The 244,015-nt window shown below is 41.7% G+C and overlaps 3 protein-coding genes across 7 annotated transcripts; all 3 read left to right on the top strand.

Moving 5' to 3' along the window:
* The first annotated feature begins 8,449 nt into the window (after positions 1–8,449).
* On the top strand, positions 8,450–50,028 carry anos1b (anosmin 1b). Its single transcript, XM_084012263.1, has 15 exons — positions 8,450–8,714; positions 19,335–19,382; positions 29,556–29,618; positions 30,282–30,489; positions 31,303–31,487; positions 33,281–33,410; positions 36,297–36,390; positions 36,796–37,024; positions 40,249–40,387; positions 45,675–45,911; positions 46,319–46,413; positions 47,985–48,147; positions 48,369–48,601; positions 48,919–49,062; positions 49,233–50,028. The coding sequence occupies exons 1-14, from the start codon at positions 8,538–8,540 to the stop codon at positions 49,057–49,059; spliced, it is 2,142 nt and encodes a 713-aa protein (XP_083868389.1). The 5' UTR covers positions 8,450–8,537; the 3' UTR covers positions 49,060–49,062; positions 49,233–50,028.
* A 689-nt stretch (positions 50,029–50,717) lies between these two features.
* Positions 50,718–58,383, top strand: LOC311014837 (uncharacterized protein). Its single transcript, XM_084011677.1, has 10 exons — positions 50,718–50,803; positions 51,511–53,308; positions 53,980–54,085; positions 54,346–54,493; positions 54,664–54,711; positions 54,922–54,999; positions 55,403–55,540; positions 56,003–56,086; positions 56,549–56,599; positions 56,912–58,383. Exons 2-10 carry the CDS (start codon positions 51,802–51,804, stop codon positions 57,020–57,022), a joined length of 2,271 nt encoding a protein of 756 aa, XP_083867803.1. The 5' UTR covers positions 50,718–50,803; positions 51,511–51,801; the 3' UTR covers positions 57,023–58,383.
* A 33,371-nt stretch (positions 58,384–91,754) lies between these two features.
* On the top strand, positions 91,755–222,174 carry pde4ba (phosphodiesterase 4B, cAMP-specific a). 5 transcript variants are annotated; one of them, XM_084010639.1, is made up of 15 exons: positions 91,755–91,811; positions 104,126–104,364; positions 169,046–169,240; positions 170,426–170,462; positions 170,747–170,817; positions 172,347–172,399; positions 202,489–202,601; positions 212,685–212,778; positions 216,127–216,410; positions 216,515–216,679; positions 217,127–217,226; positions 217,331–217,485; positions 217,601–217,723; positions 218,312–218,494; positions 218,588–222,174. In XM_084010639.1, exons 1-15 carry the CDS (start codon positions 91,770–91,772, stop codon positions 219,017–219,019), a joined length of 2,286 nt encoding a protein of 761 aa, XP_083866765.1. In that variant the 5' UTR covers positions 91,755–91,769; the 3' UTR covers positions 219,020–222,174. The 5 variants fall into 5 exon arrangements, with proteins under 5 accessions (XP_083866765.1, XP_083866766.1, XP_083866767.1 ...); XM_084010640.1 differs by lacking the exons at positions 91,755–91,811; positions 104,126–104,364 and adding an exon at positions 113,530–114,088; XM_084010641.1 differs by lacking the exons at positions 91,755–91,811; positions 104,126–104,364 and adding an exon at positions 156,106–156,639.
* Positions 222,175–244,015: the final 21,841 nt, after the last annotated feature.

The following is a 244,015-nucleotide window of genomic DNA, read 5'->3' as shown; positions in this document are numbered from 1 at the left end:
CCTACGTGACCTGCACGCCGTCGCCTGCACTACCTGTAGTAGTTTGTGCACAGTTGAGGAAGCTTCAGGTTGTAGTAAGATAGTTTGTGAACAATCAAACATCATGGTTATAACGTGCATCGTACAGGGTTGTGAAAACAAGCAGAAGGTATATAGTCCCGTCATGTTTTGAGTGATGATATTACTGCGCTGACGTCGAAGCGCTTCCAGTTGTTATTCCGCCATACTATATAGTTATCCTTGTTATCCGCTTAGAAAAATTGGCATGTTTCATTTTGTGTAACCAAACTTGGGTCGTGTAACTACTCACGTAACCGTATTTAAAGAGGGACAACGTGGAAGTGCTTGGTCGCTTCTAACTTCACCCCCCTTTGGATCCTAAGGACAGGCTACATGCTAGCAAATTAGCGCTGCGCGGAGTGCGCGCAAGAGCCATTGAGTGCACGCACAGAGGAGAGGGAGGTATGTATCACCTCGTCTAAGATCAGAGCAGAACATAGTTCAGTATGGAAATGCGGTGGTGTTTTCCTTTAACAGATTATTATTTAATCTACTCTTACCATAAAGCCCTTATGAAACTGAAATAGCCCTTGAAAGTCCACTTTCTAGCCTTTTCCAGAGATTTCATCTGAAAACAGTCAACACCCAACAGCAGTGGGAAATCTGCAGTCTGTGAGATCTGATCAAAACTATCCACTTGGTGCCAAAGTCAACAACAGATGTCCCTCTCCATTCAAACCTAACTGTTAATGCTAGACCTGCTTCTCAGAAACCTCCAGGCTGGAATACATTTTGAAGATGGATTGTAAAAAAGCACGTCCACCTTGTTGGAACATCATCCTGCCGCCTCCCTCATCACTTATGGACGAACAAGGAGAAAGGAAAGCAGACACAGAGACATGTTGTTGTCTCAGAGTGATTACATCCAGGACTCAGAGAGGCCGGCTGTCGCTCTCAGACGGATTCATGTAATAGATCAACGGGACTCAAAGCTGGCGGTCTGCATGCAAACAACAACATAAACCAGGGGTGTGTTTGTGGATATGTGGAGGCCGGTGCATGGCAGGAGGAGTCAGGGGACGGACTAATGACCAGCACTGCTCCCTGCTGAGTGCACTGCTGCTGCTTCCAGGAACACATTAGCAGCGCTGCAGAGAGCATCCTCTATAACAGCATCACGGTCCTCCAGCAGCCACTTACACTCTCCGGACCCCAATGGATGAGAATCCTGCTGGTGTCGTCGTTTAGATGATAATCTGAGGCCCAACGTGGATTCAAAAGTGAACTGGCAGGATTTTCACCTTCTACTGTAAGAGGATTGTCCAGGCAGCATTAGGGAGGTTAAAACACCTCACAATCAGTTCATCGGGGTGAATTTAATGTAAAATATCTTCATGAGTGACCTGGAAAAAGAGTGCCTGGAAAAATAGTCTGATTTAAAAAATGATATATTCCTATATTTTTTTCTTTCTTTCTTTATGACCTTGATCATAACTCATCATTTATGGCATCTATGTGAGATTATTTGATTGTTTTTCCACTAAAACAAAGCAAGACGCAATAAAATATCTGTTTCTTAACAACACATTTCACCAGTCTGTTTAAATGCCATTTTCTGAGTTTAAAGCACATTCTGAAGGTCGGGATAATATCCTGAATGTATTTCCACCGGGATATAATGGTGACATGACATTTTCACATCGTCTCACCGCCTCGCTGCAACTGAACCAGGAGTCTGTGTGAAGGCACGAGCCTGTCGCAGCCAATAGAACTGATCCGTTCTGAGGAGTCGGCCAAGAAATATCGCATTCATTACAGTCTGAGGAGGAAAAAGGTCAGCGAGTACACGAGACCAGTCACACTGCGCGGCCCCGGGACGGCCAGGGGCCCTCATCTATCTGTCATACAGCAGCAGATCACACCGGGCTCCTCACCGTTGATCCAGGATCACCTGAGAACAGTAGATGACACCACTGATCCAGGATCACCTGAGAACAGTAGATGACACCACTGATCCAGGATCACCTGAGAACAGTAGATGACACCACTGATCCAGGATCACCTGAGAACAGTAGATCACACCACTGATCCAGGATCACCTGAGAACAGTAGATCACACCAGGCTCCTCACCTTGATCCAGGATCACCTGAGAACATCAGATCACACCGGGCTCCTCACCACTGATCCAGGATCACCTGAGAACAGTAGATCACACCGGGCTCCTCACCGTTGATCCAGGATCACCTGAGGACATCAGATCACACCGGGCTCCTCACCGCTGATCCAGGATCACCTGAGAACATCAGATCACACCGGGCTCCTCACCACTGATCCAGGATCATCTGAGAACAGTAGATCACACCTACGGGCAATTTAACAGAACATGGGGCTGATGTAAGAAGACAGAACATCTCCTGTCTTTCTCCATCCTCAAGCACAGTGTGTGACGGAGAGTGCTGCACATCACATCAGGCAGCTGGCCCGGATCGTTGGAGAGAATCAGATCTTGACAGCTGACAACAGTGGCAGAGTGTTACGTTGATGCTATCCTTTAAAAGTCCTACAATGAGGAATGCTTCATCAGAAGTCAGGTGGGTAACCAATTATTGCATGGTCTCATGTTTAGTGGTTCCTGTAAAAAAAAGAAAGCTGCATGTCATCCCATTGAAAAACAAGATTGTAAATCGTGCAAAGCAACGCTGAAGTAAACTCTCTGAAATCACAGATTTATACACTATGGTCCTTTATGGAACCAGTACTGAAACGACAATTGCTGTAACATGCCACATAGTGACACTGTAGCTCCATTCAGAAACACCCTGCCTTCCGTGCACTTGAACAGTTCTGCTGAAGACTGTGATGGTGACAGAGATGAGACGGCTAACATATGAAGAGTGAGTATTACCAGCTGCAGGGAATAATCTCTGACCACTTCAATAGTCTTGGACAGGAATGATAACAACTTGTACCAATTGTGACAGAAACTGTTAAATGGATTCAGTAGATACACAGAGACATAGTTTGGATTAGATCAGTGACATGTTAAATACATAAAGATTACATTTGAAAATTGCAAACAGCTTCTCTGGTTTGTAGTTCATAGAGACAGTTAATGGTTGGCTTTAGTTGCGATAAAATGTGTTTATGTGCTACGCTGTGATGATGGTCCAGAAGTGTGATGTCAAACACGCATCATGATTTCATATAGCTTCCCTTAATTAACATGAATGAATGTAATCCCTTCTGTTAACATGAAAAGCCATTCACACATGGAAATATTTATGTTATTCTCAGTGAATAAAACTAGACAGTACAACCCTATCACTCCTCACACAAAACTTACTTTCCTAAACAAGCTGGCTGCAGGGCTGCCAGGATTTTAGAAATACTTAGGTCAAGAGTCCTAAGTCCTCGGGTGCAGCATCTCCAAGAAATATTTCACCATGCCACCCCTAAAAGTCTGTCAAATGTTACTTTTCCACCTTTCTAAACTTGCATTTCTTAACTGTTAAATGTATGTTCTCCCCCACAATGCAAGAGATTTTTTGTGGAGAAATATAAAATCCCTTCACTTCAATTCATGCTTTTGAACTAAACAGTCACATTTGATAATTCTATTCTGTAAAACACCAGAATCAGCCTTTAAAAACCTGCCATCTGGAGTCCAGGCAAATTTTGGCTAAATGCTTTGCAGACATTCAATGCATTTATTGCATCTACATTAAATAGAGTGTAGATTGTAAATTCCTCCTTATAAAAACCCTCCAAATCCTTTGAAATAATATTCAGTGCATGACTGTGGTCTGCAATAGGAGCTCCAGCTCTGCTTACTTAGCTTGATAATCAGACCAAATGTAATCATTTTAATTTTCCCTTCAAGATATAGATCGCTTAAAAAAAACAAGATAGCAGGCATTGACTAAGACGTCTGAAACCAGGCAAGAACGTGCTAATTATCAATGTAAATATACGTGTGTGTGTGTGTGTGTGTGAGAGAGACTGATGTTTGAGTATGTGTTGGGGTGTTAGGGAGGGTCTTTGCTTCACTAATGGTTTGTTCAGAAACCTGAGAAGGGTGTTTTTATGAAAATATAGAAATATTCTTCCTGTCATTTAAAAAATGGGAAACTACTTTGTCTGTGTAAGAATTGAGTTCATGCTTTCTGATTCAAGGACTGCATAGGTCCTCTGAGGTCAGTAGTGCACACACACACATGCCTTTGAACAAAATGACTACACATCTCATTCTAACCTTATATACTATCTTTGTGTCCTTGTAGTAGTGATGCAGTTTTGTTCAGGTCATGTTGTAGTAGTGGTTCCCAATCGGTGGGTTGAGTCTCCCCTGAGGATCCTAAGGTCAATCTGAGGGGTCACAAGTTAATTATGGAAAAAAATTAAAATAAATATGTGTGTGTTTTCAAGCAGAACTCCAAACACTGTCTGGTTCAGGTCCTTCAAATGTAAAATGATTTGTTGTTATTATTATTTATTTATTATTATGTTTCTTTTTGTGTTAAACTACATATATTTTGCCCTGTTGGTCAAATACAACAAGCTGTCCAAAAGCATCACCCATCCATTTTTATATCTTGACACTTGACAGACAAAATGACTAATCAAATAATGAAAATCCGTCAGCCAATCAGATCGACATCAGATCTGGCTGCGTCCACAAAGGCATCTTCCGCGGCAGACACACCTTCCCAGGCACATGATGCATAATGCGAACTGATTGGCTGACAGATCCGTCAGTGCCCAAAAAGTTGAATTTTTTTATGGAACAGACACACCAACTCCGGCAGCGACGGATGTTGACACAACGGACCGCCGAACGAACCGGCGAGTGGGCGGTTCTGTGTTCAAGTTGGATCAATTGGATAGACGTCCTGCGAAGTGGGCGCCACTTGAGTTTCGCTCTGCCGTTTCCAACATGGCGGCCGGGCCACAAACGATCTCATTTTACAGTTAAACTACTGTAAAACAACACTGTAGCATTTGTACCACCGTTGACTTGACGTCTGTTGCCGGACACACCAACTCGCCTGGTGAATTTGCATAAAGTTTGATAGATTTAACTTTATGCAAATGACGTCCGTCCAACGCAATGCCGCCGGCTCCAGAAACTTCATTCAAACTATCAAACTAGGCAGTGTTGATCAAATATCAATCCAGATTCTGTTACTGCACTACACATTTCCCGCCTCAAATGTTTTCAGAAACATGCTATAGTGTGTTGTTTAACTGTAAAATGAGATCGTTTGTGGCCCGGCCGCCATGTTGGAAACGGCAGAGCGAAACTCAAGTCCCGCCCACTTCGCAGGACGTCTATCCAATTGATCCAACTTGAACACAGAACCGCCCACTCGCCGGTTTGTTCCGTGGTCCGTTGCGTCCATATCCGTCGCTGCCGGAGTTGGTGTGTCTGTACCATTAGACATAGAGGGCCCTAGTTTTGTGGCGCAGCGCAGGGTGGCGCAGGGTGGCGGAGCCGGTGCAATGCAAGTTTCGACCCGCGCAGCCTTGTGCACAGTCAGTTTGGCAGTTTGGTGGATTGCTTGCGCCAAGATGGGTGTGGCGGCGCAGCAGGGGAGGCGTCACAGATTCAGCTTGGCGCAGCGGAAGTTTCGTGGGAAAAAGCCTCGCTGAGACTGCGCCGAAAGCCCACCAGCTCCAACCTGGTCTACTCTTGGCGCAAGGCGAATCACAGCTGGCGGAGTGGCAGTTTGGCTGACCGGCGCGCAGTGCGCACACGTCACCAAGACCTCACAGGCAGGTTTCCACAGTTCCAGGCACATTTGAATGCAATAAATAATCACAACAAACACTATTTAATGCAACTAATTGAATCAACACGTGAATTTATATCTATATAAGATAGATAGATTATAGATTGTCCCGTCACATCTGACGTCAGATCAAAGGCGGATGGCACAGAAACTCAGCCTGACTGAATTAACACAGCTGAAACTTGGACCTCTCAGACCAAAACATCTCCCTCTCTCCTGTTTTTCATATCTATCTACTGCTAACAAAATGCGTCTATGCCTGAAAAAACAAAAAAAATACAGCAGCTCGTGCCAGGTCTCGCGCCTTGGCAGCCTGTTGTCCGTGGAGAAACGCGCAACTTTGCCGCGAGCTGGAACTGGAGTTGGGGCTGCAGCTGGTCAGAGTGGTCCGCTAGGTCCCGGTGTCCCGGTTTCCCGCCGTTCTGGTGTTGGACGGGGAATCCCGTGCAGCTTTGGAGCGCAGATGATGAAGACGGTGATGATGATGATGATGAATGGCCCGGCCGGCTCGTGCAGGCACCGGGTTCTCGCCACTATTATGTCTACTGCTGTGCGCCCTGACCCTGTTTTGTGAAAGACAGGCCTAAAACGTGCCTACAATTTCTATAGTGATATAATATCGGGCTGCACGGTGGTGTAGTGGGTAGCACTCTCGCCTCACAGCAAGAGGGTCCCGGGTTTGATTCCCGGGTTGGCCCGGGTTCCTTCTGTGTGGAGTTTGCATGTTCTCCCCGTGTAAGCGTGGGTTCTCTCCGGGTTCTCCGGCTTCCTCCCACAGTCCAAAGACATGCAGGATGGGGATAGGTTAATTGATGACTCTAAATTGCCCGTAGGTGTGAATGTGAGCGTGAATGGTTGTCTGTCTCTACATGTTGGCCCTGTGATAGACTGGCGTCCTGTCCAGGGTGTACCCTGCCTTCGCCCAATGACAGCTGGGATCAGCTCCAGCCCCCCCGCGATCCTGAATACAGGATAAGCGGTGGACAATGGATGGATGGATGGATGGATGGATATAATATCGGCATTATGCACGTGGTGGGAGCGGCAGCGCTGCTTCTGTCATTTGTCAAGTGACGAAACTTGCACTGAACCTCTTGGTGAAGATCTGAATCGGCTGTATTAATCCCAGTCCACGCCTTGTCTCCTCCTCGTCTCCCACTCACGCCTTCGTCTCCTCCCTCTTTCCCACTTGCTGGGGTAGGAGTGACGGGAGGAGTGACGGGAGGAGTGATGGGAGGTGTGATGGGAGGTGTGCCTGCGCACGACTGCACTGTGCACAAAACTTGCAAAGTCCAGGCGTACACACTCCGTCGGCGTGGCACAGGTGCGCTGCGCCCCGACTACGCCTGGTCTACGAAACTAGGGCCCACAGTCTTTTTATACAGTCCTCACTAACAGTTACAGCCCAACCAATATCTCAGTTCTCTGGGTTAAAAACCATGTAGTCCTTACGAGGACAGAATCAAATCTGTGCAGGGCCGTGAACACTCCTGCCATTACTTACTAAATATTTACACGTTTGCATTTCCCCTTAATCAAGACATAGGTGTTTCTTTCTACATCTCATTTTACATTTAGTTGCATTTAGCAATGAATCCTCTGCTGGGTTACAGTCTCATGTAAACAAATAGGGCTTTCAACCATGTGTCCTAAACTTCTTGACTTAGCCCTGGATCTAATAAAGCACAATGACTGGCTCTGTGACAGACACCTAACTCAACACATTTTTCAGGTGTCTCTCTCCCATTAATAAATGCTCTTTTATTAGTCTGCTCTAATAATTAGCAGGGAGAGTTCCCAGACTATAAAGGTAAGTTTGCTTTTCAGAATAGTCATAGTAAAGTGTTAATAGGCCCAGAACAACAGCCTGCCATGCCAACTATTGTGCCATAAATGCCTTCTCCTGCTTCTATGCACGGTATCTCCATTAATCTCATTTAAATCTATTTATAGCAGCTTTTTGGATTTTCAGTCAAGTGCTACTTATTGTTCACTGAGTTCTGTTGTTGATATATAATTGATCTGCTCATTTGCGATGATAGCGGTGATAATGGAAATAATGATGGTAGTTCCGATGGTGTGGATGACGTTGAAAAAGGGTAAGATTACAATGATGAAGGAAAGAGGCAAGAGAAAATATAAGTGATGATGAAGGAAGTTGACAGTGACGGTGATGGAGGTGAAGATAATGCTGGCATGCTTCATAGTGATGATGTGCACAGTGAGTGAGTGAGTGAGTGAGTGAGTGAGTGAGTGAGTGAGTGATGAAGTCCTAGGATGGTATGTTGACTTGATGATGGTCGATCACCAATGCTGCAATAGAAAATAAACATGCAAATGATTTTGGATGCAAAGCAGGTGAAAGTGATGACGCTGTGAAATACTCCAATCATCGACGTGGTGATGACGGTGGGTATGACGTGTAAAAGGTGATGGGAGTGACAGTTTGGGCGATAGTTGATAGATTAATTGGAGTAAGACATGATGAGTACGACCAGAATGCTGAGGATGAAAACCCATTATACCCCCGCGTGGCCGCACTTGCACCGATGGTGGGAGTGTCCCGCGAGGAGGGGAAGAGCCGATCTGCTCAGTGCTCACGCGCAGCCAGCAGCAGCAGCGCGCGCTCACTTGTTTTCATTTTGAACGTCAAGGGGGAGCGAGAGCAGGACGCCGACGAGCCGGACACGAGGAAGAGAAAGTCTGCCCTGTTGTCCCTTCATCCCTTGTACTTCCGCACGGTTGTGATGTCAGTCTGCCGGGCGGCCGCGGTGCTCCTGTGCGCGCTGTTGGCGGTGACTCGCGCCCGCAGGAGTTCCCCGGAGCAGGAGGACGTCCAGGAGAAAATCAACAGCGCCAGATGCACGTCCAGGTGCCTGACTCTGCACATGACCCAGCTCACCGCTGCCTTCAGACACCTCCAGGTACCTACAACCACGTCGTCCCTTATTGAAGAGCGTTTACCGACCCTCAGCTCATAGATGACCACCAGTATATCTACAGAATAAACGAGAAGTCATCAAATAAAATGCTATTTACCACTTAAACCCCAGTCTAATTACGTTAGGCTAATGAACCGTATGCATGTAGACTGTTTTACCCTCAACTCTTCTTCAGTTTCTGATATCTTCTGTATTTTTAGACCAGATATATTGTTTGTGGTATTATTTATTTAGCTGTTATTATTATTATTATTATTTGGGGGAGGGGTGGGGTGAAATGAACACACATGGGGTAGGCTTGAGCATCTTGAATCAATCAGGTGCAGTCAAATGGAGGCTAAGTAAATCAGCAGGGTCGAGGTTTAAAAATACTTTCTCCTAATCCACTGACATAATGACCTCAGTGAATTCAGCAGTAGCTACAGTACAGGAATAACCGATTCTACTCCCAGCGATGCATCTAATCATAGGCATTAACTTTAAATTGCATCATGACATTTTATTAAAACATTGAAACATCACATGAATAAGTATATTACACTGAAAAGAAGAAAGAGAAGGAAAAAAAAGCCACACTGATATCGCTACACCTCTGACCTCCGATCGTGTGTGTCACTCTTGTCATAAACAGTGTTGCTTGCTGAAGAAATATATAATGTAGTCAATAAAAGTTTGTAGTTTGATCAAAAACTTTTTTATAAATTGCAATTATTTCCTTTGTATGGTACCTTAAGAAACAGCACAGTAGAACTTACTACATAAATAATGAATCAAAAGAAACAAAAGATTTAATTTGCCATGTGTCAGTACTCAAGAGGACCAAAGGCACCCTGAAAAAAGTAGGTTGCTGGTTTAAGTTGACAAAATGACCCATCCTCGGTAAATCGCTGGCCCTTGTTCTGTCGCCTTTGTAATGAGGAATGTGATTAACGGGGACATTAGGACGTTACCAAGTTTGAAAATCCACTTATCGTTAACAGCTTCAACATGTGCATGCTGTGCAGTGGGTGGGAAAGTCATTAACCACAGAGTTCAGCCTCAGTGGCTCTGAGGTGTGTAGAAGGGAGTGTGTGTATTTATGTGTGTGTGTGTGTGTGTTTGCATATGTTCATGTATAAAACAGAGGTTTGGTCTGGTCCGCGTCCATCCAGAATAGACTCCAGGCACCTGTGCATTGGGTAATGAGGGTGGCCCCTGGATGACTCTAGTAGTGAGATGTGTGTGTGTGTGTGTGTGTGTGTGTGTGTGTGTGTGTGTGTGTGTGTGTGTGTGTGTGTGTGTGTGTGTGTGTGTGTGTGTGTGTGTGTGTGTGTGTGTGTGTGTGTGTGTGTGTGTGTGTGTGTGTGTGTGTGTGTGTGTGTGTGTGTGTGTGTGTGTGTGTGTGGTGGGTGTGTGTGTGTGTGTGCGTGCGTGCGTGTGGTGGAGTTTCTGGAATGGAGGTGTGAGAAAGCGAACGTTTGGTTTAAACTTTATGAAGTGGAGTGCAGTAGTCAGATGTTAAGCATCAAACAGCAGCGATGGAAATGAAACCAACTGACTGGGAGGTAGCCAGATATTCAGTTTCCACTGAGGCTTGCATTCCATCCCAATTATTGATATCGCAACAGCGATTGTCATTGTAAGGACAATGACACACTGTTTAGTAGCCCTCAGTTTTGGCAATGTACCAAAAATATTCAAATTGATTGTCTCCACATTGTTTTAAAGATGAATTGCATGCAGGTAGCTTGTACACTTTACACTCTCTTCATATTGAGTGTCCATTCTGGTTTTACCGTGCGTAGACGACGATGACTTTACGCTGGCGGGAAGCATCATTTCAGCTTCTTACCCTCACATGAACACACTTACTATTTTTAAAGGAGCTATGGTTATTATAATCATTCTCAACCCAGTCCCATGCATGGATGTCCTTTTAGCAGTTCAACCCGTGTGTTGTTTTAGAGACCCTTTTGTCTTTGCGTGGCATGCTCTAACAAGGACAGACACAGACGGAGAAGAGCAAGTCTCAGAAAGTAGAGCATCACTCGCTCCCTCCCTCACTTTTTTAAGCACTGGCCTGATCACAAAACAGGCTGATTTGATTCACTTGCCTGAATGTCAAAATGTCTACAGATTGATTTTAATTAAACATATTGGAACTATATTAAATTTGACATCGATGACGATAAAATGTATTTTTCAGCCTTAATCCGGATACAATTCTTTAATAACGTGTGGCTTTTGTCCAACTCTTGGCATTAGCTGACATCCATGGCGTGTTTCGACTTCCAGGATTTTCTGACTCTGTCCGCTGATGTCTCTGAACAACTTACCTGGTCACAAAATAAGAAGCAAGAAAGGAAAGAAACATTACGCTATCCCACTTTGTTTGGTGAAGCCTATTATGCAGCAAAATGTTAATGTTAATTCACAAAACTTCATAAAAGTACTTTTTGAGGTAAACTCACTCACTTTTACTCACTTGAAGAGAAAATGGGCTGATAAGTGAATGATTCCTTAAAATGAATAATTTCTGCTTTCCGTCATTGAAATTTGCGTTGTGCAGTCGATTAAATGATTGACATAAATTAATGGCAACTATTTTCGATTAATTGATTATTTATTCATTCAGTTATTTTCTAACATAACATAAGCTCTTCCAGCTTCTCCAATGTGAGGATGTCATATCACTGTAAAATTAATATCATTGGGTCTTTTTCATTGGACAAAACAAGACGTTTGGAAACATCTCATTGGGTTCTGGAAAGCTGAGCGTTTAAAAAAATGTTAATGTGTCTCTCTAGAAACTCATTTTATGATATAAAGCGACACTGTGAACATTCGCCAAATTAAAAAGAGCCTCTAAACTTTGAGCAAACAAGGAAACAAGTTTCTCCCCGGCCACATCCTGGGGAACGGCATCGCTCCCTGAACCTATTATAGACAGTGTAGCAGAACACAGACTGATTAATGGGAGAGAGGGACTGTGTGTTAGAGCATTCATTCATTTAGAAAACATGTTTCAACAAAACAAAAAACTTGATAACAGCTCCGACGATAACATCAGTGATCGCAAATGGAGCTTTACTCATCCTCCTCCGTCACCACTCAGACATAGACACACAGCACACATTGCTTCCTCTGGCTTCATGTGGGTAAACCCTGTGTTTTTGGCTCTTTCTGTGTGTCTGTGTGTGTGTGTGTGTGTGTGTGTGTGTGTGTCTGGCTAGTGTGTAGCCACTAGAATGTGAGTCACCGGTTTTCTATTTACACCTCTCTTTTTGCTTCTTCTCTGGGTTTTCCACTACTTTCCCTTGTATGGTGTAATAGTGTAATTATAGATGTGTGTGTGTGTGTGTGTGTGTACACATGAGTATATATATGTTCTGCATGTTGTCATATTCCCAAATTCCTCCTTGATGCAACCTCCTAAAAATAATAATAATAAAAAAAACCTTCAGCCTCGCCTGCAGAGCTGGATCTTTTTTTGCACATACGTAGTCGATCAGATTAGACGGCGTGTCTTGAACACTCACAGGTCTGTGGTGCTGATGAGCTGGTTAGCGGTTCGAGCCAGGGCCGAGGGCCAGCGCCAAGCTGAATGAACTGCCTGTGTATTCATGTTTATGTGTGTGTGTGAGAGTGTGTGTGTGTGTCCCCCAGCTGCTCTGTGGTAGGTAACTCCAATCAGCCCAGAGGTCAGTCAGCCAACCAGTCACGCTCTGAAAAAGACCAGAGACAACGGTCAGGTCAGGTTGCACAGAGACAGACGGGGAGATAAAGTCAGGTAGACAGATGCAGTCAAGCACAAAGACAGATGGGGGGGTGGAGAGCTGTGAGGGTGAGCAGCCAGGTAGACGCACAGACAGGTGTAACAAACATACACGAGGACAGACGACTTTGGCAAACTCATACACTGGCTAAGAAGTGGACTGACTTGAGGCAGACAGGCAAGCAGAGAGACGGGCAGAAGGGCGGGAGACAAAGGCTTGTTTGATTCACCCCAGAGATAAAGCATCTACCTCTTTCTGCGGCTTTGTGACTGCCCTGTTATTTGAGCAGCAGAACCAGGGATGGATGGTGATAAAACTGTGGCAGCGTAGGAGTGACTCTCACCTGAAACCAGGACAAGACATTCCAAGACGGTACGTTACAGCTGGAATGGCAACGCATTCAGCGGCATGCCTTTGTTCTTTAAGCTCCAGAAAGAGAGAGAGACCACATAGAAACCATGACCGCATAATATATATCCGACACAAATAAATGAATTCTTCTTGCTACCGGTGCTCACTCTCGTATCTGTACCCCGATTATGAAGCTGCCGTCTGCAGCTGGTTAACCAAACTGTCATATACTCTTACACATGGTTAGGTTCAGTCAAAGTTGCCAGTTTGGTAAAACTAAGTTAACTTCATTTATGTAGCCGATGTAATAAATTATTGTTGACTTTAAAAAAACAGGGAGTTATGTGTGAGACTGTTTCTTGGTCAGAACATAACTTCCTGGGGTCTCCACTGGTTGCCAGGTAACAGGTTTCCCCCTGGTAACAGTCCTTGTGTTAAGCTAAGATTGCTAACTTCTGGCCGTAGCTTCCTATTTAGCCCAGATATGAGCGGTATCAATCTTCTCATCTAAATCTCGGCCACAAAGCAAATAAGCTTATTTTCCAAAATGTTTGAACTTTAAAAAAAAAAAAGGATAATTTAGAGTATTTTCTTTGTCGATGTAGTTTCACCTTTGCTGCTGTTTGAAGCGAACCAAAACAGAAAGACGGATGCCGACGTAATTGTCGGATGAGGCAAAGTTCAGGACCGTATAACAGTCACTTTGTTGTGACTCTTGTTGTTTACAGGATGTGGGGCACCGCAAACACTAACGTTGACACACACACACATGCGCGGAAAACACCCACGCGCACACGCACGCAAGCTAATTAGGGGCTTCTGTCGGGAACGCTCGGACCTCAACGTGAGTTTTTTCCGGAAGGACGTCATATTCTTTTGAGTTGGAAACTCGCCGCACACTCACACACACAACACGTACACACAACACGTACACACAACAAGTACACACAACAAGTACACACAAACGTAGCTGTGATTGCTTCTGGTGCATCTGGGTGTGATTAGCAGAGTTAATGCCTCGTGTTAAATAGACTTTATAGTGCAACTCACCGCAAACACTGACCACAACACACACACACACACACACACACATATGATATGTACGCACTCTCTATCTCTCTCTCTCTCTCTCTCTCTCTCTCTCTCTCTCTCTCACACACACACACACACTCACATTTTATCGCTGCATCTGGCACAAGTGTGATTTATGTCTCACTCTTTCGAACACTGAAGGGTGTGTGCAGCTGTGCGTATGCGTGTTGGCCGTGCACATGTTTCTGTGTGTGTGTGTGTGTGTGTGTGTGTGTGTGTGAGTGTGTGTTTCCATCCCTGCCTCTTTCCTGGTGCTGCATCCAGTAATATCAGGTTGTTATTCTTCAACAACAACAACTGTGGACTTAGCAGTCATCAGAGCCATGTGTAAGTCCTTTAGTGTTTCTCACCATAGGTCAGTTCTGGTTCTGATGTGTCTCGTCTCTCAGGGTCGGACAAAGTTCCCCTTGTGGAGCCCAGGATGGGAAACGTGTTTTTACTGTTGGTTTGGAATCCAGCCATTAACCAACATTAAAATGAAATACGATTTTTGAACGTTTTCGGTCTAAGTCATAGCTCATAAACTGTGTTGAACTGACATTCTGTATATACATTTCATACAAGGCGTCTTGTCGGCAACAGTGTTTTTGTGGAACATTTTCTGATTTTTAAATAGATAAAGATACTTATTTTGTAAATAAATACATCATCTACAACTTAATCCATAATTATAAAGTATAATGCCACATTTCTAAAAGTTAAATAAAAAAAAACATATAACTCCAGCCAGACAAACAGCAGTCAGCACAATTTATTGCGTCCTGTTTCACAACTGCTATCCACCACTCCTAGCTAGTCTCCTATTTATTTATTATCTTCCACCTTCTTTTTCTCCATCTCCCTCTGCTCTTTTCAACTCCCTCCCTCCCATTTCCTTTCAGTCTCCCACATCAGACTGCTCTCCTCTTCTTCCAGTCACCTTCGTCCAGTTCTCCCTTTCTTTCCACGATTTTTTCAACATCTGCAGCTGTTTTGACACACACACACACACACACACACACACACACACACACACACACACACACACACACACGCACACACACACACACACACACACACACACACACACACACACACACACCCTCCAAAACCCCACTCTGACCACCGTTTAATAGCCATACTGCACACAGGCCCATCTAAACTGCCTTGATTGGCTCTGACAGCAAATATGTCCCATGAAATTGACTTAGGATCAGTGTGCATATGTGGTCATCCATGTGTGTGTTGCACAGGTGGCTGAAGAGGAGTGACATAGAAAGGGGGATGTTATGGCAAAAGAAAGAGAGCGTGAAAAAGATTTAAGATAGGGGATGAAGATGTGAGGCCAGCAGGGAAATGAGCTTCACATCTCCTCAGTGAAAATCTGGAGATGTTTAACCGTCCTCAGTTCTTTGAGTGGAGCGTCTGCAGCGTGTCATCAACATCATTTTCAAGTCCTCTCCTGTCATTTCCAGAAGCTGGCAGCAATCTGGAGAGGCTTAAAAGGGAGAGTTGGAGGGTACAAATGAAATACACAAAGAATGACAGATTACTCCCTTGCATCCATTTTTCCTCCTCCAAAAGAAAGACAGGATTGTGATTTGATGAATTAACCATCCCACCGGAGAACAGACTCATTCAACCCACCTTGGTTGAGCAACAATTAGTATTGCAACAAATATTGCATAAAAAAATCACAATATCACGGTAATTTATTCATTAATTCCACAGCACTATATATAATGTTGAAAAATGTTCTTTTGTATTCTTTCTTACTTCCACTCTTCAGCAGTCATACAGAAACAAACATATATTTGCCTGTAAGGAGCCGAATTGTTGTATACTTACTCACCTATACATTGGTTCCTTACCCTACTGTGTATATATATACCATATACCATATAAAAACCCAACCAGTCCATACATTCCAGGAGTAAAGAGTAGAGTTTAGAGAGTTCTAGTAAATATGGGGAATTTGTAACAAAAGCCCAAGTAATAAAAGCAGTGAATTATATCACTCAAACAATTCCCTGAATATCACAATTCTGCAGCACTAATGCAACTTAAAGGTACCATGTGGAGCTTTTTAAAGAGTGGATCCCATCACATTATTCCACTTATGGACATGTTGTAAGAAGTAGAAGACTGCCAGCACTGATTAGTAACTGGATTTTAATGTCATTGACATTAAACCATTTCCCTGGATATTTGAATAGTTCAAAAGGAAAATAGCCATTGTTGTTAGTCTGTGGGGCCGTAAAGTGTGTTATTCCGTAGTAGCCCTTAGGCTGTGTCGATAGGAGGAAGGAGAGAAAAGCAGAGGGCAGATGAGAGAGGTGTTTTTCTATAGTGATACCATGGCAGCCACTGTGAGTGTTTATCCTCTCATCCATCCAACCCTCCCCACAGACTTGTTAGTAATATATTCATCAGAGAATCAACCATTAATCGTGTGCTCTACTGCCTTCTTCTTCTTCTTCTTCTTCCCTCTGTAATTTATTTCTATAGGAGGCTGGTTTTGCAGCGGCCCCAGCATTATCCCTTTTTAACAACTAGGACAGATTACAGTTAAGCCAGTTGTCCACCCTGCCAATACTAATTTAGTCTTAAAGGCCTCCTAGCATGGGCAAGAAATACACTTGTATTTCTCCCAAGATTTGTCTCCCAATAATTTCACAGACAGCATTTCTAAACTGAGCTTAAGTGTAGTGGTCTTTTTTTTCCAGATCTTGATCCTGATTTTTATTATACTCCTGATGTCTCTCTTAAAACTAACCACCTCGTCACTGCTGCCAACAGCTGGACAACCAAGGCAGCGGTGAGCAGCTGTAGCAGTGGACAAGAACGAGAGTATGAGAAGAATGAGGCAAATAAAACTCCTAGAGAACTTGGAGCTCTGACAATTTTCACACGTAGCGGCTGGCTCGTTTGCCAGTCTCTGCAGAAAGCCGGCGTGACTAATGGTTTGTCAGCTTTGGAAATGGTCAAAAACCATGAGGCAACCCTCACCATCTTACAGTCAGAAAGAAGCTTTAAACTGTGTTATCCGCCAAGCACTTCTTTAAAAGTATAATGTGACAAACTTCAGGTCTGTGTTGACAAATGACAAAAATAACTTGACGAGCCTCAGCGGTCCTTGCTTATAGTGTACAATATTACATTGTTCCTGCTGGTTTACTCAGGGACATCATCAATGTCTTCACCTCGAGAAACCCAGAACCTCCTCACATAAGTCAGACCACGTGGGAAGGACTCCGAGGCTTCTCAAAATAGCAAACCATGGCAATGAACAAATCATATATTTCTTTCTGTCTAATACACTTTTTTTCCACAACAATATGTCACAGCCTTAATCTTGCGCTTACTTCGGGAAAAGTCCTCGACTCTTCCAACAACAGTAAATTCTGTTAAGTCATCTTCATACATCAAATCCAATATAGCTCATTTAGCTGCTATGTTGCCAATATAGTCAGTATGCATCTGTTTTAAATGTTAAGAGTGAACAAGTCAATTCAGCATCTTCTGTACCGTGAAAGCCCTTAACCCCTAATCTCCGACCTTTAACCTCTGCACTGTTACCCCAACTCTAACCCCCGTAACCCTCATACCAGAAGCACAAAGGCTACTTAAAAAGAGGAAAAGCCCTGAGGTGTGTGTGTGTGTGTGTGTGTGCGTGTGTGTGTGTGTGTGTGTGTGTGTGTGTGTGTGTGTGTGTGTGTGTGTGTGTGTGTGTGTGTGTGGAAAGAGATGAGCTTCATTCAGACTAAATACAGCATGCTCAGGAGAGGGTTTAGGAGTCGTTAAGAGGGCTTATCCACACACACACACACACACACACACACACACACACACACACACACACACACACACACACACACACACTTACTCCCCGGAGATACACGCACACACGCCACAGACAGATACACAACTGCACACACACCGGTATTGTAATAGTTGTTTTGATGTTGGATGATGTCATCATGATTGTGCTGATGATGACAAAGCGAAGACCAAGTTACTAATGCAAGTGAACTAACAACCGACAGGAGTTTCAGTTTGCATTTAAATGGTAAATGGTAAATGGCCTCATTTATATAGCGCTTTTCTCCAAAGCGCTTTACAGGAATGACTGTCACTCACCCATTCACACACACATTCACACACTGACGGCGGAGTCAACCACGCAGGGCGACAGCCAGCTCGTCAGGAGCAATTGGGGTGAGGTGTCTTGCTCAGGGACACCAGGCACTCAGCTAGGAGGAGCCGAGGATCGAACCAGCAATCTTGCGGTTGCCAGCCGAACGCTCTACCTCCTGAGCTAAACCCCCCGTTTTATTAAATTTAAACAATTTTAGTGTTCCAAAATTTCCAAAATAAATTGAAAAAAATAAAATAAAAGCCCCACTAATCTAACTCAAAATAGGAACTCAAAGATTCTGTAACATCCAAACTGTGAAGCCAAGAGAGTTTATGGTGCTGAAATGATATTATTATTATTATTATTATTATTATTATTATTATTATATGGATTTAAATGTTAATTTATGAATAAGTCGAATGACAATTCATTTTGATTAATTGGTCAGGTCGATTAAGTTGTATACATAATTGACTTAATAAGGGGAGGTTTATCATCATTGTACATTGAATGTGTTTTTGAGCATTATTTTCAATGTTAAACTGTTTTTAAATTAATCAAATATGATCAATAGAATCAATAATGAAAGGTATCATGCGTGTATACATAACTTAATATAGAAGGTGGTTGTCATCTTGAGCATGGTATTATTTGTTTATGTTCATTGTAACGAGATGTCATAATTTCACAATGATGAAATTATAACTATTATGTCCATAATTCACACGCCTTTTATTGTGTTATTGGTTAAATTTCCAGCTCGCAGCACTGTGTGGCCTCATGCATTCAATATCAAATATGGATAACCACACGTTTCTTTAAAGGCGTTTAATTGGGCTGGAAAACACATTTCAAAAGGTTGAGAGATGTGTGGACGAGGGCTTGGTTTGGTTGGTCTGTATTTGTGTCCCTGTGGTCATGAGATGACGTCTCCCCCTGTCACGGTGGCTAAAGCAGCCATGTTTACCGGTGGTCTTGACTCACTTAGCAGTAACTGTACACACACACACACACACACACACACACACACACTTCTCACCAAGTGACGCGGTCTCTGTCTGCTTCGGCAAACACAAACACAGTGTGTTAAGTCATTCTACACCTCCGGGATAATTATGTAAATAAGAGAAATGTTGAGTGTGTGTCTGGGTGGTTTGCTCTGGTGATGGTGACCTTTTACTAATAATATTTAGCTTTGTGTCTGCTTGTGTGATGTATTTATCATCCAGTTTCATCATTTCTGTCTCTGTGTTTGTCTTAACCCTCATCCTCTCTGCCTCCTTCCAGAGTGACCAAGTTCTGGTTTGGTGTGCAAACCACAGACGCTGCGCGCAGGTAAATATTCATACGCACATACTCATTCACTTCCAAACATATTTTACTAACTTGCATTTGCAAAACATGACTCATTATGGGCCTAACCCCTACCCTAACCCTGGTCTTAAGCCCTCTTCGATGAAGGCCTGAAGACCAGGGGTCCTATGGGGGTCCCTTTTGATGCACTAGAAACTCCTACTGGGTAGTTTGAACAAAACATCCTCCAGCACACTGCAAGAAAACAAGAATGTTCTGGAGGCAAATACAAAACACACTGCCAAAGGGCTCCAGTGGAGCATTAAACACAAGTAAGGCTTTATGGGACGTCATATTATGTATCATGTCTGGACTCTAGCCATGATACAGACAGACAAGGATTATACCATTACCATGGAAACTATGGGTTTCTAACACATCCCTCAAACGCATTTCTGTTGAAAAGTTTAAATCAGTGTGTGATGCAATTAATCATTGCAACAACAGCATTGTGCTTTGTGCTCCATTACCATCGAACTGTCACTGGTGTAATGGTCCAAATCCTGGGACAAAGTGATTGATGATTTGAACCTGTCTGCTCTTTTTTGGCTGTAGTAAGAATAATGTAAATGTGATGACACACGACGAAGTATCCTGATCCTAGAATTTTAACAAACCAGTGTCACTCTCCATCTCTGCCTCCAGAAGAAGAAAGAAAAGGGGAGAGAGAGACTTTCTCTCCCTTCGTATGTGGAATCTTTACACCCGCCGCACGCCTCCTGTAAAAGCAAAGGTTGTGTTTTTAGTTAAAATAACGTCCTCTCCTATATCCCCATTATCCATCCACGCTGGAGCAGAAACAATCCCCTGATTCTGCACTTAACACTGCCTGCCAGAAGGCTTCACTGTGTGTGTGTGTGTGTGTGTGTGTGTGTGTGTGTGTGTGTGTGTGTGTGTGTGTAATTCATTGTTTGATTCAAGAGGAGTTTCCATACTGTGTATTTTTAGCTGACAGTTTCTGCTGCAGTTCCAGCTTGTTCCAGCTTCCTGGACTTTACTGTGGGTGTTTCGCTCAAACTGTCTGTGTGTCCGAATGGATACACAGACAGTTTGAGGATAAGACAGAAATGAGGTCTACATATTTTGATGCAAATCATCGTGTTTAAAATCAGGCTAAGAAGAAATGTGCTCAGTATGGGGAAAACAAGAATTTACACGTGAGAAGAAAAGATGACTAAACTCTGTCTAATTTTTCCACCATGACCTTGTAGTTACTGAACTTTACTTAGTCCGTATTTATGACTTCTTGAAAGATTCTGTCTGGTTTCTTCGTGATCTCTTTTCTGAACTCCTCGTTCAGGTTCAAACCTAAAAGCTTCGTCCCGACTGAAAGCACACCTGAGTCGTATTTTACTTCTTGTAACACGTCCATGCTTTCCTACAAATGCACAGTCGGACAAAGGAAAAGCAAGAAACAGACGTGAGAGTGAGGGCTTTCTTTTTTTCCCCCCTATAGAGTGCGTATATCATTGGTGTGTAGGTTGAGGTCAGCCGGGGTTAATGTCAACAACAGTCAAGAACATGCCCCTCAGCCAAGCTCCCCTCAGTTTTTGCGGTTCCTGCACCGAGCATCGGGCTTCAGCGATACCTAACCCCCCCCAACAATGACACAGAGAGAATGAGAACAGAAAATATTTTCTACGTCTACACTTTATTACCTTGGCTTCGCGTCTTGCTGTTGTACATGTGTGAATACCAGCGTGGCACTGTGCTGTAAACCAACGTCCAACAAGAGCCTCTGAAACAGGCCAGTGGAGGCCTGACGCTGTGTAAACCACAACTTTCCTCTCAGACAGGCTGATACTGCACAGACGTGCACAGTGTCTCTTTTTGCTTGTTTGAATTGCAGAGTTATTAATTCTTACTGTTTTACAGTCTGTTGGAAGTGGACACAGCCCAATTTGTAAACGTCACTGGAGCGAGCCAACAAAAATAAATTAGAACAGAAAGCACAGTCCTCAGCCATAATTGCCAAGATTAATCACAATAATGAATGATAAAGCAGAGGAAGTCCAACACTGTTTAATGCTCCCAAGGTGTGTGTATTTGTTAACAGGATATGTGGGAGATTTTTAAGGCTACATTTTTTTTTATTCATTACGCACTTTGGGAGCATTATGCATAACACAGTCCTTTATATTATTGTTTCATTAGGCAAGTAAATATTCACAGGTTTCAATGCTACTATATGTTAATAATTCTGCATATATATATATATATATACATATATATATATAGTCCGAATGAATGACCTATTATTTGGATTGCCAATTGCGTACAGATAATCATGTTCCCCCCAGGATGGATTGTAATAAAATTAGTGATCTCTTGACATCATCATGCATCGTCAGGTCAAAAATATCATTGTGTCTTTCTGTTTATTTGATTTATGACGATTTATATACGAATTGTTAAAAAAAATAGCAACAGATTGGAATTTGTTGATTGAACTTTGACCCTCTTGCTCATATATGCAGAAGATTGCGAGTCAAAATAGCAAAAAAAGGTATCCTTGGGTGCTTACTGCAATCTTGCTGTGTATTGGTACATACTAAATTTTCCTGGCATACTATGTAGTATGGTATTATGGGTATATCAGATTGGAGACGTAGACACGTAAAAGATGGGGGATTTATACTTGCTGTCTTCTGACGTTTGCACTACTTACTTAAATATATAGGAAACTTCAGGTCCTGATGATCTCCCCCCAGTCAGCTGCCACCTTTTAAAGTTTTTTTTTACTCATCTTTTCCATCAGCTGTTAGTCTTATGATGCAGAGATTTGGTAAAGAATACAGTACTTTTTTTATACCTTACTTTTAGAAATCACAAGCAGCCAGCAGAGAGCGTCACCAGTATAAAATACCTGGACTGGCAAGATGTGGATTTAAATTCTGATTAAAACAATAAACAGATCTGACCAGAATTTGAATGCTTTCAGTTCTTTACAATTTTTCGATAATTAGCTGTTAATCTGTTGGAGGAAAACCACAGTTTGGTTTTCAGACTTTTTCTCTCAGGGAACTACTTTTTTATTATGTTTATAAACCCAATTTAGGGTCATTAGTAAACGAATCTCACAAAATGTGACTTGGTCTTTACCTACATTCCACTGCAGGATCTCATAAAGCCTTTGGCAGTGTAACATAGTAAATAATCTTTGACAGAGATTTTTACTGAGTAATTTGGGGACTAGTCTTACTTTTCCCTCAACTCTTTTTCGGGACCATACCCAGACTTGGAGCAGTATTCAACAAGGTTGTTCTCACTGAGTTTAACACATAGTTTGTCTATCTGCACACAATCCCTCTCTTTCTCTCTCTCTCTCTCTCTTTCTCTCTCTCTGACACACACACACACACACACACACACACACACACACACACACACTCACACTCACACACACACACACACACACACACACAAAATGGTGCACTGCAAAACTAAAGGGTGAATTTAGTTTCCCATGTCATCTATTTCACTCAAAAGGCCGAAAGCATACACTGATCCATTTTTTACAGGGGAATGGCACCAATAAAATTCGACAATTTTATGGCTTTTTCAACAAAAAAAAAATCATCTTTAATCTCAGATTCCCCCGAGCATTGTTTAAAAAACAAACAGGGACTTCGTAGGAAATTCATAGAGAACAGTTATGTGCCTCTGCAGGACATGTGGCATAAATACTCAGCAAGATAATTGCATTATGCTCTGTGAAATCTTTGATTGCAGGAAAAAACTTTTTATGAATGTTAAATAATTTAAATGGATAAGATAAGAGACAGAGATAAAGGTAGGTTCTATTGACTCTGGTGCGTTCCTTTGTTACATAAGGGCCTCTCAATTGAAGACGCACCAACACACACCAGGCAGATGTTGCCCCAACACATATGGTTTGGGTCACATCATCAGTGGAATCTCTCTCATGGAAACCCACATGGGAGTTCACTAAAACTGAACTACAGCCCTCACTCAATTCCTCAATCTGTCCATCTCCGTCTTTTATCTCGCTCTTTCTCTCTCTCTCTCTCAGACACACATGCAAAGTATAGTAATGTGTGCCAGGTGTGTGAGGCAGCGGGATGTCCACTGACAAACCGGTCTGATGCAGAACAGAGAGCTGAGCTATCAAGTCACTATTAGCCTCCCTCTTATCATCATCGTCCTAGTTCAGTCCCCATTACTTGCTTCACGTTACTTGTAATACCAGTTGGAATGGTTTTGTGTGTTTGGCATTTGCTTGGTCGAGATCACATCATATTGCAAGTCATCACTCTAGAAGTCCCAAAGAGATGCATGACAGCTGCAGAGACACACAACATCTACAAAGAGAGACATTGACCACGAAGAGACATAAAACAAAGAGACACAAAATGACCACAGAGACACAGAAGAATTACAATCAGAATGTTTCCATATGTTTCCCCACATAAATATGGGGAGATGTCCAGGTGGTGTGCCTAACGCTGATTCAGCCAATTGTATCCACAATCTCATTCTTTAATCTCTACTCAGAGTTCATGAACGTAGGTGAGCGATGGAACAGACTATAGGCTGGTAAATTGAGTGTTTTGTCTTCGGGCTAAGGTCCACCAGGTCCGCAGTGTGAACCAATCCACCTTTAAACACACACACACACACACACACACACACACACACACACACACACACACATATGCTGACTCTTACCTCAATTGCTTTTCAGTCAGCTGCAAGTTAAGTTTTGGCTTAAAATGAAATCAACAATCACAGTGTTAGAATCGAAAGACAGGAGGAAGCGGGAGAAGAGGAATATGTTGGAATAGCTGTCATCCCTGTGTGCCAGTCCAGAGCTCCCATCTCACTCTCTTCCTTTAGATTTTTTAGAAACAACTCAGCCCAGTACAACAGCTGCAAACAGCAGCTTGCTAGCCTGTATAAGCTTGCATATCCTTTTTCTTTCTTCTCCTTTTCCCACAGTCACTTCCATTCCCTCTGCTGTTCAGACTTGTCCAGCACTTTAATAAGATGTCTGGTTGAGATATGTTACATTTACTTGGCCATAAGTGGCAATTCTGTCAAAATATTGTTGGAAATGCCAGTTCCTTCTCACAGAGCATTGAGGGAATATATTGATATGGATTCTGTTTTGGGTTTTCAGCCTATAGAACGTTATTGAGCCAGCTGATCGTATAGTTTAAAACCTTTGCATGTTTTTAACAATAACCTTATGGATGTGAAGTATTTTGACCACCATACTTCCTTCCTTCCTCCAGTCCAGTAAAGTCAGTCAGACAAGTAGAAACACACACACACAGACGGCTCTGGCAGGATTTTCAATGAGGTTATTGTCGGCACATGTGGTTTGAGAGGTGAGAAAGTTAACCACCGAACCATCTCACAGCATTTGTCTTTTTGACCGTCCTCACGGTCTCTTTTTTCCTTCCCTCTGTTCTCTCTTCTCCAGCCTCTCCTCTCCTCCTGCAAGCTGCTGACTTAAGTTAGCTCTGGTTGTTGTACATGTTTTTCCAAAGGTCTGGCAGAACGCTAACATGCTTTTCAAAGGGATTTGTGGAATTTGTTCCGCTACTTTTCACTCACCTACCACAAAGCCTGTGTGTGAGTGTATATGCATGCCTGTATGCATGGTATTGTGTCCGAGCCCTCTGAAATGTTTTGTCGAATCTCATTTAGCCGTTGCATATAGACTGCAAATATACTATATATATATATATATATATATATATATATATATATATTTATCATTGTACTCTTGATGCCAATGTAATTACTTTCTGAGATTACTTTTAAGGCTTAGCTATAAAGTTTCCCTGGTATTATGGAGGTGAACTTCCAGCAGCAGCCAGGTGGAGCAGGATGCAGTAAGGTTGTCGCTTGGGGTGCCACCATGCACAAGCATAAGATCCAACCATGGCTCCTCCGCAGTCCAAATATGGTCACTTTTGTTTACTGGTTGCAAAAATTCCAAGAAAGTCTTACGATTTGCCAAACTTGAGGCTTCAAAACCATAGCTTCCAAATCAATGGCTACATCCACTTCTTATATGGTAATGCCAGTACCCTCAGATTGATGCATGCTGTCATAGCTATCGTTTGTTCTCTCTTTCTCTCTCTGAACTCTAATTACTTTACATGACATGTTTTCCACACTGATAGAAAGGTTTGAAACGGCTACTAGTTTTTCATTTTCATTGTACCAAAATACTTTCGTTGTATTGACTTGAATTTGTCTAACATCGACAAGATTTCAAAAAAAGAATATTGAAATAGGGACCGGAACAGTTTGAAAATATTCTTAATGATACTCAGTACTTCATGCTACATGTATGTACTGTGTGGTAGAACATTTGAAATAGACTCTGAACAACTGATAACAAGTTGAACACATAAATGAGCATAAATCTTCACATTGCACCCACTGAACTGGTGACTGTATATCCAGAGTGAGCACATCTGGTCTGTGGCTGTCTTTCTTTGTCTCTCTCTCTCTTTCCTTTTTCTCTGGACCTGTTTCACTATTTGTCTTTCATCTCTCCTCTCCTTTTCAACTGACACTCGCTACCCCCCACCCCCAGCCCCCCCTATCCACTCTGAAACCACATCTCCCCTCCCTCTCGCATTTCCTCCTCTCCCTCTCGCTGAGTGTGGCTGTCATCCCTCTATCGTGGCAGGTGAGGCCATAAAACAGCAGGCGAGGCCAGACGAGGGCTGGGAGACAAGGTGTGTGTGTGTGTGTGTGTGTGGGTGTGTGGGTGTGTGTGTGTGATTCATTATGATACGGACATCTGAGGAGCTCCCATGCAAACTGTGCACACAAACAGACACATACACGGTCATTAATCTAGGCTCCGTTGCTACAGTGTATCGGTGTGTTAAACAGTAACATCTCTGACCTCTGACCTCTGCTGTGTCTGCCGCTGTCTCTCCCTCACACATAACTCATCATGTCGCGTTCAAGGCCAAAAGTGTCTGTTTGTCTCTCAGCTCGTCTTACACAAATACCGTGCATGTACTTTTCAGTGATTTACAACATGTAAGTGATATTTGAGAGAGTGAGGTGTGTACCACTTACATACCACACAAGTTTTCAGCTTAAATCCATTTGTCTCATCTCCCGTTTTCCCACGTGACTTGCCTTTCATATATATATACAGTATGTATGTATAAGGATACCCATGTGCTCTTGATTAAAATGGGTAAACAACCAACTATGAACTTCAGTGGATATGAACTTCAGTTTTAGCCCTGGAGGACAGGGGGAGAGCGGAGGAAGGAGAGGAGAGGTGTTGAGGTGAGGTGAGGAAGGAGGTGGAGAGAGGCGGCCCATGAGATGATGAGAAGTCATGCAGGAGGTGAAGAGGAGCGATAATGTGAAGACAGGAGACATAAAGAACAGAGGATTATGGAAAGGGATGCGAGGGGGAGAGAGGAACTGGGGAGGGTATGACAAATGAAACATGTCTGTAACTGATCAAAGTGGCAGCAAAGGAGGAGAGGGGGGAGTAACGAGTGGGCTGGGTTTGAATGCAGAGTGGAGCGCATGTGAAAAAAGGTGAGGTGTTGGTTGTGTGTGTGTGTGTGTGTGTGTGTGTGTGAGGTGTTTTCAGTGAGATTTTGACAACCTGAGCAGCACATGGTGGAGTGAAGAGACCCATGAGAGCTCCTTGAAGAAACACATTGAACTTCGTGATCTGGTTACAATACTGTGTGTCTCTCTCTCTCTCTGTGTGTGTGTGTGTGTGTGTGTGTGTGTGTGTGTGTGTGTGTTGTATTATCTCTGTCTCCTCATACCCAGACTCATTGAAGAATGCGTAATTAAATATAGAAGGGGGGGAAAAGGAAATAACTTACAGGTGCAAAGTATAAGATATGGCCAGAATCTTGAAAAGTTTAAAACAAATAAAATTCCTACAATTATCAATATAATGTGAAGAAGATGTGGAGATAAACAACGGCGCCAAACTTAAATACTGACACATTTTACAAACCAAACTTTTTTTTTTTCTCAAAAAAATTACTCAAAACCATTTATCAAATAGTTTCTGATTCATTCTCTGTCGACCTGTCAATGGACCTGCATTTGTAGCGCCTTTCTAATTAACTAGCTACACAAGACGCTCTACACTACATTCAGTCACTTTAACCGTTCACACACACATTCAAGATTCACTGATGGATCTAACTCATTCACATGCTGGCGCAGTATCGGGAGGAGGAGCCGGGATTCGAACCGCCACTCTTCCTCTGAGCCACAGCCGCCCCAGGTCGTCAGGGGTGTTGAACTTTAGTTTTTACTTCTTAATATAGTTTAGAATTTTAGCATAGTCCAGTAGTACTTCATGAATCAATATACAACATACGTAAAACTCTTTTGGGTTTCTGTTATCAGAACCAACAGTTTCCAACAGCAATTTACAGAATAACAATATGTGGTCACAAATTCCCTGAATGTGCATGAGGATGAAGAAAGTTAGCTGAGAAATAGCAAGCAAACACACTTTCTTCATAGATTCGTTTATCTTTTTATCAGACAATATATAAAAGATGGTGAAAGTTATTAAACCATGAAAAAAAACCCATATAAAACAACATTTTTAAAAGATTTCCACTGATTTCAGTGAAAATATTGAAACAGTGGACATACATATGGACAAAAGGGTAATTTCTTTCGATATTTAGATTTTTATATTGGAATCCATCGTAACCTACATCAATCCAGGCTGACTACAACCCCGCAGAGAAGCAAACTACAAACTTTTAACTGCACATTTTACACCTACAGAGTAAGAGAGTTTATTACTCAATAGGGAGACATAGGGGGTGGAGTGTCACGTTAAACAAACTCAAACTTATTCTTCCATGACTTGAATAAAATGAGTGGACTGTACAACATTACAGCTATCAGGGGTCACGCTGAGAGCATTTTATGTCCCGCAGGTTAAGAGAACAGCACATGTGGCTTCACTGTCTTTGGTTTGTTCATGCTGGATGAATCCCAGTGACATGTTGCTGTTCTTTCTTTTATACATGAAATGAAAATAACATGGGCTTTGATACAGTGCTCAAGTGTGATGATAACCCTAACAGTATTTAAAATCATCAGTCTGCAAATGAGCATATTTAAAACTGGGGTCAATGGCAACATTTTTCATCCAGCAGTAGCCATTTATTTGTGCAATAGATGAAGTTTTTATAGCTTTTTGTTGATTCTGTTTGTTCCCCTGGATTCGGTGAGATGGAATAAATTGGAGAGCTGATTGAAGCCAGGCACACTGGGGAGCTGAGGGAGACAGACAGAGGGAGTGAGAGGGGATGGGGGAGGAGGTTGGGGGTGAAACCGCAGTTTTTATATGTTGTCTGGATTTAATTTTGGTAAGAGCCATCATTCACCAGTTCACTGAGGTGGCAAACCAGATGAGTGTGTGCATGTGTGTGTTAGGAGTGTGTGTTTCCTCTGTGTTCCCTATACCTGCTCAAACACTGAGAGCTTTGCAGCTAAAACCCTTGGTCAAAGATCTTGTCATTCATCCTCGTTCAAACCCTTTTTTCTTTCTTGTATTTCTTTAAACCTGAACTATTGAAAGGAATAGACATTTTTGGAAATACACTTATTTTCACCTCCATGTAAAAAGTTAGATCAATACCACTGTCTGATGTTCCCATTAAATATAAAGCTGTAAGTAACTTGTTAGCTTAGTGTTACCTTTACAGCTCCTCTCTCCGAACCGTAGTTGGGAGCGAGCTAATATTCTTGCTAACTTGCCTCCTAGCTTCTTCTTTGTGTAACTCAAATGAAAACCAAAGTGAAGAAATAAATCCTTGCTTAAGGGTTGTTGTGCGACGGCATTACTTCTCATTAAACAAACAAGATATAAAGTGTTCATTAATGAGCTTTAGAAGCTCTAGTGGGTGGATTTTGTCAGGCTAGTTATTTCTAGCCTTGTGCTAAGCTAACCGGCTCCAGGATGTACCTTCATATTGAGTGTTCATCTAGTTAAGATTTCACTAGAAAGCAAGTTTGTTTACCAAGAAATTTTGAAATATAGCTCAAAGAAGGTGTTCTGTAAAAGTGTTTTCATGTGTGATGAAACAAGTGTATAACTCTTAGTTTTTGTGCCTAAAGCCTTCATATTTCTATTGCTTTGTTTATGTGTAGTGCCTTCAGCCATGCAAAGAACTGTGGGAAACCAGGAAGATGCTTTCTCCAAAGTCTTGTGAGGTAAGACGGAAAGAGAGTGTATGGATGTGTGTGTGTGTGTGTGTGTGTGTGTGTGTGTCACAACACCCTTGGTGGCTCTGTCACTCCTGCACCAGAAACGTGATTTTGTTGGCACCATGAAGCATTCCTGTGTGTGTTTATACAAGCGTATGTGTGTTGAATGAATAACATGTTTGTGAGCTTTTGAAGGTATGGATGTGAGTATGCAGCAGTGTGTGTGTGTGTGTGTGTGTGTGTGTGTGTGTGTGTGTGTGTGTGTGTGTGTGTGGCCATACATGATTATTTGTAAAGCCAGTCACTGTGGTCTTCAGATTAGTTTTTCATCACAATAGCTGAAGCATGTTACTGGCTGGACGGCTGACTGGCTGGCTGGTTGGGAACACAGCATAACTCAGAGCTATTAGCTAAAGCTTGTGTTTACATTTTGATGAGGCACACACACACACACACACACACACACACACACACACACACTAATAATATACACACATGAACCCCCTGTCAGACCAGGCTGCCTTCAGTCAGTTGGAGTTTACCAAGGGAAACACTTTCCCCTCTGCTGTGTGTTTTTTCTGCCCCTCATGTGTGTTTATACATGAGGTATTAGTTCCGTTGTGTGTCAACTGTACAATAACAGCCCCCCTCCCCCCTTCTTTCCCTCAGAAGCAGACAGAGTGTGTGACGAGCAGGGAGTTTCTGACCTCTCTCAGGTCTTCTCGTCAGGGTGACTGCCCTCCACCTCAGCGAGCCACGGGATTCGCCGCAGCCTGCGTGGAGAGCTGCTCATCAGACCAGCATTGTCCTTCTCCCAGGAAATGCTGCTCTAACGGCTGTGGAAACACCTGCCAAGCCGCAGCCAATCTATATAAAGGTAAAGAAGGCAGGTTGAGACTTGTGTGTAATAGTTTTGTCACAATACCAACATGTTGGTACTGGTACCGGTACCAACATGTATTTCGATACTTTTCGATACTTTTCAATACTTTTTCAAATAAAAAGAAAACTCAAAAAATGTCATTACTGACTTTATTTTAATAGAAAATCTTAGAACTGCACTGATGATCGTTTTAGTCAATACTGACACTGTACTGATTATAAAAGGATCTCTCTGAGCTACATTGCCATCATTGGCCATCCGTGCTCATTACTCAAAGCACTGAACTTGCTTTTAGTTGTTTCTTTGGGAGGGATGCACTTCCAACATTTGACATCTTCTCTTGTTCCCGTGGTGTTGAAATGCACTTATTGTGAGTTACTTTGGTTAAAAGTGTCTGCAAAATGAAAGGAATGTAATTTAATGTATTAAAGATCCTTAAAAACTGCCTTGATGCTTGACTGCATCTGGAGTCCCAGTCAGCCCCGCCGTGATTAAAAGCTTCAACTCAAGTCTGTGTTAGTCAAGAGCACAAATGGCCTCAGACGCCTATGTGGTGAAGATTGGGCTGCCATTATAATTAAACACAAAGAAAATAATGTTTTATTGAATTTCAACAATTTCCATGTCATCATTTATTTTATCTGTAAACATTAAAACCACAGATAATTTTAAGTGAATAGCAGCCAATAAATATTACGGCATGATCAATAGGATCATTATAATTTTCATTTTTAGTGCTTATTATTAGTGACTCAACAATTATAAAAGCACTGAGTACAAACCACATGTTCTACCATATTCCTCCAGGTGTCCCTCTGAAGCCTCGCAGAGAGATGAGCTTCGTGGAGGATTCGGAGGGTCAGGTGAAGGTGGCGTGGGTGTCCAAGTTCAACGTCAGCGTGGAGCCGGTCGTTTACATGTTCCAGTCCCGCTGGAACGTCGGGATTCATCCCAGTGAAGACCATGCCTCTCCATGGACGACTGTTGCCATGGTAACTACACTAACCAGCAGCCTCTCACCTTCTCATCCCAAAGTCTTATTATATGAAGATTTGAAGGCTGGAAATATAACAATCATGAAGAAATTACATTTTTGATTTTTTGTCCAGTGTTGATATCACAGGAGGATATTAGCTGAGGAGGCTGATAAAAAATATGTAATAGTATGACACATAGCTGCTCCTGTCTTCGCTGAAGCTACAAAAGAGCTTCCCTGTGCCTTTAACAGTGGAGCAGTGCCACTAAGTTCGTAACATATCTTTAACTCATAACTCTCAATTTGCCTCAAATGATGAAACTTCTCAGCTATGGAGATGGATGTTAGACTGTGTTTCCACCTCATCAGTCTGCTGCCTTGCTGTCTAAACCTCTTCACCCCAGCCAGTCTCCCATTCTGCCAGGGTAAACCGTACGTCTGTGTGTGCGTACGAGTGAGTGTGTGTGTGCTGTACGTCCATGTGTGTGTCCCTGTGTGAGGTTAGGTAAATAAGCAGAGCTTAAAAAGGAACCACAGGCAGCCACAGTCGTTCCACCGGCTGACTCGGAATGACTGAACGCTCATTATAGACTTAAATAGATGGCAGCGTGTGCGTGTGTGTGTGTGTGTTTGGATGAGTAGATTTTAAGCAGTTGATTACATTTGTACTGTCAGGGAGACAAAACGTGAATCTTTAGCAATTCCAACCATAATTTTGGCAAATCGTTTAATTTCACCGTTATCAGATGGAATTCCAATCCGACTGTTCGTCTGACTTTCCACCTCATTAATTGTGAAACTTATATGTCTGAAAGTGCACCGAACGCTGTCGTGTTTTTGAAAGAAGATATAGTATGGATTTGTGGAACCAAAGGGGGGCTTGGATTGAGGTGAACTGTTTCTATTTATGGTTAAGAAAATATAGTGATTTCCATAAATAACAGTGATTTTAGTATTACGAATGTGAAGGACCTGGAATAGGGTCTAACCAATAATTTGACATTTTGGGGAATATATATATAAATTTGCTTCGTGGCCAAGAGTTCGATGAGGAGATTGCTACCACCAGCAGCCAGTTAAGCTTGTTTGTTTAATCTGTATCTGTACTTTTTCTTCACTGGATGCAGTCACTCCCAATAAATAGTGCAGTACACATGTGTTTGTACAGCTTAAACAGTCTGGCGGTCTTTGTTTCTGTTGAACAGAGCCAGGTTTCCAGTCGTTATGCTAAGCTAATCAGCAGCAGCAGGGCAGATACAGACATGAGAGTAATATCAATCTTATCATAACGCTTAGCAAGAAGGTGAATGGGAGTATTTCCCAAAATATCAAACTATTCATGGTTTAGTCTGGAAAAAATGTCGTCTTCTTCCACTGGTTAGAAGTAGTTTCTTCTGTTTATGCAGTCAGTGGTCCTTGTATGTTAAATACGTTGGTAGGACGGGGCTGAAAGGTTGAAGTGCTGCAGAATCATTTCGTGAAACTTTCAAAATCATATCAATTTGTTTTGTTTTAAATGATACACTTTCAAAATGACAACTCAATTCATCGAAAGTTGTAGTAAAGATGTGCATGCACACTCTTGTGCTAGCAGAGAAGTCACAGAAGTCACCTAGTTTGTGTTCATACTTGGTAGTCATGCAACATACAACATACTGTACTTGTATGTTACTTTTTTTTTTGCCAAAAATGACTGCCTGGCAAAAACCTACAGCATGAAAAATAACCCCATCAGTGACACTTTATTCTGTTAATTGTGTAAATCTGTCATGAATCATGTACATGTGTACATTGTATTTACATTTTTAGACCCTTTCTGAAGATGTGGTTCTGTCAGATTTGAGACCTCAGCGCTGGTACCAGTTCAGAGTGGCAGCCATCAACAGCCACGGCAGCAGAGGCTTCACCACACCCAGCAAACACTACATCTCCAGTAAAGGTAATACAAACACACGTCAAACACATGCTCTCAATCACAGAGTGTTGATTCCTCCTGCATGTTTCTGCAACGATGCATTGAATTTTGATACGCTGAGATGATGAGACACTGAGCAAACCCCAGGGTTTTTTTCATTTTATGAGAGATTTGACACCTCTGAGGAAAAGTTAGAACCTCAGGGTTTCCCATCCTCTCCTTCGCTGTTCCTTCTCTCACTAAAGAGTTGATGGAGGTACACGCAGCAGAAAACTATCAGGCAGTCCATAAAATACAGACGGGAAACAGAAAATACGCAATTGCACATGCAGGTATTCACACGCACAGCCCGCATATACAGTATAGTGAGAGTATGAGAGACAGACAGACTCACACCCACAGTTCCTAGCTGTAATGCTGAGCAGGCTTAGGTCATATTGGTATTGCGCCAGGATTGGCTCATGATATAAACCCCTTGCCAGGATTGGCTAGAGCATGTGTTGTATCTGAATAATGACTTCAGGTTGACCGAGCTTTGGAAAAAGGTTCTTTATCAGCTGAGCACTTCTGGGAGATTATGAAGAGGTGTGTGAGATAGTATTTTCCACCGGCATCAACAAAACACCAAATAGTAGAATTCCTCATGTAATAAAGTGTGGAGAGTGTACAGCCTGCACCGAGGTGTACTGAAACTTCTCTGGCATCTTCTGGAGGCCCATCAACGTATTAAATCAATAGTTAATAGGACATTTGGGGAATACTCCATAATATATAGAACTGGAATTATGTTTCTCTTGGCTGATACAGATTATATATAATATATATACACAGACACACAGAGAGAGAGAGAGAGAGAGAGAGAGAGGAGAGAGAGAGAGAGAGAGATTGAGAGAGAGAGAGAGAGTCCAGCATATAACAGCAGGGCGTAAGATACAGGCAGGTACGACGTACATGGAGCGCCATAACCAAGTGGCTGGCAGAGTGTACAGGAACATCTGTGCTGAGTATTATTATGGGCTGGAAGTCCCAAGGTCAGAATGGAAGAGACCTCCAAGGGTAGATGACAATGACCAAGTTAAGATCCTGTGGGACTTCCAGATCCAGACTGATAAATTGGTGATGGCTAACCAACCAGACATGGTGGTGGTGGACAAACAACAGAGGACAGCAGTAGTGATCGATTGAGCTTCCCAAGCGATAGCACCATCAATAAGGAGGAACATAAGAAGCTTGAAGGGCTGAAAGAGGAGCTAGAAAGATGCGGAGAGTAAAGGCATCAGTGGTACCGGTGGTAATCGGAGCACTCGGGGCTGTAACCCCCAAACCGGGACAGTGGATCCATCAGATTCCAGGATTAACGTTCAAGATCTCAGTCCAGAAGAGCACAAGGTCTCAGGAACAGCTAAGATACTGAAGAACGCCCAGTGCCTCTGGGAGCCTGCAGGAGGAAACACAAGACCCTCCCATAGGCGAGTGGGGAATTTGGGAACATTGTATGTAGAAGCATAACTGCAGGTTAACGCTCGCCAGCAACCAGATGAAACTACAGAAACAAGTGTGCTTGTATCTGATCTAACTATCAACAAGTAGCTTATATCTAAAAATATTGAGTTATTCCTCTAAGAATAAAAGGTCTGTCATAATGTGTGTGTGTGTGTGTGTGTGTGTGTGTGTGTGTGTGTGTGTGTGTGTGTGTGTGTGTGTGCCTTGCATATATTTTGAGGGCCAGGGTCAAAGGTTAAAGACACACTTCAATTTTGAAGGAAGGAGTCCCAGTCTTATGTTTCCATTCAGAGGCTGGAGGTCAGGGGTCACAAATCAGGAAGCTGGCAGATGTCAGGCTGGTTGGTGTTAGTGGGTGATCCTCCACTGTGACCCGATGCTACCTGTGACCCGTGCAGTGAACAACTCTGGATTTGAAAATTCTCTTCCCTGATTCAGATATTATGGTTGTACCTGCCAGCAGTAATTAGGAGGGAATGTCTGTTTCACAAGCTCATCTTGATGTCTTCATCTTTTTTTGGGGGGAAAAAGGGACTGAAATCCACTGATTGAACAGACACGCACAGTGAAAAAGGCCTTGGTGTGTTTTGGTCATGATCTAGAAATTACTGTTGGCACTGAAATATACGCTCCTTCTTCCAAAGAAAAACCACACACACACACAAACAGGCCCGTTTTTGCTGCCCTAACTTTGATCTCTGCATCTGGGTCAGCCAAGCACAGCCTGGAGCCTGTGGGAGGCATGCCATGGGGGATGTTGTTCCAATCAGATACATTTTGTTGTTTTGATCAAATACAGGATTGGGGTTTGAGTTTCTAATGAGATACAGAGGCGGCGTTGAAACCTCAGGGTTTGAACTCGGAGGCAAACAGTGACTAGCGGTGGTCGCTTTTGGTCTTTGTTGTGGTGGCTACTGGAAAGGGAGGCTTCAGGCTTCTCCAGTATCGCTCACCTTTGATGCTGTAAATCTAATTGGATTTGCAGACTTGAATGAGACTAAGAGGAAGACCAAATTAGCCCTTTACCCCCCCCCCCCCCCCAGAATGGGTTATTTCTCTTGCTCTCCTGCAACACATTAAACATTGAGTTAAGACAATTCAGTCAAGCTGGTGAACAGTCTCTGCTTTCTGGGAGTCACAATCTTAACCCCAATTAGTCCTCATTAAATTGATGTATATTCTTCCTTGCCACTGGGGCAGTAGATGACTCGGTATTGGTGATTAGAAACAGTTGGGAGACACAGGTCCAGGATTTCATTTGGGGTGTGCAATCTCTCTAAACAATGTTCTCTGACTGTCTATCTGCCAAATTTCCATGAAAGAAGCTGAGGTGCTACCGAGGGGTGAGAAAAGTACATACACCTATAATGTTGATGATAATTTCTGCATTTTTCTCTCTGTCTACAGACCCCTCACCCCCAGAACCTCCAATAAATATCAGAGTGAGCAACCAAACTCTAGACTGGACGAGTTCACAAGCAGGCACCAAGCTCACCGAAAGGTATCTCAAGAGATGAAATATGATGAGAGAGATGAATGTTATATTCCTTACTGGGCTTAATAGCTTCTACCAATCATATGTTGCAGGGTCTTTAATTTGTGTGCTGTAATCACAGCAACAAGGTCACATAATGCTCAGACCAGATATCAGCAGCAATATTCAAATGAAACAACAAAATACACTTCATTCAAACTCAAAAACAAGCGGCAATGTATGCAGGCAATCGGCTGAAAGTTGTCATTCATACAATTCTGCCAAAAACAAAACTTAAACACACACACACACACACACACACACACACGTGATAAACGTGTTAGGAAGTGTGTCTCTTTCTACTCTATTACCACAAATTTGTTTACATCCATGTTGTGGTGTTATTTGACTTGTTGCCTTCTCTCCTTTCAGGTCGGGAGGAAGTGGGCACACAGTGGCGGTCTTATTAAAGTGGGAGCCCCCGAGAGAGGGAGACCTGCCCGTCCACAACTACAGGATCACCTGGATGCCTCGACATGCGCACACGGCGCACAAACATGCACACACACATGCAGTGCACAATAAGGTGCACACACGTCCCACACACTCACGCACACCAGAACAGGGTAGAAAGGAGAGCAACAGCAGAGTGACCCCGGGGGTAAGGAAAACTTTTTATAAACATAATGACACTGAATGAAACATTATAGTGATTTAACTATTATTTATTTTACTCTCCCAATTTCATGTGTTTTCTCTATTCTGTGCAATCACCATCAGAATCAGCTCGTCTGTACATCTACGGACCCATAAACCTGCTTTCACCAAATTTTAACCTTAAAGAAACAGTTCAACATTCTGGGAAAATGTGCATATATGCTTTCTTGCCAAGTGTTAGATGGGAAGATTGATACCACTCTCATGTCTGTATGATAAATATGAAGCAACACCAGGGAGACCATAAGCTTATCGTAAAGATTGGAAGCAGGTGGAAACTTGCTTGGCCGTGTCCAAAGGTAAGGAAATCTGCCTCCAACCACCTCGAAAGCTCACTAATCAGTGAGTTATATCTCATTTGTAATTCTGTACAAAAACGTAAGTGTAAGAAATGACACGTTGTGGTTTTACGGGGGGTTATGTGCTTGACTATTTCTTGGCCTGGAGCATTGACTTTGGGGAGTCTCCACTGGTTTCCTGGCAACCTCACGGTGACAAGACTGCAGTCCAAGAAAAGAGATCTTCTCCTCTAAATCTTGGCAAGGACAAGCGAATAAGCGAACACTGTTAAGCAAAATGGTGAACTATTTATTTAACCCTGAGTTAACCCCAAGTTTTATCCATGAAAGGTCTCCACTATTCAAACAAACATGTCAGTTTGTAGGTTTCAATTCAAATGAGGCCTTACAAAGAATATATTAAAAGCATGCACACGCACACCACATACACCAAATCTATATAGCTGCACCTGAGAGATTTTACAAGGTCTGTAAACTCATACAACACCCACACACACACACACACACACACACACAGACACACACACACACACACACACACACACACACACACCTGCATACATTCCTTGTTGTCTCCTGGTTGCTATTTTACAGGCCTTTGCAGTGTTCGAACAGAAGAGTCTCTGTAAACAGCTACTGTATGAAAGTGACGGTGCATTGGTGTAACCAGTTCAATCGACCAGCTTGTATGTTGTGTAAAACAACACACAATCACGATACACACATTTAACACTCCCTTTCTATTATTTCTTAAAGTTCAACATTAAATGATGAAAGAATGTCCTGCTGAAGCACAATGAGAATTAGGTGGAGGAAGAGTGGAACTGCTCAGACATCTCACATTTAGATGTATATAAGGAGCAACATTAAGTGCATATTGTTTTGCATAAAACTTGAAATTTACCCCACCCCACCACACAATTACAATGTTTTTTTTTTTTACATGCGCTCTACTCTAGATCTGGTTCAGACATATTCACCGTGAAATCACCGATTGGCACGCTTTCCCTTTACGTCTGCAGTCATTTTGTGCACATGTTCCCGTGTGGATCGATAATGCAATATTGTCCTCAGACAGACATACCATTATCTCCACGGGACATAACTTTGTTAGCTAACTTGAGTTAACTTTGAGCACTGTGACAACATGCTGGTCTGGCTTCACAACGGCCAAATACTGCGACAACTTAGCCGCGTAGATTGACTGACAACGGGAGAGAAGTGGCTTTCCTGCAGTCGGATAACATGTTTAACTCGAGTCAAAGCATCCGGGACCGACAACATGCTAGTCATTACAGCAGGAGGCCTTTAGTAAGTGAGTGTTCAGTTAGCATAAAAGGAAAACATGAAATCTGTGCAAAGGCTGATGTTTGCTGATGAATGCATGATTCTACGTTACTGTAGCGCGACGTGTACATGTGCTAACAAGCTTCAGATAGAGTGAAGCGTTGCTGTTTCGTTGCTCAATTCGAAGGCGTATGACAATTTTGCTTTTTTTAAAAATTATATTTAATGCAACAATAACAGTCAAGAGTGTGGATTTTATCGTGATTATAGGCGTGTTTGTGATGTAATATGTTCACAACGCAACCGAGTCCAGTCAGCAACGCCCAAAATACCCATAATCACAGTAAACAACAGCGATATTACAGCTGTGACGCAACCGGTATGATTGCCTGTGTAGTTACTGAACGTTTTATCTTCAAATTAGTGAACAGTCTCTCTTTGCACAGGATCCCTCGACTTTGGACCCACTTAACTTCTCAACTCACTTAAACAGAAGAGAAAAATAATGTGAAACATGCACATCAGAGTTTGGAGGTTTTAACGCAAGCACAGTCATATGGACCTAGCTAGCGTAAGTAGTGATGGCGATCCCAGACCGAGCCTGGCGGAGCCATTTATCTCTAGTCTGGTCCTCTGTTCTGCTTGGCTGGGATGCCTGGAATGTAAATGAGGCCCCCTAACTAGTGTTTCCTACTTGCAGCTGCATCTAGACACACAGAGACAGCAGCATCACAACAGGTAGGCACCAGGGTAACATGTTGGTGTACATTTGTTTTTATACCCCGGAAAGCAGTGACATTTTATTGCTCTCCATTTGCGCCGGATGATACATGACCTAGATGTGTGAGGAATGTAAGAGAATGTAAAAGGCTTCTCTCACTCTCTTTTTCACACACACACACACACACACACACACACACACACACACACACACACACACACACACACACACACACACACACACACACACACAAACTGTACAGGCCATATGACTTTTTTCTATCTAGAGCATAATGGAAATACTTCAACCCCTTTTCGTCTGCAGGTCACCAAGAAACATGCCTTTAACTTGCTTTGGTTTCATTCTGTCTTAAGTGCGCACACACACACACACACACACACACACACACACACACACACACACACACACACACACACACACACACACACACACACTTGTTATCATCCAAGCATCTCTTTGTTGTGACTAGCTTAAATCCATGCAGACAGACCTGATTGACTAAGAGCCTGTTAATGAGCTGTCAGTCAAACAGCAGGCTAATGCAGACCAGGTCTGGGCCGTCAGGCCCCAGCAGACTGACACACAACAATCCGGGTGATGGTGATGATAGTGATGATGACAAAGCTGATGGCAGTAACTGTGCTGGCTATTAGTGGTGATCCTGAGTTGGTGTTTGGAATTAAGGACGAAAGTTCACCGGAACCGTTGGTCTTTCATTTGACACGTTTCTATTTGGACCCCGGTCAAATGTTAACAAGACCTAGAAGTAGCAAAAAAACACATTACTAGAAAGTGAGGAAAACTCCTCTTTCCATGTTCACATTCTTCGATGTGTTCTAGGCGCAGTGTGAGCTGTGGCTGCAGGGTCTGCTGCCTGCTATCTCCTACTTCCTGTCCGTCCAGACGGTGGCTTACTGGGGTCAGAAGAGGCTGAAAAGTCCCAGATCACAAATTGTCTTCAGCACAATAAGTCATACAGGTAAACAATCAAACCATTTTTCCTCATATACTTTGTATATGTGACAGTGACATTGTATAGCGCTATATTACATTTTTCTCCTCATAATTTCAGTTTGATAGAACGCATTCAAGTCAAGATGAAAGGAAAAATGCTTTTTAACCCTTTTCATTTTTATTAATATATCCATCCATCCATCCATCCATTTTCTTCCGCTTTATCCGGGACCGGGTCGCGGGGGCAGCTGCCTGAGCAGGGACGCCCAGACTTCCCTCTCCCCGGACACTTCCCCCAGCTCCTCCGGGAGGACCCCAAGGCGTTCCCAGGCCAGCCGGGTGACATAGTCACTCCAGCGTTTCCTGGGTCTTCCTCGGGGTCTCCTCCCGGTGGGGCATGCCTGGAACACCTCCCGAGGGAGGCGTCCAGGGGGCATCCGATACAGATGCCCGAGCCACCTCAACTGGCTCCTCTCGATGTGGAGGAGCAGCGCCTCTACTCCGAGCTCCTCCCGTGTGACGGAGCTCCTCACCCTATCTCTAAGGGAGCGCCCCGCCACCCTGCGGAGGAAGCTCATTTCGGCCGCTTGTATCCGGGATCTTATTCTTTCGGTCATGACCCAAAGTTCATGACCATAGGTGAGGGTAGGAACGTAGATTGACCGGTAAATTGAGAGCTTCGCCTTTCGGCTCAGCTCTCTCTTTACCACGACGGACCGATACAACGACCGCATTACTGCAGCCGCTGCACCGATCCGCCTGTCAATCTCACGTTCCATCCTTCCCTCACTCGTGAACAAGACCCCAAGATACTTAAACTCCTCCACTTGAGGCAGGAACTCCCCCCCGACCTGGAGGGAGCAAGCCACCTTTTTCCGGTCGAGAACCATGGCCTCAGATTTGGAGGTGCTAATCCTCATCCCGGCTGCTTCACACTCGGCTGCAAACCGCCCCAGGGCATGCTGGAGGTCCTGGCTCGAAGGAGCCAACAGGACCACATCGTCTGCAAAAAGCAGGGATGAAATCCAGTGGCTCCCGAACCAGATCCCCTCCGGCCCACGGCTGCGCCTAGAAATCCTGTCCATAAAAATAATGAACAGGACCGGTGACAAAGGGCAGCCCTGCCGGAGTCCAACATGCACCTGAAACAGGTCTGACTTACTGCCGGCAATGCGAACCAAGCTCCTGCTCCGGTCATACAGGGAACGAACAGCCCTTAGCAGAGGGCCCCCGACCCCGTACTCCCGAAGTACCTCCCACAGAATGCCACGAGGAACACGGTCGAATGCCTTCTCCAAGTCCACAAAACACATGTGGACTGGTTGGGCAAACTCCCATGAACCCTCGAGCACCCTGCAGAGGGTATAGAGCTGGTCCAGTGTTCCACGGCCAGGACGAAAACCGCATTGTTCCTCCTGAATCTGAGGTTCGACTATCGGCCGAATTTTCCTCTCCAGTACCCTGGAATAGACTTTCCCGGGGAGGCTGAGAAGTGTGATCCCCCGATAGTTGGAACACACCCTCCGGTCCCCCTTTTTGAATAGAGGGACCACCACCCCGGTCTGCCAGTCCAGAGGCACTGTCCCCGACTGCCACGCGATGTTGCAGAGACGTGTCAGCCACGACAGCCCCACAGCATCCAGAGACTTGAGGTACTCAGGGTGGATCTCATCCACCCCCGGTGCCTTGCCACCGGGGAGCTTCTTAACTACCTCGGTGACTTCAGCCCGGGTAATGGGTGGATGAACCTCCGAGTCTCCAGCCTCTGCTTCCTCAATGGAAGACGTGTCAGTGGGGTTGAGGAGATCCTCGAAGTATTCCTTCCACCGCCCGACGATATCCCCAGTCGAAGTCAGCAGCTCCCCACCTCCACCGTAAACAGTGTTGGTGGAGGGCTGCTTCCCCTTCCTGAGGCGCCGGATGGTTTGCCAGAATCTCCTCGAGGCCGACCGATAGTCCTCCTCCATGGCCTCCCCGAACTCTTCCCAGACCCGAACCTTTGCTTCAGCGACTACCCGCGCTGCAGCACGCTTGGCCTGCCGGTACCCGTCAGCTGCCTCGGGAGTCCCCCGAGCCAACCAGGTTCGGTAGGACTCCTTCTTCAGCTTGACAGCATCCCTTACTTCCGGTGTCCACCACCGGGTTCGGGGATTGCCACCACGACAGGCACCGGAGACCTTACGGCCACAGCTTCGAACAGCCGCGTCCACAATGGAAGCAGAGAACAAGGTCCATTCGGACTCAATGTCCCCAGCCTCCCTCGGGATCTGGTCAAAGCTCTCCCGGAGGTGGGAGTTGAAAACCTCCCTGACAGGGGATTCCACCAGATGTTCCCAGCAGACCCTCACAACACGTTTAGGTCTGCCAAGTCTGTCCAGCTTCCTCCCCTGCCAGCGGATCCAACTCACCACCAGGTGGTGATCAGTTGACAGCTCAGCCCCTCTCTTCACCCGAGTGTCCAAGACATACGGCCGGAGGTCAGATGACACAACCATAAAGTCGATCATTGACCTCCGGCCTAGGGTGTCCTGGTGCCACGTGCACTGATGGACACCCTTATGCTTGAACATGGTGTTCGTTATGGACAAACTGTGACTAGCACAGAAGTCCAATAACAGAACCCCACTCGGGTTCTGATCGGGGAGGCCGTTCCTCCCAATCACGCCCCTCCAGGTAACACTGTCATTGCCCACGTGAGCGTTGAAGTCCCCCAGTAAAACAATGGAGTCCCCGGTTGGAGCACTCTCAAGTACCCCTCCCAAGGACTCCAAGAAGGCCGGGTACTCTGCACTGCCATTTGGCCCGTAGGCCGAAACAACAGTGAGAGACCTATCCCCGACCCGAAGGCGCAGGGAGACGACCCTCTCGTTCACTGGGGAAAACTCCAACACATGGCGGCTGAGCTGGGGGGCTATAAGCAAGCCCACACCAGCTCGGCGCCTTTCACCGCGGGCAACTCCAGAGTAGAAGAGAGTCCAGCCTCTCTCAAGGAGTTGGGTTCCAGAGCCCAGACTGTGCGTGGAGGTGAGCCCAACTACCTGTAGCCGGTAGCGCTCTACCTCCCGCACTAGCTCAGGCTCTTTCCCCCCCAGTGAGGTGACATTCCATGTCCCCATGGCTAGAGTCACCGTCCGGGGATTGGGTCGCCGGGGCACCCGCCCAGGACAGCCACCCAAATCCCACCGCACCGGCCCCTTATGGACCCTCCTGCGGGTGGTGGGCCTACAGGAGGGCGGGCCCACGTCGCTCCTTCGGGCTGCGCCCGGCCGGGTCCCGTGGGCACAGACCCGGCCACCAGACGCTCGCCTGCGAGCCCCAACCCCGGGCCTGGCTCCAGGGTGGGGCCCCGGTGACGCCAATCCGGGCGACGTACACTTCCTTTTATGGTTTTTCTTCATAAGGGGTTTCCGAACCGCTCTTAGTCTGACCTGTCACCTAGGACCTGTTTGCCTTGGGAGACCCTACCAGGGGCATTAAGCCCCGGACAACATAGCTCCTAGGATCATTCAGGTGCTCAAACCCCTCCACCACGGTAAGGTGTCGGTTCAAGGAGGGGATTTATTTTTATTAATATATATTATATATATATATATTGTCATATTGTGCATCTATTGAACATTATATGCAAAAAAACTTGTTATAAAAAATCTATATATTCATATTTTTATATCAAAGTCCAATCGTATTTTGCTCCTATAAAACAAAAATATTAACCTTCAACCAATTTTGTGTGTGGAGCCACAGTGTAGGTCTTTATTATGCAAAAAAGTCAAAAGTCGAATTTATTTATATAGCACAATATCATACACTGTTGTCATTCAAAGTGCTTAAAAATAAAATAAAATACATAAAATGTAAACAAAAATGAGATAAAATAAAACAATAATAAGTAATTAACTAAGTTGATTTAAATCCCTCTTGTAAACTGTACACTGCTCAAATATTTTGTTGCACTGGGGAATATTCAGCACAGGAGCTAAGACGTCCTAACTCCCATTTTACTGGGGCTTTAAAGATGAATCATTAATATTCTTTACGGCTGCAGTTTGTTCACAACAGCTGCAGTTACTTTAAACACTTATTACATACCATGAATCCTCTCTCAGCAGTTTGGATAAACATCATTAGAGACATGAATAAATACAGCCAGGTGTACAGTCACTTAGAAATGTATAACTTTTAGAAAGGCACCACATCACCAATAGGTTTTGTACAGCTTTGCCCTGTTGGAATAAACAGTAAGTTGCTATAAATAAAGCTGAGAGTTGCTCAGTAGACTGAGGTTTCTTGTGCAAGCAGTTTAAACAGTAGCTATAATGTTTGTGTTGCTGTGATTTAACAATACAACCGTCTAAGGTCTCCCCTAGCAACCCTACCCCAGTCAAGTACATATTTTTGAACATTTCATTAACTTGTCAGGTCGTGTGTAAATTCTCTATGTATAGTCCACAGCACCCATTTGTTAACGGAGCCATACATTAATGACTTAATGATTGAGTCAGTAAGTAGTTTGTTCAGAGCAGCTGTTTTATTTTATTTCCCTACAGCTGCATTGTTTAATCACAAGTATACAGTGGAAAGGGCAATGTTAATGGTCGTCCTTGCAACAGGGGTAATTATAGGAGACCTGTCGGTCAGCCCAGCTGAGGATAATAGCCCGCTGCAGCTCAATTATCAAACCACATACAATTTTATATGGAACATATTGCCATTTATAATCTAGCAGCATTCATATTTGACGCAGTCCACTTACTGGCCTGGTTTCCCTCATAGGGGTCATTTAGGCCAGATAAAACCAATTAGTGTTTCTGATGGAATTAATTAACGGGAAAGCTAGCTACCAGCTGCACTATAGTCCCCAGTTTATGATATTCCTGGCTCAATATAATGCTTTTATATATTCCATTTGTTATATAAGAGTTTTCACACATCTAGTCATTCCAATGATTTGTTTTTGTGATGTTGCCAGTTAGAGGTATTCAGAACCGCTTCTCTATAAATAATGCTCGCTGTAGAGTAGTTCTTTAAAACACTCGTAAAAACCACAATGAATGTCACTGCTGCATCCAAAGTTTTAAGTTTGTTTGGTGGTTTGTTTTTCTTACCTCATAAAAGGGAATTTTATTGTAAAAATGTGCAAGAAACATGTCTTTTTGTTTATGAGCTTGAAGCTCAAACATATTTTTATCTTTTACTGCCCTCACTGCAAAAGACGCGCCATCAAATCAGCCAACGTTTGGAATTGTAACATTTATTATTTTCTCCTCCATTTTCTCCTTTATTATTTTCTCCCCTCCTCTATTCCACCAAAGGTGAAGACTTCTCCAATGAGCTCCCATCATCCTCATCTTCATCATCTCTGGCCTCCTCTCCTTCCCTCTCATCTTCCTCCCCTTCTTCACCTGACCTGCCCCTCTCCGCCTCTCTGCCTCACCCTGAATCCCCCATTAACCCCGTCACCCCTGGCAACCTGCGCCTGGAGGTTGCCGCCCCTCATTATCATGACGACCAGCTGCAGGTCAAAGTCTGGTGGAAGTGGTCTCATCATGGTGGGTTGATTTTGAAACACGGAACAATAGTTCAGAAGAAAAGACTGTAGAAAACAAATGATACCTGCAAAACAAATGTAATGCATAACTCTAGTCCTCGAGTCCAGTTATACTGACCAGTTACTAAAAAATGTATCCACACCTTCCAACCAATTAGATTCCTTTATTTTCAGTGGCCATGATATTAAATGGCCGTATACTATACTGTATATACTGATGCATGAGGTGCAGATTTTGCATTAAAAAGGTAATCTATAGAGATAGAACTTTAAACAAACTCTTACTTCGTTTTCCTAGAAGATGTAGAGAAAGTGTGCATCGTCACATTAGTCTTAGTTTTCAAACAGTCTAATTCATGAAAATAAACACAAGATAAACACAAAAAACATGTCTCTTTTTCTTCACAGGCATGCAGAGACATCCTGGTCCGTACAATTTGCGGTGGCGTCCACATACCTGCAGTGATAATGTTACAAGCACAGAGAAAACAACAACTGTGCAGGTATAATTACCCTTGTTGAGTTTAATGTGCTTCACTGTTTGTGAAATGATGTAAAGGTGTCTTGTTCCCATTGTGGTTATTGTGTATTTCTGTAACTATGTGTGTATCAGAGATCCGATTTCACCACAACAACTCAGATCAGTCTGGAATGCTCTGATTGTCTGTCTGCATCATCTTGCTCTAAGACAGAGTCTAACAGCCCTTTTAACCACGACTCTATCAAGACCCTGGCTGAAATATTCCATCCATCAATCCATCCTGTATTCAGGGTCACGGGGGGGGGGGGGGGGGGGGGGGGGGGGGGGGGGGGGGGGCTGGAGCTGATCCCAGCATTGGGTGAAGGCAGGGTACATCCTGTTCAGGACGCCAGTCTATCACAGGGCTGACATGTAGAGAAACTCATACGGGACATTAAGAGTCATCAATGAACCTATCCCCATCCTGCATGTCTTTGGGAGGAAGCTGGAGAAAACATGCAAACTCCACACAGAAGGAACCCGAGCCGGGACTCGAACCCGTGACCCTCTCGCTGTGATGCAACAGTGCTAGCCACTACACCACCTTGCAGCTGAAACATCCCATATTCAAATATTAATACAATTAAAGGTTGTATCAGCGATTCTGGCTGCCCTCACTTCCGTTGCGAGATCCAAAGCAAACAGAGCCAGCTAGCCCCTCCCTCCCGTGTTTTGAAAATGATCATGGACGTCAGCTGACCTCCTTTAGCTACCACCTCGCGTGCACGAGCGTGAAACACCACAACACCCACCCCTTGTCTGTGATTGGTTGGAACACTGTTTATTTTGCTTTTGAGGTGTTGGTAGTACCATTTGTTTTTGTGTGCGATCTCGGAGCCTAGGCTGCCTAGAGAGAGACGCGTTTTTTTGACGGCCTGCTTATGGGGCGGGCAGCTAGCGGATCGTGAGGTAAAAACAGATGAATGTGATCATTTATGTTTCAGCCCAGAATCGCTGATACAACCTTTAGATATATGAATTGGTTGGAATGCGAATGATTTATGGGAAAGTGATTTGCCGAATTGAAGCCATGACTTCTAACCACTAAATGTGTCCCCAAAATTACAAAAACAAAATCTACTTTAAATCCGGATTTAAACACATCCCTAAAAATGCGGCTGTTGTACACCCAAATCATGAAACAGTCGAGTTTATACAGTGCACTTGATATCGGCCCATAGACACTGGACTCGCCAACATTAGAACTTTACCCACTGCTGTCCCGGTGTTAAACTCTCGTCAAAATGAACACAGACACAGCGGGTTGATGACTATCAAAGTGCTGTGAGCAATTTGCTGAGGTCACAGGGCGTGATTTCTGTTCACTGAACTTCAGACTTTTTTTAAACACTTATGCCATTTCTCCCCAAGCCAAGCTGCCAAGTCAAGCTGTAGTGTTTATTTTAACATGGAGCTAACAAGCTACTTATGTGAGACAGGTTCCCAAACAAAAACATTGGTAATGTGTATATTTTAAGGAACCTTGTAATATGTCAGTTCAAACAACCAGCTCTGTACAGTTCAAACACTCTTCTCATGATTTTCTCCCTCCAGGGAACCCATCACACCATCACGGGCCTGATGTTCGCCTGTAAGTATCAGGTTGCCGTGGCAATAAAGGCTGACCTAGGGTCAGAGGCTGTCGCTTGGGTAACGACCCCGACCTGCTCCTCCATAAGGGTCAGGGGAGGCAAAGCTTTGCCCTGTAACACTGAAGGTACTGTTATGAAATATCACAAAATTCCAGTTGTATTGCCAATAAACAATGATTTTATATGCACACAATAACCTTTATAAATGTACTGCCATTATGACTAAACTCTGATTATCTGCTAAGGACATTTTAGCAGATAAATTTACCGTATTAAATCTACTGAGAAATAATTTAAAAGAGTGTTCTGTCATAGATGAAGGAATGTTTTGTGTCCTTTGTGTCAGAGCGCCTCCTGGCAGGAAGAAAGGTGGTACTGCGCCCAGAACGACTGACGACAGACTATCAACAAGTCAATGGCACCCTGCTCACAACGCTTCGCTGGAGGATGTCCCAGCATGCACTGGACCCGGCAGCTGTTGATGGGTTCCAATTCACCTGGACGCTGCAATCAGGGGTTACCTTGGCAACAGAAGGGCATGAAGACACACTTATCTCCCAGACGCAGACAATTGCACCGGTGAGACACAGAGAGGTGTACAGTTACAGTTACAGTAAATGTGTGTGTGTGTGTGTGTGTGTGTGTGTGTGTGTGTGTGTGTGTGTGTGTGTGTGTGTGTGTGCGTCCCTTTTCAGTAGGGGTGATGAGTCAATAAGTATTTATTTTTCATTAATTTTCCTTTCAGGTTTATACTTGAGAATACAGGGTTTTAAAGATATAAGAAGTTAATAAAAAAGGGACATCATGAGAGAATATTACATATTGTACAATGTTGTTTTCAATTCATAATAGTGTGTACTTGTGTCTGTGAACTTACCCTGCTTTATCCTCCTCAGTCTCAGCGTTCGGTGTCAGTTCATGGCCTTCAGGCTGACAGTGTTTACCAGCTGCAGCTCCAGGTGCTAACAGCAGAGGGCAGCAACGGCGCCTCCGTCTCCAAGACCATACATACTCCAGCTATCAATGCCACACTTTGATGGGTAATGGTGCTTTTCTCAACATCATACTGCTAAAATCTAACTTTAAAAAAAAAAAAATCCCGTAACATGATAAAATGTGTTTATCATGTCATGTTTTGAGAATGTGTTTCTATCACAGGATTACACTTTTCATCTTTTATCCACTTAATCCTACCAATCATATTTTCCAGGCCAAACACCAGAGCTGTCACCGTCTGCAGCAGCAAGCTCATCTTTATCAACAACCACTACTGCAATGTGCTCTCATTGCAGTTTGGGTGCAAAAAAAACATGACCAGAGCTGTTAAATAAAGAAAGTTTCTCTGCACCCTTCCACCCACCCCCACTGTCAGCTGATCCAAAGTTTATAGCCGAAATCATTAGGCTATTTGTACAAAGTGTAAAAAAGAATAATACCTGTAGCCTACATGTACATGGTGCCAGTTAAAAAAGGCATTAAATGTGTATCCTTAAACCATTTTTTTTCTATTTTGTATTAAAACTACAGCATTTTCCAAATGATTCCTTTCCCACAGTAATGCATGTATGTGCAAAATGCGTCTCCTTGTATGGCTGTATCTGTAAATGTTGTTGGTGTTTAGATTGGACTAGTCAGGCCATGTCTAATCATCTGACATCACTGGAGCCAAATGACACTTGTAAAGAGACTGGATGACCTTTGTTTTGATCATGCGAGTGGAGAATGATATAGCACTGACCTTATGTACAAATAGAAATGTATAGCAACAGACTGACTGTGTTTATTTCAATGACTAAGCTGCTGCATTATCTTTGAAGACAGTGAGTCTGAGTTTGTGAAGCCTTGAAGTAATCAAGTATCATGTTAATATTCTCCTTTATGTAACCATTGTTTTGAACGTTTATAACTGTTTATAATTTTGTACTTAATTACTTTACTTTTTGACCGTTAGTTTTATTTATTGCTTACTTGGCTTAGTTTTTGTAATTAAAGATTACCAAGATACAGTGTGTGTTGTGTCAGTGATCTGGTGGTTAGAAATCCACACCAATTGGACAAAATGATTAATCCAGGTGTGCCTGACCATTGTTGTGAGGTCAGACACACCTGGATTAATCAATTGGTCCAATAATGTAAGACAGGAAATAAACGAGCTGGCTTATTACAGGAAGTAGTGGAGCCGAAGAAATGTTTTTGCTTAGGGCCCCATTTTGGTCAGGGGCAGCCCTGCCCGTAGCCACTCTTCGTGATGATCTGACTGAGGGGGTTCAGGCCTATGCAGAACAGCAGTGGTGATAGTGCATATAGTGCATATTGCATTTTTATTTTGAGAATCTGCTTTGGCAAAACGGATTAATTCACAATCAATGACATCTATGACATCCAATTGTAAAAATTTCTTCTTGCTGTCAACTATTAAATACAAATTCTAGAAATGTTTCTGGCTCCGTAGTTTCTCGATAAATCGAATTAGCAATACAGCAGGAGGATTTGAAGGTTAACGTTACCTCAGGAGAGCATCTGACCTTTTTTTCTGGTTTTGTCATCTATCCTAACTGCACATCGAATGTACCACACTCCAGTCCGGTAGGTGGCGGCAATGCACCTGTAAACTGGATGCCAGCCGCCAATCAAATCCAACAGAAGAAGAAGAGAGTATCCGACGCAGCCGAGGCTTTCTGAGCCCGACGCCGTGACGCAATCAACGTGCGACGACGATTTGGATTGTTGTTTCTTCGAATCGTGGTCAGATGAAACTCAGTTTGTTATTTCATAGACAAGGTACTGTACAACGGTGTCTCTTTTCGCTTTCCGTCATGCTTTCGGCTTGTACTCCATATCATTTAAAAAAAACCTGCTTCGTAGCTCCTCTTTTGTCTTTAGACGCCTCCAACTTCCTACTGAAAATGGAGGAAATGTGTGGAGTCGCTGCTTTGTGTTTTCGCCTCTGTTTTGGTTGCAGTTCGATCATTTAGCTAGCTCGAAAGGAATAACTAAGTTACGCAAAACTTTCGACAATGCGATACTAGTTGAATTGTGGTAGTTATTGTCCAAATTATCTGATAGTACGTTATATGCTCAAAGATACGGCGGTATTCTCCAGCAGCGACTGTCACAATATCAGAGGTAACGGAACGCTAGTTAACTTTATGACTTGAATCGATTGTGCGAATTTTATCAGAAGCTGGCAAATATGCTTATGTCTAGCACATTTGCTGAATTAATCGGCATACGCTGAGTATTTGCAGCTCAACAATGCTCGCTGCTATGTTGCTAATATCGGCTATCTACGAGTTTCGGTTATAAACCCCCGTTTTTATGGTTAGTCAGTTAACATGTTCTTTAGTCGTCATACATTTGTGAAAAAAACGGATTTAGTGTTAGTTGCAAGATAAAACTTTAATCGTCTACTGTATCTGAACAGTCATTAAGTGACACATATACAGCTAATTGAGCTTGCTAACTTCCTCTCCCTGTGCTCTTATTAGGGGACCATGGTGGTGTTACTCTACCCGTCACTGAGGAACACTTAATAAACCTGCTCTGTTCTGGTTTGTTGTCAAGTCGATAGCCTCTATGGTTGGAAAGGCTTGACAAAAAACTTCTTTTTCGACACAGCAAAAGTAATTTACTGAAGAATACCTGGAGGGACACTAAAACTAAAAACCAAGACAGGAACGGACCACGACGCCTAATATTCAGAGGACCACAGGAAGGAGAGGACAGGAGTGTGGAGAGGGGGTGTTGGGGATGGGGTTGAAGAGCCAAAGGAGGACGTCATGGTTCACAGCGGCTCTCCATCCCCAATGAAAACATCACCATCAGCATCACCTCATTTAATTATTCCTGCTACAGCACCTCCTCCTCTAGTGCCTCCCCCTGGAGATACTACAGATCAGGACCTGACCCCTGCAAAACTCCTCACCGCAGACCTTGCATCCAACTCAGTCTTGACCCAGCCCTCTACTCTGACTCCTGCTGACACTGAGCCCCCTGTTGTCTGCCCAGCAAAAGCACTTACCACTATCTCAAGCCCAGTGTCAGCCTGGTCCTCTACACAGACACCTTCCACCACTCTGGGCCCAGTCAATGGCCGTACGTCGGGCAGGAAGAGGACCCCGAAAGCCTGTGACTGCTGTGGTCCCAACAGTACAGGACACAATGTCAGAACCTCGGGCAGAGGGAGGGGGAGAGGGAGAGCGAGAGGGGTCGGAAGGGACCCCAGAGACACCCCAAAGAGGAAAGTGGATGGCCAGCTGACAAGTTTCAAGTGTTTTGGTCCAACCACGGGAATGGTGGAGGAAGCAGAGGATGAAGATGAACGATATGAGAAGGTGCAAACGACTCTAGTAGTGGACGATACTCGGTCACAACCGCCTGTTGCTCTCCCTGTCACAGTCTCCCTGCAGGATGGACCAATAAGGAACTATGTTGCTCCAGAGAAAATGGATGGGCAGAAAAAGGAGGACATGTTGACAGGAGGGTCAGGGGGTATAGGAGGTGATGAAAGCAGGGATGTGGAGATAATATTGTCAGGAATGGCAGGCAGGGGAACATCGGTAGTTAGAGGGAGAGGAGGGAGGGGAATGGTGGGAGGTACATCTGCATTAAAAATGCAATCAGACGGTGGAATAAACAAGGGATGTTTAGGTGGTGGTGTCATCAGTTCTAAAATAGATGCCCCGGCACCGATACAGTTTGTGCTGCGGCAGGGGCAAAACAAAGATGCAGAGATGGACCAGGGAGAGCAAACTGACCCCAGCTCAAAATCTTCTTTTGGAAACGGGGACACGGTAAACCTGAGTGACACTGAACCTGAAGAGGATGTGAAGGATTGTAATGTGGTTATGAGGGAAAAGGCAAATGGGCTTCTTTCTATCTTGCAACAGTCTGGTCCTCCTTCACACTCAGGATCTCTCCAGGACCTGGATTCTAAGATGCAGGTGGACAAAAGTCTTGACAGAACAGACTCGGTGTCTGTACCAGTTACTCTGTCTAACGGAATTAGCACCACACCAACAGATGTTGAACACTGCTCTGCACTTATGGAAGTGGAAACTTCTCATCCAGCTGCGGTTGCTGCTTCATTCCAGGGCCCTATTACAGTGTGCAGCATGCAGTACAGCTGGGCATTAAGAGACCACAGGCTGTACTGTGAGCCTGGAACCTGGGAGAGGGGGGGGATGGAGGAAGTATGGGGCAATGAACAGTCAGAAATAGCAACAAGACGAGATGGACAGAAGCAGAATGAAGAACGCCTGGAGCAGCTTACTGATATGATCCACGGTAAGATGTGTTCTTGGTTTGTTTAAATGAAGCGGAGTAAATCATTGATCTTTGTGCTGAGGATTGCACCTTTTCTGTCATAAGAAATGTAAGGAAATGTTTAACTTCTATGGGCTATTTTATTTCCAAAATTAAGACTGAATTTTCTGGGTATGACCTCAATTTATGTGTTCTTGAGACAGTTTCTAAGCAGATATGCACAAAGTATTTTTATGTTTTGTTGTAACGTGCTCATCTAGCATAATATAAAAAAAATCCAGAAAGCCAAGAATATTTTAGCTTTCAGGATGAACCTTATTTAAGATCAGCTCTGAGTCACCAAGATTTTCACATGGGTATGAACTAATGGGTCCTCTGCACATATGGAATGGGGATTTTACACAAAGTTCGATTTTTGTTCTGGATTATTGTAGTCACTAACTATTTTGGCCAGGTTAATCATGACAGGAGATTTTCATATGGTCCCATGCCTAGTAACGCTCCTTGAATTTAGTAACACAGGCCTGAACAAACAAGTCTAGGATTTTCCGCGATGGATTTCAAATCTGTTTTTTGAATTTGGGTTTTATCATCACACAAAACAAAACTTCCCCTCTTCCAAACAACAACCCGCTGATGTTTTTAAACTGACACATCATAGGATTCAGTGATAATGATCTCCTCTCTTTCAGAGTTTCTGGAGAGCTTCTACATGAAGTACGGCAGTTTCATTCCTCTAAGTGAAAGTGATGTCCTGGAATACCTGAAAAAGAAAGGCACCTCTGACCTCAGCAGCAGGTTAGCACGCACACACACACATACACACACACACACACACACACACACAAATATCTAGTTATATAATTGTATATAAAATCAAAATCCATTAAATCAACATCACACTGTAGCAGTTTCATTTCTGTTTAAAAAGTTGTATCCTTGTGTGTGTTGTTTTTTTTTTTAATCGCTGACCTCAAGGCATATTGTGTCATATTCTTTGAAACGTCCTTGAAGGTATAATAAATGCTTTGTTTGCATGGCTCTTGTTTTTTTTTTAGGGAATTGGACATCAAAAGAGAGATGACGCGGTACAGAGCAGGGCTGGCCTCCGCTCCTATTGCAGGCTTCATGGTGTCGTATAACAAACACACCCTGGGCCTGGAGGACCTTGGCACGCTGGAGGAACAGAACTGGCTCAATGACCAGGTAAAGGGTATTATAGCTTGAGAATCACATTCCTGCCACCTTCACACATCTTAATCTTTCAGGGCTTCTAAACCCAAACATCACTTTAAATCCAGCATTAATGACAACAAATATCATATTTATTGTATTACATTGTACTACATTGAATCTTTGCACCTCCTTTTGCTCAGATTATCAACATGTATGGAGAACTCATCATGGAGGCGACACAACACAAGGTGATGTGTGTTTGTATGCTTGAAAAGACAAACTTTTATATAGTAAAAGGATGTAGAATAGGATTTGTTACATTTAAAAAAAGTGCTCTCTGTAGGAGTGAGGAGAATATTATTTCATTGTTTTAAGACTTTTAGGATAGTATTTAGATTTTTAGTTTTTTTTTAAATTGTATATATTGATATATTTTTTTTATTATTTCTCTCCCTCAGGTTCATTTTTTCAACAGCTTTTTCCACAAGCAGCTGGTTGCCAAGGGTTACGATGGTGTGAAGAGATGGACTAAAAAAGTAAGAAAGAAGACTGAAGCAGTTTCAAATTTCGCCATTTTCAGTTCAGTGTTTACAGTAAAGTGATAATAATAGAATTTTAATGTCACTATATTAGTTCTGGCCCAGTTGCCCAATTGCCCAGTTGTTGCAGGAAACTAGATTTAAACTATTTGTTTTGTTCTGGTTGCCACTGTGTTCAACCACAGTCTAAATTATATTTGTATAACGTGAAAATATCTAATCCTTGAAATGACCATTTCCAACTACCTTAGTGATTAGCCGTTCAAGTTAAGGATGTCAAACGTTATCAAAAAGTATTTGAAAACCTGTCCGTTCGGAAATTATTGCCCGATAATCTGCAACATTTCTTATTATACCGAAATCCAATTTGGGTTTCTGTTAATTTGTGGGGTTGTTTCAGGTTGACCTGTTCTCCAAGTGGCTGCTGCTATTTCCCATCCACTTAGAAATCCACTGGTCTCTCATCACGGTCACCATGGCGACCAAAACCATCAGTTACTACGACAGCCAAGGCATCGTCTTCCGACACACCACAGATGTGAGTGCCTCTGTGCATGTTAACATCTGTACTTCATTGTTTCAAGCCTCTGGGTGATTTTGAATCTGTGGAACAAACAAGATTATCAGTAATCCAGACTAGTTGTATTCTCAGTTTGATGTCAGAAACAGTCAGAATGTGCCAGTGAAATAAACTGTAATCAAGCAGAACATATTTAGATATTAAATTAATTGATAGAACAACTTTTTGAAACCATACATTTTCCTGTATAAATGTAGCCCATCTTCTCACCATCTAATTAACTAGACTATTCCGATACAAGCACAATGCAATCCACACAGTGTTCTTGAATCTGAATTTGTTGTCATTATTGAAAGTATAGAGCATTCATAAAATCACTCGTATAAATACTGTCTCACAGTGGAAATGTAGAAGTACTAATAGAAGTGAGTATTAATGTTTGCTAGAGATTTCAGCATAATGTATGTGATTTCCTATCAGAACATTATGAAGTATCTTCAGTCTGAAGCCAGAGAGAAGCAACAGGCAGCTTTCCAGAAAGGCTGGAAGATTACCATCATCAAGGTAACTCTAAACCTGGACTGGAATTCTCATGCTGTGTTCACATTGTTTTCCTGAAAAAATGTATATCGCGTGGCACAGTTGATGTTAGTCAAATGCAGAAATGGGAAACCTCCTTCGTATTGTTGATTATGATAAACGGAAGACTCCCTGATACCATTTGAATTCCAATAACACCAGAATGGTTCTAACGTATCTGCAGGACACTGAAAATGTTGTTTATTTATGTAAATGCGCATTAATAACACATTTTTGTGTCCTTATTGTGTGTTGCTGGACTGAAGAGTTACTTTTTTTACGAACAAAACATCAAGTTACTGTTGCATGCCTTTATTTCCCAGTAACCGTTTCTTAATAACTGTCTCACTATAAATCCAAACATATATTACGAATGCATGTGTGCACAGTAAATATATACATATATTTGTGTGTCCTCTGCCTGACTGTATCTCGTTGACTCCTCAGGGCATTCCTCAGCAGAAAAACGACAGTGACTGTGGAGTTTTTGTCCTTGAGGTGAGATCTTATTCTTTCCTTCTGTGCTTCATTCATCATGCATTGATTTTCCCCGTCTCCTGTACCTGTTTGCTCCCTCTCTTTGCTTCATGTGTCTTTTCATCCTGACACAACAATTAATAAAAGTGCGGCTGTGTCTCCAGCTTGTCTTCCCTGCCCCAGCTTTCTGCACACATCTGATCATTTCTCGTTCTCAAAGGGGGACAAAAGACACTAGAGAGAAACGTTCATCATTGTCCACGTTGAATATACCTAGCTGTGGTTGTGGATCATTCTCCCTCACTATTTTTTCTTTCTGTCTTGGTCTGTCAGTACTGCCGTTGTCTGTCTGTGAGGCAGCCTCTTCTGTTCAGTCAGGAGGACATGCCGCGTATCCGCAAGAGAATCCACAAGGAGCTGTGTGACTGTCACCTCAACGATTGATCGACAGATAATGGTCACTTTTCTCTCATTGCTTGCCTGCTCATATGAGATGGTCTGTCAGATGGCCTGTGTTTTTGACTGTCTGTTACGTAAGCTAACACAACATGGCCCTCTGTATTCCTGGGAGCCCTGACCACCGCTCTGCCTCTTTGACTGATTGCAGAGTGACTGGCCATTTGGACCTTTGGAGTTCAGTAAAAGTCTGTGGATTAGCAGAGTATTACTTGCGAAGAACTACTGACGTGGCCCCCTACTGACCCACAGAAATGCTGCACCTGTACCCATCAGGTTGATTTTGCGTTCTACATGTACCTTCCCCAGTGGATTTCAACCAAATGGACACAAGGAAGCTCTGATTTGGACTGAGAACCCAGACGTTGGACCAGCCTGACCAATAGGACAGACCTTCCATCCCAAATGGAGTGGCCTTAAATCCCAGATGGCCATTTTAACCCGAATGACATTTTAAACTGTTTATTTTGGACATTGCAGCAGTATCATACTTGCAGTTACATGTGTGTTTTGTAACGTGTTTAATAAAGTTAGGCTGTTTTGATTCAGTGGACCAACCGTTCACGTAAAACTTGAAGGTTTGAGTTGGTTTCCTTCTCTTGGACTATTTGCACGGTTAGAGGCCTATCCATGGAGAGTATAGAATACCAACTGAATGTACTGACCACATGTTCTTCCTGGCTGCCTCACAGGGTGCAGACTTAGCATCGTACGGCCTAGTGGCACTTTTTGGCTGCGGCTTGAACCAGGGATTTAATTTTTCAAGGTAAATTTTTGTTTGTTTGTTTAAAGTATGAAGATTTTGACAACATAGCCCAACAAATTTCTTATTAAAATTCCAGTTTTTTTCCCCACCCTATTATTTTCTGCTTTATTGTTTGATTGTGATCACATCCTTATGATGGATATGTCTTGCACAAGAATTTTCCTGCCTCCGTTTGTTTGACTCTTAAACCCATCATTTTGAGTTGAAAACAGTTTCTCATGCTGGTTAGTGAATTTCATATTAAACTGTACAGCTAGCTGCTGATGCGAGGACCACCGGTTTTCATTTGAGGAGTTTCTCCATTTTGACTTTATTTTATTGAGTGACTGCTTCACATGGGTGCATTAACACCGGTGCAGTCACAGTTACAGAGTGGGCTCTTAACAGAGAAACAAGTGGACCTCAGCTGTTTTGGTTAAGTTTTCTGTCTGACCTTGATTTTATTGTTATATTCAGTTATATGTACTTACAGTTTGTATTGTACTTATACTGGCCTACTACTGTACATGCTTGCTTTGGCTAAAAACCCACAGTTGTTTCTTTACTGTTTTTATTGTTGTTATTAAAAGGCCAATACTGCTGGGAATTTTGTTGCAGCTTTTCTCTCAAGTAGTTTTTACACTGGGGTGATGAACAACATCCCAAATATGCTGAAGCAGAGATGCAACCACACATAGCATCTATGAAGGGATGGATGATGTATTTTAAGCTGCACTTGTGGTGATACATGAGGGTTTTTTCTCTCCTAAAATATCCTCGTCTAGTTTCCACACTCCACATTTATCCAGCAGTGCTTGTTTCAAATGTTTCTCCTTTTATCGGATGTCCTTGAGATCCAGCAGCGATAGAAACAAAACATCCTGGTCAAAAGAGAGGAGAGGAGTTAACTAAATTCTGACAGTTTGTGTGAGAGATAATCGTTTTATGAACCTCATCTCAACATCAAAGTCTCATCAAACGAGTTCTATTTGAGGAAAAACAATCTCTTATCATAATCAGATCTTTACATTAGTGGGGGATGAAAGCATCAGTGTGTAAAAGAAATTGAAAGAATGAACTACTGCATTACCACATAGTTACCAGAAGAGGGGGCCCTTTATCTGCAATTATCTTGCGATGGTCATCCTTTTATTTTTCTCATCCAGAGAGGTCAGAAACATGGTCGTGCCCCTGGAACTGGTTTGAGGTTTCGTGTGTTGCTTGACTTGCCTACTGGGTGAGGGATGGTCTGCTAATAATAACAAGTCTGTTTATCTTAGCACTACATACTTTAATGTCACAATTAGCATTACACAGGCCTGCAAATGCATTAACCTTTAAGTACAGCTTTATGCTAATTATGTGCGTTATAAAAAGGCGAGTTACAGTTTGAGATTGCTGCTCGGGCTTCATCACTTCATCTTCATATGTGCACTAAAAACATAAACACAAAGGGTTCTCCCCGTTCAGGGGTCACCACCAACCTTTTCCATGATCAGTACCTTGAATGACAGGATGGTGGATGTGACGTTGATAACATTCTGTTGCTGCTAGCAACTACGGAGCTGCTGCTGGCAAAACATTGATAAATGCAAATGCTCCAACCAACAACAGAAATAACAGATAACGTATGGTTGCCAAGCTGTTTCACTTCATTCTTGTCTACATGCAATTAAAATCTCATCGACCAACCAGGAATAGCATTCTCAACTGAGCTGAAAGTGCCTCAATAATCCTGATCAACATTTATCAGGAGCAGAGAACGGATCAACTATTAAATTAAGTTAAATATTACCTTCATCATTATGGAGGTTGGCTTTCGTGCTGTGCAGTCTGGATGTAAAGTAGGCCTCATAGATGAGAGTGTCTTTCTCTCCCATTGAACCTAATTCAGCTCTACATAGGCAGGTTAAGTGCAAAGTGTGACTTTCTCTCTAATGTGGGGAAACTACGTAGCCGATAAGAGGCAGAAGTAAACTGCTCTCCCTGAGTGAGTTGAGTACATTTCTTCTGGGATCTGTCCCTTAGTCAGACTTGTCCTCATCTTTTCCCACATTCTACTTGCCTGTGTTGGTCTTTAAAATATATAAATCCCTCTTGTCTCTCTGATGCCTAACTGTCTGTAGCTCCCAACTTCAACTTCAGCTTTATTGTCCCGAGGGAAACGTCATTTCCAGCCAGGGACTAAGAATACTCTTAGAAGCACATAAAACAAAATATCCTCCCACAAATAGGACAACGAAACTGAAATATAACTCAAATAAATATCAGATCATGGCCCAAATCAAGTCACCACTGCTGATAAATAAAAACTCCAAAAGGCAAGACGTATAACTCAGATATGCTCTTGGCACATTGATGTTTTAAAAGCTTAACAGGAACGACCAGTCCAAGTAAAGTGCTTCGGTGTAAAGAGCCAAATGCTAGGAACCAGCATTACATCTAATCTGTAAGAGTCTGTGTTGCATTTGTTTTGGGCACCTTAAATCTGTTTAGTAGTTTCAACAGGTTTCTATCCCTAATGATGACCATATATGCTATAGACGAAGCTACGGAGATTACTTTAACACTTATGGAAGCTAATTTTGTTAACAGCTTTGCATCAGATGCCAGATGGATCCAGATCCAGTAAGGTTGCTGCTCGGGGCACCGCTCTGCTGCTTGTGTTCGTCGGATCCACCCGTCGCTCCATCGCAGCCCAAATGTGGTCACTTCTATTCACTCGTAAAAAATTCGGGATTTCAAAACCAGAGTCCACAAAGCAATAGGTGACGTCACAACGACTATGTTCACTTCTTAGCACTATCAACTTCACAAAAATATACCCCAAAAAACAAAAGCACAACGTCATCAATAGGTAACACAGGCTATCAAGCTACAAACAAGTAACACTGTGAGTATTAGTTGTATCATTAAGTGACTGAAGCTGGATGGTGGCCAGTAAAATCACTGATTATGTATTTGGTTAAGGAGACATTTATTATGATTAAAGCTGCCAAGGTGAAAAATGTAATTAAATAAAAAAAAATGTGTCACATTGGTGTCCCCCAAGTCACAGCATCAAAGCAGTATAGCACTATCAGACAGCAACGGCAGGCATTTTTTATTTGAATGATATCTGGAAATTCAAATTATTTCTACCTGCATTAATTCAAGTAGAATTCACACTTCTGTTCTGTTACAGAGGAAAATATACCGTAGAGAGATGCAAGTCCTGCAGGGCTGCTTTGAGACTGAGGTTTACCATTAAATCATGTTTTCTGAGAGATCCATTATTAAAAGTAACCAAAAAGTACTTCAATCTAACACAAAACACAACACTCTTACTTTCAGCTCTTTCAGGCTAAAACGAACTAGTGGGGGCTCTAAATGTTCGAATAAAAAGTGAGAATGTAAATTATCTTCAGGTACTCCTTCTAATATTTCAGTTTCATTACCAGGGAAGTGAGAACATTTGAAGTCATTTAGAGCTGAGGAGTCTTTATTTTAGGAACTATAAATTAAAGTAAGAAATAAAACCCTTTAGTATTTTTGTAAAATCCATTGTAGGAGCAGATCTGGAATGACGACACAAATTCTAATCTCACAAGGAAGAAACAGGCATGATAGAAGTATTATTATTAAGTGCCTCTCATGCATTTCATTCCATTTGAGATGATCTCAGCTGAATATACATGTAATCTTGTTGGTATATATTAAGATTTCTCTGCATGACAGCTCTGTTCTTTGTACCAAAAACAGTTTTTGAATTCATTTAGAAACGTACATGCTTTCATTTGGATGAAGGACTGCTAGCTCCATCCATGTAGCCCTGAAATGCACCTGTGTGTTCATTAGACGAGTTTCCAGACACGGAGCAGCCTGTACGGTCGAAGCAGCCGTGCAGGTCATCCTGACTTGATATCTCTACAGTCCTTAAAGAAACAAACCAGATGGGTCTTGGGATTTGAAAGAGCCATATGATGAGAGTAACTCTTTATTAGCACCGATTAACGATTTCTTAATGTCATTGTTTGAGTGAAACTGTTTTACAGAAAAGGAATGGGAGAGGGAGGATGTGAAGTGGGTAAGAAAAGAAGGATTTATTTAGTAGAGATTGAGAAGAAGGTAAGAAAGAGAGACGAAAGCTCAGAGAAGAGGAGAGTAAAAGAGTTTGGATCTTATAAGGACATTTAGATGTGGTGAGAGCTCAGTTAAGAGAGGGGGTCGGACAGTTTATACGATCTGAGGAGTCCAGCGCTGCAGGAGCTATGCAATAATTACAGATATTAGACAGGAAGCTAAATGTGGATGAGAAACCTTGCAAGAACTTTTGTCTGTTTTATTAAACCTTTGCAAAGGGATCATAGCAGTAGAGAGAGTTAGGCAGCCTGATGCTGACTGATAAAGCAGTCAGAGAGCTTGTCCTCCGCGGTGAGACTTACTGATAACAGGATGATAAAAGTCTTGAGGACAGAGTTGGTTTAGGTACCACACTCTAGGAGAGGAGCAAGTTGTATTCTTCCATTACAGTAGCACAGTAACATGAATAAGACTGTCTGATAGAGGTGGTTTAATCTTGAAATACTTTCAAGGAAAGACGGCCTGGAGAAACACAAAGGAGGATTTTCATCATAATAAGGTCTATATATTATCCACTTGATTAGATATACTGTTGAAGTCTCATATTCATTTGAGACAAGCTTTAGAACATATTTTTGCACAGAAGAGGACTTTGTGGATTTTGTACCTCATCTCTTACATGGAAAGCTCATTAGAAAGGGATCTCCTTCCTTTCAGTATGACCAGGTAGAATGATTACAGCAAGAAAAAGCTGTTGCAATGTTGGTATACATGTACAAATGTTATTTCCCTGAATACCAAAATGGAAAACCTTGAATCGGACTGTTTTTTGATGTTTTTTGTACTCTGCAATCATTGCCTCTCTGAAGGTTTTCTTTATTAGATTCAATGGGCCCAAAGCTTAACTCACTAATTCGTAGAGTCATTCATTCAGTTTATTCTGCTATTCAGTTATTGATTTTGGTTACCCAAAATATTTATATATATATTTACTTACTGTCTCCCTTTTGAATACTGCTTTTTGCTGATTCACATCTAACACACGGTGTTGGTATTAATACAAATGTTGAATTTCTTCTCCCCATTTAAGAGATGTGTTTCCCCCATTTCCAATAATTCGGGCATCATACCAAGGAGTTGCTCCCCACGCTGCCTGTTCTACAACAGATGGACATCTTAATCTTCCTCATCATCCCGTCCTCCAACATCTTCTATCATATCATGGTGCCTGTGTTATTTACCCGAGACATCAGATTGATGCAGACATGCATAAACACTGAAATTAGCTAATTTTGCAGCAGATTTTTTTAACTGCTTTTGCAGTAAATTTAACGAAAAATCACATTTGATTTGACCACAAAATGCACATATTTGTTGTCTTGTTGTGGTCTTGTGCTTTTTGAGTTGTTGCTATGACAGCCCCTCGCGTTCTATCCTTCTTCCCCAGGTGGTTCTCGGTCTTTCTCTCTTTCTCTTGCAGAGAGGGTTCCACCTTAATGCCTGCTTGATGATTTCTGAGTGTGTTGCCTCTCCAGCTCCACTTCCTTCTCCTGATTTGAAGTTCTATGGGTTCTTGTTTGCTGCGCTCCCACAGGTTGTTGTTGGTGATGGTTTCTGGCCCGTAGATTCCCAGGATGCAATGGTTGATCAATGTCTGTGGGTATTTTTTTTTTATCCATGTTCCAACAGATTAGAAGTTTCAATCAAAACATTTAATTTCAGTTTTACATGTAAGGTGTTTTTTTGTTTTCCAGATGGTAATGAGGATGTTGAATGCTGCTCTTACTTTACTTACGCTGGCTTTGACGTCTTCATTCCTCTGTCCACACTAATTATGCTCTATGTGAAGCTGTCTCCCTCCTACCTCCTCTACATACATCATGCGTTTGTATACAGTGTGTGGGCACAGTATATATGCAGACTAACACTCAACACTACAATTTGAGAACTCGGAGAAAAGCGTAGTTGTGTCTCTTCAGAGTAAGGTTACTTTGTTTGAGAGGAGGCAGACAAAGCCTCGCAAGCAGCAATAAAATGATCCCGCAGTTTCGAGCCGGGAATACAGCTGTTGTGTCGGTTTTGATTATCAGATTGTCTGGTGTGTGTGTGGGGGGGTTTGAGTCTCGATTACATGGCTCAGTGGAAGACAAAGACTCAATTCTACATACCAATTTTGCGTTATGCTCATGGTGCATTTGCAGTGCTAAATGATTTGACATGTGTTATTATAATCAACCAAGCAAATTGAACTATCAGGTAATCTATCTTCAGTAAATCCCCTGGTATACCACATGCCTTTGTTCTATAAAACTCTATTGTCATCCCCATATTTATCATATTGTATTATTATTTGTCATTATGATAAACCTGTAGTTTATTCCATTCAGTTCGTCAAACTAGAAAAATCGTGTAAACGAGCAATCTGAACTCTGTGAGGCTTTGCTCTTCAGAGATCGAGCTTTCCAGAATGAACTAACTGGCCATGTTCATTGGAGTGAACACATATTCCAACAATAATAGATGTTAGTTGTATGCATTTTTAGACCATCCGTTTTCTTTCTTTAAGCCTTCCCTGCAGAAAAAAACAACAGTAAACTGCATTTCCTCTCTGCCGCCCAGTGTTGTCTGCCATTAAAGAAACATCCTCTGTGGGACAGAGACATTCATGGAGATAAACATGTATATATACATTCATGGAGATAAACATGTATATATACATTCATGGAGATAAACATGTATATATACAGAGACATCCATGGAGATAAACGTGTATAGAGACATCCATGGAGATAAACATGTATATATACAGAGACATAAACATGTATATATACAGAGACATCCATGGAGATAAACATGTATATATACAGAGACATTCATTGAGATAAACATGTATGAGACATCCATGGAGATAAACATGTATATATACAGAGACATAAACATGTATATATACAGAGACATCCATGGAGATAAACATGTATATATACAGAGACATAAACATGTATATATACAGAGACATCCATGGAGATAAACATGTATATATACAGAGACATCCATGGAGATAAACATGTATATATACAGAGACATTCATTGAGATAAACATGTATATATACAGAGACATCCATGGAGATAAACATGTATATATACAGAGACATCCATGGAGATAAACATGTATATATACAGAGACATAAACATGTATATATACAGAGACATCCATGGAGATAAACATGTATATATACAGAGACATAAACATGTATATATACAGAGACATCCATGGAGATAAACATGTATATATACAGAGACATAAACATGTATATATACAGAGACATTCATTGAGATAAACATGTATATATACAGAGACATTCATGGAGATAAACATGTATATATACAGAGACATCCATGGAGATAAACATGTATATATACAGAGACATAAACATGTATATATACAGAGACATTCATTGAGATAAACATGTATATATACAAAGACATTCATGGAGATAAACATGTATATATACAGGCATTCATGGAGATAAACATGTATAGAGACATTCATGGAGATAAACATGTATAGAGACATCCATGGAGATAAACATGTATATATACAGAGACATTCATTGAGATAAACATGTATATATACAGAGACATTCATTGAGATAAACATGTATATATACAGAGACATTCATTGAGATAAACATGTATGAGACATCCATGGAGATAAACATGTATATATACAGAGACATAAACATGTATATATACAGAGACATAAACATGTATATATACAGAGACACGATGCTGAACATACTTCAGCATTTATTTTCCTGGGTTAGTTCTCCAACATATCTTACATAAAGCCCGTGTACAACATGTTGGGTATCTATAATGTGTGTGTATGTGTGTGTGAGAGAGAGCTTCAGAAGTGTGCCTGTACGTGTGTGTTGAATGTAAAGTATTTGATGCTTGGAGGCTGTTTGTTTGCCTGTTCCACTCCACTGTTTATATTTTAACACACACTGTCCACTGATTGAAATAATAACCCAGTCTACCTCCAGGGTTCTCTCTCTCACACTCACTCACTCTCTCTCTCTCTCTCTCATGCTGATTGCAGATTTGTCGAATCAAAATCACACACACACACTCGCACAAAGAAAACGCTGCTGGTCAACTCATGATTGCATACTGTGTATGTGTACATGCCTTCATACGTTTGATTTGTGCTTCCAACCGAGTCTCTCTGACTGCATACAGGCCTAAGGAACCAAGATTGTATTTTCCTACATTTAGACTGAGCGCCAGGAGACGAAGAGATGTGGAGGAAAAACACTTGAAGCAAAGGCTGACCCTGAAAACAGAACTTACATATTATCTGTGAGCTGAAGCATACTCTTTCAACTGTAGAGAGCGCTGAATGCATGCTTCACGTTATGATTATCAATTGCCTTTATGTCCTCGACCTATCTATCCAGGTTGTTTCTGGCGAGAACCTCCCTCTGCTGTAGTCTCGGATGCTAGTCCTTGAACGGATAAACAGTTAAAATACCTCGCTAAAAGTAATGGATGAATGGTTGAAACATCCAGCTTCTGCCTCGAAACCAAGCCCCTCACCCCCAATCTCCAATATGGGTCCACAGTATGTGGGGGAAAGATGGATAATCAAGCGCAAATGAATAAAAGGAATAAAATGTGCACAGAATTGTGCCTCCACATTTTCTTGCATAACTTGTACGCTCATGTCTCTCTGTGTGTGAAACTCGCAAAGAGGGTGAGTGAGAGAGCGAGAGAGCGAGCTACCACAGTGTGTAGGCAAAACCTCTCAGCACGCCTCGCACACTGCACACCAGATGAGCAAAGTGGATAGCAACAGCTTTCCAAACAAGGGATCTACAAGTGTGTGTGTGTGTGTGTGTGTGTGTGTGGGGATCAGTGAGAGGATGCAATATGTGTCTGACACTGAGTAATGATCTGCAAATAGCACAAACTGTGCCCATTCCAAATTAACTGACCGTCACACATTTAGAGAAGAAATTGCCGCTCAATAACCATTTGGATCGCCACTTGAAGGCTCTCAACATGCCAACGCCTGAGCCAGCGGCTCGTTGCTGATGGTGCTTACAGCGCTAACAGAAGTCAGGATGCAGGTAACCGTCAGCTTTTAAAATCTCTCAAATGTGATATTCACAGTAAAGAATTGATATTTTAAAATCTCATTCCTTTGTCGTCATGGTTTCCAGCACAACCTCACTTTTGCAGCTTCAAGGTTATGTGCTCGTTCTGGCATTCAAAAGATGCAAAACACCATTGTTACAATAGCCCATATTGGTTTGTTGGGTTATTTGTTTGAAAGGAGAAATACTGAATGCGGGAAGATAAATGCAAAGACTTTTTTCTCCTATTTAATACAGAAAAAAGGTTAACATGTTGCCAAAACACAAGAAGATTAAAGGAGCGTCAAGAGAAAGTTTGAGGATCTTTAAAAGTAAATCTGCAGTGTCTCGTTAGAACAAGAGAAAGTCATACTTATATGAGACGGTGGTGTTATTTATGTATATGTGTGTGTTATTGCCTGATAGGGATGGGAAGAGGCTGAATGACATTGTTGCAGTGTCTGTGAATTATATATGACATGCTGATATCAGTCTGTGTGTGTGTGTGTGTGTGTGTGTGTGTGTGTGTGTGTGTGTGTGTGTGTGTGTACATGCTCATGTCCCAGCACCCCTCTCAAACGACCAGATGGCAATGTTTCAATCACGGTCGTGTCAAGTAGCAAATCCTCCTGTCGAAAAAACCAACACACATAAACTAACACACTCACACCCACCTTAGACACAATTACATGCACACACACACACACACACACACACACACACACACACACACACACACACACACACACACACACACACACACACACACACACACACACACACACACCTCATCAGTGTACTGACCTCACACTTTTCACACACATCATTCATTAAACACAAATCAAACAAACTGGGATTTGCGGGGTCGACCGGGAATCAGTGAGTCTCACCCACAGTGGCATCATCTCTCATCAATATGGAGGAGTCCCATTCTGGACGGTCTCGGTGCCCAGACAGTGAGGGGAGGAATTATGCCCGTGAAATGAGATCAGAGCGGAAGCATCGTGGAAAAAAACAGTAGTTGCATTATAGTAGTGGTAGTATTTTAATCTCCGTAGCAGAGTCCGAACAGCCTCGAGTCCTGCTTTGCATACAATGATTTATAGATATTTTAGTTTAGACGTGGATGTATAAATGTGAGATCGAGTCTGTGCAGCGTGGATTGCATTGATTTGCATTCACTTCTGTTTTGTCCCCCTTTTCAATTCAGTGTAATCCCTTCCTTCCCTCTTTGGCTGCAAATAAAAATGCAGCTATTTGAACCGGCCTAAATAGATTAATTTCATCTCAATCACTTGTCACATTGCGGTGATGTTTACATCCCAGCAGATACATGTTTATCTCCTGTAAACATATCTATTCATCCTATGACTTTATTCATAGCGGTGTGACGGATGAGTGTCTCACAGTGCTGCATATCTCACCAGTGTGTGTGCTCTGTGTTTACAATCAGTGCCTCCGCATGGCGAAGAGCAATCACATGTCCACACTCAGATAGCGGGGCCTCACCCTCTCCTCTATTACCATGAACTTGATGGGACGGACTCGGCTATACAATGTCTGTAAAGCGTGAGCCAGCAGGAAGCCGGTGGTTTAAATGGCTTTGTGTGTGCAGCTGTGTGTGGAGATACAGAAAAGGATTGTGGGTATATGTGTGTGACGCAAGAATGCCCAGAGGCTCCAATAGGAAAGAAGAAAGATTGTAATTCCCCCGGGTTTCTGCTTTAAAAAAAAAGACCCAAAACACCTCAGGCTTATTGACTTCAAATTCACTTTGGTACAAATGGACAAAACCTCTGTATTGTTAGTCTGTATGTTGCAACATAGGGAGAAAAAAAACTGATTTTAAAGACGGATTTTGTTGAAGGTGCTTGAAATTTGGGGAATATAAACTTCCTTGCTTTCTTCCCGGGAGTGATATGAGTTTGTATCGAGATCCTCTTAACTGAGAACATGAGAACTTTGAAAAAAAAATAATATATATATTTCCAATATTGAAAGCTTGAAAATGGCTATTTTCTTTTACTTGTATTATTCACCCTGACAAAGTCTTTATGTAAGAATGTGGACGAGCCAATGTGTTGCTAGTTGTAATCTTAACTTTTTAAAAACATCAATAGAAAGAGTTGTTCCTCCCGTAAATCAACTTTAAACTTACTGTAGGCCTACAGCTGTGTAATTTCCACAATTTCTCTGTTGCAGTTTTTATGGGTCTGACACAAGGTGACCCCCCCATTCTCAGTCCGCCTACACATCTCTCAACACAAAACAGACTGACATTCATAGTTTCCGGCGGTAGGAAAACAGTTTGTAACTAGCAGATCTCAAAAGATACCGAGCTATAAGACTTCTTAGGACTGATGGAGGACTTTCTGACTTTCTTCTACTGTGACATAAAGAAATATTCTGACCAGAGGCCTTTAATAACTCATTCCGACTAATGTGAGGTGGTATACTCATAGCTACGTGGGTCTTTTTGTTAATATTGCTGCTAACCCATCAGCCCACGGCTTGCTCAACGGTACTTAAAGATGTAATGGCCGACTCTCTCTTCCCTTCAAATCAATAGGTTTTTAAGCGCTGGAAAGAAGCAGCTGCAGTAATGACAGACAACAGAGCACCAGATGCACTACTATACTCAGCGTGTATAATAGTATTTGGCAGCACAATAGAAGGATTTAAAAATCAGCCTCTCCTCCCTATAACATGTTACCACCTCATTTCTCACAATTTTTACTTTAAAAAGAGTTATGCAAACTTTATTTGCATAACTCGGCCTCAATGCTCAGCACTCCCACACTTGTGATGCTTTTCTGTAACATATAAAAACAGACTTGATACTTGACACGAGAGGTTGAAAAGGTCAACGACGCGGTTGCCGGAAATGAGTAAATAACATTTGTAGTCCATAAGCTGCTGCATTGTTTCCAAATCCTCATTTCAGCAGAAACCTGCTCTTGTGGCCGCTCGAGCAGATTAGACATGCTCTGTGGTGGCAGAGACAAGGGATTTAAAAAAAAAAAAAAAAAGGAAAATCTCTGTTCGGGAGGCAAAAGGAGCGCCACAACGAGCACTTACTGGAAAAAGTTATTACACAGTTAGCCAGTCTCTCTAAATTAGACTCAAGGCTAAAAAAAATATAGTAAACTGTATATAGAAAGTTACCAATAATATTTCCATATCAGTTTTAGAAAGGCTTTGTGTTGTTGAAATCTGTGCGTTCTGTTGGATTGAAATGGCACACAAGTGAAAAGCCCTCTAGTGGCCGTGCGGATCACAACTCATTTGTCAGGAGCAAAGGAGTGAACTGTTTTTTTTTTCGTGTCTAAACTTAACTGAACCTTAAAGGTTGAGTAGGTAATTTGAAAAAAACTATTGACTGTGAATGCATCGCCGAACCGAAAAAAGTGCCGCCCCCTTCGTTCAGACCTCTTTTCAAAGCAGACCGACTTTTTCTATTGGACGAGGTTTTTACAGTCCTGCCACGGCCACGTATGATATTTAAAAAAAATGTTTTATGTCAGAACATTTAATTATTCATTGGTATGTTACGAGGATTTCAATATAACAGAAAGTGTTTCTGACTAGAATCACTCAACCTTTAACTACAGCACTGTCACATCATAAACAGCATCTATTTTTCCATTAATGGCTTTGGAAGGCACTGACACATGATTGATAGCAGCCTCAGATCTGAAAACACTTATACGTGTTGTTCTGTAGGTCACATGACTGTTAATTACGTTGGCGGACTCGCTTCAACAAAGGTTTTCTTAGGGTTTGAGGATCAAAAACTTAAAGACCAATCATTCATGCTTTAATCACATTTTGATTATTTTGATTATATTTTTTGTCCAGCTATATTTCAACTGTATGCAGATTAAGCCCTGGAACCTCTTTGGTCAGTAAATGTCCCGCTCCAGAGGATTATATAAATCAAATGTCAAACTACACTTTTTTCAAGCCACATAAAAACTAGAGCCTGAGTCCCACTAATGCCCTCCCTCAGAAATCTCTCAACTGAGCTTAATGAACAGGGACAGACTGGAGACAGCATATGTGGAGTAATCACATACAACATGACCTGGTGACACACACACACACACACACATGTATCATGGAGAACCATCCAGAACGTGAGAACCATGCATTGACAAAGCATATGAACTCACAAGAGAGTAATATGTTCCACATTATTCTTCCTCTGGTTGACTGGAACAGCACAATCTTAAAACACAGATGAGTTACTGCAACATGGGAATGTCTTCAGAAGTCATCCGGAGTTGTAAAAGAGGACAGATGTACAATGTAGGTTATGGGAATGTTACTGAAAAGCTCTGTTGATACTAATCATGGTGTCAAACAACATTAGCTTTTCATCATATACCTACAATGATCACACAAGCTCCAGATCACACTCAAGGCAAAGGCCCTATTCTTTATCAAAACACTGGCTAAATCTCTAGGGTGTGTATCGATGTTATTCATACAATATTTTATCAAATGCACAGACTGACCACATTCTCATGCCGCTTAATTTCACCTCTTTGTGTTCAGTTGGGAGAGGTGGACATCTGAAGCGTAAACTGCAGTAAGAGTATGTTGGGTTGTTGTATATTTTAAAACACAGTAACATGTATGTAAGGTAAGACGATGCCAAAAACAACATGTCAAAGACATCTATTGGTGAAATAAATACCGAAATAAGTGTGCTAACCAGATAGCTCTGTCCTGTAATACCACTTGTACCTGGAGAGGTGATAGAGAGTCACGTTAGCATCCAGTCTGCTCCAACATGAAAGGTGAAAGAAGTAGCTTGCTGTTTTTTTTAATTTTTTTAATTGATGACCATAAATTTAAAGTGTTTGTGACATTGTAGTAGATGTGAGATGCTGGCTCCTATATGCGTTTGGTGATCAGGTACTTGATGCACGCGGTTAGCTGCATTACTCTCTGAAACACCAGAAGGCATACAAAGAAAATATACATAAACCAGCCTCCACAACCCTGAGGAATTGTAATTAAGTGTAAACTCATATCTCCTATTCGTGGACATACTTTATTGCTTTTATGCAAGCTCGGTAAAGAACCAAGTCAAGTATTAAATACATGATAATTAAAACAAAGTTAGCAGTGCAAGCAAGACTATTTGCCTGGGTTCAGTGACCTTTCAAAAGATAGTCACACACACACACACACACACACACACACACACACACACACACACACACACACACACACACACACACACACACACACACACACACACACACACACACACACACACACACAATCTAAATGAATTGAGCTAAAACATATCTTTGTATTATTGAGGTTAGAGTTGTATAAAGGTAATATTTAAAATATGAATATTACACAATCATATTGTATTGTTATTAAAACGCCCAGGCTACTGATATTAATACACATTGTAATATACAGTCCAGAACTATGAGATGAAATGCCTCTTTCTGGTCTCATTCATTCTCTCGGAGCTCTGATGTGTCTCTCTCTTTCTCCCTGCCTCTCAATTGGTCCACACTCCTCGTCTGCTGGGAGGAGGGAGGAGGAGGGAGGGATGATCGTAGGGGATCACCGAGTTTCAGATGTACTTGATACGCGAAAGCCTTCAACCTCCCCCCAAACACAAGCAGCTCGATCCTGGGAGGGAGCTTGTTAGCGGTGAACACAACCGGAGCAATTCACTTTCATTGACGCGCCGCCTTCTCTTTCAGTTTTATGTTTTAATCCTAAAAGTGGCCAAGCAAGTACACCTTCGATGATGTGAAGACCAAAAGAAGCGCCGAATCGCCCCGCCGGTGAGGGGCAGCTGTGGAGTAAACACGTAGAGTCCGACCGAGGACGGCGAGCATGCACGCGGACACGGAGTCCCAAACCGCCGCTCTCTGCTGGACGCGCTGACGGCGGCTCTCCGTCCGAAGACCGCGCACACGGCCCCGGGATTCCCTTTGTCCCCACGTGTGTGGATGAGCTGGAAGGTAATCACGAATTATTATATGCTCATTAATATTCGCCAGACGAGTTTGCGTTTGGATCCTAAACGCATGGACATCGGATTTTAGGGGGGATTGGACAATATTTCGGTCCTGGCTTTGTCTGTCATTAAGTTCACCATAAGCCTACTTTAACCCCCCCAGCCCCCCCGTTCTTTTATTAACATTCACAGGCTGCATCCTATCAAAGGAGTGACTCCTTGAACCCTATAAATCACTGCTCCTGTCACATGCAGGAGGGCAAATATAATGCAATCATGTTCCCAACTCTCAAATATGGACCTGGGTTTATTGAGTCTAAACATACAGGGTAGGTGTTTTAATTTCTGCGTGAATGTTGGAGCCCCATCTTCACAAGTGCCAACATTGGACACGTTGGGACATTGTTCTGAATGTCATCCATGACACCTGCCTCAAACCCACGCTGGGAAGTGCTCATCGGTCCCAGGAGGAGAGCCACTGGTCATGTGGATGCTGGCTGATAGGCAAACAGTGTGGACTTGACCCACTTTCAACAAAGTGCATTGTGTTGTTATTGTCTGAAAGAGGTTGATCTGTCAGAATCACCGCTACGGTTTCTTGCTGTCCAGATTAAATCCTTCAACACCGATGGACTGAATGAACTGGATTGTCCATTTATTTACAAGAGGATGCGGTTCTTATTTCCCCCAAAAGTAAACGTGGCTGAGTTTTGCAACTGGATTTCCAGCATTGTGGAGAGCAGCAGCTCCCCTGCTGTGTTTTAGCCCTGACTGGCAGATCTGACGACAGACCATGCAGACAGATTGGTCTTGGCGTGTGTCTGCTCAGGCCATCTGTGTTATCGCGTAATTCACATTTTTAAAAAGATATGTCAATCTGACACAGGAATCTTGCTTATATATTCAGATCATGAACTGAAATGCAGATTGGATGGGAATTCCTCACAGATGGGAAAGGCGGTGCGGGGGACTCCCAGCGGTGAAAGACTCAAACCATATCCTGCTTTGTGAAAGGGAGTGTGAAGAAACACTCAAATCAATCTGCTAATGGGCTGGCAGACGTGTGTCCTTTCATCACCAGCCCTTCAGCTTTTGCCATTTTCGTTTCTTTCTCAAGTCTCCCTTCATCTTCCTCACATACCTCTGACTCGACCTTATCGTCGCCCATATACTCCCATCAACGCTTCTGTTGAGTCTCTTCTTTGTCCCGCTGTCATTCCCTCACTGGATGGGAGTAGGACATTATTCCACGTCGTTCCATCCTCACTCCGACTCGGGGTCTATCGATCTGTCGGCTCACACTTCATGTTTAAATGAGGAAAGCCATTGATTTGTCGGCAGAGCCCCGAGTGGAGAGACACCAGTATATTTGGCCCCGCAGCACGTGAACAATTACACACCGTGCTGACTGTCGAAAGTGACTTGTGCTATGTACAAATATTTAATTGGCGTCATTATGGGGAGGAAATTGGTTGTATTGACCCACTTTGAGACTATGATTAAGTGCTGAATGATGTGGGCACTTTGATTGCATTAAACAGCGTGTGTGGTGTCTATGTGGTTACACAGTGAGATGTGCATGCCCATTAAACATTTTGGATTCATTACCGTAATGGTGTGTTCACTAATTAGATTCTCAGCATGCACGCCGACCAATTAGCCCGTTTAGAATCGTATACATTCATCCCGGAAGTGGGCACATTGTATAATCACAACTCAGCGTTGCCATATTGCAGGAATCTCCAAACAAATAAATAAACCGGGCTTTCAGACAGGGATGGAAACCTGCTGGTGCCTCCTTTCTGCTGCCACTCTGATATGTTTTATTCATGTATTGATTATTTTAAAGAGAGTGGGGCCAGCCCACTCACCTTTTTGTAGTTTTATTGCATAGATGGTGGGAGAGACGCATCAGAAATAGCTCTAGCAGGATTTGACCCGGAGTAAGCCGGTTGAGTGCAAACGTATTGTAACTCCAGAGAAACCGATTGAATTACTATCCGTGCGCTACGATCCAGCTTCGACTGGAACTAGCTGACCTATTCCTCTCATGAATCATGTCATTTGTCATGAACCGTAACAGCAGTCACTTAACCTCACAAAGCCAGATGGCAGCTTCTCTGAGCTCCCATTTTGTTATGAGATCTAAGTCTGAGAAGTGTTTCAACTGGGCTGATCATGTCGGAACGACTGTGTGCTTACGGGTCTTGAGTTATCTCGAAAACCCCTAAACCTCGTGAACTGCTATTTCAAGGAATGCAGGTGTTGCATTTACAACATGGCCTAGTTGTCTTTTTTTTATTATTTTGTGGGGCATTTTGAGCTATTATTGGAGAGCTGGCGGGAGAGAGATGAAAGGAAATAATGGGAGAGAGAGATGAGGAATGACATGCAGCAAAGAAGAAAGCCAGGGATTTTGGGTTTGCATGGTTGACGCCTGAACCTCTGAGCCAGCAAGGTGCCTCGTGTGGACAATTTATAGCCCCCGATGTCTTCATCAATAGAATTCAGCGGTTAAAAATATGAATCTAAACACTGGCTTTATTTTTGAGGTTTAGAAAAAAATCCCAAGCAGAGACGATTGATGGCTCAGTGAGAGGCTAGTTAATCCATTCAGGCATCGGAAGAGCTTTGTGGTGATGAGAGGAGCAAAGGAGACTGTCAGTCTGCTGCTTATCAGACGACAGTGACAGAAGGGAAATGTTGCCATTGCAAGGTAAATTACAGATATGAGATTTTATCCACAGAGCATTTATAAGTTATACCTTTTGAGCAACATTTTATTTATAAGATTTGCTGGCTGCTTGTTCTATATCAACACCCGTCTTAACAGCCGCACATTTTTACACCTTGAAAGGTGTATATCTATGCTTTTGGCTCCATCCGCCCGGACAACAACTGTACCTCATTGTTTTTTTGTGAATAGAGGAAGAACTGAGTTGTGCCATTCAGCGCCCAGTAGGCTGCCACCAATCCTTTCATACAGATGATATTCATCGCTTATGGAACAGCGTGTTCCGGGGTTTTTCTTTCTGTGCAAGCCCAACCCCCCCCCAGTCGCTGCTGTCACTCAGCCAATCCTGTCATTTTAATTACAATATGGATTATTTGAACGTGCAACTCAATGCAAGGGCTTGAATGTTATCTCATAGGAGGATATAATTAAAGGTCATGTCAGTTTCATAGGCTCCGGCTCGAGGATTACAGTGTGTGCTAGGCAATCTGATTATGTTATTTTTGCCAGTTTAGTTGAAGCCAACTCATGTGTTAATTAAAACCTGTTGTTGTTGTTGTTTTGAGTGACACCCTCACTATTTTTGTCCAGGCTTTTTTTTTTTTTTGAAGTTGGTTAAATGCACTTGGCAGAACTCCCAGACAGAAGAGGAATCCGTAAAATATCCCTCAATCAAAGAGCTGTTTGATGAATCAAATGAAAACAGGGGAACATGGGGCTTGCCAACAACCGATTACCTCTGTTTTGAGGAATAAACAGGGTGAAAATATTAGCTTGTTTATGTGTACACAAACCTGAACGGTTTGTATTTTGTAACAATAGTATGCCTGCTTGCTGGCGTGCATCTGTGTTGTTTTTTAGTCGTGTCAAAGTGAGGCTCTATACACGAGGCCCCAGGAGACAGAGTTTCCTATGTGTTCTGCATGATGTTGATATCTTTTACATACATTGTGGTTGATGTGTTGAGCATTTGATGCATACTCAAAGCCTTGAGGTTTTTTAGTAGCACGTAACCATTTCCTCTCTTCCAATTTGACATTTTTGCTCAGCTAAATTTGGCTAGCTTGGTCTTTGCACACTGAAGTCAGTAAAACCCAGGAGCGGTAAAAGCAAGGTAAATCCAGTAATGAAGATGATAAAATCAATAAAAATGATAACAAATCACTGGCTATTTCATGTTTACTGATTAGGTTGTCTATTTAGCTGTTCCAAGAATGTCTCAAACATATTTCCCCTAAAATATGATGGAAGATTTAAAAGAACAGCGTGTTATGTTTAATGCAAATAATGACACATACCATGTTTGGTTAAAACCGGCTTGTCAGTCCACACATCAAATTGTAGTCAACAAGAGACCTTCATACCGCCTCTTCTTTGCATCCATTTATAAATCTCCAGATCCACCTCGTCATCATTGTGTCGTCTTCACTGGGCCTTTTTAAGTGAGCTTTCTCTCGTCTGGTCGATGGAGACATGGCAGGATAATGCTCACAGCTCAGGCCAAATGGAATTGATATATAATGGTGGATATGCAGGAGGAGCAGAGAGAATGCATTAGCACGAGACTAAATGTGACAAAGAAAAGTAGAGTAAGAGGTTGTCAGACAACTACAATTACAAAAGTGACACTCGGAGCACTTCGTTTGTTGTAAATACAGAGAAGAAGTATTCCCACTTATCATTAACCTGTCTATGAAACATCTGCATATTTTCTTGTATGTAATTATATCTGGGAAGATATTATTTTCATCATCCATGATTGTGCTGCCTGCATGCTTAGGAGCAAGCCTCACAGTGCTCATGGATTCTGAGACCTTTTTCGTCAGGTGGCACCTGAAGGTCGCAGGCTGCTGGGCTGAGATAAAATTATCTCAAATCTTTGGAGGGCTTGATTGCAAATGATGTGACAAGAAAGGAGCAGCCCGCCACAGGTGTCGGAGTTCTGCTTGTGAATGGGTAACCTCGCCTGAACACACAGCGAGCAGTACATCTGAGAAAGCAGTCTTACCACCAGGTCCTGTATAATTCAGTCAGTAGTTTAGTCAGTTGTTATGAAGTTTTAGCTGTTAAAGACTCAACGCTTCAAAACGTATTGTAGTATCCAAACGTGCCTTATTATGTTATGTTATTGTACCTCACAGATGTGTTGCCCATTTCATCCACTATAATATGGTTTTCTTTCCTCTGTTCATCTCTCCTTGACTTCTTACGAGTATCACAAACCATTGTGATTAATCTTAGTTATTAGATAAATGTGTGAATAAACAAAGTGTCCCTCCTCTCACGCACTGACTCTGACGATAATAGAGAGATGAACTAGATAATTGAGAGTAATTAACATGCCAGGCCGACAGCTCATGTTGACGTGAAGATAAGCGGGTATATTGGTGATAGGATGTGTATTGGTTTTTTGTGTGAGAGACGCTGGTGAGTGACATAACGCAGATAAAGTTTGGGTAAACACAGATCGTTCACATATTAAGCCCTTCCTTCTTTTTCTGTTTTTTTTTTTTTTTTACAAATGTTTGCTGTAGAGTGTATTAGACAGCAACAAAGCACATCCACCTGGACTAAAAACAACAGATCAAACAGATTGCACATTTATCTTCTCTGAAACCTTTCCCATTTTATTTTCAGCGTGACCTCTATTTTCAGCGTGACCTCTATTTTTTATCTTTTCTTCCCAACAGCTCTGGGTTGTTACATGTTCTTTGTGCACTAGGTGCACCTGCAATCTGTGTTTGCTTGTCCAAAACGAAGTATAATATGAGGTTGATTTAATGCAATCCAAGGTGCTGATGAGGCTTGAATGCCTCATTTTTTCCTGCTTTGCCGCATGTAGCCCCCCCTCCCCATTGTTCTGTCATTTGTCTGTATTATATGGTCGATCCCCCCACAAAAGCAAAAACATAAGAGAAAAAAAGGAGAAAACTGAAAAAAGATAAATAAAAAAAAAGCTTGATGAAAAAGGGATATTTTATCAAAACAACCCAAAACTAGCTTGATATTCCCCGGATTGCACAGAAAAAATGATTTAGGAAAATGCATAAAAATGGAGTTATCTGTTTTGTTTTCAAATGAGCCCTTCGTTTGTAGTTGTTAATGTATGCTACCACATATGAGTGCTGATTTCACTGTGATTATCTGGTCGGTCAAACACAGCTGTAATTAATAACGTGTCTACAGATGCTAACAGCATAGGCGCCGATTTATCTTTCTGCCTGTGGGTGCCCAGATTAAGTCAAACGGTAGCCTAATTATTAACGTGATGCAATGCTTTTCTGCTACAGATCACATCATCAGGCTACCCACAACACACTTAATTAGGTGGCATTGTAATTCTAATGTTTAGCAGCAATAGAGAGTAGTTGATCAAGATGTGTTTTGTGAAAAGATGCAGTTTATTTATTTGTGTATTCATATATTTTGTGCTTAAGCACCAGAGCTCCCTCGTGATCTTACTTATTGTAAGTCGCTTTGGACAAAAGCGTCTGCTAAATGCCCTAAATGTAAATATAAATGATCGGGCGTGTGGCTAGCAGTTCTGTCAGGGTGTACTTGGGTGCTTTGAGCTAAATGAACTAAAATCACCATCCTCCCTCCATCCATCCCAAAATACAACCTCCCGTCCCTAAATGAATGTGACCGTCCCCAATTCAAAATCGTTGTTTTTCTGGATAATCATTAGTAAAAGTTATTCAAAGTGGCCTTAAAAATAAAAAAGTAATGTGTAGCTAAATTAAATTAAGATTAAAAAAAGTAAAAAACAAGATTTTGGAATTGCGAGCAAGGCGGCTGGTGGCTGATCTATAATGCCGATTTTTGTTGTTATCATGTTTTACGTTGCATCTCTGTGCACGTGATAAATAAAGAACCTTGTTTGTATTTTTTGCATCTGATAAAATACAACAATTTAATTAATTAAACAAATCAGACACAGAATTGCTATAGGGGGTGGGACCCACTGATGCTACAGACCTATTACAGATCAGTGGTGGGACCTCACTTCAGACTCAGGGGGTGAGCGGAACTGGACCGGCCCTTTCATAACAAAAATGGCGTCCGATTAATCGGTTCACCACTAGTTTGGAACTGTTGCAGATTTTTGCCTCCATCTGTTAATGCAAACCTCGCCTACTTACCTGAATGTTTTCGTTCTGTTACCATCAGACAGTCTAACTGAACTGTGTGCTACACAAAACCTGTTAAGAAGTAGCGCTCATACTGTTCATTGTAATATTAGCAGGGTATTTTTCTTTCAACTCCAGATGGCTGGTTACTGAGCCAGGTAGTTTGACCTTCTCTGGAGCGACAGTGAGTAAGACAGAGGGACTGTTCGACCCAGCACTGTCGCTGGCCACCAGCCTACTGTTCAGCTCATTTCCTGATCTTCCAGTCTCGTGTGACTGCTTTGTCAACCAGTAGCTGGTGTTTGGCTCATCTGTTCATACTACCAACTCCTTTCTGGGCCCTGCTCATGTATTAATCCGTGCCTACTCATTTTCGCAGCAATGATGCCTGAAAGCAGCTTCCGTGTAGTGCAGAGGCAGGTTATCGGCCGGAGTTTTGCTGCCTTTTGGGGGACTTCATGATCAGGACTGTCGACTGATCCAACCTTGGATTAACCACTGGGGATTAACCCATGATCATCCTATGTACATACTCCCAAATCAAACAGATTGTGTGAAAATGGTTTGATGTAATACTTGTCAGCTGAATGGATGTGTGTAAAGAGGGAACGAGACAGAGCAAGCACAAACTTTATGCTTTACTGTATCATTACTTCTCCTTTTGTTTCTTTCAAGCATGCGTGACACGATTTTAATGGAGCTGTTTCATTCATGTTAATGCAGTGCATTCTGAAGATAATCAGAACGCAGAAGCAGAACCTTAGCCAGGTTAAAAAGATAAATATTCATTTAAGTTTTTAAAGTAACAATCTGCTTTATCTGTTAGGTGTATTTTAACTATATTTTGACACAATGATGATTGAACCTATTGATAAAAGCCCTTGTATTGGCAATAGTACACACAGGTCTGATTCCTGGAAAAAGCAACAGAAAACATTTTGTTAATGAGGTTATTGCACCTTTAATTGTTAGATCTACAGAGACATTGTCACAAATACCTTCATCCATCAAACACACATTTCTGTCTGTCTGCTTCTTTATGTAATATTACCTTTCTCTCTACTTTCGCCTCCATTTATCCTCTTATTAAAAAAGAAAATGAAGTTGGTATAAATCCAGTAGAGTGTTTATGTTCTCCAGTAGATGCTCAGCAGGAGTGCAGATCTCACTCAGATTGCCCCCCTTCGTTACAATGGCACTGCTTGAGGGAGCGAATAAATGAGGGACATTAATCAAGTTTTTCAACTCAAGCAGTGGTTGCTAGGATGGATGAAACCTGGATTCTCTTGTGTGTATGACATGACAACATTCACGTCAGGGTGTGAAAAGGGAGAAGGGAGAAAAACACAGAGGGGAAAGAAAGAGACACGCTTGCTCATTAGGGAGCTCCCTGAGCACCAATTTTCAGTCAGAGATCACACTGATGATCACTGTGGGGAGGAACGTTGAATCCCCAGAGTGGACTGGAGTCTGCAGATAAATTGGTGTAAATGGGAAGTTTGAAAAGCTGGTTCAAGACCGAGACTTTGGCATGAGGGGAGTTTAGAAATAGACCTTAAAGAGAAAAATGTGGTTTAAAGTAAACTCTTATGCGGCTGTAGCCTTTTGGTGCACTTAAAGATGAATAGTGAATAGAATTTCATCAAGGAGTTTCAGGAAAAAAAAAACCAAGGTTAAAAACCACAGTTGTAAAAAAAAAACATTTCCACAGCTCTTACTCTTCCTCCTCTACAGAATGTGGGAGGCTTACAGAGACTGTAGGTGGCAGAATGATGCGTTAAGGCCATAAAGTATTTCAGTGTCACAAATCTTTGATGGAGAAAAAAAAAAAGCGAACCGTAGGCACTTTGTAAGCAAGGTTTGGGAATGAAAAGTTATTTAAAAGGACCTATTTAATACTTCCCTTTGATCTAATACAGGTTGTGATGTTCTGAACGTGCATGTAGCTAAAGGAAATTATGTTAAACTCAATGAGATGCAAACTGAGCTACACAATTTTTACCAATCAGCAGCGAAACGCAACTAAACAGTGCCACCTTTACTACAAAGATACGTTTGCTTGTTTTGCTTGTATAACACAAACTGGGGGCACCTTCATGTCACGAAGTGAATGTCTTGTCCAGTCTTGTCTGTACCAGACCTTCTACACTGCTCCTGTCATAATAGCTATGTCCGTTAGGAGGCTTATGTCACATATGCCAAATTGGAGCACTTTCTTATAAGATTCTGTCCGTCATTTGATTTCAGCCATTCTCCTTTCCTTCTTCATTCTCCAGTCTCCAAATAGCAGGATATTAATGATTGAGCTTCTGAGATTGGTAGCATTTTCCTTTTTTATGAATGAATCCAGAGAATTAACAAGGCCTTGTATAGTAGAAGATGTGGCATTATTATCTCATAAAAAATAGATAAAAAGATAATTAAATTAAATCACCAACTCAAATTCATAGCCACAGTCAATAATTATAGCACATTTTTTTCTGTTTGATAGGTGGTGGGAAAAACAAGCCAATGCTTATATTGTTAGGGCTTTATTTACAGCTGTAATTACCCAGTGTGTCAACTTCACTATGGCACTGACCAAAACATTCTGCTATAGTATTCCCACATATTTTACTGCAGTGTGAGGTTCCCAATGTGCACGTGGATAAAGGATTTTCCTAAGGGACTGAAAAACCTTGTAAATTCTATTTCCATTTTGCTCTTGTCTGCACATCCATGAAGAAGAGTACAGTGGCCCTGACGGGCAAACAGCAATGACATTAACATTAACAAAAACACAACCACGTTAACAAAAACACAACCACAAAAAGAAAAACATGACATTAAGAAAAACACAACCACATTAAGAAAAACACAACTACATTATCAAAAACACAACGACATTATCAAAAACACAACGACATTAACAAAAACACAACCACAAAAAGAAAAACATGACATTAACAAAAACACAACCACATTAAGAAAAACACAACTACATTATCAAAAACACAACGACATTAACAAAAATACAATGGCATTAACAACAAACAACCACATTAACAGAAACACGACATTAACAAAAACATAACCACATTAACAAAAACACAATGACATTAACAAAAACAAAAACACATTTATAAAAACACAACCACATTAACAAAAACACAATGACATTAACAAAAACAAAAACACATTTATAAAAACACAACCACATTAACAAAAACACAACATTAACAAAAACACAACAACATTAATAAAAACACAATATTAACAAAAACACAACGACAAAACGAAACACAACCACATTAACACAAACACAACAACATTAACAAAAACACAACCACAACAAGAGAAACACTATATTAACACTTCAGTCATGTAAAAAAGTTTTTTACTCAAATTAAAGCATTTTTAACTAGCAGTGTTTCCCCTAGAATTTTTTTCAGGCCCGGTGGTACCCACCGAAAAAACCCTAAACAGACGAGACGCGTGGGATGGTGTACTGGTGCAGTTGGATTAAGTCAGGTGGCACAGCAAGCAGTCTGCAATTCTGCAATTATTATATTTGCATTCAACATTTTTGTTCAACCAGAGTGTATTCAAGATCACAAGGAGAGAGTGACTTATTAAGGTGCTGGTTGATGGAAATGATCAGGGTCCAGAACAATATGTCTGGAAAATGATGAGCATCACATTAATAGCTACAGATACTGTAAAACACTATAACGACATATGAGTGCATATATTGTCTTATTTTATCAAGTAAAATATAAGTTATAGGTTTACTCAACAGCAGTTAACTCAAAGTTCCACATCTTATCAAAAACAATCCTCCCCCCCGGGGAGGGGGGGCAAACGGGCTTTGGCCGGTTGTACATACGTCATCACGTCCTAATACTACACACACATGGCGTGATGTTATTTTTAAGGAGCGCCGTCTCTGCTTATATTTCTCGACAACATTCGACCTGCATCAGCGCATGTGCGCACGAGCGGATCTGTGCGAGCAGACAGCGCGAGCGCAGCGGGTTTTGGACGGAGACACACAGCGGCATTTTTATTATGTAAAAATAAATAATAATGTAATGTAATAAAATAAATATTATGGACCCTATGGACCGGTTCCGCTCACACCACGAGTCTAAAGAGTGCAACAGCTTATCAAAATACAGTGTCAACGTTCCGTGTTTTCAAAGTAGAAAGCGACATCGTGGTGGTTTAACGAGGCGGAACGGCATCAGAACAACATCAAGCCCGTAAAGTACACGAAGAAAAAAGTAGCGGGAGCGCGCGGCGAGGATTGTTGCGGCCGCGCGTCTTGCGGAGCAAGTCTACTGTGCTGCGCGGAGGCGCTCCTAATGTAAATGATTATTGATTTATGAATGAATTGATAGGTGGCTTATTTTTGGTATATTGATTTTTTTTTTGGCCTGGCGGCAGGTCTTCTTGGCCTGGCGGGCCGCCAGGCCTGTACAATGGTAGGGGAAACACTGACTAGGATGCTCCATCTCAGTTTTTCATCACATAAGGTGATTATTGTCTTTCCATCTGCATTAAAGGAGCAGTGTTTATAAAAAGTAAGTTTAAATAAGTTTCCTTTTTTCTGCATACAGTAAAATGCTCAAGTCTGTTCCCCCACATTGAAAAATCTATTAAAGTGATGGTTCTTGAAAATTAAAGTTGCTGACTGATAGACATATTGATGAATGGAGATGTCCAAAACTGGCATACTCTCAGAAATTAGCAGGAGCTAATGGGATTGGTAGACAATATGTTTAAATCACAGCAACAAAACAGAGTTTGACCTTTATTTAATAAGGTCGTCTCATTGAGATTAAGATCTCTCTCCCAAGAGAGACATGAGAATCAGAAGCATTCACAAGCACATGCAAAACACACAGAAAACAACTACACTACAAACAGGAATTAAAAACAACTACAACGGTGATAAAACCATCACATAATTAAGGTTTAAGCATTTCCAAGGGAAATGCAAGTCTCTAGTTTGAGGGAATTTTGCAGTTCATTGCTTTTTAATGGTGCATAGTACGAGTTCTGCCAACATTAGTGCGTACATGAGGGATAGCTAAGGTTCAGTGGTTACTGGACTGTTTACTGATTTAAATCAGAGGGGAGACAGGAGTCACTTGCCATCTTCCACAAAAGACTCAAGACTCACCTGGTCAGACTTCACCTCGACTCTGCATAGCATGACTCAGTTCCACGAAAAAAAGCACTTATATGTTCTTACCTATAGCACTGTTGTATTTAAGGTATCCTTGCTGAACAGCTACTACTTTACTCAGATGAGAACCTAAGACTTGTTTCTACTTTTTCGCTCTTACTTTATCTGAAATGATATGTTGTGGTTTCATTCTTTCGACAAATACTTATTGTAAGCCGCTTTGGACAAAAGCGTCCGCTAAATGTCCTAAATGTAAATGTATGTGAGGTGGTAGTTTAAAAAAAAAATAAAATAAATAGTGTAGTTACGTTATACAGAGTATATTGAATATATATACTGAATAATGTGTTTGGGATGATTTAAACTCTTCTTTGGTGGTGGCATGTTGAAGTATTATTTAGCTGTCTGATCTCTTTGAACACAGGTTGACAACAGCCTCAGCTACAGTCAATGCATCACTTTACTTCGAGACAGTAAACCTTATGGAAAAGAAAAACTGAACAGTGTCTTTGAACCCATGATGAAACACTACCTAGCTGCTCTATGTCAGCATGAGCTTGTGGAGTATGCTTCTGCTGAAATACTGTAAATTAAATATACATTTTTATGAGGCTTCACTATGGCAGCTGACAGGAATGGATTCCCACGCTCACAATCAATATACCAGCACTGAATAGAAGTGCATCTATGGTTCTTCATACAGTGTGCATTCTTCCTCAAAGATCAGGATTTTTGAAAACAGAATTATTTAACAAGTAGAATTTCTTCCAGCAAGTATTTCATAGTTTTTCATGATGTGGAGTGACTGGCTCATGAACTTCCATTGCCATCCCTGTTACCTCTTGTCTCTGCTAATGGTGTTTAATCAAATTAAATGTCCCCTTTTATAAAGTCTAAGCTTTCATGTAAATTTGCACTGCTGAATGTTTCCACAGTATCTGTTGTTTCAATGTTTGAATCTGTTGAGGATTCAATTGTGTATTAAGGCTGTATTTACCAACATCAAAGTATTAATCAATATAATACTCAACTAGTTCTTAGAAATACTTTAAGCTGCTTGCTTCATTGTCTTCAAGTAACAGTGTTTGCTCAATCTGCCTCAGTTACTGGCTCCCTTTCGATTACCACCCAGCACCCGCACACATGAAGAAACATGATTATCAAAAACATCATGAGGTAAACATTTCCAGATGTGGAACACTGGATATTTTCTGCTTTTATCAGAACAATAGGACCAGTTGCGGCATCCGATTGTGTATTATTAAGAAATAGATGTTGGATTATTGGATACAGGAAAATCTTAAGAGACTGATTGGGATGGGGCAGAGAACGTGATGAAATAGATTTTGTCCGAGCAACATTTCATGTTTGTTATTGTACGCCTTTCGTCTAGTGGCATGGGGTTAGATTGTAACTAGAGAGCATGGCAGACTTAGTGAATGAGTGAATGGATGCTGACAAGCTGCCTGCTACTGTTGGGTTCCTGTAGCATTTGATTCCAATTCTTTTCCACGTCAGTAAAGCAAACCGTGGGTTGCACAATTCTTGTAATCATAAGATGAATAATATTTATAAGCGGAAATAATTGTAAACCCTTCTATTAGATATGAAAAATCAACATTATATTGAACAATGAATAGACACGTCATGTAAGACTTCCACTAAGCTTACAAGTGAGTAAGTAAAGTGAGTATTTACATGAATTAATGAGGATCAAGCCTTGCCCGGGGGACCGTGAGGAACAGCTGGTCTGTAGATCTGAGTGTATGAGCGGCCCTGTGTGGGGTGAGGAGGTCGATTATGTAATTAAAGGAAAGCCGGTCGATGATTAAAAAAACCAGCAATACATTTTTCATTTCTGAACACCAGGTAACTAGTGCAATGAGGCCACAATACGGGCTCCTATTTTCAAGTTAATTTCGAGAAATCACTTAACTGTAATGCAATACACAATCAGGAAAGGACAACCCTTCTAAAAGGCCCTTTTAATGGCATTGACCTTGAACCATAATTTTCAAGCTGTCCATTTCTGTTCAGCGCATATACACGCCATTCTAATACTCTCAACATGGTCATAAACCTATGGAGGTGATTTCATTAAAGCTGGACAAGCTTGAGGCATTTTAAACGGAGCTACGATGTCCAGGGTGGCAGCAGAATGAATTTAGTAGCAGGCTCCTTTGCAGAACATGAGATAACTAGCGCACCAGAATCCTGATATGTGTTTTTTAGGATCTTTCAATAGACGTGTGACGATATGGATCAAATATGTCCATGGCTTCAGGTTAGAAAAGCAGACCATGGAAGAACATTGAAACAGACTGCATTCTGTTTAGAAACATGTTGATATTCTAGAGATTTATAGACTTAACAACAAAATATTTATCCCCAAATTTCAAAGCTTAACTTCCCTTAAGAAATGACCAAAAACGTCCAGACCCTTTGTGACGCTGTGTGGAACAGAGAAGCTCTAAAGTCAGGTAACAGAAACGTGGACCAGAGTCTGTTTCGTCTGAGAGGCAGACAGCCAGCTGCTCAGATTCTCCCTCTGCAAGTCAGTCAGTCAACAGGTCAGTCAGGCATGGAGCTTGTTATCTCCGCTCTGTTAGGCTGATACACGACATGCTCTGTTGAAGACGTCTTCCAATGACATTGTCGCATGTGAACCCGGCATTTGTAACGCCTGCCAGAAATTGCCTCCCTGCGAGACAGGTGAAATTAAATACCTGTGAGCTGCAGTCTGGGGAATTACATGTGTTTCTCAGGTATTCAGCTTCTTTATGACCCATTGACTGACTAATGGCTTGGTGAGGAATTGTTTGCTTTATAGCAAAGCACACTTACTGTTGCTAGAAATGAATAAAGCCTCTCCAGTTTGCACAATGAGATACTGCACAATGTAGCAGCCATAATAGGCGCACCTGCTGATAAACTGCCTATTCTTCCTAAGAGTAAATGATGTGGAGCTGCATATAGACTGAGCTATAGATGATCAAGAGGCCCTGCAAATTCTGTCTTAAATTAGTAAAACTTTCCTCATCAATGGGGAAAATGCATCACCGCCTCTAGCTGGGTTTGACCAGACAATATCACATTTCAAACATAAAAATGATTGAGGGAAACAAATTAAGTAAACTCTTGCAGCGAGCCAACCTCCCTTTTTAAAATAGACATTATACCTTCATGAATAGTCATGCAACTGTAGCAATGTAAGTCACTTTGCAATTTTCCAATTTTCAGTGACGATACTATCATCACTGAGTTTTCCTTCAAGTTTGGGTTTGTCGCCAAGCAAAATACTACCAACACCTCTGTATAGGTGTACCTATTTGCTGTAGTCACTTTTGAAGGTGTATGAGGTCGTGCTCAATGTTACCTCCCCTCTGTTTGACCTGCAAGTGAAAGGCAAGGCCACATCCTCATTTTAGAAGAGCCGAGGACACTTTAACTACAATGGTTCATTCTGACACATTTGAATTATTTTCATTCAGAGAGCATTCATGGGCTCCTTTTGCTTTTTTCAAGGTGGTGTTTGTGTTTTCTGTCTTAACACCTGTCTCTCCTAATGTTCTTAATTAGGCAGAAGTAATGCTAATTAGGATAACACACACACACACACACACACACACACACACACACACACACACACACACACACACACACACACACACACACACACACACTGTTACAGCACACATCTGTGTTGATAAGATGTTTTCTACATCTGTCCTGCCAAGAACAATTTTCAGATGTGCTGAAACACAAATGTCTTCTATACCGACTAATTATTTGCTAATGGTGATAACTGGAACATATCATTATCCCCTCAGAGGAGCCTTACCACTGATTATTCCCTCCAATAAATGTGTATTCAGGGCATCTTTTTTTATGAAATACCTCATTCATGTCACTCAGCTTAATGAGCTCAATAATTGCCAAACAAAATGTTATGAAAAGTCCTCCAGCAGAACATTTCTAACCAAACGTAATGTGACGAAACTACTGTAGGAGAAAATGAGTTACCCCACAGTTTTATTTTCATCTCATTCTTATATTCCTCTCTCTTCTAATCAAGTGTCCTTCTGATATCCGATTTGACTGTTGTCTCTGGAGTCGGTTGCCCCCCGGACGCAGGTGCTATTCAGTCAATGCAAATACACTCATCACACCTATTCAACAGAATTGGACCTGAAGAGTTTTTCTCCCACGCTACCATGTTTTTCCATTTACAGTGTTTGTGTTTAAATGGAAAGTTTGGGAATTCTGCATCATGTTTAATGACTTTGAAGAAAGGGAACATTTTAGATACAGTTATTCCAACAAATGTGTTTATTTGAACAATCCTTGTTTCCTTATAGGTGATTGTTTTGGAGACACCTAATAACCATAACATAGGCTCAAAGTATAATTAGGAAATTCATATTGCATTGTAATTAAACCTCCTTCAAGACTGTTAAGGTTTGGATTGTGATCATTCATTGTCAGTTGAAAATAAAATGGTTGTACACATCAGCCTTTGAGCAAGCAACTGTCAATGTTACCTGTCGTCTTTGTTGTAAATGTAAAAAAAAAATTTTTTTTTAATAATCATTCGTTATCTATCATGCTTTTTCTCAGTGCTTGCTCTTCTTTCACTCTACCTGTGGTGTGATGGGAGTGTTTTTATGTAATAGTGGTGCCAAGGTTGTCCTGTTCGTTCAAGCTGAAAGATGCCCATCTGCTTCAAGGTCATGAAGTGTCCTTCGTCATTTAATTTGATGAAAAAAAAAATAGTGAAAATAATTTACTTTCCGGCTAAAGACAAAACATCCTCAGATCGAGAGGGCAGTTATAACCTAAGAGTACATTAAAATGATGTCCATACCACCATAAAGAGCATGTGAAAAATCTGTGGAGTGAATTATGGACTTGTTTAGATGAAGAAAGAGTAGTTTAATCTGAAGTTCTTCATCATATAACATCTCCAAACATTACTCTGTTTGCATACAACGTTATGGGATAGTTTGACATTTTGGAAATTACACTAATTCCTTTAAGGTGGAGAGTTAGATAAGAAGTTTGATAACTTATACACTTGATAACCATACAGTAAATTTGAAGCTGGAGCTTAGCTTAGCACAACTCTGAGAAAGAGCCAGGCGGTCTGTTTCCTGCGTTTCTCCAGGCTGAGCTTAGCGCTGAACTCATGGCGAGAAAGTCAATATGCGTATTTATCAAAATGTTTAACTATTCCATTAAAAAGAAAGTCCTCATCTAGTCATATTTAGTGTTCACCCCTCCACGTCCTCATGTTGCCTTATCTTCCTTGAAACAGTCACTTTCGTCTTTACTGTCAGACCCTGATGCTCCCCCTCCCGCCCTTCTTTCCTTTATATTGAAGGGGAACAAAACATATCATCGTGGGTCACAGGAGAACGTATGCCTTCTGAGGGCCTTTTAACGACTCCCTGAATTGGCTCATTAGAGAGAGGATCCATGGCTGTGGACTTCTGCCTGCTGCTTTTGAATGATGTGCATGGGGGGAATTAAAGTGTGATGGACCATTTAGGCCGCTTCAGGTTTCATTAGCTCGCTGTTTGATTAGACTATGTTATTCAGAGGAGCAATTATGAAAAGAAAAGGTATCATTTCTCCTGGCAATAGAGAAAACTCAAGGATTAGCGAAATTGGAAATATTCTTTAGAAAACGTCAGATGGAGAGCTGAGGGAGGCGTGATGGGAGCTCATCAAACAATTGGGTTATGGGTGTGATGTGTGTGTTCATCCTGGTTTTTGTTCATGTGTCTCAAGCTCCAGCTCTGTGCTCTTCTTGCACCACACACACACACACACACACACACACACACACACACACACACACATGCTGTTGAACGTGGGGTTCCCACAGTTGCACTGATCAACCCTAGAACTTCAACATTTTTGTGGTTTTTAGATAGTAAACAGACTCAGCCGAGAGTCGGGCTTCTTAAACGACAAAATCGCCTTTTATTTTTGGCACGCTGTATAGCCAACACGTTTTGATTGGAGTGTAAGAGATTAGTATTTAAGAGATCAATTTTCCAAGAGAAGATAATTTTATAAATGATACTAAGATTTGGTTATGTCCATTGCAACCAATTTCTCTTTTTTAATATTTCGATCTCCCTTTTGCCCCTTTAAAAACTAGAGGAGGAGCATCCTCCTCTGGTACTTACCCGTTCTTATGTTGTTGTTGGTCTAAGTTGAATAACTCTCAAACCACGAACATAGCAGCTTGATCTCTCATAATTAGCATTGATATTTGGCTGACACAGGAAAGAAACGTATAACAAAAATGACTTGAACAAAGGAGCGCTCATGTTGCCCAGGTGACTGGCAGCCTTTCTATCTGCCTGTTATTTTTGCGGGGCCTTGAGAATATGCTTCACATTATCACGTAGCAGAGCTTCATGGGGGAATTCAGTGTGCCGTAGAGTGTAATTGTTTTGATGCATGACTTACTGAGTGCCCCTCAATGGCAAGATTGTTTTGTTTTGACTAATTTGCTCTACTCTTCTTCAAATCAGAATGCCTGCAATTCCACATGTCATCAATTCAAATTGATGCACAGGGAGAAATGTTTTGGAAAGAGTGTTTTTGTGTTGTTTGGTACCAAAAAATGTAGGAAAGGTTACAGAAACACTGCATAAGGAAGTAGAACTCTGATGTCTATTTGTCTTTGTATTTTTCCAGGTGTGGATGTGAAGCTGCGGCTGGACAGCGTGGGAGATACTCGAGGAAACATGAGGAAGAGCAGGAGCGTTCTCACGGTGTCTCCCAACAATGTAAGTCTATCATATCAGCTGACACACCCACATGTCACTTTTAGGTGTCATCACTGAAGAATACTTTAAAACGAGGACCTTTGCTGTAAAGAAACCTCGTTGGTGCTCAGGGTAGAGAGCTAACTTCTAACTTGTTCTTGATAATCTAACAAAAAATCTTCTTTAAATCAATAATCACTGCTGAAAAAAGAGCCAAACACCGAGCAGACATAACAAGCCTCACTGAGAGAGACGGACAGATTTATTTTTGGATCATCAGCATTTAGTAGGACTTCAACAGTTTAATCTTAATGTAGTTTCTAGTGTGAGTATAATGCAGAGATGAGCAGCTCTCCACATCCACAGAGGATACAGGATGGTATACCTTCTTTGTAATGCTCTCAATCGTTCCTTTCTTTGTTAGTCACCCTGTGTTTTGACAGCTCTTTTCTGTGCTCGGCTGGCTCTCTCTCTGCCTCGGTAATATCTTTGGCACAACGTTTCGGTGTTGTTGGCTCCGATCTGCTCCATTCTCTTTTATCTCTGATCTTCCCGTCTTCTCCCTTCTTTCTGACTCACAGGTCTTGTACATGCGGTGTGAAGTTGAAACTCCACCGGGTACTGATGTTTGCACATGTAGCGTGCAGTGTTTTGCACCTCAGCCATCAACTGCTGCACCTACTTCTTAATTTGATCAACAATTCTCTTGATTCGATCCTTATGTGTGTGCGGACAGCCAACTGATTCACTAAAATCTTATATTCATGGTTTGAATTGTGTTTTAGTGAAAATGTTATGCCTTTTTCCATCACAATAACCGCCTTTGTAGGAAACACATGGAACATTTTTCTTTTATTATTTTCCCCACAATATCTTCCTTGCAGCAGTATAACAGTAAAGAGGAACCCCACTGATTTTACACAACACGTCAGTTTAATTTGTTATTTGCGTCTCCGGAGGGAGCGGCATGACGTCTGATTGCCTCAAGTGACATCACTTCAGTCAGTGCGGGTTGGCTCTGAAACTAGCAAGTTTGAAATTGGGGAGAAAAGAAAATCTGGGGGTGTGGAGTAGTGTTGTAAAATTATGGATTTTTAAAAAACATTACCATTCTGAATATTTGAATACATTTCAATACTCATTTTCCTCACGGTTGACTCCGTACCAGCTGTGTTTCTTGCTCACTCTTCTCTCTGACAGCAGGTACACACACACACACACACACACACACACACACACACACACACACACACACACACACACACACACACACACACACACACACACACACAGCTGCTGAGCCCACACAGCCGCACCCTGATCATCCAGGCAGACCTGCCATGGATTCATCATAACCCTAAAATCTTTTAACACTTCGCTGGGTGCGTTTCCTCTGTAGCCGTAGTCCATGACCAGCTCTGAATGCTTTACTAGAGCACACAATTATTTCGTTTCCATAACTTTTTCTATTTTTTTTTTTTTTTTTAGATCTAACCTCTTAATTTTACTCTCAAAATGCACCAGATTGATGTATTTAATTTTCTTCTGGGGGAGCAAAATCCTGTCTTTTTATAAGCCTATTTATCTCTTAAGAAAAATATGAAATACTTTGTCCTCAATATTTTGTATATTTTCCCCTATTTTATTAAAAGTGGTATCAAATATCAATATTCTTCAATGTATTATCAAAGTAAAGAAATTCCAGTATCATGACAACACTAGTATTGTGTAGCTTGAGGCTGCATAAGCCACTACTAGCGTAACGCACCAGAATCACAGACTGAACTGTAGGCAGTTGAGTTGCATTCTGGTGTAGGCGCCAGGTTTTATGGCAGTCAGACAATATGTGCAATACTGAATCTGTGGAGTGCTATTTTAAGGTATTTATGGTTACAAAATGGAAAGCATTTGATCCGTGTTTGGAGAAAATGTGTGTCATGCATTGCAATGACAGTTCAATTATCATAAGCACACCCCGCCTCCGTCCCTTCCACCAGATGGAAGCTCTCAGATCGGCACCTGGACGACACTGTCCAGCAGCAATCCAGGATCCAGCCAAAACATCGGAAACCAGCACATTCTAATGTAGACTAACATAAAGGGTGTTCTTTTGCCTTGATAATTAGTAATACCACGCTGTGTTTAGTACTGCTTGAAATATGCCCAATGTGTTTTGACTGTAGCTGAAGCCGTACCTTAAAAACAAATACATTTCCCGTGACTCCTGGGATAGTGTGTGTCTGTGCCAGGAACAATATGAATACCTATAGCTCATATGTATGCCACCTGCACACCTATAGTGCAGGCTCATATTGTATAGACATGGATGTGTGGTACTCATTTTACCAACAGTCCATATCTTAAGGTGTGGGTGTGCATTAATGAGTCTCCATCTCTTTCTCTCTCATCTAGAGTTGAACATAATGTACTTTTCTCTGTCATTGTTCCTTCGATGACTCAATTGCCATACACGTGTCGTCACTTCATGTCTTCATGTCCTCTAACCTTGATTTTTACCTCTCTTCTTCAAGGTTTTGCTTTTGTTAAGCTTTAAGCCGCTTTCAGCAACAAAAAACCCTCCTGTAGAGTGACTCAGTAGTGTGTTTTTCAACCACTGGATCAGAAACAAAAAAATGAAGGCCAGGCTGTTTCCAGACCTTTTAAAGAGCTTTGATCACAGTCAAATTCGACGTCCACTCCTCAAATCAACACATCTCGTGCAGCTTTGAGTGTCTAAAGTTTGGTAAAGATTATTTTATCAAATGAAGGAGGAATGTGAGAATAAATAACGGATGAATCATCTGAGTATCTGCTGTCAGGGGAGATCTTCACAACAAGCATTGGCAGTACATTAATGATGCATAGAACTTGGTATTGCATATACACTTCGAGGAAAAGTTCATAATGTTTGAACACGTGTCTGCTTTCTCTGAGAGTTTGATGATAATACTGATACCACCCTTGTGTAGCAGCTGAGTTTAGCATGATTTAAATCAATGGCTAAACTCAGCCCTTTTGCTTGATCTGTTCACAAACCTAATAAGAAATGAGGAGTTATTTGCTGCAACATTTTCATGGTAAACAGTGATGGGGTCTTGTCATCACAATGAGGTTGCCAGGCAACCCACAGAACAGAAGTACCAAGCGGATAAGTAAACAGTTGTTGGTTCGGTACATAAGTCCTCCTAAAATCACTAATTGTCCTTTCTATTATGTTAGATGCAATGTGTTGACAGAGTCAGCTGTTTCTCCCTGCCTCCAGTCTTAATGCAAGGCTAAGCTAATTGCTAATTTACTCAAATAGTCACATGCAAATATGTTTCCCAAAATGCACTTTTTTGTCAAATTTGTTCTTTTGAAATAAGTATGCGTTTTCTGATGTGTTATTGTCGATATTTTTAAAGCAATGGTTTGAAAATGAATTTGTGAAGACAAATTTCAGCCTCCCACAAATTTGACTTTGAAAGGTCCAGTAGGGGGTCCGACATATCGGTAATTTTGAGAAAATTGTGATTTGCGAGTGTAAAGGCTCTTATGGCGTTATAACATATGAACAAAAATAGAGAATGAATGCTTTCTTCATTGTGGGGCTTTTGTTTTTAGCCATGCACAATAAAACCTGTGTATTTACAGTGTATACGTTTGAGTGAACGCGTTAAGTGTTTCCTCAATCAATGGGGTTAAGTGTGCTGAGGTGGGACCTTGTTATTGTATTTGAACGCGAACAGAAGGGATTTGGTTTATCTGGTAATGCAGGGATTAGATTGGAGTGGTAGAAGTGTGTACAGATGTGTGTGTTAATGATTTGGCCCATCGTGATGCTGGTGTTTGGATTGGATTAGCATGGTGTGTTTGTGAGTACCTGCAAGTGATTAGGACTTTGTATGCACAAGGATTGGATCTCTGTATTGCTCTGCACTGTTTGTATGTGAGTGTGTGTGACTCCTGTGTGTCTTGTGTGTGTTATTGGACCGTGGTGTGCTGAAGGGTGGACAGATTCAATAATGTCCTTGTGCTCCACAGACCTAATGACCTCATTCCCATGCACATCACAGCTAACCAGCTCTGATCTCATCAGCTCTGACTGTCCATCTCTGTGTGTGTGTGTGTGTGTGTGTGTGTGTGTGTGTGTGTGTGTGTGTGTGTGTGTGTGTGTGTGTGTGTGTGTGTGTGTGTGTGTGTGTGTGTGTGTGTGTGTGTGTGTGTGTGCGTGTGCGTGTGCGTGTGTGTGTGTGTGTGTGCGCGCGCTCCCTTGCTTTTGACTTGACTGCATGGCACCACTGGTATGTGACTGGATCTTTATGGAAGGGCACAAACAGAATTACAGGTGATTTGAGCATTCGGCCAACCTTTCACTCATTCAATTAAAATATCTGCAGGGAAGCGTGTCTGTGCACACATTTCTCTCATAAAGTCTTGTAAAAATGTCCGCCGGAGGTTATAGCTTCAATTTCACCTATAAGCGTCATTTTAACTATAGGACTGGAAGGGTCTTATTTAACCAGGTAGTTTCTTGAATGTAATATATATTATGTAAGGTTCTATATTATCAAAATCGAATGGTCTATTTAATAAATAAATCTGCTTATCACGTCTTTTGACTCTTTATCCCTCTTGCTGCCTCTTCCTGTCAGTGTCTCACTTCTTTTAGCTTCCATCTCTTCTCTGTGAATCTACAGCTCTCTCTTTCTCTCTCTCTCACTCTCTCTCTCACTCTCTCTCTCTCTCTCTCTCTCTATGACTCTCTATCTCTGGCAGTTGAGCTTGTATTGACAGGGAGCGCGGGTCAAACTGAACAGCTGTTCATTCTCCAATTAGAGCTCTCTGTTGAATCTCAGCCAGCGAAAGCAACAGTTCACCACTTCCATCCTCTCCACTCTGTCCTGTTCCCGTTTACTCTGTTCTCTCTCTTTAATGACATCTATCTCACCTCCCTCCGCTGTCTCTGTGTCAGTCTTAACACACTCCGCTGCCCTCTCCATCCAACTCTCATGTCTGAGGACTGATGCTGGTTGCCACAGCAACGATAACTCCTCTCTCTGGTGGCGGCGCCGTGGGATTATGAACTTTGACCTTCTGCACTCTGCCTGTCAGGGTTATGTACTCTCTGAAAAGAGGATATTTTATTTCAATAGGTGGTATGGATTGTGCTTTGTGTTGCCTTTTATTCTCTCTGAAATTGTGTGTGTTATCAACAATAAGGTTTTCAAAAACGTAAGATATCAATATTTCTTTAGCTTCTGAGGCTGCAGGTTAAGTGTATTTAGTCGAACATGAATACATTTAAAATCCAGTTTTATCCATATCACTTTTAAATCAGTTGTTGAGCTTGATGATGTCAAGTTTTAAAAGTTTATTCATTTGTTTATGCATGTGTACGCTGCACAGTGAACCAAATTGCAAAATATGCAAATTTAGCTTTCAGAAATCCATTAGCAGAAAAGCATGTTTCTCATAATTTTGGCAGAATTCTAATTAAAAACTTGTTTTAATACAGAGCTGTATACAATGCCATATATGAGTAATTTAGAGAGACATTTATATTTTTAATTTACTATTGTCCCATTGTTTTAAAAGGGACTTCAGCAACAAAGTATGAATTTCATTATCTAATAGTCACTGATTATTTTTTCAATTACTCAGTTGATCTTTTGTTCAATAAAAGTGCCAGAAAATTGTGAAAAACATCAATCGCCGTCTCCCAAAGCTGAAGTTGAAATATTTAAATTGATTGATTTGTCCAACTGCCTGGCAGTCTGAAATGAAAGGAGAAAATCTTGTCAGAATGTCTATTTAATGAATGTCTATATTACGCTGGAGATTATTAATCTACTATAAAAGCCGTTATATATTTTTAGAGTTTACTTGATGTTAACAAGACATGGAAACTCTGATGGAATAAATAAAGCAAAATGCTTCTTTTGAGGAGGAGGAGAATGATTCTTGGAAAAAAAAGAACAGAGTAACAGCATGAATTCAGTCTAAATCTCAATCTGCTTCCCCTGCTTGGTTACATCTCCAATAAACCGTCCATGCATGCACACAAGATGAATGGAGCTGAAATTGCTTGAAAATAGCCTTCAGCGAATTACACTGAAAGTGTTCCTGCGCTCAACCCCCCGACAAGCAAAATTAATCACATGTTGCCTTAGAGTGGGAAAGAAGGCAATTTATTTTATGACACGGTGATGATGATAAAAGAAAAAGAGGATAGATAATAATTCACCAAACAGTTTTATTAATATCCTGTTCCCCTGTCAATCTGGGGGCAATATTTCAGCACTTTTAGCAGCCTATATCGATCCAAATGGAGTTTATTAGTCCTGCAATGACTGTTTGTTTACTCAAAGGCGACAGCAATATCTCTTGTTGCATGAAAGCCTTACAAAGTGTTTCTTGAATGGACACTTTTATATTATTGTTTGATTCATTTGCTAATAAATCTGCTGATTCATTTCGAAAACTTTGATGCGGCTGAAGTCATCAACTCTTTTTACAAAAAGGGACAATTGGCATACAAACACCCTCGGAGCACAAATATCAACCGTCATGTTCATTTTATTTGTCCATTCCAACAAAGTAGTTGAAAGCCATGCATGTATATGCAATCATCATGTGTGTATGTGTGCTTGTTGTGCACGCGATAGTGAGTGTTCCTGTTCATGTGTGTGTAGAAAATGCTCATCTCTCATAATAAGAGCCCGACCGATATATCGGCCGATATTAGGCATTTTCCAAACTATCGGTTAGTATCGGTATTGGCATTAATAATGGCCGATAAATGAATATTTTAAAAATAAAATAAAAACGGACGAAACACCCTTATAGAACTTAACAGAATTTGTCTCCAGTCTTGTTCGAAGTTATATTAATGAAGCTTACCAAGTCTTTTAATACTGGTAACTTTGTGTTTGGTTGTTGTTGTTATTGTGTTTTTGTTCAAAGGACTTTATGTTTTATATCTTAAGTTTGTATTTTATATATAATATATTTTGATGTTCCTCTGTTCCGTTGTGACAATAAAATAAACACGTTTATTTTTAAACTGAATTATCATATTATTTTAGTGAAGACTCGTAAATAACTACAAATAACTAATGTTAGGGAAATCTGTTAATGTTTTGTTACGCGTTTCTGAAATAAAAAAATATAAAATATCGGCCGATATATCGGAATATCGGATTTTACACGTTAATCAGTCTCTTTCAGTTTCTCTCCATGTGCTCCCCTCCCACCCTCTTTCTATCACTCTCACTCCTCTTCCTTTCACTCCTCTGCAGCTATCCTCTCCCTTCCACATTCTCTCTCTGCCCCAGATGTTTGCCCCCATCTTTCTTTTATCAGCTCATATATGTTCCTGTCCGTCAGACCTCCTACCTCCCGTACCTTACCAACAGCACTCTCCGTCTCTCCTCTATACCTCCCCCTCTCTGACTGCATGGGAAGCAGGTGTTGTTTTCTCAGCTCATCTCTTCATATCCTTCCTGTTGTGTTGTTTCCTTTGTGTTGAAATGACAAGAGTGCAGAGGGTTTGGGTGTTGGTTGGGTTGTGTGAGAAATGGGAAAGGTGCCAGTCAAGGATGCTCATCCATTACAGAGAGAAAGCATAAATAATACAATAGATGTTAAAAGAAAGTAATTGGAGAGCAGATGTGAAGCCATAAAAAAAAATCTTGAACTTGATTTAATTCTCCTGATTTTTACACTTCATAATAATTTTAGCTTCAGAATGTAGAAAAGTATTACGGTGCTGGTTTTCAAAGCTGATACATTCGTTACATTATTACACCATATCGACGTTTGGCAGACCTCAGACGGTCTGAGGAGAAACATAGCAGTTACCATCACCATCGCCACCTTTGATTGCAACTAGATACAACTTAATTCAGATATGCAAATCACTGTAGTTTAGCAATTCTGGGAATCAGATGAATAAAACATTTGTGATGGTTTCACGGTGGTTATGTTCTAAAGCGTAAACGCATCCACACCTCCTCACAAACCTGCGAGCAGATGTTGGATTTTAAATGAATACAGCCCAAGGCACGCCTCATCCTGCTGTTTTACTGCTGTCAGCCCTGTGAGGTCTGTGAGCCAGAGATCCTTATCAAGATTATTATGTATGTTTATTTATGTAAAATGTCTCTTTAAATCACTCTTCCAGGGTGCTTGAAGTACATCTCGCTCCTTCCTGCTTTGTTTTTTTCTCTCCTTGACATGAGTAATTACAACCTGTGCTGTTTGTTTCTCTGCCGTTATAAATCACGAGCCCATAAAAGGTTGCTAAAGGTCACTGTTTGAACAAATGACCAGTGATTTTCTGGCGAGGAGGTCTCAGAAGGTTGTGACAGATGTGTGTTGTATTATCTGGGTATGAATTAAGTGTCGACAAGGCTGTTAAGTGTGCATTATTGTTCGTCTCCTTATTAATCTTACCCAGCAGCTGCGACCTTGGGACCTGGCCTGCGCGTGCGCGCGTGTGTGTGTGTGTGTGTGTGTGTGTTAGTGTGTGTGAGAGAGAGAGACTGTGTGGGACAGGAGCTGGATGCGTCAGGTTAGGAAGTCCATTAGCAGCACAAACCTTATGGCCTCTATGTCTTCCTGGGACCACTAAGATTAATTACACACACACACACACACACACACACACACACGCACACACACACACACACACACACACACACACACACACACACACACACACACACACACACACACACACACACACACACACACACACACACACACACACACACGTCACATCAAATGAGGGTCATGTCAGGATAGCAGGTAGAGCATGTGAAGAAACGAGTGTTTTCACAGTGCAAAATGCTTTCACTCAGATCCTCATTTTTCTTATGTATCATTCGGGTTAGGGTTGTTTTTTTCTTTTTCAGAAGACGGGTGAGAGTTGCAGTCACATCTTTGCATCCATGCCTGTCTGGACATTTCCCATCTTTGAAAACGTTTGAGTGATTAAAAGCCTCGTCACAGTCTTGCGTCTGATGAGTCAGACCATTTGAATTGATTCAGGCTCTTTCTCCTCTCAGTCGATCAAGTTGTCTGCCGCCTCACAACTGTAACGAAAAAGTGACTCACGTTTCAAAAAAGTTTAGTCGTATACGTGCGGTCATGATGTCCTATTACTCTCTCTCCCCTCCACTCTCTCTCTCTGTATTGCTATCTCTGAGATATGATTGCCACTTAATTTTGAGCTCCATCTGTTTATACAATATGTGATTTTGTTTTCTCTCTCTCTCCTGGCCTCGTCTCATCTAATATTACCAATCTCCCTCTTCCTTTCTCTTTCCCCTCTGCAGTGCAGATATCTCACTCCAATATCTCACTTTGTCCTTGCTTTCCACCACACCATCTCCTCCCTGGGCTTTCACGGAGAAGTATTGTTCCTCTTTACTCACTCCTCATCTCCCAAAGCAAATATCTCTTATCAGCATCCAAAAGCAATACTTTCAATTATGTGTGTTTCTTTCCCTTCCTTGTTCTCACAAATAGCACAGCAGGCTATTTTAATTTCACATATCCGGTTGTCACTGTTTTGTAAGTATTTCATTACATAATTATTCCATAATCCTTTTGATGGTTGCCTTGTATTTATACTCTCTTTTTTTTTTATAAATAGCAGTTGCCAAGCTGATTTGTCACTGTGTTTTCTCTCACATTTGAGTCAAGGAATGAGTCACAGTGGATTTTATTGCATTACTACATTTATTATCGACTGTGAAATTGAAATGATTATGATGATATCAGAATCATCGCTAGAAAACAGGCTAAATGTTTGACTGAAAAATAGGGCTTGGTGACAACTCAATATGATAGTTTATCATCTTTCAATGGAATCATCCATCCATCCATCCATTGTCTTCAATGGAATCATATCACCAATAAAACATACATCAATATATCATGATACACAATTAGGTCATCCAGACTGATGATGATAATCACATATTGATACCATTTTTCAGAAAATCAGGTTATTTTGCACTAAAGATTGTAATTAAATGACAAAATACTCAGGACTCTTCATTTGTAAAATATTTAATTTACACAGGATTATACAAAACCAGGTGGTTATTTTATAGAGGCTCTTTACAGTATGTGTTGAATTATCAGGGAAATGCTATATCATGCTGTAGATGAAATAGCCTACATCAGGGTTGAAGTTTTGGGCTGTAAACTGTATGCATCAAGTCAATACTTAAATGAATCAAACAATGGACTTATAGCGTTGAGGCTGGTCTCTAATTAAGTGTAGGACACACTTGTCAGCTTGTGACTTTACGAAACTAAATCAAGGAACATTATTTATTTTATATAACAAGCCTTGCTAAACCTCACATGGATATTATTTGCAGGCTGATTGATTAGCTTTATCAGAGGAAATTGGTTTGCAGCATTGGCACAACTTTAGCCACACACATCCAAAACACAGGGAAAACAGTGTGACACTAACGTGCACTAATCTAAAGTACTTACACAAGTACAACCTTGCGATATCAGTATTCTGGTACTGGATTGCTGGATATAGCACTGCTAGACAACGGCTTAATACAAAAACACATGGACAGACAGAAAGAACAGACATTATTCACTACCCTTAAACATATCTGCACTAACTTTTCCACAAGTCCTCAAATGCATCTGCTGTATGTTGCCACCAACATGCGAGTTGAGCCTAATATTCAGTATCCATGTTCACCATTGGAAGGAAAAATAACCGGAACAATAAGTCACCTCCCACACTAAGTCAGCTACACTTTGTCTCATCTTGTGTAAAGCAAGAATCAATTGACTTACTACTCCCGGAGACCCAGTAGGTATTGAGTTTAAAAATAAAGGATCGGTACATATTTGGTCTTTTATTTATTTATTTTTCTCTGTACTGCTGCCAACCTTAACTAGACCCGTAAAGTGCAGGAGCAGATTTTAAAAACACTCCTGCCTCAGAGGTTTTGCAACTACACTACCAACAAGCAGAGGAGGTTGTTCTTTGAGAGAGGATGATGTCGACGGAGCTGCAACTGACAATTGACTTCAGCCGTCCTACAGCCCACATGGATAAACTGTTAGTCAGATGTCTTGAAAACTACATTCATATTGGCAGTTTACCTTTGAGCCACCAGATGGCTGGTTGACCTGTTTAAGAGAAGAAGAGGCGATGTAGAAACAGCAGTAGGAACTCTGTTCTCGCTGTAAGAGCCTATTCTGAATTGGATGGCGATGGTTAAGACGTTTGGGGAACACTGGTGAACATTTGGTGTTAGTGTGGCACTGGGTGAACTCTGGTACAGGTAACAGGTGCAGGTGGATTCTATGCATGCCTCAGTTTGCTGCTGAGCACATGATGAGGTGCTGCCTCTTGGCTGCAACACATTTAGCTTCTCAAAGATGTGCTTCCTGAAATAAATAACAAGCCCAGAACATATTTGATCAGCAGCTTTTGGGATGGCTTTGTTAAAGATTGGACTTACCAGACAGAGTTTGATAGAATTGATTTTTTGAATAACAATTGAAAAGAGGGGAAATGCATTGATTGTAAAAAGTGTAGCGGTGGATAAAAGCTATAACAAAGACTCCTGTCTCTGAGATGCCCCATAAATATGGCCCTGTATCAGAACTACAAACCCAAGGTGATGAGACAACAGAGATGAAGTATTTCGACCTTTAGACTTGCATCTACGTTCAACTGTGCAACTGAGAAATCAACATGTTGTGTCTGCCCTGCAATCAGTTTGCCAGGGACAACACACACTAGACAAATTAAACCAGCAAATGAGGCGGAAGGAAAGAGAAGAGGGATATGTGTGGGAAGAGATTATGAATCCTGTAGGATTCATGCTGTTACACTGTATGGTAAAGGGATTTTTTAGCCGATCTGGTTTTAATATATTTAAGTCATCGGGTTGTCAAGGCTTTGGTGAATAACGTTTCTCATAATGCAAATTTGTGTTTTGTAGGATTTTTCTACATTTTCTATATGAGTTTGAGACAAGAGGATGAGCAAAGTGTCAAATGGTCAACAGAAGATGAGGTGTAGCCTTTACTTACTGTATGCAATGCAATCTTTACTCAGAAACAGGCCTGTGGCACCCCCTAGTGGGCAAATATTTGATAAGCTGGAGAAAAAAGTTCTGGAATTTTAAACGCAGGATTTACTTTGAATTGAAAGGAAGATGTATTTGATAAGTTCAGTTCTGCACTATATCTTTAATGTTCTATTATCTCCATTCATTCCATATATCACACATTCTCTTTGAGTCTACATGAATATTAAAAGTGTCTTCTATAATTTCATGCACTTCTCTCTCTTCCAGGACTGCAAAGAGCCTCCAGATTGCTGCCTCAGCGAGTCCTTCACATCTCCGTCCTGCACACTGGGCGTTGACCTGCGCCGTGGCCGGCGGCGTTTCTCAGGCAACCTGCAGCTACCCCCGTTGTCATGGCGCCAGGGGGAGAGGTCGCGGACACCTGATGACGAAATCATGACGAGGCCAACATCCTTGCCCTTTGGAGCCCCTCCTAGGATAGATATCACCCCGGTTGACCCTGAATGGTGAGTGGACAATAAAACCAGAGGCAACAGAACACAAATTTGCAGACCTGCCCATGTGGTTAGTGTCTGTGTAACTGTATCGGGATATGCTTGAGCTGATGTGGATATTGGGTTTCTTGGGTAAAACAGACACGTACAGCACTCACTGTTGATTGAAGGTCACTTTTCTCCCTGCAGTGTCATGCAGAGGGAGATGGGCCACATAATTTTAAACAAAGACTAGCTCAGCTAATGTTATACACAATGAAGATATACTTTTATGAAAAAAAAAAAAAAACATAAACGTTCCGGGGGGAGAAAACTCTCTATTGCTGTATATAACACAAGTAACAGTGACACTGTTTCTACATTAAATCCAAGTTTGACATTTCTGTAATAAACATATAATACACATATAACAGTGTATCTGTAATGCGCTACTTCAGTAGGTCTATTGATACATCACAGAGCTCAAAAGGTTTCAGAAATTAAATTTGGACATCATTTGATAAAAGTGATTTTATAACAAGCCACAGCTTCACCCTGTTATACAGAGCAAAGACTGTTCTTGAGAAACCTTGTGATAATTCCTCTCTGCATCAGTGACTCATTCGTCATGTTGCATTCAGCCTGTTGAAGATGACACTGCCTTGTCTCATTATTTATGCACCGTGACACAGTTTAGACACAGATGTGGGTACACACACACACACACACACACACACACACACACACACACACACACACACACACACACACACACACACACACACACACACACAGCAACAGGTACAATGCACAGTTTCAGATAACACAAACAGCAAGTGGCCGGTTCTTGGCGGGCAGCCAGTTGTCCAGTCGTGTCAAATTCAGATATGCTTTTACTTAACTAGCTAATCAGTCCTGATTGGCCCTGTACTTGAGTAGTGTGTGTGTGTGTCTGTGTGTGTGTGTGAGAGAGAGAGACAGGGTAAAGATAGAGCCTTTAAATGGACTTTCTAAGTGTTTCATTCCTTTCAGTGAGATGAATTAGGGCTGCTGGAAAGGTTAGTGCTAATCAGTCCTGATTGGTGCTGCACTTGTGTAGTGTGTCCTTGTGTGTGTCCTGTCCTGCTGACATGTTTTGCTGTGTTTTTAACCAACAAATGCCTCCTTGTGACCCATATTTCTAATCAGCAAAGAGTGATTTTTCCATGTCAGATTCTATCATTTAGATAGTTTTTAAAGTAATTTTCTTCTTCTTTCCTATCGAGTGATAGGTTGGAAAGTTGTTCAAGGTCAAAGGCATGGTGCCTAGTAAATAGTTGTGATCATCATTGTTCTTGAGGTATGAAAGTGTTTCATTCTCGATTAAGTCTTCCTACAACCCAAGGTGATGTGTTTGAATAACAATGTCAACAAAAAGCCTCTGCTTCTCACATTTGAGCAGCTGAGATCAATTCAAATGACCTGTCAATTGACTAATTAACTAATCATTGTGGCTCGATGCAGTCAAATCAATAGGCCCCTATTAAGGAAATGATTTAAAGATCATAACTCAGCTCATGGGCCATGACAAAAACAGGAACAGACACAAAATGGCATATTGTCAGTGGATGCTTGAAGAGCTGAAATCTCTGTTTCTACCAGAAGAGGGCAGTATCAACATGGTTGATTGGATGTGCTTCCACACACACACACACACACACACACACACACACACACACACACACACACACACACACACACAAACACACACACACTAAAGCTTGTGGTGGTACTCTAAACATATTTTGTGAATAGTTTTTTATAGAATCTGACGTTGGATTCCATTTCTTTCTGTTAACAGTGAGTTTATTGATGGCTGTAGAGTTCGCTCGGGCAACCGCAGACTTTATTGCAGGTGAGCTGTGTGGTCGCCGGTAACCCTGGTGGTAGAGGCAGCTAGATGTTCCCCCATGTGTGATTTTTCCCCCTCACCTTCCTATCTCTTAAAAAGCATTACATCTCCTTCAGGCATCACTGCTACAGTTTAACATCAGGGTCAGCAGAGCCTTCCTGAAGGTCCTCAAGTCTGATTACCCTCTTACTTAGTGAAGCCTGAAGCAGGTGGACATGTGTGTGTGTGTGTGTGTGTGTGTGTGTTATATGTGCGTCTATCTGGATGTACCCATCATCTTTGTTTGTACTTATTTAACTGCTTTCATCGGTGTTTGGAAGGAGGCAGAGGGAGCCAGAAGTTATTTTGGTATTCAATTATTTTTCCTGCTGAAGTACACAATTGTTTCAGAGTGCCTCGTGGATTATGTGTGTGTGTGCGTGCGTGTGTGTGTGTGTGTGTGTGTGTGTGTGTATGCGACTGCCTGAGAAAAGGCCAATGTGGTGCAGAAGGAAACTGTTAATGAATGTCAATGAGTGAAGGTCAGCGTCTACATGGACATGTATGACAGTGACATTGAGAGTTTAAGCAGACCATAGCATACCATGTTCATGCCAGTGTGACTCTTCTTTCACCTTCCCCGATAATATGCTGATGAGGCGATTCAAACGACACTGTTAAGTTAACGAGGTTGCCGATAAGTACACGCCACTGCAAACCGAGGGCAATGATTGGCTAAAGGCTCTCCACGGTGGTCCAGCGGTGTCTAATGATTAGTGAATAGCTGTGTGTCAGGGAACAAGTAAAAACCTTACGGTGCCATCAGACCAAATGAATGCTTCCCTTTCATTTCCGCGTGGAACAGAGCGGGACACATTTGCCTCCAGTCGCAAATTGTCCTTTGCTTTGCACGCAGTTATAAATTTGATTGAGCTTTGACATATGAAATCACAAGGCTCTTCAGCGTGTTTTTATAGTGTATATTCCTAACTAAATACTGAGTGTGCACACGTCTTCTCAGAATGCTCACCCTTGCAAACATTTAGCTATTCATAGTCCAAAGCGGGGCTCTCTGTGATTTCCCACCATGAATGAAATCTTGCCATTTCCATCTCCAATGATTCGAGACTCCATTTGGACGTATTCCTCTACCTGGGTCGGGGCGACACCGGTCAGTTTATGGCCCGTCTGCACTCTGTGTGCTTTCTCTGTGTGCTGTGTTGTTGAAGGCTGCCCCGTCTCTGCTGGTGTTCCAGACTGCTTCCCACACAGCCAGGGGAGCAGAAATGGGATCTTACACTTCTCATTTTAGCACGCACAGAGACCAAGGCAGACAGATTACGCACAAAGACGGCATTTGTCTTAATGTGAAATTCCAATTATTCAGTTCCAACCATACCATGCGTATCAAAAGGATTAAGCCCCCTTGGGCTTTAACTTTGAATATCAGCAGATTAACTAAATGTTTTGGACATTGGTCAACAGAAAAATACTACCTTTGTTAAATAGATGCTGCTCTTGGGGTTTTGTCGACGCGGAGAGCAGCATGTTCCCTCCCAGTAGATTAAGAGTTGTGTTGCACCAACAGTCAACATGCATCTAATATTTCAACATCGTTTTGCATGATTATACAGCTTAGCTAGTGGAACATTGAATGGTCAAATGTGACCCAGTTTTATGCGAAATTCTTGGAACGAGAAGTCACGTCCTCTACATTTTCATCAGCTTTAGGAGACTTTTGGAAAGGTAATCTGTTTTTATCAGTATTTACCTCGGCTACTCTCCTGGTTGTCAGTTTATGTTGCATAGCAAACCTCTCATGCGTGACTGCGTGCAAATTAAACCTTAAAATAGTTTAGTCTGTTAGGCTGTGAATTGACAGGGGTGTTGATAGGATAACTGTCATCATGCTACAATACTCTATACTCAAACGTCCCAGGGGGACATCACTCCATTTCTGTTCCCTATGATTGTTCACAGAATAAAATATATCAACAAGGTCACCTTCAAATTATAAACCACCATCTTCTGCTCTTTTATTCAGCTGTTTTAGATTCTCCACAAACCACTTGTAACCTCTTCATCCAAGTTTTTATTTTGTTGGTTTTAACAATAATGAACAGAGAAAAAAAGCATAAAAATAGAAGAAGACATAAAACAGGTCATCATGGGGAAAAGAAAGGCATAATATCATGTAAACTAAAAATGAAATGCGTTACATTGCAGTATGAAAACAACTGTACAGTCCTTTATGTCCATAGCCTATATGAGTCTTTGTGGTCGTTGACCTAGATTTTTGTCAATACAGATTATATATGTGTACACAAATGCTCACACTCACATAGACATACACATCTATGCAGAATTATTATTTGTTACAATTATTTGTAACAAATAGGAAGGAAATGGTGGGCAATATTCAGAGAAAAAAAAGTTGTGAATTTGCGCCTTTTTAATGTTGCAGATGCGCTACGTTATTACGGTGCTAACAACCGGCATCTATGCTAGCTAACGTCCCATGAATGTCACATTTATTTTTCTAATAAATACATAACAACGTGTGACAACACATTGTTAATATAATAACAAACAAGAAAATTTGCTACTTTATAAAGTTGCAGATTTGCTACTTTATTATAGAGGTCATAGAGGAAGTAAAGAAGTTGTTTCGTTGTGATGTATTAATTAGAAAAATACATGTGACATTCATGGGAAGCAACTTTTTTTTCTCCGAATATTGCCCACCTCTCTCGGCTCATTTTTTTCCCCCTTCAGTGGCCTAATATGCCGTTGTACATTTCCCATATATATATATAACGCTCATATTAAAATCAACGCAGGGCTTGTTTTCCATTTCTATTAGCTTTTGTTTATATTTGCATTGAAAGCGAGGATAAATTCAAATGGATGAATAATTCACAGAATCTTTTCAGCTGTGTATCACACTTCAATGATTATTATCTGTGTTCTCTTTGTCTGGGCCACAATGCAGGGTTGTTTTTCATTTGTGTGTGAATAGATGGCATGTGAAAGAGGGAATAAGTAAGGTGTTTCTTATTTAACCAGAGATGCTACAATGCAAGATTCCTAATCACAAACACCAAAGACTAAGGCAACATGGGGAAAGGTGGGGCATGTTTCTTGTAAATAAGGACATAATGCATATAGACTAATGATACTAAGGGTAAGAGGAAAATATCACAGTTAGAGCACAACTGTATTATACAATTACATAGGTCTTCTACTAATGATACCTCATCATCTACAGTAATTTAACACATCACTGTGTGTGAGACCTAAGTGCAACTTGAGTCCAAGTCTACTTATGAAGCTTTATGAGTCACCGCAGCCTAAGCAGAAAAGCCTGGTACAACAAAGTAAAATAGTCTACTAAGGAGAAGAATCTACTAAATTCATAGATTGAAACATCTTTCCATCTATGATATTGGAGAACAGACGATGAATCCTACATACCTTTCCTCTAGCGCCACCAGGAGGTTGACATTTGTGAGTTATGTTTGAGATATTCTTGTCCCCCATAAGATTAACTGTAATCATTCAGGCGATCACATTAAATCTTCATGTAGCACCACTATTTGGTCAACATCTGTCAATACTGTGTTCAGTGTCAATCATTAAATGTCAATGAATCTAATAATTGACCCAGATGCCTAAAAAGTGCAGCATTATTTTTGCAGCATTGCAGCACACCCAAGACACCAGCGAAGATTTGCGAGACCTCCGTTACAGACGACTACAAGGCCTATTGTACACCTCCTGTGCAATTCCTGTGCATTGTGTGCTTTCATTCCAGCTCTCAAGGATTAAGAACAAACTGAGATTAGTGTGAAATGAAATGGCCCTGTCACTATCTAATTCAATCTCTTTCAATCTTTCATCTCTTTAAAAATGACTTGGCATTGGGTTTGTGCCCTTCTCATTTGTGCTTTGTCATCCGTCTTTGTTATCTTCCTTTCACGTGCAGAAATGTCACTGATGTGCAAGAGCCAGCAAGGGTATTTTCAGACTTTTTGTATACGGGTGTTTTGGGTCCATTCTTTTATTTCTTCTTAATATCTTTTATTTCATTTACATTTACATTTAGGGCATTTAGCAGATGCTTTTGTCCAAAGTGACTTACAATAAGTACATTTGTCAAAAGAAAGAAACAACAACATATCATTGCCAATCAAGTAAGATCGAAAAAGAAGAAGCAAGTGTTTTTTGCAGAAGACAGCAAATGACTCTGCTGTCCTAACATCAGTCGGGAGTTCGTTCCACCACTGAGGACCAGAACAGAGAAGAGTCGGGACTTTTCTGAGCGACATTTGTTTGATTTCAGCGATGGTGGTACCAGCCGGCCAGTTGAAGTAGAGGAGTGAAGTGCTCGCTTCGGGGCATGAGGTTTGACCAGTGTTTGAAGGGAAATGGGTGCCGTTCCATTGATGGCCTTGAAGGCCAGTGTCATCGTCTTGAATCGGATGCGTGCTGCAACAGGGAGCCAGTGGAGGTCAAGGAGGAGGGGGGTCACATGGGAGAATTTGGGTAGATTGAAGACAAGGCGTGCTGCAGCGTTCTGGATACGCTGCAATGGTTTAGTCGCCGAGGCTGGGAGTCCAGCCAGGAGAGAGTTGCAGTAGTCAAGGCGGGAGATGACCAGCGCTTGGACCAGGAGTTGCGTTGCATCCTTTGTGAGGAAAGTCCGAATCCCGCGGATATTATCGAGGGCAAATCTGCAGGATCGGGCCACAGCAGTGATGTTGGGGGTGCAGATAGTTGCTCATTGAGGATAGCGAGGGCAGTCTTTCCCCGGGATGTAGAGCAGTTGTCCAGGCAGAGATGTCTGCCAGATATTCCGAGATGTGTGTTGCAATGTGGGTGTCGAGGTTGGGGAAAAAGAGAGTAATATTTGGGTTAGAAACTAGACACAATGGTTCTATGTTGTGAAGGAATGGTCTGATCTGAGTGCATGGATGACTGGGGTGCCATGAAATGCATAAAGTGTTTATCAGGGCCCTCATTTTTGTGTAAGCCAGCCTTCATTTTCCAACCATTACATGTTCTAAATGAGCCGATTGTTGTTTGTTGCATCAGACTCGTATCTACAATCTTTTTGGTTTCACGTTTCGTTGCTGCTATTTTAATTGCTCTCTTATGAGCAATGGTGTCATGCTGCTTGTGAATGTTTTTGCACACAACCAAGCACTGCCATTAATCCATTCCTTGTCATCAAGCAACACAATGTTTGCTTCTTGGCACACAAGGTATCCAACATTCTCTTCTCGTTCACAAGTTTTTCTCCTTCAACGTTCTCTAATCAATGGAAGTTGCAGTGGACAGCGCCCCAACCGTCGGCTATCACACACCTATTTATCATCCTCTCTCTGCTGATGTTTTCTAGTGAGGCCCCAACTTCGGTTTGGACATTTTCTCCTCCAAGAGTGAGAAATGTAACTAAACTTTCAGCCGATATACTGCGAATGCTAGCAACAAGAGCATTATTTATAAATCCAAAGTTAGTAAGAAGCTTTGCATGTATTTGCCTCCATTTTTACATTGGTCCATGAAAAGAAACGACCTTCTCAGAAACATTTTCAGCCAGTTCACGTAGTAGAGTTGGGGGATAACAGTTTGCGGTGTTTTTGGCTAATGTTCGTACCAATACACACTGCAGACATCGCTGCAACTCAGCTGCTGCTAAGCTGGCAAGCAGCTTGTTTAATCTCGTTTTTGGCAAGATTGGTTGACGTGTCTTGTATGACGACTACAAGCTGTTTATATGGGTGTTTTATGACGCCTTAATGCCCGTTGGTGTCTAGATGGGCGGGGTTAGCCAAATGCTGGTTATATTCATTCAATCACATAATAAACACGTGGTTGTTGCAAACGCACCATAGCGATTTGCACTAAATCACATGTATTCATTTGGATTGTTTGTACTGCGAGTGACGTAGGAAAAAGAGCCATGCATCATCAGCTGATTTAAAACTACTAACTGATGCACCCCTCCAGCCTGCTGCCTTCTTATGACGCATCACATTACTACAAGTGTTTTCTTCTTCATATACAAGCTTGCTCTGACTATTCTCAAAGATTTTATTGGCATGCTTTTAGTGAGAAAGCCCTCCGTGCCTCGATGGCTCAGAATCGTCAGTGACTCACAACCAAAACAAAACAGTCCACAGTGCAGATGAGCAAGTGCTCGTATTTCCAATACTTTTCATGCTGCCATTCTGCCTTTTCTAATGTTTTTCAGACTTTTCTCCATCTTCTCAGTCTCTCTACCTTAAGGACTCTGCGTCCTTTTTTTCTCTCTCTTCAGTTAATTTCTATAAGTAGCCCTTTTTGTGTGTGGATGTGTATAAGACTATCTATCAGTTCTTTCTTTTTCTCTCCATAATGTGGTAATCTCATGGTTGGATTGCCCCAATTCAAGGTGTGTGTGTGTGTGTGTGTGTGTGTGTAAGGGAGAGAAAGAGAGAGAGGGAGGGAGGCAGGGTGTAATACGTTGTATTATAATGAGATAATAAGTTAATATGCCTTCTTACTATGAAAGGGACTTTATGTCCAGGCAGGGATGCATCCTTTAGACTGTTAATCTGAATGAGTTGACCTTTGGTGCAGTGTGTGGTTTGCCTTTTTATCTCCGTTTTAAATTGCCATTTTTTTCTTCTTGGCCTGCACTCATAAGTTGCTTGCCTCACTAAAGGTCACAACATCATCAGCAACATTACCACAAATCCCGGCTAAACAAAAAATAAATAATAAATCTGTCAACCTGTTACTGTGCCTGCCTGCTTGTCGTCACAAAACCCACCAGCCAATCCTTAACGGGGGGAGGTGTGGCTTGCTCTCGTTGCGTGCCTGCTCCGAGCTCCTTGTGTATATTCTGAATGAAACAGCAAGTGAAGCATTTGCCTGTGTGCCGTGCTCTGCCGTGCTCTGCTCCGCTCTCGCTCTGACTGTGCGAGTGAAGGGAAATCTGACTTGGGGCTCGGCATAGTGGGAGTGACCGTGTGCCACACCGGGAGTGCCTTTGGGAGAAGTGGGGGGTTGTTTGCAGAGAGAGGAGGTCAGTCAAGCAGTGCTTGATGGAGGGAAGAGCAAGACAGGAGGAGGCAGAGAGCAGTTTCAGCCCCACTGAATCTTTCATAAGGGAGATCCTCCAACATCAAGCTGCCTGGATGGACTGAGAGGAAGAGTTGGTACTGAGGTGTGCATTCAGCAGGCACAAGGCACTGAGGTGAGCACTTTAAAGGCAGCGCAATCCAGGAGGGACCCCACTGTGAGAAAGGCTCCTCTAAGAACCTCTGATGAACAGAAGACCAGCCAGAAAACACGGTGCATTTGCCCAAAGGAAAGAGAGGGAGAGGGCACAACTGCTGGCTGGCTAATCCCTAAACCCGTGAAGAACGGGGGGAAAAGGGGGAAGGATAGAAAAGCACAGAGGCAACACAAACAACAAAAGGGTATGTGTGAGCTGGCCCTTTTCCTGGGTGAATGTTTGAGTGCGAGGTAGCCTCGGTCCTTCCGCCACAACATTTCACCCCGGCATACACTTCTGGATAAGAGGACAGAATCAGCTGCACATGACAAGCTGACTGAATTTGGACAGAAAGGGGCAGCATTTGAGGACAGAAAGACTCAACCCAGTGTTGCAGGGATGTCATCCAACGAGCTGAGCGTTGAGATGGACTCCTGCATCCGGACATTTAAGGAGCACATGCACCTGGAGCTGGAGCCTCCCAAAATCCCGGGTGTGATGGGAGGGAAGAGGGGCGCCACGTCCCCCAAGCTGTCTCCGAGAAGCTCCCCACGCCTCTTCCGCAAGCTGATGGTCAACAAGAGCATCCGACAGAGGCGACGCTTCACTGTAGCCCATACCTGGTAAGGCTTGTGGTGGGGGGGCATTGAACAATAAAAGGGGGTTGAGTAAAGGAAAAAGACAACATGCAGAGGTTGGGGAATTTGGTAGAGCATTAGAGTAAGAAGAGATAAGATGGAGAGGGGAAGGGTGTGGATGAAAAGAGGAAAATATAGAGACACGATGGGATTAAATTGGTAGGGGAGAGGGGGCGATTAAGAAAGATGGCTATTAAGAGTGTAGTTGTGGGGTGTGGGGGAAGGATAATGGATCTGAGCTCAGAGATGGAAGGATGAATTAATGTAAGATGAGAGGTAGACGGGCAGTCAATTAATGGGGAGAAAGAAAAAATGATCTCAGAAGGTGAAAGTACAGACAATGAGGTAGATGGTTAACACAAGAAGATTGGTTTCTCCTAAAAGAAAACTGGTTTGACACACGAGTTCATCAAGGGCCCAAACTGTGTGAGAGGGCTGCTGTCTGGTGATTTGTCACTGGGTTAGATGATTACATAATGGAATGAAATCACATTCAGCAGACTAACCTCTCCTCCATTTTGATGGAATGTATCCCTGCCCTGTACCTGGGTGAAGTAAGTGTGTGTGTGTGTGTGTGTGTGTGTGTGTGTGTGTGTGTGTGTGTGTGTGTGTGTGTGTGTGTGTGTGTGTGTGTGTGTGTGTGTGTGTGTGTGTGTGTGTGTGTGTGTGTGTGTGTGTGTGTGTGTGTGTGTGTGTGTGCCAAACCTGGCTGCAATGGTATGGAGGGAGAGTTACTTTAGGTGTGTTATGCAACCTGGTGGTTCTTAACCTTTATTCCTTCATTCTTAACCGATCACGCAACTCCCATGAACAAAAAAAAAAAAAGATGTCTGGAACACAACTCAAGCTCAACCCAAAATGACAAATGCATTGCATCATCAGATGGTACGCAATCTGGTTCTGTCATTCACGCACATTGATGTTATTTCTCTTGGTACATTTCCTAGTAGAACCCCAGAAGTCTGACTTTCCCAATTTAAAAAAAGATCATCGTGTTATTTATATATTCTTTGCATCATTTTGTGCCCCATCCCCCAGCCTCTCCCCGAGTCTACCTCTTCATTTTGCAGCAGTTAGGCACGATAGTAGATGAGGAGGGAGGGCTCACTATGTTATGCAACGTATGGATTAGAGGCGAGGAAAAGAGCCACTGTGATTTGACTAGAAAAGGCTCAAGGTGACTCTTGTTCCTCCATAAAAACAGCAGTTACAATAGATGTGTTGAAATTAGGGAACAGCAGCAGTGAGGAATGTTCTGTTTTCTCTATTTCTATGAGGTTTGTGAAGATGAAAAGCATCGTCTGCAAAGGAAGATATAAGCGTCTTCCCATAAACACAAACTACATATCTCTGTAATGGTTGACGTAGGTTCTACAGATTGGTGATAACAAGATAAAGCTGGCTTGTGACTGCTTGCAGAGAGAGAGGGGGGGTAAACTGTCTCTGTTGTGGGGAGGAAAATAACAAAAGTCCAGATATGAATGTGCTCCTGTATGTTGTGTCTACAGGCTGTGTTGGTTGTATGATAGAAAACAGATGATATACTGTATGTGTTGTCACCTGTGCGTATGAATGTTTATTGTATAGCCTATTATCCCTGGAGGGGGGGGAGGGGGGGGGGGGGGGGACATGGCCTCATTTAGAAATTATTTAATATGTTGGTATTGTCCTTTGTCTTGTCCTCAGTTTATGCACTCGATCCAGGTTCATGACAACACCCATAACTCCCATCATAATCATTACCCGCCACTCCAAGCCATTAACAGCCACATTCATGATAAAGCATCCTTCAGCGAGACAATGAGGCCTATCCGCTCACTCACTGTAATGCGCTCAGAGAGACGGGCAAAAAGCTAAAAAAAAAAAAAGGGCAAAAAGCAGAATGGATAACTGGAGAAGGATACCTAAGGGAATAATCAACATTCAGGTGTGGAAATCATGACAATGGGGATACAATTAAGGAAATCATGGCATTTGCCAACGAGTACCAGGTGTTACTTATTTTCATGCTTGTTTTTTTTAGGTTAGAGTTCATGAAAAGTTCATGAAAAGTATGAGTAATAAGTGCGGATTACAAGATTATTCACTCCATTTTATTCCATGACATTAAATACACTGTGTACCGCCTGAAAATATCATTATCCCTTTGCCTTTAAAAGGAAAGAAAAAACAATCACCTTTCCTGTGGCTCCTTCAGGGTATTACAGGCCGCGCACTCCACTCATTCTGGCCTAATTGTCTCCCCACCTGTGTCAGACGTAATGAACATTATTTAAAACAAGGATGATAAATTACTAATGTGTTTTGGCCAACCTTTCAACTGTTGGGTAAATGGGGGAAAAGTAACCTTTATTATGTAATGATAATGTTTTATATATATTCTGCGACATTTAGCACTGCATTAATTATCGCTGATTATCCTAGCGATTTCTTCACCAAGTAGAGACAAATAAACAGTTCCTAAACAACTTAAATATTAAATGAAATTAGAAGAATGTAGCTCTATTAGTTTCTTCAATGCTTGTCAACTAGAAGAATATTTAAGTTGTCATTTTAAGAATGCAGCATAATGAGCTTTTTATGTTGCTAATGGTTCAGTACTTTTATAGATGATGTTTTAAAGAGGTTACGATCAGTATTTTAATCATAACTTCAAATGAGCTCGTCAAGGCTTTATTGTTCATTTTTTACCCGTCTGATAACTTTACTTTTCAAGTTCACTCTCACCACTCTCATGACACAACAAAGCATGCCTTTTAAAACCCACGGCCCACTTCCTGCTCAGCACCAAACAGCAGACACACAATTAGCGACATCGTGGGGCATTTAGCAGGTAAAGAGAGCTATTTCCCTTTAAACAGCTTTAAGATGGACAGAAACATGACAACGAGTAAATGTAACTGTTGCTTTGTGACTGCTGGATGTGTAACTAAGCAACTGTTTGCTGACATATTGATAGTTGCTGAATGTGAGCTTTAAAAGTGATGTCAAAGTTTTGTTCTCAACTTGTTCCTGCTATAAAAAAATCAGCCGTTTCAGTCTCAGCATTCTAACCCAAACCATGATATTTCCCTAAACATAACCAGGTTGTTTTTGTGCCTATAAAATGTATGGTTTGATTGACAGTAATTTGTTTTGCGTGTGTTGTTTTCGATGGCGGAGAGGCTAGGTTTTTTGTTTTAATTTGGAGGAGCTGTTGGAACCGGTGATTTTTGGATGTCTACATGTCTTTTGTGGCCTCAAAAGATAAACTATCATTTTTTTACAAGAAAAAGCTTTCTTTTTTTTCTGATAAGTCAGAAAAAGATCTGAATGATGATGATTTCTCCTTTATACTGTTAATCTGGTTACAACCTCTTCGATTTATCTTGTAAATCCACTTAGCAGGGCCCCAGTGCCCAGATCGCTGGTTTAGAGGGATTATTGATGTTATGACATAGTCACAAACCAGTTGTTTGTCCTGGTCCTGGTTCAACTCAAGTTTACTAGCTGATTTTAAGCTACGGTTTAATTGCAGACATGTGAGGAAATTTCATGGATGTATTTACTGATTCATTATCTGCTCTCAAAGCTCAAATAATACACTTTGTCACAAGTTGTCACGACGATCTGCCTCACAGACTTTAGCACCACTTTTCCTCAATAAACCCATCCTATTCTCTCTCTTTGTTTAAAGCCTGGACATCGTTTTCAAGTGTTGCTTCGAGTTTAAAAGGAAAATCTCATGCCAATCTCGAATCAGCAGCAAGTTTTCCAAACGCTTGTGTGATCAGTTATGAATTCCATCCTTGCAAACATGATTTGGCTCCGCTGTAGACGAGTGGCTGGTGAACTCCTGACCTTCTGGCATGCAGACAATGATTCTTCTGTTTGAGCTGTTCAGCTGTTGCCTCGTCTCTTTCTTTGTATGTAACCTTTTACGCTCCCTTTGTGTTTCTCTGCGTGTGTCTTTCCTAGGTTTCACTCTTTCTTTGTCTGCGTCTTTCTTTGCAGGACTTCCTCACTGTCTGTCTTCTTTATATTTTCCTTGTGTTCTTCCATGTTTGCCTTTGTTTCTTCAGCAGGCATCCATCTCTGCCTGTCTTTCTGTGGCGTTCTCCTCCGTCTTCCCCTCTTTTGCTCTCCAAAAGTACCACATGATGTTAAATGTTTGATGGCCGGCTGAGGCATATGAGCGCTTTGTTTCTCTCTCACACAATAAGCACATTAAGGAGAGAGAGAGAGGTGGATCAGAGAGATGTAAGAAACTGCCATGGGAGATAGGAAGATCGGAAAAAAGGGGAAATGGGGAAGACGACATCCTACATTCCTCAGCAATAACGTGTATTCATCTAAATGTATAGGTATACAGCAAGTTACAACATAACACATCACCAAATATAATCACACCTACATATCTGTGAAATGAGAAACATTTAAGGCAGTTATTTTTATCAACGGCGACAATAGAAAGGAGTGCTCTCTTAGATGATATCCTCCGGTATGTTGACTGTGCTGACCATCAGATGTGAGAGGTACCAGAGGGACAGATAAGAGTTGGAGGGAAGGAAATGCACACGTTGTGTATACATAGGAAAGGGGAGACTGATAAACAGACCTCAGCCCTCGCAAAACCAAACAGAGGTCGCTCCACACAGAGAGTTATTTACTCAGACGTCAGTCCAAATATCCATCTCGCCCCGCTATTCTGTCCGGGCTGCTAGTCATTGTTCGCTAACTTATTAGCTAATGTCAGGCTCACTTCAAGAAAGCCATTTCTCATGTTCTATTTTCAACATTTGTGCATGGAGCATAGCTTAGTGACGTAGCCCAGCCTTGGTAACGGCCGTGTTGGTGACGTACATCGCTCTACACAGGAGATGTAGATCACTGAGCGGGTTTCACACCGAACTCAATGACGCTACGACAAACCTTCCACAAAGACTTCTCCGCTCCCTTTGAACAGTGTGCAGAGACATGACGGAGAACCTGATTGGTCCTCTTCTGTGCATTCCAAGTGGTGATTGGCTCACAAGTAGAACCTTATAGAACCAACTTAGAGTTTGACTATGGAAATATAACTTTTTTTTTTTCTAAATAAAAAGTAAAAAACATGCATACAACACCAAAAAAACCCTACCTCACAGAAAAAACACTAAATTTGAATAAAAATGTCAAGCCATATAATTCTATGGTGATGTTGTAATGGTAGAAGTCACATGCAGTTTAATGTTGTACAAGGATGCAAATCTTAGTGATGTCAGATGAATTCGTCCCGACCCAAAAGGTCCCAATGTGCTCAGATGTTTCTCCAAAGGCAACACAGCTTCACGGACATTCACGAGAGCAGCATGAGTCCATTTTGAATTACTGATAAACCTAGTGATGTAGGCGGTGACTCAGAGGTTTGCCTACCTCCTCCCCTCTCCTCCTCTTCCTCCTTCGTCCGCTCACACTGCATGACTCGCTTCAGCACCCTCCATCTCTCTCTCCTATCTCCCCACACCGAACCAGCCGAGCAGAAAGTTAAGTATTACGGATGGGTGGAGGAGTATGATGGCTGATGGGTGTGTGTGTGTGTGTGTGTGTGTTAACATGTCTGTATGAGGTTATCTTAGCCAGGATTGGGCTTCAAGGGACAGAAAGTTGTGGCAACTCATGGGTGACAAGTTTCACGCCCTTTTCTGGTTTCACGGTGCAGAACAGACATGGCTTATTAAATTCTCTGATTACTCATGTTGATTTCACAACTGCTCAGTTATTACATTAGTTTACATCTACATCCACTCTTAATGAAGCAACATAAGGGATTCATGAATTTCACATTAAGCAACTCAAAGGCTTGATAGGTCCAAGCAGGCTTTAAGTTTTCATGAATGCAAAGGGCTGTTAGGGAGGTAGGCACTCGTTCCCCATGTCGGTGCGGCTGCTTTAAGCTACTGTAAAGAACATACTGTGCCGTTCTCACACTGCTGTCAGTTTGGATTTAACTGATGAGGCGTATTGCTTACCACTATTGGCCCTTCCGCACTTTGCTGTATATGGTTTACCGAAGCAGCAATCTAATCCTTTTTACCCTACAGTGACCAAGTACAGGTCATGATGAAGACATCAAATAGTTATTCAATTATTAGTCCATTTGTTCACTAGTAAAGCCTGAAGAGGAGAAGTTTGTTCGTCCCTTGTGTTGACCCTGGTTTTAAACATTTGGAATCCAGGTGATACGTGATGTTTACAAAGGTGCTACTATCATTTAGCCAACTTCAGGAAGAGTACAGGCTGCTTAAGATACACTTTCTTCAGTTATTCCAAATTTGTATCAGTATCTGAATATAAGGAAGGTCATGGACCAGAGCAGATTGAGGCAATGGTTCAGGTCTGCCGGCTGTAAAATAGCAACATTTACCATTAACTGTTTTCTATAAGTAATATTGAGTACTCTTAGCAGCAGGCAATCAATGGAGCGGGAGCTTAAAACTGCCCTCACAGATCACCAATGGGAAACAATCATGTTAAATAGTAAAACAATATGTAGCATGAAACCTTCACAACTCACACATTATGGGTTGAAATTTGTCACCAAATAGCCTATCATTACTAATAACATATTGCACTTTGCAATTGCCTCTCCAATGTATTTCCGGCCTACACTGCCTCACCTGAATTAAACGGATCAAGAGCATCCGTTCTGTTGAAACAACTGTGTACGGTTATCAATCTCACATTGCTGGCTAGACCATGTCACACCATCTGTTTCAAGCTTTCTTAAAAGTGTTCTAGTGCTGCATGAAGGTTTCTCCGTCTGGAGCCCTGTTATAGATTTTATTGTGGAGGACCTGAAATCGTATTAAAATGTTTTGCAACTTTGGGGTCCAGGTAATCCCCGTAGCGTTGATGTTCATTAACATTTCATTGTGATAATATGGAGGATTATTATCTGTGTTTGTGTTGTTTTGTTGCCCAATTATTATTTGCAAGTCTTTGTTTGTATGTTTTGTCGTCTGGGTTTATGTAGCCTTCTGTTTTTTTCTTTTTTTTTCTGAGGGTATCATTGAGGGTGTAACCTGTATAACATGTAGGAACAGAAAATATAAAGGTTGTTTGACAGTAAACTGTCATCTTGCAGTTACTAAAATGTCAGTATTTCATAAAAGAAAGAGGGAAAAAAAGAAAATGAGATTTAATAAAAAAAAAAAGTGGGATGGACACAGGGATAGTAATTGCACATCATGATGATAAAGTCATACTTTAATTCTCTGAGGTTACTGTTTGGAAGGGGTGATAATTATACAGCAGCAATTTGCAAGTGACAACAAAGATCTCAGGATTTCTTAAGCAAAACTGAACTCTAATATATTTTTATTAACAGAGAGAGGATTGTTATGTTGACCGATACATTTATGCAGAAAAATATAATTTTCAGTGGGATCATCAGTGTTATAGGGAATCTTTCACATTACTGGAAGTAATTGGATTTAATGGATTGTTAATCATAGTTGTTAAACATCATGTAATGGAGCTTTAAGGTTTCCAAGGGACACAGATAGACTTCAATTTCCAATTTCAAGTCGGTATCAATCACATTTAGACTCGCACATTGTCAAATCATAAGAATTGAGATTAGTGCATATATTTAGTGTATACAGCATGTATTGGAATTACTTGGCTCGTTGAATCAGCATTTGTGTCTCCTGCATAGTGCTGCAGGCAGTTGTCCTTAGTTCTCTCCAAACATGTGGCCTTTAGCACTAGCATTCAGGAAACATTGGAAAACCCATTTGTCTTCGTTATATGCCACGCTCAGCCCCTTTCCGCCTCCTCCTCTTTCTACAACCCCCACCCCATCTCTCTTGCCATTTAGCCTGATAATGTAACATTTGGAATGAAATTTGGGATGCTGCAGGAGCCACATCTCTCTTGTTACCAGCTGCTGGTATTATTTGCACCTTGTGGGTCTGTGTGTTTGATTATTATGGAAAAATGTACTGTAAAAGGAACTACAGAGGTCAATTTGAGTAGTTTATTAGGTGTTTCTGTCTGGCTGTCTGTGGAGAGATTTTGCCACAGCGATCGTGTCACAACCATACAAGATAAACATGAAGAAGAAACTTTACAGGTGTGCAGGTGAGGTCACACACACACACACACACACACACACACACACACACACACACACACACACACACACACACACACACACACACACACACACACACACACACACACACACACACACACACACGTTATATCCCTCATGTGATCCCATCACAAGATGGTTTCTAATTTAAATCATTCTCCAGCATTTGATTTTTTTATAATGAAGCTGTGCTGCTGTATTGGAAAACAGGAGGGGATGCTGGGAATTCAACCTCCTATTTTTTTTGTCGGGTTCAGTTTTTTTCCAATTCCCCATTAGAAGGAGGAGAGAGAAGCAGCAAGAAGAAGAAGCAGAACGAGACACAAAGAACGAGAGCAATTAACTGCCATGTCGGTTCCAAGGTGGTGGATGGGGATTGTGTCCTTTGTGGATGGACTGTGATTCTGTTCATACTATGATTGGTAGGGCAGCTACAACTGTGTTTTTTTTGTTTATTCACATATTACTTGCTTCCTGTGAGTGAGCAACTTAGTTACATGTACATAGTTCTTGGTCTGCTCGCATCCCTCTACCCTTTCGAAGACTACAGCTGTGTCCTTCACCTAATACTCATGATGATGTGTGTTATTCCATGGGTGTATGGGTGTGAAGTAGCAGCTGTGTATTCTTTGCAGGCCATTCAGAAGAGCACAAGCATTCATTAATAACACGAGCTCTAAAGCAGCATCTGTATGAGCTGAAGTAAGCAGAACGCACCAGTACATTTCCTCTCTGCCTTTTCCCCTTCTGTCTGCTCTTAGAAAGAAGTAGTGATTATTCTCCACTTGATTGTTGTTTGTCACGCTGACTGAAAGGAACTGTGGCAGCATCCTTTTTTTCCCAGCTGGCAACAATGTGCAGCAATGCAGGAGCGGGGAAGCTTTATCTCATTCAACGAACGCAGACTAGCTCCATCTGAAAACCGAAGTTATTTTAGTTATAGCTATTCAGGAGTTGTTTCGACTGAGCGTGAATTAACAAAGAAACAATATTTATCCGTTCTTAGTTGTCGCTTTCGACCTGGTGAAACAGATTAAAATGGTTTTGCATCAGCAACTAAAAACAAACTACATTGACTGGGAAACGTGAGGTGGATCGGCCCGGTGCCAGATGTCTACTCTCTTCTGGAGGCAGGTTGGGCGTGATGTTGCTTCGGGACCATGAACAGTCTGAATTCAAACACTGTCCATGGGACAGATCATAAAGCTCTAAGCCCTGCACTAAAATGCTCAACCAATCTTCACCACGGACTGAAATTTAAGGAGGAAAGGATATCTGCTGGGCTGCACGGTGGTGTAGTGGGTAGCACTCTCGCCTCACAGCAAGAGGGTCCTGGGTTCGATTCCCGGGTCGGCCCGGGTTCCTTCTGTGTGGAGTTTGTATGTTCTCCCCGTGTAAGCGTGGGTTCTCTCCGGGCTCTCCGGCTTCCTCCCACAGTCCAAAGACATGCAGGATGGGGATAGGTTAATTGGTGACTCTAAATTGCCCGTAGGTGTGAATGTGAGAGTGAATGGTTGTCTGTCTCTACATGTCTCCCTGTGATAGACTGGCGGCCTGTCCAGGGTGTACCCTGCCTTCACCCAATGACCGCTGGGATCGGCTCCAGCCCCCCCGCGACCCTAAATACAGGATAAGCGGTAGAAAATGGATGGATGGATGGATATCTGCTGTCTTTGATTGGTTGATCCTTGTCACATGAAACAAAAACGTAGCTATATTTATCTCAGGAGGCAACTATCATACCCTTAAAAAAACGGTGCTTGAGAATGCTTGTCGCCACAACGGTGTCAGTCTTTTTTCTTAGCACACCTTCTGTTTGTCTATTGAGTCAAAGGATTTGAAGGTCCAACAATGCAGCATTTACCCGGCACTAAAACATAACCATATTGTATCTCACTTTTTGAAATACAACACTCTAAATCTTACTGTAATTATGAGTGCAATCACCTGATTTGATCACCGGTAGAAATGCCCACAACTCTTTACTTTACAATGGGAGCTGAACAACGATTAATTGTTACTTTCCACAAAGTTAATCAGACCAACAGGGAATCAGTCTCTGTTGACCGTCTGGCTGGAAGATTCCCAGTCTGAATCACAATCTTCTGGTACAATAACATTTGCCGTGCTGGGATCTCATAAACACGATTTTGGCAGTGTGGCATTTGCACATTGTCACATTTTAGTAATAATAAATAGTTGTTGTCGTCATCTTTATCAAACTTTTCTTCCTACTTGTTGCCAACGTTGTTGTTATTATCATCACTGCTCACTCCATCAGTCGTCCCTGAGCATGCCAGTGCAGGGAGAGTATATGTGTGTTTTTCATTCTAGTAGCATAATCTGTGATTTTGGTGCGTCTACAGTATGTCCATCTGTGCCCGTGTGTGTGTGTGTGTGTGCACGTCCCTGTCTACTTGACTCATTGTCACCACAGGCCTATGGGGAAACCACCACCCACACACTTTCTGATAAGCAAGAGAGTGTGTGTGTGTGGGGTTATGCACGTGCACTGATGTGAATAAAATTGGAGTTGTAGAGAGGCTGAATGGTTTCGTGTTAGTTTGTGCTCAGGGATGAATGGGTTTGTGTACATTGCTTGTGTGTGTGTGTGTGTCAGAGAGACACAGTAAACTGGGAGATTATCTATTAAGAGCAACAGCATAACTCAATAGGATTGTGAAACCTTTTTTGTTGCCGTGCGTGCGTGCTTGCGTCTGTGCGAGTCAGTGGGTCTGTCCACGTCTAATCTCGCATTCTGCTGCGGCAAACTGCATAATATTATGGTTGACCAGTTATGACTGCATGCTCAAGGACCTCTCATGGTTCTGTCATCTTGTGTTGTTTGAAGAACCCCAAAACGCTAGTCGCCATCTTTCTCAGCTCAGTTGCCGGTTAAACCACAGAGACCGACCTAAAGGACGTCTCATCAATACAGCTTCATAGAAAGCTCAGCGTATGTATTCATGACAGTATTGAAAATCATCCAATTGGCATTCCTAAGCCCTTGTGTACCGTATTACTGCCCAAGTCTACCGTGTGATTTCAGCCGTATGTGTGTTCCACCTGGGATAAAGTGCATCCTTTTACTCACCTTGCTTTATGTCAACCTGCTCTCCTATTGGAATATTGTCGAAGTGTGCACACACATAACAAAGACACGTCCCTTGCCGACATATAAAAAAAGACATCTTTCTGTAAACTGCCTTTGCAAGCAGCCAAAGCGTTTTTCAGTGGGATTTTCTTGGTTTATTTCCCCTCAAGCTTACAGCTAGAGAAAATTGCTCCTTGAAAGCTATTTTGGTACAAACTCTTGGAACCAGTGGGGGTTTAAAACTGTAATTTAAGAACCTACTTTTAAAGTTAATGTTATTCAACTAAACATGATTTTGTTTTCTTTGTCAATAGTATTGTTAGACAAGCAGCCACCGGATGCAGTAAATTTAGAAGCGTTTTGGATGGCTTAGTGGCCGTTGTTTGCTTTATCTGCAGGTTTCTGTTGTGTGTGTGTGTGTGTGTGTGTGTGTGTGTGTGTGTGTCTGTGTATGTGGTATCTCTCTATATTGCATGCCCATATAGGGTAAGTTATGTTTCCCTTAGTTTGTTTATGAGCAATAGTCTCGAACTTTGGGGTCAAACTATGCTCACACTTCCTGACTGCTCCCTTTTCTTCATTTGTGTGTTTAATGATGATAAACCACGGGTCACAGAGTGCCATGTGGCCGGTGTTTATCCACGCTGGGATGTTGGCACTGAAATATTGGCACTATATTCACATCCAAAATTCCCCCTCTCCATCTCCTGTCCTCATGTGCAGACATTTGCCCTCAGTGAGTGGGTACCCATGAGGGTGGTAATGTCAGTGTTTAGTCAGATCACCCGTGGCTACGCTCAAATTTGCAAGTTTCCAAGTTGACATTGACAAATGTCCTCGGACTGACAGTATGGCTTATAAATAACATCTCAATATTTTTAGCCTATGCTGCAATATACAATATATACCCAGCTCATATAGGGCTTTCATTTTGACTTCAGAATGTGCTGATACTGGTCTGCTATCATTTTCAAGTGGAATGTTGGAAATGTATTCTTTATTTTTTTTATTTTGACTAATTATTCACTGAATTGAAACTCAATTTTTCATTTAAATACAGTTTGCAGGCAGTCATTTTTTTAAATGATCATTTATTATTTAAAGCAAGGAAAGTTGAAGTAATGGATTAATTTGAGGAAATTTTTTTTTTATTTCTTGAAGTTCTCTTTGCATCAAATAATTTTCACTGCATAAATTAGCAGACTTTTGCCTACTCATAGCTTTTCTTCTTTGTTTAAGTCACTGTATCTCCTGACTGAGCACCACAGTTGAATTTCAGCCTGCATGCATTTCTTTAGCCAAACATTGGTCAAACCACAAGTTTGCAGACAGTTTGTTTTCCCCAACGTGGATGAAACACCAAAAGAGAGGAGAGAAAGGGAGAGAATATAGCGCGATGGTAGATGATGAAATCATGTTTATATCATTTAAGTAAAATTTTCAATCACTATAATATAACAAAAAATAACATTTAATCCAGTTTTCCCTCACCTTTTTTTAACTGGTAATCTTCAGTGTTCCTTTCATGCTGTTTTCCCACCTGCCTTCTCGCTCCATCATCTCTGTCCCATGATTAGGATTCAGTTTGCTTTCAGTCCATTTCTGTTCATTATTCCTGCTCTCCAGCAGCGTTTGTTTAGTTAGTGTCACATTGATTTATGAACACAGAAACTGTGAGAGGCCTTTTCATAAGCTGGTCTGACTGGTGCCCTAAACCCAGAATGCGAGGGGATAGAATAGGTATTCATATTCAAACCAATGCTACTGGCCCCCTTTAGACAGCCACCATTGACCCTTACAGATTCCTTTGCTGCATATAAAGAAAGAATAGAGCAAGGAACACCAATGCGAACAACCATTTATTTGTGTGCTGTGCCAAACTTACCGTCGATCAAAAAACAAGCAAGTCGTCTTCCAATTGAAAGATTGCTGGTTCGATTCCCAGCTCCTCCAGTCCTACTAATTGCCTACTATCAATTGAGGTACAGTATATTTATATATTTTGTTGAGCTCTGATGGAAATAACTTTTGTGTTTATAGGAACACTATTATTTTAGGTTTAACAGTGAGAAAAGCAACATTTCACTGCTTTCTTTTTAAAGTAATTTCTCTCAGAGGTTCTTCCTAATCACAAAAATAGCCACATGTGCTGCAAGATATTCAATATGTTATACTTCCATGACAGTATGATACCAAGGAAATGGTGCAAGTAACAAAGTGACAATGTGGTCCAGTTGTTTCTTTGTGTATTTTCTACTACTGGAGTCTGATCATACTTGAATGTAAATAGTGTCTGTGCGACGGTTTATCTATTTACTCCTTTATTTCTGACTTCTTGCTTTGTTTGCGTCCCAATTAGCTCATTGACTGCAAGTCTTCCAGGAGCCCTCCCACAATTTTGTTTCCACTCTCATAGGTAACCTTTCCGATTATACCAGGAGGCACCGAGCTCTGAGCCAATGAGTCTGGCATTTGAAGGTCAATTGCACAGAACCACAGAGGAGCCGTGAGCTGCTGTTAAGACTCCAGTTATCAATTTGACTTTAGACTGCGTGCAGTCCTGCTGCTGCCAGAATACCGAGGAATAAATATACATCACAGGGTTACACTGCAACATTTTGGCTTCTTGAAATTGTCTGTTATTTCATAGATTCATTTTTACTGATGACTTCTTTGGCATCTTCACTTCTTGCATCACCTCTCCATTGTATTGTTGTTTAGGGTAAAATTTAACCAAGGTTGTTTTTCAATTGTATGTGACATTTTGCTTTTCATAAAAGTGTGTTTGTAGCGCAATAATTGTCAAGATTAAGCCATAAAAAAAGATAAATATAGGCGCCTGCGGAAAAATATACCTCTAGAGATAATGTAGTAATTTTCATGCTTTTTATTCGTAAATGGTCCTGCATTTATATATCACTTTTCTAATCTTTTTGGATGCTCAAAGGCATTTACATTACATGTCAACATTGACTCATTCCCACAATGATGGCGGAGGCTGCAATGTAAGGTGCCACCAGCCCATCAGGTCCATCATTGTATGCTACTGTCTTGTGTGTACTGTGCCCAATAGAGCGGCACATTAGCTTTGCTCAATGCATTGAGTGAAGAGGAGTTTGATGGCGGCGAGGTATCAGGACTGACCGATGTGTGGGTTGATTCTGACCATTGTCACAAGTATCATGAAAGGACTACAACTGATCCATTACAACCCTTTTTTGTAGATAAATGATAAATAAAAGAACCTTGTACCTCGAAATCGATGCATTCTAATATCGGGTAAATTTGGCACGTTTGAGGTAAGCAGCGGCCCCTATTGGTTTTCAGGGATGCAAACTTGTCACCTTTCGGCGAAATTCGCCGTTTTTGTTCCGAAAAAGGTCATTTGTGTGATTCATGGAGATCTGCAATAAAAATATTTCGGGGGGGGGGGGGGGGGGGCGTCCAAGTAATCGGCGAACGCAAGCTGTCATAAATATTTATTCCAAGCTTGTTCGTTTGGCCAACCCGTGTAATCATGTCATCTTTGGGTCTGTAGCTGCCTTGATGCCGTACTAGACAGGAGTGACGTTGGTACGCTTTAAAAAACGTCATGGTACAGACACACCAACTCCGGCAGCGACGCAACGGACCGTCGAACGCACCGGCGAGTGGGCGCTTCTGTGTTCAAGTTGGATCAATTGGATAGACGTCCTGCGAAGTGGGCGGGACTTGAGTTTTGCTCTGCCGTTTCCAACATGGCGGCCGGGCCACAAACGATCTCATTTTACAGTTAAACTACACGCTAAAGCATGTTTCTGAAAACATTTGAGGCGGGAAATGTGTAGTGCAGTAACAGAATCTGGATTCATATTTGATCAACACTGCCTAGTTTGATAGTTTGAACGAAGTTTCTGGAGCCGGCGGCATTGCGTTGGACGGACGGCATTTGCATAAAGTTCAATCCATCAAACTTTATGCAAATTCAGTACGGCGACAGGGCAGTCAATTCGACGTGCCGTATCCATCATGCGGAGCTCCTGCTCTACATAGACAATGAATGGGATCCGTTGACTTGACGTCTGCTGCCGGAGTTGGTGTGTTTGTACCATCAGGCTTTCTAACGTAGGCTAACGTGCTAATGTCAGACAGTTCGCTGACATACGCATCGCAAATCACAACCATTTTTGCTGGTTACAATAACGGTGTTATCGGATAGTACAGTGTCTATTTCTCAGGAACCTTTGAAAAATCTAAGCGAGAAAACAACGTTAAATGTACCTACCATACCTTCACATTAAAAAAAAAAACCTAAAATAAATAATGGAAAATCAACGGAGCAAAGGCTTACTCTGATATCGATGTAATGTTAGCGAATGAGGGGTGAGAAGCCCCCTACCTCCCCTTGCTAATATTTATTCCGTTCGTCCAGAGTCAAATCTATTCTTGAGGTTCCAAATATTTTCAAAGCAGTTTGTCTTTCAATGTGAGGAGTCGATCGAGTTATTTTATGTTCCGTCGTTTGAAGCAAACCTTTTAGCCCTGGCATTGGTCTCCCATTATTTATACCTTCACTGGAAGGGAAGTCCATTTTCCAGGCTCTCGCCAGCCCCCTTCAGTGAGGCAGAGGAATAACATTGAAGCATATGCAATATATATATATATATTGTGTGTGTGTATATATATATATTGTGTGTGTGTATATATATATATATATATATATATATATATATATATTCCGCGAGGGGGTTTGGGTCCTTGTCACCTTTTTCATCCCTGATGAGTTTGCACCCCTGGTTTTAGAGTTTACCTGAACAAAAATGAATGTGTGTTATCGATTTGTGGAAACTTTCACTGTCTAAGTGACAAAAAGACGCCAAGGGGTCATTGAGAGGAGCCAAGGAAATGTCCAGCACACTCTCTCTCTCTCTCTCTCTCTCTCTCCCTCCCCCTCTCATAACTTCCTGTCGTCTGTGTCTATCTATCCTCCCCCTCCAAAAATTAAAACAAGATAAGCAAGGCAAACAGAAAATCTTATTTCCCAAAATGTCAAATTGTGCCTTTGAGACAGCTTTCCCTGCCAGTCTTGAATTCCCTGTTTGCTATTCTTGTCTTTTATCATATTGGCACTGCTAGTTAGAGGTAATTGTTTTTTAAACTCGGCAACAAGGATAAAAGGTTTTCTTCCAAGCTATTAGTGTGATTATGTGATTATGTGTGTTTGTCCTCCCAGAGATCCAGACCATTTGGGCGTGTGTCCATGTGTTTACTCTAGCACATTTGACTGGGATAATTAAATCCTTTCTTATTTCTTTCCCCTCTCCTCTCTGCTTATCCCTCGCAGCACTCCACCTCTGCTCCCGCCTGTTCTCCTCATGCACGTTGCTCCCTTTTCTTCTCGCCCCGGTATTTTCGATCGTCTCCCTCCTTATTCCTCTGCTGCTCGTGTGTCACATGCAGCAGAGTGGAGTCTGCATTGTAGTCATGACTAATTCAAAGCAAACATGGGCTTTTATTTTCCTCTCTGATGCATGATGCATCCATTATTCACATGTCTTCACAGAGATATTTGTAATTGCTGGCACAAACACGTCGTAGGCACAAAGTAGAAACCATACTGTGCACGTTGCTGTTATAAGGTGAGGCAACTTTCATCCTCAAAACATTTTTTACATCAAGAAAATCAGCTTATGTTTTAGGTCGACAGGCGTGTATTTTTAGACCGATCAAAAAGGAAAAATAAACTTCATGGGACTAAAAATGCGCCTTGATTCCTTCCTTCAGATCCACAAATGCATAAAAGACACCTCCTCTCCTGTTTGAAAGCAAAACTAAAGGGATTATGTAAGTGGGATTTAAGGGACACACTCTTGTCTCTTCTTCCACTTGGGTATTAGACTTCACTCAGACTACCGGAGAGTTTATGAAATGGATTGTCACTCAACAAAAATTACCTGCTGCTACCGAGAGCTAAGAGGATATTTCATGCAATCTCCCACTTTCTCACTCTATTTCCTCCCGTTTCCACCTCCGGCCCTCTCGGCAACAATGGGCTCCCTTCAGTACGCCGCTTTCCACTCCAATCCATCAGCGCACTACATCTGCTCGAATGGTTCATCGACTTCATGTCGTGCATGCTGCCTAATAACGGTTATCTTAATTGAAATCAATAGATGGATATAGAATTGACGGTGGCCAGGAGGGACTGGGCGGCGGCAGCTCATGTATTTCCTGCTCCTCCACTCCGCTGTTCACGTTTATCCGTCTCACAGTGAGAATTGTGCCCCAAAGATGAGAAGCAGCCATAATTGTAATGTGGATAGATGAAGTAAGATGGCTTTCCTGCCTTAAAGCCTCATTTGTGCCTGTTTTTCTCTCTGTGGTTCTGCTGTCTTTGGCAGTTGTCAGTGGAGACGGACAGGAAAGATGGGAGGGAGGCGTAACGACATGTGACAAAGGTTGCATGCCAGATTGGCGGGTACACAGTATGCGCCTGAGTCATCTGAGCTGCCGCGACACCATCAAACCCCACGGTTTATCACGCTTGCTCCAGCTCCGAGAGGAATTATTCAGATGATTCTCCAGGAAAGACGGAGGATTGTGGCATCTCTTTTATTACAGCCAATGTGACCTTCCCTCTCTTTTAGAAATTACATCAATGGTCCATCTAACTGTTTTTTTACTACAAATTTAGTGCTACCCTTTGTTGACATGAGGGTCGGACTGATTACTGGTTTACAGATAATTACAGACTGCGTCATATTTCTCTCTCCATGCATTCTGTTTGAATGTGAGTACAGTCACACCTGGAGTTCATGACACCACATAAACAGTCCAGACCATCAGATCATCAGGCAAAAGCTGAACCAGGCACTGCATTTCTGTTCAGTAAAAAAAGTGGCAAGTTAATACAAAAGTAAAATATCATAGTTCACAGTCAACCTATTTGATCAGAAATCATTTATACTGGTAACAATTCTGTGGTCAGTCCTCAGTTCATATCTAGATAAAGGGATAACGGTTCTATATTTGACTTTCAGAACATTATTAATATAGCAGCAAACAGCAATTGCCATGTAAATATCAAGTGGACTAATGTCCGAACAGAGAATCACTCTCCTTGTTGAAATCATCCCACTGGCTGGCTAATGGTCACCGCTAATAACGGCGTCCTGACCAACGTCACAAAAGCCCCTTATGTAAACACACTTAGCTGTGTCCACACTGTTGTTTGTGCTCTTCACGCTGTTTGCACCGTTACCACCGTAACGATAAGGAAATCCATGAATCATAGATTTGCTTTGAAAAATGTTGTTTTTTTTAAAGTTATTTTTATGTATTTATTTATTGAGAGAGAGAGTGGGAGTGAAAGGGGGAGAGAGATGAGGATGACATTGCAGAATGGGCCGCCAGTCAGATTCGAACCCAGGGCGGTTGCGGTGAGGACTCGTCCTCGGTACATGGGGTTCCAACTCTACCCCTGAGCCATCCCGGCACCCCCCGTCACATGTTTAGTGTCTTTAGTTTGTGCCTTTTAGTTCTGAATCGGAATCTTAACATGCTTAAAATGTCAAAATCCACCATTTCCTTTCACAGTGCTCATTGCCAAAATTGATGCATGATTGCTCTCATAGAGGAACTTGGGTATTTACAGTATGAACCAAGGGATCAGGTTCCTTTCCCTTAATTTGCCTTGCAAATGACTAATTGCCTTTGATGTCAAAAGTGAGGAGTGTCTACATGAGCTCCGATCATATTCACCATCTTTGTGATGCCATCATCCCATTTCTATTGTGCAGAATCTTGAAACCACTCAAAGACCTCCTCGTCTCTCTTCACAGTCGACGCTCCCTAAACTGACTTGTGACATCTTGAGGCATTTTGTAGAGTAAATGTAAATAAATAGATGACGTGGGGTCGTGTAAGAAGGCTAAAAGCTACCCTGTGAGATGAAATGTAGAGGACATGCAAGGTTGTGTGTAGGACACAGCAGAGTCATTTGGAGTCTGCTGCTCTGAAGAGGGTGTTAATGACTGTGCAGGGTGGCACTGCCCCGGCAGCAAGCTGCAAGCAAAGCAAGCGGAGTGGCGATAACGGGCTGGAAAGGCAAACTAAGCAAGTACAGAATGAAAACACTTTTTCCTTGTCTCAGACAGGGGAGCCAGCGCTCGCCTTGACATTCAAATAGTATTGTGTGTGCTTGAAGTGGAGCATTATTAATCTGGATCATTACAGGAAAGAGCCCAAGTGACATGTGTGAAATGAAGTATATAATCCCTCCCCGGTAGGTATGACGGTGATCTTGATGGGATTTTTTTCCCCCTTGCATTTCCAACGTGGACTCAGACCCTCGGATTAAATTTGAGACAGCGTTTGATGAACTGCGATAGATTGAAGGAGACGATCTTGGAAAAATGTGACTCAGGTGAAACACACTAAATGGAGAATGTCCCAGTAACACTTTTCTGGAAGATGTTGTGTCTTCTTCTAATTATTTTTACTGGTTAGCAGTTATTTTTTGGGTTGTGCCAGTTTAAATTTGACTGTGTAGATAAGTCCACAAGGACTCTCTCTCTCTCTCTCTCTCTCTCTCTCTCTGTCTCTCTCTCTCTCTCTCTCTCTCTGTCTCTCTCTCTCTCTCTCTCTCTCATCCTCAGTAAGCAGTGATGCAGGATGTTGCTGAGATTTGGTTGATGTAACGTCGTGGGGGTGCAGCATTACCAGCGGTCGAGGTGTGCATGCTGCTACGTTATATAAACACACACACGCACACACACACACACACACACACACACACACACACACACACACACACACACACACACACACACACTCCTGTGTAATAGGATTAATGGTTTGTATGTGTTTTATCATGTGTGTCCATAAATTACTTGTGTCAGTATATATGCATAATCTGTTCACATGTTTGCATATCTGCATGCATACTATCACACATTCCTGTGCTTCTGATGCATTGGGCTGCTTCTCTAAACTGGTGATTATTATATTACTTAACATATTAAATAGGTAAGGTATTGTCCCTTTAGCTGATTTTAATGCAGAATTAAATATAATTGTTTTTTCAGCAGGATAATATTATAATTACATGATCATAACATATTTTGCATAGATTTACTGTAATTGTAGAAAATGACTACTTTCCAATACTAGCGGTACTCATATAGGATTATAGATCAAGGTTCCTAATCAGGTAAAATTATAAAAAATAAAGCACCGGTATCAGATATCATTATTGGGGCATACGTATTTGCCAGCATATTTGAAGACACATCATGCAGTGTGTATGTGTGATGCAGTGTGTGTGTGTGTGTGTGTTTTTGTGTGTGTGTCTGTCTGTCTGTAGGGGTAATGAGGCTTAAAATCAAACATGGCTGGTTGTGAATGTTCTAGAGGCTCAGACGTGACACACAGGACCTATAGACTGTTCAAACACTAACCACTCTGTCACTGCGTGTTTGTACCTCGGGAGTTGGGGAAAATGTAATGAAATATTTTTGTATATCCCCATGTGAAAACACATGCACAGACCCCCCCCCCCCCAGTAATGGTGTGAAGGTGAGGGGACTGATTTCCACACTGTTCACACTCATCCTCGTGAACCTTTCTGCCCCTGAGGGAATAATCACTGAACAGTGTCATTGTGTGTACCAGCTCTTTGGATGTTGTTGTGTTTGTCTGGGCCACAGACGTGAATGTATTTACGTGTGTGTGTGTGTGAAATGCAGAGGGTGGGACTGTCTTTTTTTATTCTGTCCACGGAGACGGCTACTGCTCGGTCCCCATGGTAACGAAGGGAGCAGGATTTGTGTGGAGTGTGTGTGTGTGTGTGTGTGTGTGCGTGCGGGGGGGTGGGGTTGGGATGGGTGTGGGGTTAGCAAGTGATGTATCATGATAGCCGGTTGTCAGAAATAGTGTCTCCGCTCTTCTAGTTGTTGTTGTTGTGTACCTTTTCCAGAAGTGATTGATTTTTTTTCGTCTGAGGTTTTAAAGGTTTTTAGGTTTGTAAAGCAAGATATCCAAAACCTGTATGTATGTATGTATGTATGTATGTATGTATGTATGTATGTATGTATGTATATATATATGTTGTTTTTTAACCTGTACTTAATTGATTGCTCTGTCTGCGTAGTAATTTGATTGATGCGATACAATGACGCTGAATCTCAAATGCCGTCTATTTGAACAAATTGAATCCGATTAAACAGTTGGAGATGGTCACTCTGAGCCAAGTGTAGTTACCGTTGCACTAGCCAGCTGCTGCCCTCTTCAATCAGGAGTCGTTGAAAATTGAAGTAAGGGTGCTTCAGAGTTTTAACAGCAAATCCACAGAGCAGTATTTGGCGTCGCCTTTTTCCACAAACCCTCGGCTGCTAGAACGACAGTATTTTCTCTTCATCTGAATGATTTCTCTCAGTTTCCTGTGTGTTTTAGGGCTTTTTATATCGCTTTGTGTGAATCTACTCGGTTAAAAGGCAGATTTTAGTCTCTTGATTACATTTTTACAGTTATCGGCCAACGCATGCATATTTTGGTCCTGGTAAAAATGTAGCTGTTACTTTGTCATTCAAGTGCATAAAATGTTTGAGTTCTCTGGTTTGTGTGACGAGGCATGATGTCACTCCAGAAGAAGTAAATAGGCATCAGTGAACCAGACAGCTGAGCTAGAAGAAAATAGATTTACAACTTACTGATACAAATCCAGGAGGCAGTTAATTGAAAATGAATTGGAATCCAAATGTGTCCTGCTAAGTCATTAGTTTTCTTGATAAAACACACACACTCTCTCTCACACACACACACACACACACACACACACACACACACTCTCTCTCTCACACACACACACACACACACACACACACACACACACACACACACACGAACAAACATAATTTCCTTCCGCCCCTCGATAACAATCTTCTGACTCTTTGATCATCAGAGGAAATTGAATTGACTCATGGTAGTTTGGCCCTTGTCCCCCCTGTACAAACAAAAGGACCCTAGTTACCGTTTCCAAAGCAACAAAATGATCGACTGGACCTCAGACTGGGCCATTTTAATTAAAATCTTAAACAAGTTTCAGGGAGTGATTTATAGTTTTTCTCGTAGATATGAAATGCACCCAAATAATTGCGATTTTAAAGGTTTTACTTAGAAACAGATTACTGATGGAAAGTGTTTAAAATCACGCTAATACTAAAGTGCATTTCCAGGGTATTTCCATGTTATGTTTCTTTCCACTTCAATTCCATTACTTTTCAGAATATATTTTGTATGATTAATACAAAACATTCAATCAGTTTATATAATATGATGCATTGTTAGAGATATTTAAAATGAGCTCAACCTCAATGAGTCACAACTAGGGTGAGTATTGGCAAGAACCTCACGACACGATACGTATCACGATACTTTGGTCAAGAGACGATACGTATCACGATACTTTGGTCATGATACGATACGTATCACGATATTGCGATATAAATAAAGATGAAAACAAAAGTACCTGTATATTAGGGGTGGGCGATACACCGAAAATGTACCGATACCGAAATTTACGACGACAACCGACGTCATTTTGCCCATGTCGGTATATTCGTTTTAAAAAAAAAAAAAAAGAAAAGTTGTTTTTTTCTTGTTTGGCCAGTATGTTCATGTCCCTTTAAGACGCTCGGCTGTACTGTACTACGTATACAGCGTGTGCAGTCACGTGACTCCACCCCATCCAGTCTGTAACAAGAAGGGAAAGTGTGGGTGAGACGAAAATGGAGCCCGCCGGTTTAAACGATGAAGCGGCTGCTGCCGCGGCAGCCGAAGTAACGCCTGGTTCACACTGGATGCGGAAGCGCCGCGGCGCGGTGCGCCGCCGAAAATCGCGAGCGATCCGCGCACCCCCCGTTCAGACCAGACGCGTATTTCTCCGCGGCGGTCGACAAGCGCTTCTGCTTGCTCTGTTGTTCATTCAGAGCTATTTTTTTCCCCATTAAACCCCATAAAATTAATACGCCATGTTTCTGTAACCAAGAAGTTTGTACACTTCTTGTATTTATCCGTTCTCTCTGAGAGAGAGAGAAAGAGAGCGAGAGAGAGGGACACACACACACAGACAGAGAGAGTGTATGGTAGTAGACAGTAGTAGTGCAGATATACCGTTGAAATACACATTTTTTTAATCTACTCTTCACATTGATTAAATGTAATGTCTCTTCCTGTTTCCCAGTGCGAGTTTAGATACACAAATATGATCGCGTTTGTCAATCGCGGTATTTTATTTTGAAAATTGCTTTTATTTTGAAAATTGACCGGATTGTCTCGTGTTTCTCTGTGTGATTTCCTGCCAGAATTGATGCGTTCACTCGCGGCACGCGCAAAAAATAGTGCAGACGCCGAAACGATCGCTTCACGGCGCGGGAGGGCACTTATCGTTCATTTATCGTTATCGAGGTGAGTTCCTCAATATATCGTGATATTGATTTGAGGTCATATCGCCCAGCCCTACTGTATATGTTCATCAGATGATATTGATCAGAGGACAAATTGAGTCAAAACTATTTCATTCAAAACAGCCTATCCATTTTATTAATTCCCATGAAATTCACTGGAATAAATATTGAAACTAAAATGAAAAGGGATAAAGTACTGCATTCACAACGCGTCTAAACATGAATCTTTTTTTTTTAAATCGATCTTTGGAGTTGAAAAATCGATATTGTAGTGGGCGGCAAAGTATCGCAGTATACATTTAGTTTGATAATAGTTAAGAGGCAATTCTCCCACCACTGGAAAATACACTAATAATTCATATTCATCGTTGGGAGTTATTTCCTAATACATCTGTTGTTGTTTTTTCCCTCCTCCCATTCTGTTCCTCTTGAGTCATGGACAAATTGATCATGCTGCAGAACTCAAAACAATCCTCTATTAGGACATGATGTCCCACTTGATAGGGACATTGGTTTTTGGCTTGTGGATGAGTGGAAACAGCTTTGGAGGGACTCATCACTACACAAATGCTCTTTAAAACATTTTCTTATGGTAATCATATAGTCCACTTACAGTGTTCATTTTGGGGTTCATATGATTCTGTTTCCATTTTATTTAGTTTGCTCTTTTTTTTTCTATAATAATTTTTTCTATAACAAATGACCAGGACAGACTCGATCACCATGAGAGGTTTCTGCTGTGTAATGAACAGCAACTTGAGTTGAGGAATAAACTTATCGTAAGTAGAGTATTCCTCATTTTGTTGGAGCACCTCCTTCCTTTCCATTTACCCAGGGGATCCCAGCCTCCACTTTTACATCCACTGGCCCAGAAAAGTCACACTGGGCCCGAAGAATGAATGATAATGCACCGAGTCTCGGCCACCTCACAATCTGGGCTACATGTCTACGTGTGCACTAGTCGGTGTGTGCCTGCATGTGTTTAACGTTGACCTGTCTGCTAGCACCTTGTGTCAAGTGTGTGACCTAAAAAGATTCCCTGTGGCTGTGGGGCGCTCCGCCTGTTGGCAGCCGGTGTACGGCACCGGGGGACCGAGCCCCTGCCAACGCTCGCCATCTGCCAGTGTCCTTGTGGTGCTCCTGGTAAGGAGTCCAGGCGGAGAGTGTTGGGCGAAAACAACAGACCCCTCTGGAACACAGTATCACACACACACACACACACACACACACTGGTTGGTTCCCAGGAACACATTCATCTCACTGACTCTTCTCACACCTCTTGCTCATCAACATGCAGCGACTGTTGAGCGTGATGGAACTGGCAAGGACGCACATGATGAAAGCCAATAAGTCTGAACAGCCTAATGGGCCTAATGACGGTTAGTAATGACAATGACAGTAATTATTTGAGGTCGTGGAAGATGGTCCCGGTGATGAGGGTGATGACGGTGATGATGCCAACCACAGCAGTGATTAGATTGGCCTGTTTTTAATTTTGCCACATGAAAGGGCCCGTCAAATCAAACTCGCCCTCTCATGAGGTTCAAACTTAACTCCGTTAGCAACGGAAGACAATCGCTCATCAGCAGCTCGGAAACCCGGAGGATTTGATGCTCGGCAGACAAATTTAGAACAGAAGTTGATGTAATAAAAATCAAAGGCTTCCTCTCATCAGCTATGAATAGCTTAAAATGTCCAGGGCTCTGTAGCTCTTAGAGTAAATCATCCTGACTTGTGGAGAAAGCCATCCACTTCCTGCCACCAGGGACACAAAAAGAGATGAGCTTTTAATTACAGACTTGTTTACTGTTGTCATTTTTATCACCTAAATATGTCCCGGCGGGGTTATGCGACTCTCTCCGTGTCTCTCTCTCCGACTCCATCTGCCATCGCAAACCACTCATCCGGGCTGCGTGCTGCATTTGGGAGAAAGTAGTGCATCCACTTGCCTCTGGCTCGTGTTTTTCAGCCTAGGTTGGAGTAGAAATCATCCTGCTTAAAAACAAGTGCCAAATCTGTAACCAGATCTGGTAAACAGTTAAGATGGCAGACCGTTGGACCACCTGTGCTGGTGTCCTGGTCCCTTATGCTCCATCACCAGTAAGACACATTTCCAGACCAAGTTTCTGTCTTGCAGTTTACTCATGCACCGTGAAGCCTGCCAACCACCTGCAGTAGCAGTGACTCATGCGATGTATTCTTGATATGATGGCCATGTCACACGAAGACATGGTTGGTAAGACATGCTGTTTATAAATATGGTTCCGTGTAAATGAATCTGTGCTGCTTTTAAATGTCTTATTATTCTCACAAGATCAGATGTGTTTTAAAATGATGACCTTGCACACATATACTTTATTTACTAGGATAAGTCTTTGGTCCTATTTTTTGTAATATTTTGTAGATTTGTATTGGTTCTGATTTTTATTTGCCAAAGTAATTGTTGGGACCTTGGAATGCGGCAACATCGCTAGCAACAAGCCCACAGGTTAAAAAAGGTGCTCTGCGTTTTACACTTAAACCATTATTACTGACAGGAATGAACCAATACTATGAAAATGAGTTCCGAGTTGCTTTAATGTTGGCCCTGCTGATGTTCTCTTACAGGCTAATAGCCCAGATTTAATCCAGTTTCACCCCAACAGGCCACCTTCCTAGTTATTGGCTGTTACATTACTTGCAGTTAAATCAAAAGGAGTCCTGGTGGAACAAAGCAAGCCAGAAGAGGGCTTGTTTTGCCGTGTTTAGTCATCGCAGGTAGTGCCACTGGAGTTGTCTGGGTATTACTGTGGAGTGTTGATTGTCTTACACAAGGCGTGTCCCTTGGCGGGAGTGTGGCTGTTTGGGTCGTTAATCCAGCGCTGCTTTATCTCCGCGGCTCATTAAAGCTGATGTCATGGCACAAAACTGAATTGAGAATTACCCCGCTGCACTATGGATTTTAAGGGACAGCAAGTGCATAAATTCAGCCTCGTTACTTAGTGTTTTGTTGTTTTTTGTTTGCCTAGTGCTGTTGTAGATACCATACAGTCAATGAGTGTAGCTGTGTGTGTCATTTAGTTCATCAGAGCCCTTGTCATCATGTAACGACAAGTGGAAATCACAAGTAATTTGTCTTTGTCATACCCCTATCTGTTAGCATGTAGATGATGTGTATTATAAGAAGATTATGAGAGTAGATTACGATAGGAATCATTTAATCGTCTCTAGTCCATGGTGCTTTTCAACCCCATTGACCCAGCATTTGAAAAAAAGTATGAATCCCATAAAAAAGCTTATGCAGGGTTAGCCTCTCCCTCCAATCAAGTCTATTCAGCTGAGATGGCTGAAACTAGGTAATTGCCCACTCAGTATGAACAGCTTCACAGGAATTTAAACAACAAGCTATCTAGACAAGACTAAATATTACAACTAGCTCTACTCACAGAATGCCTAAACCAGTATCTATTAGTTTCTGACTTACCAACAAGATACAACGCAGCTTCCTTCCTTTCTTCAGACAAAATGTAGTAATTTTAACCAAAGATAATAAGATTCACTATAAATGTTTTATTATTGTCAATTTATGCCCTAAAAAGAAACTTTTCCAAAATAAATCCCTTTAAAGTTGGTGTACAAGCTTAGAAAAGTGGCCCAGTCAGCTCTGCAACATGTTGGTGCATTGTGCCGCATTAGCATGTCCCTGCGACTGTATCAATTTTGGCTTGTTTGGCAGCGGTGTCTGTGCCAGCCTTACATCTGCTGTAGTGACTCTGCTTGTTTGATCATTTATCAGAGCCTGCACTGTGAAATTAATGCGGGGCAGACCAGGGGTGGCTCAGCTCTGCGGTCGCTCTGCAGTGAGTGACTCAGCTGGACGACTTTTAAGGAAGACGGGCCTTTTTTTCACCTCCTTTTAATCTCTTCTGGATCCCTTTACTCTTCTCTGCTTGTTGGGAGCTCATTTGCCTCCCTTTTTATGTGCTTACTATCACATTTCAGCTCCGTGTTCAATCTCCCGCGTCTCCCCCTTTCATGTCTTTGCGTCTCCCTCCCATCCTCTTCCGTTTCCCCTCTTTTCCCTCATCCCTACAGACCCCTGATTCCTTGCCACATAGAGCTTAAGACTTTGATGCGGGCTGTGTTTTGTCAGAAAAGCTGCTGGGATGCTGATGCAAAGTATACAGATCTACAGGCGGCGGCGGCGGCGGCGAAGGATTGAAACAATCCTGTAACGCCCACACAGAGATGCTGGACCACTGGGCTCATCCTCGCTCATCTCAAGGACGACTAGGTGTGAATGCCAACGTGTCATATTGTCGGGACACCTGTGACGTGCAAACCAGGATTAGAGCCGATGATTCCTCGTAGAAGTTTTCAGTACGACATTGATATTCATCCCTTGACCACATTTTGAAGGCGTCTGCAGCTAGAACTTGCTAGAGGTGACCACTGCATCTATTGCACTCAACTTTGTAAGTGCTTGATTGTGCTTCCTGTAGTGTACAATCACTGAAACATTTGCACCAAGCAGACTTTCCTATTAAATAATACAGCAGGAGAAATCCTGGAGAGTAAGCCGAGTAGATGATGGACAGACATAGAGGAGCCATTAGAAGAGGGGATGAGAGTGCAGGAACAGAATGAGACATTGAGAGGTAGAGGATCCTTGGAACACAGGAGGGGGGGAGAAAGAGGTCTGTTCTCCTGTGTGCTGATGCTGCTAAAAGACTGGCCTGTCTTTGTCATTTGAAAAAAACAGTATGACGTAGGTTTCTTTCTCGTCTGCTCCCATGCGCTGCTGGTGTCACATGAATTATATGGCTCTCTGTCAATGCTTTTCAGGCCTACCGTGAGATAGAGGCCTCTGTGTGTATGTGCTTGATAGAAAGGCTAGTTTGTGTGAGTGTGTCTTTGTGCATGTGTGTGTAGAAAGAGGCTGGAATCTGATTCCTGGACTCAGGTTGCAGACAGTACGGTCTGTGTGTGTGTGTGCACCTGCAGGGGGTGAGAATGTGAGTCAGCCTTAAGGATCTGTGAGACCAAGCTTCACAAAAGTTGCATAGAAAGAGGAGCCCCCCCACCACACACACACAAAAGCACACAAGCACAGGTCTCTTTACATTGGTGTCACCAATGATGTCACTGGTCCATGACACAGGATAACGTGGCACCTGCAGGGGAGGTTTGGCCTGGAGCTTGGCCAAAGGCCACAGCTTCAAATTGGATCCTCTGGCCCTTAGGTTAATGTCTTGTCTTGTTTGCATTCTTATTGTTCAAACTGCACCATGGTGTGAGAAAGAGCTGTCAGTTTTCCTCTATAATACTATTCAAATTTCATTCCATGTTTTTTTTAATTTTCAAATTATATTCAAATATTATATCAATGTGGTTGTTTTACTTCCTGTCCACTAGAGGGCGTTCCAAAAACAGTCCGAGAGCAGCCACACCTCATCAGGAAGTCTTCCTCTTGGAAGCAGACGTGTATTGAGTCAATGCAAATCCACTCATCACACCTTCCTCCATCTTCTCTGTAAACTCTGTATAAAACTCTGACTAGCCCCACACTCGTCAGAAAGGATTTTATGGCAACGCTGTGACTTCCTTTTTCCACTGTCAGTGATTAAACCTCATCTGAACCAGCCACAGAATTGGACCTGAAGAGTTTTTCTTCCACACCGCTTATCTCTGATTGCCTTTGTTAGGGTCACTTAAGCTGGATAACTGAAAAATACCCTGGGTATGTTGAACTCACTTCGTAGTATAAGCCTCCGGAAAGAGACAGCCGAGTCTACACGACGATGTGAAAATGACCGAGAATTATTTGACATACATGAGACATGTCGTTTCAGATCATTGTTACTTTAAATGCTGTTTCTGGCTTCAGTTGAGACAGAATAAACAACACCTCAAAGAGAGAACTCGGGAGAAGGAAGCAACATCCCAAGTGGCCCATTTAGTTGTTGTTATTTGTGGGATACAAACTCAGTCAAGACAAAAATAGGCCAAAAGCCCCGATTGGAAGCCATCACATGACACACCGCTCATCTCTGAGACACAGAGATAGACACATGTAAGGGGCAGTACGCACAAACAAACAGAAGCACAAATTGACACTAGAGATGACACAAAAATGTGGAAATAGCATGGCATCATTTACAAAAATTGGAGGATGTAAAACAGCAGTTTATAAGTGGGATTGATCGATATTGATCTTAAGGCAGACAAAAGACAGAGGAGAGATCAGCCCAACAAATAAAGGCTGACACAAAGCAAAAAGAGGGAAGGCGACAACGGAAGGGAGGGGGGGGGGGGGGGGGGATGACTTGAAGAAAGAGGGGAGATGGAAAGGAGATACAGGAAGCTATTCGGAGTTGGGCTTTGTTGGGAACGTCAGCCTTGGCAACCAGGCAGAGATGTTTGCTTGTAACTATGCGTCACGCTGACACACACCTTTTGAGAACACACACAAGCACATGCAGAGATGGCATATGTGAGGTGAGACAGGCACAGCCCCACAGGGGGCACCGTTGATAATTACATTGTACGTTGTTAGTTGTGGTGATTAGAGCATCATTGTAATTCTGGTTTAGAGTTAAAGGAGACAATTCAGGACAGTGAATTAAATATGTAGATATATTCCTGATATTGAATTGTGGTGAAAGTTAAATTCTTCCTCTGATCAAATACAGTGACTTTTAGCTTGATTTACTTATCTGTGTTAATGTGCTTCCCTAATATATCGCACATTAAAGGCATTGCATACTCAGCCATTTCACAAAGTGCACTTTAATTGGGGGAAATGAGAGGATAGATTTTATTTTGGTGTTGAGACTAAAGGTTTCATGTCTCTCCCTGCGAAACATAAATTAAAGCCAATGAGAGCAGACTGAGATCAATGGGGCCCCCTGTGGGGAACTTTGAAGACATGGAGCCCACAGGTCAATGCCGGGGTGCTGGTGGGCTGTGACATGCATTGACAGCTGCTGCAGCAGCAAGCTGAGCAGCATATTTCTATTTGACCTGACGGCAGTAAAATGGAGGGATTATCATATCATATATATACTGCTTTGACTGGTAATGTCCTCATTAATACATACTAAATGAGTTAACTATTTTCTCTGCAGTTACATTTGCCCAGATATTGAAAAGGACCCCCATTAAATTTCCTTTACAAGCTTAATATGCTATTTATAGAGCTAGAAATAAAATGTACATGAATATTTATTTATGGCCAAAATGATGGTTTCAATATAGTGACCCAAAGCCCTGACCTCTGTTACATTATGTTCTGCTTAATGGAGAATTTCTTTCATCTGTCTCTGTGAAATGGGACACCTTGATTCCATCAGTCTTCCATCATCATAAATCAAAAACGTTAGAACGCAACAGTCACACCAGCTTGAACTATCCAATGGCCTCACAAAGACAGGAGGAACGAGAGGCCTGACATATATAAGCCAGGATTTATCCTCGTCTCTCCTCTCGCCTGCTTTGCTCACCTTCCAGCCAATTAGTCATCCATGCCAACGATCATTTCCACAGGTCTCAACCATCTAATCCCTTATCACAACAGTCTGCCTGGTTGCTCTTCTACATCACTAAATCCTCCACTCTTCCACTTTCACATGACCAGCCGACATGGACTCCTGAAACATGACTTCATTTAAATAGACAAAGAATCCAGCTGCTTTTTTTAAACCGACTTTTCTAAGAATATTCAATGCATCGAGATCCTTCAGTCCTTCTTTATTTATAAACAGTATATTTAGGGATTATTGTCAGTTTTCAACTACAATTTCCAATATACTGTATGAAAGGGGCCAGATTTATGCAACAGGATGGTCCAGGGTGTCTGAATGCTGTTGAACTGAAAATAGAGCTCTAAACTGATCATAACATTACTTCATTTGTAAGAGTAAAACAGAAAAGGCTAACTATGTTACAAATACAACACATCTGCACATGACAATAAAATGATATCAAATGCAATATAGTAATAGGAAACTATCCCCGTAAACTAGAACTAGAACACTATCATGGCCTCAGGTGTACTTTGAATCTTTGGGCTTACTATGAGGTCACAGCTCATTGGTGGAGTCGAATGTGGTTGCCATGGCAATGTCTCTCACCTCAGTGCTTTTGTCTCTTGTTTTTTTCCCCTCTCTCATGTTCGCGTGTTTGAAGAAATTCCCAAGCTGAGGGGTATTTAAAGTCAGTGTATTCTTGCCTGCATACTGTATGGTTGTAGAATATTCAGGATGAGTCATAGTCTCTGTCATCGCCTGTCTCTGTTTCAGGATGAGACGTCACCTAGCATTTAGAGAGAGAGAGTGTGTGTGTGTGTGTGTGTGTGTGTGTGTGTGTGTGTGTGTGTGTGTGTTCATATGAGTTAGCTGAACTTTGAATCACACCATGTGTGAGTTTTTTCCACCAATAAGCAGGAGGCACAGCTCCCTACAGAGGCTACATAGACAGGGGCAGAGAAATACAGTGTTTTGTTTTTTACATTTTGAGGGTGGTTTACTTAAATTTGGGAAATGCATATAAATAATTAGACACAGCTCAGAGAGAGATGTGATGAGATGGAATCCAGATCGAGTAAAGATCCAAATTCCTATTGATCAGATTCAGTTAGACAATTCCCACAGGAAGTGAATTCATCTATTTTTGGCTACTTGAAGGCAGAAATACTCCAATGCCAACTCATTATCGCAATCCAATTGTTGTTTATACGTTTGTTGTTTATACTTACCAGGCATCAACCCAAATGTGGAGGTACCTTAAACTTGCATTATTTCCACTGGCCATCAGGGGGCGGCGACTCTGGTTGCAAAAAGAAGTCCAATTGCATGGAAGTCAATGAGAAAATGACCCGACATCTCAGTTGCTTAATTATCTCAGTAAACATTATAAACATGAGTTCATGGTCTCAATCTCTAGTTTCAAGTCTAGAGTAAAATAGACCATAAAGCAGGATATGCATTAGGGCGTGGCTACCTTGTGATTGACAGGTCGCTACCACGGCAACCAGCGCTACGACACTCCTACCCTAGTAATGCAATTAGCTACAAAATTGGCAGGGTCACAGGTCGGATGTTCAGTTTGTTGTTGTTGCTCCTTCAGCAAAATGTACTTAAATCCAAATAATGGAATCTCCAAATAAAAGCTTCTTGCTGAGCACTTGACTGACAGTTGACCATTAAATAATGAATGCTGTTTGATGCAGAGGTATAGGAGGTATCAATGAGAATGCACACGTCTCTTTTTTCTGGGTATTATTATCAAAACGATCACTTTGTCCACAATAAATCATATACTTAATCCATCGCTGAGTCCATAAATGTTTCCTGTTCTCTCGTTTCAAAGATTTCCCGAGCCCATCGTATATGCAGGGTGAAAATACCAGCTTTCAAAGCAAACAATGGCTGACCACACGGAGCCACGAGTCAAGTGCTTTCAAACCCACTTGTTGTTCGGCAGCTTCACGTGCTGCTTTGTCGAAGCACTTTGAATGGACTAGTAAAGTGGGCAGTGTTAAGACACATTTTGTATTCAGCTGCAGTTGTTTTTGTGTGCTGAATGCTATTCGATACATGCCGTCTCATGTGTCAAGCTGCACATCAGCCAGCAGCGCTGGCGTTTTGTGTGTGTGGTTGATTGTGTGTCTGGATGCGGGCTGGACTTGTTGCCGTAGGCCTTATCGGCTCGTACCGCGTGCCGGCGCTCTGTGTAATCAGACCCTCGGTACCATCGGCACGTACAGGGGGACAGACATGACTGTTGTGACACACAGAGTGCTATGCAGGAAGTGTGTGTAACATGAGAAGTGAAACCAACAAGCACGCAATTCTATTTGCATGTTGTTGTTCCCAGAGGGTGCTGGTTTATTGCTGAGCTGTTATTTGAATGAACTGATGTTCAACTTATATAATAAGTAGCTGATCAGGGGTTATGTGCAGTAGTTGGAGGTCTATATAGTTGCCACCATTAAAAATTGATGATTCATTCTTGCTATTTCACAAAAATATTCAATATTCTTCAATATTATATTTAATTTTTTTTGTCTTGGCTTGACTTGTAATTGGAGTAGAGAAAAGAAGTACACAGATTCTGAGCGATTCAAAAATAAAATTATTTCTTTATTATTTTAAATTAAAAAAAAGTTCAGCTTGAATAATTTGCTGTCCTAGTTGCCAAGAGAGAAAGATTGTTTATCAGTTGTTGCTTTGGCCGATGCAGATATTTACTGTACCTTGGTTACTCTGGCCTGTTGGAGAGCAAAGATCATTGTGAAATGTGACCTGTGGTCCGGCAGACCTGAACTGAGGCAGAGACGAGGCAGAGGAACAGCATCATTTTCAGCAGAACAAGGACAGACGGGGATGTGAAACATGGCTCTGGACGCTCGGAGGAAAACTGCCGTGGAACAGCTGCTGTGTTCAACGCGTGAATGGAGGCGTTTTCATGAAGGCGTTTTCATTTTTCTACCTGATTGTAGTATTTTTGTCTGGTCGTGTTTGTTAAATGCTGGCTTTTAATTGCAAGGACTTTTTGAAAGGTTTTGGCCGAACGAGGATTGTTTTAAATAGGCTGGAGCTCACTTTCTGTCTAATCCTATTTGCTGAAAACCTCTGACCTGCAGCACCTGAGAGGTGACTGGAGGGAGCATGGAGGGTCATTTTCTGTTTCCACTCTGAGCCGTTACCTGCTGCTTTTTTGGGGAAAATGAGAGCAAGTTCCAAAGTGCTGAAAACACTCCAGGATGCAGCATCTGCACTGCAGCTACTACTTAGGAAGATTGGTTCAATAATACCCGTCTTGCACTTTCATCATCAATGAATCAAATCAAGTTATTGAGTTGAGACTGGCAGAGAAGAATAAACATACAAGAAACAAATAGATTTTTTGGCAACCAAGATGATGACGACAACGTCATCCAGTCTGGATTTTCCCATCAGTCCTTTCTGCTACCGTCGTCACTCCTGGGTTTGGTATGTGAACATCTGGACGCCCACCTTTGTTACTGTTGCCCCTCACACTGCACATGTGGATGACTGTGAGTGTTGGTTTGTTCATGTGGCTTCTTCTGGATTATATTGAAAGGGAACAAGTGCTATATTTATCAATTGAATTCAATGGAATTGAATTGACAAAGTAGCTGGTAGCAGCTAATCACCGTTTCACACACACTGCATTGATATAAAGTACAGTAGTGCTTTTTCTCAAACATCTTTGCTGACTTCAACAGTTTAGTTTACGCACTTGTCCAAAACAGAACCTCCCATGCATGTTCTGAACAGCTGAAGTGTGTTCAAAGCTGCCAGCTCAGTGATTTGGTGAACTTCCCCTCCATTCAATCTCCTTGATCCATGAACCTGAAGTGAATCATTGTTTTGAACCACTTTGTGGATTACACTCCTACGGATCCTGTAGCCTCGGGTCATTTGGAGATGGATCAGATAAAAAAAAGTTGCTACATTTAGAGCCTGTGAGGGGAAAACTTGTTACCTGGACCCCTGTTCTTGTGTCAGGATCAAACCCTCTTACTCTTAACCCCATCCACCATGTTCCCAGCCTTGATTACCACACACATTAACACACACACGTGCTGGCTGGAAAACACACACAAAACAGTCATATTGTGATTTTAAAAATGTTGAAAGTATGATGTTACTTTACTAACTACTCAAGAAAAAACAATTAGTTACAATAATCATGATGTGGTGGAATGTAACTCAAGTTACTCATGTACAAAAATAAATCACATTTCTGAAGTACCGATACAACCGTTCAAATTCCAATTTTTAATACCCTTCCTGCCCAGTGAAAACCACCGTGACGTCCTTTTAAAACAACTCTCCAAAGCCTCCACACCCGTGTTTAACACCTGCAGCTTACCGTTAGTCAGCGATTGCACGCAGCAGCACTCCAGAAGTCCCGACCTTACGTTATACTGCCTGTTTGTGAGTTTTCATGGCATTTTCTTGTTATATTTAATCATGGTGTTAACTGCTTATAATCCACACACTTTTTTTTTGGGAGCGTGCCTCTGGTTATCACAGTGTAGCCTACTGCTGAATCCTAACATGGTACGTGGTTGGCACTGTGAAGAGTGCTGCTCACGATCAGGGGATTAGGTTAATCACAGGGGGACTGACTGCAGTGCCCTCTTTTTCCAGAGAGGGGAATTAGATTTATACAGAGAGGGAGAGGTTTGAGGGGATCGGGAACACTGTGTTACGTTAAGACCAGCAGGACAGGCACTCGTTGATCTCAAATTCTCCCTCTGAAAATCTGAAAATCGAACGTGGCAGCTGGTGGAGAAGGGCTTATTATCTCTTTGTTGACCTCATCTCTTCCCTTGCTTTTCTCCTCCCTCCGTTTGTATGGAGGCCACTGGAAACTATGAGTAATATGTCAAGTGCAAAGATTGGATGAATGAAGTGTTTGGAGTGATGCTTATGATAAAGTCAGACCTCGGATATCTGTGTGTGTCTGTGATGTGTTGTTTCTGTGGCAACTCAATAATCTGTGATGCTGAAGGGAACATGAATGAACACAGATGCATTCAGACTGCATGGTGTAATCTAAGGAGCAGTAAACGTGGCGATAAAAATAAAAAACACACCTGCACGACATATCAGGGCCATTTTATCACTGGGCTGATTTATCACCAACACTATGAAAGTGACATACAATAGACCGGAGAGTGCTTCTCGGCTCCACTAGACTACCAAGTGTCACTCCAGATGAAGTCACACTCGTATCCGTGGAGGACATTCCTTATCAGGAAGAAGGTTATGTGGATAAATGTTTAAACTGGGGGAGGGTTTGCCACTCATAGTAGTGGGACGGGACAGAAGCTGTGCTAGATTTTACTGATCTGTTGTGTCATTTGCTGCAAAATTGAAAGGGAAACATTTATTTGTTTACATCCATTATCCTTGTGCCTCTTTTGAGATTATACAGTCAATAAGGATGTGTTGAACTCTTCTTGTGCTGTAGCAGATAGGAGAAGGATGTGGTGGCTGGACTAAAATGAGGACCGAAATGAAATGAATGAAATGTCTGAATACAGAATATATTATGGGTGGGTAAAAATATCGATACGGCAATATATCGCGATACTTTGCCGCCCAATACAATATCAATTTTTCAACTCTAAAGATCGATTTAAAAAAAAAAGATTCTTTGTGAATGCAGTACTTTATCCTTTTTAATTTTATTTTCAATATTTATTCCAAGGGCTGCACGGTGGTGTAGTGGGTAGCACTCTCGCCTCACAGCAAGAGGGTCCTGGGTTCGATTCCCGGGTCGGCCCGGGTTCCTTCTGTGTGGAGTTTGCATGTTCTCCCCGTGTAAGCGTGGGTTCTCTCCGGGTTCTCCGGCTTCCTCCCACAATCCAAAGACATGCAAGATGGGGATAGGTTAATTGGTGACTCTAAATTGCCCGTCGGTGTGAATGTGAGCGTGAATGGTTGTTTGTCTCTACATGTTGGCCCTGTGATAGACTGGCGACCTGTCCAGGGTGAACCCTGCCTTCGCCCAATGACAGCTGGGATCGGCTCCAGCCCCCCCCGTGACCCTAAATACAGGATAAGCGGTAGAAAATGGATGGATGGATGGATATTTATTCCAGTGAATTTCATGGGAGTTAATAAAATGGATAGGCTGTTTTGAATGAAATCGTTTCATTTTCAATTGTCCTCAATTTGTCCTCTGATCAATATCATCTGATGTACATATACAGGTACTGGTGTTTTCATCTTTATTTATATCGCAATATCGCGATATCGTGATACGTATCGTCTCATGACCAAAGTATCGTGATACATATCGTATCGATACTCACTCCTAGAATATATATTGATGTACCAAATCACGTTTTGTTCCATTGGTTCTGCATGTTGGACATTCGCATTGATCTGACCTTTTTTCTCCTGATTCAGATTCTTAAACTTGGAGCATCTGCTGATACGAAGGACCGAGCTGATACCATATAATGATTAAAAAAAAATAACAAAAAACTGCATTATCTTGCACCCTGATTGCTCTGGCAATTAGAATCTGACCGACTCTCAATTTGCGTCATCAGGTGCAGATACAGCTACAGCGGATTACAAGAGAATAATCAGAGTCACATTGCAGATCCGGCTGGTTAGAATACTTTTTTCTACATGTTATCAAAGCTATAAGTTCACACCCTGTACTTGCACCTCACAGTTTTGTCCAGCGAAATAGCATACTAAGTTAGCAGACTATAACGTATCCAGAATCAGAGAGAATTTAGATTTTTTGTTGTTTCCCAGTCCTTAAAATCACTTGATGTGTCCCCCCCCTTTCCCCTCTCTCAGTTTTTTGCATTTATATTTAAATAGCTTTCAGGGATCATGCTGGTTGTTTGATCCTGATTTAATGTGATTGTGTCTGTGTTTGTATGAGAGAGACAGCTTTCATGTCAGAGGTGATGTTGTGCCTGTCAGCTTCTGTCAAATGCATCTGAGATTCCATTTGCAGTCTTTTCTGGTACACCGAGACAAAAGGCGATTTGCTAAAATGTGTCTTTTTTTTCGGTTGTCTCTGCAGTGTGATATCGATTTAAATCACAAGGGCAAGCCAGAGCAGCCGTCTACCTAGCGGCAATTTGACAGGCCACTCCTAAGCCGTCGAACAGATGTCTGATCGATGTTTAATTATGGTTCTGTCTTCACCCTGTTAAAGCTGCAGATCGAAATATGTAAACCTTAATGTGTTCATTAAGTATCATAGCTTCTTTTTGTCAGTGTTGAACACACATTATCTCCTAAAATAATGTTTTATAATAAGATAAATGATCAAAACTGAGGTTACTACATCCACATTTATTAATACGGTTAAATACATCAACCAAGTGGAGATTCCTGTTCTTTAATGACATGTTCACACAGATGTGGAGACTTCCCGAGCATCATTAACTTGGTATTCAGACCCACCTCTCATTCTAATTGACTAATACTGGTGTAGGATGTGGGGGTTACAGGCTCTTAACAATGCTTTAAAATCATTATCTCATGATGATTGAAGGAACTGTTTGGGGGCAGCTGTGGATCAGGGATCAGAGCGGGTTCTCCGTTAATCATCGAGGTCAGTGGTTAAATCCCTGGCACCTCCTTGTGCATGTGTCCAAGTGTCCTTGAGCGAGGCACTAAACCCCACGTTGCTCCCCGGGCGCTTTGCAGCAGCCCGTTGCTGTTAAATGCCTTTATGGGCTAAATGCAGAGGTCAAATTTAATGCATATGACTATTCAAATAGAGATAGATAGTAAGAGTAATCCCGGCTCTGAGTGATTTCCATGGGGCATAGCTCATCTGGTGGCACATCCTGTAAATGTGAGCACCATGCTTTGACTGGAAGCTATGTGATGCAGTGACACACTGCCATCTGGTGGAAGTGGGCCTGAAAAACTAGTTTTCTTTTTCTGTGGAATGAAATGATGCCCTCTGCTGTTCATTGGTGGGTCCTGCCACGTTTTACATGTACCATACATGAGCATTTATGTTGAATATAGTTTTTGGGTGTATTGTCATTTTGTATGGATCCAGTCATTAGCTCAAGTCTCTATTTATGAAGCATGATATTAAAGCGATGCCTTTTGAATCATGTAACACCTTATCATTAGATTGAATAGAGGGGTTATGTCTTCCAAAAACAACATTTTGAGCTCATTTATATGGTTGTCTTTAAACAACAAATAATCCTTCTCTGTATATTATGCTACTATGATACAGATTTTCTGGTTGAAAGGCATTTAAAATAACATGGAAACCTGCAACATGATTTTCAGCAGCACTTTTTTTTTTGATCTCCTTAAGCATTCACAGATCAATTATCAGTCAGTCATAGAGGATATTACATTTTCATATCTTCTTAGACAGTTAGCCGTCGGGAGGGCATTTAGGAGGAATATCATCGCCATTATCGTGCAGGATACACACACAACCCCGCGGCAACCACATCTTCCGCCTCTCCCATTTCTGATCTCTGAGTGTATTGTGAAGCAGCGGGACGAGCTGCTGTGTGGGAGCGTAGTTGTGACTCAGTTTGGCCTCTGGGAACCTACTCCTCCCTCCAAGTGTTTTGTATGTGCATGTGTGGTATGTCATCTTTCTGAATCATTTCCAAAGAAATGACAAGGAAGTATATACGAGGAACTCTTGTTGTCAGTCAGGACGGTTTTCATTACTACTGTTTGAGGACGGTATGATACATGGGAAATATGAGACGTTTGTGTTAGAAGTCCTTGGCAGTCAGTTCAGGGGATCAGAGGAAATATTGTCTAGTCGTGGGAAAATAATCAGAAACCATTAGATGGGGGGTAAAAAAGGTCATTATAAAGGTCAATCATAAACATCTGAAATGTGACAAGAAGCACTGCTTTCGTTTGCAAAGGGTTGCAAACAAAACAATGGAATCGCTATTTAATGACTAAAAATGTGTGGGTTTTAGGATTATGAGCTTTTTAATGTACAATCTTAATTGGAAAGTTATGCCGTTCACATATGCATATAGGGAGCGGGCTGGCAAACATTGGCTCTGCCTTCCGCCTTTTTTACGTTGCCTGAAGGCCACCATAGTTTCCCCCCAAACACTTGGAAGGGGGGCGGTGAACAGAGGGGTATTCAGCTGGATGCAATCTGCAACCTCTCCACTAGATGGCATTACATCTTACATGCTGGACCTCTAAAACCACTTGGGTTAATATTCCTAATTAATTTACTTTAACAGCTGCATGGTGGTGACGGTGGTGTAGTGGTTTGTCACTTCACAGCAAGAGTGGCTGGATTTCGGGTTCCTTCTGTGTTCTCCCCGTGTTAGTGTGGGTTCCTCTGGGTGATTTCCATGCATGTATTGCACAACGACATGCATGCAGCACAGGAACCGCAGGTTGAATTTGGTAACTCGTAACCAAGCTCCTGATAAGACAATGAATGACAACTTTTCTTGTGAAAAACTGTGCAAAAGCTGGAGAACATATTTAGGAAATGAAACCAGACAAACACATAAAGATGTAGTTTCAGAGTCAGTGTATTCTAAATACTGTATTTCTTTTACCTTTTGTTGTATTTCCTCAGAACATCTATTGTTCTGTGTGCGTTATTTATCATACATTTTACATCATAGTTATGTTTACATGTTGGCTGTATACTGTGTAATACTGTACAGTGTCATCAGGCACTGGGGACTCCTGCTTGAGCGCCAGATGTCACCTCTTTCCCACACAGACACACACTGACAGTTAAGGTGGACCAGGCAGTAAAAAACACCATTTCGTTGGTGGTTGCTGCTTTAAGGACATGTAGCTTGTTTGTCATTGATTTTCTGTGTGTACACCAACATGTATCAGTTACATTGTAACACAGTTACATTGTAATGAATTATTAACTATTTAATTAAAACAAATGCTATACTGTTACATGCTGAATGTAAGGGTATACAGTAAAGTGTTACCATTTTTATTGGTGTCATATATACAACTCTGTGCAGCCTTGAGTTTAAAAGACGTACATTTATATAAGCTGTATTTACATTTTCATACCGTACAATAAAAAAAGTCCAAACTTAGAAAACCACTTTTCAGCCATTCATTGTCTGCATCAAAATGCATTAAAAGTGAGGAATACTAGGAACTCAAAATCAATCTTAATTAAGTCGTCAATATGTTGAGGCATTTTATGGAAAATTAACTCTCTATAAGTAATCATAGTTTGTACAAAACAGCAGTTAAACATATACAGTGTGGTTGTTTTGCTGTGTTGTAGCTGGCGTGCTTCTGCTTCTTTCCATACTTACTTCCTTACTTTGCGAAGGACACGCGAGCAATTGAGTGAATTGATTTTCAGAAGCATTAAAAATAAGAAGAGGAGAAAATATAGAGAGAAGACATGGTCTTCCTTGATACAAACAACTGATGACTGGGAGGGGTTGTTTTTATAAAAAGAATAATATTTTTTATCTTTTTAGAAAATTCTGCATATTATACCTTTTAATTGCAACTAACAAGGCTGCAAGTGATGAATGAATCATGACTCCACTCCAGTCAGTCCACTCCAGAACTTGGATGCTCCCCCGTCCTCTGCTGGACCACGCTGAGGGGAACATAGCTTCACACACACACACACACACACACACACACACACACACACACACACACACACGGGGAGGAAGTATAGCCTGTGACGAGGAGAAGAGTCCTCACAGAGCGAGTGGAGAGTGTCAGAGTGTGAACAAGGGCTGAAACACGCTCCATGATGTGACGTGTGGACTGCTGCTTGTGTTGCTGCTGGGTGTGACGTGAGATCCCGTGTGTGAACAAGGTGTTTGGATACCTGTCTGCTGCTTTCGTTTGTGCCGAGTAGGGGAAGGCTGATGGATAACCTGCTGAGTAACTTTTTAAACACAGGCTGTATTGGTCACAGTCGTGTCAATGTGTGACTGTGTTACTAATAAGCGATGCATTGCTGTTTATGTGAGGCGAATGGGTGCTTGATGGTGCTTGTTTTGTAGTAACCGATAGATTAATTTGATGTCTTTTTCATTTGAAGTTGTGTGATAAAGCGTGTGGTTGAGGTGTGTGTGGTTACTCATCCTGCTGACTTGTTTGTATGGTGCTGGTGTGACGTCTATGCTGTGTGTGAAGTGCTGCAGTCTTGCTGTTAACACTCTGGGTGTGATCTGGTAGTCGATATAGTTGTGTGGTTGAGCCTGTGTGATACGTATGTGCCGCTCAGTGTGTGCATGAGTGCATGTGTGTGTCGGGGCGATGTACCGGCGTTCACCCTGTGCCAGAGCAAGGGTTCATTTTGACTTCAGTGAGGAAGTCGTCAGGAGACTCCACGCCGCCAACCACGGCCACGCTCGCAGGTTAGGACACACACATTAACCGCACACACACACACACACACACACACACACACACACACACACACACACACACACACACAGTCTTTTTCAGCTTCTTGCTCATCTCTGGCTCCCGATTGCTGATTGTTTATTTCATGTAAAGCTGTTTATTTCCAAGATCCTGTTCACTAAATGTTCACTCCTTCCATTACTGTGTGTGTGTGTGTGTGTGTGTGTGTGTGTGTGTGTGTGTGTGTAGTAAATGTATAGTCTTACTTCCTATTTCCCATACATAAACCATTCCTCTCATGTGTTTCTTATCATTACTATAGTCCTCATCTTGAATGTGTTTGTATGCACCGTCGCATGTTTGCGGGAGAAAATCCAACTCAGCAAGTTTGTTTATGGTTGTTACTTTTTTAGCCACAGTGTTATCATAGTTCTGTGAGACACAACCAACTCCAAAGATATATCTAAAAAACAAACAAACAAAAAAACCTGTTACATTGGAGGGTATCCTGTTGTCTCAGCTTTGCTGGGAAGCAGAATTTCTGGTCTGACCACATGTTTTGAACAGCAATGTCTAACTGTTTCTATACAGTAGTCCCTTTCTAACTGGGAATGCCTGCCAGAGCCAACACATGTACATGGAACTGGTTTCCCACCTGGGATTCAGAGGGTGCAATATGAGTAACAAGCAAGAAAGAAGAAAGAATATTTCTGCTGCACAAATTCATGTTTATTCTTTTCCTCACGCCTTTGTTTAGTGAATTACTAGAGAGTTTACATTAAACTGAAACAACCAGAGAAGGGAACATCACTCTTCATTTGAAATCTGGCAGCTCACCCCACATAGAAAAACAATGTCTGACAGTACCGACCGCAGACATATCACAAATTCAAATGTATGACTCAATGCCATGTGTACAAATTAATAGGAAACAGATTTGTTTTCTTTGTGATTTGGGTGAACTGCCAATTCAAGAATGTTATGTAATTGTGAACTCTCCTTAATGCTGCATCATTGTATGCCATACAATATTATTTATTTATTTCTAAAATGTACATGGAATAATATCACATCATTTTTAAGCCATCATTATGGCGTAAATGTATGGTTATCAAAAATGTGTGATATATTTTCATACATACATAATCGTGAATTCATTATATTTTGTCATGATTTTAAGGGCCAGTGAGTAGAATTTCATGGGATCTATAAGCAGAAATATAAGAAATATTCTCAACTGTGTTTTATATATACATAGGGAGTGGGTCGTCTTCGCGGAGCCAGTTTCACCACCATGTTTCTACAGTAGCCCAGAAGGGACAAACCCAACACTGGCTTTAGAGGGAGCCTTTTGCAATTGTTCCGTTACCTGAAGGCCACCGCAGGTCCTTAGACACGCTTGTGAATCTGCAGTAACGTGAGCCAAAGAGTGCAACACTGTGTGGCTTCCGTTGCTCCTAAAGTTGCGTGACAATTGTAAGGATGGCTGAATTACCATTTCCACTCAGCAGCTCGTGTTACCGCTGTCTTGGAAAGGGAGGGAGCAGCGCTATTTAGTTGCTTGCAACCTGCAACCATGCTGGTTGTCACTAAATCCTACATACTGCCCCTTTATACTCTAAATGGGAAACTAACTTGAGGATGAGAATCAACATCCAACTGTTTGTTTTGCTCTTTATTTAATATTCAAGAACTGCGGTGTGATGATTGTATTATCTGTCTAAGATATTCATAACATCTATAAACTTTGTGACAAAGCGTATTCCCTTCCAAGGCGGGTAGTAGCTTCAATAGCAGCTTATAGATTGTATAACTGTAGAGTAGCATTTCTAAATGAGGAATTTAGTGAAAACTGAAAGTAAGCAGCCAAAAAAGTTGTGCAGACTTTTTCTTTTGAACGTTTGAGTTGAGGAAGAATGAACCCAGTGTGAAGAACTAGGCTGGGTCTCTCCCCCAGAGGACTGTGGGTATTCTGGCTCAGCTGGAGACACTCAGGCTGCTGGTTGGACTGTTGCAATGATTAGGGGACATCAATTAAAATAGCACAACAACATAACGTTTACTGAGACCTTTTGAGATGTTGGTTTCATGCAAGCTTTAAAACAGTAATTTATATTGTTCTGCACAGAAGCAACGCTAAGTATTTACTTCTTTAATCTTTTAAGACAAAAAAAGGCCCTGATTGCAAAATTGAATTCGTAATCGTGGAAGTGTGGAGACGTTGAGGCTCGGAGACGTCCACCAGACGTTGGGTGGGTTCCACCTTTTGTGACTGAGGGTTTCCTGTGGAAAGTCCTGTACTGTATTGAAGAAAGCAGAAGTTCACAGATGGTGTACTGTAGTATGTTTGTATCATTAGGAAGGTACACAAGGCCCACGTAAGCACCAGGGGGCAAATACTGCATGCTGCTCCTCTGTGTGATGCATGTGCTTTTTGTTCGTACAAAGCCGACCGCATACACACACATGCAGCCACCCTTTCATGATACGTGGTGGGGGTGCATGTATTAACCTATATATGGATGCCGGGGAGTGTTTCTCACATATCCAGCTAGGGCAGGAGATGGGCTAGCCAAATATTTTGTCAGTGACCCGGATTCCTATGTCATAATAACAAAGATCACTGCCCATTTTATCCTCACAAAGGGATTTCCTGTGTCTCTTTTGTTATTTTCAGCCTTCACTATACTTGTCAGGGCAAAGTAACCTCCACCATTATCTTGGACCATCATCCATTCTCTGGTTAGAACTTCAATCCCACTTAAAACCCAAACTGTCAATTTGAGGTCATTTGTGTACAAATAAACAAATTAGACGTAGTGCTATGGGGCCATTTAGAGGAGCGTGTTCCCTGTAACATGATTGTAATTGGTCACAATGTAAACGAACATAAACAATGTGGTTTCCATTTTATTGAGTCACAGCAAAATAACCATAAAACACCAGAAGATATCATCCATATCCGTTTGAAAGTGCAATAATTGTCAGTTCTTATATTTCATGACATATATAAAATGCGCTAAACGCTGTTAGCGTTTCAAACCAGACTTTGGTGACCCATTTTCCTACCCAGCGCAGGACTTTGAATACCAGTGTTTTGTGCTTGCTTGTCCATGGGCGTGGTGCAGCACTGTGTTGTAGAGTTTGTGGTTCAGCAGTATTTGCTTTGCAATGCACTTAACTTACAGTGTACAGAGAGAAATGTGGGTGAGTACATGTCAAAGTCTGCCGTGGTTCGTGTGGTCTTTTAATTTCTGAGTGACTGGCCAGAGTTGAAAATTAGCTGCCTTGGCTGTGAAGTGGGTATTTTGATAATGGTGATTATTGTAATTAAAATAATGGCGAGGATGATGACAAGATAGTGTGGATTACTGGGACTGGTGATGATCATTGAGGGCACGGATGGTAAGGGGTTAACATGAAGATATACGATATAGATATACTCCATTTACAAGTAAAAGTCCTGCATCAAAATAAAGCACAGCAGGATTAAAATATCGAGAGTAAAATGATTCGTTCTGCCAATAAATGGCTCCATTAATATTATTAACATTATTAGGCAGTTAATGATCATGCATTAATGGGTAAGGAGTGTTTTATTATAGAAGCTGAGGTCCAACTATATATTTAAAATGTTATAAAAAGTTAAGAAGTTTGGTTCAGTAGTTGTTTCTCATGCTCTAAACATAGTCAATCTTCCTGAAAATAATTACCTTCACTGAATAGATGGTTTAATATTTCCAATGAGGACGACAGAGAGAGAAGTTGGGGACTGTGACCGCGAGTAGCCTGACTTGGGGACGTAATGGAAAAGAGATGCCACACTGCAATTTGCCAGCTCAGGAATGTTTTTCTAAAGCGACGTCCTGCTAAGTTTCTGCAGTTTTCACTGTAAAGTTTTTACTCATATTCTCTCGGTCCTCCTCCCCCAGCACATTTCAGTTCCTCTCTCTCTCTCCATCATCACAGCCTCTCTTCCATCATCACTGACAACGTCATCTCGCCGTCTCACCTTGAGGCCAGTTCTGCTTTGTGGTTCCCTGAAATCATGTGACATGTGGCGTTGTATTTAGACTGTAAATAATTTTGAAATGAGAGCATCTGCTAGATGACTTTGTACCTAAATGTGCATGTATAATGACTTGGCACAAGTCCTGATTGCGTTAGTGGCCTAATTTCTATTAATAAGTCCTGTGTGCACTTGGATTCCTGACTTTGAGCTCCTGTTTTTTGGTCACTGATTAAAAATGGCCAGAGGACATATTTTATTCCCAGCATGGTTTTAACTTGATATTACATCAAGAAAAATACATTCAAGGTTTTATCAATTTTGCAAAGAACAAAATGCTAATAGGCTGGAGTCAACAAAGTTTTACATAGAATGAGTGTATTTATAGTTATAATATAATATTCTAGCAATATGTGTTTATATAGCTTTGGCATAGCCTCTTCAAAAGTGTAACTACAATTCAAAGCTACATAGATTAACATGGGAATCACAAGAATCGTGATTGGTCAGCTTGGATTTCATGTCCCCCACCCAACAGGTTTCTGACGAATTGGTTGATATTGATGAGAAACTTAAGTAATTTGAAGGCCCATTGACCTGCTTTTTCACGAACACAAATACCCTCTGCTCAATGTGAATGAATACATGTAAATATGGTAATTAGAGGATCATGCACAATACATCTGGCTGGTGTTTTGGTGGCTAGGTATCTACGACAGAACTCCCATCAACCCCAAGCATCATGCATAAACACGCTTTTATGGCTCACATCCATGGATATATTCCATTTGTGTATTCTTTATTTTGAGAGAAGTAGTGCAAAACACTGAAAGCACTGAAAACAACTCAATAAAAGCACATTACTTGTGTTGATTATTTCATTATGATGTTATCAATTTGGATGGTGTTGCAACTGACTGGAGCAATATTCACATCCTTGTAAATGAAATCGTAGTAGAGCAGTTTTAAACATCCCCGTTGTGGACAAAGGAAGCCTCACTGATGTGGTCAGATCAGTATTGATGGTCACGAGATAACTGTCCTTTAACATTTAGATGCTTAGCCTCCTTAATGTTGTAGCCTTTGCTCCAGTGTCTCATATGTTGAGAAACGTCTGCTTCAGCATGTGCATGTTTAGACTTGTTCGGGCTATTGACTTATTTTTAGACGGTTCTGCTGCAGATTCACGTAGGGAAATGTTACTGCGCTCATAATACGTCAGCAGCTCTTTTGGCTCGTTCTGGGATCGCTCAATCAGCTCATCATCTTTCTGGGGCATTTCAGAGCTCTGGTGCATTTCACCGAGCCAGCTGGTTGGACAGAAAGGTCTTTTTAGGATCTACTACTTGTCCCGGACACATCCCTCCATTTCTCCTTCAGTGCTGTTTGTCTCTCATACAGTCGTACTAAAAGTTCTATTAACGACGTAGTGGAATCGATTTATCTGTGATTTTTCAAACCACAAGATTGGTAAAATTGCTCATGTAATAATCCCCATTTAAGAAATTATATTAAAGGCTTGGCTAACCTTAAGACATGAAAGAAGCGTTACCATGGCACCTCTGTTTGCACGACCTGGTAGACACAGTGGTGACTGGATTCCCCTCACAATAACACACAGGACGGAAGAGAGGAATTCAAAGTCTAACAATGCTCTCTCTCTCCCTGTCTGTGACACCGTGGCTCCCTCATAAGGAAGTGTACCTCTTAACAAACTGTAGTCTCCTTCTTTGTACTCCTAATCCGGTGAGCAGTGAGAGGTGTTCAAGATGCAGGACGATTCAGGAGTTAAAGTAAAAGTGAAACCTTTGCAGGTTAAAAGACATCTTAACATTTAAAATTTGTCTGAATTTGTTTGAAACATGACCCCTTGGATACATTTCAGACTTTTAATTTACTATATTACAATGTGTGCTTACAATACGTAACAGACTTCTTCCAACTTTAGGTTTGGTTTATGTTGGTTTTTAGATGTATCTTGTCCTTCAAATCAACAAATTGACGCAATTTTGAATCTGTTTTAAACTTTTCTGACATAATTCTTCTTCGGTGATTATTTTAATGTCATATGCTTACTTTGGGTTGTGGGAAATCATCAAGGGCATTTTAATAGACAAAAAGATTAGAAAATAATCAGCATCAAATTCAGGCGAATCACTACTTAAAATAATCGTAAGAATCTCTAATATTGTCAAATTTCCTATCAGATTTGTTTTCTTTTCCCCCAGAAACCGTCTCTGCATTACAGAATCAAACAGGATGTAAAGTATTCCTCTCTATTGCCAGTCCCCACACCTAGTGTCATGAATCAACGCACAGGATACTGAGTTGTCCTCCTCTACCAGTAAATGACACTGAAGGGCCAACGACCTCAAACGACACCATTGTCTCAGAGGTGGGAAGCAGAGTCATTTCCCAGGAAGAAAACATAATCGTTTTAAGTCTGCTTTTTATTAATTCCAGGCTGCTTTTCCACAGGAGCTTGTCTTTAATTCCACCTTTGTAAGAAAAGATAGTTTAGGTTGGTCTGTTTCGGGCAAAGTTGCCCCTAATGTCTGCTTTGACAAATTTAGACTTAGTAAGTACAGTTTGTATATCTGGTGATCAGGGATGTCAAGCGCTAATCCTCAAATCGCCCCGTAGCCAATGGGACGTCTCTACTTATCTGTCAGTCTCAGTCTACCATCCTTTGGGCAACGACATCACTCAGTCATTTCCCATGATCCATTGCTGGATCATAGGAAAGGGATGTTGTTGTGCTAGCAAATTATTTGAGGGTCACAGGGAGCGCTTCCATATAGCTTCAGTGAAAAATAACACCATAGACGGAGCTGACTTGGCTGATGCAGTACATGCCAGTTTGACTGATTATTTCCTCGGAAGAACTAATGAGCATGAGAACAAGAAGGCACTCCTTGTTCTCATGCTGCCTCTGAACACATGCCATGCTTCCGATTGACTGAGCATGAAGTTGAATTTTACATCTGTGTATGTTTGGATATAGAGTATGTGTGAGATCCGAGCACTGATCTCCATGTTGTTTTGTAAATGGACTTCAAAGAGATTGAGGGTATTGGTCAGAGTGGTTTTTCCAAGACTAATCCTACTAAACCACCAGGACGCCCCCCCATAGAAAAGGGTCTTTGTTCCCAAGGTCTGTCTTTGTGTGATGATTCGAAGGCTAAATTCTTGGACATCCCTTCTTTGTCCTGTGAAGGAGATCAGGGTCAAAACACAGCCTTGAGATAAATGATCTTATTATAAGAGCCATTAGTTAAATGTGGTTCTACTTTGTTTATATGAAATGATCAAAGCTCAGAGGGCCACGGAGTAACTTTTTGGCGCTGTCAATCACGTCAACCGAGTCTCACAGCCTTCACTCAAATAAAGCTAGAAGAGATGCAGTTCAGAAAAAAAGATAGTAGTTTGACCTTGTGACGTTAGATTTTACATTGTAGATACACACACTGTTTCCAAAGGTCCAGAATGAACTTCGAGATCAAATAGTTGAACATATTTAGTTCTGTTTTCCATGCTGATGGGCGTGTGACCCTCACCCAGATGGTCACTAGAGAGTCGTCAGACTGGTTTTTAAATCCTCAAATGTCTGTGTGTCAAATGTTGACTGATGGATTGGTTACTATAGGGTTCTCGTTTGAAGTTGCTGTATTAGAACTACATTGCTGAACTCCTTGCTGTTTCTGGTTTTATAAGGCGACCAATTCAAGAAAGTAGTTCCCACGCTATTTTCAACCACGGCAACCCACGCTGAGGTTTTTGCCCGATCCTCTTCCTCTTCCTATACGCTGTGGCCAGAGGCATTACATTTTGGGGTTTTCCGTCTGTATGTATATAATCTTGTGAAGAAATTTTAACCAAGGATGAACTGATTTGATTTTGGTGGTCAAAGGCCAAAGGTCACTGACTTCATGTCTATCCCATTCTTGCGAAAGTGAGGAACACCTTGAGCAAATTTCTTCAAATTTGGTAAAAAAAAAACGTCCACTTGGACTCAAGTTTGAACTGATTAGAATTTGGTGATCAAAGATCACTGTGACCTCGCTAAACCTGTTTTTAACCATGACTCGACTATTTATATTTCACACAAATGTTTAATAGGGTAAAAATAAGGAGGCAATGACATTTTGGACAGTAATAGAGTTAAACTGCAACATGACAGCTTCACGGATAAATACAATCTAGAGGCATAAATTCACATTCATGCTTCATCAAACATGATTAAATATATACAAATGATTCAAATTAAATTTCAGCTGTTGTAGTTTACATCACCACTATCAAGTAATCAACATTTTTGTAATATTTCTAGTTATTCACGGAGGAAAATTACTCTTAAAAGGATTCCATCCATCCATCCGTCGTCTACCGCTTATCCTGTATTCAGGGTCGGGGGGAGTTGGAGCTGATCCCAGCTGTCATTGGGCGAAGGCAGGGTACACCCTGGACAGGACGCCAGTCTATCACAGGGAGACATGTAGAGACAGACAACCATTCACACTCACATCCACACCTACAATTTAGAGTCATCAATGAACCTATCCCCATCCTGCATGTCTTTGGACTGTGGGAGGAAGCTGGAGAACCCGGAGAGAACCCACGCTTACACGGGGAGAATAATTGTGCATAGATGCAATGTATCTTGTTTGACTTTTAGTCAAAGAAGCTAAACCATTTGAAGACCTCACTTTTGTCTCTCAGAAATTCTGATAGGCATTTTTTTTCCTTTTTTGATATTTTATAGACCAAATGATAAACTACTGTAGATAGTTGCTGATAAAATTATATATTTTTTCAGAACAAATATTTGTTAGTCTTAGTCATTCAACAGATTCATCCATGACACAACCTTTAGAAATCAAAGCACTCAGTCCAGTATATCAAACTACACTAACTATATTCATTCTTGTCAAGTGGCCATCGAGGTGTTAGTGTAATATGCACTCAGACTGCACGTCACAATGGACTGATGCCTCGTCCCTTCTATTTTCATCCTGTTTGGCTTCTCAAAATAGCATAACGCAGCATAATACCACCTGTACCCTGGTTTTTACCGTCTTGCGTGACACACATGACTGTAAAGACGTGAGGATGTGACTCAGCTCATTGTTGGATCACAGCTGATGTGTTTGGAGTAGAAACACACATAAACAACATGGGACATATGACAACGCTCCATCCTGTGTTGTGGAAAGTAAGTCAGTAATTTTACAACAGTACTGTATTTAAGTACAATTTTAAGGTACTTGAGTTTTCATTTTTCAGAAGGGAATATTGCACTTTTTAACTCAGCTGGAGTAACTGAGTAAGATCATACAACGTGTATACGTTTATATGATATAAAAGATGTCAGAGGGGCTGTTTTTCTGCATAATGAATACATTTTTACATTTATATATTTTGCTTGTATTTATTCTGTACTTCTACTTAATTAAGGTTGAATGCAGGATGTTGGCTAATATTTGAGTGTGTTTACTATTTTTGCATAAGTAAAGAGTCTGAATAAATCTTCCACCACTGATGTGCTGAAACCGGCCTGTAAACTCAGTTCTATATTATAGAATCTATTTCATCCATTTTACCGAATCCTCGCTGCATGGAGTCAAAAACAGAAATCTAAATTCTTGAGCGCAGTCTGGGTGTAAACGCAGAGTATCTTTGCGTTCTGTGGTACTGTATGTCTTCATCATCTACAAAGTGAACGTGAAGCATTTCAGCTTTTGACGAACACTGAGGGAGAATGCCGGACAGTTGTGAGACGTGCGTGTTACGGATGACTCGCCTGCACGTGATCACAACGTACAAAAGGCAGCGGATTGACTTGAGGGCAGAGCAGCCAAGCAGCGAGTGCATGGTCTAAGCGCATGTGTGTGCATGTAAAAGACGCACAGACACTCTCTCATTTACCTTAGATCCTTTGTGTTCATCCTTCGCTTTAGTCCCAGTGCGTCATTGTGACATGTTTGGATACAGAGATTCTGCACATGCATTAATTGTAGTACATGATTCACAGGAAACAATTAAGGGAACTGTTCCTCTTCATCAGACTCAAAAGAGTTGCAATCCAGAGTTAACTTTTCTCTGTTCCTTATGTAGTCATATGGCTGAATTTGTGCACATATTTACCTTACTATTACACTTTCTCAGATATATCTGATTAATACTGATTAATAGCCAATGTGTTGACCCCGTCATGTCACAATTCACTATTTCATGATTTCAGAACAGGGGCTTCTGGGTGTTTGAAGGCCAAGCATCTTTAAACTAATGTAACTAGTATTCTTTCTGTTTGATGAGCTGAGATTTTGTGGTTTGTGCAAAATGTTCTTTTATAGATGGAGCTTTTAGCTGTGATGTTATACACAAGATTCCTATTGTTTTTATTTGGAAAAAGTAACACCTTTGCCTTTCACTTTCACATTTTCCCTTGGGTAAAACAATATCAGTCCCATTCGTCCAAATGGTTTTGAAGAGCGCATAATGTAAAGAGTCATTGGTCATAATGCCAGAGGGGCCAATGGTAAAGCACATCATCCATGTTCAGTGAGATATGATATACATGAAGCAGGAAGTCAGTACATGTTCATCACCATAAAAGCCTTGTTTTAATACTCTTTATCACAGTATAAGTAGCAAGTTCATGAGGGCTTTTCTGCATCTACAATTTGCCTGGTAGGTCTTTTTGCATAGATGAACTGAGGCATTTTCCATCTCGGATTTCATTATAATAAACAGAAGAGGAGCCGGGCAAGAGCAGTCATACATGAACAATTTTGATATAGTTGTGACTAGCTGAACAACAATGTTTGTGACCTTCCACAGACACTGGATGTGTTAAGAAAAACATCGGAAATAAATCATTCCGAGTTTACGTAGATTATTATGTCCTCCTCTTGTTTAAAGATCCCCTCCAGACAAGTTTAATATAAAAAACATGCTTTGAATGAATCCAAAATTCAGAATCAGTACATGTGCAAATATTGGAAATCAACAACAACACAAACAATTCAGTCCTAGTGTATGTGCTGGATGTTTCAAATGTCCACATCATACTTGAAAGAAACTGTTTCTTTTCTTCTCTTTTCTCTCTACAACAGAGACAGAGGTATGCTAATTGTTTTTAAATGTAATTAGACAGGAAATTCCAACTCAGCAAAATGAGGGTTATCTGGTTAGTTTGCTGAGCTTGAAAAGACAACAAAAACAAAAGATGATAAACGGCTAATTGTGAGATAAACCTAATACACCAAAAATAAACCAAAATATTTCAGATTGTGATGAAATGCCATCGGTATTTGGCGGTTTACAACATTTCAAGACGTCTGTTTGTGATTATACGAGTGGTCATAGGTGAGGATAGACTGTGCACACAGGTGTAAGTTAGTTAGACTAGTTGTGCTATCCCAAAAATATGTTTTAAACTCCGATTTAAGGTGAGCACAGAGGAACTTCCTCCTTCTGCAGACAGATGTGAAAACAGCTTTCAAACTCTGCATGTTCATCATTCTGCTCAGTGAAGGTCAAACATCAAAACGTATTTTTTGTGTGTGTGGTGGAATTTTGAGTTTGTAGTGTAACCAGCACCCTTTCTGCTGGTGTGTGTTGACTATACAGAAGGGGAAGTAACGGCCATCATGGCAGAACAAAGTGATAAAAGAGCGACTTGCAAAAAAAACTCAAACTCCAGTGGAAAATGACACACAGACAACATATATATAAAATGACCTTCGAGTGATGTTTCCTCTGCTCCTCTTCTTTGATGGTGCCTTAATGGGATCCACCTTTTCATGCATCCAGTCCTCCACGTTCTCCTCTTCTTGAATGTGGGAGCTTCATTCTCACTAATTTCATCAGTAAATGGACACTGTGCACTCTCGCGTGTCACACTGCCCTTCCTCGCCCGGTCATGTCGAGCCCATTCATGTACGCGAGCGTCCACTGTGCATCATTACGTGTGACTGAGTGAACTGCAGCTTATCTCTTAAGGGGATGCTGAAGGTGCACACGTGAGAGAAGATGACTCTTCCCATTCCGCTCGCTCATTCAAACCAAATCAAGTCTAAAGAGCACTCGATGATGAAAGACATGTTATCAGGAAAGGAGTCAATAAGACGTGTTGCTGTTATGATTTGTTGAAGGTCAGAAAGGGAATGTTTGATAGCATTCATTTCCTTATCAGGGTATTTCTTCTAGCCCACAGAGAGTCTGTTAGAGATAAGTTATGTTTGAGTCCAAAGCTACTTTAAAACCTACATTTGGTTGCCTTGCATGTTAAATTCATCTCCAGTAGATTCCTGTCTGGTTTTCTACACTACTTTATTGCTCTGTGCTTCACATGACTGAAACATAGACAGATTAACATCATAATTACTGTGTTTATGTGTTTTCAGTTTCGATGTGGAGAATGGCCCGTCCGCCAGCTGCAGCCCTCTGGACCCCCAGGCCTCCCCCGGCTCTGGTCTGGTCCTTCACACTAACTTCCCCGGTCATAACCAGCGGCGAGAGTCCTTCCTCTACCGCTCTGACAGCGACTATGATCTGTCGCCCAAGTCCATGTCACGAAACTCCTCCATCGCCTCTGAACTGTAAATATAAAACACACGCACATCCTGCACACAGAACACAAGTATATAAAGCTCAGTATGTTTAATGCACTAACGGTTCATTTTAGCTTCCTAAATACAAACCTGATATTTCTGATGGATAATTTTGTTTGTAATGTTTGCTGTATCATTATATATTTTCAACATGTTTTTATTTCCAGTGGTATTTATTATTTGCCTGCTCATTTTACTGTTTGGGTCTTATTGCAAGTACTTACTGAACAGTAAGACAACAACGTCCAGACAGACAGAAAGAAAATGAAATTATAAAAAGTATTAGGAGCAGGCTGATAAGTAAGTGTTTAGAGACAACACACTGAACTAGGACCAGCCTCTCTGCTAAATTGGATGATGAAAATTATATGCTGCTATTTTTAAGGACATTTTACTTTTATCTTTTTCCGAGTCTGCAGTGAAGTCAATTAATTGATTGACTGAGAAATACAAAAGTAGGGCTTGGTGATGGGGCTAATAGTTAATATTTTCTCTTATATAATATATGTTTTATAATATATTTTAAGTATTTCTAATATGTTATTGATTAATTGTATTACTTTAGATTTTTCAAGTCTGTAGGACGTCTGTGTTTCATTTGCCTGCAAGACTAATTTTCCCTTATGGACAGAGTAAATATTCAATGGTTGCAGACAGACATTGAGTTATAATTCACCCTCATTCACTTTAGTTCACGCTTAGATGCAAATTAGTGCTTTTGTCAGAATTCACCATTTTTTAACTGAATGCAGCCACTTTATTTAAACTATGTCACTGGATGAGCTTAAGTCGAGGCTCTGCTGCCTCAGTGAAAGATCTGATATATAGCGGTGGTGGTGGGTTTCAGGAGACCACTCCATGACTCCAAAACAAGGCAATGATTTGAAACCCACAGAAGAGTAATTCAGTATTTTGCCCGGTCTCGTCTTACAAAAATAGGACACTCAGAAAGCAAACCGCCTTACAAGGTTACATCCCATCGGAAGAGAAGACTCCTGTTTTTGACTCTTGACCGCCCTCCCATACTTCTCTCCCTCTTTGGACTCTTTCAGTTAATTATAGTAATGATGCAGGCTGGGTCATAGTAGGACTTCATCATATAAGCTTCATACAACAGTCCGTTATTTGAGGATGTTTCTCACCGTTCTCACTTTTTGTGTGTCGTGTTTGCAGACATGGTGATGACCTGATTGTAACGCCTTTTGCTCAGGTAAGCACCTTACTTTCCAAAATCCACAATAATTGTTGTTAAGCAGTTGGGACTGCACAGTTACTAACACATATGAGGTAAATCAACAACAATATCAGCGTCCATATTCAATTTAGCATATAATTAATCTTAGTTCTATATGTCCCAGATATATTGCATCAAGCAGGCACAAACAAAAACATGTGTAACTGCTCTGTTTGGAAAAAAGACAAGTGATTTTGAATACACTGTGTATATGACACTATATAGAGTCCTAATGATAACCTCTTCTTTTGCTTTTCTAGGTTCTGGCAAGCCTTCGAAGTGTGAGGAATAACTTCACAGTACTGACCAATGTCCAGTGTGCCTCCAGCAAGTACGTGCTCATTAATAACTTTTTACATGGCATTGACAACATTCCTGGCAGACTCTTGAGAATAAAACATTAGCTATATTTTATTATACTCTGGGGAACTCTGAAGAGTTATAAATCAGTTTGAAGTCAACTTAAACCCTCTTGGGATTCATTTATTACATGAAATTGTGACAGAATGAAAATAACAACATTAGTCTTAAACAATTTAAACTGTGCGTTGTAAATCTTGTGGAAATGGAAATACAAATTTAGCCTCTCCACAGACTGTTAAATAACCCTAGAAAGTCAGCAGACTGCAGCTCTACTGTTTGGCCACAAAGTGGAGGCATTGAGCTTCAGACAGACTGACACCACTGCCGTTGCCACCACTCACCTCTCTTTAAGGAATCTGTTGTGGTGCGGCACAAACACAAAAACACACCCTCAGCTACGCACACAGATGGAGTGTCATTGAAAGCCTTTGAAATTGAATTTGAGACAACGGGATCTAAGACCGATTATTCGATTTCATCAATCAATCTGCAGAACCTTTCAGCAATTCTTTAAAGCTTCAGCAGCATTCAGCTTCAGCATCACATCTCCCAGTGGAGGTGAGACTGCAGTTGCAGCTACATTTGAAATATGTATGTAGGGCACCTTACCCTTTATTCTTCAGTTTGTGTGTGTGTGTGTGTGTGTGTGTGTGTGTGTGTGTGTGTGTGTGTGTGTGTGTGTGTGTGTGTGTGTCTGTCTGTCTGTGTGTTTCTAAAGATGTTGAAGATCCACTTCCACAAGATGTATTAACAGTCAGATTTCTGTGTCTGACCTACATTCAGCTGACACCCACCAAAACAAGAGCGGAGACTCAAGTATACATGGGGCATCATGCTAATGCACATATAGAGACCAAATTTCACACAGAAGGGATTTGATCAGTGAGTTCCTGCAGGAAGGAAATGTGTCAATACGGCGTCAGCTTCTCGCTCTCCAGCTGTCACTCAAACACGGCCCTTGCTTCCTGCAAAATATCACTTGAATGAGGATCAGATGTTTATACTGCCTACAATAATGTTGGGACGATGTTATATGTGACTGGAGCATCAGACTATGAAACAACAAATAAACTACTGCAAGGCTCCATTACAATAAAAAATACCATAAAAACAAGACCAGTAAAAATGATGACAATAACAGGCCGGTTCTCTCTTCAGGTTTCGACTTGAGTTTAAAGTGACCCCATCCCGGATGCATTTTATGTTATGCTATTCGGTTCTTCCTTAGAGTTAGATGTCTCATATGTCTCATATGCCTTTAACTTGCATTCTTTCTAATAGCCAGCAGGCAACTATCCTATCATTTATAAAGGCTTATTTTATACTGTTAAAATATTACATCAAATCAACCTAACATACAGACATTAAGACATTGGTATTGATCTTTCCATCTGTTCCTTTAAGACCTTTTAAACTTTTACCTTACTGTGATAATATTGTATTCATTATTTGGATGTATTTGATTTCTTTTTTAAATGTGTTTAACATCTCTTTCAGGAGGTCCCCTGCAGCATCCACTCAGCCTCCAATCACCAGAGTTTGTCTCCCAGGTAAGAGACTCCTGCTACGTGTCCGACGTGGAGAACGTGCCTTTTAAAAAAATCTTACATCCGGCTCCAACATTCCTCTGCCACCATTTTTCCTCATTCTCATTATTCTGTCCTCCTCCTCTCTCCTCCCTCCCTGCCTCTCTCCTCCGTCTCGTCCTTTGCTCCTGAAATCACATACGTGACGACTTTCACTGTTTTCCTCCATCTGTCTTCACCTCTAACATTGTAGTCCAGACTGCTTTGTCATCAAGCCCATTAAGCATATTAGAGCACCACCGAACTGGTAGTTCAGACGCACAAACACACAGTATCCTCTATTAAAGCAGTTCACTCAAAGATAACAGCAAACCTCCCTTTTTTTCTTTCATCACATTAGATTTTAAGCAGCTGTGTGTGTGTGTGTGTGTGTGTGTGTGTGTTTGTTCATCATTTGTGTGCATCTACATTTCTACACCAGCAAGAGGCAGTGTGTGAGTATGTGTGAACAAGCACAGTTGACTTTATGGCAGTGTGTGTGTGTGTGTGTGTGTGGTAGCCAGTTGGAGCAACTTCGCTGGTTGCGAAAAAAAATGTCCAATTACATAGAAGTCTATGAGAAAATGACCCTACGTCTCACTTGATTTATTATCTCCGTACACATTGTAAACATGAGTTTATGGTTTTAGTTGGTGGTTTATAATCTTCTCCAATACAGCATGATGGACATGTAGTAAATGATGGTCCCATTTAGAGTTAAATAGACCATAAACAGGGTATGCGTTGGGGCTACCATGTGGTTGTGTCTGTTCTAGGTCTTCTGGGTGTCTCACACGTGTAACCCCTTCACACTGTGTTTTTAGAATCATGAAAGTAAATTGGAACATTTGTGTCGCCTAAATATGTCTTGTTCAGTGTTCGGTTGTGCTTAGCTCCACATCCTCTATGTCACTTCTTGTTGCAAAAGCCAAGATGGCAACAACCAAAATGCCATGACTGTGCTTCACAACTCCACAAGTCAATGTGATGTGATAGAGACTACGTCCACCGCTTATATACAGCGTATGGTTGCAGTGCAGTGAATATTTTTCTTTTGGAAACACACATTTTTGTTGAACTGGCATCTGCGTCTGCCCACCAGCTCTGCCAAGGCCATTTGCTACACACACACACACACACACACACACACACACACACACACACACACACACACACACACACACACACACACACATATACACACACACATACACATGCACTGCATGCATTGGAATATGTGTTTGCTTGATGCATGTGTGATCTTGTATTCCTATCGTAGTGAGTATATTGGTCTTTCCTAATGGAAATATTAGATTCTGCTGCTCCACTCGACTTTAACAGCTCATTGTTCAGATGTCTGACAGCAACTCTACTATTTTGCATGGCAGGTGTTTTAATTGAAAACGTTCTAAAACCCACTGTACACTATCTGCTCTGCGCCAAACAGTTAGCGACTAGCTATTGAACATTGAGTATTTAGCAGCTAAAGAGCTGGATCTTCCCCTCAGGAGTTGGTGGAGACCAAAAACAGAGCAAAAACGTGTTGAACGCGTTGCTCTGTAACCGCTGGTTGTATTAAGGCAGCTGTTTGCCAACAACTTCACATTCACTAACCATGGGCTTTTTTTTTACTAACCCTAACATAGTAGTTTTGGTGGCTAAACATACCCAATCATTTCACAACATTACACGTGTCGTTGTACGTCTCTACAAAAGAAACGTACAATGCCTTCATTTTTCTTGCGAGTGGGTTGGAGGTTGAGAAAGGCCTTGATCAAATATAAGGCAGATGTTCCCACACTCCGCAGAACATTGAAAACAGTTACATGTGTTGCTGTTTTGAAAGAGATGAGCAGCAATGAAACAGAGAACAGTGAGTAAAGTTAACCATCAAATAACCGACTCAGTCAGATATGACATCAAAGAAGAACTAGTGAGAAGCCTCAGTCAGATCCACAACGATAAGAATGGTTTTGTTTTTTTTATAGTGTGTGTGTGTGTGTGTGTGTGTGTGTGTGTGTGTGTGTGTGTGTGTGTGTGTGTGTGTGTGTGTGTGTGTGTGTGTGGTCAGTCTAAGCATCTGTTAAACATTGACGGGTGTGTTTGGGAGTATTTCAGTGTGCGATGGCATTTTAACTTTGCTGTGCAATTTTGTAAATCTGGATTGGTAAGGTGTATAATTCAAATGAGTGTTTGTCGCGCATATGCAACTGTGAGTGTGTGAGTGAGTGTGTGAGTGAGTGTGTGTATGAGTGTGAGAGAATGTGTGTGTGAGGTGTGGGGAGGTGTTCCTGTGGCTCTGATTGACGTCAGCATGCCTGTATGTGGCTTCTGTTGACTTCCTGTCAAAGCAGATGGACTGAATTTTCACTTCCTTCTTCAGAACCACAGCTCATCAGGTGCTGTGAGTGTGTGTGTGTGTGTGTGTGTGTGTGTGTGTGTGTGTGTGTGTGTGTGTGTGTGTGTGTGTGTGTGTGTGTGTGTGTGTGAGTGTGTGTGTGTGTGTGTGTGTGTGTGTGTGTGTGTGTGAGTGTGTGTGTGTAGGAGAGTTTAGGAAAGTGTGTGTATGTCTGCGCATATATCTGGTAAACCAGCTTAATTCGTGCATTATGACCTATCTGTGTAAGGGCAGACAAGGTCGTCTCCATATTATGTGTTATGAGGAACTTTCATTCCTATCCTCTGTCCAGCTGTCCCCCCCCCCCCCCCCCATGATTCTTTATTTTTCCTTTTCCTTCATATGTTTGTCTCTCTCTCTCTCTCTCTCTCTCTCTCTCTCTCTCTCTCTCTCTCTCTCTCTCTCTCTCTCTCTCTCTCTCTCCCCCTCTCTCGTCACTGGAGGAGGAGGGGGAGGGCAGGAAGTGTGAGGCAGGAAGAGAAGATCAGATTGTTCCTGTTTTGCTGTCTCCAAACTGTTGTAACTTGACGGAAGCCAGGAGGAACTGTGTGTAGATGAGGTGTGTGTGTTGTGTGTGTGTGTGTGTGTGTGTGTGTGTGTGTGTGTGTGAGTGTGTATGTGTGTGTGTGTGTGTGTGTGTGTGTGTGTGTGGGGTTTGTCTGTGTCAGCCCACAGAAGAAAAATAGGATGCAGCAAGACAAAAGCCTATTGTCTCTGCCCACATGCTGCACAAACATGCACAAGCTGATACAATGATATAATACGTAAATACCTGCTACAGTGCTGCACAACAACAATGCGTTAGAAACAGGTGAACCTGTTTCACCCTCCGGCCACACGATTAATTATTCTTGATTATAGGCAAAACCATCTTGCATGTTTTGTATGCCTTTTATGAAACTGATGAATGTTAAGTGCAGGTGCACCTCCTCTCCTCTGGTATCAGGTAACCACTTTATGTAACGATGGGAAGTGATATGAGATTTTTTTCTCAGGGGTCAAACATGGCTTCATAGAGGCATGGTGGTTGCATTCTGGGTACAGCCAGGGATTCCTGTTGCATGTCCACTCTTTCTCCCATGATTCCTGTCGGTACCTCAAATGTTGTGCTATCCAATAAAGGCACAGAACCCACACAATTCTTTCCAATGCCTTATCTTCATTTGGCAGACACTTTGTCTGAAGTGACATTGATTGGACCACTGTGGGGTAAAGGGCCTTGCTCAAGGACACTTCTACAGCATAGTTGTGACCGGTCATAGCCAATAAAGGCATATTACGTGAGAAGTTGCTGAGTCATAGTAAAAAGCATTTTTGGGAAACTTTTAGGTGATAAATGAAATAAAAACACATGATATGGATGGATTATACAGTATATTTGGATCATGCGGAAATGTGACGGTGTAAGTTGGAACTAACTGTTGAGCAGAGGAAGGTCAAAAGTCCAATCAGCCAAAATTAAGATATGTGAAAATGCTTTCATATGGTCAGTAAACTCTGTTACTCTGTAGGGAGGCGGTGAATATGTTAAAATTTGTATATTTTAAATTATTTGATTAAAAAAAAATATTTTGGAATTCTTTAAACCTTCAATTGTTCTTTATGGCTTGTGTTTGCTGCTGCACAACCCGTTGTCTTTTGGGGACAAATAAAGTGATTGATTGAAGTTGCATCAATCGTCAATGTCAATCCGTTGACTCATTAGACAGAAGCGACATAGCAATGAATGACATTGTGTGGTAGACGAGTATCATGTTTGCATAGTGACTAATGGGGAAAGTAGTATTTAACCAACTATCTCTGTTGTTAAAGGTAAGCCACATGTTATGTTAACTAAATTCAGCTATCAAATGTGTGTTTTAATTGGACTGTGTGTGTGTGTGTGTGTGTGTGTGTGTGTGTGTGTGTGTGTGTGTGTGTGTGTGTGTGTGTGTGTATGTGTGTGTGTGTTGAGGGAATATTAGGCAACCTGGACCAACTCCATCAGTGTGTAATCATATAATTATATTCAGTTGTGCGTGCTGTAGTTAATTACTGTATATTTACAATTGTATAATTACTGTATTCCAGCACCTTGTGTTCCAATGTGTAACTGTCTCAGCATTACCGCTCAAAGTACACACTGTACTATTGCTCAGGCCAGATGTTTTCAAAGTAGGAGGCGGGCCTCCCCAGAGGGGTTCCTAAGACTTTCAGGGGAGGCTCAGTGAATGGAAGTGAAAATCTATTACATTAGTTATCGAAAGAAAATCACAATAGCCTCAATGTGTTTGATTTGGTTAGAGATATTTAGAAGATGCAGTAATTTGGGGGAAATTCTTGTTTTTCTCAGGGTCAGAAAACGAAGGACAGACCTTCTTTTATGGGTTTGTGTAGTCTGAAGTTATGTCAAGCAGCTATATCTTGGCTCAATTACTGAGTAACTATGGGATCGAATAACATAATCATGATCCACAGGCATCCAGGAATTCATGTAAACTACTCAAGTGTGTGTGTGTGTGTGTGTGCGTGTGTGTGTGTGTGTGTGTGTGTGTGTGTGTGTGTGTGCGCATAATCGGCCGCCATGAAATATTGCAAATGCTAGTATGAGAATTAAGAAGGCTGAGGAACCTGTTTTTTGTCACAGGTTATCTTTTTTATGTCTTAATGTCAGGATGTAATGACAGTTAGAGCAAAACTTTGAAGATTTTTTTTTTTAAATATTTTATACAACTTACTGGATGTAGCTTTAAGTTTTGATATCATGCTTCAAGTGTGCCTTTCACACCACACGGCACTGCATGGAATAATGACTGAATACTTTGTTTATTTTCTCACCACTGCCAGACCTAATTGCCAGATAAGACCATAGATTATATCAACATTTGCACTTTAATATGACATCACATGTGACTTACCCTGACACACATGTGGAAAAAACGTCCACATAATGTAGAGCCACCGACCCAAATCAGCTGATTGGTGTCATGGTGTCATTACAGACCCAGGAAATATTTGTTCCCATTGCTGCGTTATTTAGATGTGTAAACCTCACAAAGGTACATGACCTGACTTCCTGGTCAAGTCGACCTCTGTGATGAAATGCTGTCATACAGGATTTATGTGAGGCAAAGGGCTCTTGAACTCTCCCGACCTTCTTTACTATGCGTTTGGCTGCTCAGTAGTGTGGAAAGGTGTCAACAAGTTGACTTTTTAATTCCCATTGTGCCTTTCCATTGTGTTTGTGTTTTCATACGAGGCGAGTCGCCCCCCTGTGACATTTTCCCAAAAAGAAGCCCTACATGTTATTTCAAAGCTAGGACCTAATGTTTGGTCAGCACCAAACAATACGTCTGAGTTAACTGTATAGGTGAAAGGTATTTGGACAATGTGGAACTATTATGCAACAGGGTAAAAAAAAAAGAAAAAGAAAACGACGGCCATACATTTGCTTTATATGGTATGGTACACACAGGGACACAAGGCTTGGAGGATGGACAGTTTGCTCTCATGAATGGCTCTCTCTTTGTCTGAGTCCAACCAGGAAATTCTTACTGAACTAGGTCTTAGGTAAAAGGTTGTTTTGCAAACAGTGGATACAGTTAGCGCTGCTGCTAAATTAGGTTGTCAATGCTTTGGAAGTTCTTTGTTTGAAGAAGAGAAGTTTCACACATTTAGAGTTGCCGTTGGGTGGAATATGTATGTTGGGCCTCTGACCCTCTAGGGATGGCAATGTTGGTCAGTTGGTTGGTAGGTCTATATATATATATATATATATATATATATATATATATAAATGCAGTATATCGTAAAACTATTGTATAGATTTCTCATCCCGACTGGCTGTAGTGATCCCCTGACTTTTTTTTCCGTCACTAACTGATCAATTGTATTTTTCCCATGAGCACTACCTGCTTGACTGATTGGCACACAAGTGTGTACGGATATTCGTGGTTCCCAGAGGATGTATCACGGTGACTCTAGTAAGCCACCGACTTTTGTTTTGCTGCTGATTATCAGATGTTAGCATGCAGACTGGCTAAAGTTAGACGGTGAACGTGGTGAACATCATACCTGCTAAACATCAGTATGTTAGCATTGTCACTGTGAGCATGTTGGCATCCTGATGTTAGCATTTAGCTCCCCGCTGTGCCAAAACACAGCTTAACAGAGCCGCCAGCATGCCTCTGGACTTTATACACCTGCAAACTGTTCAACGGTATTGCATCCTAGAAAATTTGAGGTGAAACATGTCCTTATGAGACCTCACCTGAGAGTTTTCTAGAATCAACCAGGGAAGCGTTAATTAAATTGCTTGGTATTCAGACTGTGTATCTTTTATCCCAGAGGATCCTCAACTAATCTTGTGAGCTCTGGTTTAAATGATCAGAGAAAGAACCAGATCCAAAAATAAAACATAAACGGCTTAAGTTTTCATTAACTGCAAGCCCAGTGTTAACACAGCCGTTACCATCAACTTTTAAGGTAGAAGAATGTGTCATCCTCCATCTCAGTTGCATAACATCAACTAAACAATCCACAATGTCTGTTTGTTGTTCTGGGCTCACAGTCAAGAACAAGAAAAATGATCTTTCCTGCCATGATTTCAAGTCCCAGAAATGTGTAAGATCGGCTTCATCTGTGCCAGAAAGAGCAGAGCAAAGGGAAACGTATGAAGAGTACCTCATCCATCTCATTATGAATGTTGTTCAATGCAAGCCTGAGACCGCGGTCCAAACAGTGGCCCAGTGCATGCAGGAATGCACTGAGGAGGTCACAGAGAGGAGGACAAGAGAGACAGAACAGGAGGAGGGATGAAAGCAGGGGACGAGGAGTGATGAGGTGAGAAGGCAGGAGAGATAAAGTTTGAGAGGGGAAGAAACATAAGCAAGGCGGTGCCTGAGGAGATTTGATGCAGGCAAATAGACAAAAGGGCTGAAGCTGGAGGATCTAAAGCAAAACACAAAGAAACAAAACACACTCTCTGTGTTGATCTGTCAGATTATACATTTCATTTAGATAATATTCCTGTAAATATCCAGTTTACTGGGATTGTAAAAACATGGCTACAACGACCCTGATCTAACTAAAGAAGCAAAAGGTACCCAGAAATCCAGCCCCCACCTTGAAGATGTGGATGACTTACCAAATGTAACACCAGATAAGTCATTTTCTAAATAAAACATGTTCTCCTCTAAACATGAAAAACATTGTTACTGAAGATTTATATTTGCCATTATACTCTATATCCTGAAACATACATGACCCATCATGAGTAGATCATCACTTTATACTTCATGAACCCACATGCACACAGAGGCTATGTGTGTGCAGGCATTTATTTACCAGGATCTCATAATAGGTTGTCATGTGACACACCCAGCTAAAGCCAGAGACTCCAGTAGTAATAACTCCTCCACAGCGGTGCACCTGTCCCGGGCTTCTCACTGACACACGCCGCCGACTCCAAATAGAGACGAATGGTGACCGCCCCCATCATCTCACTAACACAAGTATATATTATGCATGCATATGCAATTTAAAAAATCATCTTGGGTCAGCACTTCAGTCGAGCTTGAGCCTTTGAATGTCATATAGATGCTTTATCAAACTACTTTATTCGGCACCTAGAATGTGGTTGTATCGCACTTCAGACAAAAGTACGGAGATGGAGAAAGTAAAAACGTGTTCATAAAGGAGCTGCAATCTGGAAGCTGTTTACCAAATTAATCTTCTAGGATTGGACTGACAGGAATTTACTAACGCTTCCATTTAGACTCTGGAATTGCATGTCGGAAACGACAACATCTACATTCCTTCAGGGGCAACAAACACCCTCGGTTGGTGAGGTAATGCTGGACACCTTCCAGCCTCATGGGGTTGATATGGCATCAATTCAAGAAGAGATATTATGGCAGGGCTACTATGTCTAAATGTCACAGATACAGTATCTGCCAACCTTTCACTCCGTCTCTCACCTCACACTCTGCTGTGCACGTCCACAAAATGCCAACAGGAGCGGTTGCCATGACAGCAACTCCCTCCTTTTCCTCCAACCCTGACTCTGTTCTGGTCAAAGCAATGCTCGACCTGCATAACTCCTCCCTCCCTTTCTCTGTCTTTCCTCTCTTCACGACCTTTCAGCCGTTCATAAACATATTCTTCACCATGTTTCTCTCTATATTGGCAGCTAATAAGTCTCAGTGTTGATGTCCCTGGGTGTCTTGTGTTACCTGCCCTCTTAACGACTTCCCGCTCCTGGATACTTAAATGGCCTTGGGTGGGGGGGGTGGGGTCTCCCAGAGGAGTCCAGCTCCTGTATAGTTCCACATATATAACATGATACTACAACCTCAAACTGTGTCATGTATGAAGTTTTGAGGCCAGATTTTAGGTCAAGATGTTATTAAACTGGACAAAATCACTGTTTTTAAATATTTCTAAAACCTCACTCAAGCTGCTTCACGTATCCAGGCAGAAGGTTCGGTCACTGGGCAGGACACGGTGCTGAAACCTTAGAGAACGTATGATGTCGAGAGGGGTTTGCGTTTCTCTGCCGGGAACTGTTTTTTAATAGACAGCTGACAGGAAATGCTCTGATATCTGTCGGAATAATTTCCCCCTCTGATTTACTGCAACTACTTTGCAAAGTAAACAAGCAGAGTAGATATGTGTACAGTATGTGTACTTGGCAGTGTGTTTTGTTTGTCCGTGCCTGACTGGCTATGTGAAAGGTCCTCATTGTGTACAGCCTTATGCCGGGAGCATGTGTGTTCATTGTGTTGTTGGATGGAGTGGCTGATAAAGAATTGTTTTTTTTTCTTTTTTCTTACGTGGCATCTCAGTGTTTGGTGTGTGTGTGTGCGTGTGTGTGTGTGAGATTACACAACATGCGGGCCTTTGACAAGATCTTGTGAGCTGTTCTATGTAAGTAACAGGTACATTTGTTTATAGGACACTAAGATGACTGGATATCGCCTCTTTTTATACATAGCAACATATGCAGGACAGGTAGCGGCTGCTCACTGATAATAGCCGAACGAATGATAGAAACAACCTGTGAGCTTTAGTCCTTTTGTAAAAAAAAAAAAAAAAAGGGTCATATTCAGTTTACAGCTGCTGCTATTCATTCACTAATGATAGAGCGTCCTTTTCCAATTATTTCACACCGGGTTTGGAATCAAATTATGTTGGGTACACTCTGTTTCACTACCCCTGCTGACCCATTTAATCTGGTTTCTTTTTTCCTTTCTTTTCAAAAATTACAATATGAAGTATCTAATAAAACAACACAGCCAAATACAACAGTCCAGCAATAAATCCTCCCTTCATGAAAGTTATAATTTCATGTTTAAAACTGTTTTACTGTTTTAACGTACGCACATCGATATAAATAGGGAGTACAAAACATAAAACGCACTTGCCAGTATAAAACAATCCAATTCAACAAGTCAATGTGATTTAGATAAAGGGCAGGATGAGGGTTTCTACAGATTTGTGTCCAGAAATGCATCAAACATGGCTTGGCATGTGCAAATGGACGCCTTTATGGGTGCTGATGTGTACAGATGACATAACAGAATGTGTGAATGCATGTGAAACTACACACAGTGTTTTCCCCACACACAGACACCTTTCTGGCCATAATAGGAAGTCCATGCCGGGCAGGATTGTGACAGTAATGAGGAAACAGGCCACGGTGACATCAGTGACTTCCTCTTACACACACACACACACACACATGCAGATGTACACACTCCCCCAGGTGTTTAGACAACCTCCCGCAGGCTTCATTTCTTCAGCAGTCCATCCATCTTTCTCCAGAGACAAATGAGTTCCTTTGGCGTGACAGACAGACAAAGAGCAGACGGGGCCTGGCCTGCGTCACGCACCCCAGCATGGAAACACTGTTATTACTCCATTCACAACTCATCTTTGACCCGGCTAGCTGGTTTTACACAACCATTCATGATTGAGATCCGTTTTCCTGATTTCATGTTAACAAACGTGTTTAAACAAAGTGCTAGTGTGCATTGTAATCAGCTGTATCTCACCTACATGTTGAGGCTGACATGGGGTTGACATTTGTGTTTGTTTTTTTGATGAAATGTCTCAAATCTTTGATGGATTGTCATAAAATTTGGTACACCCATTAATGTCCCCCTCAGGATGGATTGTAGTAACTTTAATGTCATTTGTTGATGATCAATTTCTTAAAAGAGCCTTATCCGTACTTTGTGTTCGGTTAATTTAATAATAATGCGTTAAATTAAGATGGTGATCTTAAACCTTCTGGGGTTCAGTATGTTGCCGAAGGACACTTAGACATGCTGGAGGAGCCGGGGATGTGATGTCATATTTGACTTCCTCTTTGCAATGAAACCATTACCATGATCTTATCGAGATAGTAGAACTACTGTTTTAAGCCTCTGCACCAGCCGTGGCTAGAGGCTTTATGTTTTTGGGTCGTCAGTCCCTGGTGAACATGTTATCTCAGTAAGATGGGAGGAAATGTCTTTAAATCTGCCACAAACATCCACTTAGACTCAAAGATGGATTGATTAGAATGGTGGTCAAAGTATGCTAATTATGACAATTTCACATAAATGTGTTGGAAAAATAAAAAAATGGTGACGTGATGACATTTGGACTGAGATGAATGTTAACTCCAATTTGACATTTGTTTATGGTTAAAATTAGTTGAGAAGAGTTTAATAAGGTAGTAAATACATAGAAGGACAAACGAGGGAAAGTGACGTGTGGCCTGCTCAGGTTATCAGGTTCATTGGCAGTAATTTGTATTGAACAAATCAGCACATAAAGTACAGTACAAAATGTGCTTGATGTTGACCTAGGGCTCTTTTAATGCTTGTGTAAACACTTCATAGCCGCAGTTCAAACAGACTGAAGCTCTAAGTGGTGCATCTTGTATTGTGTTATGCAAGGTTTTCATGCTGGTCACATGGAAACCACTTTTGTGCGACGGTGTATCAGCGGAGGAATCAGCGGAGACAGAGGAGTCTGCATGTCCCTACCAGATTGCAGATAAGACTGTCTACCTCCAGCCGCTCTTTCTGGCAAAAAAAAGAGAAAAAAAAGACAGACCTCCACTGTTTGCTCCACAATGCAATGTGTATGTTGTACCTGTGAACCAGTTCTAGATATCTGGCCATGTGTCTACGATATATGTGTCTGTAGATCTTCATCAGTAACACTCTAATGCGCTTCGGCTCCACAAAGCTGCTTGCTATTGTCTCTTTTCTGTTTAGTGTCTCATGTGTGCGACAAGGTGACACTCCGGCATGTTGAGGCCTTCAATCTGAACCAACAAAGCGTGTTCGTGTTTGTTCCATAATCCCTCCCCGATTGAAGCTGCAAACTAGCAACGTAATGCACTTTAATGCAATTAGAGACACATGTATTTAAACACAACAAGGGCTTGGTTGTAAATAAGATTGGGTCGCCTTTGTATTCAAAGCCACCGTATATTTGACTTTTTAATTTGGCATCAATAAATGTTGTTGACGTACGTCCTTACATACGTATGATGTCTTGCTATGCAGATAGTGTCAGTGTTATCTGTCCAGTTTTTGAGATGTGTGTCTGAGAGAATGGAGGTAAGTGGAGTGTTGTTCACACACAGCATCAAGAAATAACATCAACAGCAGAAACCAGCTAATAACGGAGTGGCGGATTGGTGAGATTGTTTTGCCAGAGAATGAACTTTTAGTGACATGTCAGAGCAGGCCTAGTTGAGAAAACACTCAGAAAGTGAAATGCCAAGTGGTCGTCTACTGAGGAAGGTCATCTGATACAGTTGAAACCCCCACAAATGGACCGAATGGTGAGATTGTTGTGCAAACAGCCATGTTTCTTCCAAGAAAGTGACCCAGCTATTCTGGATAATCTGGATTATTCTGCATGATTCGTTTTCATTGGAAATACTTCTGCTAAAGACGTAGTTGTGGTTGATTATAAGGAACCTGATATCAGATAGACATACAAAAAAAAACTGTACAGGTTAGACCAAAGTGATCTAAATGGATTGGATTGTTAACACTACAAGATACCTTTCAGGGGATTTGGGTGTCCTGTATCATCATCTTTGGTTTAAAATTAAATGTTTCACGTCCCTACTCTGAACATTGATATTTGTATGGCTCGTTGTCATTTCATGAAATGGTAGCTGTCGGTTTGCCTGTATCAACACAGTGAACACTGCATCTCATTTATGAAGGGTGGCAGCTCATTATGAGGACCCTGTTGTTTCAGAGGTGATTGACCTTAGGTCGTGTATTATCCTCTTCAGCTCTCCATTGAATACTGATTTCTCATTCTCATACCCTCGCTGTAATGTGTGTTTATACTCAAATGGACACTTTGTGTTTTGTGTGTTCCCCTCACAGACAAGAGTTTGTATAACAGGGCAACGATCCACTCATAGATGTAGTCATCAGATGACTGTGGCCAGGTGTGCATTGTACAGTAAACACTAGGTCTTTGGCTCTATAAGCGACAAAAGCACACATTCAGGATTGAATAGTGGATTAGTCTTGCCTCCAAAAGAATCTGGTGCAGGCTAAATGTCTTTATTACTTTCAATCTGGCTCAGAGCCTATTCTGCATACAGCCAACCAATTCATGCTAAGCTGCTGCTTTTGATTCTTTTTTAATTTTCTACTTCCCTGTCAGCATATGTTGTGAACTATGTTCAGATTGTATCAAAAGTGATGGAATATCTGCACATATAGCACATTCACTGCTCAGCTTGATTTTGCACTTTAAGATTAAATGTCTTTCTGTCAACATCCCAAGCTGAGGTTGACAGTTGTTTTACTATTGTTTTTGTTATTATGTTTATAGTTAAGAGAAGACATACAAAAGAGTGAGTTCTGTCAGATTTCTGAATTGTATTTCTAAAGAATCTGCTTTCGTCTAAAACTGTACATTTTATACAATATTTCGATTTTAAAAAGAGCACACGGATGAATTAGCTTGAATGGTGCTGCTTTTGAACTGTGGAGTTTTCTTTTCATGCAATTGAAGCTCATCTTCTGTCAGCGGTATACTTAAATTCCTCCCACCTCTTGATCTTGACATATCCAAAATCCCAAAATTGGGATGTGACGCATAACCAGACAGTTTTTTAAATGACTCATGATTTCATTTACACTGAATCGTAATTAATTGTTTTATTTCATAGCATCCTCCATAAATAAAAGTAATAACAACTAATCATGGCTCTCTATCTGTGTCACAGACTCGGGATAACCAGATCACATTTATCTATGCTTAAATCTTCTTTTTCGTTTATCTTCATTTTTGGAAGGCCCAATCTGTTGGATGGAAAAATGACTCTTACTCTGGTTTATTGTTTACGTGTGAAAGTTTATTCAGAAACATAGGAAGACTAACTCTAGCGTGATGTTTTTACAACGCCACAAAAGAGAGGAGGTCGGGGGTTGATGTTGGGTTAGTAAATCCCGGGACTCTAACAAGAGACAGCGTTTCCTACAGGATCAATGCTGGTTTCTTTCCCCCACCCACAATCATATCATAACCAAAACAAGACCTATAACTGGAATACTGTTTGGACCTAAGCCCAATCAAATTGTAACTACAGAAATGAAATGTAGATTGTATTAATAATGTCATTGATTGGTAATTGTTTTAGGTGGCAACATAGGAAACATATCTTGTTTTTGTTGTTTTTCATAGCAGAAAATGTATATGCACTATGAAACATGCCTGAGAAAGAGACGTGACGATAGATTTGGCTACTTTCCCTTCATTTCCAAGTCTCCCAAGGAGATACTGCCTCTCCAAACATCATTCCCGCCATCTCCATTATGTGTCACACATACAGAAAAAACCCTGGAAACTTGACAAGAGTTCAGAAGCAGAGCGGGAACCACTGCGCTCAGTATGAAACCAAAACAGCCATCAAAGCAAAGTCTCTCTCTCCCTCTACTTTGACCGTCCCCTGCCAATAACACTGACTCGCTACTTTGGAACGTAATGTGTGCGCATGGCTACGTTGACAAATCGCACGTCCCGCTGTGTGTCCACGTCCACAAGTGTGTGTGTGTCCACCCAATCCTTGTTTGCCCACCTTGCATCATCAGGTGAAGCTATGAGTCTACCTGTATAAGCGAGAGCCTGCCATCGGCGTGTCTGTGTGTGACACAGATGCGGCTAGCTGTATGTTTGCTCTCGGAGAGGAGGTAAGGAATATCACGGCCGTCCTCCAAACCACCTGCTCTGTTTATACCATCCGACTCTTGGAGACAAGGTGACGTCATTAATAATATTTTCTCCCGGAGCTTCTGTATCATACAGGGCACAGTAAGCGTCTGTGAATGTGTAACTGTCTAAGCTCGCCTCAATATCAGTCCTCTTACTCACAGCTTACCGTAGGCCACCAGTTCATCAGTGGAGAGGGAAAAAAAGAACTTGTTTTCACTTGTTGTGGAGATCAATCAAGATGATTGAAATCGGAACCATAAAGAATCATTTCTGAACGTTTCTATTTGGGTTGCTTTATGTGGACAATCTTAACATTAGCCTGGTGCAGAGCTGTTGTCAAGACGTGTTATCGTTAAAAGACTGGAGACAGGATGAAAAACAGCTAGCCTGCCTCCGTCTAAATTGATAAAAGACCCCTTCCAAAAGGGAATATGGCCCCTGATATTCACCTGAAAGGGTTAGGTCCGTTTCTCAAAAATGCTATGCTCTTCTGTCCTGAGAGAGAGAGAGAGGGAGAGAGAGAGACAGAGAGGTGGCCTATTTGTACACTGGAAATGCGTTGCGTAAGCTCTTAGCTCATTACCACATTATGCTGGACAGACATGTTTGTATGTCGGTGCCACACCTGTGCTCTCCTTGTCTTTAGATCTCAGTAGTCTTGCTCTTGTTAGTGGTATGACCTTTTGTGCATTGTTATTGATTTTGAGAGTTGCATAATATTATTTTACGTCAGCAAGCTGATGGTACTGAATGTGCTTCACCAGAGTTTGAGAGTGTGTGTGTGTGTTTGTGGGAACTCAGTTGGCATCCAGTGTTTACTATTGTTAAATCAGATGAGAAAGTATGTGGAATGTGCGGCCAGTCATGATCTCCTTAACCTGCTTTTTGTAAATCCGTCAACTAGCTAGTTTTATTCCACAGTAGCACAGATATATGAACAGAACGAGTGAATGAAAAAAAGTTATGAAATAAAACTTTCGCCATTTGTAAATTGGTTGTTAGGAAACATCTTTTGTCTGATCCAGTCGTGGAGATACTGTAGCAAGCTGAAACTTTAATTACAAAATAAAAATGTATGGGGCCAAACAATGTATGACTTATTTGCCAATGTAATGTAGACCGTTTTCTCATTATCTGCCATAAGGAAAACTGTATTTCATATCTTATTCATAGTTTAGAATGAGAGGAAAATATCCCATTGTGCTAACCTAACTGGCACTATTTGGTTATGTATGATGTTTGGTCAAGTCTTTTGTAATTTTTGCAAGTAAGTTAATGCCTCCATGTTTAGATCTTACATTCAGTAATGAACTGAAATGGCCCTTTTAAACTATCTCGGCGAATGTGTGCCTTTAATATGCATGTTGCTACAAACAACAAGTGTTGCACTCATGTGTGTTGATAGCCATGTCGTCTCGTCGAAAGGTGCCAGCATTAGATCCCATTTCGCCGTCCCCTTGCCCTCAAACGCTCAGATGTCAGTCAGGTGCCCTGAGAGGGTTAAAGAGTTGAGGTTTCCATACAGAGTGACTTCTGGAGAGATTCAGAATAGCTGGCACACCCGTCCATATCTCTGTAACTGCAAAGAGTTTTTAAAAGTCGGACATATGCTTCTGTTGTTGTTTTTTTTTAAAGTAATCTAGGTGTTGAAACGTGGCCAGAAACGACAGGCCGGGTCAGCGCTTAACACGTCTCCGGTGTCATAAAGAAGCTGCAGTGCCGTTTATTTACCCTGCTCAAAGCTCTCTATACCCGCTGGCACCGACTCCCAGTGGCTCCCGGCCAGGGGAGATCCAGAGCTGCGTTATGAGAAAAGACCCCCTTACGCCGGGCTCTGTTCTCTTAGGTGCCTCAGCTGAGACCTTCCACCACAGGAAAACAATTGATCTGCACCAGACGGCTTGGATTTGGATAACACCGTCCTTGAGCAGTCGCTAGATCTCACTTGAAATGTCGTGTTTCCTAGCTTATAAACCTTCCAGCGGTCTCTCCGCGTGCTCTCAGTGAGATTGTTTGACTGAGCTCGAGGACAACGAGAAACATCTCACAAATGTTTCCTCGGGTCATGACTTTTCCTAAAAACCAGATCAGAGAACAGTCCTTGATTAAATGAATCGTCTTGTCATCGTTTCAACCTGCTTTGCAAGATGCCAAATTAAGCTTAATCTTATTAAATTAATGTCAGAGAACGCTATGAAACTGTATGTCATTGTCATTTTGGTAAATTGAGCTTAATTTTTCTCACTCCCGTGGGAGCAAACCAGTCTGCTTTCAGTCATCCACAGCTCTCCATCCAATTATGTCATCCTCACTTATCCCACAATTTAAGTCATGATGTCATTCAAGCTCTGGAAAACAATCCTTTCACATCTGTTATCAAAAGCAAGGCGAGAGACTTCAAGAGGATCACAGAGCAGGACCCCACATTGGTCAAATTTGCGTCAATATCCATGAAATATTATAATCTTTTTATTACGTATAGATAATTTAAGGTTTTGTTTATTTATGAGTTAGCTTGACCCTGTGTTTCTGTGAAAGTTGTGGTCACTATCAAAATAACACTTGGTTTCCATCCTATTAGTGTGGCTGCAACCATATTTTCGATTATTTCCTCAATTTATTCTTTTCTATGTTTTATGAAAATGCTCATAGCAATTTCTTAAAGCCCAGGATGACACATCAGAATGTCCAATTTATAGTAACCAATAGCCCAAAATAGCACATTAACAAAAGAGAAAAGCAACTATTTGTATTTGAAGAGCAGTTTTTTTACCTAAACAGTATCTCACTAAAATAGTTACTGATTAATTGTGTCAACTTTACATACCGTGTAATTGTAATTGTGTGTGTTTGAGTTTGTTGATTTCTAGGCACTAAAAAAGCACATTGCCACCAACACATACGTCACAAAATCAGTGTCACTTCCCTCTTTCAGTAAAACAGAAGAGGTCTTCATTGAAAAGGGTTTCATTGATTTCAATGTGGTTGTCTGCTTCCTTTTTCACTCCTAAATACTACAAAAACGCACGTCCTTCCTACAAATAGGACACCTTTCCCTTGAATCAGTCAAAGGTTCAAAGGTCTGCACAAAAGTAATAATTCAGTCTCTGTTAGCAAAAACATTTTGCAAAGAAATCTGTTCCTTGCCTTTGTGACGAGCGAAGGGCTCGCAGACGGCTGCCATGTGGGGTTGTGCTGTTCCAGCCCGACACGACTCCGTTCCAGTCGTTGTTTTGGTATTTTGCTTTACTGGAGTCTAATTCCAGGTCGGGTTTTAGCTGCGGCCTGCCACAGAGAGAGAGAGAGAGTGCAGGTTCAGAAAGCTGGAAGCATGTACTCTGCAAGTATTTGAATTATGCCATTGACGTCAGCACAGTCATAAAGTAGACGGCTGCCCTTCCCCTGCAGTATTCCCTTGCCAGCAGGCCTGTTCAGCTCAGCGCAGATGGATTCAAACGCTCTCTGCTTCACAGACCCACTCTTTTGTTTGGGTATTTGGGAAGCATTTGGACCCTTCCTCCCCTCCCCCCGCCAAAAAACACCACCACCTCTTTGTGGAAAAGGACAGAAACCATCTTTTATAAAAAAGGTATTCAACAATACATGACCCCCACTTCAATTAAAATCATCCTGGTTATTATTAACAAAGCAATGAAGGCATGATCCAGATATCTTTGCTTTTTCTGAAACCGCTGAATGCCACATGTTTAGATGTTACTTGGGGGGAAACTTGCATTTCATTTTGATTCAATCAGGAAGTTTCATTTTTGCCAACATGGACAAACACAATGAAACTTGTTTTGCCCGCTCCACCAGTGCCAATAATCTTTATTGGCTCAATTTGATTTTGTTATGTGGTCTGGGATACATACACACACACATACACTGGCACACCATGCTTAACCATCGTGAGGAGGCATGCTGTTCGAGGTCGTTTGAGGTTTGTCTCAGCTGGTCTTCATATGTTACTGGAGACACTGATCTTTCGTTGCACGCAAACCCCTTCGTCATAGATCTCCACTGGTGCCTCCGCTCAGCAAACCTCCTCCCGGACAGCCCCGGCTCGGCTCCGCTTTCAAGGCCTGCACACTAAATACGGTCAAGATCGCGTTAATAAGACAGTCATGTTTTCCTTGGCAACACATCGACAACAGCTGGAAAAGTGTTGGGAGCAAAATGATTTCTCGCTTGGCCTCCATAAAATGATATCAAAGCCAAGAAACCGAAGAAGCATGACACATAAACCGAGCTTGTGTCTGAGGTTGTTTACTTCCTCATTGCTGGAAATCAAAACCTTTTAAAAGGGATCTTAGTCCTGGTTGAAAACACTTCCAGAAGCTGCTATGCCTTCCATGTTTTCAGGATGTTGAAATAACAAAACTGATCACACCTGCAGAAAAAGTTTGGCAGCCTCAATACGTGATTTGTCCCATTAAGAACAAGAACATGGACCATTCAAATGTAACAAACTATGGGACTCCTTGTTGTCACCATATTGCTACAGATTTATTAATCTAAATATGTTTGTTGTTTCTAATTTTGTAATCTCTGAGATTTCTGCCACTATTTAATTCCAATTTAGGTGAATGGAATATTGTTTTTGAGCCTCAAAGTTTTACAATCCTGCATTTGAAGCCATAAACAGTAACATCTCTTTGGATAATCCCCAGGCCTAACTGGCAAGAGGTGCTTTTTACCATCATAAAGGAAATTCCTTTCACCTCCAGGAAACCGTGAAATGGATAAACCTGGGGGAAACAAAGAAATGATCTAAAATTCCATGTGAGGGTGACAAAATATGTTGTTTTGTTTTAAATCAGGGTGAATAGACCCTTTACTGTAGGCCAGTCTGTTTTGTACGACGGAGTATTAGGGCCAGACTAAGAGAAAAAATATATATATATATTTTTTTTTAATTACGTAACATTACGAGAATAAAGTCGTAACATTACGAGAAAAAAGTAATAATATTACGAGAAAAAAGTCATAATATTAGGTCTACGAGAATAAAGTCGTAACATTGCGAGAAAAAAGTCATAATATTACGAGAATAAAGTTGTAATATTACGAGAATAAAAGTTATAATATTACAAGAATAAAGTCGTAATATTACAAGAATAAAGTCGTAATATTACGACAATAAAGTCGTAATACTACAAGAATAAAGTCGTAACATTACGAGAATAAATGTCATAATATTACGAGAATAAAGTCATAATAAGGAAATACTTAGTCTTCTGGCACATCAGCATCAAATTATCATCAGTATCAGGACTTTGAAGCGATTGTGCAAACGACTGTGTCTGTTTCGAAGAAAGAACCACACGGACTTGGAAGAAATTGCTTCTTTTGTGGAAGAGGAGCTGTCTGGTAGTGGTCAACTGCAACTGAGGCTGCTGTTTGTTTGAGCTGGTCACGTCAGATCTTGATAACGACTTTGACTTTATTCTGGTAATATTATGACTTTTTTCTCGTAATATTACGACTTTATTCTCGTAATATTATGACTTTATTCTCGTTATTTAAAAAAAAAATGTTTTTTTCTTTTAGTCTGGCCCTAATACTCCGTCGTAGTTTTGGGAGCTTTGGCTAAATTTCTAAATATGCAGCAATGAGAAAAGCAATCAAAGTCGCTGCATTTTCTTCATAAAATTGAGTGTGTGATCAAACTCTTCCTCTGACTTACACCGCTGAGTCGGGTCCGACAGCAGCAGCTGCATGTTGGCCCATTATAATTATGTAAAAGTTCTCCTCATGATTCTAGAAATGTGTCCTCCTGACATCAGATCCAACCCAGCACCAACAGCAAACCTCTGTGATCGTAACTCTAGACGGCACTTTGAAACCTTAAAAAAAAAAAGCATCAACAGCAGCGACAGAAGTTTGGCTAACTGGGTTCATGGCTCCTCCGATCCATGCTAATCAACCCTGGGGGCAAATGCCAGTCAGCGGGACAATGAGGCCCATTCAGCCCAGTCAGTACTGTTGCTCCCAATGTGGGAGTTCAACTCAGGTAACACAGACAAAGCCTGGTCTGTTGCTGTGTGTTTGTGTGTATGTGTACACATGTTTGAGTGTATAGAAGCGGAGAGAGCGAGACACTGTGGTGAGACGGAGCCAGAGGTGGCAAAAGAATATGTGAGAGTTTATGAGAGCGGGAGCCAAAACAGATGGAGTGAGCATGCAGCTCAAGGACAGGACTGTGTTACGCTCACAGGACCGCCGAGTTGCTGATGGGACGGACAAACAGCCTCATTGACGTCTGTCTGGTTTATCAAATGTAGAATGAAAACATGTAAGATAAGAGACACCAGAACATGACGACCATAGATAGCACTGAATAATGTATGTGAGACTGAGGCGGGCGCCCCGTGCCTCGGTGAACCTTCAGACCCATGTGATGTCAGATCAGCCTCTGACTCTAGATCAGTCCGCACATTATGCTCCTCACGTTCACCTCCCACATGCGTAAATCACTCCATATCTCTCTGTGTTTGGACGAGGTGCACATGTGTGAATCGTGTGAAAGGGTCTGTGGTTGAATGCACAAGGCGTGACTTGTTGGGGGGAAAAGGAATATGCTTCTTCTCTTCTAGTTGAGCCATTTTAAACAAGATGAGCAGAGATCGTAGTAAATGATGGACAGCATAGGCGTTGCACACGGCCAGTAAGTCGGCATCGATGCAGGCTCGCTCTTGGAGGTTTTTTTTACCCACTTCCACTCCTCCGGTTTGGAGTGGCAATTAATGTGGCGGACCCTCAACGTGAATGGGAGCGGGACAAGAGAGGGTGTAGCGGCTGGTTTGGAAAAGGCCCACTAGTTATTGCACAGGAGTCAAATGTGTCAACATTAAAACAAATACACCTCTGTGTGCTCAATTAATTAGTCAGTGGTCACAATGATTCAGCAACTATTGATAATGACGTGGACAGTTATGTTTTTCAATTAATGGTTCCATCCATCCATCCATCCATTTTCTACCGCTTATCCTGTATTTAGGGTCACGGGGGGGCTGGAGCCGATCCCAGCTATCATTGGGCGAAGGCAGGGTACACCCTGGACAGGACGCCAGTCTATCACAGGGCCGACATGTAGAGACAGACAACCATTCACTCTCACATTCACACCTACGGGCAATTTAGAGTCATCAATTAACCTATCCCCTCAATTAATGATTCAATAGTTATATTTTTCTGACTTTGACGTCACTGTAAACTGAAAATCTTGAATAGACGCAACAGATTTCTGGGGCTGACATAGAAAAATCACACACTTGCGCAGGTTTAAAGTCACAAATGAGTACATGGGGGTACTGCAGCAAAATTCCCCAAATTTCAAATGAATCCTGTTCAATGGGGCTTTTTTTGGTCACATGCAATGTGTTGGCTTCGTTATCGTAATCGACACGTATGCCATTGAAAATAAAATTCTCCCAACCTGAGACGTGTCGGTTTTTCTCACTCTACCTGGATTTAGACAGTTTGATTAACATGGCCGAGCCTTTTCTGCTGTTATTCCAAGGATTCTGCGAGGGATCGGGTATCACCGTTCACCCTTCAGGAGTCGTTGCATGCTACTTGGATTTATAGCTTTCCGTGTTGCTTTCTCACTGAGTTCTATAGTAAATCAGACAGGAATGTGTACATGTTCAGTACAGTATGTTATGGAAGGGGCAGGGAACACTGTGTCCAAAGAAAGTCGTGGAAAAAGAGAACCATAAGCGGGTCTGACATGCACAGAAGCACACATATGTGGTTGTTACATGTTTTTTTTGTGGTCAGAACTGACTTTATTACAGTTTAAATACAAGCAGAAGAAGTCAGAAGTCACATGACTATGAATTGATGCCACTCTTATTACCTCAAAAGCACACTTACCAACATGTTGTTTAACAAGATCAGAAATGTTCAATTGTTGTTTTTACATTTAATTTTACTTCCAAATTAAACAATACAATGTGTTAGAGTTTAGTGGCCTCCAAGGGGGAGCAGGTCATAAAAAAGTTGGAGACAAAACATTATAATCTTACATTTGACTAGGGATTTGACTTCCTGAATTTAATTTCCTTCTGCAGATTATTCCAAATGGCTTCTGCTGAAAACAAGAGATTTTTCTTTATTAGGGCAGACAGCAAATATAAGGTGTGACAAACAGACATTTATGGAAACTTAAAGCAGTTCTGCTTTAGCCTAATCATCACATTTCAACACATCAGATTTTTTAATCTGTGAGTCAGTGTCTAAAATGTGTCACACTGCTGTGTTTCCGAAACAATGCGTTCATCCTTCATGGGCCCCATTGGAGTTGCAAATTCACGCGTGGTGAAGGATGTACAAATCTTCGCAACAGTCATTATTTCGTTCCCTTCTTTTTTATAATTCCCAACCACAGTGCATCAAAAGCCTGATAATCATCTATTGAGACATCATCTGTAGTCCATCTACTTGTAAATCCGATAAATGAGTTGTAATGAAACACAGATTCATGATGTCAGTTCGTCAGTTTGTCAGTTAGTCACTTCTCAGAACCCCAAAATCTTTCGATCAGGAAACGTTTTGGGGGCCACATGACACACTCCCAAAACCACAAACTCCGCCAGCACCCTTCTTCCATCTTTTCACAATACTTATCACTGATGGATTTTGCAATGCCGTGCACGCAAAGTCATAATTTGGCTCGTTAGAATTAGAGGAGCAACGCTGCTTCACCATACATCTCTGATCTTTTATAGGAAGCGTTGTGTAACTGCCTGCAGGTTTTCAGAACAACACATTTTCTATTTCTCGTAAAGTAACGCATGTCACTGTCTGGCTCTCTTATTCAGAAAGTTGGCACCGCGGCCGATCAGCTTGCGTCAATGTTTGGTTTCCCTTCAAGCGGTTGTGGTCTGTTTACGCCAGTTCAGGGGAAATGTGGCACCTTGACTATAACATGTTTACTTAAACATCCTTAAAGGTGTTTGGTGAAGAATGGAATCTCTGTTTTATTGTAATTGTTTAAAGGTTGAATTCCATTGGATATAAACAATAATAAGTAATAAACAATAAAAACATTTAATATCATGAATGCTTACTCAATACATTAAAAGCAGCAATTAGTATAAAAGGATAAAAGGCCTCTTCTATATGCTAATGCATTTGTGTGTGTGTGTGTGTGTGTGTGTGTGTGTGTGTGTGTGTGTGTGTGTGCGTGTGCGTGTGTGTGTGTGTGTTTGTGTGTGTGTGTGTGTGTAGGTCATAAACGCTGATGAGTTAACCTTCACAATGCCATACAGGTTTTGGCGGTTGCTAAAACTCTACAGCCTTCCCACTCTGCCGCAGCTAGCATCACATCATCGGCAGGAAACTGACTATCCCCACGAGAGGATGACAGATGCAGCTGTCACACACACGCACACATGCACACACACACTCACACACACACGCAAGCACGCACACACTGCTTTGTGGACATCGCCTCTGTTCTGTTCTGCTCTCTTTGATTATTAATCTGAGGGGCAATTAAAGAAAAAGCAATCAATGAATTGTGGATGGATACAATAACCGAAACACATGTACAATACTACAGTACAGTTCTTTTGAGGTCATATTTTGTGTTTAGGATTCCATTATGTATGTCTGTCATGATCCTTTTTAAGTCTACCCTATCGCTTGTCAGTCTTTAACATATTCACAGAAAAAAAACATTCATTTTGTGATGTTATTACTGAAGGTTTTCAATTAACAACATTGCGCAAGTGTCGACAATGTATTTGTTTCTGTATTTTTTCTGTTTTATTTTTGTAAATAGGGGTACTGTTAACTAAAACTACTGTACCTCATCATGCCAGTTAGGCATAAAGTTAACTGATTATTGATTGTTGAGAAAGAGCTGACCTCACCCTCACAGCTCGGCCTCCGCAGCCTGATGCCCTGCCTCCCTCAGCTGGAAAGTACATGTTTGATGTTTATGTCGGAGTACATTTATGAGACATATCAGTTGATGTGAAGTTCACTGGTGGTATCTGGGTTGTAGATGTGTATGTGTTTGTTTTCCAGTCTGCCCCTGTGGGACAAACAGAACGTAGTCTACGCACTGATCAGAAAGGTCCTTGTGTATGGGTGGAGGCGGTGGAAATCCCCTCTTACATTGTGAACTAGTGTGTATGTGTGTTGGCTTTTTGAGTGTTATTTCCCTCGGTCCATCTGAGGCCATGAGAGTACACAGAGCAGAATTCTTTAAATAAAGCAATTGATGATATGCAGCTGACATCCATGCTTCTCCTGTTAAAATATGTCAGAATAAAAGAACATAAAAAGCATTTAAAATCAGGATTGTTTTTTATTATATTACTTTTATTACTATATTACTTACTTCGTTAAGGCATCAGCAGTACCACATCTTTTCTAGCTCCTCTTTCAGCCCTTGGTGTTTTTCAAGCTTCTCATGATCCTCCTCATTGATGGTGCTATCGCTTGGGATAGCTCCATCGATCATTACTGCTGTCCTCTGTTGTTTGTCCACCACCACCATGTCCGGTTGGTTAGCCATCACCAATTTCTCTGGACCTGGAAGTCCCACAGGATCCTAGCTTGGTCATTCTCAACCACCTTTGGAGGTGTCTTCCATTTTGACCTTGGGGCTTCCAGCCCATAATACTCAGCACAGATGTGGTAGACTGCACCTGGGGTCCTGTCTGGTGTGGTAGACCCTGGAATGCACCTGGGGTCCTGTCTGGTGTGGTAGACCCTGGAATGCACCTGGTTTCCTGTCTGGTGTGGTAGACCTTGGGCCTCTATCGATCCTGTACTCAGCGCCTGTTCTTGAGCTGCCATGATGAGTGCCTCTATGCTGTCCTTCAGATCAGCCTTTTCTAGCCTCTGGTATGATTTCTCCCCAAATCAGCGACTTCAGGTCATGACTTGGGGCCATCTCCCTGATTTACTCCTGGATCTTGGTTGTTTCATCCTGAATAGTGGCTCTGATCCTTACTAGCCCACAGACATGTTGATGGCTCTAATCTTGTTCTTACAATTCAGCTGACTTTTTAGGATTTGCCTTACTCTGCCAAGTAGGTATTTGGCTCTGGCTGACTTTCTTGCGGCCTCTTCATGGTTTTTGTTTGCTTGTGGGACTCCAAGGTATTTGTAGCTGTCCTAGACATCTGCTATGCTGCCGACTGGTAATTAAACCCCATCACGTGCCGATGTCATTGCTGTCGATCCTGGTGATGTGGATCATTGAGTCGATGTCATTCTCAATCCGAGCATACAGCTCGATGTCATCCATGTAGAGGAAGTGGCTGATGGTTACTCCACTTTGGAACTGGTATCCCTAGCCAGCCCTAGCTAGCTATACAGAACAGCAGTGGGGAACAGTGCATCTCCTTGGTATATGCCACACTTGGTAGTGCCTTGAGTTATTGATAAAGGCTCTTAGTGTCCTGTTGATGTTGTTCCAAGCATTCCCGTATCCACGTGTGAGTCATACGCTTACTTGTAATCAATCCAGGCCATGCACAGATCAGTCTGTCTGGTCTTACAGTCTCGAGTGACTGCGTTGTCAACCAGTAGCTGGTGTTTGGCTCCCTTCTGGGGGTCCTTCATGATCAGGACCGTCTGGCCTTGGGTTAACCCCTCTGGGTGGATCCCATCCATCAGCAGCTGGTTCATCTGTGCTGCCAGGCATTCATGGAGTTCTTTAACCAACATCAGGCTGGTGCTGTCCAGCTCTCCATACCTGACACTCTTTCTTGGATGTCTGCCATCGTAGTGGTTACTGGGTCTTGTTCTGGGAGGTTTCTGTGGTCTGCTGTCAGATCCACTAGACACTGAGCTGATATTTAGTATATAACAACAATAAAGTAGTAACTTAATGACAATACGGTCTTAAGTTATGTAATATAAAATCTACCTGCCCTTTAGTCTGCTGTGTGTGAGATTATTGCTGTACATTGCTGATATGGTATCCCTTTCAGACAGAGTATATGTGTGCTGCAACAGAGTGAAGGGACCACGTCCAGACAGGGCTGGAAGTGTGCAAAGTGCCGCGATATGCAGCTGTTCACACCAGAGACACATTTCTCCGTGCTGGTAAAGAAGCCCTGCTCTCTCTCTCTCTCTCTCTCTCTCTCTCTCGCTCTCTCTCTCACGCTTTTTCTCGCTCTCTCTCTGTCGCTCAAATATTGGTAGGGACACATCGTCCATTTGTAAAACCTACGCCCTTGGAGAGTCAATACCCAATGCCTCCATGCTTCGCACATCAATCTTTGTTTTTTATTTGTCTGGTGGTAAACTGCACTGGAGTAAAGCCTGGTAGTGGCTCTGCTTGCCAGCAGGGCAGGGATCGCAGTACACTGTTATACAAATGCCATAGTTAAGTTAAGTGGATCTGGCACTTACCGAGGGAATGGATTTAGTATGTGGGGACCCACAAGAAGTTGGTCTTGTGATCAGTTTTAGGTCCTGACTCACTTAACCAGATTTTACGGCGCTGTACCCATTTTGTGTGGGCTTTGAAATCAAAGTCATGAATGTGGTTAAGAGCTCAAGCAATAAATCTAGCAATTGAGTTTTACCCCTGATGCAGCCTTACTACCACACACATAAACACACTTCAAGCCAAACCAAACCTTTGCTGGTCACATCAGCGCCCTCGTGCCATGAACGTCCCATACAGTTTTGTGTTACAACAAGTTACAAGTCATGTTTTTCCGTCACTTTCGTATGGCAAATCTTTTTTTTAATACAACAGTGCCCATCAGGCTTAATGACTATTGGAAAGCCAGCCAAATTAGAGCTGCAGAAAATTGAAAATGCTCAAAGGTATTACGTGTCTCCTTGAGGTCTAACAAAAAAGTATTTAATGCCTTCCCTTCCTCATAAAATGTACATTTAAAAAGCAGATTTTTCTTTGAATCCTACGTTGTTTACTGCTATGTTTTCTAGCTTGCGGTCTATTTCTTCCCTGCATTTGCTGGCACATTGGCAGGACTGTGTATCACATTACCCACTCGCACATGCACAAAGATAACGTGCCGGAGGACAGAAAAGTCAAGAGTAACTTCAACTGTTGCAAAAAGGGATCACTCAACTGTATGTGATTGTTGAATTAATGTAACATCCAGAATCTAAAAGTTAAGTTTAAGTTTTTTTTGTACGCAGTCTTGTAACCCTTATTTTTTTTTAGTATCAAAGAACCATATACCTCAAACACACAGTTGCTCATCTGTAGAACTGATGATTCCACTGTGAGAGAATATGCTCATGTAGGCATTGGAATGCCATTCACTAGAATAGGACTTCTGATTTTCTGGACTGCCAAACTCCCCCACCTTTTCTCTATAATAATTCTTGCAGGTTATATTCTTAGTACAAGTACAAAATAACAACAGCAACCTCGACACTCAACATCAACAGTGTGTTGAGAATTTACCATGTCTTCATGTAAAGATAATAGTTGTTTTATTAGTCCATAAACATATTGTTGCTAAGACCACTTGTATGTTACTGTCTGTCTGAGAAGAGGTTAAAAGTTCAAATGAGAAAAACAGTTTGAGGGAAAAGGACCTTTCTATGCTCTTCAAAAACACAAACCAAAAGTGTTGAGAATACGAGGAAGAAACATCTCAAATGAGTGTAAGCCGTTTTGACATCAGACGCTTGTGGAGTCAAACTGATCACACACACAGTCCCTCTCTTTCCCTCCCTCCCCCCGTCTGAGCGAGGGGAAGGCTGTGGGCGAAGCGCCAGGTGCCTCTCATGTTTGGGAGAGCAAACAGGCTCGTGCCTTTGATGGCGAGGAGATCAGAGCAGGGGACACATTCTACGTGGCCACGCTAAGGTCGCCACAGTGCACACCCTGCTGCCATGTTGTGCTCCGCAGCTAGGAGACCTGGAGTATACACTATTCAGCGGTGTGTGTGTGTGTGTGTGTGCGTGTGTGTGCGTGTGTGTGTGTGTGTGTGTGTGTGTGTGTGTGTGTGTGTGTGTGTGTGTGTGTCAGTCCAACCCCATCGGTCATCTAATCTCACACCCTCTGCTTCTCAACCTTGACGTACAGTTGTAGTTGTGTGAAAAACACACTTAATCCACGGATTCATGCAAGAATATTTCAGCAGTGGCTTATAGACACTTTTTCTCTACATCTGGTCATACAGGCACTACGTAGTGTATAATTTGTATCATTTCAATTCTAAAGGAAAACATGAAAAAGTATGGCTCACAGATATGAGAGACTCTTTGTCGATGTTTGATTCTAACAAAAGGCAACAAGAGTGAAAGGTTTTACATTTGACTTATTTTTTCTTTGATTCCCTCAAGAGATTTTCTCTAGTTATGGCTCGGATTTGGTGATTTAAGCATGACGTGTCACGCTTCTTTCATTTTATTTATCAGTATTAGGCATTTTTTTATTAATATTTATTATTATTTAATGTACTTTTGTTGCAGCACAAACACTTTATGGTGTTTTCTTTGCAAGAAAAGTGCAAGACAAACTGTTCTTGATGATCTAATTAATCTCTAATATAGATCTGAAATGATTTCCTGTTTTTCATTGTCTTGATAATAAACGTTTTGGGGTTTTGAACTAAACACGACATTTGAAGACATCACCTTTTTTCACTATTTCATTGACTTGACTTGAAAAAACAATTGGCAGATTCATCAATAATGAACATAATCAGTAGCAGCTGCCCTATTTCAAAAAGTGTAGTAATTATTATACAGTATATGACTTAAAATAGAGTTACCAAATGTTCTACAAAGAAAAACAGTCAAGCAATGGCATCCAGACCACAACGTTACGGAAATATTGTTCACTTCTGGTAAAATTAATACCTTAGCCAGTTCCTGTAAGAATTTGTCTCTGGTCTATATTTGTGTCTGTTCTGTGGTTGGGCCTTCGACCTATGACGTGTGCACGATGCAAAGCAGTAACTGCACTTGTCTTTACAGCAGCTGTTATCATTTATGCACCAGACCGAAATGACGAAATGTGATCGACTCATTAAAACATTGCGTGGGTCTCCACCAGAGACTGATCGAACCACCGTGTTTGTGTCTCAACTTCTGGTCAAACAAAACACCGTCACTGTCTGTGGAGTGCAGTGATCGGTCCACAGTTGATATTAAGATGTGATTACACTGATTAGTCAGTGGCTTGTTGTTTGTTGAGAGAGGGGTGGGGGGTGGGGGGGTGACAGAGCGAGGTCTGCTTCCTCCGCTCTGCTCTGCTGACAGCTGTGAGTCTCGATAGCGCCCCACAGCTACACCTCCTCATGAGGAAGGAGAGCTGCTGCAGGGTGCCACCTGGAGCCATTCCCCCTCCTCAGCAGCAGCAGCAGCAGCAGGACCCCCCAAACGGGACCCGTGGGTGTATATTGTCTGGGAGTGGCAGGGCAGCACGCTGGCTCCATGTGCACTGTCGGTTCTGACTGTGTGTCTCTGTGTGACGGCTGCTTGTTGACAGATGAGGCGTACCAGAAGCTGGCCATGGAGACGATGGAGGAGTTGGACTGGTGTCTGGACCAGCTGGAGACCATCCAGACCTACCGCTCCGTCAGCGACATGGCCTCTAACAAGGTAGGAGAGGCTGCATCATGTTTGCTTTTTTCATTTTTTCTTTCTTCTACTTCCTTAGCACGGATCCTTCAGCATGATAAACACATGAACAACCGTGTCCAGAGATGCTGGAGCGGTAAACACACATGAACTTAGCATGACTTTCCAGAGTCAACAGAGTTAAACATCTGAGCAGGAACAGTATGAAGAGGTTGGTTTTGTCAGAAGTAGCAGCAGTAAGTAGCGGCTTCATGAGTGCTGTCAAGTTATAAAAAGCTGTGCAACTTGTATGAATATGACTGGATGTTACTCATCAGCCGATTTAACGGAAATTCATTTGTGGTAGATTTCTTTTATCTCTTTGTCAAAACGGTCTGTGTTTTGTGTTTTCTTGTCTCACTCTTTTTTATCTTCGCTGTCAAACTACTTTTCACTGTCCAATGGTTATTCGGTTGCTTCTGTGTCACTGGTTGTGAGTGATGTGCACCAAAGTGCAGTTCCTGGTTCTTTTTTAAGTGATCCCTTGACCTTATTATTAACTGACAGAGTAGAATTCACAGCTTTGTCTTGTGATTCCTTATACTACTTATGTATCTAAGAATTGCTGAGTTGGATTCTTTTTAAAGTTAGTAACTAATTGAGCCTATATAAAAATACTTTCCGAGGTTAGTCAAATGCACAAAAAGATATGGTTTGGTGTCTCACATGTTTTTTGTTGCCCCCTTTCCATTGTTCTTGCCAAATTATTTTTCACTGTTGTTTCTTCGTAAAGAGCTGCACGTCTATTCACATGTTATTATGCATATTTTGAAGTATCACATTGGGAAAAGCTGCATGAAAATGGCAAAATATTTCTTCGCTTGAAGTGGGTCTTGCCTCCATCAAAAATGAGTTGATGTACTAAATGGGATGATATGCTATATGAAATTCTGATGCAGTGAACATGTAACTCACATGACTGATCAGCTGCTGTCGCCGGCTTGCATGATTTTGTAGTGGATACCATTTGTGAGTTTGGTACACAGTTCCTAGACATCCTCGACTATAACAGTAACAACTTCTGTAAACATGAGATCGGATGCTCGACCATCGATCCCAATTGAAATTGCTTCTCCTTCACTGAACTGAACTGGGTGATAGTTTAGAGGAAATCACAGATTTCTCAAAATTCCACTTCACTTTGTATGATTCACTTGTGGCTGTGAAATTCCTGAGCAGCTCGGGTGAGTTGTAACTGTGGAGCCTCGAATCAAGCAAGCCAAGAGGATAAGCTTGTTATTTCTCATAAACTTAGACAACAGGATGTGAGTGATCCCACAGTGGGTCAAACACAATAAACTAGAGAGGAAGAGAGAGAACGTGTGCGTGTGTGCGTGTGTGTGTGTGTGTGTGTGTGTGTGTGTGTGTGTGTGTGTGAGCGATCCATGCAGACCCGGGCCGAGTGACTCTCTCTTCCTGTTTCTTTCCTGATCCCCTCGCTCTCTCCAGAGGACAATAGACATCCCATCATGTCCGTTTGGATGGTTAATGGTCATGTTTATATATCCCATTGCTGTCGTCATGTTGCTACACATTCAGCGCTGACAGTCAGCTGGAGTAGTTTCAGTGAAGACACACGAGGCCCGCTGAGTAAATAGCATTAGACACACTGATGTACGGCTACAGGACAACAGAATCACACATGAGAGACAGATGCTACAGATAAATCTATTTGTTCCAGCAGAATTCAAAAGTCACAACACCTTTTTTTAAGATATTCATAAATGCAGTTAAGCCGCCGGTTCGTATCAACTCCATGTTTGTGGACTCGGGGGACAAATTATCTAATTTTTTTAGTAATTTCAGAACTCTTGCAATCACAGAAATATTGGCAGGATTGAGCCAAAAAGTTATCTGCTGGTCATGATTGATTCCAGGAGCCTCCCCAAGTTGAGAAATTCCAAAATATCCCAACTGTGGAATAATGAAGAGACAGTTCGATCCGGCTACTTCCAGAAAATATTACATAACCATGAAAAGTTGGACAGATTGATGTCTTTTTTTTTCTTAGTTAGTAGAATATAACGTATTTCAGATTAGTTCTTTTAAAGATGCAGCCAGTAATGTGTAACGTTTTTGTGTAGAGAGAGAGAATGCTGGATTTGTCTGATCTTCAAGGGAACATATCAGGTGGCACTATGTGCTTATTGTATTATGATCCTCTCTCATTGATGTGACAATGGCAGAAGGGAGAATGTGTCCGGACAGGTAACCATCTGATAAGGACTTCTCCACCCAACCTGCCTGTCTTCTATGCATGAACCCTTTGTGTGTATGTTGCCGCATGCTCACATAAACAATAGGTTAATCGCATTAATCTAGGTTATCTAAGTCCTAACCTTGTTTTCACAGTAAACCTGAACGTTACACAACTGCCGCCTCGTTGTCATGTCGACCGTTGCGCTAGACCTGGTTTTATTAACAAAAACATGCCAATCAGCTAATGTGACCTCTTGGCTGACCTGTTGTTTTTAGGATGGAAAAACCGTTATTCAAGCTGTGCAGAGTATGAAACACGAGTGTGAGGGAGGTGAAATTGGAGAGGCCGCTGCTGTACATCCAAGGTGAAGTGCTACTACTGCGGGTTACACTACGTGACTGTCATCCCTGTTATGTATGGCTGACGTAGACGGGTCAAGGCCTGTTGTGAGTCGGAAAAGTTTCTCTGTCGAGGCTGCAGACCTTCTGTTATTTGAAACCAGGGCTGAACTTGAGTTTGATACTCCATTAGTTGAATAAGCAGAAACATTTTTGGTGACGTTCAATTGTTTAAGTCATTAATCCCAAATTTCAGTTTCTAAAATGTGAAGATTTTTGTCTTTCCTCTGTTTTTCTTTTGGTGATTGGTAAATGGACTTGCATTTATACGGCACTTAGTCTTCTGATCATTCAAAGCATTTTACACGACAGCTCAGCATCCACATGCACATTCACTATACTGACGGCTGCGAGGTGCCACCTGCTCATCGGGATCTCTCGAACACATTCACGCGATGGCACAGCTTCCATTGGAGGACGACTCCCTCGACCTCTGAGACACTTACACCTTATTCCCACATAGCTCCGTGTACATATGCTTGTCGACTAGAAGTCCTTTCATTTTCTCTTTCCGTTTTGTTTTTAGTAGTAGTCTTAAGGAGTAACTTTAAACATGTTTTGCTTTTGCTGCAGGTTTCAGACAGACAGTATGCACTATGTGCTCTGAATTAGCAAATTAATAACTGATTGATGAAGACTGGACAACCTTACACTTGTCTATTCTTTCTAATAGCCATGAGAAAATGAGCCTGTTTCTCACTTGATGTACTTCCTCAGTAGACTTTCTAAACATGAGCTTGTGGTCTCAATCCGTTTCAAGTCTTCCTAAATACAGCATGATGGTCATGTAGAAAATTGTAGTAATTTTGTAGTAATATTTGTAGTAAAATAGACAATAAAGCAGGGTATGCTTCAGGGCATGGTTTCTGTGTGATTGACAGGTTGCTATGGTGGCGTTAACTCCTTCACAGCGTGCTTTCAGGTCATAAAAGTGAGGACTGCAACAAATCAACTTTTATTAGCAATTGATTCACATCATTTCACAATATCCTAAAGTACACGTGACAAAATGTCTGAAGTTTTTTTTGGCCAACCAACAGTCAAAACCCTCAAAGTAAACAGTTTACTGTAGACAAGACCAAACAGATTATTTTATTGCATTTGACTGATTAATCGTTGTGCCTCTAAATACATTTAAAGACATTTCCTAATTTGTATTACAAGTGACATTTTAATTATCATACTAATTATTAGTTGCAGCCCTATTAAACATGCTGCTGCTGGGCCTTTGCTCAGCACTCCGTGCGCTGTGTGAACAGAACAGAGTTGGCAAACGCAAGTCCCATGGGTGCCTGTTGGGTCATCGGTGCGTTGATGTGTACTGTCTTCTGCAGTGGCCAGTGTAAGGGATTATGCAGTGCTAAGGCTGAAGTGTCCTCTTCGTTGAGGGAAATCCAGTTTGCGCTCGTACTCTTGATAGAAGTGAATGAGTCACATCAACAACTGGATTCTGGAGTGCTGTGTGCATCCATTCACAAATAAAGAGGGGTTTATGTTTCAAGAATACCATTCTTCCACCGCACTCTGGTGTGAAGCTTTTTCTGCAAACTCTTGAAAGTTAGAAAAAAAAAACATAAAAACACTCCAAAGAAATCCAAAAAAAGGTGCAGTAATGAGAGTGATCAGCTCTATACTGACAGCATGAACCTCAGAGTCGCCACTACAGGCTGCAGGAGTAGTGAACAGCAAGCACTGAGAGGCTAGAGGCGGGACTATCCCCACGAGGGAGTGTGTATGAAGCAGAGGTCTCTCTCTCTCACACACACACACACTCAGTCATTGCTCCACATACACAGCCTGTGGCGTTTCCCAGCGTCAGAGTCGAGCCGTGGTCCTTTTACTCATGCTGTAGTCAGACTGAGACAGACTCTTTAACGGACGGCAGACCTGCTCTTATGCGCTCTACACACAGCACCATGGGAGCCTGCTGCTTTGACAAGAAAGAGAGGAAGTTAGGGAAGCTCAATGGTTGGAGAAAGGTACGTTTACTTGGATTTCTACCTATTTGGATATGTAAAGTTTTATTGTTCTTATTGTACTGGACTGGATGATCTGTCTTGAGTCCTTAACGTTTGTTTAACATGGTGTGACTTTCACATGCTGTAGTTCTACTTTGAACATTTCAGTCGATGCCTTTTGTCCTGGTGTTCCTGGTGACTTTAAACGCATCTCCCTGCTGCAGAATTTGTGGTTTTCTTCCTTTTTCAGCGATGTTTAGTCGGCGTAGCTGTACAGGTTACATTACCGATGTGCATCTTTTAATCTTACGAGCTACGTGCTTTTTTTAACGCGTTCATTTTCTGCTTATACACACTTTTCAGAAGTTGATGCAAGTAGTAGGTATGGTGCATGCATTCTGCATGTGACACTGGATTTAGATGCAACGTTTCATTCAATGCAGATCATAGAGGGTATGTCTGTCTCTGGACTTTTTTTTCCAGTTGCAACCTTAGATAGTGGGATTACTTCAACTTGGGTGGAGATTGATGGAATATATGGGCATTTTAGAGATGATCAATGTAAAACTGATTTCCTGCTGAGTTATGAAGGTGATAGGAATGTGTTGCTTTTTTAAACTATGTAGCTGATGCTCGAAAGCAGGCATGTAGAGCAAAAAGCATCCTGGGGGAAAAAGAGCGTTCGTGTTTTTCTTTTTGTAAAGTCTTTCAAGGGAGGGAAGCGAAAAAGCAACTGTGGATGTACAGTAAGTTACCTGAAGCCCAGCCAGGTGATAAGTGTTCTAAACAAGGTTCTAAGTGGTCCTTTTTCCCCGAACACTCACTGGTCATCTTCTTTGAAAAGGAGAGGTATTGGCAAAGTGGCTAGATGTTGCTTAACAGGATGCAGAGAGTAAGGCAAGTCTTTATTGGGATTTTTTCGCAAAAGTTAAGGGGATGCACACTATTACTTTTGTTAAGATGATTAAACATTGTTTTCTATAGGATTCGAGCATTCCCTCCGATGTTGAAATAATGTAGTAGAGGTTTTGGTGATTCAAGCCTTTCTTGTTTGTTGGTGTAATCCTGCCTCTGCGGTATTTAACATGAGGGTGCTTTCAAAGCAACCAGAGCTCGAGCGTTCACAGTTGCGCAGCTTCTCCGCCGGCCAAAAAAATGGTGTTGCAGACCACATCTGACTCTGAGGCTTGAACAGCTGGCCATGATGGCAAATAATCAATCAGCTGAGAAACTGCTTACTTACTCCTATTTCTCTCTCTCTCTGTGTTTTTTTTTTTCTTCTTTTTTGTCTCCCGCTCTTTAAGCTGACCTTTTTATTTATTTTTTTTACTGTAAAGGTTCAGAGACGCATGAATACACGCTTTCTCATCAGAACACACACGGGCATGAGTGAGTGAGTCAGAGGAAGTGAGAGGATGTCAGGCTGTCTGTCAGAATCACCCAACATACGGTTCCTACGTAGGCAGGTTCCCTGATCTTTACAGTTATGTCACTGTGAGTCTTTGCCGTTGCACCAACGCCACCTGCGCGCCTGCGTCATATATATGCTGGAGTGACGGTCAGCTAAACCACAACTTCTGAGGTATGCTGCTGAAGAAACAGTTGTTGCACAAGTCTCAGTCAGCAATGCTGCATACTATGAGTATGGTAAAATACAAGACAAAAGCAGTCATTTCACTATCATTATCATGTATTTGAATTACATTGAATGAAGACTTCTTCTCAACATACATGATAGAAACTTTTTTATCAGGTTTATTAGTCAAGTTTCTCTCACCGCAGGGTTAAAAGATCAGTACACTGAACGTTGAGCAGGCTGACCTACACCAGACAGAGTGTAGTGCGCCCACTGGTGGCTCAAAGGCACAACTTCAGTCTGAACCGCTTCAAATGATTTCAGGCAAAGCATTCAGACAAGAAAGAAGGTGAACTTGTGAGGCCTTACTTGACAATCGTGGCACTTTTAAGCATTTCCGGGAATAACAAATCATTGAACACAGGTTAAGGTTAAAACTGGCAGATCTTTGACACAGAGAAATGAGAAAAAATGAATGATGCTTGATGATGGGAGTAACTGAATGTGGTGAGACAACCTTATGTGGGAATGTGAGACACCCACAGAGCTCCGAGCGGCTAATCTTCCTCCAGCGTCATAGTGTCGGTAGGAGGTAAAGAGGCTTCCCTTCTGCCCCTGAATGAACAATCAAATCAAGCACACAATGGCAATAACACGCATGTCACATGTCAGCATCAACTGTGCTTAACTAATAGCATTCGTAGACTGCTGTGTGTGTGTGCGCGCGTGTGTGTGTGTGTGTGTGTGTGTGTGTGTGTGTGTGTGTGTGTGTGTGTGTGTGTGTGTGTGTGTGTGTGCGTGGAGGCATTTCTTTCAGCCTCTGGGGAAGCATAGCTCTTCACCATATTGCAGAGAGACATCCCCCGCTGTTATTTCTGGTGTCTTTATATATTATGCAGTGAGTTATTATATAAAGAGATGCCTCCTCTGTTTTTCTTTTTTGTATATATATATTTCTTTATTTCATTTTTTTTCTCTTTCCCTGCATCCCACCTCCCTGCTTCTGGTTCTTTCCCTCAGTGGGAGGATAATCCGGCATCCTCTCAGGAAAGCTTTGATCTCTCTCTCATCTTCCCAAACTCGTACACGCGCACAAACACATCACGAGGGGTTCTCTGGGAACGTCTGTTTACAGTTTCCCACGGATTGACTCTGAAGTGACAAGACCTATGGATATTTTTCTCATTAGCGAAGCATCGCGGGCCATCCTCGAGGGGTTCCGCGAACAAAGTCGTGACTAAATTGACAAAAAAAAAAAGGCACAAACGGCACCATGGAAAGTGGCCGGTGGTACTGATGTAACAGCATATTGTGGTCAGGTGGTCCCAGCCTTGTACACTGCAGCAGTATCAACACCTGCTCCAAGGACAGCCCATTGATTCTGCCAGTGAGGCAGACAGACAGAGAGAGATTGATGACTGTGTTGGCAAGTGGCAGCCAGGAGAGAAATTGACATGTAAGTGGTGGAGAGTGAGGGAGAGACGGACCTAAGGGGGAGGGGGAGAGGGGGAGAGAGGGGGTGTGAGCAGAGGCAAAGTGTGTGGAGTCCTCGTGACAGCTCAGCAGCAACACCACACGTCTGCCTGGGAAGGAAAAGGGGAAGCCTCACCTCTCTTCTCTCCTCCTTTCAAAACAGCCCTATACCGGCCGCCTGATGCTGTTGCCATGGCGTTGCGGCGTTCTGGTAATTGGGCGCACGCACACTTACTCACATGCAGGGAGAGAGAGAAAACCGTGGGCTGTTGTCACCTAAATTGGGGAAGGATGCAATCCTCTCTTATCTCTCCTTCTTTCATCCCCCCCCCCCCCCCCCCCCCCCCCTCCTTCTCTGACCATCTTCCCCACTCTCTGGTTGTCTCTCGGGTTTTAAAAATAGCCGTCCACAGACACCCTGACAGCATCTAATATTATTATGGGATGTGGATAATGAACAAGCGTATGAGTTTCCCACAATGGCCGCCACGCTCGGGTTGTCAGAAGACAACGGGAGACTCGCTAAAGAGAGACGATAATAGAGATAATAATTGCGATAAAAATACAGTGGAAGTGCATTCACATTCCTGAAAACGTGCACCAGCCCCTCGATCAGCCCTCATTGTTTTACTGTAGGGGGAGGGCATAGCTGTATCACTCCGTGGCATTCCTTCACAATGGCTGACTTTAAAAAAAATAAAAGAGAATTACAGGGTCTGGGAAGATAGAAGAGGATGGGATTTATGTGCTGCCGTTGCACAGCTGGAGAACAAGAGAGGACATTATACATCTGGAATACAAGTATGGATATTATATGTCCGTCACTCACGTATCCCTTCACAGTCTCGTGTATATACCAATGCCAAGCCGTAATTAGGGCTCCCCCCTTTTCTCCCCACTTTCTGTCAAATCATGTGTTCTGAATCGAGCGTGTTGCTGGGGCTGGCAGACTACAGCAGGGGAAGGAGAGAACGAAGAGGGAGGGAGGGAGGGAACCGAAAAAAGAGAGGAAGAGAGAAGCACGGTAGGAGGGGGAGTGAGCACTACAGCAGTGAGAGCAGCGAAGCAAGACAAATCCAGTGGAGGATCCCCCCCTCCAGTCAGATGAACATCACTGCCTCACTCCCTCCTCCTCCTCCTCCTCCTCCTCCTCCTCTGTCTCCTGTCTCTATCGACGTTATTTTCCCCTCCTCCCTTCCTCGCTCCTCTATAATTCGTCAGTGTGCCGAGAGTCCCCCAGCTCACGGCTCCAGCTGCTGAACCACCGAGCCTGCTGGATCTCCTCCTCCCCTCGCCTGGCTACGGCATTCCACTTTTTCCTCCATCTATCTATCCGTCTATCCTTGCATCCATCGCCGGGAATGGAGACACAGAGCTGGCCCTTTTCTGCTGCTGAGAGGGAGAGGGAGCCATCATCGAGCTGCTATCTTGGCCGCTAAGAAGAGAATTACTAGAGGAGAGAAAGAAGGTTTTTTTGTCGTCTTCGGCGCTGAAAGAATCCTGATCGTCTGCCTCTATTATTTTTTTCTATTGGATTACAGTTCTGGCTTTGTGTAGGAACGAGAAAACGGGGTCCAAAATGCCTGAAGCCAATTACCTGCTATCGGTGTCTTGGGGTTACATTAAGGTGTGTGGCACTTATCTACATAGCTCGTCAGGAAACGCTCCCATTTCATTGTGCCTCTCTGTGCTCATTTCTGTAGGAATTCAGTATCTTCTAATGATTTTTCTGAAGCTTTTCAGATTACCGTGCTAACCTAATTGCACCAAAGTTGTTTCCATCATGGTGAGGGTGGTCTGACAGAATTGTGTTTCATTGCTCAGGCTCCATCTTGAGCCCTCTGCAGAGCTCTGTGTGTCTGTATGTGTGTTAGTTTGTGTGTGTGTGTGTGTGTGTGCACGCGCATGCACCAGTCTGTCATAAACAGCTGCTACTGCAGTGCCTGGATATAGGTGTACTATTCAATTAATCCATCTTTTGCGACTATTTCATCTTTTTAAAATGGGTCATAATGTGGAAAAGTATGTGGAAATCACCAAAATGTTGTATCGGAGTGGAATGGAGGGAGCAGTGTGCAGATTTTCCTCTTTACATCATTGAAATTCTTGCACACTGACGTGTGAAGTGCAATAGCCCCCAGAAATGGGGTTCAGTGGAATAAAACTACAAATTGGTTGCCAAGGGGTGAATTGAGGAGTATTAAAAGGTGATGGCTTTCCCACTGGCAAAACAAATAATTATCCGCACCCTAATTAATTCCAGCGAAAATGGAGGGTAGTCCCCCCCCTACTGATTTTACACTGTAATTAAAAAATATTCTGGAGCTGGTGAAATAAACCTGGATACTGCTGTATTTTCCATGGAATCTTGTACCATGATTTCCCCCAGGTTTTCCCTCAGTGGAAACTGACGACATTTTCTCTCTCTCCCCCCCTCCTCTTCCTCTTTCTCCTTTGCAGTTCAAGAGAATGTTGAATCGGGAGTTGACGCATCTATCTGAGATGAGTCGGTCTGGGAATCAGGTTTCCGAATTCATCTCCAACACCTTCCTAGGTAAATGAAAGTCTTGTCCACATGCACTGAAATTCACACTAATAAATTTACCAATTTTGACTTTATTATCCACTGTAAATCACCACAGACTATAATTATGATCTGTAAATAGATGCAAAAAATACAAATATTTAGTGGCTCACATAGATCCCCACTTCTCTGTTTTGCTGCAATGTTTTTGTGGAGGTTCAGTACACGATGTTGTGCAAGTGGCTCTGGCGGGCTTTTCTGTGGGGGCGTACCATAAAACACTGCGCCATTAAGCTTTGTCTAGATTTTCATGGCATCAGGCTCAACATGGTCAGAACATTTGAGTATGAAATGTAAGAAAATGAAGAGAGAAATAACTTTTTGAAGGTAGTTGGCTATTGTTTCAAATGCCATTTGACTGATGAGGGAGTTTGTTAATTGGAGTAAGTGGATTGGAACTAGATTGCTGTCCACATGGGTTGCACATTCAACATCTGGGAATAGGTGGCGATAGCTATGTATGTATTTATTGTGTTTTTAGAAATATCTATTTTTTTGTCACCCACATGTAGGAAATGTTTCATGACTGATATCAAACCACATGATTATGTCCGTAGGGACAAAATAACGGAAAACAACACTAGTGGGAAACTCAACCCATTTCTGCCGATGCTTTAAAAGTTGGCTTTCGGTAAATATGAGATTTCTACAGAAGTGTGATGGTAGATAAAGAAAGGTCGAAAGACGATTGAATGAGTTAAAGGGAATACAGATCGCCCAATGTCAGCTGGGATCGGCTCCAGCCCCCCCTCCGTGACCCTGAATACAGGATAAGCGGTAGACAATGGATGGATGGATGGATGGATGGATGGAATACAGACTGACAAACGCGATAATAGGAGGCAGACAGAATGCACCTCCAGATAGTTAAGACTATTTATAGATTGTGCTTCCAATCGATCGCCATCCTAATCCGGTGTAGTGTTGTGTGCGGGTTCCTCTCCGTCAGATCATAGAGAGCGAGGGAAGAGGGTTGAGGAGAGACGGGGAAGAAGCAAATGAGGGAGGGAGCTGACTGCAGCGAGGGGAAAATAAAGGTTCAGGCTGAGGAACCCCCTTTGCTGGCAGTGAGATGAGCTCGGCAGATTCTGTGACTCATCCCCTCCTTAATGCATCTTTGTCAGCAGGGACACCTTGTTGTCCCCCCCCACCTCCACCTCACCCTCCCCCCCTCTCACTACCCCAAGAATCCAGACAGAGATGACTATCGCTCTGATAAAGAAATCAGGATTCCTCTGTTGGCAGTAGAAGAAAACAACAGGTGAAGAGTCGCACGTCACTGCTGGCCTGGTTTGGCCTCGGCTGACCAGTCGGACCGTTTAATCCTTCCATCTGTTTAGAACGTCAGTAATGCACTTATTCCTGGTCTATTATTATTATTTTAAAAAGGATCCATTCGAGCTCAGAGAAATTAAATTTTCCTGCCATATGCCTGGTTCAGCAGAGGTCATTCTCAGATCCGCCACAAATCCCCATTCGTTTATTCCTGTAAACTCGTTTTTTAATTTCCCAGCTGACGGAGAGGCAGACTGTTGATTGTTGAAACCGGGCTCATGGAGCCTGGATAATTCCCCAGATAAATAAAGATCCCAGAATTTCTCATCGAGGGCGATTTCAGACCAGGACTTCTAACTTTCCATTTAGGATTGTTGGCCGACAGCATGCTGACTATTCACGTGTGCCTTTCCCCCTCCACAGCTGTCCTCGCAGCATAATTCTGTCATAATTCCCTTTGATCGGCCAGCAGCAATTCACTGTGGGGAAAGAAAAAAATTGACCCAAAAAGCCCCCACCGTACCCACTGCATCTGCGTTTCTCACAGGAAAGCATACGGAGGAGGATGCGAAAGAAATCAAAATAAAAGTGGGAGGTGACAGAGTAGAATGAGAAAGATGATTTGGAGGGAAAGAACAGAGGGAAAGCAGCTGCTTATTCCTTTTTGTACATCACTGTTTATAATGAGAATAAAATGGAGGTTAAGATGAGATAAATGCAGAGGAGAGAAGAGTGAAAACACAGAGAGGGGAAAAAAACACATGAAAAGGACACGCTGCAGGCCCAACCGCGACAAAGAGACTTAATCTGGTGGAATACAGAAAGCAGGATCATGTTAACTGTCATATCAAGTCAACGGTGGAACCGAGTGCATGGCGTTCACTGTATATTGGCACTTACTTATGCAGAAATGGATGTTAGAAATGACACCGCAGACTTGTCTGTCTCACAATCTCATCTCTCACACAGACATTTACAGGCCACACATAAACACACACACACACACACCACAGCAGTGGTGGTAATGATGGCTTGTAATAAATTGGAGGGCAATATATTGCTCTTCCCCGTGTTTCCCACGCAGCACATGTCTGAGAGCGCTTAATTGCCCATTCTCAATTACCACTGGAGGACTGAAGAGAGAACGAGACAGAGGGAAAAGCAGAGGAAAACGGTGTGAGGGGGAGAGAGAGATGGAGAGAGAGAGAGAGAGAGAGGAGGGAGGGGAGAGCATGAGAGTGAAAGTGATTATTTGAATTACAGCTGGTAATTGAATAACCCTCCACAGGGGAAGGCTGATAGGCCGGCGATGAGCTGAGTCGAGCCTTGATAGATGAGTGCACAGCTCACATTCGTGCCGATAGGCAGTCCCTGCTGGGTTTCATTCAATTCTTCTTTGATTGCAGTAAACACAAGGGCCTGGTTGATTATGACAAGAACTTTGGCGTATTTCCTGTGCTTCGGAGAAAAAAAAAGTGAAGACTGGCTATTAGTTATTGTTTTACATGCAAGGCTTGCAGGTTTTTACAGCTTCTTACTCACTTTATTAGTTTCCGGACCAAATGTAGTTGAATAGAGCTATAAAACATCACAATCCCATTCTAGACTGACTGATTTGATAAAAGCAGTTAAAGATGTGGCAGCTTATCGAATGGCCAGTTTCTCCAGAACGGCCTTAACTGTGTAGGGGCCCCAGCTCTCAGTCTGTCAATGGACTGACCTATGAGCGTGAAAAGAGCGTAGATGAGATGTGAGCCGCCTGCTGAGAGGCTGGGGGGGGGGGACAAATTACCAGTAGGAGCTCAGGAAGAGAGCCTGCAGGTGGAGAACAGGGCGGCATGAATGAACAAGTGAATGGAGGCACAGCTGATGAATGAATGAGTGGATAAATCCCTCAGGAGCTGCTGCAGGTGTTTCTCCCTGACCTCGGGAAGGCTGCTTTTTATTGAGAAATACAGGAAATGATTGGACTCACGCTGTGTTTGGAACCACTTGTTCCTCACAATGTCCCAACTTAAATGTCCCCCCCCTCCCTTCCCACAGACAAACAGAATGAGGTGGAGATCCCCTCGCCGACATCCAAGACGCGAGAGAAGAAGAAGCAGCAGAAGCAGCAGCTGATGACCCAGATCAGCGGAGTGAAGAAGGTCTCCCACGGGCCCTCGCTCTCCAGCAGCTGCATCTCACGCTTCGGCGTCAAAACGGATAAGGAGGAGCTGCTGTCCAAGGAGCTGGAGGACCTCAACAAGTGGGGACTGAACATCTTCACTGTTTCCGAGTACTCGCACAACCGGCCTCTCACCTGCATCATGTACGCCATCTTCCAGGTACGAGGTGTTTCTGGATTCTGCCGTTTCTCCACTTCCACGGTCGTTGTTCCGTTTCCTACTTATGAGCCACGCTAAATATGCCGCGGTGTTGTCTTTTCTAGGAGCGGGACCTGCTGAAGACATTTCAGATCCCCATGGATACGTTTGTGGCCTACATGATGACACTGGAAGATCACTACCATTCAGATGTGGCCTACCATAACAGCCTGCATGCAGCCGACGTAGCCCAGTCCACACACATCCTCCTCTCCACTCCAGCCCTGGATGTAAGTCTTATTATCAACTATTGTACTCTGATTATGTAAAGAGACCCTGATCTGGGTGCTAAAAACATTCTAAAAAGTCAACTTTTGAGGTTATAAAAAATGTCCATTCACAGAAATAAAGGGAAACTAAATTAGGGGAGTGAGCTCATTCATCACCCCGTGTGCCACTTTCTTGGATCGCCACACCCCAGCTTTGACGAGCCCAACAGCTTTCCATTGAATCATCCCCCTTACTCTGGGAACTTCCCCTCTTTCCTCAAACGCTTGTCCCTCCGTGCCTTATTTATTAGACTTTCCTGGCATGCACTTTACTCACAACTCTCCCCAAGTTGGAGCAGCTGATAACATAGGTCTTCAGATCATGACTTACTCTGTTATCTGTTCCACCATATTTCTATCGTCAGAAGTAGTTTAATGTTCTTGTTCCTCTCTCTCTCTCTTTCATAGGCGGTCTTCACAGATCTTGAGATTCTCGCAGCCATCTTTGCTGCAGCTATCCACGATGTTGATCATCCTGGAGTATCAAACCAATTCCTAATCAATACCAGTAAGTCAAAACATCACTCAACACGGGACTGAGACGCAACAACCACATAGAAGTATTCATAGCAAAGACTTAAATATTGAAATCTCTTTTTAACACTTCTCCAGACTCGGAGCTGGCACTGATGTACAATGATGAGTCCGTGCTGGAGAACCATCACTTAGCTGTGGGATTCAAGCTCCTGCAGGAAGACAACTGTGATATCTTCCAAAACGTCACTAAGAAGCAGCGACAGTCCCTCCGCAAGATGGTCATCGACTTGGTAAGATATCGTGGTTTCTATTGTTTTTTCCTGTGATGTGATCTCGATTTGAATCTGAACCTAAATCCAAATGATCCTGACATTAATTTTTTTTCCCTCTCTCTCTTTTATTCAGGTTTTAGCCACTGACATGTCCAAACACATGAGTCTGCTGGCCGATCTGAAGACTATGGTGGAGACCAAGAAGGTGACGAGCTCTGGAGTGCTGCTGCTGGACAATTACACAGACAGGATACAGGTAGAGTCCTTCACTTCAGTCACAATAAAACACTTTGGACCATAGTATAAGCCCTCCACCTCTCTTTCTCTTCTTTAAATAGCTCTAATCAATAGCCAGGGTCGGCAGAGGTTACTCAGCCAATGGTCATTAGTTGACCTCTTCTCCCCACTGTCACTCGTTTGTTCACTCCATCCATCTCCTTTTTTACCTTTAAGTGCTCCTTCTACACTCTCCCTCTAATGGGCTTTCTAGGAATTCTCCATTGTTGGACTGATGTGTAGAATGTCCTCATTTCATAACAAAGCACATAAGCATGTGCCTTAAATGCCGGTTCTACGGTAATCTAATTGGATTTCTGCTCAATCCAATATATGGAAAGCCATCTACCATAATTTTCTATAGGATTGGATTGTATGTCGGAGAGGATCATTGTTTTGTTTTTTTCAGAGAAGTCAAACGACATCATGTTTACACTACAAATGCCCTTTTAAAAGAAATTCAACCTAATTGAGTTATTATCCATTGTTCACTTGTAGAGATTTCTTGGGGGAATAACAAACACGGCACACAAACATTTACTCAATGGAAATTCCTCATTGTTTCCAGGTGCTGCGTAACATGGTGCATTGTGCCGACCTGAGTAACCCCACCAAGTCCCTGGAGCTGTATCGTCAGTGGACTGATCGGATAATGGATGAGTTCTTCCACCAGGGAGACCGAGAGAGGGAGAGGGGAATGGAGATCAGCCCTATGTGTGATAAGCACACAGCCTCAGTGGAGAAGAGCCAGGTATGTGATCGAGGACCTGCCATTGTATGTGCAGCAAAATGTTATAAAGAATCCACAATTCCAGTTCTTACTTGCCTCATTGTTCCGTTCCAGGTGGGTTTCATTGACTACATCGTGCACCCTCTGTGGGAGACCTGGGCCGATCTGGTTCACCCTGACGCCCAGGACATTCTGGACACGCTGGAGGACAACAGGAACTGGTACCAGAGCATGATCCCCCAGAGTCCCTCCCCGCCCTTCTACGACCAGGGCACGCACGGACACGGCGGGGGGACCGGGTGTCAGGGGGGCGGGGAGAAGTTTCAGTTCGAGCTCACCTTGGAGGAGGAGGACTTGGATGGAATCGAGAAAGACGGCGAAGGGGAGGAGGACGAAGAGGAGGAATTAGACGAGGAGGAGGATAGTCTGGGAGATTCTCGTTCTCCTCCCCTGGACTATTTGGACGGTCAGGAGCTCGAAGAGAGCAACATGATGGAGCCGGCAATAGAGATCGTGACACACGAGGCGTCACCCACAGACACATAGGGCTTCCATCATCAGGCTCACGCGGTGATTTGAAAGTTTTTTGGCTAAAGAGGGGAGATCCTCTTGCAGCTGTGCTTTTTTAATAAGCCCACAGAAGCAAGGGCTTAGTTTGGTCCCTCACAGGGGCGTCATGCACTTGGGTGTTTGAAGCCAGACGGACGGACAGTTTCAGCGAGGCGGCTTCAGAGTTCTCAGGAAATAATTACTGCGAACGTTTTAGTCTTGATGGACAGGCGAGACTGAGAGGGTGGAACTTGAAGGATTTCAGCCAGTTTGGGAAATTGTTACTTTTCTTTTCTGGACTGGCATTAAATGGACATTGACACTACTGAGAGAAGTTTTGTACCTTAAGATTTTTTTACAGATATGATATGATCTAGAAGTAGCATAGAGTAAGATCTACTGATGGAGACACATTTGTATAGCAAGAGAAAGTGTTTACTTTTTTCCTGTACCATTTGTCAAAGGACTTTTGTGTGCCTTTTTTACTATTGTCTTTATAATAGTTTTTTATTTATTGAACACTCTAGTATGTCTGTGAATTTTTTTTTTTTTTCTTATCTGAAAGAGCAAAATCTTTTTTGTATGTTACAAAGAGAACAGTCTTCCAAGTATTGGGCAATAGAGAAATCCAAACAAACGTCGACAAACAACTCTTGGACAAAAACATTAACACCCACATTATACACACATTTCTTCACATTTGTTTTTTTCCCCCAATCTGAGCACAATGTTTTATACGTGGAATTCAAACGCATACGTTCACTCACGGTTCATGTTACATGTTTGGGTTTTGTTGCTTTCTATATCGGATGTCGGTCAGTGAATGTCACACTGAAATGCGTACTTTATTTTCAGACTCCAACTCTCTGTACATCATCTTTTCTCTTTTTTTCATTGTAACAGTCTGCAGACCATTTGGAGGCTTCCTACCATTTCACACCAAAACTTGACTTTTAATGCAAAATGTGGTCAGATTCCCATATTGAAATCATTTGATTCATACAATTGTCTTTTCATTCTTTGCATCCAATTGTTGTTGGTGTGAAATAGAAGTAAGTCCAGTTCAAAATCCTCGTCCACCACTGCTGGTTAGATCTGCAATAAAATCAGAAATGAAGTCTACCAAGGACAAAATGCACAACAGCGAGGAACCTATTTTTAGCCCACAGGTATGCTGCATTCTTAATAATCCTGTTAGATAGAACGGGTCCTGACCCCCGATCCCCCCCCCCCCCCCCCCCTGCAATCAGGCCCAGACCAGATGATTAAAGGTGCTCTTACAGCTGCCTGTCTGAAAGGCTCTCTCAGACCTTCATCAGCGCTCCTATTCACATGGTTTACAAACCCCTCTGGGCTCCACGGACACGACCCCAAAACAATCAGCCCGGCTATTTTTTCCCCCGCGATAAAAAGTCCCTCAAGTGCTGCATCAGCTCGTTGACGTCAATTGCATTTTTACCCCTCCTCCTCGACTGTATCAGGTTTCCAGGACGGTCGGATTATTAGGATCAGGCACAGGTGCAATTGTTGGATTCAGCATGGCAGACTGTAGAAAAAAGAGAAACAATTTAGGTGCCCTAGTTTTCAAACAAACCAAAAAAAAAAGCATCTATTTTTTTGTTTCTGAATAGAGTTTGAAGATGGTGTACAGACCTCATATTATTCCAGTTGCATCCATAATCACATCTCTCCATTTTCATATTAGTTTACGGATTACTCGATGGTACTTCATCAAATTTTTCCTCCATCATGCTCAAGTGGCAATCATTTGTGTGCAGTATGTATGGAAGGTTTTGTGTGTGTGTGTGCGTGTGTGTGTGTGTGTGTGTTTGGATGTGTTGACTTTGTCATCTGGCCTTACCCCCATCACTCCACACCTTTTGTCTCTACTGTTTGTCGCTAGGAGCTCAAGTTGGTCCTTTTTGCTGTTTATAACAGTGTGTATTTATTCTATACTTTAAGCTTGTAAATAAGAAATACTGGTTCAGTGTGAAATCTATTTTAATTTATATGCACTTGCATTACCTGGAAGTGGTGGTGTCTAATGTGTAGAGGACTCTGGATTAGAGTCTTTTTTTTATATATGTATTATATATTGTTTTTATATATAAATATATCTAAGTATATATTCGCACAATGTTTTGAGTGCCCAGCAGAGCAGCAGCTAAAGAGACATGTTGTTGTTGTCACATGGAAATCTTGTAACTTTAGCTCAGTATGCATGAATATTAAACCAAAGGTTTTCTCACTTTGGCATCACTTTGAAATCTTAATTAATATCACAATATTTTTCCGCATCTCTGAAAGTAATATTTTCTTTCTGTTAAATGTCAGCTTAGTTACATTTCTTAAACAACAGCCAGCCTTTCACAGGATTTCTCATTTTGTTTCTTCGATCATTTTTCTGTTGGAAAATTGTGGTCCAACTGAGTTTCTGAAGCTACAAGGTTTTCATCCGACAGCAGCAACTAGGTAACCCAGAGGCAACATAGAGGACATGTTAAACTGCATAGGCTTGGATACAGGATACGTGCAAGCTAGCTAAGGAACCCAGAAGCTTAGTCGACGCTTGGTATCAAAGTACACAAACCGCGTATTTGCTTTAAGCAGCTTGTCACAATCGAAGCTCCTCCATCCGGCGTTTGAATGCAGATTGCTGATATACGAGGCCAGACAGATACAGGTTCGAGGGACAAACACAAAGTCTCCTTTTACACTTAACGCACTTCATGTAAAAGTAGATAACACAGGGATGCTATTGGTAGCATGCTCCAATACGCCCCGGCACTGACGTGAATCGTTCTGAATTAACAACAAAACATGATCGTATGTAACTGATTGTGCAAATGTGTGAACTCTTTCTGACCAAACTTGTTAGCAGTTTTGAAATTCAAATGTGTCAGTATTAACATTGTTTATCTATGTTCAAGCTTTTATTTTTTTGGTCCTAGTTGTGTCCAAATGGTTAGCCAGATTTAGCACTATCTGCATGAGAGATGGTTTGTTTTTTTTTAATTGTCAATAATATGTTAAAGTCCGCCAGTTGGTGGGTTATTAAATGTTTCACACAATGTATGGTATTATATTGTATATTGTGTTCAAAAATAAACCTTTTTCTATTAAGTGATTAAAAGCAAAGCATGAATATATTCCTTCTGTTTGGGCTGTTTTTTATTTCTCTCCTTAGCACTGTTAATTATTTCAGTCAATCTAAAAGCGCATTTTAACAGTATTAACCTGGTATTTTTAAATACAGCACTTTACTGTTAAAAAAATGAAAATATGTTAAATGAAGCTCATTGGCAGCATAATATATTCTTAACAAAAAAATATCATACAGTATCTTTTGGGCAGAGCAATTTCCTCTGAACTGCACATCTGGATCCTTTCTTCATCTGCATGCTAATTATTTGGTGAGTATTTCATTCATAAATCAGTGCAAAGTAGGTTTCCAGTTTGTTTGCATTACTGAATATGTACACAATAGAATAGGATTCAGAAGTTAGATAGACTTTTAAATATGATTGCCTATTAAGACAGCACACCGTTCATTTTCATTTCTTCATGTCTGAACACAAGTATTCTGATCTAGACATGATATTCGTATTGGATTCAAAAAAGGTTTCTCAGCCAGGACTGCACATGACAAAATTATGTTTCACAACTCAACACAATTAAGTTCAAATCATTTAAGTAATAAGATCTCATCCCACCATCTTCACAGGGCTAGCTGCTGTATGCACACTCAAATTCACCCAAAGGTTATACCCTCAGTAAAACATTTTTTTGACGACATGCTATTCGACATCAATAATTTGCTGCCTTTTATTGTGATGTACAGCTTGATTTTTTTTTTCTACTGTGTCTGAAAAAAACACTATAATGTTTCAGATGCACCAAGGCTGGATGGAGCACAGTCTTAGGGAAGTAACAAAAAGACAGCAACAGTCACTTCATGTGTTTCCACTGTGCTGAGGAGACTTTGAGTCAGTTGAAATGGTGAGTTTACACAATAATTACTCACATTAGTTCCAGTTCTTTCTCAACAACAATCTATCTTCTTCCTTTACATTGTAGAAAGTATGAATGCCTCTTCCATTCTCTCCCTCTACCTTTATTCCCTCAAGCCATTAATTCTTTGAAATTTTATGGTTATGGGATATGTTATGATAATTGGAGGCACACACACATGCATGGTATTATATTGTAAATGATAGATAGTTAAAAAATAAATCTGAAAAACCTTTTATAAAGAAAAGCATAAATATATTCTTTCGGTTTTGGCTATATCTTCTCCTTTACAGCTTAGTTTTCATTACTCTTGGTGTCAACAATTAATTGGGTCACAGTCATGCTTCCGGCTGGTTCCCACATGTTTGTCATGTGTCATGAGGCTGTGTTCCAATATGATGCTGAGCACCTGGGTCCTGTGCTGGCAAACAAGTATGTGGAACAGTATCAGGCTTGTGCGCACATAGATCAAATTAGGGCTTGAGCCACTGCCCTTTGCCCTTGTTGAGACATGGTGCTCTTTTCCTTCATGGGATCTTTTTTTTGATAAACAGATATATTTGTGCACATCCTGTCCTCTCCCCAGAAATATCAATTGCTCCTGGAGGATACCCAAAATCTCTCTCACTACCTCCTGGAACAGTGTGTGTCGGCACACAAGCCTTCGAAAGGACGCACAGTCATTCAGTGTGGTTAGCAAACATCAGGCATGGCCAATGAAAGTAGCCTACACAGTTAATTCTTGTTTTATATGAATCCGCCGTGCTTGATTTGCTTGACAGTGACACTATTTGGCAAGTAGCCTAGAGAGTCTCTGCCAGTTGAATCGAGTAGCAGAAGAAAACAAATGCCTTTTTTTGAATGTGAGCCCCTGCCCCTCTAACATCCTCTGCACATGCCTGGTAGCAACAATATAGTCCAAAATCCCCAGTGGCCCCTAGAGGTCTGTGCTGCTGCTGATACCCATCCTGACCACGAAGCTGTTAACCAATGTACAGACGAAACATCACTGCCATCCAAAAACGTGCAAATATAACAACTACAAACATATTTTAAAGGTTTCACATCAAACAACCAAGACGCTGACTTAGTGGATACTTTACAGGGATACTAACCGAGTCTTAGATTGTATTAACAGCCAATTGTGGTTCTGTTTATAGAGTCAAGTTTAAGTTCCCACAGTTGGTCGACCTCATTCTAAATGACAAAGTAACAATAAAGCCACCAAAAGTCAGCTGATCCTGAGCCGTGCTGTGAGAATAAAACTCCATCAATTAAGTACAGTACTGGAAACTGAAATTAAGGACATTTAGACTCCTAATGTATTAGTATATCTATACTATGTTACTCTTCATTCTTTTTGATATCACTGCATTTTCTGCATCAGCTTCAATGTGCAGAGACGGTAACAGAGTGTGACACAGACTCAGCACCGCGGCCCACACCCAATCTGACAGCTCTGTCCTGATGTGACACAAGCCCTCCACACACCAAAGGTCACACATAAAATACACATAGTGCTAATGTTTGCATGTGTTGAAGGGTACATACCCACAAACACACTACAGATGCATTGCAAGGCTTCAGTAGATGAACATGCGTCTCTTAATTGATAACGTCAGACCCCCTGCATGGCAAGCAAATCAAGAGAGAAGAAATCTAGAAATTTGTGTGACTAGCACAGCATCCAAAAACCTGTAACGCATTTCAACAAAATGAGGTGCAAGCATAGAAATAGAGTAGGAGTAGAAGAGACATTCCCCATTCAATCAATGTAGCAGGATGGTTAGATTCCTATGAAAGTTGCTTGGCATGAAAATAATTCTTGATTAATATTGTTGACTTTTTTTTAAGAAACTAATGATTTAAATAAGGGCTATTTAAAGGTCATATTGATACCATTTTATTTAAACAAATTATTAAAAAATAATACATCCACAGAGCTTTTAGAAAGATGCAGAATCTTCACTTCTTGTGAAAAAAATGTTTTGATTGTGAATTAATCATTTTCAAAAATGTGACGAGTCCAAAATGAATGTTTTGTTTGCCTCAGATGTGTGACTTTTGGCTGCGGCTTCTAGCAAGGCTTCTGAGCACATAAAATAACAAGGTTGGTATCACATGGTATCTCTGCGTAGTCAGGGGTCAAGAGTCTTTGCTGTTGCCAGTTAGTGTGGACAAACGGAAAAATGGCTGAGTTTGACGGTAAGTGGGCGGCGTTTTGGTACCCGTCCCAAGTGCTTAGTGACAAAAGAAGGAACAAAATGAATTCATACCACAAAAGCCACTCGTCTAGTGGCTGGGTGTTATCTATGTTGTCAATAGCACCTTTAAGTGTTCGTACTTGTAAGTTGATTTAGAGAAAATATCATCTCTTTCACAATGCAAGTCTATGAGCAAAATGTTGGGCCCAATGGCAGCACATGGCGAACTCAGCAGTAGTAATTCCACAGTTTGTCCTCTTAAGAATTGGCTTCAAAACCATGTGCTCTTCCTGGGGACTTTTGGTTGTTGTGGGCTAAATACCATGTAAACAGACAGGCAGCAAGTCACTGACTCACTGTGCCGACGTGACGTCTAGTTTGTGCATAAAGTTGTATCATGCGGGCTGCCTCTTTCTTAAGAATTTAAGAAAAAAAGAACACACATCAATTGCTTGTTTTTGTTTTTTTCATGTCTGTGAGGACCACAATGGATATAAGCCTTAGAGCTTTATTGTGTTGATCCTCGGTGACGATGGTGTGTAAGTGCTTATGTGCTCTTTTCTGTGCATTCACCAAATAAAATAAAATAAAATAACACACACTGTGGCTCCACCAACATGTATTGTCACCAAAACAACAAACAAAATATCCCCATTTTCTTTTCCTTCAAATGTTCACTGAAAAAAGTTTTACTTCTATTGTAGTTGTATGCTTTGACCATGGACCAAGAAGGATGTAAATGTGGTGCAGAATACGCCACCATGTGGTCATATATAAATCACAGTATAGACACAAACATTTCTTACCTGGATTTCTTGGTTGGCTATTGAACCCTGCCGGGCTAAAACAGATTGCCCAACATTTTTAATTAAATGCAAATTGTTCTGTTTGACCACACCATGAATATCCCAAAGAAAAGGATATTTTCATATTACAAAAATGTTCTTCTTAGCATGGTCTCTTTGTCACAAATTGCCATAATTCTTGAAAAAGCAACTGTGACCAAATTTAGATGACAGGTGCACGCATCAACCCTGCACAATTTTGCAAAATAGGATGGCATTGCACATGCAGGTGACACAACAGCACATATTTAAACGGAGATAACTAGAAATGGAGAGGTGATGAGTCTGACTCATTTGAAATTGGAGTTAATTTATTCAAGGCCCCAATATTCCTTTCCAATATAGGTCTAAAAAAACATTTAGGAGAGCAGCCCCAGTAAAGGTATGTAGCCCTACTGTGTGAATGTTTTTTGGTTTCAACCTGATTCCAGTGTTCCATGTAATTGTGACTCCTCAGGAAGTTTTCCAGGAAAGGATGCGGATATGTTAAGTTTTATAGCTACACTATTAAGTTGTTTATTCAAACATGTAGGGGGTTACCCACAGCCAGAGTGAGAAGGCAAAAAGGCTTGATGAAGCAATATTTCCATGAATGTGTCATTTTCCACAACTGATTGGGTTGACTGGAGGGTTTATAGGCTTTAATACTCTTTGGGAACCTTCCCATGGAACACAACATTTATTGCTGTTTGTAATTGCTTTTTACTGTATGTACTGCAACAACTTCCGTCTTACATAATGAGGCCAGTTTTGCAAAGTGGTCGCAGGTGTTACACTCTTGCATTATGTCTTGTGTCTGTAAGTATTTAAGTAAGAACCAATGAGTGAATGGGAAGATTCCAAGCATTTTTAAGATGGGTTCACATCCCTTACCCATAGTGACTATTTGTCTGTCTGGAAAGGAATAATTCAAACGTTAACTAATGACATGTAAGGACATGGGACTTGTTTTCCATACATGACCCTTCTTATCTCATTTTATTGTGACCCAGGCTGTTTGCCTTTGTATCCATTCCAACTTTGCTTGAATTATGAGTCTACCTAACTCTCCCTCTCTGCGTTCCTCTCCTTACTTTTATACATGTCTTCCCATCCTCATATATTTTCCCATCTCAACCTCCATGTTTTACTCTCATCCCGAGAGAGCCTCTATACCTCTGACATAACCTAGTAAAAGCAGAGATTTGATTTGATGAATCTACTTGAGTGCATATGACGACAGAAGACGGAGAGAGACTGGCATATATGGGACGGTTGGCCTCCTCTGTCACTCCTTTACAAAGGCATGGAGGACCACAGGGATGTCTGAGTTATCTGATGTAGCTAAAAACAGGGCAAAGCATTTCCCACCAGTTGAGGAAAAAACAAGTAACTCTCCACATTGGAGGAAATTTTATACTTGTTATACTTTGTGCTCTTATAAAAACAAGTATAATTGTTACCAATCAGGTCATAAAAACACAAAAAATGGTGTAGAGATAGTCTTTATTCTGTGAAGGTATATACGTGGAACTGTGCTGGTGTTTTCATAGCGGCCTAAAAGACATCTGGGCTTGGATAAAGGTGAAGCTTTCTTTCCTATGCAATCTTTTCAGTGCCTACTTAATGTAACAGCTTACATTTATTTTGGCCGCAAAGGGGTTAAATATCCTCTCTTTTAATGCAAAGTATGTGGCTCCTGCTTTTGCGTCATTGTGGTTTTATAGCCGGCTGTAGGGCCAGCTGGGTCAAATACTGCTGCTATGCTCTCAGAGGGATATATTGTTAAAAAGGGCAAGCTTGGCAATTGATTTAAATTTGCATGAAGAGTTATCAAGCTGCCTTAAGGGACTGGCAGATCATTTTGTAAAGGAAAAGATTATTAGTTTTTTTTATAAAAACACTAATAATCCCCCCCCCCCCCCCCTTCAAGACACTGAATTAAATGAAACCCAAAAAGAAAAAGAATTTCTGATTGTGTCATCAAGCCAGTTCTACAAGAAACCATGAAACCATGAAACAAACCAAAGCTGTATAGTGAAAACAGTAAAAACACTCATAAAATTCATAAAATAAATTAGTACATAACAACAATACACAGTTACAGTTGTTGATGCTACAGTGGCTTCCTAGAAAAAGGCGACATGATGCACCCTTTTGGGTCCCCCGGGGCTGCAGCAAGTAAATCAGTCTCGTGATGGATACATGTGGCTATAAATATCCCCTCAGCCAATTAGAGAAGAGATGATGAAGTGGCTGAGGGTGCAGAGGAACACCACTGACAGCCTGTTCAAAGAACCTTGGCAATCGTCATAGTTGTTGCAAAGGTGATGAGAGAACAGGTGGATACAGCTGGCGGCATTTTGAGGAAATTAGGTGGCAACCAGAGCACTGTAATGTCTGCGTTGACATTCAGAGTTGCTTCAACACAGTCGCACAGTGGTTTGTGAAACAGTCGCACAATTTAATCTATTAACTGTCCTTTTTTAACATAACCACATCATTTGGTTCAGGTCACAAAACCACTTAGTTAGGAAAACCTACTAGTCCTATACTGTTGGTGTTGGACCCTGGCAATCACAAGGATGCTTTTAATTTGTGCACCACAAAAAAGGATTCTCATTGACTTTCCATTGGCTCTCACTCTGTGTTAGAATGGACAATTCCTGTCCCTCTACACAAAATCAATAGATTGCATTTAGTGACTATTTCATGCCCTATGAGGGTGTACCACAGTACATCCAAGATTACACTGGATAAAAAGGGGTCTAAGTTTACCACAGGGCCCATTCAGGTAGGAGCAGTGGGGTGCTGGAGGTCGAGACTGAGAGCTCCACAGCTAACACCTTGTTTCTGAGAGAAACATGCTCTCCCTTCCTGGAAGCAGTTTTGGGTGGTCAACATAAAAATTCTTGGGAACAGTTACAGTTTTCACACAGCACCATAGTGTTAAGCCAGGATAGTCAGTTCATGAAACTCTTTAGTTTACTGCAGCACAAGTATCATCAAGTCCAATATAGCTCAAACCAATTCATCAAAGATTTATATAACCCTGGGAACAGCTAGAGCAAAGACAGATGATCAAAAAGAGTGATATGCATAGACAAACGCCACAAATCCTACAAAGACATACACAAAACAATGGTCCAGAAAACTCAGCTTATACAGTTGTATTGATTGCTTGAACAAAATCCCATTATAAGCTATGCAGTTCAGCAAAGTTACAAACTACTGTGCGTGGGAAAAGACACATAAGCAGTGCAAGTGACATCAACACCCTTTATGTTTCCACAGATTTGTGACTTAAATAAAAGGCACCAACTACCAACCAACCTCAACCCTGTCACAAGCGGTGGTGCGACCTGCTTGCTCTGACCATTGAATAAAACTGCCTGTCCATTAAAACTCTCCCTTTGAATCGGTAACACAAACAGGCACAAACAACAGTGAGTAATCTTCTCACTTGTTCACTCCATAAAAAAAAAGGAGATAGAAAAAAAAACAACCCAACTGCAAGCTAATGAGGAATGTGTGTGTTTTTTTTACGTAGATCGACCAATTTCAGAGTCTCCGTATCCCTTTGTTCTGCCCCTTCCACAGCTGTGTCGCTAAGCCCTTTGGTTACGTTACTTGAAACTTTATAAGTCATTTGTTGCTCTCACGCACCCTTCCCGAACCATAGAGGTCTGCAGCACATGGGAACAATTCTTTGGCTTGCGTGTGAGCTTTTGTGATGACACACATGTGCGTGTGTCTTTCACTTGTTCTCCTGCACTGCATTGCCATTCCTTCCAGTAATCTCAGAGCGTTTATAGTAAATGACAACATGCACAGGTCAGCTACGGGGCTGCGACCTGGGTCATCTCATTTAAGAACACATTCTCCGACCACCAGACAATACCAGCACAAATATGTAAAAAAAAAAAAATATTACAGCTGATAAAGAAGGCTGGTGTTGCATATGTTTGTCAAGTCTAATTTGAGGCCTAGGTTGTGCATGCCTATAGACCTGATTTCTCTCTTTTAAATACAACCTTCGTTTTTCATACCACTTCTCTCAGCTCAATATTTTGCTATCCCTCTTTTCTCACATTATGTATTATTTCTGTCCCGCCTCAGGCACAATTATCAGTGCAGTGACCCTGATTTTTCCAGACAGGTTAGACTGAGCATGTGCAGTGGCCTGGTCACCTTGGACATGATGGGTCACTCCTTACGGGGACAAAGCAGTTTCACGTATCCAGAGGTGGCCTCATCAGAGTTCTGAGTGAGTAGAGGAAAAGAGAAGCTCAAACTCAAAAGTGAAGTATACATCTCAATAATTCACTGCTTGACTTACCAAAAAAAAAAAATAAGGATTTATAATGTGGATTTATATTTTTATTTTAATATACCTGTTTTTCAAGATAAGTATCATATACTGAGCTAACCTTACTGCAATTAGTCTCCCCCTGGTGGCCAGCAGTGGTGATCCCAAACAAATTGATTAGGGAGAGTTCATGTGTGTAAGTGAATGAGTACACGTGAGAATACGGTAGCATGAGAGAGGGAGAGAGAGGGATACAGGCAGACAGACAGACAGGAGATGCAGTGAAGTGGGATTTTGACAGGGTTTTTCCTCTCACATCCCGTCATAGGGATGACCGAGTTGCCTCTGTCGTACAGGTTGGCATGGCAACTGTGCTTGAGTTGAATACTGAGACACTAGACATTTCTCAGTTGGATAACATCGCGACAGTCACATGCAGGCAACGTCTCGCACAGCAGGTACAGACACAGACAAACCCTGACACACACACACACACACACACAGACAAATTCATGCTGCGCGAGATCATAAGTGAATATAGAAATACAGCATATATTATACTACTGCACACCAGGGACCCAGCTTTAGATAGTATGATAGGAATATGTGTGTTTGTGTTTGTTTGTCAATATTAATTGACTCTTTAAGTTTAAGTCACATTTAAGCAAATTGTACAAAAATATAACAATTTCAAAATCTGTTGATTTCTTGTAAATTGAATAGCTTGGGTATAAGACAAAACAATTTACTTTAAAGCAATTTAAAGACTTCACTTGGGCTTGAGGGATAATGATGGCCATGTTTCACTATTTGCTGACACATTATAGACCTTTCTGTTCCTGCATGCTGTCGGGTCAAGTTTCGTCTCATACGCTCATTAAAAACATTTGGAAAAATCAAATGTGCCTGTACAGGGAGGGGTGCCCTTGTTATGTAATATCATCAAGCTGCAAGTCAAAATGTTGTGATTTGTAGGAGAACATTTCTTGTTTCCACTCCCTGTTTAGACGAATAATTAATTAGCTGGATGGGTGAATGAGGGGCTGGTCAGGAGTATTAATCAGCCCAATCAGTGAAATATTCACATTTACATGTGGCTTTTTATGAGCAAGTCAGTGTATTTGCTAATCTGGTTTAACAGAATTCAATTCAGTCAATGTTTTATAAAGGTTTTATTTATGTGTGTGATATATGTCTATCCATCTGTAACAAAATAAAACATCTATGACTATCTTTGAATGTGTATGCAACGAGCAGGTAGTTAAGGCATGTCACTTCCGGCGTCCATCTTCATTTGCAGAACGAAACATCGCAAGTTTGGGAAATTGTTTTAAAATCCCCTTAATTGCGCAGAAGACGGAATACCGTTGTTTCCACCCGAACAGACTACAAATAGAAGATTCAAGATGCTGTTAAATAGCGGTAAGTGTTGTTGTTGTTGACGTTTGTTTTTTATCGTTGAGAAAACAACAGAGCTAACCGTTAACGTTAGCTAGCTCTGACTCAAAACAACAACGTAAGTGCCTTAACGGTTCGCGGAGCTACATGAGAGGTCCGGACTGGTGCTAGATAGTGCCCGAATTAAATTCGTTTATAATAATTTCCCTAATTTCAATATTTTTTGTATTAATTCATTATTATTTTACTGGCTAACATAATGTGCAGGTGTATAGCTAGCTCAGGTAAATTAAAATAATGGGACTGTGTATAGCTCAGGTAGGCTAAAATGGGACGTGTAACTAGCTCAGGTAGGGTAAAATAATGGGAAGGTGTAAACCTAGCTCAGGTAGGCTAAAATAATGGGACGTGTATAGCTAACTCGGGTAGGAATAATGGGACGTGTATAGCTAGCTCGGGTAGGTTAACATAATGGGGCGTGTATAGCTAGCTCGGGTAGGAATAATAGGACGTGTATAGCTAGCTCGGGTAGGTTAACATAATGGGACGTGTATAGCTAGCTCAGGTAGGCTAAAAATAATGGGACATGTATAGTTCGCTCAGGTAGGCTAAAAATAATGGGAGGGTGTGTAGCAAGCTCAGGTAGGCTAAAATAATAGGATGGTGTGTAGCTAGCTCAGGTAGGCTGAGATAATGGGACGGTGGAGCTAGCTCAGTTAGGTTAAAATAATGGGACCTGTATAGCTAGCTCAGGCAGGCTAAAAATAATGGGACGTGTAACATTGCAGATAGCCCGGGTGAAATATATCCAGCTACAAAAACAGACACAAAAAACATTGAAAACTGACTCAACTTGGGAAAGTAGTAGCTGTAGAGTGGAAGTGTGGGTGAGACTTTTTTTTTTCTAGAGTTAGCGCTTGAGATTATCATGAATAAATGAAGTAAAACTGTTTGACAGAAATGTGTTTACAGTTAAGGATTTACCACCCCCAGAGCTGGCCTGTGTAATTTTGGACTTAAGTTTAGCAATGTACCAGTAACCATGGAGACCTTTGCAGAACATCTCACATCCTTGCTAACTGAAACTTACTGAAAGAGGAAACTGGCATTTCTTTGGTAACTGGAATCATCCTTTATTATACTTTTCTGAGTAAAGAAATTGAATAGATGGGAAAGCCCAAATCTCTACATGCTGTTGCCACTTTTTGAACTCACGAGTAAGCGCTACTTAATTTGGGTGATATAATGCTATTTGGTATTTTGGGAAATTAAATGACAATGTTCGCAAAACTAGGATGAATGGAAAGTACTAGAAAACTAGGAACTGTTGTCCTGGGTTTTTGACAATCCATTAATTTACAGTAATCAACTAGGCCATTGAAATCATAGCACCACTGACAATACTGAAAACACAGAAGAGATGATAAAGCTTCTTGTTAAAGTTTATAATGCAATGTTGCAATCTAGCACGTGGAACCACATGTGCGATTTGGGAGTAGAGTGGAGTAGCGTGTACAAGACTAAACAGCTTTTGTCATCTGAAAAAGCTGAGTAATTATGTTTTGACTCGTGTATTCCAATCAATTATTTCAGGTCGATTGGTAAAGCTCACTGCACCATGAGGTTTGGATCCTTGGAAAAATAATTACCATTCGTTTGGGATATTAATAATTAGTTTGATTAATTACATTATGTTTTCTAAGAGCTGTGGCATTGATGCCTGGGGAGGGTTGAATCAAAATATCAGACACCAAACTGCGACATAAGCACGTGATGTTTGTGTCCAGTCAAAATATAGTCCTTAATTGTGTTAGTTTAGTCAAACAGGTGTTGATGCATGTGATGATTCACGTGGATACAGCAGTGTTGTGGGTCTGGCTTCCATTCCAACATTTCCATCCTGTATCATCACCACAGTCTGATTACCGCAGTCTGAATCACGTACATGTTTACTCTTAAAAGCGCATTCTGGTCACACGTGTCATGATGGCAATTATTCACATTTAGTCACATACTGTTCGAGAACAATTGAAAAACCTTGTATTTATTCAAACAAATGTCATCAGAGATTAAAGGTTCTCAAATGTTAAAGTCTGTGTTAAAATGTAAGTCACATGCCCATATGGACATTCATTGCAACTGTTTTTGTACTGTAATCATTCATCCTTTTCATACTGACATACTTTCAATGAGAGTGATTGAGGACAAAATCCAAAGGCCTTCTTCTGAACAGTTAATATGAGGGTTTAACAGGCTGAATTTGACAAATCAAATATATCCTTGAGAGTTGCAATATTTTAAGACAAATGTAACCCTGACAATTGTTTTTAAGACATACTTTAAAAATGATGGACCTACGCTGCATGTGTGAGAGATCAAGTAGAGAGAGTTCAAGTAGAAGTTTGTGAATGTGGGAAAAGCTGTGGGGGAGGGAAGGGATTACCAGGCCTGAGAGCGAGTGGCAAATGAGGTTTCAGTTTTAGGTGGACTTTGCCTGGGAATTCAGCCTGGGAAAATTTCTGATCTCTGTTTCCTGTCTTGAGCTGTGAAAACCTGCTGACAACCTGCTGTTGCTATAGATCCTGGTGTAAATATTAGCATTTCTTACCAAATCATATCATGAGTTGAAAATGGCTCATCACATCAGCTTTTGTTTTAAATGAGCCCTGAATCTTGCATTGCAATGCTGACATAGACTCGACCGGTTGGGAATTATGTGTCATGAAGTTTAGTGGATGTCACTGAGCAACTCCTGGCTTACGCATCCATGCATTCAGCACTGCGTGTGATAGTTTCTTGCGTAGTATCTCCTTGTGCCCTGAAATGTCCCTAAATGTTTAAAATTTAAAGGTTACAATCGATCCTCAGCCGACTCACAAGGTTAAAAAAGCAGGTGTTAATGTTGCTGTTGGAGACTGGGTGTGTCATTCATACTGATGTTGCCTTGGATTGTTCATCCGGGAAGCCTCACAGTATGTGCTAGTGTGGAGGAGCAAAGTATTTCCTCAGAGTATCAGTTTGCTTGAGTAGCCAGCCAGTCTGCCAGGGATCTGGTCAGTCAATGTCTATGTTTGTCAATGTTTAGGAGCTATATATGTGGTTATATTAAGGGGTTTGGTCTGATCTTGTTTTTTGTGTTGCAGATCGCAAATGGACTGAAACAGTTGCTGGCTAAAATACCTAAAGGAAGAGAGCAGAATCTAGATATTGGGACTACAAATGCCTTAATCAGCCGATATCAACATTTCATTTTCCCTTTAAGGTAGGTGTGATTAGCAAAAAGGATGCCATGAGTAACTGTCATCTTTAACTCTAGAAATGTTTTGTGGTCATTGTTGCACTATTTTCTTCTAATTTTAGATTAAAATATTAATTGGATAGATAATAACAACAAAATGTAATAATGAAAATAATCATTAGTTGCGGGACTCCAGGTAGCAGTCATTAGATTTGCAACGGCATCTCAAACCAACCATCTTCTTTTTTGGGGCTGTTGTGGGAGTATTCACATGACTCCCTACTGTGACTGATTCATTGCAACTCAGGTTTAGGCGCTCAGTGTTACCCATCTAATGAAGTTCCAAGATTGAGAATCACTCCTGAATTACCCATCCACTCCACCCCTTACACTCCCATACACAAATACACACTTTCACCGCAGTAGAAGATTCCTGCTGCGTCACTGATCCGCCACCCTCCTTACTCAGGAAGTGTGGTGAGTCTATGGATTGGGCTTGGTCCAAGTTGGATTCACTGCACACATGTAGTTAAAGGGCCTGTAAATAGAGGGAGAACAGTAACCATGAACCAACCACAGGAACTGGTAAACCATTATCAACAGTCATTATGTGAACAACCTGATACATCATGACTTGAATCTGCCTCGTGACCTACTATAATATGTCAGAGGCAGGAGCACAGTTCTCACTGTCATAGCAGTGCTTAAAAATCTACACTCCTATTTTAAGATGTCTCATGAATTATGGGTTCAGTATTAAATGCGTCATTGGGAGGCCTATCTGGGCTTCTATCGGCACGTCACAGCACACGCACGCACACACACACACACACACACACACACACACACACACACACACACACAAAAGCTATATTAGCAGCATCCTCGTGGGTGAGTGAGCCAGGAAGCAAGTGTAGGCAAGTTTTCAACGATGGGGTTTTCTGTTCCCACCTTAGCTTTAGGCAGAGAAGTCATTCAGTTCAGTGTCTTCTTTATGAGGGTTATTTAACATATAGACAGGCCTTAATCTTCCTTTTATTAAAATTTGTATCGAGTTGGACATTTTTTTTTGTTTTGGATCATCCAAAGAATATATCAGGGAGTGTCGAACTGTGCTATTTGTGTTGTCTTTAAAATACTTCTTTGAAACTCCCTGCAATGAGTTCATCTGGCTCCATTCTGTCATCTCAGCCATGCTGTTCAAGCAAAGGCCAGTACTCTTGGGAATGGCCTAATTTAAAACTTCTCCACTGTTTATAGATATAAGCAGATTGTATGGCAAGTTTGGGCTCTGTTTATTTAGGCTTTGGCCCTGTGTGGAAATGGTAATTGATGTGAGTAAGAGGGAATTATTGGACCGGTGTTGACATCCCGGAGACCATTAGGGAGACCACAGACCAGACCGGCCCAGTATCAAAGGGATGAGCTCATCTTTTCCATCCCCTGGAGGACTTGGTTTTCAGAGGGGGCTTTTAAGGGGGTTGACTCTAGATGGGGTTTGGGGTCAGATAATAGTCCAGTTTGACCGTATTTGTTATTAAGCTGGTGCTACACGGCAGAGAGGCAATGAGATATGTTAACTATAATTTCAAGTGTCTGTGAGTTGATTTTCATTTTGTACTGAACTGACTGACTGGTACAAAATCCGAATGCTTATCTTCCGATGTGACCAACTATGCTACAACACTTGCTCACTATGGTCTAGCAATGACTGATCGCATGAACTAACATTAGCTAGTTAGAACTAATATACCTTTTGGTCAGATAATGGTGTTTCTTCTTATTCCAATCTCTTTCTATGAGAACATACATGTATGAAACAAATTAATACCCAGAGTAAACCACCCAAATCCACCTATGAGCAGGCAGCCAGCCTCCTCAGCATCATCAAGTAATTAAGAAGTGGGTGCTAATTACACAGAAAACCTTGATGTATGATGTAGTTTGTATGTGTTTGCCTGGCTCCCTGGGCAGGGCAGCAAGTGGGGTAATGACAGAGAACAGTGTGTCTGTCTGGCCCTACTAGCAGTATATCACGAGTGGCTGGATGGCACGTAGGCACTCGACATGGCACCCTGCCACCACCACGCCTTATCGCCTTGCATGCCTTCCCCTGCCGTTGAGTGGAGAGTGAGTTGTTTTGGTTTGACTGCACTCACTGCTGGCTAATCTGTGGGTGGCTGTTTGTGTACATTTAATGACCGCTGCTTAATCAGCATCCCTCATCGGGGCACTTCGGGGGTGGGGAGGGTCGGCGCAGGGTGGAGGTTTGCAGGGATGTTGCTTCAGCACTATGCAGGAAATGGCACGAGGCCTTGGGACATGAGACGTGACAGTTGCAACATGAGCCCAGGGAAGTTCCAATGCAGGGATGACGTTTACTGGAAGGCATCATATAAAAGCTCCTGCACTGTGTTGGCTAGGGTGGGGTAGAGTCACCCTGGTAGGTAAAAACCTGTCAAGGGTGTCGCACGTCAGGGTTTAGCTGACAAAGGAAATGATACAGCACCAATTCAAAAAACCTTGTTCATGTCATGAATCTCATATAATTCTTCATCCATTCTTGCTTTTCCAGACTGTTTGTGAAAGATGACAAAACATAAAAGAAGTGCATGAATTAATACATATTTACTGCTAGCTGGCGTGTCTCTGTGTTGACTAGCTGTGAGTGAATCTTATGATTTGATAGTATGAGAACAGTATGGTGCTTTCTTCCTGTTTCTATCACTGCATTGCCATGAGCCACTGGACTTTCCCTGATTCTCCCTTTCCTGCACCTGTAGCACTGATTTAGAGTCATCATCCAGTTCACCTCAGTAATCATGGCAATATATACAGATGTATCGAGATTGATTATTTTCTTTGACTGTTTTTATGAAGACAGGTTGGATATTTTCATTTGATAAGCCATCACATAGATAATCATTTTATTGAGTGTCTTCAAAAAGCTGTTTACCTTACTATCATACCAGGCGAGTTAAATGAAAGCCTTGTTAAAAAAATACAAGAAGGATCCTGTAATTACGTAAACAATATTGCCATTTTTTTAAATGTATTCATGCAGGAACCTTATGATTGATGATTACCTTATTCAAGAGGACTATATAAAATATAACTACTAACTAATAACTAATAAACTATATAAAATATTTGTATTTAATTTATATAGTATATAAAATAAATAGTCAAGTGATACCAGTATGTTTAAGTCCCATTTTAGGAGCCTTAAGCAAACTTTGATGGCTATTGGATAATATCATGAATCTCAAATTATTTTGGCCAGGATAATCCTGACATGAAATTTCATTATTGTCCTATGTCTAGAGCACAGTTTGGGCAAGATTTCTATTTTTGTTTTATGTGAGAAATTGACTAGAACACATGAATGCAGTGGGATAACGACCCCATACTCCACTCCCAGTGGTTCTTTACTTGCCAGATGATAAGGACAGTTTGCTGCTGAATGCAGCGCTCCCTTCTTAACTGCATTCATACAGTAACAGAGTGATGACCCATTTGAGTTTGTCTTGCGTTTTTTGCTGTTCTGGACCTGCAAACAGATGCAGAGAGAGGCCACTGAAAAATAGCCAGAGCAATACTGCACCCTACAGGTGAAAGGCATGAGCAAAGGTGGAGAGAAAGTAGGTCGGGAGGATGGAGGTGGATGATGTATGTGGGTGTATGTGTGGGGGGTATATAGAAACAGGTGTGAGGTAAAGGGTGGCAGAGAGTGAACAAGAGGATGAGGTAGAGAAGGAGATTTGCTCATTTTAATCTGCTGTATAGGTTCACTTTTCACTAGTTTCTGTCATCTGGGAGGTGTGCCAGGTATTAGAGCATCCTTGCCTATGGCCTATTTCTGTACTCCAGGGAGACTGCGCTGTTGTGCTGACTGCAGTGTTTTACTTAGGAAAGGGTGCTTGAATGTGAAGTGTTGTTGGTATAGTTTAATGCTAACTTATCATAGCTGGCCTGACTGTTATAGCGTACACTGGATTTTAGTATTGAAGTGAACCAGTCTGAATGGGATTATGCATATTCTGTATCAGGATACTGGGAAATCCAAACTAGATTTTTGCTGCTATCAATGCCTGTGACAAACTATATGATTTACTGTCTCTGTACTGTACTTGAATGAAGAAGCAGAGACAGCTGTAGAAATTGATCAGAGATGGAGGGGTTGCAGAGACAGTAGTGCACAGTAGATGGCGCCAACACCATGTCACTTTTGTTGTTGGGAGATGTATTAACAAATTTTTGGTCCTGGTTAATTTACCAATGCCAAATTGTTTTTGATTTTTAGTGTACTATGTCACATTTGAAAAATAATATTTAATCTTATGGAGGTTTGGTGTTACTTGGCCAAGAGACTGTTCTTCCTATGCAGTACTGTACCTGAAATTAAAAGTCCAGATCGGTAACGTAACACAGATTTACAATATAGCCTGGTTATTCAGACCCATTATCTCGAGACAATTTCAGATGCTTGAAAAGTTTGGGATTTTTTAAAATACCATACCAAAGGGAGGGGGGAGGGGGGCAGAGTCTGTAACATAGTATCAAATATTTGTCTTGTGTCTATACTGCAGAACTTGTACATGATTTGGGAAAACCATTCACGATTCACGTATGCATGGCTTGATAGTAAGGGTTGCCATTTTTAAACATTTTGAGAAATTTGCAATCAATTCTTGGCCATCAGCGGGAACCACTTTTACAACATATAAAAAATAAGGATAGCATACAGCCAAACATTCGACCCATAATAAATACATGTTTAATATTTGATGCATTAACCAGAACCAATCAAACTGAATCATCAACGATGGTGAAACAACTGATGTTCAGTGAAATGTTTCACTAACCTGTCAACATCACAAACGGATGTGGAAATTGATTCAAGTCCCACCAGAACCAGATGAACCCGGAAGAAAAACAATGAAAGTTTTGTCTTGGGAGGTGATGTAAAACTGGCAACCATACTTTCTGTTTCCGTAACAAAAAGCTGATGCCTGGTTGCCGGTCTGGTAACCACTTTTTAAAAGATGGCGTTGATCCCTATTAGTGCGTTTCTGCCTGTAGTGCAAGGACATGTTGACCTTCACTGTCCAACTTGTCTAGCCTACTGTGCCACATTACTATTCTCCACAAGTTGTGCTCCTCTGTAGTCTGTAGCCCTGTGCATGCCGGTTCCTAATTTATGCGCTTATATCGTCATCAGTGTACGTGCATGTCCTCTGAGCAGCTCATTCTGGGAGAATATCTGTGGATACTCCTCAGTCTTGTCTCCCTCTTATCTTTTCCAGCGTATCGTCTTTGTCCTCGGTTCGTCCTCTCCATTCTCATCCCACTGTCAGGCTCCGCTGAGTCCATGGAGAGAGCTTTAAATGGCTGAGAGATTGTGCACTGGGTGGTTTCGCATTGTTGCAGGTACAGTAGGTAAAACCACGTTTTTGACCTCTTAGTACAGTAGAGCAGCTTCTCAGCAGTGAGGACATAGATTGTAAGCCTGAAAATAAGGGATATAGGTCAGTTTGCTTGTAAAAAGAAAAAGGGTTAGGTGCTTTATTCTAGAATATCCTTGTTGTTGTGTGTCTTGTTGTGAGTTTACTGTAGTAATTGTGTGTATTTGCGGCTGCATGTCCTAGTCATTAACCTTCACTTTTTTGTTGACTATCCTGATATTTTATAGCCACAATATGTGGATATACATGCTAACACCGTGTTACTGTGCACTGTGTTCTCTGATTAGCTTCGTTAGGGAACATTCTGGTACGGTACTATCAGGCACACAGAAGTTGTAAGGGAAGAAAGACTAGATAAAGAGAGCTTAAAAGAGGAGCTTGGATTTATTGTGACATTCAAACACACTTTATTTATTTCCCTAAAGTTGCATTCTTTGTCTACCCAACTAGCTCAGCTACTATTTTTTTCTTTCATTCTGCTCAAAATTCACAACAACATTATTATGGCATTGAGATTTCAAGTGAAATCCACTATCCTGCATTGGAGTGTAGTTGTTTAGATCTCCACAGAGGTCGCCTTGTTGGTTTTTATGTTACAGTAACATTGTAGGATTATATTAATGTACATTTTCAAGAAGTGACAATAAGGAGAGATTTTTCCAGATTTGTTGTTTTTGAGCCAAAGGGTTAATAGGGGTGTTAATCTTTGGCTTCACTTCGATCCGTTTAACGATACAGTAGTTGGTGATTCGATTCAAGGACAATTTTTTTGTCAAGTAACTTGTAACCAAAATTCTATATTCATGAAATAAACATGCAATAATGCGAGTGAGAATATCTGTGTTCTTCTGAAAGGTGAAAAAAAAACAGACCACAGAATTACTTATTTAACATTTATTCTATAAAAAAAGTAGTCCTGTATAATATTTTATGCTGAATACAAAAATGTAATGCTCAGTTATTTTTTTTTTAAATTTTCAATAGACTACATGGCAGAGGAGAGAGTGTCTTAAACGTATTAAAACATTAGTCATAAGTAAGAATCACGATTCATACGATTAAACACATTTATATTGATTATTGGTGAAGCCAAAATGGTTCATTCTATTAATTTATTTTAGCAGATCGATGTAATGGTGGGGGGTTAATATTGAGCATCTTCAAGTTACCTGATGTGTCAGTGAAAAGAGTTTTGGCTGTGGCAGCATTGTTTTTACATACATTTTTCCATAAATCTTCACTCAAATGGCCAATTTTAGGAATTTTTGTTCATTGTTGGAGCAAATAAAACAAAAAAGAGATTTCATTTTAATAAACAAAACTGAAGATAGGCCTGCATTAAACACACACTGGTGTATAATATGCTGGATATGATGATTATTCTTTATAAATGGGTAACTGTAGGAAAAACATTAACTTTAAGTAAAAGCAAATGGTCAATTATCCTATTCATCTTTTCATAATTTTTGGATATTTTAATTATAAGTTAAAAGGATTAACGTTAACTCACAATCTTCATGATGCCATATGTTGCTTTTTCTTCTTCCTCAAACGTGAATGTTTTTTGCACTTGTTAAGATGCAGAGTTATTTTTTAAATTTAATTGGAATTTTGCATTTTGGACAATGTGTGCATATGAAAAGGATCCATTTTTGTTTTTTTAAAGACTCTTGTTAAAACTGCTCAACAATATGGTCATAAATTGCACCTCCTTTTGGTATATTATGCACTCATCTAGTCCAGTAACGTGGGTGTGATAGTTAGGGCTGGGTATCGTGGCCAATTTCCTAAATCGATTCGATTTCGATTCATAAGGTCCTGAATCGATTAATCACGATTCGATTCGATTCGATTCGATTCGATTGGCTCTTACATAATGAAAATGGCTCAACTGTGTTACAAAATACAGATGTACTTTATTTTTTGCTCTTCACCATAAACAACACAAGTTCTGCCGACACTCTCTGCTGACTGCATTTTCGTTAGGATGTCGTCTTTCACACATGTATACATCATGGGGATAACTGTTTCAGTCAGATGTTTACGTTGCACCATAACGTAGTGTGGATCGAGCACTAGGGCCTTGACTTTTGCCCAAAAATCATATTCGAAGTTCGTTTGTTTATTAATATTAATATTCGAATATATTTGAATATTTATTAATAATCTTTTGACCATTAAAAGCCTTCAGTAAGACCTATATGGTATGGTATGGTACTTAAGTTGTATATGTTTTGTCCACCAGAGGGCAGTGTATCAGTCAACGTCAATATTATATATAATATATATAACAGTATTCGGGGCGGTGCGAGTTTACGGTTTTCAGGACGGAGCGCGAGTGCGGGCTCGCGGAGCGTAATTGTGGGCTCGCGGAGCCGTGTGCTGCCCGGTGTCGGTGAGAGCTCCAGGCTGCTTTCGGACATTATTTGGGCCGTCAGTGGCGACTGTTCGGCAGTGTTTGTTTGCCTATTTCCGGGCAGTATTCCGGGCGGCGCGTCTAGAGTTTACGGTTCTCCGGACGGAGCGCGAGTGCGGGCTCCTCGGTGGCTGTTGTCGATGTTGACGCGGCCATTGTTGTGCAAAATTGGCACAAACCAGGGCGCTAACGTCACCTATAGGAGCCATCTTGCACGCTTGTGCGCATGAATGAACATCAACCGGACGTAAACGCGCCACTGCTGCATCACGCACGAGGGGTAAACTTCATGGGGAAAAATCGATCTCATGCCCTATGAATCGATATTGCAAAATTTAAATGAAATCGATCCAAAATCGATTGAATCGATTTTTTTACCCAGCCCTAGTGATAGTCTAATCCTCACCATAGTAAATTACATAAATATGTCTTTATTCAGGCTGCTCAAACTCCTGCAGCTCCAAAACAGAGCTTACATGGCATAAGGCTTTAGAAAGGAAACCCCCCCTTCCTTCCTCCTCCTTTATTCTACACTCCACTTCACTATACATCTCTTTCTTTATATGGTCAAATATCAGCCTAGTTGACACTGAGCAAATATCCACAATACTTTACCTCCTCAGCAGTATGGCCTCAACACCAGCACAATGGTAAACATGAACATGAATAACACTAGGTGGCAGTGCAGGAGAAGATGTTTGTTGTCTTGCAGTCAAGTGAGTGAGCAGAAAAAAATATGAGAGGAAAATGACTCATGGATGGGGACAGAACAGGAAAGATGAGGCTGATAAGAAGACAAAAGAAGGGGAGGCAGCAGAAATAATCAAAAAGGTGAAAGGGCAGGGAAGTCATCAAATACAGCTTTGGAGGGAGGGGGGAGTTGGAAGGATGAGGGGGAAGGCAGTTAAAGCTGGGGGTAGGGTGAAAGGGTAGGGTACCCTGTCTTTGGGGAGCATCTGCTGGGTGCTAAGACGGAGAGGCTGGGCAAGGAACGAGAGAGGGTTGAAAGGAGGGAGGAGACAAGTGATAGAATGAGCCATATAGAGGCAGCTTAACAAAACAAACAGGGAAAAGGGAGAAATCATTAAATGAAAAGGGAAGAAGTGATAAATAAGAGAAAAGCGAGAG

Source organism: Eutrigla gurnardus, assembly GCF_963514095.1.
Source record: "Eutrigla gurnardus genome assembly, chromosome: 6".
NCBI classification, from domain to species: Eukaryota; Metazoa; Chordata; class Actinopteri; order Perciformes; family Triglidae; genus Eutrigla; species Eutrigla gurnardus.
This window is presented reverse-complemented; position numbering and strand designations above follow the sequence as displayed.

What these genes read in the sequence shown, in the direction of transcription:
- anos1b (XM_084012263.1), top strand. Translation starts at nt 8,538, where the DNA reads ATGTCAGTCTGCCGGGCGGCCGCGGTGCTCCTGTGCGCGCTGTTGGCG. An exon ending in CAGCACAATAAGTCATACAG is followed by an intron (nt 40,388 to 45,674) that starts GTAAACAATCAA and finishes ATTCCACCAAAG; the next exon opens with GTGAAGACTTCTCCAATGAG. An exon ending in GTGGAAGTGGTCTCATCATG is followed by an intron (nt 45,912 to 46,318) that starts GTGGGTTGATTT and finishes TTTTCTTCACAG; the next exon opens with GCATGCAGAGACATCCTGGT.
- LOC311014837 (XM_084011677.1), top strand. Translation starts at nt 51,802, where the DNA reads ATGGTTCACAGCGGCTCTCCATCCCCAATGAAAACATCACCATCAGCA. An exon ending in AGAACTGGCTCAATGACCAG is followed by an intron (nt 54,494 to 54,663) that starts GTAAAGGGTATT and finishes CCTTTTGCTCAG; the next exon opens with ATTATCAACATGTATGGAGA. An exon ending in TGGAGGCGACACAACACAAG is followed by an intron (nt 54,712 to 54,921) that starts GTGATGTGTGTT and finishes TCTCTCCCTCAG; the next exon opens with GTTCATTTTTTCAACAGCTT.
- pde4ba (XM_084010639.1), top strand. Translation starts at nt 91,770, where the DNA reads ATGAGGAAGAGCAGGAGCGTTCTCACGGTGTCTCCCAACAAT. An exon ending in CATCTCCAACACCTTCCTAG is followed by an intron (nt 212,779 to 216,126) that starts GTAAATGAAAGT and finishes CCCTTCCCACAG; the next exon opens with ACAAACAGAATGAGGTGGAG. An exon ending in GCAAGATGGTCATCGACTTG is followed by an intron (nt 217,486 to 217,600) that starts GTAAGATATCGT and finishes TCTTTTATTCAG; the next exon opens with GTTTTAGCCACTGACATGTC.